The 288,358-nt window shown below is 46.1% G+C and overlaps 1 protein-coding gene across 12 annotated transcripts; it reads right to left on the bottom strand.

The window, feature by feature from the left end:
* On the bottom strand, window positions 45,119–280,720 carry SIPA1L2 (signal induced proliferation associated 1 like 2). 12 transcript variants are annotated; one of them, XM_021073824.1, is made up of 25 exons: window positions 280,495–280,720; window positions 280,221–280,327; window positions 224,808–224,850; window positions 177,900–177,986; window positions 159,142–160,863; window positions 138,597–138,730; window positions 136,220–136,408; window positions 132,242–132,416; window positions 127,145–127,248; window positions 116,777–116,934; window positions 109,743–110,319; window positions 105,899–106,173; window positions 91,484–91,741; window positions 88,689–88,772; window positions 87,284–87,384; window positions 86,846–86,949; window positions 84,289–84,677; window positions 78,665–78,889; window positions 74,159–74,312; window positions 70,897–71,116; window positions 61,483–61,614; window positions 49,391–49,444; window positions 48,718–48,841; window positions 47,725–47,806; window positions 45,119–46,378 (listed from the first exon to the last, which is right to left on the bottom strand). In XM_021073824.1, exons 5-25 carry the CDS (start codon window positions 160,619–160,621, stop codon window positions 46,232–46,234), a joined length of 5,166 nt encoding a protein of 1,721 aa, XP_020929483.1. In that variant the 5' UTR covers window positions 160,622–160,863; window positions 177,900–177,986; window positions 224,808–224,850; window positions 280,221–280,327; window positions 280,495–280,720; the 3' UTR covers window positions 45,119–46,231. The 12 variants fall into 12 exon arrangements, with proteins under 12 accessions (XP_020929483.1, XP_001928528.4, XP_020929486.1 ...); XM_001928493.6 differs by lacking the exons at window positions 280,221–280,327; window positions 280,495–280,720 and adding an exon at window positions 277,872–278,130; XM_021073827.1 differs by lacking the exons at window positions 280,221–280,327; window positions 280,495–280,720 and adding an exon at window positions 277,097–277,854.

Here is a 288,358-nt window from a genome sequence, read left to right as displayed (position 1 = left end):
GAAAAGTTGGAGCTATTTGTACAAAGAACACATACAAATGGTCAAAAAACACATTAAAGGAGGCCTCAACATCATTTGCCGTGAAGGAAATACAAGCAAAACCATGATGAGGTACCATTTCATGTCCACTAGCACGGTTCTAGTCCAAATAAGAGATAATAACAAGTGTTAATGAAATGTAGAAAAATTGGAATCCTCATATATTACTGATGGGAATGGAAAATGGTTCAGCCACTTTGGAAGAACAGTCCGGAAGTTCTTCAAAAGTAAAGTTTAGACTTATCATATGACTCAGCAATTCCATTCCTTAGGTATATGCCCAAGAGAATTGAAAACACAAGTCTACACAAAAACTCATGTTCCTAGTAGCATTATTCATATTAACCAAAACCTGGAAATAACCAAATGCCCATCAACTGATGAATGGGTGAACAAAATGTGGTACAGTGGAATGTTATTCAGACTTTATTGAATTACTGATGTATATTCCAACATGGATAAACCTTAAAAATATTATACTAAGCGAAAGAGAAGCCAGTCACCAAACCCCCCTCATATTTCATTTGTATATGTCCAAGAACAGGCAAATCCATAGAGACAGAAAGATTGGTGGTTACTGGGAATGTGAGGAAATGTCTGGAATTAGACAATGATTATGGTTGTAAAAGTTCATGAGTTTAGTGAAACCTATGGAATTTTACACTTTGAAAGGGTGAATTCATACATAGCATTGAGAACTATGTCTAGATACTTATGTTGCAACAGAACAAAGGGTGGGGAAAAAATGTATACATGTAAGGATAACTTGATTCCCTTGCTGTACAGTGGGAAAAAATAAATAATAAAAAAAGAAAGGGTGAATTTTAAAGTATGTGAATTAAATCTCAATTTAATGCCATTTGCAGCAACACGGACGGACCTAGAGATTATCATACTGAGTGAAGCAAGTCAGACAGAGAAAGACAAATACCATATGATATCACTTGGATGTGGAATCTAAGGAAATGATTCAGATGACCTTATGTACAAAACAGAAACAGACACAGAGACTTTGAAAACAAACTTATGGTTACAAAAAGGGACAGGTGGTCAGGGGAGGGATGGACTCGGGGTTTGGGACTGGCATATGTATACTGAGGTACATGGAATGGATGGTCGACAAGGACCTGCTGTAGAGCACAGGGAATTCTATCCAATATTCTTTGATAATCTATATGGGAAAAGAATCTGAAAAAGAATGGATATGAGTCACTTTGTTGTACAGCAGAAATGATCACAACCTTGTAAGTCTACTCTACTTCACCAAAACTTTAAAAAATGAAAAAAAAATTCTCGACTTAAAAAATGACCTGAAAAGTTGAGTTCTAATTTAGAATTTGCATCACCAATCCCCTCCCCTCCCCTCCTCCCTGCATCCCGCTTCTCTTCCCATTGTTGGCCCCTCCTGCATCACCAGCGCCCTCACAGGTGCCTATGTGACCAGCCTGCCCATATGTCCTGGCTCTGTCCATACCCCAAGAGCACCCACTACTCAGACCTGGAGGTTCTGCACTGGCAGCAGAACCTGCCCCAGGAGGATGGTCCTGGACAGGAGTGTAGGCAGGCCCTAAAATAGAGCTCAGTGACATTGGAGCAGGGGATTCTGGTATTTAAGTACCTGGAGTGTGATAAGTGATTGAGGGGTCCAAGGAGGCAGTTCTCTTGGCCCTGAAGACCTTGATGAGGCTCGGATCTGGTGTTGCTGGGGCTGTGGTGTAGGCCTGCAGCTCTAGCTCCAATTGACCCCTAGCCTGGGAATCTCCATATGCCGCAGGTGTGGCCCTAAAAAGCAAAAAAAAAAAAAAAAAAAAAAAAAAGGCAGTCCTTTCTTTAATTTAGTGCAAGTTACTAGTCTAAGGCTCTGGTTCTTGTTCTAAAGTATCTACTTTTGGAGTTACCATTGTGACCCAGCAGTAATGAACTAGGCTAGTATCCCTGAGGAGGCGGGTTCGATCCCTGGCCCTGCTCAGTGGGTTAGGGATCCAGCATTGCTGTGAGCTATGGTGTAGGTCACAGATGCCACTCAGATCTGGCGTTGCTGTGGCTGTGGTGTAGGCTCTAGCTGCAGCTCCGATTCGACCCCTGGCCTGGCAACCTCCATATTCCATGCCTGTGGCCCTAAAAAGCAAAACAATACAAATAAATAAACAAGTAAATAATAAAAAAATAAAGTATCCACTTTGAAGAATGGCTGCCAAATAAAAAGTGACGAGTCTTTAATCAATCACTCAAGGAGTTTCTGAAGAGCCTTGGGTGTGAGGTGGGGTTGCTCTACTATGTTCTTGGCTCACAGAAGCTTACTTCGCAAAGTATTCTGCTTCCCTCTGCCTTGTCTATGTCCACCCCACTCCCAGCCCAGAGATGGCTGTGTTCTAGCTCACTTCCAGGCTGCTTACCAAAACCTTGTACCCACCACGTACTCACTGCCTCCCCAGCACGCACACACACACACACACACATACACAGCACACACATACACAGCAATAGGGAGGGAGCAGATCCTCGGTTTTCTGGTCATGGTCCCTTGCACAGGGCAGAAATAGAGGGATGTGAAACAGACGCTAACCCACCCTCAGCTTTCCCACCAAATATCAGAACAAGGTGCCCGTCCCTCCACTTCCAATCTGTTTCTCTTGCTCTATTTGTGTCTTTGTGTCGATTCGGGACAATGACACGAGGTGTGTGTGGTGGTGGTGAGTGGGCACACTACAGGAATTCAGGTGGTTCAACATTTTGCTATTCTTCCCAAACAACTTTCCATTCAAATTCTGGACCAAGGGCTATTTTGGGAGCACTCAGCCTGAAACAGGAATGATGAATCGTGCAGTGCCAGGGGAACAGAAAATAAAGAAGGACCACATAGGTAAAAATAAGGCTGCTGTGATTCATTGGGCTTCGTTATGCTTTTCTCTCCTCTTCCAGGAGTCTTCTGACTTTTTCTCACTTCTCTCAGAGAGTTTTTCTTACTCCTAGGATTTCGTGTTGCTTTTACCTTTCCAAAGTTTGTTTTATAATAAATAACATGTTCTCCCATGGCCTGCTCTCAATGAGCTCATGATGATTCACTCCACATAATTTCTTCAGCACCTGCCATGGGTCAGGTACCAAGGAGGAAAGGAAGGTGAGCCAGCAACTGGCCCAAGGCCAAGGAGCTCACCCACCCCCTGGTGGGAGACAGACATCATAGATCTGCCCTGAATCCATGACAGACTGGAGGCCCCCTACTCCACAAAGATGGACAAAAGCACAGCCCAGGTTTGGGGACAAGTTGGGTGAGGCTTCTGGAGAACCCCATGGGGCTGTGGGGTGAGAGATCCTATCCTAGGAGGGGACTCTTGGGCGAGCACCTAATGAAGACCATTGGAGAGGCAGCGCTGTGTCATTTGGAGCTAGGCTGCCTGGGTTTGAATCCTACCATTCGTATATGCCAGGTGGGTGACCTGGGTTAATTTATGCAACCCTTCCAAACCTCAGCTTTCTCCCCAACAAAATGAGAATGACAATAGAGCCTATCTCACAGCATAACTGTGACAATTATTTGAATGGCTGTATATCAAGTGCTTAACAAAATTAGCCGCAATAGTATCAATAACAAAGTGCTGTTATAACAATAATAATGGCAACTCAGGCCCAATCCAGTGACCCAGGCAGGAGGGCCAGAGGAGGCCATGGGCTGCTCTTAGAGGCCTAGAGCTGGCAGCAGGGGTGGGGAGGTTGGAGGGAGTTGCCAGCTGGTCTGTGCTCTGAGGGCCCCGGGCAAGTGCATTGTTGATGTCCCAGGGGCAGTGGGGGCGGGTGGTGGTGGTGGTGAAGCATTTAGTCTTTTTTTTTTTTCTTTTCTAGGGCTGCTTCCCTTGGCATATGGAGGTTCCCAGGGTAGGGGTCGAATCGGAGCCGTAGCCACTGGCCTACACCACAGCCACAGCAACGCGGGATCCAAGCCATGTCTGCAAACTACACCACAGCTCACGGCAACACCGCATCCTTAACCCATGGAGCAAGACCAGGGATGGAACCCGAAACCTCATGGTTCCTAGTCAGATTCATTAACCAATGTGCCACGACAGGAACTCCTGAAGCATTTAGTCTTATAGCCAACAAACATCTGACGAAGTCCCTCCTGTTGTGAAACTCATACCCCGGAGAAGATAGAAACTGCAGAAGTGAGGTTACCCCTGACAAGAATCTCCCAGTGGAAATTCACGGAATGTTACATTCGTGACCTTTCCAGCTGGAGAGTTATAGACTTGGCCTCTGGAGTTAGCTTGCCTGGGATCCAGAACAGCTCTGCCATTTTCCTGTTGTGTGGCCTTGGGCCAGGTCTTCAGCCTCTCTGCCTTCATCCCCTCCTCTGCTAACTGGGGTGATCAGCAACCACCTTGTTTTTAGAAGGATTAAATCTGAGGGAAAAGTGCTTTGTGTAGATCATGTTATTATTATTATTATTAAAACTAATTAAACAAATTCCAGCCATGGGTATCCGCTTTCCTTCAATCAATTATGCCTTTTTTTCCCATTGACTATTTATTGGAAAATACTTATTTTAGTAGCCCTACTATACTGTTCTAGGGTCTAATCAACTAGAAGATTGTTATTAAAACAGTCAAAGCCTTCATGGAACGTGCAAGCCAGTGGGATAGATGCAAATGCCATATAATGGCAGGTGATAATAATAAGCTATAAAAGTAAAATAAAATAATAATAATAAGCTGTAAGAGTAAAGCCAGGAGAGGCAGTGGAGAGGGAGAGGGTGACAGCCTCCTCTATAAATAACAGGCCAGCTGAGCCCTGATGAATCGAGAAGGTGAGCCGGGCTGGCCTCTGGGGGAAAAGCCCTCTGCAGAGGGACCAGCCAAGAAGCGTGGGCTGGAGTGAAGCGAGAAGGGTGGGAAAGGCAGTCAGGGCATATCTGCGTTTCCTCTTGAGATGGTTGGAAGTCATTGGAGGGTTTCGAGCAGGGGTGGCCTGAGCTCACTTTGCAAGGCCACTTGGGGTGCTGTGGGGGAAGCCGACCAATGAGAGCAGAAGCAGAGCAAGGAGACCAGTTGGTCACATATGGGGGGGCCTAGTGATAGTGGTGGTCATGGTGGAGGTGGGGAGATGTGGTCAATTTCAGAATTCATTTAGCTTGTGGAGCCAACAGGAAATGTCCAGAGACGGAAGCAGAAAAGAAGCATCACGGGAAGCATGGTGCTGAAAGTTACCAGGCAAATAGGATTTTCGAGCGTGAAAGGAGATGCTTAAAGATGGTCCAGGTGAACTGGCATATACAGGTGCTTTCATCAGGGATTTTTTGCCCACCTGGATGATGCTCCAGCAGCTCACCGTGATGAAGGACATGGGACAAAGAGCAGGTGGGTGGGGCCCAGGGAGCTGGGAATCAAAGAGTTCTGTCCAGGGCAGGCAAAGCTTCAGAGGCTTCCAAGTGGCTTGGGGGTGGGCCAGGCGAATGAATGACGAGGCGGAGTCACACATATGCAGTCATGGCCCTGCTGAGAGCCCACGTGTGGGTGGAGAAGACGGGGTCTCCCACTCAGGTCATGATGGGGAGAGGAATCCGGGAAAACGGTCCTGAGAAGGAACAGTCAGTGACCAGGGGAGAAAGCAGGAAGGGCAAATGTTGCAGAAACCTGGAGAAAACATTTCAAAGGAGGGGTGATGAAATTTGTCAGAAGGGACTGATTGAGGAAGAGGAGGACGAAGGGGCGAGCACAGGATGTGGCTTCGTGCAGCTTGGTAGTAACACTGACACTTACTCCAGGGCACTGGTTCGACAAAACCCCATAAGAGCAGGTGCCAAAGAGAGTGGGAGGTGAGAACACCGGGACTGTGAATGCAGGCTTTTTCAAGGCATTTCAACGGGGGCAGTAGTTGGAAAGGAGTACTTTTTATTTTTTATTTTTTACTTTAATTCTTTTTGGCCGTACCCGTGGCATAAAGAAATTCCTGGGTCAGCAATTGAACTGGCGCCACAGCAGTAAACCAGAGCCACAGCAGTGATAATATGCGAAACCACAACAGGAGCAGGTCCTTAACCTACTAAGCCACCAGAGGACTGTCTGGAATGTGTGTGTGTGTGTGTGTGTGTGTGTGTGTGTGTGTGTGTTTAGGGCCACACCTGTAGGATATGGAAGTTTCCAGAGTAGGGGTTGAATAGAAGCTGTGGTTGCTGGCCTACACAACAGCCACAGCAACACTGGGTCCAATCCATGTCTGCAACCTACATCAGAGCTCACAGCAATGCTAGATCCTTAACCTTAACCCTCACAGCACTGAGCAAGGCCAGGGATTGATCCTACATCCTCATGGAGACAACATAAGGTCCTTACCCACCGAGCCACAGTGGGAACTCCCAGGAGTGTGTTTTAAAACTGGGAGAAATGATAGTGTTTATTATGCTGATGGGAATGAACAGTCCATGGGGGAGCTTCTTGAGGTGGGAGAGAGGAAGGCTGATCACATAAGGGCTAGGTGAGAGGGGACAAGTCCAGGGCATGTGTCCAGGGTCTGGCTTTCAAGAGGGGCAGAGGTGGTCCGTACCTTGGGACAGCAGTGCACATGGCGGAGGTGTGGCCAGAGGCATCAAGGGAGCAGATGGGACTGTACGGGGTCACCAGCCCTCCCAGAGCTTCTGCTTCCACAGCGACATAGGAAGCAGGTGGTTGGCTGAGACCAAAGAGGGAGAGAGGTTTTGAAGGACTGAAAGGGGAGGAGATCAGAGATGAAGGAGTGGGTGGACAGGGGGCTATTGATTGGCTGCTGAGCCATCCTGAGGAAGCGCTGAGCGTTCAGGTCATCAGCAGGTTGACACCAGCTCCCCAGGGGGCCCTACCATGCTGGGCATAGTCAACAGCTCAGGCGCAGACACAGACTCCACCTGAACAGAGCCAGTCGTCCTGAGGGGCTCAACAGCAGAGCCAAGGGTGCTGAGAACGTCATCAAAGTGACGGGTTGCGGCTGCAAGAAAAGAAAGTGAGAATGTGAAAGCAGTAGAAGCGGCAGATGACAGTCCTTGGGGAAGAGTGAAGGGTGGGCTTCGGGGTAGGAGAGGGAATGCACTGGAAAGAGGGGGTGGAGTCAGAAACCCCAATGCTTGAAACTTGCATTTTGGTGTCTCTGGGGTTGATGGCAGTGGAGCAGGTGGCTGGGGCAGGCTGGGGTGTGGACAAGGCCATTGGCAGGGACAAGACGGCAGATGATGTGTGTGTGTGGCACCGACATCGCCAGGGCTGATGACAGGGGTGTTGTTGAGGGAGAATCAGAGAGACACGCTCATATTTTTGGTCCTCTGGAGAGAAGGCCAGGTGGCTGTAACGGGACGATCGGGGAGTTCCCATTGTGGCTCAGCTTGTTAAGGACCCAATGAAGTCTTCCTGAGGAAGCAAGTTTGATCCCTGGCCTGGCCCCGCGGGTTAAAGATCCGGCATTGCTATGAGCTGTGGTGTAGACCGGCAGCTGCAGCTCTGGCCCGGGAACTTCCATATGCTGCAGGTGCAGCCCTGAAAAAGGGGGGGGGGGGAGATGAGGGGATATCCCACAGGAAACTAAAGTTGGAAAGAGGTGCTGATGACTGGCTGTAATTTCCAGACCGCTGGGTCAGGGAGGGTCAGAATCCCCCAGGGCCTGAGTCAGATTTGGGGGTAATGACCCAGCTGTGTTGGGACATTGCTTCTGAAGGGGTGGCCAGAGAGGTTCAGGTTCTTACGTCAGCTGTGGCAGAGAGAGCTGAAGGCCAGCTGGAGTATCACTGTGGTCCTTCAGGGCAGATGGAGCATCAGCTCTATTTTCTCCTCCTCCTTGGCCCTGGTCTTTCAGCAGAGGTGAAGGGTTGCAGAGCAGATGGGGGCATGGAGACCTGACCAGGAACCTCCCCAGGGCAGGTGTGGGACCATCTTATCAGGACATCTGGAGCTCCAGAGTCAGTGCAGACTTGCCAGGGAGCAGGGAGGGCAAAGACCCAGGGTGGGGAACACCTGTGCGTAGGGCGACCAGAAGACCCAAGGATACCCTGTCTAGGGAACCCCAGACCACTGTAGTGCCAGAGCTTCTCTGTTACGACCACAAGAGCTGGGGGCATCGCCTGCCCCCTACAGAGGCTCTGGTCTGTGTTACAGGAGCAGTCCCGGCTTTCTGCCTCTCTGTCTCATCCGCACAGCAGCTCCCTGTCTGCTTGCATGTTAGAGACGGCAATGAATTAAGAACAAAAGATTAATGCTGCTGGCCTGGTGTATTTATATGCTCAGCCTCCATGGTGACCCAGCAGGTAGTAAATCAGCCAAAAACTATATTTAATAATTCCTAGTAAAACCCAATTTACTCACCTGCCAAGCATGGACAAGTGGATTGCTTTGTTAAAGGGATCTCATTCATTGCAGACCACAGTAACTGCCCTGGATGGAAGAAACACATTTTCCTCTTTGGGATAAGGAGGGTGCTTTGAAAATGAGCCATAAAATAGCCTAGAAGCAACATGCCTGCCGTGAATAATAGCGCTAGATCACTTTATTTGTCGTATAATCCAAATCTATCTACTTAGTAACTGACATCATTCTTGATTTTTTTTGGGGGGGGCATGCCTATGGATGTGGAAGTTTCTGAGTCAGGGATCAAACTCATGCCACAGTAGTGACCCACGTCACAATGGTAACAGCACCAGATCCTTAACCCAGTAAACAACCTAGGAACTCCCATTCCTGAATTTTTAACAAGAGTCCTTATAGGACAGAGGGAGGAAGCAAATAACTGTAGGCTTGTAAAGGAAGACTTGAAGAACAGTGCCCTTCCTTCCTGGATGTTTAAAAAAAAAAAAAGTCATTTGGGAGTTCCTGCTGTGGTGCAATGGGATTGGCAGCATCTCTGCAGCCCTAGGATGTAGGTTCAATCTCCTGCTCCAGTGCAGCGGGTTCAAGGATATAGCATTGCCAAAGCTGCAGCACAGGTCACAACTGAAGCTCAGCTCTGATCTGGCCCTGGACACCATATGCCTCAGGGTGGCCAAAAAAGAAAAAAAAAAAAAAAACGTCATTTAGCCTTAGCCTTGGAGGAAGATAGGAGCTGTCTGGACCACGTCTTACTGAACGCTAATTGTACTCTTAGGTTTCCTGGGGACCTGCTTACGTCATGACCTGTTAGCTCAGTGATTGGATTGATCTGATTGTAATGATGAGGAAGCTTTCGTTTCCACCTCCTTGATTTCAGCTCTTTATTGTCTGCCTAGCATTTTCTCCATCTTTCCCTTCTTTCATCAACAAGCTGCTTGTTCTGAGAAATTCCACGTCCTCCAGCTGCTTTCTAGATGCAAGTGCACTTTGACACAAGACATGTGAACCAGGAGGGCCAAGCACTGGAGAGGGCAAGTGATGCTGTTTCCTGGATAATTCAGTGCCTACTTTGCTGCCTCTTGCATCTTTTTCTTTGATGGATAAGCATCGATTGTTTCAAGGGGATGGGATGCTTTCTGCTTCTGGTCAGAGCAGCAGCGCTGGTATCCTGTATCTCCTGGGTGACCAAGACCTGGAAGACATGCCCAGGGAAGACTCCTAGGATCCAGGACAGCAGGAGGGGTAAGGGACTCAGTCCACAGCCATGACCATGTAAGTGTCCCAGGATTCAGACCTTTCCCTCTAAAAACCCTCAACCATGGCGAGACTGGGCTTGAGCTCACGTCTGCAAATAGGCCACACCTCACAATCAGCTCACTAATTAGAAGTCTAGGTTTCGTTGGGTGTGGACTAGCCTTGTTTCCCTGGCTGGACTATGTCTCTTCAGAAATCTTTCACAGTCATAAACAAGAGGATGTGGGTCATCCAGGCTCCCTTTGAATGGTGGGAGCCAAGGTTCACCCATATTTTAACCAATAGAAGCTCTTTGCCTCCTTTCTCAAATTAGCCTGGGAGGATACGTTCTCACAGATCAGAATTTGGAGAATGTCTTCATTTTTTTAAGTGGTATATTACCTTTTTGCTAATACTATAAAAAAAAATCAACATGTACATTTGCTCATAACTCCAGGCTGGTTTCAGTGTTTCCTCTAGTTCACAATTAAACACTAGCACTGCATGTATGTAACTGTACTCCAGGCACCATCAAAAGTAGGTACTTATTTTATCTTCACACCAACACTGCAGGATGGTAACGATCATCTGCCTCTTACAGATGAGGAAAGAGGCACAGAGATGGTAATATCCTACCCTGTGTTGCACAGCTGGGGAGGGCTGGACCCTGACCCACCTGGCAGTCAAGTCTCAGAGCTGGTAGCTCTTAACTGCTTTGCCATTTGTCCTTAGGGCTGACAGCATGCCTCTTTTTCCTTTTTGCTTTTTAGGGCCATACCTGCAGCATATGGCAGTTGCCAGGCCAGGGATCAAATAGGAGCTGCAGCTGCCATCCTATGCTGCCAGCGGCCTTTGTTTTCTCTCTAAAATGAGGGAGTTTTAGTAGATCAATTTTACCCTCCTTTTTTTTTTTTTTTGTCTTTCTAGGGCTGCACCCACAGCATATGGAGGTTCTGAGGCTAGGGGTCTAATCAGAGCTGTAGCCACCGGCCTACGCCAGAGCCACAGCAACATGGGATCTGAGCCACATCTGCAACCTACACCACAGCTCCCGGCAACGCCAGATCCTTAACCCACTGAGCAAGGCCAGGAATCGAACCTGCAACCTCATGGTTCCTAGTCAGATTCATTAACCACTGAGCCATGAAGGGAACTCCCACTCCTTTTTTTAATAGTTGGGACACTTCCATCCAAAAAAACATATGCCCCTCATAGCATATTTGTTTCGCAAAGCACAACTTAGACCCATTCATAGCGGCCATCTGGGCTTCGTGGAGAGAACTCTATGACAAGAGAAAAATGGGTGATGGATTAGCAATGTCTGCCAGGGTATAGAGAGCAGACAGGGTTCCCAATGAATAGCATCCTGTCTGGAAGACAAATACGTATGCAGGTAACAGGGAACATTTCAGGCTCCGTCTGCCTGACTCCAGATTACACTCTTGAGTGAACCATTTTGCTATATTATCTTAGAATTCTTCTTAGCATCTCTTCATCTCTATAATTCTAAGTCTTGGAGGTAAAATACTAAAAATCTACACTAATAAATGAGATTTTTGAGAAGAGCTTGCTGGTTAGTGACTAAAGGAAAATGTTTTTCTTTTTCAGCCATTTCTGCAGCACCTGGAATTGCAGGCCAGGGATCGAGTCCAAGCCCACCGTGACTTAGACCACAGCTGCACAGCAATGCTGGATCCTTAACCCACTGCACCATAGCAGGAACTTGGTTTATGACTAAAATGATCCCAACCGAACCCAGCACAGAATGTGAGACTAACATCCTCTGCATTGGAACATTAGGCCCAGCCACTACAATATCATTATTTATTTTTTATTTTTTTGCCTAAAGCCTCACTTTAATTGAGAGACGGGAAATAAATTAGGCTTTCGGGAAGCAGGGGTTAGTACCAGATCATCATATTTGGCTGTGGAATGTTTAGTCTCCTCTTGCAGGCACCTGCTTCGTGTAATTGGCTGTCTGGTGGGATGTTTTAATAGCCTTTTTCTAAGGGATGAATAATGTCCACTGTATCGCTCCAGGAGCAAAAAAAGGCCACAGCTGGGCAAGACGCTTAGCAACTGTTACTGTGTTGAAGAGATTTGCCGCATTCAGCAATTTGAGGCCGTAGAAATCCATCACTGTGTTCACAAGATGCCTCAGTATCAACTAGGATGGGGACTCCCCTTTGGTAGGAAAAGAAAAAAATCCTGGGGAGCCACCCGCCTAAACACTCACCAAGCCTCCAAGCCTCGGTACCCTCAGAACAAGGTACAAGCTCCTTGCCCCAGATAGAGTGTTTGTTTAAAAGACTTGCAGGAGTTCCCATCGTGGCGCAGTGGTTAACGAATCCAACTAGGAACCATGAGGTTGCGGGTTCGATCCCTGCCCTTGCTCAGTGGGTTAAGGATCCGGCGTTGCCAGGAGCTGTGGTGTAGGTCGCATACAAGGCTCGGATCCCGAGTTGCTGTGGCTCTAGCGTAGGCCAGTGGCTACAGCTCTGATTAGACTCCTAGCCTGGGAACCTCCATATGCCGAGGGAGCGGCCCTAGAAAAGGCAAAAAGACCATAAATAAATAAATAAATAAAAGGATTGCAAACAAAAGGAGGGGGTAACAGTAGCAAGCCTCAGTGGCTGCAAATTGTACTGCAACAGAGAAGACGAGAAAGAAGAAACCTCGGGTGAAGAACAGTCACAAATGCATAGTTTATAGGTATATTCGAAACTTCATTTTAGAGACTGCTTCTCCTTTATCAAGTTAATTTCAGTGTTGATCCTAAAAAGATGGCTCTAAGCCGATGAAAGGACTCACCTCAGGTTTGCTGGGCTGGACGAAGGTAATGATCTTATGAGAGTAGGTGGGACTGTAAGACATCAAACTGCTAAAAAAAAAAAAAAAAAAAAAGATCTAACATCAGTGGTGTCCTTCATTCATGCGTAATGCAGGATCTCGGGCAAAGCATTCCAGCAAAACCATGATGCTTGTTCTTATCCTTGTATTGAGAGGGATGCAATGGGTAGTAAAGATGAATTAAATGATTTAAGTCAGTGTTTTCAACTATTTAGATAATTACAAAAAAGGCCACAAATATATTATGACCTGGAAGACAGACTCAAAAGAGGTCTTGCCTTGTAAACAGATGCCACTATTTTTTTCAAGCACACATAAATGCCATTGTTGTTAGGCAGAGAAGAAATTCATCATGCGGAGTTCCTTGGTGGCTCAGCAGGTAAGGATCCAGTGTTGTCACTTCAGTGGCTTGGGTTCCTGCTTTGTTGTGTGTTCAGACCCTGGCCCTGGAAACTTCCACACGCCATGGATGTGACCAAAAAAATAAAAGAAAGGAAGTCATGGAGTTCCTGTTGTGGCTCAGTGGTAATGAACCTGACTAGGATCCATGAGGTTGCAGGTTCGATCCCTGGCCTTGCTCAGTGGGTTAAGAATCTGGAGATGCTGTGAGCTATAGTGTAGGTCACAGACATGGCTTGGATCTGGCATTTCTGTTGCTGTGCCGTAGGCTGGCAGCTGCAGCTCTGATTCAAGCCCTAGCCTGGGAGTCTCCATATGCCACTGGTGCAGCCCTATAAAGAAAAAAAAAAAGAAGAAGAAGAAAGAAAGAAATCCATCTTGCTTCTCAGCTGTGCATCTCCATTCAGATGTGTTTGTACCTTTCATCTAATGTATACTCTCTCATCCATTCATTCAGCACATGGAAAGATGCCCAACAGCCTTACTTGGGTCAAAATCACAGTGAAATACTGTGTTGCAACCACGAGAATGGTCATCATAAAAAGACAACAGCAAGGGCTGGCCAGGTGTGGAGGAATTGGGGCCCTCATACGCTACTGGTAAAATAAGGCAGTCCCGTGAGAAACGGTCTGGCAGTGCCTCAGAAAGGTTAAACATAGTTACCACATGACCCAGCAATTTCACTCATAGTAACATACTCTGGAAAAATGAAAATACATGTCTGCTTGTACACAAATGTTCCTGGCAGCAGTATTCATAACAGTCAAACTGGGAAATAATCCCAGCGGTCCATCAACTGATGAATGGATCAATCAAATGTGGTATATTCATAGGATGCAATATTATTTGGTGATAAAAAGAAAGGAAATGTAAAAAGAAAAAGAAATGAAGTGCCAATACAAGCTGTGTATGATATGGATACACCTTGAAAACATACTAAGTGAAAGAAGCCAGACATAAAAGGCAACCTATTGTTTGATTCCGTTTATATGAAATGCCTAGAATAGGCAATCCTTAGAGACAGAAAGCAGGATAATTGCCGCCAAGGACTCAGGGAGAAATGGAGAGTGACTGCTACGGATGTGAGATTTGGGGGGAGGGTGATGAAAATATTCTAAAATGAGTTGTGCTGCGGGGAATTGTCTTCAGTATCCTGTGATTAACCATCATGGAAAAGAATGTGAAAAAGAATGTGTGTATGTGTGTAATTGAGTCATTTTTCTGTACAGCAGAAATTAACACAACATTGCGCATCAACTCTACTGCCATGAAAATTTTAAAAGAATTTAAAATTAATGGGGCTGACAATTGCACACTTATGGATATACTAAAAATCATTAAATTGTACACTTTAAATGGGTGAATTATATGGTATGTGAATTATATATCAATAAAGCTATAGTATAAGAAAAAGAAATAACCCAGAAAAAAAAACCCAGAATATTAAGAGCCAAGACTAGAGTGATAGAACAAAAAAAATCCATGGATTAAAAAACAGAGGCAAGAAACATACCATTAATTTAATACGTGATAAAATTTGCACTCCAAATCAGTAGTGAAATAATGAAATTATGTCATTAATTAGTTCAGTAAATTATGGCAAAGAAGCTCGCTAGTCATCTACAAAAGAAGAACAAAGTTAGGTACTAAGCTCTAAGCTCACGGCACATATAAAAACAAATTCCAAATGGGCTAAGAGATAAATGGACAAAAATAATATACAACTGTTAAAAATTAGGCAGGTAATCTTGTCAGGTAGAAGGTCTTTCTAAAAGAGAAATAGAACCTAAGTATTCAAAAAAAAAAAAGGGCAGACAAGTCTGATGACCTGAGAATCAAAATACTTTATGACCAAAATAATAAAAAGTTTAAAAATAAGCAAGACTATAAGAATATTGCTACAGACAAATGTCCAAGGACAGTGAAGTCTTATAAGTCAATAAGTAAAAGAAAAATAAAAACTTTAGAAAAGATGGGAGCAGGTAATTAACTAATGGACAAAGAAATTCATGTGGCCAATAAACATTTGAAAAGGTACCCATGGAAGTTCACCATAAACAACAAAATTTCTTTTTTTAATCTATATGATTGGCAAGAATTAAAGACGGGAAATACCTAATGTTGGTGGGAAAAGATATTCGTTCTCATAGGAGATAAACTGGTCCACCTTTGGGAGATCAAAATTTGGCCACGTCTGTATAATTTTGTATTTATGCCATCTTTGTGGTTCCAATTTAAGAACCTAGCCTTAAAAGAATACTTGCACAGGTGCCCAAAATGATAAGTAAAGATAATTACAACAAGGTTCATAATATTAAACACTGGAAATAAATTACAGGGACTATTGCCGGGGTTATCACATAAACAGGGTACATGCCTGCCATGCAATAGTATGCCCTTGTTAACGTGGTGCATACTGAATGGAAAGACCCTCAAGACACATTCTTAAGGAATGAAATGCACATCTCAAAACATTAACCATGGCAAGAGTCCATGCTTATAAAAAATTCATATGTAAATATAGAAAAAGATTAGTGTTTATAAAAATAAACACAAACTTTTTTATAAAAATAGTTATTTTTATAAAATAAAGTTTATTAAAAATATCTGTGTAAACATAGAAACTGACTGCGATGCTAACATGGTTACTATGGGGCACGTGATATAAGGGAGGATCCTCTTACTCTATACTTGTGTGTTAGTTTTCAAGGAATACATATTTATGTATCATTTAATTCATCTAAATTGAGATTTAAAATAATAAGGGATGCTGGCTGGATTAATTCTCAGTTTCTTTCCAGCTCTCCCCTCTCTGTTGCTCCACATGGGCATCTGTGACTGCCTCCTCGATCTGCCTTCATCTCTGCAGAGGCAGACAGGAGAACCCTGCCAGCCCAGAATTTTGTAGCTGGAGCCACCTCTGTGCTGATCCGACACACAGGTGTTTAGCCCTCTTGCTTGAACCAGTGCCTCCCAGAGGAAACATATCCGGTGGTAGGTCAGTTTGGGAGACAGTAAGCTTATCTTGGTAACAAAATCAAGCTGTCTGATGGCATAAATCAGAAGCTAGCCCACAGTGGGGTGCCCGTGACTTTCCCCAGCTGGATCAGCTGTGCAAACCAGACCCAGGGGCAAAGCTGCCAAAGAGGAAACTGTGGGTGGGGGGTTTGGGGGTGCTCGTGGGCATCCCCACCTGTCCTTTGGTCCTTTGCTGTTTAGGAGGACAAATGGATGCACTAGCAGGAGAAGGGAGAGAAGCCATCCCGTCCAAGAGTGTCAGCCACGTCTAAGGGAGAGCCTTGGGTGGTGTCACCAGAATCTAGGTGAGATGCAGAGACACTGGACTCATGAGGTGCACAGACTATCTTGGTTAGGAAACTGGATGCAAAGAACAGAAAACCTCCCAAGCTATCATGGTGCACTTCCAAGTGTAAAATGTAAAGTTATATCTGGGCCACAGGGAAGACAGAACTGGAGCAAGAAAGAAGTTAGGAACTACTTCACTGTCCCCACCCCTTCGTCTCCCCTCCCCATCACACACACACACACACACACACACACACACACACACACACACACACACCCCTGTTATTGCATCTACTTCATCCTTCCTTCCTCCTGCCTTCTCTCTGTCCATCTGTCTGTCCATCTTTCTCTTGTCTCTCACCCACTTGGCTTCCTCTGCTTTAAAAAGTCCAAAATAACTATTCAAGGAGTTCCCTGGTGGCTCAGCAGGTTAAGGATCTGGTGTTGTCACCTCTGTGGCTCAGGTCACAGCTGTGCCTGGCAGGGGTTCAATCCTAGGCCCAGGAACTTCCACATGCCTTGCATACCACCATTTATCTGGTGTGGCCAGATAAATAAATAAATAAGATACGCAACAAGGACCTACTGTAGAGCATGGGGAACTATATTCAATATCCTGTAATAAACTCTAAGGAAGAAGAATTTGAAATAGAATATATATATGTATAACTGAATCACTTTGCTGTATACCTAAAACATTGTAAATCAACCGTGCCTCAATTTAAGAAACAAAGAAAAAGAAAGAACTGCATTCGTCATCCACAGGATGAAAGTGTCACGGCAGAAAGCCCAGGAGCTGGGAGATGGTAGGAGAGGAGCCAGCCCGGTGTGGGTGATCAGACCCTCTTTTCCTCGGGAGCAGCACTGAGGCTGAGGTCAGCAGCTTGAGGGATACGTCACAGTGGAAGCAGAGGCCTCCCAGGACAGGGAGAAGCATGGGCAGGGCCCAGAGGCAGCAGGCATTTGACCAGCTTGAGGCCTGAGGAGGCCAGTCTGGCTGGAGGTTGGTGAGTAACAGGCAGGGGCAAGAGAGGAGGCAGCCAGCAAAGCCTGGAGGGCACAGCCAGCGGAAGGGGAGAGCCTCTGCCAGACTCTAAGCAGGCGAGTGGGATGGCCATATTTTTAAATTTTTATTTTATCTTATTTTATTTTATTTACTTTTGGCCATGCCCATGACATGCAGAAGTTCCAGGTCAGGGATCAAACCCCCGCCACAGCTGCGGCAACACCGGGTCCTTAACCTGCTGAGCCACCAGGGAACTCTCTCGTATGTTTATCTTTAAAAGCTCCCTCTGTCTGTTGTGCAGGTAAATCAGAGTGGAGGCAGAGTGGATGGGAGGGCAGGTCAGAGGGACTGCGGGCCTCTGAAAGAGAGATGGTGGCTGTTTGGATGGGGTGGGGAGTGGGGGAGTGTAGTGGGGGTCAGGCAGGGCAGAAGAGTTGGAAAGAAGTCAGTCAGTAGATTTGAAGTGTATTTTGAGGGCAGAGGACTTTGTGATGATTTGGAAGGGGAAGGAGAAAGGTGAGTCATGCTTACTGAGACAGAGAACAGTAGTGGTGTCAGGAATTCAGGATGGGACCCAGGAGGGAAGAGATGCTCAGGAAACATCCAAATATAGATGCCAGGGTACTAAGTGGAGAAAATGCCCAAGCCGAAGTCTGGAGCTGTTCTAACTAGAATTCTGTGGGCAGCCTTAGCCGGATCGCTCGAAGCAAACTCTGTTTCATGAAGACCCTCATAGACAGGAGTTTCCATGTGGCTCAGCAGGTTAAGACCCCACCTAATATCCATGAGGGTGAGGGTTTGATCCCTGGCCTTACTCGGTGGGTTAAGGATCCAGCATTGCCCCAAGCGATGGTGTAGGTCACAGATGTGGCTCAGATCTGTGGCTGTGGGGTAGGTCAGCAGCTGCAGCTCCGATTCAACTTCTAGCCTGGGAACGTCCGCATAGATCCTCATAGCAAGTATAATTCTTCACCCTGCTGTAAACGTGGAGCCATGACAATCAAAATGCAACCAGTTGCTTTGTAAATAAAGCATCTTGAATAAATAAGTTTCTCTTTGGCCATTTTGGAAACCGAGAGAGTCTCACAACTCAGTCATCACGTTACCACGACGCTACAGTCTCATCACACTTTCCTCCTTTCTCACCCCTTTGCTTGCTGTAATTCGACCACAAGAATGAGTTCTGGGGCTCTGGGGCCTATGGGGGTGTGGGTGGTTTCCTGTGGTGGCATCAGCAGGATGATTTCTAATTAGGACCCAGGGTAGGAATCGTGAGGCATCAGGCCTTGCTCTGATAATTAACAGTGACACCTTCAAAAAAGAGCTGATCAAAACCCATCTGCTCAGAGCCACAGCCCAGGATGAGGGGTGGTCCCCCAAGGCACATGCCTGCAGTTGAGCCCAAAGGCCTCCACCCTGGGCAGAGAGGACTTGGGTGAGGGACAGAGGCTGGCAGAGGCAGGCTCTGGGTTCCAGACTATTTGCCTGGCACTGCAGTTCTCCTTTCACTTCATCCAAGCCCACAAAGGAAGGGCGGTCAATGGCGGCCCATCACGATGGTCCCAGAGCTGCCCTGAGCGGATGCAGTTCCCACTCGGGTGGGTCCAGGATTTGGGGGTTACTGTGGCCAAAGGGGATCCCCAGGCAGGGGACTCAGACTTGCAGACCTGCTCAGGCGCCTATTTCCCTCGTGATGCTAACTGGGACTAGCCTCCAAGCTAAGATGAGCTGTCACACCCTCTCTTGTCCCACTGTCTCCCCTGGCCCCACTCACCCTGTTAATTGAGTTGGTCAGAAGGTCCCCGCTGCAAAGAAACCTCCACTTATCTGCACCCACCCTGGCTGCCCTATTGTGAGACAAGCAGCTTCTCAGTGGCTGCGTCTTGTTTTGTGCACACTCGGGCTCTGGCTAAGGGACCTGGAGCTCTGGGCCTGATGGGTGGGGGAAGGGCCCATGGGCTTGGAAGGAGGCTCCCAAGGCACCTGCCAGCAAAGGGAGGGGGGAGGGTAGAAGCAAGTACACCCACAGCTGGAGGTGGAGGGGTGCAGTCTTTCAGGGTAGAGGGCGCCGTTCCCCCCCAGACCTCTGGCAAGGGCTGCCTGTCCCCTGCTCCTGCACCACTGCACCCCTATGACAGCAGCACAGAGACAAGGCAGCTTCTGTTTTGAGGTTGCATTTTGGATGCCCTTGCTCAACAGCCTTGCGGGGAGTTGCCAGGCAGCTGGGGAGAACCTTGTCTCTGACTCTGGGATTGACCTTGACTCCATGACCAGAAGACAAAGGGCCAGCCACTGAAACAGGGACAGGGAAAGCCCGGTCCGCTCCCAACCTGCCTGGCTTGCGGGTCCTCACTGCTCTTCTCTGGAACCACCATTCAGGTGACATCACATGTCTGAGGTTTTCCCCACCAGGCAGACTTTCCTGCACTTGAAAAAGTTACCCAGGGCAGCTAATGGTTCTGGAGGCTGGTCACAGGCCGGCCTCTTAACAAGCACATCTATTTCTGGTATGTGGTAGGGTCAGCAGGAACCATGCTGGCTTTTATTAATCAGCTCAGAATAGGGCGTAAAGACTGCACCCAGGCAGAGTGCACGCAGTCTGGGGGGGCAGACAGCAGCGCAGATTCATCTCTTCAAAGTGGCCTTGGATTTGCGGAATTGACCACCATCCTCAGTGTGGCCCTACCTTGTTGCCTTAGAGTCCGAGAGCCATTTGGACAGGGGATGTTGACTCACCCGACCCAAACTCTCTAGAAAATTCAGTATACAACCAGACTGCCAGTTTTTAATTTTAGGATGAGAACGTTAACCGGCAGGTAGACCAGATGTTCACACTGGCCTGACTGCTAACACTTTCTCTCCCTGCAGGCAGGTTATATGGGAAGCGGAATATGAAAACAATATTTGGCAAGAATAGAGCTTGGGCAGGAAGCATGTGTGTGTGTGTGTGTGTGTGTGTGTGTGGTGTGTTTAAGGGTACTCAGAGTTTGTTTTAAACAGGTGTGATGGGACACACAGACCTAGAAATGACTGTCATGAAGGAAGAAGTCATAAAAGCTATGAGTATAAAGCTCACAGATCCCTAGAAATTGGAGGCACAGCATGGCAGGTAGGGCCACATGGGGAAGAACCAGGGTTGGTCAGGAGGGAGAGGGAGCAGGAAAAACATGGACAAGAGCCTTAATTGTGATTTCCATGGGAAGGGACAGGTGAGGCAGGGTCAGCAGCCTTAGGATGAGCTAGGTTGAAACACTTCATCAGGTTCTGGGGTATAGGTGCTATCTGCGGTTTTCTGGTACTGACCATGGGTGACTAGGGCAGAGGGATAGTGGCCCTGAGAGTGAAAGCCCGATGAAGGAGGAGGCTGGAGAGCTGGCTCTGTGTTGGTTGGCTGGTATTTGAAAAGCACTCTTGCAGGTGCATTGTTTGTTTTCATTAGAAATAGGTTAACCTGGGGAAAGGCTGTTCATCCAGGGTCACCAGGGCCCCAGAATATCAAAGCTAAGGATACAGAATAAAAAGACATGATTAGGGAGTTCCCATTGTGGCTCAATGGGTTACGAACCCCACTAGTATCCATGAGGATATAGCCCCCTTTCAGTGGGCTAAGGATCTGGCATTGCGGGGAGCTGTGGTGTAAGTCGAAGACGAGGCTTGGCTCCCATGTTGCTATAGACGTGGTGTAGGCTGACAGCTGCAGTTCTGATTCAATCCCTAGACTGGGAACTTCCATATGCCACAGCTGTGGCTCTAAAAATAAATAAATAAAAAAAGATATGACTAACACAGCATATAATTTACATGTGTGTATACATATGAATGATTTGAATATTTAAAAGAGTGATCCGTTTATTCCAACATTGTCAAACGCCTACTATGAACGAGTTGCATGTATCACCCCTAACCTGTTGGAGCTCACAGTTCAGCATCAGTCTCCGAAAGTCCAGGAAGTCTATATTCAAAATAAAGATACACCTAGTTGAGACTCGCCCTTGGCCAGTAGAACACCCTTCTCAATAGTGCTCAGATGGGCACTGCCAACGTTAGGCTCTACGACTTTCCATTTTCTGACTTTCTATGTCTGACCCAAACCTGTGATGAAGGACACGGTCTTTGTTTCAGCACACTGATACATCTTGGTGACCTTCCAAGTTCTTGTGCGTGACTTTCCATAGCCCAGTTCTGTGCTGACTTCATGATTTGAAAGGCATTTTTCCAAGAACCATCTTCAGGCTGATTTCACACACTCCAAGAAGGACAACTCTGGGGATGGATTGCAACATGTGATTTCTTAGGGTGACGTGTCCCATGACAATTCCCTTTGTCCTGGGGAATATTCCTCATCACACTCCTGAAGGGTGGCTCTCAGAGGGGAGAGGAGAGAAAGGTTGAACTAAAACTTCTCCCTTCATAGCCTGTGGACTCAGAACATCCTGGGAAAGCTGTGTCTTCAAGGACAAGCAGGCATGTTTGGGGCACACACAGTCCCAAAACCCCAAGGAGAATGTCACCGTGAAGCACAGTGAGTTTATTTTAGCAATTTCTGTCCCACCATTAGGTCCAGTTCCGCCACATGGTTTTCAGGTCAGTATTTTGCAACTCCAAACAAAATTCTCAGTAGGAACAAATTTTATAAAAGTCATGCTACATGATGGCTCCCCACACCTACTTCCTTTCCCTGGAAGATCCAGCTCTGATGATGAGCAGTTTATGCAGGGATCACACAATTTTCACCTAAAAGATGAAAACACGTGCAGAGCAGGGCATCCAGGCAAGTGAAGCCAGCAGCACGGAGCTTCCAGGACAGCGCCGGGGAGGGCTCCTCACCATGCAAGAAGAGGTCGAAATTGGCCACTCTGTGCAAAATAGAGTGTGAGGGTGCAAAAGCGGACGTCTTTTGCGGAACCAGCCCTCGTGGGCAAGTCTTGCCTTCATCATTCCATCTCCCACATTCCCTGTCAGCCCCCACATTTTTCCTTCCTGGGCTTACACTGCCTGCTTGAATGTCAGCTACGGAACCAGTCAGGATGAGTTTGGGGTCTGTCTACATGACAGAGAAACCTAAAGAAGCTTAAACAACTCTCTCATGAAGAAGAAATTTTGGTGGTGGCAGTGCAGGCCATGGAAGGCCCCACCAAGCCCCCCGGTACCCAGATTTCTTCCAGTTCCTTGCTCTTCCATCCGGAGTGTGTGCTCTAGGTGTGTGTGTTGGGGGGGTGGACATCTTCTCCCGCACTATCCACTCTTTCTACTTGCATCCCATTGGCCAGAATGTAGTCACGTGGCCACAACTAACTCCAAGAGAAATGGGGAGATAAGCTCATGGCTGGGCACATTGTCACCCACAGGTACTCAGGGCTTTTTTCCTAAGGAGGAAGGGGAAAAGTGCTGATGTGGCACCTAGCAATTTCTGCCACAGCGACAGTGACAATGAGCCCATCAATGAACCTCACTGGCTGCAGCCATGATAATAATAATAACACTTGCTGTTACTAACTTCAAGTTCCACCTGCCTGATCCATGAAAAGCCAGTGAAATAACCTTTGGGGCAAGGAATAGCTTCTTTATCCAGAAAGGCAGCAGACCAAAAGATGATGGATAGTGTCCCAAAGAACCATCTTATGTGACTGTAGATTTCAGGCTTCCTTATACCAAAAGTCGAGAGCGTGTTGGTTGTTGCAAACTTTTGGCTGCAGGACTCCTTTGTTCTTGCACCTTTCCACGTAGGTCAGGTCCCAATGGTCCTGTAAACTTCCAACAAGACAAATGTTATTCTCTGTTCTCCAACTTTTTAATCTCTGTGTGAATGGAAAAGTATTTTACCCTTAAAAGTCAAAGCCTTGAGAATGGGCTCTCCTGTATATTTCAGGGGATAGGCAACATTCTTAACTTGTAGCAAAAGCAATAAAATACAAGGTTAAAGTAAAAGAAACATCCAATTGGAATGAGGTGTGTTCTTTCCTATGACACTGTGCAGAGCCCCAGGCTAAGTATTTAAAACACACTCTCTCTTAATTCTCATTGTGACCCTGTGAATTACATGATTATTATCCCAGTTTAGTGATGCGGAAACTGAGGCGCAGAGAACACATCGGAGAGGGCAGAGCTGGGATGTAAAGGCTGCAGATTTACCCTTTTTTCCCTGAGACCAACAAAGGTCTGAAAATGTAGTGGGGCCATCTGTGCAGGACTTGGGGCTGTCCCCGCCCCTGGCCACAGATGTGTAAACTTCCCATGGCTGAGTTCATATATCTCCTTGTTAACCCTGAGGATGGGAGCTTGTCCTCCTGCCAGAGCAGGACTGGGTGGAGTATTTGACTTTTTTCATGTCCCATAGCTGCAATTTTGCTCTCATTAGCTCACAGAGTGCCCCTGTCAATCCTGCTTTCTTTTAATGTCAGCTATTGTTGATTTCATTCATGTCATTCTGGTGCCGGCCATAGAAAAGGCCGCCAGCAGCAGCAGCACCTGCCAAATTAGGAAGGTGCTGCTTTGCCAGCAAATGTCAGAGGTCAGAACTGAATACTGTAGACAGGAAATGGAGCTGCAGTGGAGACCAGGAGGGCAGGGGAGGGAATGCCACGTCCATACCGGTAGGACCCTGGGAATGGTAGAGTCCTGGTAGATGGAGGAGCCCTTATGCAGATGGCGGGACCCTTGTGTGGATGGTGGATGCCTGGTCGATTGCGGGAATCTTATGTAGATGGTGGAGACCTTACGTAGATGGTGCAACCCTTATGCAGATAGCAGGACCCTTACACAGATGGAAGAGCCCTAATGTAGATGGCGGGGCTCTGGTAGATGGTGGGGGCCTTGGTAGATGGTGTTGATGCCAGTCTAACCTGGCACCAACCTCTGCAGGGGCACCATGACTATCTCCACCTCAGATCAGAAGGACACCATCACTTGCTCAAGGCCACTTGAAATAAAACACAGAAGAGCTGATTCTTCCTATGCCCCAGCATATCCAAGATGAGGAGGTAAGATGGGGAGAGAAGATACGGGCCAGGCTGGGGATCACAGAGGAGCAAACAGGGCAAAGTCAGAACCAACAGCCAAGGTCACAATCCAAAGCTAGAGGCCAAGGGCTGAGTTGGGAACGGTCATCGGAGCATGAGAGTGAACACCGGGACCCTGTGGCAAGGCTGATCCTGGGATCGCAGGCCACTTGCCTCTGCGCAGAGGCTGGTGTCTGGGAGGCAGACAGACCTGCCCACCATGTATAATGCAGTTTGGGAGCAGGATGAGTGGGTCCCAAATTCCAGTCTCAGTGCTACTGACCTGGTTGTGGGCCTTTCCCAGAAGGATACGTTTCTGAATTCATACAAAGATGCCTCAGAGGCCAGCTGCAGCCTTGGAAGAAGGTGTGTCCACCAGAGGATGCTGCTTTCCCCAAAGCCTCACTCTGCTGCTGGTTTCCACCCCAAGACTCACATGGAATCTCCTGGGCAGGTATGTGTCAGAAACTGCAGAGCGAGAAGGGGCCTGTGTTGGGCAAGGGTCCCTCTCTAAATGCCACTGCCTGAAAGGGCCCTCCTTGAGGGCTCAGACCCCAAGTTATACCCCTACCACTGGGCCCCCAGCCTTTCCCCTGCCCTCTTGTGCAAAAGCCTCCAGTGACTGGTTCATAATCCTTACCTCCCCAGAACACTCATGATGGGGTTGCCTCTGTATCTTTCAAAATATCCAGCCCAGTCCTAGGCAGGAGCTAGGAGAGGAGTATTGAGAATTCCCACTGCCCTTTCTCTGTGACCTTTGGCTTCTCCAGGCCTCCACAGATCTTCCCGCCCAGATGGAAAAAGACTGCACCAACTTTCCTGCCCCCCTCGGGAGTTTCCGTCATGGCTTAGTGGTTAACGAATCCAGCTAGGAACATGAGTCTGAGGGTTCGATCCCTGCCCTCACTCAGTGGGTTAAGGATCTAGTGTTGCCGTGAGCTGTGGTGTAGTTTGCAGATGTGGCTCGGATCTCGCGTTGCTGTAGCTGTGGCGTAGGCTGGCGGCTACAGCTCTGATTAGACCCCTAGCCTGGGAACCTCCATATGCCATGGGTGTGGCCCTAAAAAGACAAAAAGACAAAAAAAAAAAAAAAACCATGAAACTTTGCTGCCCCCCCCAAAGATAACATGATCATAAGCCGTAATTACACATACAAGCCCGCTGGGGAATTTTACTCATTGAGATCCTACTATTGACCAGACATCTTAAAGACATTGTATTTTTTTTGGCCATGCCCATGGCATGAAGAAATTCCCAGGCCAAGGATGGAACTGATGTCACAGCCGTAACCAGAGCCACAGCAGTGACAATGCTGGATCCTTAACCTCCTGAGCCACCAAGGAACTCTAAGACATTGTATCATTTAATCTCACTACAGGAACATGCATTTTGTGTCACTCTACTCACTATGCCAATGAGGACCAACAGCTCAGAGAAGGTAAGTGATTTGCCTAAAGACACACAGCAGAACTGGAATGCAAATAGTTTCTATTCCAAATCCAAACAGTTTTCCTTTTTTTCCTTTTCCTATATAGCACCATCATCTCAGTTCCCAATATACTTTTAATTGAACATCTAGCATTATGTCAGACCCTGGGGGTCCAATGACAAATAAGGTACACTCTCTGCCCTTAAAATAATTTTGCTTATGGATTAGAGCAAAGAAAGATCATCTGAGTGGAAATGATACAACTTTATGAGTGTTAGCAAATGCATGATCAAGCCCAATGGCCTCTGGAAGTTCTCTCTTTGCTAGCGCTTCACAGTCCATGATTACAAACAGCAGACTTCCCCAGACCCGCTGGTGGCAGGAGGATGGCAGGAGGGTGACAGGAGGGTGGCAGGAGGGTGGGCCCTCCCCTCCAAGGGCATGGCCAGTGCTCACAGGCTGGGATCTGCAGACAGGAGCTCAGTTGGAAGCAAGAGGGCTTGCTCAGCTGTGTACACGGCTGCCTTGGAGCTGCCTGGGGCCAGGCTCTGTGCAGAGCTGAGGGATGGAGGAAAGATGGTGCCCATGCTCCATCCTCCTCCCACTCCAGCCTGTGCCCGAAACCTGGGCTGGTCCTGGGCGATAGCATTGCTGGAGCTCTTCCTATAGACATTTCCCAGCGCTCCAAACTTCACTCAGGGAACTTCACAGGGCAAATAGCAACGGGGCTGGTTTGTGCAGTGGGGCGGGCAACGGAGAAAGAGATGGGAGCCAAGATTCTAACTCACAAAGTACCCTGGAAGGAGCTATTGGCCAGCTGGCAAGTGGTGCCATGGAGCCATGACTCCAGTTGCTAGGTTGCAGCACAGGCGGCTGGCCCTCCCCTCCAAACCCCTGCCCCACACTATGTTCTCAATCTGGAGGTCCGTGGAGATCTTGACAGCTAGGAGCCAGCTCACCAGCCTGGGAATGAGCTCAGGGAGGGGCTGGTGGCAGAGTGTGTGTGTCCAGGAGGGTGTGGGTGGGTCCGAGGCTCCAACACAGCCTCGATCCTGTGGGTGGAGGGTGTAGACTCTTGGTGACCCTGCTTTTAAAGTTTGTTCCCCTGCTCAGATGTGACCACATCCATTGGCCCAAGGGGCTAGCTTTTCTATCTTCTGGCAAATGAACAAGACCTTAAAAGAGAATGACTTTGCAGGGAAGGAGAAATGCTTGGGTGCAGCCTTGGGTCAGGCTGGGACGAGCTTGCCATTGACCAGAGACAGGAGTTCAGGGTATGAAACTTTGCACATTTTTAAATATCTTTGAATGAGGGAAGATGCGGTACCAAATGGCAGCATGATTTGGAGAGGAGTTTGAAAGAGAAAGCGGACATAGAGGAATGCAGGCAGAGGTGAAGCGGGGAGACCCATGGCAGACCCTGGGTGCCTGAACTCTGCAGGCAACCCAGCTTCACAGGGTGCAAGGGGGACTTACTAACTGTGCAGCTGACAATCGTTTTTTTCCTGGACACTGGGGGATGCAAGAGGGTTACCCTCATTCTGGACGGTGTGTGGGAACCACCCTGCTCCTCACACCCCCTGCAGCTGCACCCAAGCTGGTGCATGCGTGAGCACACACACACTCACACGCACACAGGTGTATGTGTGCATGCGTGCACACACAGGCCCCATTGGGTCTAGGGGTCTGTAAGCTGTATATCAGGGCTCTCCAACAGCCAGCTATGCAATTTAACTCCCTAGCACACACATTAGAAAATTAAAAGGAACAAATAAAATTCATTTAAAGAACATATTTCATTAACTAAATAATGTGATCATTTCACCACGTGATCAAAATAAAACTGATTAACAATCTATGACACATAGTGTTGGGGGGGGAGGCTGGGAGACAGTGACAGCAGGGGCCCCTGTGCTCACTCTGAGGTACGGAGTGTGTCTTGTTCTGGGAACAACACAGGAGCCTTAACCCACTAGGCCAAAAAACAAACAAAAAACCAAAAACTATGGAAAACTATACAAAAACTACAAGGCCAGAAGGAAATGTTGGTGACCCTCTTTGCAATCCTGCTTGGGAAAAACTCTGTTGAACAAAATACAAAAAAGAAAGGCCAGAAGACAAAAATCCGATCTTTCCATTAATTCGAAAGTCAGGATTTCTTTTCCATAACTGGCATCTGAGACAGAGTGAGCAGATGGGTGAAAATATTATCTGGGATAAGCTATAGATCCATTTTCTGTAACTGAGAAATGTTGGTATTTAGAATAGGTAAAGAACGGTGGCAAATTAGCCAGGGAAGAAGATACACAGGAGCGAAAACTAGGCAATATATCTGAGTAGGCACATCACGGGTGGGGGCCGGGGGGGGGGCTGGGCTAATGGGTGTAGGATGAGGGTCTCAGCCTCGCCAGCTCTCAGAGCCAGACAAACACAAATTGCAGAGAAATACAACCCCCCCACACCGATTGGCTAGAACTCAAAAACTGGGTAATAGCCGTTGGTGACAAGGATGTGGGACGGGGTCCTCATGCGTGGCTTGCTGGAATGGGGCCCTGTGTGGCCAGTGGGAGGGCAGCCAGGCAGTGAGTACCTGGTAGAGCTGGAGAGGAGATAACCACACTACACATCATATATGAACCTGTACCAGAAGGAGTGTGCACTTTTGTGTCCAAGGGGCTGGGTCTGAGACTGGTCGTCATGGTGTCACTTGCGAGAGTCAAGGGCTGGGTGGCCTTAGTGTCCATCACGAAGAGAAGGGATGGTCAGACGGGGTACTGTTGGCACAAGAGATTCCCTGCAGCAACCAGAAGGCATAAACCAGGTCTGCAGAGACAAGGCTCAGGCCTCAAAAACACACCGTGAGTGCAGATTGAAGAAAAGGGGTCAGATACGAGTTGTAGTTGTAACCTCTGCCGAAGCTATGGCAACGCCAGATCCTTAGTCCACCACGCTGGGCTGGGGGTTGAACCTGCATCCCAGAGCTCCAGAGATGCACTGATTCCTTTGTATCACAGCAGGAACACGCCATAGATTGATTGATTGATTGATTGATTGATTGATTGATTTAGAGAGCCATAGCTGTGGCATATGGAGGTTCCCAGGCTAAGGGTCGAATCAGAGCTGCAGCTGCCGGCCTACACCACAGCCACAGCATGCGGGATCTGAGCCTCACCTGAGACCTACACCGCAGGTTGTTGCAACGCTGGATGCTTAACCCACTGCGCGGGGCTGGGGATTGAACTTGCATCCCAGAGCTCCAGAGATGCACTGATCCCAGTGGGAACTCTCCATAGTTTTAAATCTCTTTTTCTAGCTCTCTAGCTTTACCTACTATATTTAGTTATTTCATGAATCTGGAGTTCTTAACATTTGAATCATGTAATGTCTGGAATCGGCCTCCTACAATTCTGCAACTTTACGCAAGGATAGAAAAAGTGTGCACAAGCTCTAAGGAACCAAGGGTGCTGGGTCCAGGGTGATGAACTGGGTTGAACGCCAGGCACCCAGGAGCTGAAACTGCCTGGAACGTGGCAATTAGACAAGCCGGTGGCTTCCCGACTTGAGCCAAGGACTTCTGGAGAGACCACCTTTTATCCTAAACTGCATTGGTACCCAGTTCTTTGTCTCTGGCTTATATTCTGTCATCCTCTGATGCGCCGATCATTTACTGCAAGGCCCAGGGGTGCCAGGCCTGTCTGTCCGATCTCCACATGCAGACACACAGACACCCACTATCCCTGAGCCCCTGAGGGCTGACCTGTCCCTGGCACAGGCTGGATTGTCACTCTCCATTCCTCATCCTCCTGTTTTTTTTTTTGTTTTTTGTTTTTTTTGTCTTTTGTCTTTTTAGGGCCATCACACCTGAGGCACATGGAAGTTCCCAGGCTAGGGGTCCAATTGGAGCTGCAGTTGCCAGCCTACACCACAGCCACAGCAACGTGGGATCCAAGCTGCATCTGAAACCTACACCACAGCTCACAGCAACACCAGATCCTTAACCCACTGAGTGGGGCCAGGGATCGAACCTGAAACCTCACGGTCCCTAGTTGGATTCATTTCCGCTGTGCCACGACGAGAACTCCATCCTCCTGGTTTTGAGGACACAGCCATTGGGATCTGCTTGTCTGCAGTGGCTCTAGACGCTGCATTCAGTCATTTTCACTTTAGCCCCACGAAAGATAACTGGCAGGAAATCATTGCATAATTGATGGTGACACAACCACAGGGGCCTCTGAGGGTCCCGGGGGGGAGGCCATGCCCTTTCTGTGGCCTTTCTGAGTGAGACACCCGTCTTCTCGCTCCTTTCCATCAACATCCACTGGCACCTAATACCAGGTGACAGTGAGCCACGGAACCAGAGGGTGTTTGAGTAAGAAACTCATGTGCCAGCTGGAGAGATTGGCACAGGAAAATACAAACTGCTAAGTGGGATGGCCAAGGCTGTGTACAGTCAGTGTGTATCTGCTGAGCCTCTGGCGTATGCCAGGCAGGCTTTCAGATGCCTGGACAGAGCCCAGTGCAGGACGGGGCAGGCATGCCCCCTCTAGAAGGGTCTATCAGGATATTAACAGCTTGCTTTTATCAAGCAGTTACTTGCATGTCGTGCTTTTCCTTTTTTTCTTTCTTTTTTCCTTTTTGCTTAGCCTGCACCCCACCCGAGCCACAGCAGTGACAACGTGGGATCCTTAATTTACTGAACCACCAGGGAACTCCCAAGTTTTAGATGAATGAAATCATAAGGGTCCGAAAAAGTTTTTTTTTTTTTTTTGTCTTTTTAGGGGCGCACCCACAGCACATGGGAGTTCTCAGGCTAGGGCTCAAATCGGAGCTGTAGCCGCCAGCCTATGCCACAGCCACAGCAACGTGGAATCTGAGCTGCATCTGGGACCTACATCACAGCTCATGGCAATGCCGGATCCTTAACCCACTGAGCGAGGCCAGGGGTCAAACCTATGTCCTCATGGATACTAGTTGGGTTCGTTAACCACTGAGCCACAACAGAAATTCCCCCAGATGCTTTTCTAAGTGCTTCTCTTGTATGTTCTCTTTCTGTTATCATCCTTCTTTCATACACGGGGAAACTGAGGCACTGCGATGCTAAGTAGCTAGCCCACGGTCACATGGCTCATAGGCATCTGAATTCTGGATTTGAATCTAGTTAAGCTGGTGCCAGAAGCCCTGACTTATACTCTGCCCAGTGGGGAACAGACTGTTTTCTAGAATTCAAGTGTCCTCCTGGCCGCAGTGCCAAAGTAAGAAGTACCCAGAACACATTTTATCACGTGTCACACAGGAAGGAGTGGGCATCCCATCATCTCAGTTTCCAGCCCAACAAATGTGAACTAGGCACCTAGCCGGTGTCGGGTGAAAGGGATAAAAATGTGCAGCTGAGTGGACAGTAAGCACTTAATCAGGGTTTGTTGAATGAATGATTAAGGGAGTCACTGAATGAATGAGAGACAGGGTCTCTTTTTCTGGTAGTCCAGCCAGGTGAGTGCTCCATCTGTTTGATGGGTGAAAGGCAGTGAGGTCTCAAAGGGCCTGTGGCTGGTGATGTCTGGAGAAGAATGTGTTAGGGGAACCCACGCACGAAGTCATTCCCAGCATGGCTTTGAAGGCAGAGCATGACATTATCAGTTGGAGAAGATGCGCTGAGGCAGATGAATGAACTAGATGTCAGATGGCCCGGTGGGTTCAGGAAGCCAGTTGGTGTGTGAGGAGGAAGGTGGGCCCAGAGGTGCTGGCTGGAGCCATGAGGGCAGGGAGGCTGGGTTTGGTTCTGAAGCCTTTCTCTGGGGCTGGGCAAGGCAGGAAGTACAATTCACAGCACCCTGCGGCCTGCAGCGTGGTGCTGGGGGCCACGCGGGGATGGGGGGGCAGGGGCAGAGCCTGGGGGGCTACTCAGGAATTGGGGACCAGACTCCAGGCAGGGAGTGGCAATAGTGATGCCTGGGAGAGAGGATGGAAACGTGACACATTTTCTGGGTTAGGACATTTGAGCCACCACCACCAGCACCATCGCAGTGCTTCTTGGTGATGGATGAGATGTAGCCAGCAAGGAGGCTCTGTGACCAGGGCTGACTCCTAGACTCCTGGCCTGGGTGCCCGGCGGATGGTGTCATCCTCTGAGATGGAGACAGGGATGCAGGGCGGTCACTGCTGGGGAGGCAGGGAAGGATGGTGTTTCGTCTCCTGCCCGCTATTGACTTTCTCCTCCCTTATAAGACAGTCCTCTGAATCAAGCCAGGGTACTCAATCCTATGCTCCACGTGCTTTGGAGGAAGACAACCCAGGCCCAAGTTCCCAGGGGCTTTGAAGGTCTTCCCTCAACCCTGCCTGTTGGGATGAGCTGAAATGAGATGTGGTCCAAGCCACCCAACTGAAGCAAACTCTTGGAAACTTGCTTGATCCTTGGGGCAGACATGTGTCCTCTCTCACTCTGGAGGTGAGGAGGAGAGCAGGCCACCCTGGGAGAGGTGGGACAGTCACTGTGTCAGAACAAGAGTCAGCCTTATGATGAGGCAGACCTGCTGAGCGGGACAGAGACCCAGACAGGAGCCAGCGCCTGGAGATGCGACTGTGCCATCAGATGAAAGCCATCCAGAAGCCTGTCCTACAGCGATTCCCTGTTCTGGGAGCCAAAGATCCCCTTAGGGTTCAAGTCCGTTTGAATTGGGTTTCCATTAATTAGAACTGAAAGCATCCTAATTGATACAGAAGAACAGACTTCTGGCTTGGGGAGGGAATTGACCTTGAGACAGAGGCTGTGCTCCAGGTGAGTAGAGCCAAAGAGCTCCCTGCAAGCAGAGGGTGGTCTGTAGAAGTGGCTTCCACGCCACTGGGGGCTGCAGGAGGATGCTCCTGGAAGGCTGGCCGGAGGAGCCCACAGGGAAGGTAGTGGGGAAGCAGTGGTCAGAGAAAGAGCAGGGCCAAGAGTCCTAGAAAGATCTGGAAATCCTGTAAGGCTCATAACCTTCCATACGTCAGCAGCCGGAATGTAGAAATTCTATCATGAAAGGTGACTCTGCTTATAAAACTGAAACGTCTGTTTGTTTTGGTCGCTGGCAGCCGTCCGGAGAGCCTTCAGGGTGGGGGGAGAGGGGCGAGGTGGGGATGGGGGGTACCCTTAAAAGAGGTGGTTGGAGTCTGAGACAGAGGCGCTGGCCTTGATGGAGGGGAGGGACCGCCCATCTGCCTCGGTGAGAGGAGAAAGAGGAGGGGAAGGCTGGAGGGTGTGGCCAGAAGGGGCGGGGCATAGGAGCTTTCAAGGGGGAGAAGGTAGCTGCCGTGGGGAGGAAATGAAGCTCGCAGGATGCAAAGGACAAAACCAGCCTCCTTGCGTGTGCCCCCCTCCACTTCAGATGCCCACTCACCTTCCTCCTACCCTCCGACCTTGCTCCTGGCTCCGGCTCTCTGCTTCCCGCTTCCCACCCCTCATGCAAGCAGGAAAAATGCATTTATCTATTTATTATTATTAATTTTTTTTTTTGCTTTTAGGGCTGCACCCACAGCATATGGAGGTTTCCCAGGCTAGGGGTTGAACCGGAGCTGTAGCTGCCCGCCTACACCTACATCATAGCAATGCAGGATCTGAGCCACGTCTGTGACCTACACCATAGCTCACAACAACGCCGGGTCCTTAACCCCTGAGCAAGGCCAGGGATCAAACCTGCATCCTCATGGATGCTAGTCAGATTCGTTAACCACTGAGCCACGATGGGAACTCCAGGAAAAACATATTTAATGTAGTTTGAAATTGAGTGAGTAGGAAGGGAAACCCCTGACGATGCTGCTTGTACTTCCAAGAGTACTTTGTGTAACGTGTCAGCCTCTCTGATGGACCATTCTTTGTGGCCCAGGTGTCCAGCCTCCAGAGGACAGGCTGAAGACAGGATGCAGCAGCCCACGCAGCCGGATCTCTAGAAAGGTCATTGGTCAAGGCTTGACCTGCTCCAGACCACACTCCCACCCTCCTTCCGAAGTCTGGAGCGTCAGCCTCAAAGCCAAGTGCGTTCAGTGCCCAGGCTAGCTGATGTGTTCCATCCCAGAACACAGAGCAGGGGAGCAGGACCAGGAGCCCAGCCCCAGGAAGGGAACTCTGTCTGGTTCCCCCACTATCCAGACACCCCTCCTAGGGCTCACCCGAGTGGGCACACCTCCTGAGCTGGCCATGCCGGCTCCCTCTAGCGAAAGCAAACCACGGAAGATGCTTGGAAATGTCCCTGCAGAGGAACTGGCTGACTTACAGAGAGGGCTGTGCGCTGGCCTGGCTGGCCCAGGCCCTGAGCAGCTTGGAGGGAATTTGGGGGCCTCATGTGGAGCAGTACAAACAGGAAACGGCCGGCTGGTCCTTCCTGGGTCTCTCTGGAAGGATGTGGGAGCCTGGGAAAACCTGGGGCACAGCCCCCAGAATGGCTTCTGTTTTGCCAAGTTTTTAACAATTTAAAACTTGGAGCAGGGGTTGGGAAATACTTTCACGGCAGGTGTTTACTTTGGCTGGCACCCCTTGAAATGAGTTGGCTCCTGGCTGGGAAAAGGCATTGTTAGGTCTCTTTGCAGCTCGGTTCGGGATTCAGGGGGCCCTCTCTTGCTCTGCCTGGCACGGTTAGCGGGAAGCCCAGAGCTGAAAGCCGGGAGCCAGGTCTCCACCTGAGTCCTGGGTTTTCCATGGGGAGAGGGATGATCCCAAGGGACTTGGGCTAGGAAGGGGCTGTGGGCATTCAGAGTCGGTGCTCGGGGGGGTGGCCAGGTGGGTCCCACCTGCCAGGAGCAGTGATGTGGCTCTCTGGCATGGGGCCCTTGGGCTGCCTTGGGCTCCCGGATCAACAGCATGTCCAGCCTGCCTTCCACAGTCCTACAGGATTTCAGCTGCTGATGACCACTGAGTCCCCAGGGTACACCACACACACACACACACACACACACACACGATTTACAACTTTCTGCCGTCACCTACATAGATGTGTGTAGGTCTGCATTGCTAGTTCGTATCTTGGTGCCCTCTGGCAGAGAAAGAAAATGACTTGATAGCAACTATACTTGAATTTTAAAAATATGTGTGAATATATATATATATGTATATATTCCTATTGGACAGCACTAGTATTTATGATGTATTTTCTTTATTTTCTAAAAATTACTGCTGTGTGATTGAGTTTTATCTCACTAAGTATTGCTCACGCTCTCAATGCTGCCTTAAGCTTGTCAGGGATATTTTGGTAAATTCCTCTGCTCACTGCCAACCACCTGGATCCAGAGAATAGAAAGGATCTAGAACAGTTGAATTACATCATAAGATCATCTTAGGAATTCTCAACTTTTATGACCTCAACAAAGTGTTAATTCCTTTTTTTTTTTTTTTTGGTGGTGGTGGTGGGGGAGCTGCCCCCACAGCATACAGAATTTCCCATTGCACCACAGCTGTGACAATGCAGATCCCCTGCTGCACCCCTAGGGAATTCCAAAAGAAGTTAATTCTAGTCCTTTCAATGTCCTTGCTTATTTCCTTTGACAAATAATAAATTGTCAAAATGGGGGGAAAAATGACTTGATGTTAACACCCATATATTTTTGACTAGAGCAGAATTGATTTACAATGTTCTACCAATTTCTGATGGACAGCAAAGTGACTCAGTCATACAGATATATATGTTCTTTTTAAAATTTTATTATTTTTCATCATGGTCTATCCCAAGAGATCAGATATAATTCCCTGTGCTGTACAGTAGGACCTCATTGCTGATCTATTCTAAATGTAATAGTTTGCATCCACTAACCCCAAACTCTCCGTCCACCCCACTCCCTCCCTCTCCCCCTTGGCAAACCACAAGTCTGTTCTCTATTTCGCTTGTTTGATTTCTGGCACCCGAGGTGTCACATGTTTTCCTGTCATGCCTGGAAAGAGGGCCTGTCATTGTACTTCTCTCAGCAACAGGTGGGAGAGGAAATGAAGGCCAGATGCGTGGAGGGGTGAGGACCGGCCAGGGGGTATTCCTGGGACCATCCGTGCCTGCAGCCTTCCTCTCAGCAGCCCCCTCCCCTGTCCCTCCCAAAGCACTCGGTGGCCCTTGGGTCCTTACAGAACCCACGGTGAATCTTGAGTCCACTGCTGATAAAGTCATTTCTCTCATAGCACTGCCCCTTAGAGACTCCTTCAGGCTGTGTGCCCAAGGCCGACCCCAGTGACTGCCCCTCAACAGGTACTGGAAATAGCCTGTGGGGTGGGTGGGGGCAACAGTGGGAGAAAGAGGAACATGGGAGAGAGAGGGCCTGGTCATGAGGTGGCTTATGAATTACGTCTCAGTTCCAAAGATGATCCATCCATGTCACTTAGGAGACAAAGCTCCTGTGAATACTAACACTGTCCTTGGGAATATTGTCTAGATATGATCTCAATCCTAGATTCTGCTGAGAAAACTATCCAGCTATGAGTTTTTCCTTCCAGGGTTTTCTGATAACTGACACATTCTAGGCCTACCTGTCATCCTAAAAAATCCTAGGCCATGGAGTTCCCATTGTTGCTCAGTGGGTTATGAACCCAACATAATTTCCATGAGGACGCAGGTTCGATCCCTGGCCTCACTAAAGGTTAAGGATCCAGGGTCACCGTGAGCTGTAGTATAGGTCACAGAAACAACCTGGAGCCTGTGTTGCTGTGGCTGTGGCAATGGCCGGGAGCTGCAGCTCCAATTTGACCCCTGGCCTGGGAACTTCCATATGCCACAAGTATGGCCTTAAAAACCAAAAAAAAAAAAAAAAAAAAAAAAAAAAGCCTAGGCCGTGGCTACCTGGAAGAGCCAGAAAAATGGGCAGAGAGCATCTTGGACAAGGACCCACTGAGAGGCTCAACATTCTTTCTTCCCAGGCCAGGTTCTGCCCTTTCCCCTGACCTCCGTGGGTGAGGGGCAGCAGGGTACGCCACCTTCTGTGGGGTGATATGGCCCTTCCAGGCAAGTATTTAAGAAAATTCACTTCTTAGCTTCAGAACTGATTCATGCCCTAAGCACTGGGGTCAGCCAAGAGCGTGGAAACCGCCGTTCTCTTCCTGTCAAGGCTGGTGAGCCACTGAAAGGAAGCTGCCTTTGGGGGCTGCATGTGAACCCTCTGCCCTCTGCTTGCCGAGCAGTCAAGGGCACTGAGGGATGTTCCCCAGCTCCCTCTCTGCCAGCGAGGTCTGGCAGAGGCTGCAGAAGTTCTGTGAAGACAAAGACTGCTTGATTAGCCCTTTGATATCTGCCAGTGGCACTGGTTAACCGTGACCTCTCCAGGTAAAGGGGCCTATGAGTCAACGCCAAGGTCTGGCGACTCTGAATGAAAGTAGGGGGCCCAGACTCAGTGTCCTCCACGAGGAGCTTCCATCTGGGCTCTGTCGGCTTGTGCTCAGGGCTGAGGTGGCTCCTTCTCCTTTCTGAAGAACAGGAAACAGGGCAACTTGCGCCTCTGAAAAGGTGATGGGGGCTGATGGAACGTCTGGAATCTGACCTGTTCTCCGTCTCTGCCCTGATCTGGCTCAAGGGCTCTTTGGCCAAGGGCGGAAATCACTGTGGGAACCAAGCTGCAAGCAGGTTCAATAGGGTCCAGTTTGGGGTTTAAGGCAGTGTGGAAAAATCAGGGTTTCCCCCTAATTCCTCAACTCTAAGGTAACCAGCTTTGCTTCCTCGTGTTTACTTCTCAGCCCTAATTGTCCTAACTTGACTGAGATTGATGGAAGTACAGAGCTTACAAACAGAGCACTTCTTTTGATAAAGCTGAAGGCTCACCATATTGCAGACTTCGTTATGAACCTGACCTTGCCTGGGTTCCCAGCCTCAGCCCAGCCATCCAGCCTGGAGCTCTCTTTTCTATGAAGGGGAGGGAAGGGGTTGGTCCTTTCCAACTTTTTTTTTTTTTTTTTTTTTTTTTTTGCTTTTTTGCTTTTTAGGGCCGCATTCGTGGCATATGGGGGCTCCCAGGCTAGGGGTCGAATCGGAGCTGCAGCTGCCAGCCTACGCCACAGCCACAGCAACACCGGATCCGAGCCACACCTGTGACCTACACCACAGCTCACGGTAGTGTCAGATCCTTAACCCAATGAGCAAGGCCAGGGATCGAACCTACAACCTCATGATTCCTACTCAGATTCATTTCTGCTGCACCACAATGGGAACTCCCTGGACCTTTCCAACTTTGCTGCTCTTCTCCTTTCTGGTCAGTGCCAGGGTCTTCTTAGAACGGCCTTTGTTTTTTCTTCCTTTGAAGCACCAAAGGCTTCTGAATCCTCAAGGGCCCCTGAAGCTATTCATCTTTAATCCTTTCCCTGCTGCCTCTTCAGCTCATCCAAGCTCCCAGTCCCACCAGATGCTCCAACTACAGAGCTAACTGTTAACATTCAGGGCCTGGAGCAAACATTTCAGAATCATTCTTCCTCTCCTCTGCATTAATTACCAAATTAATCACTCTTTGGAGAGTAGGCTTCTTTCCCCTGTCGCTTCTCCCGCGGGTCCTCCAGAGCACAGCTTCTTGGAGTGGCATCTGTCTGAATACATGGCAATCGATCCAAGTCTGTGGTGGTTTCCATTTTTCTGCAGTGGTTCCCACAAGTCTAGATTTTATGTGAGGATGAGTTTTCTGGTTTCTCTGTGCTTCTGCATCCCAAGTACCCACACACTAATTCTTTCAGCATCCCGCCTCTAATCTTTGCAAAAAGTTTACCCGTTTTTTTTGTTTGTTTGTTTGTTTTGTTTTGTTTTCCCTTTTGCTTTTTAGGGCTGCACCTGCGGCATACAGGAGTTCCCAGGCTAGGTGTTGAACTGGAGCTGCAGCTGCAGACCTAAGCCACAGCCACGGCAACTCGGGATCTGAGCCGTGTCTGTGAGCTACACCCCATCTCACGGCAACGCCGGATCCTTAACCCACTGAGCGAGGTCAGGGGTGGAACCTGTATCCTCGTGGATACTAGTCGGATTGTTTCTGCTGTGCCACAACGGGAACTCCCAACTCCAAACTGACCGTTTCCCCTGTTCTGAAGCGTTGCCTTAAGCACCCTGACCTTTTGTGCAACCACTGCCATCTTCCCTGCCCAGAGCTGTCTCCGTCTTCCCAAACTGAAACTCCAGGCCCAGGAACAACTCCCCATCCTCCTTCCCCATCTCTGGCCCCCATCATTCTTTCTGTATCCATGAATCTGACACCTTTAGAGATCTCCTGTAAGTGCAATCATACAGTAGATGTCCTTTTTCTGGCTGGCTAAACTTATTTCACTTGGTGTCATGTCCTCAGGTTTACCTATGTTGTACCCTGTGCCAGAATTTCATCCTTTTTGTAGGCGGAATACAATCGCTTAGTATGTATAAGCCACATTGTTTATCCATCTTCCACTGACCAGCACTTGCTTCTCCCTCTCAGCTCCCACAGATCACAGTGCCATGAACATGAGTGTGCATATATCTGAGTCCTTGCTTTCAATGTTGGGGTATAATGACAAGAGGTGGAATTGCTGGATCACATGATAATTCTGTATTTAATTTTTTGAGGAACCATTATAGTTTTCCACAGCGGCTGAACCTGTCTGCATTCCCATCACCTGTGCACACGAGTTCCAGTTTCTCTAATCCTCGCCGACATTTGTCCCACCCCTACCGTTTCATTTATGATACAACTCATCACAAGGCAAAATCTGGGAGAGGACAAGGCCATGCACAATGAAGTCTCAGAGAAGAATAAAGGCAAGTTTATTGCAGGAGGACTGGCTGTGTCAACTTTTCCATGCAAGATATTGAAAATGGTCATAGGTATTGGCAAATATTTTTATAAATACCATGCCTACGTGTAAGTTACATGTTCACATCTGTTATTGATATGGTAGAACTAAGTTCATTTACCCAAACTGTTCTTTGCTCAAGTGAAGGTAGGAGCTTTAGGATTCTTGCAGGCGTTTTTCTGCACATGGCAATATTAATGGATACTGTATATTAATGGATACTATTTATTTATTTGTTTGTTTGTTTGTTTTTAGGGCCGCACCTATGGCATACGAGGTTCCCAGGCTAGGGGTCGAGTCAGAGCTGCAGCCATAGGTCTATACCACAGCCACAGCAACACAGGATCTAAGCTGCATCTGCGTCACTTAAGAGGCTCCTCTTTTTATTTTATTTTATTTTTTGTCTGCACCTGTGGCATGTAGAAATGCCCAGGCCAGGGAATGAAATTGTGCCACAGCAGAGACCCAAGCCACAGCAGTGACAGTGCTGGATCCTTAATCTGCTGCACCACCAGGGAAGCTCCAAGAGGCTCCTGCCTTAAAAGACTAGTACAAGAACCTGTGAAATTAAGAAGAAACACTCAAGTTCAGATTTCATCTCAATGATGGCATTTGTACAAGCAGTGCGTTGCCCATGCTTGGTCTAATAACTAGGTCACTGTCATGCCTCCCTCTACTCGCTCAGCAACAGCAATGAAATGGTTTTAGGTTGACGTTGGGCGAGCAATGGCCTTTGGAGGGTTTGAGGGCAGCAGTAAAAAAAAATCAAGTAGGAGCTGAGGGGGTTAAGCCGCTGACTCCTGTGCCCCCTCCTCCCCTGAACAGTGCTGTTTTGAGTTCTTGAGAGCTTAATTGGCAGGGGTATAGAAGGCCCAGTCTTGGAATGCTCTATTCACGGAAGCGGGCGCTGTGGGGTTTAGCCTGCTGTTTGGCAAGCCCTCAGCCCAGATGGGGTTCAGTAATGACTTCTACAAGGTGTTTAATCCGATCCTAGAAGAGCCTGTGACTGCCATGTTTAATTATTCCGACTTAATGGACAGCATTCAGCTGGCTCCCGCTTGGTTTGCGATCAATGATTGCGGTCATGGGAAGAGGAGCGAGGACACAGACACCCAGGCCCCGCTGATGGCTCTACACAGTGACAGAGCAGCGCTGCCAGGGTGTGACATCTCCAGCTGCAGATGGGTATTCAGAGCTGTACTCACGGAGCCAGCACCGATTTAGTCGAGGCAGATGATTTACCGAAATGTTACCCCTCCAAAGCCCCCTCCCCATCTGCACACGGCCTTCCTCCTGATTCCATTGCATAGGGAAAGGCTGGGGAGCAGGGATGCTGCAACAAAACGTCTACCTCACTGCCTAAGAAGAGCCTGATGGATGGGTACTGATGGCCAGGACCTTGGTCATCTAACCCTTAATTGTGTTTTTAATAATACAGCCTTAAGAGTTCCCTGGTGGCTCAGCGGGTTAAGGACCTGGCATTGTCACTGCAGTGGCTCAGGTTGCTGCTGTGGTGGGGGTCCCATCCCTGGCCTGGGAAACCCCAAAACCAAACAAAAACAACACCCCCCCCATACACACACACAAGCCTTAGCAGCCAAAGGATATTTGTATGACAAGGGGACAGATTATTTTTTATTTGCTCTTCTGAAAAACCAAGCTACTCTGCAAATTTTATGCAGGTCTCTGAAATTTGGGATGGAAAACAGGGTGGTATGTTTCAGAATACGCAGATGCTAAGAGTTGAATCAAGATCTTGAGTGTAGGGAGTTCCTGTCGTGGTGCAGTGGAAATGAATCTGACTGGGATCCATGAGGACGTAGGTTCGATCCCTGGCCTCGCTCATTGGGTCGGGGATCTGGTGTTGCCATGAGCTGTGGTGTAAGTCGAGGACACAGCTTGGATCCCATGTTGCTGGGTTGTAGGCCAGCAGCTGAAGCTCTGATTCAACCCCTCGCCTGGGAACTTCCATACGCCACAGGTGCGGCCCTAAAAAGCAAATTAAAAAAAAAAAAAAGATTTTGAGTGTAAGGATTTAATGGAGCAGTGAATTTTCTAATATTAAGATGAACTGGATAGGGCTTAAAGGACTTTTTTTTTTTTTTTAAGTGACTTAAAAGCCCCCGAATCTCATATTAAAACCCAAGAATGTCATCTTTGGAAGTGATGCTCATTTAAAACATAAAAAAAAAATTTTATTATAGTTGATTTATAATGTTCTGTCAATTTCTGCTGTACACATTTAAGCCTTTTATAAAATTCAAGAGGAGACTTTCTTTAGGCTTAAGCTTCTGCCTAATTCCTGCTATAGAAAGTCAAGAAGTTTGGTTTTTGGGTTAACTTGAAGGTCAAAGGTCAGAAATCTAATGCATTCCTTGGGTTTTGGCAGGTTTCTTACCATTTTCCCTTCTGAGGAGCATAAACAAAGGCATTTCCCTCCCACCCGCCTCTAACTAGGTGTTGAATTAAACCCAGTCAACTCTACTTTCTTTTCTCCTAGTGAATAATACATCTGACATGCATCCATTCAAGCTAGAGAAATGGTTTTAAATTTGTAAACACCAAATCCACAAACGTTCAGGTGAATTGGAACTTACTGTGTCTCACTAACCCATCATCCAAAGGAGCAAAGCATCTATAAAAATCTTTATGGCTTCCTCCTGAACCCCCCCTCCCCGCCGCCAACCCTCAACTTGGAAATTCTGAAGAACAAATACTAGCTTGATTTCCGATGATGAGATTCCTTAATCACCTCCTGAGGATGGGACTGAGGTGGTGGGCCTTTGCCTCTGAGAAAGGCTCACATGAATAGCTCATGCTGATCCTGGCAGAGGGGTGGCTTGGCCATCGATGGCACTTGGTCCAGGGACTCAGCTTCCTTGTTGAAAACTAGGGACAACGCTTCAAGAGGTCAAAGTCATGGCTTCTTTGCACCTGGAGAGTTCGTGGGCAGGACAGTCTAAATTTCATGTTGGGGAGTTCCTATTGTAGCTCAGCAGTAACAAAGTCAGCTAGGATCCATAAGGACTTGAGCTTGATCCCTGGCCTCGCTCAGTGGGTTAAGGATCCGGCATTGCCGTGAGCTGTGGTGTGGGTTGCAGATGCGGCTCGGATCCCGCGTTGCTGTGGCTGTGGTGTAGGCCAGCAGCTACGGCTCCGATTCAACCCCTAGCCTGGGAACCTCTATATGCCGTGGATGTGACCCTAAAAAGACAAAAATAAATAAATAAATACATTAATTAATTAAATTTCCTGTTGCTTCTCTCTTTCAACTACAGTCCAGGCTTCCCAGGCCAATATTTTATACGAGGAGCCAGAGACGTTACTATCCACATGCTCATGTTAGTGTAACTGGGTCACCATGGTGTACAGTAGAAAAAAATATATATATAAATAAATGATAAAGAAAAATATCCACATGCTTCACCACTGACCTCAGTTACACTCCTTTATGAAGAAATCCACCCAGAGCGTGATTCCTACCATTTTTAAGAGATAGCTCTTTGATCTCTGGCTCTGCAGACACGAAGCTATGGTTGACGGCTTCTTGAGTTTGATGGAGACTCCGATTAATGATGCCCCATCAAATTCTGCATTTTAATGGATTCACAGGACAGCAGACTCCTGGCCTTTCAAGATAACCGTGGTATCAGCAAAGGCAGGCTGTATTGTTACACCCCTCCTCCCCCACCCGAGGTGACTTATGTTTGTAATGATAAACCTGCTCCCTGAGACCGAGACTGGCAGGATAAAGCTGCTAAAATACCAATTCACTTTAATCATCACATCTGAGAACGGCCTTCATACATAATAGATCACTGCGCATGGTTAGGAAGCAAAACTGCCTATTACTTATTCTAAAATAAAAAAGATTTTCAGTAGATATATTCTAATATTCAATTAGTTGGTACCCAGTTAAGTCCTTACAGAAAGTCAACGTGTGGAGCTGCCAAGAGGTATGTTTTATAATTAACAGTGACCACGAGGATGCCAAGTTGCTCAGCACTACATGCACCTCGGGAGCAGGACAGGGATCTTCTACAGCGAGGCGGCTGACTGGAAGCATCTGTTTGAGAAAAGTTGAACAGGACCAAAGTCACGTGGCCATGCTCCCTGGCAGGGCACTCTGGAGGCGGACTTGAGCCATGATACATTCTTTGCTGGTATTACCTGGAAAGTATTCGTTCTGGTCTCATCTGCAGGTGTGGCTGAGGAAGACAGGATGGCTCTCCATTCAGCTAGGGTTGGGTCACTTTCCTCTAAGCAACGTCAGCCTTTGCACCTGCTTGGTTGACCACTAAGGCAAAGACATCCACCCTGACCCAGCAATGCAGAGTGCTATGCAGGCCCAGCCAGAAGACACAACTAACGGTTCTTTTTTTTTTTTTTTTTTTTGGTCATTTTAGGGCTGCACACATGGCACATGGAGGTTCCCAGGCTAGGGGTCGAATCGGAGCTGTAGCCACTGGCCTACACCACAGCCACAGCAATGCCAGATCCGAGCTGCATCTGCAACCTACACCATGGCTCACGGCAACACCAGATCCTTAACCCACTGAGTGAGGTCAGGGATCAAACCTGTGTCCTCATGGATACTCGTCAGATTCCTTTCTGCTGAGCCACAATGGGAACTCCTGTTCTCAAGCTTTCACTAAAGGCAAGAAATGTTGAAGACCAGCTGTCTGGCAAACATGAAGTTCAGCGATTCCACTGAAGTTTAGCGCTTACCCCCAAATCAAACCTTGCCCTCCTGCATCCCCCCACCCCCAACTGGCAAAGACCTCTCCAGGTGTGACCCAGATCCTTGAACCTGTCTCTTCTCCTCCAGCGCTGCTGCTCACCTGCATGGGCTTTGTTCTCTACTCTTTCCTTTGGCCCAGGGGTTGGTCCCTGATGCTAGTGGGTGGCCTGCAAGCTAAGAATGGCTCTTCCATCTTTAAAGGGCAGTAAAGTAGGACTGAGTAGGCAACAGACAGTATGGGAAGCCCATGTGAGGAATCCCTTTGAGGAATTCCCATTGTGGCTGAACAGGATAAGGATCCAATGCTGTCTCCGTGAGGATGTGGGTTCAACCCCTGGCCTCGCTCAGTGGGTTAAGATCTGGCATTGCCACAAGCTACGGTGTGGGTTGTGGGTGTGGCTCAAATCTGGTGTTGCCAAGGGTGTGGTGTAGGCCACAGCTGCAGCTCCAATTCGACCTCCAGCCCAGACTAGGAGTTGAACCTGAGCCACAGCAGTGACAATGCCAAGTCCTCGACAAATAGGCCACCAGGGAAGTCCCAGAAGGTGGAGAACTTTGGACCTTAATTACTGTGGTTCCCTTCCTACTATGGCCCCTGTTCTGTGTCTTCTTTTTGTCTTACATTTCATTCAAATTTCTGGTTTCCCCATTCCTGCTGATATTTTCCCCCAATTCCTATGAATTGTGTTTATTTTATTGTAAGCAAGACCAAATCCTTTGTTGAATAAGATAAAAATAAAAAAAGGAAAGGCAACCTTGGGTAAATTACTTGACTTTAGCCTAAGTTTACGGAGCTGTCAAATGGGAATCCCAGACCCCGCCTAGTAAGGGTGCCATTAGGCTTCAAAGAGATGGAAGAAGAGTGCAGAGAGCAGTGTCTGGCACACAGCCTCCATTAATCAATACTAGTAACTTTAAACCAGGTTGGGATTCTGTAAGAAGGCTAAGTGGTACTCGAGAGTGGTTCAGGTCCTAAATGACCCAAAGTAAATTCTCAGACGGCTCAGATGGTTGACATATTAGCATCCAAGTCTACATTCACCTCACGACACCATTCCTTGAGTGGACTCTTTTACACATTTATTAAAAAAGCAAAATGTACGTTCATCTCAAATAGAACAGTTAAAAATGGTAAAGCAATACAAACAACTTGTTACTAGCAGCATCCAGTTGTTAGACGGTCCTGCCCCGCTCATCACTCTGCTCTGGCAAGCTCACTCCTTTTCCGAGCCCGCTGCTACCTACACACCGCCCTCTGTCATAGCGCAGGTGCAGCCAAAGTTTATAAAATTAACAATGGAAGGTTAAATAAGCTTAAATAAGGGTGTTAAATACAAGACACTTCATCAGAGCTTCTGTACAAAGATAAACAAATTTGGCATTGTACAAGGGGCTCCGCTGGCTCACGGCACATGGGAGAGCTCTAGGGATTAGCGGGTTGACTCTGAGCATTAACTCTACAAAAGTGAACTAAGAGTTGAAGTGACTACTCAGTGAGCCATTTACAAGGCATACATATCTTTTTTTTTTTTTTCAATCAGAACACTGTTAATATTCAGGCACCGTTTGCTCCTGCAAATAAATATGTCTCTAAAGGAACTGCATTCGAAAGCGTGTTCAACACATCAGTGCTTTTCCTGTCCCCTGCAAGGAGGGCTTTTCTGACGATTTCCTCTGCCTCTTTCTTATTGCTATGATAATGTGGCTGTGGAAATAAAACTACTGTACATCCAAAAAAATAGAGCACCTTTAACATTAAAGTATACGTCTGATTATTTGTTCTCATGTTTATTTTACAATTCTAAAGCCCAAACTATGGTGAATTGCTTTTAACCTCTCTACTGGGTCACCTGATCTACAGGAGATGAAACACAACCATCTTTCCTCGGGAGGTAAGCCCACGCCAGAGCTCCGTTTCAGAAGAGTCTGAAAGGTCCACGCGGACACCAGAGTTTACATTCATCTTGACACCAGCGTTACATTCATCTTCACGGGCGTGGCTCTCTGCGGTCACACGTGGCTCCCTGTCCTACGGGGGACGTGGTGCTAGACAGAGCGGGGCAGCAGACACGTAGCGACGATGGGCCGGAAGCACAGCGAAAAACCACATGTTGGCGACTGTGAAGGGACTCCAGGCTTCCCTCAGGGCCCCTGGCTGGGTGGCGGCCTGCTTACGGCTTCTTGTCGATGGTGTTGAAGAACCACTCGGTGAACTTGCGCAGCTGGGCTGCAGCCGTCTGGGACTCCTCCTGCAGCCGCAGGTTGTCCTGACGCAGGTGCTGCACCTCGGCCTGCAGCACGGCCTTGTCCTGCTTCTCCTGGCGGGGGGTGGGGTGGGGGAGGTGGGGTGGGGTGGGGGGGGGGGTGGCGTGGAAACAAAGGATCATTGGCAGGCCAGACACAGTCTCTCCTCCTAGTGGCAGTCTGAGACCCTCTACCTTTATTTTTATTTATTTGCTTATTCCTTTTCTTTTCTTTCTTTCTTTTTGCTTTTTAGAGCCGCATATGGAGGTTCCCAGCCTGCGGGCATATGGAGGTTCCCAGGCTAGGGGTTGAATCGGAGCTACAGCTGCCGGCCTACGCCACAGCCACAGCAACGCGGGATCTGAGCCGCATCTGTGACCTACACCACAGCTCACGACAGTATTGGATCCTTAACCCACTGAGCGAGGCCAGGGATTGAACCCACAACCTCAGATTCGTTTCCGCTGAGCCACGGCAGGAGACCCGTGCTTACTTGTTTCTTAAAGGAAGCAGGTATATGATTTCCTCAGAGCTGACTTGCCTGCTCCTGGTTACTGCCAAATACAGCTGGGATGGAGACGAATAACTCAGCATATGCCTTCCTTCCTTCCCTATTCTTTGTTCCCAGGCTTAGGGGTCAAGTGAGGCCAGGGATTGAACTCGAGTCCTCATAGATACTTGTCAGGTTCATTACCGCTGAGCCACAACGGTAGGACACTACTACATTCTTTACTCTCACCGTTATTTCCTTCCCAACTGGATCATTCCCACCAGCATTCATGCCAGCTGTAATTTCTCCCTTCCTCCACCAACAAAGCCTCCCCACAGTACCCCACCCCACATTCATGCTCTGACTTCTGCACTCTATTCCATTTCCCTGGAGCGCCAAGTGGCTACCACCTAGCCTGCTGCTGATCCAACGAGGACCCAGCAAACGTCTTGGGAATGAATCATTTCACGTCTTTGAGGACCCACCATGGACAGTGGGAGGACAGCAGCTTGCTAGGAGGACAGCGGCTTGGGGAGATCAGGCCTCCCTGCTGCAAAGGACTCCTCTTAGCTTGTCTCATAAATAGCTCATACAATTGATAACTCCCGGAGCTGAAAAATGCTCGCCTGTTTTTCTACCTCATTCTGAAGATGGGCCACCCAAGACCTCATCTTCCTCCTGTCAGAGCTACTGGACCTTGTGTCCCCTCCAATGAAAGGCAGTAGCCGTGGACGAGAAGATGGAATTAGACTTCAGGGTCTCTGCTTCCACGTACTGTCGTGTTTTGATCAGGGCAGCTACTCTCCCAAATCTCTTCGTTTTTTATTTCTGGTAGTTAAAAGGGGTTGACTGTGTAAGAGTTCTGAGCACGGACTTGTGAGTCTATTAAGTGTGCAAAAAGCCGGATGTCTATGAAATACTTTGCTCTACCTTCCGAAGGTCTGTCTGCAGCTGTCGAAGAATCAGCTCCAGCTGGTTGACTTTCCCAGTCAAGGTGGACGGAGACTGCACCCTAGGAAGGAGAGAAAGACTTAGAAAGACTCAGGAGACCGAAGTCAAGACACAGCATTCAGGATTTTCACTGGGAATGTTTTCATATAAAAAGTTCTCTCCTGTGCTTGGAGCCCAGCAAGGAAATGAATCAGATTATGTCAGAAGCTAACAGTGAGCACATTGCTGCTTTGGTGGAAAATCCCTCCTGGGTCACTTTTGATTGAAAAGGGGGTTCAGAATCCTTACAAGCATATACCCTGCTGAGAAAGACAAAGGTAGGTGATCTAAACACATGGCGGCAGCTGAGATGAGCCAGAGGAGAATGAAAGTCTGAGAAATAAATATAGACTCAACTTCCCTAATTTGCTTTCTTGGTCAAGTAGCAAGAAGCTTGTTACTGAGATGACCGTGCAAGTTATTGATAACTCCAGTTGACAGAAAAGTGGAATTAAGGATGGATGGCGCTGGAAAAGCACGCACACTCTGTGGGCGATGAGCACGTGGAGAACAGAGGAGAGAGGGGGCTTGCTCTGGACACACCTCAGTGGGAGGCGTGAGGCTGGGTGGAGGCAGGGCTGGGAGAAGCCTGGCCTTGGCAGGTGAGCAGAGCAGCCTCGCACATGGAAGGTGACCAGCCCTGTCCACTGCAGCTGCAGTGATCAGGTGGCAGACACTGGCCTGGGGCTACATGGTCCCACTGGGTCAGGAAGCCTCAGCACAAGGGCTGGGCTATGTGTCTCGTGGAGCAGAGCAGTTATGCTGCCTAGCTCTGCCTGCTCTGGCAGGGCGGGAAGCCAGTCAGCCTCCTCAGTCCCTTCGCTCAAGGGCCAGGCGAAGGCAGGTGAAGAGGTTTCTTGGCTGGCCGGGGGTGAACTGGATCCCGGTTCATGGCTGGCGCACCAGCACAACGGGAGGGAGACGGTCACTTACCCAGTGGCGTCCATGAAATCTTTGCCACTGCCAGGGTCAACGCACAAAGGCAGGTCCTGGGCCCCTTCCAGGTCCTGCCCATGCTGCATATCTGCCAGAGGACAGAAGGATGCCACTCTCTGGTCTGAAAAGGGGAGACACAGAAAGAAGGTTTAGCAGTGGCTGCAAGGCACGATTTCTTTGTGGAAATGACGAGTTACTGCCTAAAATCATCCCCTTCTCCCCCATCAGTTACTGCCCTGTTTTAAACAAAACAAAGAAAAACAAACTCAGGCAAGCTGCTGACAATGAGGAAGCATGCAGATTGGCTGTCCTTCTGGGCTGTATGGCAAATGCACATCACAGCCACAGGGACAATGAGCAGACGCGGGTTTTGCTTGAGCCAATCTGCTTTCTTCTGTTGCATCCCCGGAAACACCAGAGCTGCCGGCTGCATGTGCAACAAGAGCATCAGATGACAACTTGGCTGATGAGCAGAACCACGGGGGGGGGGGGGGCTCTTCTCAAGCTGCCCCCAGTCCCAGAGAGCAGCCTTGAGACACAACAGCCTAACACGTCACCCTGGGCACCCCCAGCCCTCCGTGCTTCCATGACCATGCAGACGTGCAGACAATGACACAGAAAGACAAGGTCACGGAGCATCCAGAGCCCAAGGTTGGCCCTAGACAATCACCTAGATAGGACGCGTGGTGACAGAGCAGCCCCAGTTCTTCATCTGAGTCAAGACCTGAAATAAGATTTAGAATTTACCCATGAACAGTATTATCTCTGCAGGTGAGGGCTTGGATGAGGGGGTCCTATGAAATACAGCTGTGTGTGCGTGTGTGCATATCTGCACGGGTATAAGTGTGTGCACATGCCTGCATGTGTGTATACATGTCTGCGTGTGTGTGCACATGTCTGCACATGTGTACTTGTTGTGCTAAAACAGGACCTGTCCAGAGGGCCAGTGCCACGCAATGCCAGACAATATGCTTAGATCACACTTTTCATGTGTCATGGTCCTGGCTGGACACACTACCATCATGGACAACAAAGATCAGAGGCATGCCACACAGATGCCAACCCAGCAGGAATAGGTGACCATTGAGGGTCTGTGCAAATGACCTGCTCCCTGAATGCAAAGATGGCAGTGGTGAGAGATTAGGTCCATATTCTCCCTAAAACCCTTAAAGGAAGATCTGAGGGTCCCAGTGGTTACAGCAGTGGCAGCAATGACCAGCATGACCACCCACCCCATCACAGGGCCATTTCCGTTCTTGGCATCAGTGACTCACATCCAGTGTGTCTAGAGCTAGGCAAGAAAGGGAACAGAAGATTCTTTGGAATGGCCATCAGAATAGCCAGCTCTGGGTGAGGAACGCTGGCACAAGAATACTGGCCCGGAAGTGCGGAGTGGCATGCACAGAAAGTTCTTCTTTTGAGCAAGGTAGAGGTGAGAACCAGGCACATCTAATCATCACTCTCCCTGACCCTGGCGTCTGCACACATGCGCATCCATAGCTGGTTCCCAGGGATCAGCAGGTGCGATAGTGCTGCAGTAGCTTTTTCTCAGGATTTGATTAATGGCTGGAGAAATTAAACTAGGGTCCATGTCGGGGGTGCTCTGTTCTTAATTCATCCCCCTCTGTCTCCCTCTGGCTGCTGGATGCCTCTCCTAATGAGGCCACCTGCTTGTCTGGTTTAGGGAGGGTCATGCACATTCTGTTCATAAGAGAGGGTGGCGGAGGTGGGGGGGAGCCCTGGAAGGGACTGGGCTGCCGGGCTGTGGGCTCTGTCCATGATGGAGGCACCCAGAGGCCACCCTCCTGGAGCTGAGCTGAGTGCCCTGCTGGATCAATCGCACAGCACTCTCCAGCCAGGCAGCCCTTTCTTCTTACATCATGATATCTCCACACTGTTGACAGGTGTGCAGATGTCCTCAACCAACATTCCCATAAAGCTCGAAGGCATCCTTCCCCACACGCTGTACCTTCTACAAATTGACAGTACACCTTCTGTAATGATACATTCCTGAGAGATTACCACGTTCCCAGTCTGAACAGACTAGTAGGATATTTGCATCGGATGAAATAATTTGCTTTTTTATTTTGTTGTTTATTTATTTATTTATTTTTGTCTTTTGTCCTTTTTTTTAGGGTCGCACCGTGGCATATGGAGGTTCCCAGGCTAGGGGTCTAATCGGAGCTGTTGCTGCCAGCCACAGCCACAGCCACGCCAGATCTGAGCCACGTCTGCGACCTACACCACAGCTCACAGCAATGCCGGATCCTTAACCCACTGAGCGAGGCCAGGGATCGAACCCACAACCTCATGGTTCCTAGTCGGATTCATTTCTGCTGCGCCACGATGGGTATGCCATAATTTGTAATATGAGATAATTCAGGTCCTGCCTGCTTTTAGGAGATGATGAGCAGAGGTGGGGCAGTTGTGGCAGGGCATACGGGCTGGGGGTGAGCAGCTCTGGGGTAGGGTGGGAGGGTTTGGGCTATGACTGTGTCTATGACAACCCTGACACAGGCCTGGGTCAGGGAACACTTCCCACTCAGAAACATCAACAGCAGACACAGTTTTATTCCACCATGAGTTTAACTATTGACCAAAAGGCGTGTCAAAAGCAAATAAAGAGCTCATTTTTCTTACTTTTAAAGAGAGTTCCATTGACTCACCCATATTTTATGCAACCCAGTGACAGTTTCCATCCTTTTTAATATACATGGTGCTATGGTCAAGTCTACATATCTCAATGAAAACGTCTTAGCTTGCTTCATCTATTTTTACCTTAATTGATAAAACATCCACATATTTGAAGAAAGAGAACTTGCTACTGGCAGCCATTCAAACATTCCTTGGGGAGAAGCAAGGTCCTACTGGTCAGGAGGCAAGAAGCCAAAAATAGGGTTTTGCCAGCAACGTAATTTCACAAAGAGGATTTCACTTTGAATCTGAAAAGCCTGGGAGGTTTCAGTGCAAACAGAATGCTACTTGACTAAGTCCAGACACTAAAGGACTTTGTAAAAGAGCTAATCTTAGCAGCAGTTTGCAATGGAAGCTTTTTTCCTCCACAGCTTATTTTTGCAATGATAAATACTCGGTCACCAAGTAATTACTGACATTGAACCAAATGGCGCAGAAAACAAAACTGTAAGAAAAGAGGTGCAGGATATGAACTTCATGTAAATGGTTAGTGTGGCCAAGATCCAACCACCTACACTACATGTTTGTTTTTTTCCTTTCTGTGCTTTCCTGCACAAGCAGAGCTGTCTAAGAGGGGACATGAGGAACAGCTTATACATGATGTAATCCATCCCTTTAAATAATCTTTAAAAACTATTTCCATGTTTCTTATTTTAGTGCATTTATCACTAAACGAGAGGATGAACTGTCCATACGCTTTTTTATCTAGAGCTGAGGGGGCACAGCAGTTGCCTGCTAAGAAACCCCAAGGCTCCAGGCAAACTGCTCAGAGCACAGACAGAGACCTGGGAGTCCAGGCCTTCATCCTGCATCCTGGCCAGGCCAGGATGGGTGCTCTGATCAACTAGTCATGTCTGCTGAAACAGGAGAATAGACCTGTGTCAGATATAAGCCACAAAGGACAAGTAAGGATGGGGCCAGTTTAAATTAAATGTATTTCCACCAACAAAGCTGTTCTAATATGTCCATGTTACAACTACAACTAACAGAAGAGCTGGAGCTCTACAGCTACAAGGAGGAAATCAAAGGTTCTGATTCTGACAATTATGCTTATCAAGACTGCAGGATACGTCTAGGGCAGGGGTGGGATGGGGAGGTTACACCGCATTTAAACATAAAATACCTTGGTTTAGGCCTTTGGCAGCCCACTGATGAACATGGGAAGATAATGGTCTAGAATCTGATTAAGATTCAACTATTGTTGTTGGCCTGAAAGAATTTTCTTACTTTTGAGAGAATTTAAGTCAATTTACTATAGTAAGTAACTGTGCACTTTTCTTTTAAGTAGTTGTCATTTTTCCTATTTTTTTTTTAAACTGTGTCCTTAGGAGTTTTATAGTGTCACATTTTGTTTATTCTGTTTGTCTGCTTGTATCCACACAGTGATCAAATATCAGTAACTTTAACAACCTCAACTTTAAGCTGCAGCTTCAGAACTGAAAAAGTTCTCACCATAAAAATATATGCTTGTACAGCAGAAATTATTATAAGATTGTAAACCAACTATATTTCAATAAAACTTTAAAAATGAAAAAACAAGGAGTTCCCTTTGTGGCTCAGTGGTTAACAAACCCGACTAGGGTCCATTAGGACACAGGTTCCATCCCTGGCCTTGTTCAGTGGGTCAGGGATCTGGTGTTGCCGTGAGCTGTGGTATGGGTTGTGGACAAGGCTCAGATCCTGCATTGCTGTGATTGTGGTGTAGGCTGGCAGCTGTAGATCCAATCTGACCCCTAGCCTGGGAACTTCCATGTGCTGTGGGTGTGGCCCTAAAAAGCAAAAAAAAAAAAAAAAAAAAAAGAAGATAAAAAGCATATATACATACATATGAGACATGTATTTAACATGTCTATATATAACATGTAATATGTGATGGAGCATGATAAGCACACATGGATGTTTATATATATATAAATAAATATCTCTGTATATGCTTATCATGTTCCATTTAAGAAATCAAGGGTGTATGGAACCTAATGAATGTGTAAACTTCCATTCTTTTGGAAAACATACTTAGGTGGAACATTTCATTCCCATAGCGGTGGCGGATAAATGAGTTGATTCTGCATGTGTCAGGGGCACACATGCCCACTTGTCTGCAGGAAGATGGCCATGTTCCCACCTGTGGGAAAGAGCTGAAATCTGGAGGGGAGGAAGGCCTGCATGGAGTGTGGCCTGTTATGCTGTGGGGACACCAGGGGCTTCGTCACCAGTTTATACCATTGCCTTTGATGCCTGTTTTAAGACTACATCATCCATTTGGCCACAATGGCTGGCTTCTGATATTTTGATAAATGAGAACTATGTTAAATTCTAGAACTTTGAAAGAGACTTGGAGTTCCCTGGTGGATCAGTGGGTTAAGGATCCAGTGTTGTCACTGCAGCACCTTGGGTCACTGCTGTGGCATGGGTTTGATCCCTGGCCTGGGAACTTCCCCATGCTACGGGTGTAGCCAAACAGAAAAAAAAAAAGAAAAAATCCTAGAACTTTTAAAGGGACTCCACTTCCCTTCCTCTGCTTCACTGTGTGACCCACAGCCAGCTCTGCTAGTTGGGTTTGCTTGTTCGACTGTATCGGGGCAGGGAGGGGATCCCTGTTATCTGGCCCCTCTATACATTTCTTTATTCTGTATCATAAAGGAAGTGCATAGCACTACAAGGGTGACAAGCAATGGCCTCACTGGGTACCATCAATAAATATGATGTAGGAGTCTTGATGGGCAGAGGAGCAACCAGGACAGGACAATGGGCCAGAACTGACCTGACTGTCACAGGAGAGGGGAGTGGGAGGCGTGGACCCTGGTGAGATGGACACTCTGCACGTGCAGCACCTTCTTTCTCACAGGCCTGGGAAGGAGTTCTCCATTTTCAGACAGTGGTTTTGGGAGTAGAGTTTCCTTATTCTATGAAAAATTAATTCTTAATAACGCTGCAAGGCATTTTTCTATTGGAACCTTTTTTTATGCTTTTGAATCACCATCAGTAAGCAAGTTCTCAGGAATGAGATTTCTGGTCAAAGGGTGGGTACATTTTCTGTCTCTAGTACACATTGTCTGATTGCTTGAACACAAAGATGGATCCTTTTATAATCTTTATGATGAAACCAGCTGTGAATGCTCATCACCTCCCAGAGCCATGACCTTGTTGTTCACACTCAAAAGGTGGGAGCTGGAACCTCATTACTGTTTAAATTTACCTGCGTGGCTGAACATTTTTCAAGTCCTTATTTATCGTGTGGTCCTTCTTTTGGACTCTGCACCATCTGTCTTGACCACGTGTTTATGAGGTATTTGAGACTTTTTGCTGGTCATGTGCCTTCATTCACTTAAGATGCCTTGGTTTTAGCCATCACATTTTTTATACATCTTTCCCATATTCCCCCGTTTCCTTTTTTATTTTAATGTTGTTCTCTTTCAGGTTCATAAAGGATCTATTTAAGTACTTTTTCTGGGCCATGCCCAGGGCATGTGGAATTTCCTAGGACAGGGATCGAATCCGAGCCACAGCAGTGACAACACTGGATCCCCACCTAAGTACTTTCATCTGGTCACATTACACTCTGTATGTTCTCGCACTACTCCATAATTAATGCACTGCCATGCTTCCAAAACACTAATCTTTCTTTCTTTTTTTTTAGAAGTGACTTTTCCAATTCCTAAATCCAAATGGCATATATAAGTTTCTTTCCCATTTAACTCTTAGAGATACTCAAATTTAGGTCTAGGTGCTTTTTTTTTTTTTTCTTAAAAAGGACTCATTTCTATTTTCTGCATCATTATCATTCTTTTAATTATTGTTATTGATTTATAATAAACCTTTTGTTGAACGCTGTTCATCTACTTTCCCAATGGATGCAAATATCCTTTAGATATTTGAACTAAAATGGTAGGAAATCTGCAAATTGACTAAGGAAGGGCTCTCATCTTTCCCATGCACTTTCTATCTATACTGATCCTTACATATATTAGGACTTTTCAGTTATCAAGTGTCCAGTGCTTTCTCTCATTATAATTTAATGATGAATTTATAATTTGATCTTGCTGATGGACCTTTATTACTGCTAATAGGTGTCCTTTATTCCTGCTAAATGGCAGGCACTCTGCAGATGGCGACTGTGTGCCCACGCCACTCCTCATGCCAAGAAGCAGAGCCTACTTCCATCCTGGAATCCAGGCTGGCCTTGGGACTTCCTCTGCTCAATAGAATGAGGTGCATATACTGTTCGGGGTCTTGAAAAACCACATATTGTCTGCTTTTGCTCTCCTGACCCTTTAAACCACATGGAAAGAAGTACAATTACCCTGTGGAGATATAGGTCCAGCCAGACCCCACCTGTCCCAGGTACAGATACATATAAGAGTGGAGTTACTTTTTTTTTTTTTTTTTTTTTTCTTTCTTTTTAGGACCACATCTGTGGCATATGGAAGTTCCCAGGCTAGGAGTCGAATTGGAGCTACAGCTGCTGGCCTACGCCACAGGCACAGCCATAGCCACAGCCACACCAGATCTGGACTGCATCTGCAACCTACACCACAGCTCACAGCATTACCAGATCCTTAGCCCACTGAGTGGGGCCAGGGATCAAACCTGCATCCTCATGGATACTAGTAGGTTTGCTTCTGCTAAGTCACAATAGGAACTCCAAGAGTGATGTTACCTTAATGCTCCCATTCCAGTTGAGCTCCAGCTGAATACAGCTGTATAAGTGACCTCAGCTGAAACCATAAGAAGCAGAATAACCACTCAGCTGAGCCCAGCCAACCCATGGAATCATGAGACACAATAAACCACTGTTGTCCTCAGCCATAAATTCTGGGGTGGTTTGTTATATAGAAATAGATAACTGAAAAAAATTAACAATGCTTTGAAATGAGGCTTATAAAAATATAAAATATAGTTTAAAATATCTGAGCTTTCTTTTATAATCTCTAATAATGCCTTTTGATTTTTTAAATATTTCCTAGATATAGAATCATATGTATAAATATTTCTTTACTTCCAAAATTTATTCCTTTATTCTTTGCATTGCTTGTTTTAATTTTTTATTTTAAAATTTTTATTGAAGGATAGTTGACTTATTATTGCGTTAATTTCTGCTGCACAACAAAGGGATTCAGTTATACATATATATAGTATAGATTCTTTTCAAAAATATTCTTTTCCATTATAGTTTATGACGCATTGCTTGTTTAAGGATTCCAGTACAAAATTAAAGGACATGGTCTCAAAGGATACCCTTGTCTGGTCTCTGGACTTAAGGGATCTACTTAAAAACGTTTTTTTTCAGTAAGTATTATGTAGCTATTTGGAACAAAGCAGACATTCTTTGTTGGGTTTCAAGGTCTCTCTCAAAGCTTAATTTTTTATTAGAAATATGTCTTAAAATTCTGTTACAACATATACCCTTTTTGGGAACTTGACATGACAATTTTTAATTACTTCATCTACTATAATTTATTATAAACAAAAGTTTTCCTTATATGAAACCAGCTAACTTCTTACCAATAAGTATCTTCTAAATTTACTACTGAGTTTCACCTAAGCCTTCTCACATCAATATTGACTAAGGCTTCTTGTAATTTTCTTTTTTGTGTGTGCTATCAGGAAAGAATCCTATTATGCAATAAGGCTGCTATTACATTTCAAGGAAAATGTATATAAGAGCAGCATCATTCCTGGAATTTTTTTTTAATCTGATTTTTTTTTTTTTTTAGGTCCACACCCACAGCATATGGAAGTTCCCAGGCTAGGGGCCTGTAGCCACCGGCCTATGCCAGAGCCACAGCAACTCAGGATCAGAGCCGCGTCTGCAACCTATACCACAGCTCACAGCAATGACGGATCCTTAATCCACTGCGCAAGGCCAGGGATTGAACCTGCAACCTCATGGTTCCTAGTTGGATTCGTTAACCACCATGCCATGATGGGAACTCCCAGTCCTGGAATTTTTGAAAACAATTACCTGTAAACATTAGTTTCAGGTGATACTTGGAATTTGGAGATATTCTTGCATAATTTTTTCAATGCCCTCTACTTACTGTTTCTCATGCTCCTTCTCCCACTTTCTGGCAAGAAATAGCCAATTATTCATTTATTTCCTATATAAGAATAAATCTAATAAATCGGCATTCCTCAACAATTTTTTTACCCTCTTATGTATTTAATAATATTAATCTCTTTTGCCATTTCTAATTTTGCTCATTTGTGCTTTTCATCTTTTGATCAAATTTATATCAGTTTACCAGTATTGTGAGAAAACTGATCATGGATTTTATTTATAAATTGCACTGACATTTCAATTGCCAGATTTTCACAAGAAAATCATTTGATTTCTGCCTTGTCTTTTTTTGTTTTCTCTCACGGCTTGTGTAGAATTTTTTCAAAGTACAGTTTATTAGCTAATTTTCATGCTCCCCCCCTACCCCCGTAAGCAGTACATTTTTGTTTAAGGACCAATCCCGGCTGCAGCCCAAAGACTTTAACAGGCAGCTTCTCTTTCATCTTCACTTACTAAAAAAGAAAAAAATGCTCTTATCTGATTCCTTAATTCTTCCTAGCACAATCATCAGTAGAGTAACATTTAGAATTTTCCGAATGGTGAGAGTGTCTTCATTTGTGTTTCGCTCCTATGTTTCTGGCTTAATTCTCTTTTCACGCCTTGTCACTCAGAAGTGGTGGAAATGCTCCTTCTCTTGCAGGGGACACAGGGAACACCTGTGAATAGGATGCCTGGAGAACCTGCACCCCAACCATACTTGCGCATGACCTTCCGTGGACCCATAGTTTAAACAAATTTAAGCAACCATGATTGAGGCAGATCAGTCTGGTGCCTCTGCTCTCTTCTTGAATAGCAGAGTAAAACTAAATCCTTAAACTCATGGGTCCAGTGTCAATTTTAGCTCTTAGACAAAAGGGAATACGTCACATTCGAGAGTGTGGGACATTAACAAAGCAGACCAGCGGGGAAGGGCACGTCTGTTAGGGATGAAGGCTACTGCTGGATTATACGAGGGTCACGGCACCTCAACCCCATAAGCAGATGCACCCCCCCTTTTTTTTTTCCTGCTTTTTAGGGCTGAACCCAAGGCATAGGATAGGAGGTTCCTGGGCTAGGTAGGGGTCGAATCAGAGCTGCAGCTGCCGGCCTACACCACAGCCACAGCAACACTAGATCTGATCCGCTTCTGCAACCTACACCACAGCTCACGGCGACGCCAGATCCTTAATTCCCTGAGCGGGGCCAGAGATCGAAGCCACATTTTCATGGATACTAGTTGGGTTCTTAACCTGCTAAGCCACAGCGGGAACTCCCAGATGCATTCCATTTTTAAAGCCTGCTCATGCCCAAGTATGGTTGCTGCCTTCTTCCAGAGGAGTCTGAGCTCAATAAGGCGTCTTGAACTGCCTCGATTAGTCTGTAACAATTATGACAGGAATGTTGGCGGGGGGGAGGGTTTGGACCATCTTTTCTTCATGACGTTGAGTTTAGCTCGTAAATGGCTTTGAGAACTGGTACAAAAAAGGTCTAGTCACGGGAGGGGTAACGGGGTCATCTGGGTGAAGATGTTTCCTTTTGAAGAGCTAAGAGGATGGATCACACCCAATCACCACTGTGCCAACCGGAGTCAGAGTGGACCTGATGCTGAGACAAAGATTCTGATTAGCCCAAGGTCTGAGTTGCAAATTCTTGAATTTTCCTGAGCTGTCTATTGTCACCAGGTGATGTGCTACCCTATGGAGTAGTGCCCCACACAACCTCAACTCTGTCCATATTTTCTAAAAAAATGTGTGGACAATTCAGGAAGGTCAGGGAACCAAAGTCGTCTCCCTTGGCAGACAGAATCCCACATTCTTTGGGTTGAACTTGGGTACCGCTGCCCTTGAAGCGCTGGCTGGCTGGGATGTCTCTGCTTTTCTCTCCTTTATCTGCAGGTGCCAACCCCCAGCTCGCCTCCAACTTCAGCTGAGAAAGGCTCTGAGAGCGGAGGGCAGGCCTGGGAGAAGCCTTCCTGGTTCTCTGGCAAAGGTCTTCACTTTCTAGGCGAGCAGGCTGAAGCCCAACCCAAGTGTTCGTCTCAGGAGCCTGCTGTCCAGCCTTCAGGCGGGCACAGAGTGTTCACTCCAGTGACTGGTCCAAAGGCCCGCAGCCCAGCTGCTGGGCTGCGACCACAACCAGAATCCCTGGGTGGACAGTTCCGTCACCGCTGTGTGCGCCATTCTGCCTTTTCAACCTCCCACCCCGACCCAAGCTCCCCGAAAAAGATCTACTTCATAGCAGCAATTTTATTCTGAAGGGGGTGGAAGGGAACTAGGCAAAGATACACACAAGGAGGGAGACTGAGATAAAGTGATACATACTGTTTTAAATTAAAAAAAGGAACACAAAATGCAAAAGGACCTTAGAGGTTAAATACTATGCCGTGAGCAGGGACAGCTCAGGGCTGCACAGGACCCTGTGTATTTCATACCCATGGACACCTTTGCACCAACTCTCCTCATTTGGTTAGCTTGCCGTGCACTTGATAAATAAAGATAAACTTAAAAAGCAGCCTTCCCTTGAGAAACTCATCACGGAATAAGGAGTGACAGAGATGTGAATAATGCAGGATTCAGTGGGGCCAGTACTATGCAAATATTGATGCAGTGGGGGAACAGAGGAGACAGAATAGATGCTTTTACATTCTCCAAGGGCTGTAAGGCAACGGTGTGGGCAGAACATGCCAGAGAAAATGCTGCTCCCCCTGCCTGGGCTGCTCTGGACAGAGGGAGTCTGCGTTCCTGCCCTTTGGTGCAAGTTCCATGGAGTCAGGGTCGGGAGCACGGGAAATAACCAGGCCATGGGCCTGGGGCTTTTAGAGTCCACTCGACCACCTTCTGGTGGACTGCTTACCAAGCGATGGGCCCTCTCATGTTTCCACCCGGAACTAGTACTTTGTCAGGACACTTGCACTCTGTCGATTAAGGGAGCAGGACGCACCCCTGCCTTCTGCAGCAGGTTCTTCTAGACAACCTCCTCCTACTGCTTCTCGGAGCTAAAGGTCCTTGTACCTGAATTAACTTGAGAGGAGCTTTCAACTCACCCCTCCCCCTAAGGTGCTCAGGACCAGAGGCGCAGATACCAGGTGACAAGGACCCTGTCTAGGGGGACAGCAGACCTCCATCCTCTGCAGCAGCCAATTTCAGAGCACGCCTGGTCTCCTGGGGAAAAGAATCTGAATTCCCTTCCTGAAGCATGCATGGCACAGAGGACCGGAACCTACACCTAGAGCAGGTGAGTGGAGAGGGGAGGGCGGCAGTGAACAGCTTCCCCCAGATGCTGCCATCTGGACACACAGGGAATTTTCAAACAGGGGCCCCAGATGGCCTGGCCATCCGTGGGTCCTGCAGCCACCCAGGAGCAGAGGCTGCAGCCGTGGAAGGAGTGTAGCAGCAAATGGCAGAAAATCCTCATCTGGATCATGGGGACCCACATGTGAAGTCCTGAGGGTGCCAGGGGGTGGGGGTGGGGGCAAGCCTCTCCCTTTTTTATGCCTACTTTTATCTGTGGACAAAAGGAGCTTACTACGGAGCAGATTCACCTCCTAATTCATGGAAACATTCACCAGAAACGGTGGAAGGCAGCCAGAGGGCCCCTGAGGTCAGCCAGCTGGACACCATTCCCAAACATGTTAGAAGAGGAAGCCAGAGCCTGGACTAGAACCCCATGCCAGAGCCTGCACGGACCCCAGCCACCAGGCGTCCAAGCCTGCACTTGTCCTGCCAAACCCAGTGGCTTGGGCCTCTGAAGAGAAGTCCCCCATGTCTGATCTCATCACGCTAGGAGGAAAGATACCACCTGTGTCCTGGATGGTCCCCTCTCCATTCCAGGTAGGAACAGAGGTGGAGGACAAGTGACTCTTGCAGGGTCACAGCTGGTGCCTGACTTCTGCCCGGTGCTCCCTCCCATGGCTGGAGGCCCAGGTCTCCCTAAGGAAACGCCCCAAGGTAACCCAAGCCACCCCCTGGTTTTTCTCCTCAAAGATGCGTAGAGCATCTAAACGCCCTCGCCCTGGAGGCTGCGGTTTTTACCTTCAAATGCCCGGGCAGCATCCACGAGGTGGGTCCAATCTAACCCCATGGCAGTGTCTGGGAGGGGCATCAGGCCAGGATCTGCGCACTTGGACTTGTCTGATAGGGACCCATCGGAGAACCAGAACTCATCTAGACAGAAACAAAACCAGTGCAACAGTCAGATGGTAGTGCTGGTACTGGCCAGGCACTTAGAGGGGTCCTGGGGGCTTCTTGTGACAGACCTCCTGCCCCATAAAGGCAGAGACATCCTGCAGCAGTGACCCTACAGACACACGGTAGGGGAGAAGGGGTTCTGGGAAAGAGCCATGGCCTTTGCATGTATAAGAAAAGCGGGGGTGAGGAGTTTCCGTTGTGGCTCAGTGGTAACGAACCAGGCGAGCATCCATGGGGATGTGGGTTCGATCCCAGACCCTGCTCAGTGGGTTAAGAATCTGGCATTGCTGTGGCTGTGGTGTAGGCCAGCAACTGCAGCACTGATTAGACCCCTAGCCTGGGAACTTCCATATACCACAGGCATGGTCCTAACACAAACAAAAAAAAAAAAAAAAAAAAAAAAAAGAGAGAGAGAGGGAAAGAAAGGAAGGAAGGAAGGAAGAAAAGAGGTGAGCTTCCCTTGGGCAGGTGTGTCCTGAGGCTGACCAACCCCAGGACCACAGCCTGCTTCCCTCCGGGTGACCTGCCCTATGTGCTGGGTGGGTCAACTTCTCTCTTCTGATGGTTTAAAAAGCTTCCTGAAAAACACAGTTATCTAAGCTGAGCACTAAGATGCCAGGAATATCAGTTTATTACAAAAATGCAGAAAGATTACCTTTGTTTCTTTAGGAGCAGACAGGAATGAGAGGGAACAGTATTTTTCACCCTAGGCACAAAAACGGTGGTTGGCTCACTCTTTTGACTTTACTGGGACGGCTTGATCGCAGGCTAAACCAGAACCCTCTCCTGCACTGCGTGTTTCCTAGTCTCGCATTGTCTGTGCAAACAGACTTCCGCCTTTCTTCTTCTCTTAATGTCTCATTACAGGGCTCAAATCGTTCATGCCACTAACCGTACTGGTGGCATCTATGGACGAATTTTCAAAAGGCTTCAACTGGACTTTCTCTAACATGCCTTTTCTGAACCTGCCCAGGGTGCAGCATGCAGCTGCTTGCCGACACATCTGACTAATTAGACCAATCAAAATAATGACCACCTGGCTGTGCGAGCCTGCAATGAAGTCAAGGAAAGGATGCAATTAACCAAGGGCACCTGTAATTGGGGGTGGCTGTGAAACGCTGGCATCTGGACTAGGACGTGTGATTCGAGACACGAAACCTCTCTCTCTCCTGGCACCTTCCACACGCAGCTCCTAGCCCGCCTCTGACAGCTGCACCTGTCATACCCCGTTTTTCATACCACCCCATTTAGATGTGGGACCACCACCCTGCCATTTTGAAGGGCACCCAGTAGTGGGTATTTTATCAACACTCTTCCTGCCACCCTCTGTCTCCACATGCTTATCTCCGTTGAACTAACAGCCCTTCCAGAATGTTCTGTGTGTGATGTTCTCTGTCCTTGTCTCCTCCTCTCTTGATGGCCCCTTCTGAACCCAGGAGGCACTGCAGGGCAGAGGCTGGGCTGGCTCCGCCCACATCCTGTCTTCACCCAGAAGCTGAAGGTTCAAACCCCCAGGCAGAAAAGCCAGGAAGCCCAAGGACCTTCAGCCCCTTACCTATCACTTTCTCTTGTCTCTCAAACACTTGGGCTGCTTTGCTCAAAGCAGGTTTTCTGCACCGAGTGTAAAGAAATTATTCAACTGGCTGGGAATGACTTTTGCCAATGATGTCCCTGCAACTGCATTCATCAGGAACAAGGGTACGCCTCACAGTGCTGGGAAGGGAGTCCAGGGCCGGCTGGGAGTAAAGAAATAATACTTCACTGGAGCTTTGGGCATCTGAGAGCCTACAGCAAACCTGAGGCACATTCTATTTGAAGCCCACGTTCTCCCCAGTGCCCCAGACAATGCCCTGGCTGGCTCTAACCGGGGTCAGGCAGAGAGGAGATGACAGAGGACAAAAGGGGACAATGCAGTGAGAAAAGAGTGCTGGGCTTAAGTCCCGTGTCCCCTGCTCGTGTCCCTCCCACAGCTGTGGACTCAAAGAGCATATTCTCCAAATACCCAATGGGGTGCCGATAAGGGAAACAGACCATCTCGGGTTAAAGATGAGAGCTCTGACTGTGTGCAGCACAAATCTGAAGCTTGGGGGCTGGGAGCTCAGCCTGAGTGAGGCAGCGGGAGGGTGGGTCCAGCGACCCACACAGCTCAGTGGGCACTCTTGCTCACCACCCGGCACTCAACGCATGTGAGACCACGCACCAGGCAGCACTGAGGACTCTGGGAAGGTGTCAGGGTGTAAGTGTCACTGGCAGAGGCAAGTGCAGGACATGCTTTTCAGCCCTCCAACTTTCATGGAGAACCAGGAGGCTAGAGGCAGGAACGTGGTGGGTCATACTCCTTCTTTAATAGAAACGATGACCCCACTTCCCCTAGTGTCAATGGGACTTCTGTGTTTATTTGATGCTCTGGAATTGGCAAAGATGATGAGTAGCCTGGAGAAGATTCCCTTCCTGAAGAGTCTATCTGGGAGTTCCTATTGTGGCTCCATGGTAACAAACTGACTCGTATCCATGAGGATGTGGGTTCGATCCCTGGCCTCACTCAGTGGGTTAAGGATCCGGCATTGCCATGAGCTGTGGTGTAGGTCACAAACACAGCTTGGATCCGGTGTGGCTGTGGCCAGCAGCTGTAGCTCCAATTCACCCTAGCCTGGGAAGAGCCTTCCATATGCCGTGGGTGCGACCCCAAAAGGACAAAAAACGAAAAAAAAAAAAAAGAGTCTATGTGGAGTATATCCACACAACTGTCCCTGGTGTGCTGGTTAAATGCCTGCTGTATGCCTGGTGGTGAGGCAAAGCCGTGGGTCAACCAGACGAAGCCCATCCTCTCATGAAGCTTAGAAGGGACACAGAAAGAGAGAGGAAACAAATAAATGAGAACACATAAGCAGACACAGGTCTTTCAAAAATAAAACCAGGAGACGTGGCCCAGGAGCCTGATGGCATCTTTGGGGAAGGCCTGGCTGGGGAGGTGACTCTTGCCAGGACACAACGAGAAGCAGCTGCTTGAGGAAGAGAGCAGTTCCGGGAGAAAAGCTGTGAGTGATCATGGAGTGAAGCCCAAAGGCATCGTCTTTCAGTGAAACAGGGGAGCCTCATGTCAAGGACTGTCACCTTCAATGGACTAAGGCACGTCCGTTCCTGTCTGGATTACCAAAAGGAAAAGCTCCCCTGGCCTCTGCCCCCGCCCATGCTTGGAAAATCATATAACTGGGGGACAAAAAAATGACCTTTTTTGGGGGGGGGGATTTGAGACTCCAAATCACCAAAAATCCTTTACAACACTTTAAACTGACATTAGGCATCACTGCTTCTATTGCCCAGGTGACGTTCACTCAGCATCTGAAAGCATCTGTTCAAGGTGCTACCAGGTATCGTCTCTGAAGAGAGGGATAAATAGCCAGCACGACACAGGCTCTGCCCTTGAAGAGCCATCAAGGGGCAGATGCACTCTGTTGCTGCTGGTCTGGGGTCTGGGGAAGGCACCTGCAGGGAGCCAGCCCCTGTGCTTGGTGCAACCACGGCAGCTGTAACCAAGATGTTTCCCAAACTTTCCAGATGGGGAAGAAAAGGCATGATGGCCTTAGGGAGCAAAGCCTGGTACATCAAGGCCAGTTCTCTGAAGCCAGAACCCAGGCTCCTCCTCTGGCCAATCTCGGAAGGAAAGTGACTCATGGCTTCTTAAGGGCAGCTAATGTCCAGACACGGCCACCTGGGCTCCCTGCTCTCTGGCCTGGACATCGATCCTGTGGCTTCTTGTTTGTTTATCTGGACCCTGAAATCACAGGGACCATCTTGATTGAGTCTGACTTTACTGCTGTTGTTATAAACGCCCAGGAGCCTTCATGACAGCACTTCCTGGTGGTCAGATAGATGAGGTTTCACAATCACTCTCCAGAAACCAACAGAGGTTTACTAGAGGGAGACTGGGAGCATCAGAAAAAAAAAGAGAGATGCGTCATGCTGAGACGGAGGGCACCCTGCCTCTGATGGTCATGGCCACGGCTGTGATGCCAATAGATCAAGGGCGACGCTTCTGCTGACCAGCAGCTCGGGTCACCTGAGCCACATGTCACTCAGATGCTAGGGGTCTGTGGCATCCTGCATGTGTACCAAATCTACAGGAAAATGCTAGTTTCTTTTATTCTAAACTTCCTGCACCCCTTTTAAACTCCAAGGGGCATCTTTTGGAAGGGTGTAGGTCATACCTATAGGATTTGGGAACAGGTATAAGCCAATACTCTGTTTTCATCTTTCAAAACTTAAGAACTCTGGAGTTCCCATCAATGGCTCAGTGGTTAACGAATCCGACTAGGAACCATGAGGTTGCGGGTTCGATTCCTGGCCTTGCTCAGTGTGTTAAGGATCCGGCGTTGCCGTGAGCTGTGGTGTAGGTTGCAGACTCGGCTCAGATCTGGTGTTGCTGTGGCTGTAGCGTAGGCCGGTGGCTACAGCTCCGATTAGACCCCTAGTCTGGGAACCTCCATATGCCGAGGGAGCAACCCTAGAAATGGCAAAAAGACAAAAACAAACAAAAACTTAAGAACTCTCATTAGTCCATCCATATAGGAAGACCTCCATCACTTCTTGGAGTTTGGATCAGGAATTCTTAAGCATTCTGTAAACTTGCCACATGGCCCTAGCAGCTCCTGTTTTTATACCTCCAGGTTGAAGACATAATAATATATCACATTGAGGGGCTCCCTCCTGTAAGGAGATATGGATCATGACACGGGTCACACACAAAATGTATTTGTTAAGTATCATTTGTCTTCCAAGGCTGGATTAAGCTCCTGATCACAGAAGAAGAGAAATTCTGAGACAGGTTCAGGTTTGAGTCTAAACCTGTCTGAACGAGGAGTCGCCACAGTGGTACAGCAGGTTAAGAATCTGACTACAGTGGCTTGGGGCACCAAGGAGGCATGGGTTCGATCCTGGGCCCCGTTCAGTGGGTTAAAGGATCCAGCCTTGCAGCTACAGCTCAGATTTAATCCGTAGCCCAGGAATTTCCATATGCTGAGTGTGGCCATAAAGATAAATAAATAAATGAAATAAAACTGAAGGAGAAGGCTGGGGCTGTGATCATCTCATGGAGGAAGATAGGGTGTGGTCATGAGGTCTCTTGACATCCACTGTGAAAAGATGGACTCGCCAACCTTGCCCGCGCTGTCCTTGCTCCAAATGAGGACCAAGATCCGAGCGAGTATCTACAAGTGGAAGGTCGGGTGCTCCCTAGGAACAGGTGGTTTCTACATGCTCTTGCTGCACCTACCCAGCCACTGAATCATCCAGGGCTACAGGCGCTCGCACAACTGACCTCCATTCCAAGTTCTGGCATGAAGCTAGGTCCCTGAGAAACTAAGAGAAACACCTAGGCGACCTCACAGAGTCCCCATGTCTCGCTCACAGGCACCTGCTGGGCACATGTCAACTCTCTGGCTTGTTCCGATGTCGGACTGTCGAACTGCCAGGAGAGTCAGCTTTTTCACAGGGGTTCTGCTGAGCAACCAGAAACCACAGAACGCAAAGGATGATGGTAACTAATAAGCACATAGCTGAATGTGGGAGTCGGAGGTCCCACAGTCGAGCGTCCGCCCAAGGACAGCCTGATGCTTGGAGCCGACCCCCGTGCTGGGCAGGGTGAAGGGAATCAGGAGTTCTGGGGGAGGCACATTCATTCAAATCACCTCCACATCCTATTTACATCTTGTCATTTTATCCATCAAACCTAGAGAGCTTTTTTTCTGAGCAGGTTGTGGAGTTTAGAGATTAGAGGAGTCACACGGCCAAATAAGGAGGTTTCATCAGAGAATAGCAAACAGCAAGGGCCACTCTTATTGCTTTTCCTTGAGAAGCGAACAATGAAGGCACGCGAGGCGGGTCTGAACTTGGAGAGTGAATAGCGAGCGTATCCTGCCTATTTCCACCGCGCCTTTCTGCTTTGAACACACTTAAAAAGGATATAGCCCTTCAGCAGGTAAATGGAGAAATAAATTGGTCTATCCAGACAATAGAACATTAGTCAGCACTTAAAAAAAAAAAGAGGTATCAAGCCATGGAAAGATATGGAGGACACTGAATGCATTTTACTAAGTGAATTACTAAAGAAGTTGATGTGCAAAGCTACAGACCATAGCATTCCAACTATAGGATGTTCTGGAAAAGACAAAACTGTGGAGAGAGTAAAAGGACCAGTGATGACCAGGGGTTAGGGAGCGAGAGGGATGAACAGTTGGAGCACAGAAGACTTTTAGGAAAATGAAAATATTCTGTATAATACCACAATGGGAGTTCCATGTCATTATGCATCTGTCCAAACTCAAAACTCACAGAATGTACAACACTGGGAGTGACGCCTAATGTCAAGCCTGGACTCTAGGTGATGATGACATGTCAATGGACACTAACAGATGCACTACTGTGGGGAGGGGAGAGTGTGCATGTGTGCGGACAGGGTGTGTATGTGGGAAATCTGTGTGCCTTCTGCTCAGTTTTGCTGTGAACCTAAAGCTGCTCGAGGTAAATAATGGTTATTAATAAAAATAGTGGGGGGTTCCTGCTGTGCCGTAGCGGAAATGAATCTGACTATTATCCACGAGGTTTCGGGTTGGGTCCCTGGCCTCGCTCAGTAAGTTAAGAATCCGGTGTTGCTGTGAGCTGTGGTGTAGTTTGCAGATGCGGCTTGGACCCTGCATTGCTGTGGCTGTGGCAGAGGCTGGTGGCTACAGCTCTGATTTGACCCCTAGCCTTGGAACCTCCATATGTCACAAGTGCAGCCCTAAAAAAAAAAAAAAAAAAAAAAGGAAAGAAAGAAAAATAGTGAAGCCAAAATAAAAAAGGATATACAGCTGGCCCGTAAACAATGTGGAGGTTGGTGCATGGACCTCCTGTGCAGTTGAAAATCTGCGTATAATTTTACAACTGGCCTTTGTATCTGAAATGCCACATTTCCTGACTCGACCAACTGTGGGTCGTGTAGTTCTGTGGTATTTACACTGGAAAAAGTCTTCAGGAAAGTGGATCCATGAAGTTCTAACCTGTGTTGTTCAAGCTGTAGGTCTTTCACAGGGAACCAAGTGAACGTAAGAAGGGAAGTACTGTTCTCCATAGTGGCTGTACCAGTTTACATTCCCACCAGCAGTGCAGTGCAGGAGGGAGATACCTTAGAAATCTATACATAGAACTTCCATATGACCCTGCAATCCCACTCTTGGGCATCTATCCGGACAAAGCTCTACTTAAAAGAGACACATGCACCCGCATGTTCATTGCAGCCCTATTCACAATAGCCAGGACATGGAAACAATCCAAATGTCCATCGACAGATGATTGGATTCGAAAGATGTGGTATATATACACAATGGAATACTACTCAGCCATAAAAAAGGATGACATAATGCCATTTGCAGCAACATGGATGGAACTAGAGAATCTCATACTGAGTGAAATGAGCCAGAAAGACAAAGACAAATACCATATGATATCACTTATAACTGGAATCTAATATCCAGCACAAATGAACATCTCCTCAGAAGAGAAAATCATGGACTTGGAGAAGAGACTTGTGGTTGCCTGATGGGAGGGGGAGGGAGTGGGAGGGATCGGGAGCTTGGGCTTATCAGACACAACCTAGAATAGATTTATAAGGAGATCCTGCTGAATAGCATTGAGAACTATGTCTAGATACTCATGTCGCAACAGAAGAAAGGGTGGGGAAAAAACTGTAACTGCAATGTATACATCTAAGGATGACCTGACCCCCTTGCTGTACAGTGGGAAAATAATAATAAAAAAAAAAAAAAGAAGGGAAGTACTGCCTTTAACACATAAGCCGTAGATGTCACAATCACACCTCATTTTAAATGAAATACATAACAAGAGTTTTATTGGTTTTAGGAAAGCTTTCTTTTTTTGTCTTTTTAGGGTTGCACCTGTGGCACATGGAGGTTCCCAGGCTAGGGATCTAATAGGAGCTGTAGCCACCAGCCTATACCACAGTCACCACAACGCCAGATCTGAGCCAAGTCTGTGACCTACACCACAGCTCACGGCAAAGCTGGATCCTTAACCCACTGAGCGAGGCCAGGGATTGAACCTGCAAGCTCACGGTTCCTAGTCGGATTTGTTTCTGCTGAGCCACGACAGGAACTCTAAGAAAGCTTTTTAAGTAGCCATTAAAATTATCTATTTACAAAAAAGGACAAACACTTGGAGAAATACTCGGGTATTAGACTATGTCTGTCTGAACTTTCATACCTTTACCAAGAGGGAATATAAGGGTTTTGCCAATCCAGGCAAATGGACTTTTCATAATGGGCAGGATATTCTGTTACTTAAGGAAATAGATTAAGAATTTTATGAGGCTAGGTTCATTTCCAATTATGTTAAACATCAGAAAGATTATTAGAACTTTTATTTCATTTGGCCTGGGACTTACATGTGTATTATGAAGTTCAAATTGGTTCTAAAGATAATGCTTTCTATGATGAAATTAAAAAAAAAAAACCTGACGATGAATATATTTCTGATTAAATCCTTATTATTCCCATACAATAGAAATTAACTATGAAGAAAGGAAATAAAGCTAACTAATTTTAAAAAAAATCACCCTTTAACACTGACTTGTTAATAAGGAACTAATATGATGTAAAAATGAAGGGTTTTAGGATTTGAAGGAAAATCATCTAGAAATTATCCAGTCAATTCATGGCCAGTAAATTGGGGTGAATAGGATACAGAGACTCTAAGTGACAACCTAAGGACATCATGCTGCTGTGGGAAGAGCCAGGTCTGGGGCTCAGGTGTTCTGACAGCCACCCACCACCCTCTCCATCATCAGCTCTTGAAGGTCAAGAAGAAAGAGACACAAAAATTTAAAAAACCAACCTTCCTCCTTAGATGCTGCCCACTGGAAAAATCTACCCCTGTGCTACAGTTTTCTCTTCATAAAATCAGGTTTAATAGACGCTGTTTCTTTATGGATGTATACCCGAGCTAAGGTATAATGGTCACTATTTTACTCAATCAAGATGTTTACTATGGGTTTTTCAATTTTCTGCCAAGTTGGTAGTGGTGCTTAACTTTAAAAATGTCCTCCTGGGGGCCTTTATCACATTTAAAAATTAGAAAAAAAAAAAAAAAAAAGAAACATCACCCAATGATGTGAAGTTTGAAACAGAACCAAGACCCCCCCACCCAGGCCCCCATAGGAGACCCTCTGCCGAGCCCGTGAGGTAGGTGGCCCACCCTGGCACTTACTGCGCAGGCTCCCCAGGCTGGGTGCCGGCTGGGTGCGGGGGGGCAGCGTGCTGTGGTAGGGCGGGGTGGTGCTGAACAGGATGTCGTTGGGCAGTGCCTGGTCCAGGATGGAGCTTCGGGAGCTGCCAAAGGAAGACCCCCTCCGATGGCTGCAGATGCTCTCGTCCGAGAGGGTGCGGTACAGCGAGCGCCGTGGGGACAGATTCCCATAGAAGGAAAACTAGGAGTTCACACAGGGGAGAGGGGAGAGACATGTCAGAAAGCCGAGCACGGGGACTCACTGAGTAACTTGGGGCGAGGGGTGGGGGTGCCACACCACCATGGGAGCATCTCTGAGTGGTCTCTGAGCGGTTCCCCCAGTGGGCAGAGCCTCAGCTCAGGGAGGCTACACCAGGCACGTGGGTCACCCAGGCAAATGCACAAGTGCTTCCTGCAGTTATTGGATTTGGATGTTTGCCTCCTTTGACATTCTGTGAAATATTACCGTAAATTAGACATGCACAGCTTTATTAATTCTGAAATGTTAAATGGAACCTCCATAACCTTGGAACTGTGGCAGCTTCTGAAAATACGTCAGGTTTCCATCTCAGGCAATAGTTATTCAAAACCACACCTAGTGCTGGCTTGACTTTAATTGGAAATGACTACATTTTCATATTAGGCAATTTCTGTACCAGTCAACTACATGCAAGGTTCAATCTCATCTGGATAAGAAGAGTAATATTCATTCTTGAGCCCTGCAGTTAAGCCCCACCAAGGGTGTTATTGGTCCAGTAAAATCTTATTGTGCTTTACAGTCTCACTCGCAAAAGTCTATTACAGTTGTTGAAAATGGAGTTATAATAATCAATCATAACCAGATTTACAGAAAGCACTAAAGTCATTGTGCATTAAATAGCAGATAGGGAGGAAAATTCTTTTTTTTTTTTTTTTTTTCAGGGCCTCAACTGTGGCATATGGAAGTCCCATGTTAGGGGCTGAATCAGAGCTGTAGCTGCCAGCCTACACCACAGGCACAGAAACACCAGATCAGAGCCGCATCTGTGACCTAAACCATGGCTCGTGGCAACCCTGGATCCTTAACGCATGGAGTGAGGCCAGGCATTGAAACCATATCCTCTTGGGTACTAGCTGAGTTCGTTACGGCTGAGCCACGGCAGGACCTCCCGAAACTTCTTACTAAAGAAGCAAGTAGTCAAAAACTCAAGAAAAATGAAATCAAATCTGAATTTCCTTCTCCTTCTTCTATATTCTGAACCACATTCCTTTTATATAAATAATAGTAACAGCCAGAATGTTTGCATCAAGCTAATATAGAAATGGCTATTTACGTTTGAGAGTGCAGCCAGAAGGCTAAAAATATTTCTATTGTATATGTTCCCTCCATTCTGTCAAGTCTGTCCAGCTGATGAATGGGAACCAGAGTGTGTGTGAACTACCAAGTTTACACTACGAAAAGAGGTGATTTGTCTTCGAAGGAAAAAAACACCTGTCAAGGAAAAAGTTCATTCCTATGAAAAGGAAAGCTATTTGTGCTTTTGTTAACAACAGTCTACACTGCAGCTTATACAGTGTTATATATGGGATTTGATACAATTTTTTTTTGTTAAAGCTTCACTCTGACTGAATTCTTCTGGGATTCCCTCTTCACACACGGCCAGCGGGCTCATCAGAACATGATTACAGGCCCATTAGATTAAAGCAGCTTTGAGGTAGGATCTAATTAGAGTGTTCGTCTAAGAACACAATTAGGTTAATTGTGCAGCATTGTTTTATTATAGGGAAGACAGGAGCAGAAAGACTTGCTGTTTACCCTGACCACAGTCAATATGGCAAGGCCAGACTTTATTCTTTTCATTTGGACAAGAGAGCACTGGATAGAGGGGAGAAGACCTGCATTTCATTGCTGACTCAGCCACCAAATATCTATGGGAACACCTCAGTTACCTGCAAAAAGATGAGACTGGGCTAGATTACCTGTGTGTCCTTTTCAGATGTTCCATCACTTACCAAAGTGGTTTAAGAGATGTAATAATAAAGCATGAAACTAAAACTAATCAGGACCCTAAGTAACAGTAACGAGGGACTGCTCCCTAGCGACGGAGGTGTGCCTTGGAACATGGGGTTGGTTTGGGGGACTGCTTTGGGACTGCCGCTTGTGAGTGCCGCACAGCTTGACAAGCTCACTACAGGTTCCATCCTCTTCGTAAAGCCCGGCAGGCAGTGGAGGACCTGGCTCCAGCCCGTTTCTGGAACAGGATTACATGTAAGCAGGATGGCTTGCAGAACTCCATCCTTGGCTTGGTAGAGTTCCAGAGTGAAAGTCGGGTGGTGTGAATTTTAACAGCTACTACTGCTTTTTTTGGCCATACCCAAAGCATGCAGAAGTTCCCGGGCAAGAGATCAAACCCACCCCATAGCAATGATCTGAACCACAGCAGAGACCATGCTGGGTCCTTAACCCACTGGGCCACCAGGGAACTCCCAGCAGCTACAATTTCTTTTCTTAATAGTACATTGGACTTTTTTAAAAAATTGTGGCTCAGCGGTTAACGAACCCGACTAGCATTCGTGAGGACACGTGTTCTATCCCTGGCCTTGATCAGTGCGTTAAGGATCCAGCATTGCTGTGAGCTGTGGTATAGGTCACAGATGTGGCTCAGTTCCTGAGTGGCTGTGACTGTGGTGTAGGCTGGTGGCTACAGCTCTGATTCAACACCTAGCCTGGGAACCTCCATATGCTAAGGGTGCAGCCCTAAAAAAACACAAAAAGACCAAAAAAAAAAAAAAACCCTAAAAAATTACAATGACATACCATTACATACTCATTCTAATGAGTAATTAGAAGAGTAACAGCTACTGTTTCTGATCACCCGTTATGTGCTGTGTGGGTTATCTTTGCTTGTAACTCTGCAGTACATTTTTGTTGCCTTCCTTTTTTCAGAGGATGACACTGGGCCTAGAGGTCACCTGCACAAAATCACACCTGACAGTGGCAGGAGCCGAGATTGGAGGCCAGGCCTACCTGCCTCTGGCTCCCTCTGTCCACCTGGAAAGCTGCCCTTTCTGACGTCCTCAGGCTTACTCTGCTTTCCTGGTGGAGTAAGAGTGAAAACAGCTGACCGGACAGACAGCTATGGGGAGGATCATGAGAAAAACCACCCAAGGGAGAACTCGGGGGTGGGGTGGGGGGGGGCTGGTGTCTCTTGAGGCTTTTCCTGAGTGTTTCCCGGAACATGAAAGCCCCACCCAAGGTGCTAACCTTTCTCCTCCCCTCCTCCACCAAGGGGCTGTCGGGAAGCATCAGTTTCAGAAAGTCTTCTTTCGACAGCACGTGCTGAGTTTCCGGAACAGCATCGCCCACCACGGTCTGCTGTGGCACCGCCGTGGACAGGAGCTCCATCTCCCCGTAGAGCCTGTGGCCGCAAACCAGATGGGAAACTAAGATGAGTTGTTTTGTGCAGCACCTGCAGCCTGAAGAATTAAAATCCGGTAACCAGTGTTGACCATCACTTTCACAGACACCCAGCTCTGAACGGTGCAGCTGCATCACCTTTGCTGCACTTCCTCCAGATCCCTGGAACACTTTCCATGTGTGAAACGAGCTCGACCGCAACGTGAGATTTCTGAATAATTCGGAAACAAATCAGGTCCCCAAAGCCCTGGATGAGAAAACATGCAGCCAATTTTTCCAATAAGAGTGTGTTTTCCCTTTCCTGATCTGTGTCAGAAAACAAGAGTTTCAATAATTCATCAGAGATTATTGTGTGTTCTTTGAAGGAAACCTTGTGCTTTTCAGAACTTGAGGGAGCCTTGCTCCTGGGGCTGGACAACCACATGTCACGTCCTCCCAGCAACACGGAGAGCAGAAAGCCTGGTGTTTAAGAGCAATCGATCCAGGCCTGTGCCAAGCATTTTTATTATCAGCAATTTTGCCAAGCTGCTTGGATAAATAAAGCAGCTGTCCCCTGTAATTATGGACTGGGATTTTGTGGTTAGTAGATGCAAACTATTACATTTAGAATGGATAAGCAATGAGGTCCTGCTGTATAGCACAGGGAACTATGTCCAATCACTTGGGATAGAACATGATGAAAGATAATATGAGAAAAAGAATGTGTGTGTGTGTGTGTGTGTGTGTGTGTGTGCCTGGATCACTTTGCTATACAGCAGAAATTGACACAACCCCATAAATCAACTATATATATAAAAAAGAAATGTACTTAAGGGACAACAGAAGACTGTTGAGCTGAATTATTGTTATCAGCTCTTTTCCAGGGAGAAAACTGGGGAGTCATGTGTAAAGAGTTTGGTCTGGAAGACCCATCTGAGCCAGGGAATGTTCCTGAAGACATGGTAGGCAAAGAACCCAGGGCCGTACTGTGAGTGCAAGTGGGCGATCTGTGCCACGTGACCTGGCAAAGTGGTGCTCTCGGCATCCACGGCCCAGGGTGGCAGCCACACCTGCGTGCCGCTGTCCCGTGTCACCAAAACGACACTATTCTAAAGCAAGTCTGTCTCGTCACTGTGGGATGGCTCACTGGGAAATTATCAGGATACACAACTCACAGGCATGCTCAAAATTAGAAAGAATATATCTTAAAGCACTGCCGTTCTCGCTTTGCTCCTGGGGTAGGTTCCTGAAGCACTGGAAGCACGGCTCTGGAAGCACCAGCAGTGGTGATGATGTGAATGCAGTGACCAGGGAAGCAGCTTTAAAATCTCTTAAATGTGACTGAAGATCTGGCTGGCTTGTAGGATGGCAGGACTTGAACATGGGAGCAAGGTGTACAATGAGTCAAGGATATTCCCTAATTTACACCGGTGCACAAACTCACCTGGCTGTAGTCTCACATCTGTTTCTAAGCATATCTGCAGTGACTGGGTGACATGTTATCTGACAGAATTTCAAATAGAGTTGGTGTGGTCCTGCAGGTCGGCTGTCCTGATGCATTTATCACATCCACATTAAACAGTGGCTACATTGGATGGGATGAGCAGGGCCCACCGAGAAGAGCCCTGGTCAGAAGCCTGGGAGGCCTGGGTTTGAGTCCCAGCACTAACCTGCTGTGATAAGAGGAAATAACCTCTCTGCTCACAATACTCCCCACGCTGACTTTTATTAAAGTCAATGCCACTAAATCAGTGTTAAAAATGTACGAATTTGGGAGTTCCTGTTGTGGTGCTGTGGAAACGAATCTGACTAGTAACTGTAACAATGCAGGTTTGATCCCTGGCCTCACTCAGTGGTTTAAGGATCTGGCCTTGCTGTGAGCTGTGGTGTAGGTCCCAGATGTGACTCAGACCCCTTATTGCTGTGGCTGTGGTGTGGGCTGGCAGTGGCAGATCTGATTCAACCCCTAGCCTGGGAACTTTCATAGGCTGCAGGTGCGACCTTAAAAACAAGCACAAACACTGGGGGCTCTCTGCTAAGAAGAGTTCATCCTTCTCTGGCCCTTTGGGAGGCCCTCAGCTGAAATCCAGCCTCACACTAACAAGCAAAGTGTTTCTACAAATAACTCGGGGAGCTTACAAGGCTCAGGATGGACCTCTGCAATGCACTCCAAAGATTCCATCAGACAGAAATACCAATGTTACCATGGGCACACTTGCATTTATGATCAGAACAGGTCTTTATCTCAAGATTTTCTTATAAATGACTCATTTGCAATTATTGGCGTGATGCATTTTTTTTTTTTTTTTTTTTAAGCCACAATGTGCAGCAGTTTGTTGTGAGAATCTCAGTTCCTGGACCAGGGATTGAACCTGGGCCACAGCAGTAAAAGCACTGAAGTTGCTTAACCACAAGACTACCAGGGAATTCAACCCACTTTTTTTTTTTTTTTTCTTTTTAGGGCCACACTCGCAGCATATGGAAGTTCCCAGGCTAGGGGTAGAATCAGAGCTGCCCCTACAGGCGTATGCCACAGCCACAGCAACGCGGGATCTGACCAACATCACAGCTCATGGCTATGCCAGATCCTTAACCCACTGAGCGGGGCCAGGGACTGAACCCACATCCTCATGGATACTAATTGGGTTCTTAACCTGTTGAGCCTCAATGGGAACTTCCCATTTTTTTTTTTTTAAACAGAAAGATTCCATGTTCAATATTAGCACTAAAATTATTTTTTAGGAGGCAATATCATGCCAGACATGTTTAAGAAGAGGAATCATTTTTTAAAGGGAAAAAAGCGATACTAGTTCATAGACAATGCTTAAGATCTAGAAAGCTCTCTGAAAGCCACTGCAGCCCCCAGCCCCCTATACACAATATACACATCTGATGACCCGACTGACACACGCAGACACAGCAGCACACAGTGACCTCCTCGCTTCATGTACATGAAGGTTTTGTAAGGCTGTCTTTTAAAAAATAAGAAAACCTGGAGTACCCGTCGTGGTGCAGCGGAAATGAATCCAACTAGGAACCATGAGGCTGCAGGTTCGATCCCTGGCCTCGCTCAGTGGGATAAGGATCTGGCGTTGCCGTGAGCCGTGGTGCAGGTCAAAGATGCAGCTCAGATCCCGTGTTGCTGTGGCTCTGGAGTAGGCCGGCAGCTATAGCTCTGATTAGACCCCTAGCCTGGGAACCTCCATATGTGCGGGTGCAGCCCTAAAAAGACAAAAGACAAATAAAATAAAATAAAATAAGAAAACCACCCTGACCAGTCTTGCTTTGCATTCGTGAAATGTGATTTCTTACACTTGTCTCTTCAAAGATATATCGGCATAGTTTTCACACATGTTATGAAATGAGGTGTCAGAGTTTTCTCCTCCTTTCTTTTTTCCCAACAGATAAAAAACAGTCCCTCCCTACCTGGCCCTGTGAAACCTGACAACTGAAAGGGAAATCAACGCCATGCTAAAATGAGGTAAGATGCTTTTTCCTTCATGCTATCCCTTAAACGGCAACTTTATGAAACACATGCACAGGCTCTGTGCACATTCACATTGTCCTTGAACTTATCTGCAGAATCTACATGAACGTCATCAATAGCCCTTAGCCGTGACTTTCCTATTGTGAAGGAATATTTATATTTTTTCTTTTCTTCTTTTTTTCTATGATCTTTCCTGCAGCATATGGAAGTTCCTGGGCCAGGAATCAAATCGGAGCTGTGACCTATACTGATGCGGCAGCAAGCCATACCCTTTAACCCACTGTACCAGGCTGGAGATCAAACCCATACCTCTGCAGTGAGCCAAACCTCTGCGGTTGGAGTTGTTTTTTTTTTTTTTTTTTTCTCCCTCCTTTTTAGGGTCACACCTGTGGCATATGGAAGTTCTTGGGCTAGGGGTCGAATTGGAGCTGCAGCTGCCAGTTTACATCACAGTCACAGCAACGCCAGAGCCACGTCACATCTGTGACCAGTGCGGCAACACTGGATCCTTAACTCATTGAGTGAGGCCAGGGATTAAACCCACATCCTCGTGGATACTCGTCAGGTTCTTAACCCGATGAGCCATAACGGGAACTCCCGCACTTGGATTCTTAACCCCCGGTGCCACAGTGGAAACTCCCTACTGACAGCTTGTTGAATATAAAAACCAGGAACAGAGATTCATTTTAATTTTACATGAAAACATCAAGGGAAGAAAAGACTTTTAAAGACTGATATAAAGGCCAACATTTTAAGAGTTCTACAAAGAGGTTTCTAGATGTTTCCTTTTTGGGACATCTGTTCCTACTGGGAGAGGTGGGGACACATCAGCTTAGTCAATGCCCTAAAGGCCACTGCTGCAGAGAGAGGATGCCAGGATGCCTTACCCCTGACACTCAGGCACGTCGGGCTCCTCGGGCGGCGGGCTGCCTTCCGACTTCTTCCAGCCGATGACGAATTTGTTCACTGCTCCGTGTCTGTGGTAGGGCTTGGTCGTGGACCCAGGGACCTGTTGACCGCTGCTGTGAGACACGATGTAGACTTTGGAGGTATCCAGAGACCCGGTACTTTTGGAGCAGTGAGTGGAGGGGCTTCCTGAATGGTGGGAGCCACTGGGGAGAAAACAGACAGAGCTGAGATGGGGTCAGATCTCAGCTGCGGGCACGCTGCCCAACTTGGGGCCACTAGACTTGACTCTGTCCTTCTCGGTGAGCAAAGTCGGGCAGAGGGTGTCCCACATGGCCGTCTTTCTGACCTATACCTGGTTAGAATACTCCATTTCCCACAGGCCAAGGAGGACCCCCTGCAAACTGTATGTCTGTGGCCGGAAGGATGTTAAAAGCATGGCCAGGGAATGTCTAACAGAAAAATGAGCATCATTCTCATGCTTCAGAAGAAAAGAAACACAAATGGAGAATAAATATTAGACAAGGGGTTCAACCTCAGCTGCCACCAGATAAATGCCAGTGCAAACCATAGCAGAATATCACGTAGGTCCTTGTTGTTATCTGTTTTATTATTATTAATATTATTATTTGTCTTTTTAGGGCACTTGTGGCATATGGAAGTTCCCAGGCTAGGGGTCCAATCAGAGCTGTAGCCGCCGGCCTATGCCACAGCCACAGCAATGCGGGACCTGAGCTGCGTCTGCGACCTACACCACAGCTCATGGTAATGCCAGATCCTTAACCCACTGAGCGAGGCCATCCATCCTCATGGATGCTAGTCAGATTCATTTCTGCTGAGCCACAACAGGAACGCCTATCTATTTTATATATAGTCGTGTATATATGTATATCTCAACCCGCTAATTTATCTTCTCCCCACCCCAGTGGGAAAATCTAGTCAGTATTCTGTAATGACCTATATGGGAAAAAAATCTGAAAAAGAATGGATATATGTATATGGGTTACCAATTCACTTTGCTGTACACCTGAAACTAACACACATTATAATTCAACTCAATTATAAGTATCTCTCATACACACACACACACACACACACACATAGAGAGAGAGAGAGGGAATATCATGGCACACTCCAGATTGGCAAAAAATGAGACTGTCTGATGGGGAGTTCCTGTCGTGGCTCAGTGATTAACAAACCTGACTAGCATCCACCCCTGGCCTTGATCAGTGGGTTAAGGATCTGGTGTTGCCATTAGCCGTGGTGTAGGTCACAGGCACGGCTTGGATCCTGCATTGCTGTGGCATGGGCTGACAGCTGTGGCTCCTATTTGACCCCTAGCCTGGAAACCTGGGAACTTTCATATGCCATGAGTGCAGCCATAAAAAACAAAGAAAAAAACAGAAACCACAGAGTTTTAAATGTTTCAATTACAATTCTGGCAGCAGAGCTGAGGAAAGCAGGTGAATAGCACTTTCAGAAAACTCAACACATGGGTGCACCTCAAGGATTCTGGAGCCAGACTGTGGTCCCTTAGCAGTGGGAGGCCCCAGGCAAGTTTACTAATCTCAGTTTTCTCATCTGTAAAATGGAGAGAACAGTATCCACCTCAGAGGGCTGCTCTGAAGATTACCCGAGTTAGTATCAGTGAAGATTTAGAATAGTGCCTGACACAAGCTAAGCATGCCATAAATGTAGTTAGTTCTTTTAAAAAGTGATGCATGAAATAATTAGTCACAAGTTCTTGCTACTGAAAGAGTTTATCACAGGGTTTCTCGGGTGACAATGGTGTGATGAAATACCATCTTATTCTGAAATCTCTAACCAGTACATACTTTGACTGAAAAAAAAAAAAACCTATGTTTAAAAGCCAAGTGTCATTCAATAGAAAAAGGGAAAAAAAGAAAAAAAAGAAAAAGGAAAAAGAAAAGAAAAAATATTAAAATGGACTTTTCACAGCAGTTCTAAATGAAAAAAGGAAGCAGTCAGTCAATCTATTTGTAGGTCTTTGCATGATGGAGACACCATAGCATTTGATAAATTAAAACACACAACAAATAAAACACCTCCTTGTCTATGCCTCTGAATCCCTGGGCTGCTGGTGGTAGGTCTGGTGTTCCTGAGTAGGACTGAGGCTCCCTTCATGTGGGGTCTAGGTTTGGGCCCTGAGGAAGGTGTTCTAGTGCCTTTCCCTGCTGCAGAGCCACCTAAGGAATAAAAGAGGAGTAAACAGGCACCGAGAGAAGGTGCTAATGATCATTTTCCCTTTACTGGGTGGACACCGGTCAGTGAACTCACCCTCACTCCCCCACATGAAAACTCCATGCCCCGGGGATGGGCTCTGAAGGCCCATAATCTTCCCCTTAAGCGTTTTATTTTGACAAACTTCAGATCTACAGAAAAGGTAGAAAGGTGGGAGACACTCCACTCCCAACCCCATCCAGACCCCTCGCTGTTACCACCTTGCCAGCGCTCCCTTCTGCAGAGATTCCTCACGGCACTATCTGGAAAGGAGCTGTGAGCTTTATGACATCACACGGCTATATTTCAAGATCTATTTCCTAAGAATAAGGACGAGCTCCCGCATAGCAACAACAGGATGACCAGGCCCAGAAGCTCAGGTGCAAACGCAATACCGTTATCCAACACGGTCTGTATGCTCATCACCTAGTTCCCCAGTCACACTGATGGCTTTAGTTTCCCCATTCAGAGCCCAGTGAAGGACTGCGTGCTGCCTTTAGCTATGTGGACATTATGCGTTTAAAAGCCTTTGATTATCCCTTAGATGTTTAATAGTTAAAGTCCAGGGTACCCAAAGTCTAACATAATTAATATGCTGCATATGCTGTGCAAACGTCTACCCTGAAATCACCAAAGAAAACATTTTTTTTGAGACTGTTGTGACTGATGACAGTGTGGTCACAAGCACCATGTGTTTTCCCATTTGTTTTATAAAATGTATTATCCTAATTCAGGCTCGATGAAAAGTGTCTTTTATCCCAACAGTAAAATATTTTAAACTCTAGAACGAATGTGTTGAGTCCATTTGATGAGCAATATGGTAAAAGCCTCTGTTTAGCAGACGCAGCACCATTGTAAAGATTTTCTTGGAAGCTGGTAAACATTCTAGAATGTTGGCAATAAGGTTTTTTTCATGAATCCCTTCCTTCTAGACTCAAGTTCTTATTTTAGACTTTCACTGCCAACTTCCAATCCTTTGTACTGAGAGTATGATGACATGAATAGGGGTAAACAACAGATAATCACATGAGCTGTTTACAAAAGAATCCAGAACGTGGGTGTTTTTTGTTGTTGTTTCATTGTGGTTTTTTGCAGTGGATTTATTTCACTTTGCAAAGCCTTAGTTAGGCTAATATGAATACTGCTTTGTATTCGGAGCTCTTATCTAAGTGCCCTGCCCTCACAGGAAAAAAAAAAATCCAAAGCAAAAACCAAAACGGTTCGCTGAATTAAAAGCACTGAGCAGCAGAAGAAAGTAGGCTAGGGATAAGCTTGTGTTGCTTAATAGTAACTGCATACCCCTTCATTCCCCCTCATTTTCTCCTCACACCAGTGTGGTCTGTCTTAAAGAGTTTTAACTCCTCCTTTCCTGCCCACAGAGCAGTCCTGGAATCACACCGTATATCCAATTCCTTATTTGCTTTATTACTGGATGGCTGTTGGAAGCATGTGTGTGTACGGTGGGGCTGGCAAGGGTGGCAGTGGGGTTAGTGTTAAAAAACCAGAATCAGAGTATTACACAACCTAAATGTCCATCGACAGAGGAATGGATAAAGAAGAGTGGTACATGTATACAATGGAATATTACTCTGCCATAAAAAGGGACAACATAATGCCATTTGCAGAAACAGGGATGGACCTGGAGATCATCATACTAAGTGAAGTAAGTCAGAAAGAGAAAGGCAAATATCATGTGATATCACTTATATGTGGAATCTACAAAAAAATTGATACAAATGAACTTATTTACAAAACAGAAATAGGCCCATACACATAGAAAACAAACTTATGGTTACCAAAGGGGAAAAGGGAGGAGGGATAAAATAGGAGTTTGGGATTAAAGCATACACACTACTATATATAAACTAGATAACCGACAAGGACCCACTGTATAGAACAGGGAACTCTGCAATATGTATATATAAATCACTGTTCTGTACACCTGAAACTAACACAAAATCTTAAATCAACTATATTTCCATAAGACATTTTTAAAAAATGAAAAAGAATGGATATGTGCAGGTGAATAACCGAATCACTTTGTTGTACAGCAGAAATTATTTCAGCATCGTAAATGAACTATATAATTCAATAAAACTTTAAAAAACAAAATGAAAATAAAAGAGAAATAAGACAGGTAAAAAGGAATTCACTTGTGGTGCAGCAGGTTAAGGATCCAGCGTTGTCACTGCAGCAGCTTAGGTCTCTGCTGTGGTGTGGATTTGATCCCTGGTCTGGGAACTTCCATATGCCATGGGCGAGGCCAAAAAAACAGAAAAAAGAAAAAGAGTATGCCAGGTATGGATCTGGGCTCTTGGACCTGTGACCCAAGAAGAGCTGACCCCGTGTACCTCCTACTTGCCCTCCAATGAAGGGGAGACAAGTGGCATCACCTGGGGGAGGTACACAATGGGCACAAACTGGCTTAGCTAGAGGTGAGTGCTAAGAAGCAGCTCAAACAGGGAGAGAGTCAATACTTGCGGGGAGGGGTGACCAGCCAGGTGCTCAGCTCCTAAGAGATGCTTCTGCTCTTCTGCTCTCTGGACCACTCCCAGTCACAACCCTGGGGTGGGGGTGGGGGTGGGGGCTCAGCTCCAAGCTGCCTACACACAGTCTGAACTGAGCAGAGCAGAGGGCCGACGACACTCATCACCAGAGACATACGTGCCCCAGGCTGGACCCCGGCATTTCAGGATCTGCAGGGTCTCATTGCCACTAGGTTTGGGGAGGGGGTCCCTTGTGCGCTAGCAAGTGAAGTTCCTTTTGCCTCCACACACAGACATTTCACATCTTATTTTAAATATAAAATATTAATGCAGCTAGTAAAAATACTTGAACAGTTTAAAATTTAAAATACATTAAAACCAACTTTAAAATCTCCTTTTCTCCAGCCCTCCCCCATGGATCAGGGGACAGACAGACAGAAGTGTTTCAAAGGCTAAATTTATTCATTCATTCATTTTTTTCCTTTACCACTGCACCTACGGCATATGGAACTTTCCAGACCAGGGTTCGAATTGGAGCTGCAGCTGCCAGCCTATACCACAGCCACAGCAACTCAGGATCCGAGCTGCATCTGTGACCTACACCACAGCTCACAGCAACGATGGATCCTTAACCCACTGAGCGAGGCCCACTGAGTGAGTATCCTCATGGATACTAGTCTGGTTCGTTACTGCTGAGCCACAAAAGGAACTCCTATAATCACAAACTTGTTAACATGCAAATTTCAGATTCCAGAAACCAGCATTTCATTGGCAGTCTGGCTCATGGGTGACAAGGCTCTGAGGTGCGCTGTGTTCTACTTCAGGGCCCTGCCCCTACCCCTGCAGGTGATGGTACCCAGGTGCCAGGAAGCTCTCACCTGGAGTGGGAGGAGATCTCGCTGAGGTCGCCCAGGCTGCCATCAGTGGCCCCGCTGGTGGAGATGGCCGGCACATAGCTGTGGACAGCGTACAGCTTGGCCTGCTCATCATCGGGCCCCGGGATGTCAGCGGCATCAGCCCACTGCTCTGGCCGTCCATGGACCAGGGACCGGCTGCCAGGCAGGTGCACAGGGCCCAGGACCGTGGCAGGCATACATGGGGCTGTGTCGATACCGCTGTCCGTGGAAGCGCCTTTGATGTAGGTCAGCCCCAGGAGCTCTGGGTCCATCAGGTCCCCAGACCCGAAGTGCTTGTCGTCACTGGTGCTGGAGGCGTTACTGGACAGTGTATTGCTGCTGGAGTGGCTGGAGCAGCTTTGCTCTCCAATCTTGAGAAGAAAGAGAAATGGGAAGGATTTCAACAAACCCTACACTTGGCGTTTCTATGAAGCCATGACTCTCAACCTGACGCACGAAGCTACAAACCAGATGACTTCACCAGAACCCTTGCCACTCACTCATCCACAGGAGGCAAGGAACAGATTTACTTTTTAAAATTACCCTGGTTTGGGGAGTTCCTGTGGTGGCTCAGTGGGAATGAACCCAACTAGTATCGATGAGGATGCGGGTTTGATCCCTGGCCTCGCTCAGTGGGTTAAGGATCCGGCGTTGCCGTGTGGTGCAGGTTGCAGATACGGCTCGGATTCCGCATTGCTGTGGCTGCAGCTCCAATTTGAACACTAGCCTGGGAACTTCCATACACTGCATGTGTGGCCCTAAAGAATGCAAATCAATAAATAAATAAAAATTAAAAATACCCTGGTTTTATGCATAAGTCCCTGGGTCATAATTCCTCCCATAATTCATCTTAAGATACATGGGTACCTTTTCAAATCTTTGTCCAATTATTTGTACACAATGCACAAAAGTGCTGTCACCATGTCACTAACCAGAAAGTAATCAATGAAGGTTACAGGAGCTGGGAATGTATGTGGGAAATTAATAAAAAAAAGGAGAGCAGCATTTTATCCAGAAAATGCCCCTATGACAAATGACAGTGCCAGGCCTGGGTTTGAGGCAGAAGGCCTGGGTCTGAATCACAGTGGTGGGACTGCAGGCAGTTAGTCGCTCGGCCCCCTCTGTGCTGATTACACTGACCCAGTGATTGATGTGGTGACCCAACCAGCTGACACATGTAGAGGCATTTTGCACCACGAAGCATAGAGGGGGCACAAGCCGCTTTCCAAGTGAGAGCCGCCCGGGGCTTACGAGGTGGGGTGCTTGTTACAGGAAACAGGAGTGCTCTCAGGTGCTGGGAACATGAAGCCAAGAGAATGGGGTACATGTCCCCATCTGACTGATGTTCCATACTGACACAGCCCCTCTTCTTAGCCTCGTAAAACTAATGGTCAGCAAAGGGCTGGGGAGTAAGGAGAGCCAGGCGAGCCCTGATCTATTTTCACGTGGTCTGGCCCTTCCTCCCGTCTTTTGGATCCTTCAGCAAATCTCCCTGCCCTTTGTATCAGAGAGCAATATTCTCAAGGTCACTCTAGCCCCTGCCTCCACAAGCAGGTAGAATCAATCGGCTTCGAAGGCTGGTTCCAGACAATGTCGGGGCACAGGTAGGGGAAAGATGCCACATGTTCCTACATAGCACTCAGCTCTAGAGCTCGCCAACGACCCGCAGAGGTGGAAGGAAGAACTCAGGTCTGGAGCTGATAAAACACCTGCAAATTCTGAGAACTGAGCTACCTGGCAAAGGTGGTTCATTTGGCAACAGCCACAACTGCCATTTTCTCGTTTAACTGGGTGCTCTGTTTCCCTGAGCTACAGTCACCTCCATGACTCATCTTTTATTTTTCGCAAGAAGGAAACAAAGCCACGTTGTGGAAATTCAATGCCTGTTAGTTGGCTGTTGCTCATGTCACTGGGCATGGGATATGGCTGTGCCCTGAGCAGCCAGCTCTGGGGCCAAGGCAGCTCTGACCACACACCCTACTTTTCAGGAACTTCCAGCTTCTGTACTACACCCATGAGCAGATAATGCGTAACAGATTAACAGCAGCTAGGATCAGGGGCTAAGGCTATATACTCTAGGCTTTGCCAGTAATTTACTGTATGACCCTTTCTTTTCTTTTTTTCTTTTCATGGCCTCAGCTGTGACATATGGAAGTTCCCAGGCTGGGGGTCGAATCAGAGCTGCAGCCGCCAGCTAGCACCACAGTCACAGCAAATCAGATCTGAGCTGTGTCTTGCAACTACACCCCAGCTCACGGCAACACCAGATCCAATCCACTGAGCGAGGCCAGGAATTAAACTGGCATCCTCACGAACACTATGTCAGGGTTCCCAATCTGCTGAGCCACAAAGAACTCCTATATGACCTTTCTTTGAGGTTCTTTATAAATCAAGGGGGAAAAAAGAACCTTAACTTTTTATTTAATTATTATTTTTACTTGACCCAAGAGCCTTGTGAAGTAAATGACACCACTGAGAGCCCTCAGCAGCAACGCTAACCCATCACGTGTGCCAAGAGGGTCAGAGGGGAGGGACTTACGTGGGAGAGCTTGTTGGGGGAGTCTTTGCAGCCTCCGTCCTTCTGCAGGCCTCGGTCTTTATAGGAACTCAAGATTTTGGAAGGTGGGCCGTGCCATTTGGTTTCTGTCCCACAAAGAGAGAAGGCTTGACGATCTAATTTCCAGTGTTAACAAAGGAGCAGAGAAACCCAGAAGTGCCCGACCGATAGTTAGATGAACGTGACCAGGGCCATGCTCCAGGGCCTTCGGATCCTACCCATGGATTATGCCCCCAGAGCAGGGAGAAGCATCACCATAATCCTAACGCTCCATTTCCCAGGCAGCAGAGCCACCACCCAGCCCGACCGCATCCCCAACAGACATTGGGAGGCCTGGGCATGCTCTTCCATGTGGCAGGAAAGCATGAATGAGGAGGGGCAGGAAGGGGAGGGGCAGCAAGGGGCGGGGCTCCTTGTTACCCGAGTGTCTGCTTCCTTCAGCCGTATCCTCTCGATCCCTGGACCCTTCACATTCCAAAGGGCTGGAGCCCTGGTGCTCCAGTAGCAGGGGAGACTGGCACCTGGAAAGGACACAGTGCTGAGCCCACCTCACCACCAACACCAACCTCGCCACAGGTAGCCCCTGTGTGTGCTGGCTCCCAGCAGGGCAATGCAGGGGATCCCTACTCAGAAGCTTTCTCCCAGAAGATAGAAATGCAGTGTTTGTGGAGAGGCTCAGAGCATCCTGAACGGGGCTCTCGTTTCACCACTGGGTCAATAAGGTACTTGGATGACGCCATTTACAGATAAAGAGGGCGGCCGACGCCAGGCAGGTGGAAGGACTGGACGGCTCGTCCCTAATGGGCTAAGAACAGGCTCACTGCTTCTGTGGTTGCTGTTTCTCTTGTGCGTTGATGCTGCTTTATATCAAAGTTTTTATGGAAAAAAGAAATTGGTGCTAGACCACATCCAGGTTTTATGAAAATTCCAATTATGACAATTTGCTCTTCCAAAAGAAACTGCGGAAAATTTCCTTCTATGTTTAAAACGCATCTCAACTGAGAAAAATATCTTTATATGCAACATTTAAGAACCCCCTCCATGATCTAAGGTGGGGAATGCATGTAACAGCCTGCAAATCTCCACTTCTCAGCCCAAATTAGAAGGAAGGGGGGGTGCCAGGGAGAGACCACCCCGTTGACCTGGCCGTTTTCTTGGCTCGATCAGTGCAGCAGCTCCTTCGAATGCCAGAGGCGAGACTGGGTTGCAACAACACAGAAACACTGGTGCCGGGAGCATCTTCTGGGAAAAGCACAGCCAAGGCCCCGGGACCCCCCACCTCCCTGAAGTACAGGAACGTTTCCCTGAGTTATTGTATCGGGCAGTTCTGTGTCCCATCCCAAGCGTTCCCAGGCTCCTGGACGCAGCATGTGCACCCACTGCAAGGGCCGACTCTGCGCCCAGCTTCCACTTGCTCTAACAGGAGGCAGAGAAGACGTGCCAAATGCTAAATAAACCTGTCTTCTCTGATTCTGGGCTATGTTTCGGAGAGAGAAGTATTTGGGAGAGAGGCTGTGAACTGACTCCTCGTCAGCAGTTTCAGTGAAGAGAAACTCCAAAGGCATTGGCCCAGGGGGTCTCCACATCCTTCATTTTCATGTGTACAGAAAAGACCCTCCCTTATTAAACAGAAAAAATGGACAAGCTCCAAGTACAAGCGAATGCCACCTCCACAGAAATGGTGAGCTGTCTGGACTGGATGAGCGACCTATCAGGGGCCCACCTGCTTTTTTCTATCCCCCAGTGGCCTCCTGCACAGCACGTGCACAGTAAGTGCTTCTGAATGTCCCCCCAGGGGCCCGCAGAAGGTACAAAGGAGCCATACCCGTCGTGTCCAACTTGTGGCCTCCAGGGTCCACTCCTGCCAGGGCCGGGGTCGCTGGAGGATGACTGGTTGCTGGGCGAACTCCTGAAATGTTGACCAGCATCATTAACAGGCCACTGAGGTGCCTGGGGGCCAACAGCATCATGACCTGGCTTTTGGTGTTTTACAAATGAATTCACTTTTCCCATGACAAAGAAAAGGGAGATACACGCATTGCAGTCCTGGGCAAATACTCTAAGAATGGGTGATGCCATGAGATTTCAGGTGGGTTGTGGGTGGTGATTGATTATAGGAAAGAGACATGGCAGGAATGAGCCTTCACCCTTAATAGATCTCAAGCACACATGAGTCCAGCGAAACAGGAGGAACAGCAGTAGGATCCCCCAGAACACAGAATTATGAAAACATCACTACTTCTTGCTATGAAACTTAATGCAAGGTATATTTTGGTTCTCTACTTAAAACCTATGCAGAGGAGTTCTGTAGTGGCTCAGCAGAAACAAATCCAGAATCCTACTAGTATCCATGAGGACACAGGTTTGATCCCTGGCCTCACTCAGTGGGTTAAGGATCTGGCGTTGCTGTGAGCTGTGGTTATGTTGCAGATGTGGCTCAGATCTGGCGTTGCTGTGGTGGTGGCTTAGGCTAGTGGCTACAGCTCAGATTTGACCCCCTAGCCTGGGAACTTCCTTATGACGCGGGTGTGGCCCTGCAAAGACAATAAAATAAAATAAAACCAAACCCACGTAGAGAGAAAACACTACAGTTGGCAAAACCATTTCTTTTGGCGCATCTATGGAATGCCATCCTATTTATTTCTGACACACAAAAACGAGTAATACTTCTGAACATGCACTTGGTGAAGATGTGCTCGTCAAGTTGCCGTTTTGCTACTAGAACCCTTCCCTATAATTTACTAAATTCTGCGTTCATGAAGGAGGTTCTGCAGACCCCCTGTACCTGGCCTACCTACCCCATGCATTTCCCAGAATATGGGAAGTTTATAAACTCAGCCAACCTTCGACAAAGGAGACCCAGAGCCAAGATGCTTTGGTGTTCAATTAAAGTAACATCATTCCCATACTTATTTTTAGAAGAATAAACTAGAAAAAGGGAAGGAGGACCCTATAGTTTAATCTCATTAACTGTTTATTATTAGTACCTAGACAGGCTGTGGTTTTCTATGTGCCCGGAACGGTTTTAAGCACTGCTTTTCTTCCCCCCTCCTTTTTTTTTTTTTTTTTTTTTTTTTTTTTTTTTTGCTTTTTAGGGCTGCATTTGCAGCATATGGAAATTCCTAGGCTAGGGATCAGATCAGAGCTGCAGCCGCCAGCCTACACCACAGCCATAGCACTGTGGGATCTGGGCCGAGTCTGTGACCTATACCACAGCTCATAGCAACGCCAGATCCTTAACCCACTGATCAAGGCCAGGGATGGAACCCAAATTCTCATGGATGCTAGTCAGATTCCTTTCCACTGTGCCACAACGGGAACTCCGAAGTGGACATCTACTGAATGACTCAAGCCTCCTGATGTCCTGTGGAGGTCTCTCTTATTACTAAGTTTCTTTTTCAGAGAGGAAACTGGAGGCCGGGAGAGGCTAAGTAACAGGCCAAGGTAACATCAGTACACAGCCTGGCCTAGCATCTGCTTACAATGTCCTCTCTGTTAGACCAGAGCCTGACAAGACATTACGAAGAAACTCATGGTGTCTCCATGGCTTGGAAGCTACATGAAACCTAAAACGAAAGGAGTGGGAATTAACAACAGAAAAAAATCTATTTGTTCACTTAAAACCACCTCTGGGAAGGATGAGGCCCCTGACTCTTACCAGCTACTAACGCTGTTGCATTTAACTTTTAAACAACTGCATTATCTCATAGAAAAGTTAATTTTATTTTTAAATTAACTAATTAATTATTAATTTTTTGGCCTAGCCCAAGGCATGTGGAAGCTCCTCAGCCAGGGATTGAAGCCATGCCTCATCAGTGACTCAGCCAGGTCATTAACCTGCTGAGCCACCAGGGAACTCTGGAAAAAATTAATTTTTTTGTTTTTTTGTTTTTTTTTGTCTTTTTAGGGCCACACCCAAGGCATATGGAGGTTCCCAGGCTAGGGGTCGAATCGGAGCTGTAGCCACCAGCCTACGCCACAGCCACAGCCACGCCATATCCCAGCCATGTCTGTGACCGACACCACAGCTCATGGCAACACTGGATCCTTAACCCACTGAGCAAGGCCAGAGATCGAACCTGCAGCCTCATGGTTCCTAGTCAGATTCGTTTCCACTGTGCCATCATGGGAACTCCTGGAAAAAATTAATGTTAAACTCAACCCATTTTGCTTAAAATGAGAGAGAAAAAAGCAAAGAAACGCTAATGCTCTTAGGACCTCTTAAAATACCGCACATGTGAGGATGATGGGATTTAATTGCCGATTTGGCAGTTTTGCTTTCTTTATATTCAAAACTGTCTATACTGATCTAGAGGCTCCTGCAGCATAACTTCTTGGGTATCTTTCCCAAGGTGTTTTGGAGAGCAGGTTGACACGAGAGTCACAGTGCAGAGGGACAGCCATGGCCCTGGGGGTGGCATCGCTGGGCCAGGGGTGGGCTGGACCCCAAGCACCACAGCATCTACGGTTCACCCAGCCACCCTACCGGCTAACTTGGTTGGAACAAGCCAACTTGGAACTGCTGAGGCCACAGCAAAGTCCTCCAACCACCAGCAGTCCCCGCCTGCAGTGCCGTACAGGGCCTGACCTTGAGGAAAGGGTGCCAAGGGCATTCATTACCTGGTGCCATCGGGCAGCTTCCGGTCAAAGGAGGTGCTGCGGGGGATGGCGGCCTGGTTCTGCGGGAGCAGCGGCTGGCACTGCAGCCGGTCGGGTGTGCCGGGGACTGGGGAGGCCCTGGGCAGCGGCTGCAGGGCGGGCGTGGGCACTCGGTGCCATGTGGTGTTCTTCCGGAAGGGGGTCTTGTACTCGCAGGGCGTGCCCTCGCTGTCCAGCTTGTACTCCACCATGGGGATCCGGCAGAGCTCTGAACACCCTCTGTTGGGCCAAGGAGAGCAGGTGAGGAGGGAACTCGGTGCTGAGCCATCAGCACAGCTCACTCACAGCTGTGCCCCAGCATCTCGGAGCTCTTGGATGTGGAGGTAGAGCCATCCACCCACGGAACATCCCTGGCTGGTGTGACCTTGTCTGTTCATCAGCCAGCATGGATCAGAAGGATCCAGTCTCATGCTTGAGGCTCTGTTGGGCAACAGATGCCGCTGTCAGGAGCTTTAGGCAGAGGCTCTGTCTTTCCAGATTGTCGGCAAACTTCTTAGACAGACCTGGATTTAATAATCAATCTGCATACATGGACTAATTCACATTGAACATGAGTGATAATGTAAACTTCAACTCACTAAAAACATCTCATACATAATGTGAGCAGATATTTGAAGATACAGTGTATAATCAGGAGTCAGAGTCACATGTTACCCTTTCTGTGGAATCTGAGAAAAGTGAAAAGCAAACTTAGCAAAAGCTGGCACAGTCAAGAAAAATCCGAGTGGCCATCCCATCAAATTCACTGTGGTTTTAGTTACCATGGTCACTCCCTTGAATTAGCACCTCGGCTCCCACAAGGTCATCTCCCAGAGTGTTCTCCTGCGGGCTCAAATGACCAGTCAGGGACCTAAGACCTTTCAGCCTAAAAAATATGACTTAAGTCAGATCTCCCTAAGTCCCACCAATTACACCATGTACACAGTACTATAGACTGAACCAAAGTGAGGCTACGGAGCCATTTGGTGCTGTACGGCAGGGATGCAAGAGCGAGCCTCAAATTTGAGAGTCAGGGTAAATCTTCCCAACTTACCACACTGATGAAGTCAGTGCCTCTTCCCTCAGACATTCCAAAGTCAACATAATAACTTTCTCATATTCACCCTTAAGAAATCTAAGAGGGTAGTGAGTATCGATCTCTCTTTAAAAAGGAGATTTCCATTGTCAACATGGTGGAGGAAAACTTTTCAACCTCTTCTCAAAATCATACCAAAAGAACAAAGAGAATGAAACCCAGAAACAAACAACCACCAGCCAAGCTTGGAGACACCAAAACTCAGTATATAAAGATGGAAGGCAAATGGGAGAATGCCAAGGGTTGAGCAGAAAAAGGCAAAACCTAAGGGTGTGCAGAGAGAAGGCCATGAAGAAGCATGACCCTCCCCTTGCACACATGAACAGGTGCAGGAACAGGAAGCATTAGGTGCCACAGATGTTGGAAGGAGAGGGAAGGAGTGAACAGAGAAAAGTGTGACCCTGGGGTTTCATTCTTAACTTGGCCCAGGCAGGTAATACTCATCCCCACCTCTAGGGGAGCAGGAGCCATGGTCTAGGGAACCCAACCTAAAAGGATGGCGTTAAGGCCGGGAGGTACCCCAGAAAAGCACAGTTGAAAACAGAAGGTGAAGTAACAGCCTCACTAGAAACAAGACCCTGGGTGGCTCCTCCTTCCTCCAAACCAGTTCAGGATGACCCCACAAAGAACAGAGATCTCTCTGCAGAGTAAGGACAAGCTGATGGAAGCCACCTCATCACTCCGCTGTGAGGTTCACCACCCTCAGAGAAAGAGAAGGAACATTTGAAATTTAAAAACAAGAGAGCTAAAATTCAAAACAGAAAACCTAGTAAGACAGTTGGAAGTAAACTGAGGAACTCTGTCAAAATGTAGAAGAGGGGAGTTCCTGCCATGGCACAGAGGAAATGAAATCTGACTAGTAATCCATGAGGATGCAGGTTCATCCTTGCCCTTGCTCAGTGGGTTGGGGATCCAGTGTTGCTGTGAGCTGTGGTGTAGGCTGCAGACACAGCTCAGATCCATGTTGCTGTGGCTGTGGTGTAGGCCGGCAGCTATAGTTCCAATTTGACCCCTATCCTGGGAACCTCCATGTGCTGTGGGTGCAGCCCTAAAAAAAAAAAAAAAAAAAAAAAAAAATGTAGAAGAGCAAACAGAAGAAAATTAAAGTTCAGTCCAAAAAGCCTAACATTTACCAAACAGAGGAAGAGAGGAAAGAAGAAGGTGGGTCAGAAATAATTAGGAAATAATACAAGAAAATTTCCAGAACTAAAAAATAGTAAATCCAGATTTGAAGGTCCTCAGCGCTCTCAGTGAAAGGAATGAAAAAAGGTCTGAATCAAGACATGTTATGATATGTGTATGTGTAACTGTTTCACTTTGCTGTACACCTGAAACTAACACCACATTGTTAAGTCAACTATACTCCAAGGAAATTAAAAAAAAAAAAAGTCTCTATTCCTGGGTTAAAGCAGAGATCCTATAAATTAGGAGTGTGGGGTTATTATATACACACAGTACTATGTATAAAATAGATAACCAACAAGGACCTATTGTATAGCACAGAGAACTATGGTCAATGCCTTATAATCACCAATAACGGAAAAGAATCTGAAAAAGAATGTATATAACTGAATCACTTCGCCATAGACCTGAAGCTAATACAACATTGAAAATTAGCTATATGTCAATTTAAAAAATGATTTAGAAGAAAAGATCCTAAATTTCTGGCGGGGAGGGGATAGAGGAGGGAGCAAGCCCCACACAAAGATGGAACACACAACATTCTTCTCCACAGCAATACTGGGTGAAAGTCATTTCTTACCTGTCAAACCAACAGTACTTGGAGCTTGGGAGGGACAGAGAGAGAAAATCAAGACCAATGTCCTGCTTTTGGCTTGGGAAACCAAATGGATGGTGGTGCTACTCTTTGAGGGTAGAAAGGAGGAACCAAACAAAGCATCCTAAACAGATGCTTATGCCTGTTACAGGAGGTGAAGCAGAGGTTATCTATTTACCAGTAAATTGACTTTTATTCTTGTATTATCTTATCTTTTTCTTTTTTTTTTTTTTTATGGCTGCACCTGGGGCATATGGAAGTTCCCAGCTAGGCGCTGAATCGGAGCTGCAGCTGCCGGCCTACACCACAGCCACAGCAATGCCAGATCCAAGTTTCGTTTTGACCTACACCACAGCTCATGGCAACACCGGATCCCCGACCCACTGAGCAAGGCCAGGGATAGAACCCGCATCCTCATGGATACTAGTCGGGTTCATTTCCATTGTGCCACCACAGGAACTCCCTTATATTTTAAATCATCTCCTTCCCCCATAGCAAAATTCATCTCTCTTATCTAAACAAGTTGAAATTATTCTGGATTTCCTGAATGTGCTAAATTATTGGTCAAATTTAGTAAGTTGAGATTTACATTGTATTGTGCTTTTTAAAAATAAAATGCCAAGACACTACAATTTTTTGCTCATGGACTTACACGAATTCCAAGTGTTTTTCTATGCATACGGCCAAAGACCTAATCAGAAATCACACAGTGCAGTAGGATACATCAAAACATCAAGAAAACTCTTGTCTTCCACCCTAACTGGTGTCCTAAGCAAGCATTGAACGTTCAGGTGAACCTCAGGCTTTGGCGTCTGAAAGGCTGCTGCCTGAATAATCCACGTCAAGGAATCTCTAACAGAGCCTCCCAAAGTGAAAGATCCTGGAGTTATGTCTTGAACAAAAGGTGAACCTTGAATTCTAGAGACCAAAGGGCACCTTGCATTTCCAGTGTTTGTTTCGGTTTCTAGTTTATTGGGTTTGGTTTAAAAGAAAGAACGAGAACAGAGAAGACACATGGCTGGGTAGCGTGGCGTCTTTCATTCATGCTCATAGTCTTTAGTAAGATGTGGCAATTCAGCTCCCATCTTGGAAGAGAAAACACGATAGAAATGCAGAATCGCAACTAATATTTGAGAGATGGCTGACAACAACTTGTACAACGTATTACGTCGAGGAGAGAATCAGGGTCTGATTCTTTTATTTCCAAGCTCTTGCAAAAGGTCATCTGTAAATGAACTTTTCATACTAAACAGGGGCCTTCTTTGGCCCTGATCAACTTAAAGAATGGCTTCTTTTTTTCAAATCAAGATTGAATGTGTTGTGGAGTTCCCATCGTGGCTCAGCCGTTGACGAATCTGACCAGCATCCATGAGGATGTAGGTTCGATCCTTGGCCTTGCTCAGTAGGTTAAGGATCCAGTGTTGCCGTGAGCTGGTGGGGTTGCAGACGCAGCTCGTATCCTGTGTTGCTGTGGCTGTGGTGTAGACTGGCAGCTGCAGCTCTGATTCGACACCTAGCCTGGGAATCTCCAAGTGCCGAAATCGAGGCCCTAAAAAAACAAACAACAGCAGCAGCAACAACAACAACAACAAAGATTGATTGTGTTGTGATTTGACACTTTTACAGTAACCACTCTTACAACTAGATTTGTGCTTTGTTTACTTCTATGACCAAGACATCAAATAAACACTGCTCATGATAACCTATCCGCAAACCTCATCAAATTCAGTTCTGCTCCATATGGATGAGAAATCCTTGAAGGATACACACGGAAATTTAACCTGTTTTTAGGGAAATGGGGAGAGGTATAAAATAAGAATTACAAACTAGCCTAAGAAGTCCTCGAGCTGCAGCAGACACCAGAAAGAGAGCTGGCCCTGCCCTTGCACACTCCTCTCCCCTTGGGAGGTCCTAGCACAGGATGCCAGACAGATCCCTAGCTCCTCTGAGCATCAACCTGGCACTGCTGTGAAGGGTACACATTTCTGTAAGTAAAGTAAAGGCCAACTGGAACCCAAAATGACCAAATGGAAAAAGACGCCAGAACAAGAAGACGTTTCTGAAAAAGTGAACTAATCTTTTTTTAAAAATTATAGTAGATTTACAATATTGTGTTAGTAGATTTACAATATTTCTGCTGCAGAGCAAAGTAATTCTGTTTTTTATATATATATATAATATATGTATTATATACACATATGTATTCTTTTTTTATAATTCTTTTCTTTTTAAAAAATTTTACATTGTAGCTGATTTACAATGTTCTATCAATTTCTGCTGTACAGCAAAGTGATCCAGTTATACATATATATATTCTTTTCCTCCCATTATCCTCCATCATGTTTGATCACAAGTGATTAGATATAGTTCCCTATGCTATATTGTTTATTCACTCCAAATGCAATAGTTTGCATCTGCTTTTCCATTACAGTTTTTCCCTGGGATATTGAATATAGTTCCTTGTGCTGTAGAGCAGGACCCTGTTGTTTATCCATTCAATATGTAACAGTTTGCATTTCCTAACCCCAAACTCTCAATCCATCCCTCCCCAACACGCTCCTTCTTGGCAACCACAAGTCTGTTCTCTATGTCTCTGAATAGTCAAAACATGGAAGTAACCTAAATGCCCATTGACAGGTAAAGGGATAAAGAAGATGTGGTACATACACACAATGGAATATTAATCGCCATAAAAAGGAATGAAATAATGCCATTTGCAGCAACTTGGAAGGACCAAGAGATTATCATAATAAGTGAGCTGCTAATCTTGTGTCCACTAAACCATTTTTGAAGACTCACGTCTTTTGCTTTCCCAAATGAGTGTAGAAATCCAGATCTCATTGACAAACAAGATCAATAGCCTTCCAACAGACCAAATCAAGTCATGGATATGAACTGCATTTCTAGCTTCCAGGCACTGTTTTCCTGGCATGCTTGCTGAAAGAAGGCACTCAAAGAAGTTAGAGAAACTTGGGGATCACTTACAAGTGGGCACGTACACAATTTTCTCTTTCCTCAATAACAAATGTACACATCATCTACCTATGCTTCTAATTACCATGCTGGGTACAGATCAATACCAACTCAGCTTCAGGTTCAAAATACATACAATTTTTTTATTTTTATTTTTTAATTTTTTTAGGGCTGCTCCTGAGGCTTACGGTAGTTCCCACACTAGGCATCGAATCAAAGCTGCAGCTGCCCGCCTACACACAGCCACAGCAACGCCAGATCTAAGCTGCATCTGCAACCTACACCACAGCTCACGGCAACGCGGATCCTTAACCCATCGAGCAAGGCCAGGGATCGAACCTGCATCCTCATGGATGCTAGTCAGATTTGCTTTTGCTGAGCCATGAGGGGAACTCCCTGACCAGAAGATTTCTAGTCTGTAGCTGCACCCTCTTCTAGCCTCTGGGCATGAGCAGTGCAGAGATGGTGTCCCCTCTAGTTCACAGGTGACGGGCAGCCCCACTCACTGCCTGTAACTTCAGGACACCCAGCAAGGTCCCCACAATGACATCCACTGGCACAGCCTCATTCCTTTCAAATGACACCTCCCATTTCCTAGGAGGACCATCCACTGACCATCACTACACAAGCACTTGGGAGTTGAGGTCCTGTGGCCACACCCTGGACTCAGGGCTTTAACTCCGGCAGCCTGACCAGCAGGACCGTCACTGTATGAGCCCAGTCATGCCACGCAGTTTTCTCTACTCTCAGCAGGAACCTTCTATAGCAATCAAACTCTTCCACTGAGCATTTGGGTTCCAGGCTCAAAACCCAGACCCACCAACGTGCAGCTCAGAAAGAAGATCATCTCTTGGATCCATGTTTCTCCTCCTGCAAATGGAACAGTGACAGCAAAGGATGCGTCAAAGATTAAATTATACAAAGGATTCAAGCTTCCCAAAGTGACAGCTTCAAACAAAGAAGCTGGTTACAGATGATCTGGATTTTGCTTCCACAGAATGGAGAAAATCAATATAATACAGCAAAAGGCTCATACACTTTCACAAAGTTCTTTCTAGGTAATATATATTTACAGAACTTTGAAACTGTAAGGTTTAACTTTAGGTAACACTCCAAATTACAGAAAATTTTGGAGCTGTAATGTTCCCTTCATGTACAGAGAACAATTAACCTACTGCTATATTCTTGTATTTCTATGCTACTTCCAAAATGAAGAAGGGGAAAAAGTCCTAGAGATAATAAACAGGGACAAATGCTTCTGAAGAGTAATATACCCCTCCCAACCTAAAACCTAGAGAATGAAGAAAGCTTAAAGGAACAAGACACTTCTTTAAAAAAAAAAAAAAGAAAAGAAAAGAAAAAAAGTTGAACAAATTAGCAGGACCTACACTGGGTAAACCATGGCCCCGTAGCCACAATGTAATCCTGTAATTACAACCTGCATTTACTCTGAAATTGCTTGTTGGTTTTACTTTGTTGGCTGCATCTTTGTGAACCTTTAACAGAACCCACCGATGGAACGAAGTCTTCCAATGTACCGCAATGCTACCCTTTACGTCTCAGCCACACTCCCTGTGATGGCATTTGACAGGTGTCCACAGACGTGGCACCATTTTAATTTCACAAAAGCGTTGGAAGTAGTGCAAAGGAAAATGCTAATTTTCAGAGGAAGGCTCGGGGCCGGGGGGGGGGGGGGGGCGGCTGGCTAATCACATACAGGTTCACTCCAGAAACAGGAAACCCACTCTTAGCTACTTTTTATTATTATTATTTTTTAATGGCCACACCTTCAGCATATGGAAGTTGCCAGGCTAGGGGTGGAATCGGAGCTGCAGGTGCTGGCCTACACCACAGCACAGCAACGCCAGATCCGAGCCGAGGCTGCAACCTACGCGGCAGGTTGCATCAACACCAGATCCTTAACCCACTGAGCTAGGCCAGGGATCGAACCTGAGTCCTCGTGGCTATTACGTCAGGTTCTTAACCCCCTGAGCCACAACAAGAACTCTGCTCTGTCCTCTTTTCAAAGCACTTGCCCATCTCTTGAGAACAGTTAATGGAGCCCAAATCAGTCACAGTTTCCACCAGGAGGTGAAAGAATCCGGAGACAAAGGCTGATAGATCCCCTCACATGAAGGACCTGGTCCTTTTATATTATGCACTCTGTGAAAGAGCCCTGACAGCCCTGGGGACTGAAGTAATCATAGATGTTTTAATCATTTTAATGTCTGTTATGCTAATAGCCTGCTAAGAGCTTAAAGACGCTTTCCCAATGATCCAACAAGGTGACAGGGGTAATTGGTGCTCATCCACTCGAATCACAAACTCTTTCTGTTGCATCAAAAAGCAAAAGCTTCGCCTAGGGAGAGAATCACATAGTGTAACTTACCGCAAAGGCGAGGGCAGGGTCACACATGGAATAGGCCCTGACTGCAATATCCATGCTCTAAATGAAAACTTGATTCGTTTTCAACAAACTTCCTTAAGGTACAGGTAGAAGGAGAGAGGCATTTCCACTACAGACAGGAAAAGAGATGTCTAGGCCATGACCCCAGTGGACCAAGCCCTTTGAACAAAGGTCTTGAACTGAAAAGGCGCGGGTCACGTTACACAGAAAGTGAGGCTGTCTGGTCCTGAATAATCCACTAGTTTCCCTGCCTTTCCTTCTCACCAGACACAGGGGCGAAGGGTATCTTCATCCACTGCACCCCAGGACCTAATGCAGCATTCGACTTAAAACAGGGCCAAGGATGTTCTTCATGAAGCAATCACTTCCTTCTTTTTCCTTAGTTTTTTTTTGTCTTTTTGCTATTTCTTTGGGCTGCTCCCACGGCATATGGAGGTTCCCAGGCTAGGGGTCAAATCGGAGCTGTAGCCGCCGGCCTACACCAGAGCCACAGCAACGCGGGATCCGAGCTGCATCTGCGACCTACACCACAGCTCACGGCGACGCCGGATCGTTAACCCACTGAACAAGGGCAGGGACCAAACCCGCAACCTCATGGTTCCTAGTCGGATTCGTTAACCACTGCGTCACGACAGGAACTCCTTTCCTTAGCTTTTTTAATGGCCGCATCCATGGCATATGGAAGGTCCCAGGCTAGGGGTCCAATCGGAGCTGCAGCTGCCAGCTCACACCACAGCCACAGCAACACTGGATGCAGCTGCATCTTCTACCTACACCACAGCTTGCAGCAACACTGGATCCTTAACACACTGAGTGAGGCCAGGGATCAAACCCATATCCTCACAGAGACAACATCAGGTCCTTAACCTGCTAAGCCACAATGGGAACTCCTGATGCCTGATTTTTGATGGCTATATTTCCATGAGCACTAATACCCCATCTGTTCATCATCATAGCCGGTGTAGCCCATCAAGCACATGAGACAGTGACTGGCCTCACAGAAAGCCCTTGATTTATACTGCCCTGCCCTCCATTTCATTCTGGTCACTGTGCCAATGTTACAACATTTCAAACGACAAAAAAGCATGGGCACTAAGGTATAGATGATTAATTGGAGGAGCTGAGAGCATTTTTCCCACCGAGATACTTATTATCAAGTAATAAGCTGTGGGCTCTAATTTGAGAAAACCACTTTTAACTAGCAAAAATAAAAGTGGGAAGTACCGTATTGTAGAAGAACACACGGACAGAAAGGAGCCTGTGAATGTCAAGAGTATGTTTGTCTTTTCCATTTTTAATAGACCTGGTGCCCAGCACAGTTTCTGGGACAAACTAACTGGTTAAGAGTGAATGAATGAATGAATGAAAGAAATGAATGCAACCCCATATTCTCACCTCCAAGAAGGAGATCCTTTTTTTTTTTTTGTCTTTTAGGGCTGCACTCCTGGCATATGGAGGGTCCCAGGCTAGGGGTCTGACCGGAGCTACAGCTGCTGGCCTACACCATAGCCACAGCAGCATTGGATCGAGCCAACTGGACCTACACCACAGCTCACGGCAATGCCAGATCCTTAATCCACTGAGCAAGGCCAGGGATTGAACCCAAATCCTCATGATCCTGGTCAGATTTGTTTCCGCTGCGCCACAATGGGAACTCCCAGGAGGGAGATCGTAATCTAAACATTAAGTTGGAGGACCCTGCAGAGGACTCAGAACATGACTGCGCTTCAGGTCAGGGTGAGTTCAATATTCTTTTCATAGTTCACATTAAAACTCATGACTGGAGGGCTCACGCGCCAATACCAGTTAGAGCTGATCTTTCTTATCTGTACAAATAAATGGGAACTCTAATCTAAAACTGACTCTAATCCAGATTCCAACTCACCATCATCTTTCTATCTGTCTCTCTATCTACCAATGCTAATCTGACAAAATTGAGTTTTCCTTCCATTTCTATTTCCATGCCCCCCTCTCAGGGGGTCCAATGGTCAGGCAACCGGCAGCCAAACAGAAGACAAGAACACATAGCTTCAATCTGAGAGAATGATCAGAGAAGAACAGTTTAGATTCATGACAACACAAGATAATTTCCACTGCTTGGCATTATGTAGAAAAATGTGCCTTGGATAGTATGTCAACAACATAGGAAAAATCACACCAAACAGATGCACCACAGCAGGAATGTCATTTCCATTTTTATTGGACATATTTACAAAATCACTCACACTGTATAACGACTCATGCATACTCCTGAGGAGTTGTTATTTCCTATATATCAGCCTTTTAAGTTGATGTGAAAATGACATTGATAGAATGGCAGTCACCTTTGAAGGCTGGGGGCTGGGGCCATGCCAGGCCTTGCAAAACCAAGGAAGGCTTAATTAAGCTTCTTCCAGACTCTTCATCTTGGCCCCAGAGACCTTCTGCTTGGGAAATGCCCTCACTCCCTTTCAAAGCTCATTTCCATTTGAAGAGTGCAATTCCCTCACTGCTTCTTGCCACTCGGCCCCAGTATCTCTGAATCCACTCCCGGATGCAATCCCAGCATGAGATCTGTTAATAAGCGTCCCCAAAGGGAAGCTTCCCCGCTTGGTGTTCTCTGGAAGTCCACAAGGAAAATGAAAAACGGCTCTTCCTTTCAAGCCGAGGGACTGCTGAATTACCATCACCCTGAGGCTTGAGAATGGGGACTTCAGAACTCGGGGGGCCTTTTGATTCCAGAGAAGTACTTTCCCAACTAAAGACATCATTTAGTCCGGCAGCTTCTGCGTCCTAAGCAAACATCTTCTGACCTGAGGACAAGCCAGGAGTGAGCCTAGTTAAGTGAAAGGCCTCTCCCACCACTGACAGGAGCAGATGGGCTCTCAGGAGAGCGACTTCTCACTGAGGTCCCGCAGGACAAGAGCCAGGCTGATAAATGGCAAAAAGGAACGGAAGCATTTTTCACCCCTCTATTCGCAGTGTTTATGAAGACAGAAATAGCTTGCAATTCATTAATCTGGTCATTTTGGTAATCCTTATGGCTCTTCTAGCAAAGACAATTTAAAAGGAAACATCACACACACACACACATCCACTTAAATGAATGTTTTCTTTTGGCCCTTTGCCCTGACAAGTACTAAGAGCCAATTTGCAAAAGACCAGGGTCATTTTCTACATCACAAATCAAATAGGTAGTTCTACCTGGAGAGAAATCTTTGTATATTTGGCTGCAGGGGTAAGGGTGCTAAGGGATGTTTCGTTTAAAAGGTTTGAACTTAATTTTCAAAATGAGTGAAGTACTACTCATTTCCTTTTTTATACCCTCCTCCATAGTTTCTTTAAAAAAAAAATCTAATAATGCAGAAGGTTAACCTTGCTCAGAGCATGGATGAAATGTAAAATGCTGCTGCATACCTAACATCATCGCAGTGTAAAGCAAAGGGCTGTCACCGCAAGATAACTTCCTGTTACTAGAGGCTGCTGGACGACAGGGAGTGTTTTATCAGGGCATGCAGATAGTCACAGGCAGAAGACGACTCCAAAGCTAACAAAAACATGGATTTGCAGATTTACAAATTCAAGTTCACAGAAAACTAAAGAGATTGAATTGAAAGAATTTTTAAATGATACACACGAGGCTTAAAACTTTCCTGATCTGCAGAAATGCAGGTGCAGGCATGTCCATTTCGGAGTGTTACGACCAGCTCATTCTAACCCTGGCTAAAGTTAAAAATACGCAAGTTATTCCCGATTAATCAGGAGAAAAATCCGTATCTTCAGGAATGACATTAATGAGACTCTGAGGAGACGAAGGCAAAATCTCTAAATATCTTGAATAGCTTCAATAAGAGAATTTGCATTTAGAACAAAGAAAGAATTAATTATGTGCAGACCAAAGCAGATAACATATCCTTGTATAAAAAAAATAAAAGGCGGAACCTTTAAGTGGCAGGGTTTTTTTTGTTTTGTTTTGTTTATTTATTGGCTTTTGCTGAAAAACAATTCATTATTTCATAGGAAATTCTATTTTTCTAAATCATATGTTTTAAATACCAAATATAATGATAACTTTCACATTTTTATTAACCAGATCTCTTGAAAGATAAAAAAAAAGTCTTACTGAGCAGCAGTAGACCAAAACTAAAAATAGGAGAGAAATGCTGTTTTTTAACCCAAAGGGAGAACATGGTAACAGCTTTGTCTAACTCTACAGAAGTCATCAACCTCTAAGACAGATGAAAAGACCTGCTTCTCACCATGAAATTAAAAATCTCCAATTTAGTCCATGAAGAGAGATCTTTCCATATGGAAAAATTTCTAATAACTGGCTTGGCATTATTTTAAAAGATTTTCACAAAATATTTCAGCTTCAAAGGTTAAAGGATTTGCTTCCTGTTCTTTTTTCTTTTCAAGTCTTTTTTTTTTTTTTAAATAAAGTAGTTTTTGTCTCTGGTTTCTTTGGACTCATGCCATGATGAGTGATTCATGGAATTACTGGGGAGCAAATGGGGCAGAATCCAGCAAGGCGGCAAAAAATATCTGGTATTTCCATGACACACAGCTGCTACCCTCAAGAGAAATTTCAGCTCATTAACCTTGATTTTGTAAATCTATTGGGAAGATATAGGAAATAAGACCATAGAGAGTCAAGCAGGGAGCAAAATGGGTGAGATAATCAACAGAGACACATTTTTGCAAATTCTGCAGAATAACCAGAGAGGAAGGTGGTATAGCTACCACTGGTTTGCTTTGTGAAAAAAAGACCATGGTTTAGCATTGGCCCATCCAATATGGCAGCCAGGAGCCAGATATGTGTTATTCAATCTAATTCACTGATTAAAATGAAAAAAACTCATTTCCTCAGTCGCACTAGCTACATCCCAAATGTGTGCTGGTCACATGTGGCCACCACTTCGATGGTAGAGAGAACACATCAACAAAGGTGTGGACAGCACTGGTTCAGAGGATGAAAAAAGGAGAAGGAGAGGGTGGAACGAACAACCTCAGGGACCACAGAAGTAAGATCAGAAAGTGGGCACCGTGATCTTGTTATCTTTGAGTGAGAAAAAATCCAAATGAAGATCCTACAGTTTTAGTTTATTTGTCTAAACTGAAATGAGTGGGGAGCTGGTGATGCCAGAAGGTGCTAACATGCGCTTTATACATCATGGCCTTACTTAATCTTCGTAACGCAGCAGGAGGCAAGCGAGATTACAATCCCCATCTTACAGACATTAAATGAAGCTTCGAGAGAGCTGGTGACCCACCCAAGATCACGCAGCTAAGGCCTGGGTCCCAAGCATGCTTCCTCCCTCCAAAGCCAGAGCTCTCACTGGCCGGTAGGAATTCCATTCAAGGTGGCGGCGGAACGTGTTCTCCAGAGACCAGCACAGACCCTGCCCCACAGCAGGGGCCACGGCCAGGTGGATGGCTTGCTCTTTGGGCCTAATAGCTTCTCCCTGTCCAGCAAGAGTACTGCCTATTGATAACGAACAGTATCACTTTCTAAGCCCATTCTTGCTGTTACTGCCCCTGCTACCATCCACCACTGAGCTTTCCAAGCCTCGCCATTTCTTTCCTATGTTTCTCGTGACAGCTTATGAGAAAGCCCTGGACCAGTGCAAGCAGAATGGACTGGCCACCAAACAGTATCTGATGTCCCAGTATTCCTTCTCGCACATAAGTACTGATCTCTGAAATAGCCTGTTAAGCAGCGACTTCAAGCTCCCAACCAAATGCTTAGAAAATGGCAATATTATCATTCATAATAAGCTGATGACTTTTTTTTTCTTTTTTCTTTTTATGGCTGCACCTGTGGCACATGGAAGTTCCTAGGCTGGGGTCAAATTGGAGCTGCAGCTTCTGGCCTACACCGCAGTCACAGCAATGCCAGATCTAAGCCTCATCTCTGACCTATACCACAGCTCACAGCAATGCCGGATCCTTAACCCACTGAGCAAGGCCAGGGATCGAACCTTCGTCCTCACAGAGATAGTCAGGTCCTTAACTTGCTAAGCCACAGCAGGAACTTTGCTGATGACTTTATTACACTAATGGTTGACGTCCAGCCAGTTTAGGAGGACAGTGCCCGTGACCCCATTTTCCGAGGCCCCTGCAGAGGCCAAGGAAGGACTGGACATAGATTGGAGCCTCTGTCCTTACCTCCGAGGTGACCCATCATCATGGGGCTGGATGATGACCACCTTCACAGTCACAGATGTCCGGAGAAGGTCGATCATCTGCTCGTGAGTCAGTGTGGCCACGGCCACTTTGCAGATCTCCACAAGGCGGCTCCCTTGGCGAAGGCCGGCCTTCCACGCAAAACCAAAAGGTTCCACGTCTGCAACAATGCCTTCGAAATTCACGTGGAAGCCAAGCTGGCCCAGCCCGTTCCTCCTCAGGGTCATTTCCACGGTCTCGCAGCCTCTGGTCACGATCTAAGGGGGAAGGGGGCTGTCAGAGGTGTTGCTGTCATGGGGCCATCACAGCCCTGCCCTCCAGCTGTCCCAGTGATGAGACAGGGACATGGTGCAATCCACCCTTGACCATAAGTAACCACAGCCTCAGGCACAAAGGAAATATAACAATGGCTTCATTCCTCAAAGGCAAACCTGATACAGGTGTCCTGCTTTGTCTCAGAAGCCACTGGCCTGGAGTCTGTGAGCTTAAGACAGGCTCTGATAATTCTTTCCTCTCCTTTCCATGTCAACTGACTTGGCCCTCAAGCATATAAATTCCATTATTCCAGATGGACTGTAGCAACTGAAACAATGTGAAGACGTTCACTCACCAAGCATGAAGACATATTAGACAATTTCATTCAACTTAAAAAATGGCCCCAAACCCTTCCAAGCTAATCCGTAGTGACCTGCCCTCAGGATGGGCGGTAGCAGGAAGTCATGTTAGGAAAACCGGAAGTGCTCTGGGAGCACCAGCCACGTGGACATCCTGTTCTAATTTCTAGGACCCTTCTCCTGGGAACTGCCTTGCCCTGGTTTGCCTCAGGTCAGATGTGGGCTGGCCAGCCAGCCTCTCTGGGGTGTCTGTGAAGGGCAGCGTGCAGACTGGCACTCTTGCAGACAGCATCCCACTCAGTGAACTAAAGCACTGATAATTAGCTAATGCCACCCTCCAAAGTGCTTACAAAAACTGCCTACATGCACGGAAAGAAAAAGATAGGCTCAGTGACTATCACTTGATGACACCAGCCATCATGCATTGGTTGGAAATTTAGAGTCAGAAAGTATCATATCTACATCCCCAAAGCACAGAGCTAATGTATCCAGTTGCAGTTTAATAAAGCTCCATTTCCATGAAACATGCTCCGAATACACAGATTCCTATTTAATAAGACCTATGACTCTAAGTACAGCTGTGGGACTGGGGCTGGTTCGGTGCATCATCAGTGTGGCTGAGGTTTCCATGGTTACCGCCATGGTACGCACACTGCCAATCAGTTTCTCATAGGCACACAGTTTGGGGCTTAGAAAAATGGGGAAAGGGATTGCTGGTCTTAGTGGTGAAGTTTTAAAAAGATTGAAGTTTCCAAAGTTGTGATCTGAATGAATTTAAAAATGTTGAAATGGTGCTTTGGTAATATACACAACATGAATACATTTTTCCTTCACTTGTTTTTCAACTGGTTTCAGCTAAGCTCTCTACCAAAAGACCACATACGATAGGTGCTTGGCCTTCTTTCCAATATTAATGAAATTTTCAGTTGAAATGTAAAGTCCATATATCAGGTTGAAGAGTCAACAGTCAAACTTTCCTTCAGTTCTGGGACTCTGTCTCTTCCTCTCATTTCTTCTAACCACCTGCCACATTCCCTATATTTTGCTTTATTTTTTTCTTCTTTCATTTTTTGGCTGCGCCCATGGCATATGGGAGGTCCTGGGCCAGGGATTGAACCTGCACCACAGCAGTGACAATGCTGAATCCTTAACCCACTGTGAAACAGGAGAACTCCAGCCTAGGCTCTTCTAAGAGTGAGTGGTCCTGCCTGTTCCTTTGGACGTGAGCTGTCTATCATTCCCCACTTGTGTCTTTACTTGCATAACTGACACCTTCGGTTTCACTTTCTACCACTATAAAATGCACAGAGGAGTTCCTGCTGTGGCTTAGCGGGTTATGAAACCAGTTAGTATCCATGAGGTTGCAGGTTCGATCCCTGGTCTCACTCAGTGGGTTAAGGATCTGGTGTTGCCATGAACTGTGGTATAGGACACAGACGCAGCTTGGATCCTGTGTTGCTGTGGCTGTGGTGTAGGCCTCCAGCTCCGATTTGACCCCCAGCCTGGGAACCTCCATATCCCTCAGATGTGGCACTAAAAAGCAAATATATATATATGATGCACAGAGTTCACCATCTGCCAAACAGCAGACTCCTTCCCAATCTCTCTGCTATGACGGTACTATCCTCTTTCTTTCCATTTCTATTGCTTCTGTCCTGCACCAGCCTTATGTTCTAACCCCCCATCAGACTTCGTGTTGGTTTCTTTCCCCTGTCTCTTGTTGCGAGTCATCCCCAACATAGAATATACTTCCTCAAATATATTCCAGACATCAGGCGCCTTCATCACATTAGCAAAACAGTCACTTTTCTGGGAAAATGGTAGAATGGGGACCACGGAACAGTGAAAGGGTCAGATCCTACAGGATGTGCATTTTGGTGGAGGGTGAAGGGGCACAGGTTGGCGCTGTATTTTCCAGAGCAAAAGAGGATGACTCAGTGGATCTTCTAAGAAGGATGTGCAATATTACCAAAAGCACAATGTGTACTGAGAGTCACATGATAACTCAGTTCTCCAGATACATAAACTGATCACACACTTAATCATCCCCAAATCGCATCTCAGTTGGCACACATACGTCCTATGATACCGATGTACCAATACTGTTGAATACACTGAAGCCTCTCCCTGTAAACAGTGTCTGCAAATAATGACATTATTTCTCCAAGGCCAGCAGACACTGACTTGATTGTATTGTCTCTCAGATGTCTGGAATAACACAAGATTTCTATTTGGTGGGAGGAAAGGAGGCAGGAAATGGGTATAATTTCTCCTTTTTTTCATAATCCATAATTAACTAAATCTTTTAAACTAATGAAATATACATCCCACTGGGGGAAGATTTATACATGAACAATTCTTTTGTCAAAGCATGTTTTGCTCTTATATTTGATTGATTCTTATAATTTTGCTGTACATAAACTAAAATCTGTATCTTCCTTTGTTAAAGGAACACTGTTGTAGAAACACAACTGTTAACCACGGTAGCCTCACTTACTGAAAATAACAATCTTTTATGACTGATTTCTCTTTTTTTAAGTCTTTCTAACTGAATGGGTAATTTTACGAAACCTCTGTAAGAAACTGTGGCTGCAAGATTAAGAACCTATTTAATCTGGCAGACTAAACAAAAATACCTGCTGTATAAACATGCACTGAGCTGAAGGGGCAAAGAGTGTAAGTCTGATCATTCCTATGGTCAACAGTGACACTGTGCCTGTTACTTTCCCTCCAGGAAGGTCCTGTCATATCAGCCTCTGCAAAGAGACATAATATCTTGTCAGTTTTCCTGTCTTTCCTTCAAATGCTATAAAAATAAATCCTGATGTTCCCTTTTGAAAGTTGGCTTCACTTTTCCTTTCTAAACTGGTATATCTCCACCATTCATGGATTCAGCAACTGCTCAAAAGGACACAGCATTTAAAATCAAACTTTGCTCAGAGGGAAAAGTCACCCGGAGCTCCCTGATGGCTCAGCAGGTTAAGGGCCTGGTATTGTCACTACTGTGGCATGGGTCACTGTTGTGGTGCGAGTGCACTCACCCGTTTGGGAACCTAGGGAATGCCGTGTACAGTGGTTGTGGCCAAGGAAAACCAAGAAAGAGGCATTCATTCCCTAGGGACCGTTATCAGGGTGGAATGTCCACGGTGGAAGCAATTATGCATCTGCGGTTGAAGACCTGAGGACGGTGAAAAAACAAAACCTGTACTTACTCCCAACCGCTGGACGATTTCCCGCACGTCTTCGGCACAGCTGTCCACGGAGGACAGAAGGATACATTCCCCTCGTTCGTAAAACACTTTGATGCTCACTAATCCAGAGGTCCAGCCAATGACATCCCTGCAGGAACAGTTAAAGACGACGTTCTTGGAATCCTTCTCAATCAGCATGATGAACTCGTTGGAAATCCCAAGCAGACATTCAATGTCGGCGGACTGGCCGAAGTCCCGCGCGATGACGTGCCACATGATGGCCCCGACGCTGAACAGGTGGGCGTCCTTCCTCGGCTTTACTTTCTCCTTCTTCTTTGCACCCAAGGTAATGAAGCTGAATTTCACAGAGGTGTCCACGGTGGCGGTGGTGACAAAGTTCTCCGCCAGATCTTTCAGGTACTCCTGCCGCGTTCGAGTGGCCATCGCACGAAACTTTTCTGACTTGTGGGCTGCGTTTTCCGCATTGATTACTTTGGCTAAAAGGAAGTCCCGGAATACTGCTGACTTTGGAAAAGTTACGCCTTTGGGAATTGGTGGACCAAACGGTGGCACGTCTTTTGATCGAGAAACTCCAACACTGAGGGAGAAAAGTGAGAACCAAGATGAACGGTGGTGCCATAACGGTCACCATCAGAAGTCTGATGTATATGCACACTTTCAACTGAAGCCATCTACTTTGTAGCTTCTTGTTATCCTAGTTTCTGGATACCACGTTTCTATTTGTTTAAGCAAAACTTTTCAAACTTAGCAGATGGGAGGATGTTATGGGCCAAATTGTGTCCTCTTAAAATGTATAAGTTCCAAGCCCCAGTAACAGGGAATGTGGCTGTATTTGGACAGAGGGGGACAAAGGTCCTTAGGGAGATGATTAAGTCCAAGAAGCTCATTAGGATGGGCCCTAGTCCAATCTAAGGAGATGGGGAAGTGGACACACAGAAGGATGCCAGAGGGGCAGAGGACAGATCATGTGAGGACACAGCAAGAAGGCAGCCTTCTGCAAGCCGAGGAGAGCAGCCCTGGGAACAACCAAACCTGCTTGATCCTGGACTTCTAGCCTCCAGAGCTGTGAGGATACATGCCTGCTGCTTAAACTACCAGGTGTCTGTGGACTTGCCGCAGCTGCACGCTACGATAGGGGGTGACGAGCCTATAGCCGGCCGGTGCTCTGTAACTCGGGGCCGGTCACCACTGAGAGAAAGGGACCTTCAACAGAAGTGAGGGTAGCTCAGGTGGCTGCCTATAATCTCACAGGTACTGGACACAACAATCATATTTACAGGGGGCCAAAATGCCTGGGTATCATTTTCTTTTAAAATAAATACTCACTTGATCACCTTTTGAAAATCTAAATCAAGCTTTTATGAGCATAACCTTTTAAGAGATTCCAGGGATTGGAAAGATCAAATGTATAGTGACAGTAAAACCATCTTAATGTGGAAAAATCAGTGACACTCCCTATATCAGATAGAAGCTTTGGTTGTCTCAAATCCTTTTGGGGATAAGACTGGATTAATGAATTAACAAATGAGGGACTGGAGTGAGTGAATGAACGAACCTCACGGCATCTACTTCCCAATGACTGAGTAGCCTTGAAGATTTAAGAATGGGAACCAGGAGTTCCCATTGCTGCTCAGCAGAAATGAATCCGACTAGTATCCATGAGGATGTGGGTTCCATCCCTGGCCCCGCTCAGCGGGTTAAGGATCCTGCATTGCCATGAGCTGTGGAGTGGGTTGCAGATGCGGCTCAGATCCCTAGTTGCTGTGGCTGTGGTATAGGCTGGCAGCTGCAGCTCTGATTCAACCTCTAGCCTGGAACCTCCATATGCCAAGGGTGTGGCCGTAAAAAGCAAAAAAAAAAAAAGAGAGAGAGAGAGAGAGAACCAACACTTCATCTGCTGTCTAGGATGATACATACATATATACATATACATATACATATATATATACACACACACACACACATATATATATATATATATACACACACATTTTTTTTTCTGTGCTGGGATGAATAAAGGAAGCGATGCAGGCTTCATGTTCTTCACTGTAGAAAACCCTGACAGAAGTAGAAGTGAAGTGAATTAAGGAATGAAAACATTCTGTCCCCCTTGTTCTGTTAGGTGTGAATTCCTCTTCTGGAATGTGTCTGGTTAGACTCTAAAGAGCTCACAGTCCCCAGGCGTCTCTCACCTGGGCTGTAATCTGTACACTCTTCCCCAGAGTTCACCATTTCCATGGAAACAGCTGCAAGATGGAAGCTGGTCTGGGCGAGGCCTTAGCTGGAATGACGGGGAGGGAAGGGCAGGCTCCCTTTGGGACTAATGACCAAACTCACTCATGTATGTTAGTCAAGGTACTGAACCAGAGAAGGATGTGGAGGCTTGACTCCTGTCCTCAAAGAAGGTTCTAGAAACTTGGCAGTGGTTGAAGTGGCTGAGGACCTGACCCCAAACTTGACCCATCTTCTGCTCCCTGACTCCTGAGGATAAACGCTCTAGGCTGAGTAGGAACTATCTTGTCCTTACATGTTCCCTCCTGGAGGGCTGTCCCAAAGCTCTCTGACTGGACTGTGGTTAGTCTTATAAGACCTCGGCTTCTCCTCCAGCACGATCCACCAGCTCCAGCTACCCCCCAGCACCAGCCATTATAAACCCCCATGCTCACCTCTCCTAAACAGAGTTTTCTCTTCCAGTGAAGAGCACAGACTCCTTCAGTATTTTACCCAGAGAACACTGCAGAGGTTGAACCCCATGGAGCATATTACATGATTACTTTCTGCACTTGGCTCTGTGGGTCTCAAGCTACTCTCTGACTAGAGCCCTCATACCCTTGAGCCAAAGCATCAGGGCGGACTTTTTAACATCTAGACATGTTCCAAGATGGCTCTCCCCCTGGATCTCCATTGTGGGTGCAGAGAGACATTGGTTAAGGGGGCAGCTCTTTTTGTCCCAAATATCTAACTGGACATCCCCTCTCCAATGTATGATATGGTGCTGCTCAATAACTGCAATCCTATGCATCTCAGATCAGAGCTGTCCCAAAGAAACAGTTGCAGAATTTAGGCATAGCTGGTCCACAGTCACTATGATGCTCTGGGGATGAGGACCAATTTGAGATTCCTTGGTTACAAAAGGCTACATAATACATAATCCTTAATTCTTTCGAGCAGAGTTAAGGTCAGAGAAATACTTCTTTTTTTTTTTTTTTTTTTTTTTTTTTTTTTTTTTTTTAAGATTTAGGTAACTCCCAGTGGGTGGAAGCAAGAGTATATTTTAGAATTTCTTATTTTACCCAAATCACCTGATAGCATTTGTTGGTGATTTAGATCTAAGGTGCCTCCACTGAGGGCAGCAATACCGAGATGATCCTTCCTTGACATGCAAGTTCAAGGGTTTTAGGAAAGCACGGTGGTGAAGAGCAGAACTGGGTGCTCTCACCTGGAGTCCAGCTGCACCACTTTGTGAGGGACTCTGAGTTAGTACCTTGGTGCCTCTGTTTCCTCATCTGTAAAATGGAGATGAAACTAGTACAGTGCTCAAAAGCCCACTGGGAGGATGAAAGAAAACAAGGCGTGTGAAGCTATGATTAACCTGTTATTATCACTGTTATTGTCACAAATCGTCATTATCATCCTCATCAGTTTAAGAGTAGCATCCAATTTTTGCAAGCAGGGGCCACAGAGTAAGATTTCTGAAATGGCAATCAGCACTCCCTGTAGATATTTCTTCCCTTGTAACTGACAGTTAGCCACTCAGTTAGCTACTAAGCCTATGCAGCAAGAAGTTTACTCATTCAGTTACTGAGGGATGCATTGTGCCAAGAGTTTATCTTGGAAAGTACGCACACAGACACACACATCTTTCCTCACTACCTCTGCGATGGCGACAACCGCGGAAGTGAAAGAACCTCGTGTAAAGACACAGGCCCTCCTGCTCTTCAAAAAATTCAGGCTGGGGAGTTCCCATTGTGGCTCAGCGGGTTACAAACCCTACTAGCATCCATGAGGACGGAGGTTTGATCCCTGGCCTCCCTCAGTGGGTTAAGGATCCAGCGTTGCCATGAGCTGTGGTGTAGGTCAGACACTTGGATCCCATGTTGCTGTGGCTGTGGATGGGCCGGCAGATGTAGCTCCGATTTGACCCCTAGCCTGGAAACTTCCATAGGCCACGGGTGTGGACCTACCAAGACAAAAAAAAAAAAAAAAAGATCAGGCTGAAATGACATTCCCTGGAGCTTTGAGGATGCCACCCCCTCATTTCTTTCTAGGTTCAAGTGGCCCCAGCATCACTTCTTGACAGTGCTGGGGTACCTGCATCAAAGCATCAGTGCGGGATGCCTGCCACTTCCCTGGCAGGCAAGCGCCTGCTCGCCCACACTCTGGCCCATGGCCTGGTGAACAGCACAGAGTCAGAGGGAGCACCTCACCCCAGTGGCCTTCCAGAAGTGGCTCTGCAGTAAGTGGCACTGTGGGTTGTCATCCTCCGGAAGTCACTGCCACTTAGCATCTGCCCGAAGCTATGCCCCAGGGTCACGGTGCGTGTGCCCTCCACCCTGTCTTCAATAAAACAAACCTGTGAGTAAGACGCAGAACCTAGAGAGCAGCAGACTTGGACCCTAATTTACTGTTTCCGCAGATATTATTTTAATGAATTTGCTTGTGACTGGTATGTTTTGAGGACATCATGGGAAACGGGTCTAGGAGGTGTTTCTAGAAAATCTGGGCACTGTCACCATACTCCAGGTGGCAGAGGAAACACATCTTCATGAAATGCCATGGAATTGACTACAGTTTTCTAGATTATGACCGATCTTTTGGGAAACACTCATGAAGCTTTAAGTATGATCGGTGCAAATGTCTGAGGCATCTCCAAACATTTGAGGTACTACTAGTTCACATTTGAATCTCATTAGTAAATGATAATTTAGTGATAACAATGTGGTTTCTTAAAAGCCAATGACCCCATCTTTGAATGGTTTACTACACGTCTTGTGTCATACAAAGCCACTTTGTCAAAAGGTGAGATCTGTGTCAAAAGCATCCCTCCCCAGTAACTGAATTCAACCCAGAAACCCCCAAAGAAATAAAAATAAATAAGTACTACCAGTCTTTAAGGTTTGTGTGTGTGTGGTGTGTGTGCTAATGAGCCACCTCATGATAGAAGGATAAGCTAAAAGTAGAAAGTAATTAAAAATACTTGATTTACCTAAAAATAGTAGCCGCTCAAGTAACACCAAATACAATAAAGCCCTAGGCTTATGTTTCCAATCCATTCGGAAGGTTCATTTAAGATTATTTTTCATAATTACCATTCGTCAGGTGAGATCTCAGAAGATAAGGCAACTTAGCACGCTTGCACCAACATGATCTGTTTTTTGTGTTTTTTTTTTTTTTTTTTTTTTTTTTTAAATAGCTAAGCTCACAATATGTGGAAGTTCCAGGGCCAGGGATTGAATCCCAGCTGCAGCTGCGAACCTATGCCACAGCTGCTGCAATGCGGGACACTTAGCACACTGCACCAGGCCGGGGACTGAACCCACCTCCTCACAGAGACCTGAACCACTGCAGTCGGATTCTTAACTCACTGTGCCACAGCGGAAACTCTAACATGATCTGTTTTAAGCATGTTTTTACAGCCTAGATGTCCTTTATTACTCTTTAAATATTTTGTTGTTTTCTATCACTTTTTAATGTTTTAATTTTTATTTTTGGTCTTTTTTCTTTTCAGGGCCGCACGCGAGGCATATGGAGGTTCTCAGGCTAGGGGTAGATGGGAGCGACAGGTGCCAGCCTACACCACAGCCATAGCAATGCCAGATCTGAGCCAAGTCTGCAAACTATACCACAGCTCACGGTAACGCCAGATCCTTAATCCACTGAGAGAGGCCAGGGATCGAACCCGCATCCTCATGCATGCCAGTCAGGTTCAGTAACCACTGAGCCATGACGGGAAATCCCATTTTCTATTACTTTTTTAAAAAATAAAAAGTAGTTCTGAGCATTCAGGCCAGTGGCCTTGAACCCAGGGGTGTGCAAGAATCATGACAGGAGGAAAACAGGCAGCTGCTTGGGTGGACTTTAGGTCTGTTACAGCACAACCCCCCCATGGGGGAGGGGGGTGCAGAGAGTCAGTGTTTAACAAGGTGGCCGTGAGGCAAGATTAGGGCCAAGAACTTCTGCCTTCTAGTCTGTATTCTCTAAGATGGCTGGGCCTGGGGTGGGGACGCGAGCTGGCCCCTGGGAGCACACGGGCCAGTCTCCCAATCCCCTAGGAGGGCAGGTTCTGCCAAGTTCTCAGGCCCCTCCAATCTCACTCCCAGCCCTGCCCCCACTTGGCCCCCAGGGCAGCTTACGGGACAACTACTGAGATGAGAGCCAGGGCCCCCAATAGGTGTTTTGCCTACTGCCTGCTATTTATGTTTCAAAATTACATATCAAAGTAGGTACTGTTATCCTTCACTTTCAGAGAAGGACTGGAAGGCTCTGAAAAATAAGCTACCTCGCACAAAGCACCATGAAAGCATCTCAGGCCAGAGACCCCGCAAGGCAGGAGCCTCCTGTGACAGCTGCTTCCTGAGACAGAGGCCAGAGCAGGTGTGAGCAGGGGCCAGACGGTCCCTGGATGCGGAGGCATTGGGTGGCCTGGAGGAATCAGGAACACACACACCCAACGCTTGCCTGGCGGCCCTGCAGTGTTTCCAAGGTCCTGGATGAAGAAATGTTTTCCTGCCAGGGCTCCCTTCCTCCAGGAGGGCACAGAAATGGCCAGTGCCCTGCCTCCCAACTCTGGAGGGGGCAGGGGTGGGGGGGACCCCCATTTCTGAACTGCTAGGAAGCCTGCTGTTTCAAAATGGGAAGAGGGCAAGGATTTCTTCCAGAAAGTTCCCAAATGAAGACTGGGGGAAATAGAATTGGGGTGTGTGTGTGTGAGAATCATGGGCTTGGAATAATAACTGGAAAGCACAGCTGTTTGAGGGAAAGATGTCCTGTTTGGACAATCCTGGGAGCACGGCGCGCCAGGGCTGCTGACTCACCTGTAACACACATTCTCGGTACACGGGTTATGCACTTTGACGATGACGAAGACGTGTTGAAAGTGGGACCGGATGCTTTTGGGAGTAAAAGGAAGTGCTCCAGGCTCTTGGAAGACAATGGTCACGATGTCATTTCCTATATGCCTTTTCCTCAGGAGCTGCAGTCAGGGAAGTGAACACACAGAGAGTTACAGGCAAGGTTTGCTGCGAGAACCAGATGTGGGAATAGATACAATTCACCCAGCTTTCAACTGAAAGGAGTTGTCTTTGTTTTCTGGGTTTTTGTTGTTGTTGTTGTTGTTGTAAGAAAAGCAGACCTATAGAGAGAAAAGCCTCAGTGTTTAAGTACATCTCTTTTCCTTTAAAATGCAGCTTGCATCTCTCTCCTCCTCTTGATCTTTTTACCCTGAAATAATTGCACATTAGAGCTAAAATCACTCTAAGGAATTGTGTAGGTTAAGCCCTTCAACTTAAAAGAAGGAGACAGCACAGGGTTCCTGGGAAGGGACAGCAGCTGCAATGCTGTCCCTTCCCCAGATGCATGGGTGCATGGGAGAGGGGGGCTTAACTATCTTTGCTCCCACGGTCCTACACATTTCTGCACAAAAAACACACAAGACTGTCATGGTGGTGGCTAATCTATTCCAACCAATTAACTGAAATCTAGCCTTTTTGTTTTTCTTTCTAAGGCTGCACCTGCAGCATAGGGAGGGTCGCAGGCTAGGGGTCAAATTGGAGCTGCAGTTGCCAGCCTATGCCACAGCCACAGCGATGCCAGATCCAAGCTTTGCCTGCAACCTATACTGCAGCTCATAGCACAAAGGATCCTTAATCTACTGATTGAGGTCATGGATTGAACCCATGTCCTCATGGATACTAGTCGAGTTCATTACTGCTGAGCCACCATGGGAACCCCCAAAATCTAGCCTTTTAAATGTACTTCAGACACACAGAATTCCACCAGATAAACAGCTGGAAAACCCAGTACATTACGGATGCGGCAGGAGAGAAGGAACCCCAGGGCAGTGACATTTTAACACCTTTTCTTGTGATGTTCCTTCCACCAAGACTGCCCCCTGCCCCAGTCTCTCCCAGACGATTCAGGTCTCTGTTCAGCATCACTTGTGAGCCTGCACTGGCCTTGCCCCTGTACACCAGGCCCCTTGTGCCAGTGACATTAGTTGTTGTACCCCATTGTAATTGTTGGTTTATTTATCTTGCATAGGTCTTAATCTTCAGGAGGCCAGGAGATGTGATTGTTGACTCCTGATTTCCTGGTTTCTAGTGGCCTGCCCAGGACACAGCAGACCCCCAATACACACTGGCTTAATGAATAAACAGCCACATAACACCGCACAACAAAATGGAACCCGCTAATAAATCCATACACTTCATAGGCTTATGCGTGAACAGCCATCAGCGTCTGCGCTCACGAAGTTTCTGATCCTCAGTTTTCATAGAGACAATAATCCTTACACAAGTCGGTGATGTCACTGGGTGAATGGTATAATCTTAGGTAGTAAATCCTGCTTTACGAGGAATAACAAAGACAACGAGCTTGCTCTGAAATTTATTTGGCACCTACAGAACATACTTCACTGTAAAGAGCATTAAGTTCAACTTTTAAAACCTTTTCAACTCAGATACAAAAAGGATTTCATTGTCAGGCCCCTGACTTGTGATCAAGCAGGATAAAAGGCCTGGAAAAGTGGGAATGAAGTAAATGTCCCTTCTTCCAGAGTTCACGATGTGCCAGTGAAATCACAGATTCATGCACGGGAAAATTCCTATATTTCAATCCCCATGGTTAAAGTTATAAACACACAAAAATTGTTTTACTGCTTGAGTGAAGTTCGGAAAGACATCTTGATATACATTAATGAGCCATCTACAGTTTCTAAAATGTTTTGCTCGATATATAGCATAAAAGATGACAATTCAGATGCATGTTAAAAAAATCAGTAGCAAGCGAGTCATAAATTAACATATATTATTCACCTGTACTGTAGTGGACAGCAACATTAACCATAATGAATATTTCATGTAAAGAAAAGAAAACGAGGCAAGGACTCTTACCTAGAACAGGCATCAAAACGAACAAGGTGAAAATCGTACAAGGCTAAGATATTGTTCCCTTTCCCCAATAACTGAATTACATGATTCACATGTACTGTAACAGGACAAGGGAAACTCAGGAACAAGTGAGAAGTTAACAACAAAAACAAAAACACCTAAAAAGGGCCCCAAACAATAACAACAGCAAAAACTCAAACATCTAACAACCTGTTTTCTGATCAAGGAACACAGTGGCTTACACTGTACTTTCTTTGATATCCTGGAAACACAGGAATTCGCAGTGTCCCGCAAAAGATGGAGCTTGTAGTGGCCAAGGCCATGCCAGGAACTCTGTAGCTCCTCCTGCCCGAGAGACCTGGGCGTCTACTGGCTGCCCTCTTGGTTAACCTGGCAGCAAAAAGCTAATTCCTACCTATGTCTCTTCCTCTTGCAGTAAGAGGTTGAGTCCAACTCTACACTTTACCGCAGGAAGATTTAGTTTTTCATTATAATTTTTTTGTCTCTCTTTTTTTTAGGGCCACACCTGCGGCATATGGACATTCCCAGGCTAGGGGTCTAATGGGAGCTGCAGCTGCTTGACCTATTCCACAGCCACAGCAACGCCAGATCCTTAACCCACTGAGCAAGGCCAGGGATCAAACCTGCATCCTCATACATACTAGTTAGGGCTCGTTAGCGCTAAGCCACGATGGGATCTCCAGAAATATTTAAAGCATAACTTCTAGGAAACTTTCGGTCCAGTTACCTTGACGACCTGCCAACCTTATTTTGTCCCCTTCTAAGCATATCCTTTTGCTTTGTACGATGGGCTAGAAATGTTTTTAAAATTCTAATGAAGTGAACTATTGTCACAAAATGCATGCTCTAGAAAAAATAAAGGGTGGGGAGAGTGGGAGGCGGGGTAGGAAGGGGCAAGGAGATTCATAAAGTGGAAAATAAAACCCTGGCAGAGAATAAACTGAGAAAAACGAACACCTTGTCCGTGACGAGGATACCTGACTCTTCAGAGACTAAAGAAAAGCAACATCTAGAAAGTTAACAGAAACATGATTTTGTTTTCAGACTTTTTAAATAACCTAAGTAATTCTTGGGCTTCTTACATAAAGGTTCTCTTCTGTCCTTGGTTAGGTTTCATTCTAACTGGTCAATGAAATTCTGTAGAATCAGAGTCCGGAAACGGGAGGGGAAAGGGTGTGGTGGCCCTTAAACCAGGGCAGCCCAGTAGGACAGGAAGGCAGGTTCCGGTCGCCAGCACACCCCCTGGCGGCACCGTCTATTTCAGGAATTAAGGGACGACATCTTCTAGGCCTCTCTAGACATGAGAGGCTCCTAACACTTTTGCAGAGCCAAGGGAGCCGGCGTAAGGTCCTCAAATGCAAGCATGAGTTAATAAATATTGTATTAGATTTACACAGCCAATTCTACTAAATTCCCAACACTTGATTCAAACTGAGAGACAAGAATCAGCTCTTGTTGTGACAAGGAATGTGAAAATGGGATTCTTCACCCGATTCCATGACAAAAAGCATGCTACGGAAATAGCAACCTTTGGGTTTATTTCTAATTCCTTTCACAAACTTCAGGGTCTCGCAGGTCCAGCTTTAACTTGGTGCAGCAACCACAATGCAAGGGAAAACAAACAACCTTCAGGCGGCTGCATGTGCATCAAAAACGGCCTCAAGTTGACCTTGGTTAGATCTACTGGCCTCTATGCAAATAGCTTCATTTGTTATATATATTTTTTAAATCTAGCAAAATGGGGGAAAAAAGCATCCTGCACCTAGTTCTGGAGGAGACGGGAAACAGGCTGTACAACATGAAACAGAAGCAGTTGGGATGTAGTTCAGAAATCATCTCCAAGAGTTAGTGAAGAGAAGGCTGAACTTGAAACTGGAGAAGGCAGATCTCCAGAGGTTCTTGTCTTAAGAAGCAAACATGTGAAAAGCAGGATGACTTCAAAGAGAAAATTACATCATTTAGTGATTACTTACAAGTTCTGAAATTCAAAGCAATGGGCTCAGAAATGAGCAAAAAATTAAATGTGTCTCTATTGAAAAAGCCATCATGGTGGAGTTCCCATCATGGCTCAGCTGTAATGAACCCGACTAGCATCCAAGAGGATGCGGGTTTAATCCCGGGCCTTGCTCAGTGGGTTAAGGATCCAGTGCTGCCGTGAGCTGTGGTGTAGTGGCAGATGAGGTTTGGATCTGCTGGGGCTATGGCTGTGGTGTAGGTTGGCGGCTACAGCTCTGAATCTACCCTAGCCTGGGAACTGCATATACAGCAGGTGCGGCCCTAAAAAACCAAAGGAAAAAAAAAATCATGGAGTTCCCTGGTGGCACAACAGGTTAATGATCCAGGGTTGGCACTGCAGTGGCTTGGGTTGTTGCAATGGTGCAGGTTTGATTCTTGGCCCAACTTCCACATACTGTGGGCGCAGCAAAAAAAAAAAAAAAAAAAAAAAAAATCCTAAGTTCTGGATCTTAATTCTTGGGGTGTCAGCTAAAAGTCCTAGCAGTAAAAGCAGGGCTGACAAATATGGGTTGGCCTGATCCTTCCCACAGTCTAACCTCATCACACACTTTCCCTTTTAGCCACTGGGTACCTAAAACCTGCCCATGTGCTCCTGCAGCAGGCACTGTGCGCTTGCCAACCTCTTGCTTAGACAGTGTCTCTCCTTTACACGGAGGGCAAGCTTCTCCTCCTTCAGAGACTGTCCTAATTTTGCATGCACACACACATCACACACAACATCCCCCCATACATACTCTATACTCAAGAGAGCACGTACCAATGATACAAATTTTGCTTTTTTTTTTTTTTTTTGGCTTTTTAGGGCCATACCCATGACATATGGAGGTTCCCAGGCTAAGGGTCGAATCAGACTGTAGCCACCGGCCTAGGCCAGAGCCACAGCAACACCAGATCTAAGCCACATCTTCAACCTACACCACAGCTCATGGCAACGCTGGATCCTTAACCCACTGAGTGAGGCCAGGGATCGAACCTGCGTCCACATGGATGCTAGTCAGATTCATTTCCACTGAGCCACGATGAGAACTCCTGAGAATTTTACTTAGATTTTTAAGAGCCATCTAGAGGATCCCGTGGAAGGACATGGAAAAGGTGAACATAGTCATCTAAGTAACAAGAGCGAGCCGAGCCGGAAAACCGCACACGTTCCCACACACGTGACCAACAATCGACATTGAGAGAAGGAAAGCCTTGTCCCTTTGCTTCCACAAACGAGTAACTGTGAGTTAACTACTCTTATCTCAGATCAGCAAGATCACAGCAAATTTAATCACCATTTCAAGGATGTACTGCTGATTATGATTTTAGATAACCCATATAAAATATGATATAAAATATTGTACCAATGGCAAAAGTAAACATACAAACCAGTTAAGCAAGGCTGAATATTTTGGAAGTGGAGAAACAGACATAAATCAAGAATGTGGATTTGTAATGATTTAATGACAAGATGATAAAAGGATTATGAAGATGGAAGCATTTCTCTTCGGAAACTGGGCAATTCCAGCCCTTTTTCAAATCTTTTTTCAAAGTTCTTCTTATCTGGTATAAGTTTACCTTCCTAGGTCTGCGAATTTCTGGGAATAAAGTTAATACTGGAAAGCCAAATAAGCATATTATTCTTCCAAAATATTCCAGATTATCATTTATAGGTGAAGCCAAGAGCAGGACCTGCTGGTTTAGCACTTAATGAAGGAGATTCCTCCAGTGTTTCGTTTCTTAGCAGCACCCATGAGAGACTTGTAGAAGTATGGACACAAACCTTTTAAGGCAGGGGCTGATCATCCGCCTCAATTATGTGGAGAGGGGGTTCCAGCCTGCCTCAAGTCTGTCACGCTCTGCCCCCATCACCTCTGCAGATGTCAAGCCCAGTATTTTTCAGACAGAATGTCAGAAACTTTGGTCTGATTCCTCAGGAACATCCATGGACCCCTGCCAAGGGGAGCAGTTCTAACTTTACACGTGCATTAAAAAAAAAAAAAAAAAAAAGGAGTTCCCATTGTGGCTCAGTGGTAATGAACCCCACTAGTATCCATGAGGACTGGGGTTCAATCCCTGACCTTGCTCAGTGGGTTAAGGATCTGGTGTTGCCATGAACTGTGGTGTAGGTTGCAGACATGACCAGATCCTGCATTGCTAGGGCTGTGGTGTGGAGAGGCAGCTGTAGCTCTGATTCAACCCTTAGCCTGGGAACTTCTATGTGCCACAGGTACGGCCCTGAAAAGCAAAAAAAAAAAAAAAAAAAGAAAGAGAGAGAGAGAGATTACAGTGTGCCAGCAGGAGCCCTGCTACCTCTGTATTACATACTTAGTTTGAAGATAAAGTTTTTCTGCCCAGAGAAGTATGAGGCTAATTTGTGGGGTTCCTGTCACTGATAAGAACCCATGAGAGTTTAACTCTGCTTTGTCGGTAGCACTGGCAGGAGAAAGCTGCAGGGGAGGCGGCCCTGGGAAAAGTGGACAGACTGCCAAACAGCCCCAGAGGGAGATGGGGGAGGAGGGCAAACACTCCAGCACTCCCAGATCAGGCTTCCTTATCATCCCCCCAGTCTGGCTGCGTTTTCTTTGCAAGAGTCAGACATTCCAAAGACTGAACTCTCCTGCGACTGTGGTGAACTCTCTAAAGACTTTGAAGACATCCTGGAATTAGTTTTCGGTTTGATTTATTACAAGAGCAAACCCAAGAAATTATATCTGAGGTGGACGTGTCTGGGCCAGCTAAATAGTCACCAAAAACGGAGTGCCAATGAGGCCAAAGTCGGGGCAGAGATTCAGGGAGAGACCAGTTAACGCTGCTAAGTTCTGTGGCCTCGGCAGCAGTCATGAACCCAGAGGGTCACTTCAGACCCTGATGCCCTTGGAATTTACACAGTTTGAGGGCACAGGTTGGGTGGTGAGAAATCCAGCAAGAGGAGCATAACCCACAGCCGATCTGGAAAGTACAGGTTCTAAGACTGCAGAGAGCCACTGCTGACCTGTGAACAGTTACCTGATGACAGCTCAGGATCAGCATAATATTTTATTTTTATTTTTATTTTTTAGGGCTGCACCTGTGGAATACGGAAATTCCCAGGCCAGGGGTCAAATCAGAGTTGTGGCTGCCGGCCTACACCATGGCCACAGCAACTCAGGATCTGAAACTCCTCTGTGACTTACACCATAACTCATGGCGATGCCAGATCCTTAACCCATGGATCAAGGCCAGGGATCAAACTTGCATCCTTATGGATACTAGTTGGGATCATTAGCACTGAGCCACAGTGGGAACTCCATGGATCAGCACAATACTAAATGTCAAGGTAAAAAGAACTTTCTGAAATGACTGAAATTAGTCCCTTACTTTCTTAACTACTCAGGCCTTGGCTTTTTTTTTTTAATTATTTTTTATTTTTAATTTATTTTTTGGCCACACCCATGGCACGTGGAAGTTCCTGGACCAAGGCTTGAACCCGAGCCACAGCAGCAACCTGGGTTGCTCCAATGACAACCCTGGATCCTTAACCCACTGTACCACCAGGGAACTCCAGGTCTTAGCTTTTCATGATGGAGCTTTAGGATCAGGAACAGAAAGATAAGAAGCAAATTAAGTCAATCTAAATTACTTGTTCTTCATATCTCATAAGTTATGAAATAATAATTACAGCTAAAACACACCGGGCATACTCTGGGTCAGATACAATTTTAAGTGCTTTCTACTCATCTAATTCTAACTACTAGCTAAGAAAAGGTTCGTTAATTCACTCAACGAATGCTCATCGACCACTTAGCACATTCTGGGTGTGGTTCTAGGTACCCAGGACACCTCGGCAAAGAAAAGAGGTAAAAGTCTCTGCCTTCAGTGGTAAAGGAAACCAAAGCATAGAAAGTTGTGCCTGAGTCACAAAATTAGCTGGTGGCTGGGATTCATTTCTAGGATGTGTGGTTTCAGAATTTTTGTGCTTAACAACTACCTTTTTCTGCTGAAGCTTTTTGCCAACCTAGAAGGAGGAAGCTGTAATGAAGCCCTAGAATCCCAGAGTTCTGACAGCAGGCGAGAGATTTCATGTACCATCCTGCCCAAGTACAGCTCCTGTGTGTCACATGTCCCCACTTATAAATCCTCAGAAGGCACCTCAAAAGTTCCTTCTGCCTGAGTCTGGATGTTGAATCCTTCTCAGTGCAGCACTCTAGGCATCTCGCCCCCACCCCCCACCCCCCACTCCTGGTGGCCATCTAGACATTGTCCTCACTCTATAGTCAAATTTCTTCCCTTTTTTTCTTTTTTTTTTTTTTTTGTCTTTTAGGGCCACACCCGTGGCATATAGAGGTTCCCAGGCTATGGGTCAAATCGGAGCTGTAGCCACCAGCCCACATCACAGCCACAACAATGCCAGATCTGAGTCGCATCTGCGACCTACACCACAGCTCATGGCAACGCCGGCTCCTTAACCCACTGAGCGAGGCCAGGGATCGAACCTGTGTCTTCATAGATGCTAGTCAGATTTGTCTCTGTTGAGCCACAACAGAACTTCTATAATCAAATTTCACGAGATTAAGACTCTGACCCCAGGCCACAAGGCAAGTGACTGCTTGTAAAAGATCCGGAATGCAAGTCCACTGGCTCTTTCCTCCACCCTATACTCACCTCCTTTATCTAATCATTACTTGTCCATATCCTATGCTCAATGTATAGATTTCCCAATGAACCATATATAAGATCATATACATGCCATATATAGCAAGAGCAATTCAAAAAGCAAAACCGTTTTCTACAGTTTTCCACCTCTAATCCACCAGCATAACTTAGTCAATGCCATGGAATCTCAAGTTAAAAAAGAAAAACAAAAATGGAACCAAATGAGTCTCTAGGCTACAGTTTGTAATGTATAATCTCAATGTGCTGGGAGTTTCAAAAAATCTCCTTTATGGGAAGTTGAAAACACCCATGTACCCCACTCCCCATCCCCCATCCTTCCATCCACATTTTGTGCATAGGACTTTTCAGGGGTCGTTTCAGTGAAAGAAAGCCAGGTACAAAGCACTTATAAAATCACAATTTGAATTACTGTTCTAGTAACTAGAACCTGACTAGTATCCATGAGGCTGTGAGTTCGATCCCTGGCCTCGATTAGTGAGTTAAGGATCCAGTGTTGCTTCGAGCTGTGGTGTAGGTCACAGATGTGGCTCAGATCCCGTGCTGCTGTGGCTGTGGATCGACTCTCAGCCTGTGAACTTCCATATGCCGCAGCTGTGGCCCTAAAAAGAAAAAAAAAATACATGTTATGGAAGGATTGTGCCTCCATCTCATAAAAAACATACAGATATGTGATCAAAAGACAGGTTCTCTGTGGGAATGGGCAGAGCTCTGATTATTAGAAAACACTGGAAAATACAGGAAGGACAAGGGAATAAGGTTAAGTGTTAGGTAGGAAACCGCTCCCATCTAGCAATTACCACGAGGAAGGTGAACAGAGGAGCTGCAGCTCCAAGTGTGATGAGCTGGGCTGGGGGTCAGAGGCCTCTTTCCCCTCCCAGCTGCAGGATCTAAGGTGGTTCTTGCAACCTGGGAACAAGGCAAGAGGTCTCTTTGAAAAAAATGTATCCTCTGACTATTTTCATTGAATTTCATGAGCATTCAGGAAAAAAAAAAAAAGGAAAAAAGAAAGAAAAAGTTCTCTGCGACAATTAAGTTTCATTCATTTGACATTCATTTGACATTCATTCAAATGCTTACTGGACAAATACTATGCAGTCCTCAATGTTTTCATCTAGGTCAAAGAAGTGCAATTAAGTGATCTCAGGAAAACTACGTTTTCTAAGCAGGAAAACAAAGTTTGCTTTAACTCTGGATTTAACCCCAAAACAATCAAACCCCCTGAAATTAAAGAACGGCACAAATGAATTATACGGTTCTTTCTTACAATATTTTCTAGAAATAAGTTATGCACCCACGTGCAGAAACCCAAGTTCAGGTTACATAGTTGACCCTTTTGTAATTAACACAGTTGACAATGGTTCCCCTTAAGATTTTACCTGGCGAGCGATCCAGGTGAGCATCAAAGAGTTTCTAAGTTTTGTCTGAAAAAAAGGGCAATGCAACCCGTGCCATAAGACTCCTTTTCAAGCCTAAATGGTTCCAAATGATGAAACAATGACTGTTCATGCCATTCGAGGAAAAGAACATTAATGATTCATTGCAAATTCTCAGAACGCCAGGCCCATGGAAGGCAGCGCTAAGGGTTCATCTGCCTTGAACGGAGGGGCCATAGGACGTACGTACCTGCTGCCTGTTGTTGGGCATGTGGGGAAGCATGGTGGACACGTGGAACATGAGCTCATAGTCTTTGTACGTGGTGTACAGGGAGTGCGTTCCAGTAGAATCAGCTAGCAACACAAATCGGGTACAAGTTAGGCAAGGGCAGAATGAGCAATTCACATTTAGAAGGTCATTATTACACAAGGCAATTCAATTGAAAAAAGCAGACCGCCCAGTGGTAAAGGATCAGTGTCGTGGTGGTGCACCTGCCCCACCTCACCAGGCAGTGTTTCTACCGCTTTCCAGCCCATGCCCGTGGCCTTTGCGGTTTTCTCAGCGGCTCTCGCCCATGTGCTTTCTCCTGAACACACAGCTTCTCTTGTCTTTTCTCCTACACTCTTGCCTTCCCAGTACTGATCTGGCCAATCCATGTCCAGCAAGATGCTTCTGCCAGGAGGATTACGGGTGAGCGGAGGAGGAAAGAAGCTGGAGGTGTGGCCTGGTACAGGCTTGGGTGCAATCCTTAGCAGGGTCTGAGCTAGCTGGAAGTCGGCCTTGTTCCATCCTGTGCATGTGCATGCATGTGTGTGTTTACAGTTCATTCCTTTTTTTTTTTTTTTTTTAAGACCGCACCCATGGCATATGGTGGTTCCCAGGCTAGAGGCCGAATTGGAGTTGCAGTTGCCAGCCTAGGCCACAGCCCCAGCAACGCCAGATCTTAGCTGCGTCTGCTCAAGGCAACACTGGATCCTTAACCCACTGACCGAGGCCAGGCATCGAACCCACGTCCTCATGGATACTAGTTGAGTTCACTACTGATAAGCCACAACGGGAACTCCTACAGTTAATTCTTAGCTATTCTTGCGCACTTGACCTCGAGAACCCAGAAAAATGAAAACAGGATTCACTTAATATGGAAAGAGGGCCAAAAAAACGTTAAGGATTTCTTCCCTGAATGATGGAAATAATTTTTTTCTCTGTTCGACGGGTGATGAGATGATGTGGTCATACGATTAAGACTGTGGAGAATGAATGTGATCTCTTATTGTATATCAGGCACTGACACGAGTTAAAAAACTATGACATTGGAATCCCTGTTAATCACACAGCTATTCATTTTTTGGAAAGCAGGCTGATTCTGTGAAAATTCAAAACCCATCTGTATTTTCTCACAAAGAGTTTTGACACCCAAACCAACAGGGCAACTATAAAACATTTAAGTAATAATTTTAGGGTAGAGTTCTGAGTCACTGTGCATGTGGCTAAATAAAGACAAAAAGATTAAAAGTAATTAAGATATAAACAGAACTCAGTCTTGCCTTTCTCAATCTTTGACCTATATACAGGTTTATTTTCTACCTTTTAACAGTAATAAACAATACTGTTCAACATTATTCAAAACAAAGTTTATTCCATTGTGTTTGTTGGTGAAACTCTAAGTAGTCAGTTTGGGATAAGCTTTTTTTTAATCTGAAAGTTAACAACTTTAAAAACATTCAAACATCTAGCTTTCATAGGCTTTTATTATTTTTGTTCTGAATTCTATGGTATATTTTTATTTCCAATATTTATACCTGACTAGCAAGAACCCCAAAAGTTCTCTAGAAAAAAAAAAAAAAATCCAGAGTTCCTGTTGTGGCTCAGTGGTAACGAACCTGACTAGTATCCATGAGGATGCAGGTTTGACCCCTGGCCCGACTCAGTAGATCAAGGATCCGGCATTGCTGTGAGCTGTGGTATAGGTCCCAGACGTGGCTTGGATCTGGTGTTGCCGTGGCTGTGGTGCAGGCTGGCAGCTGCAGCTCAGATTTGACCCCTAGGCTGCGAACCTCCATATGTGACAAGTGTGGCCCTAAAAAGCAAAAAAAAAATCCCACAATTTTGCACTAAACAGGTCCTCACAGGAGGCGATTTTGTGATTAAGGTGAATATATACAAGGTTTATCTGAAAATATTGAGACATCTACTTGCAGATGGTCAGGGAGGTTACTACTCATCTAATAAGCTATGTATGAAGTTTCCAAATGAAGAAATTTTCTTTTAACTGTTCGTTGAAAGAACAGTTGTTAATTTTCATTGGACTTTAGAGAGTAAATGTCGTTTTAACTCTTCTGTCTATGGGCCTTGGGAATGAATGTGGCTTTGGAAGTGAACAGGCCCCATCGTGGGGAATGATGCTCGTCCCTCCCTCCCCACCATGAAGATAATAGCACTGAAGGTCAGAGGACGAACTAACCCAGCAGGTTCAATGACTCCCATCACGACACTGTTAGTACAATGCTTAAAGTCAGTAAAAGAAATGCTGACAGATGTGTAATGTCTGTCCAACAGGCTTCAGATTCAGGAAATTGCAATGAAAGAAGAAAAATGCATTGTGGGGGGGAGGTGGGATTGGGGAGGAAACACTTTAAAAAATGGGATCATAATTTGTCTGTCCCCAGCAGTACTAAAGGACAAAATTCTAAAATTATTTTTTAAAAGTTTTCATCTCAAACATCAGTGTGATAATGGCAAAGGTACACTCACAAGCTTGCTCAAGGGTTTGTTGCAAATATTTCTATTCAAAAAGAGATGGAGGGGAGTTCCCGTTGTGGCGCAGTGGTTAATGAATCCGACTAGGAACCATGAGTTTGTGGGTTTGATCCCTGGCCTTGCTCAGTAGGTTAAGGATCCGGCCATAGCCACGAGCTGTGGTGTAGGTCGCAGACGCAGCTCGGATCCTGTGTTGCTGTGGCTGTGGCATAGGCCGGCAGCTATAGTTCTGATTCGACCCCTAGCCTGGGAACCTCCATATGCCTTGGGAGCAGCCCTAGAAATGGCAAAAAGACAAAAAAAAAAAAAAAAAAAAAAAAAAAAAAAAAAAGAAGAGAGAGAGAGAGAGATGGAGGCCATCATGGTGGTCTCTGGTTTTAGCATCCTCTGCACTAAACCAAAGAAAGGCTGGCCATGACCTGGGGTCTCTGCTGGATAGCAGAGCAGGTAAGCAGCTCATGGCCCCTCCATTTCCTGCCCCATTTCATCTTGTACTTGAGAGACAAACAACCCATTTCAAGCTGGAAGGGACATCTCCGATACTCTAGCCCCCTACTCTGAATTTTCCTCATGAAGAAAAAGAGGCCCAGATATGATCAAAGTCTTATGGGCAGACAGAATTAAAACTGAAACACTATTCTCCTGAATTTAAGAAGGAATTTTTTTTTTTTTTGGCCTAAGGCATGAAAGACATAATTTTTATTTTACCATTTGACAAATATAACTCTTAGAAGCCCGCTCTCCGGTAAAGCCATGCCACAATTTCTCTGCATCTCAGAGAATGACGTGCTCATAAAAATAAAAGACTTTGTTGATTATTAGAATCAACATGTCCAAGTCTTGTTCTGATGTTATCACTTCCTTGAGCTGAGGTGCGCAGTACTGCATCTGTAATGTATTAAAGACATCTCCGAGGTCATAAACACTCAAAGCTCATGTCAGTTTTATACATAGGAAAAATATCTGCGTTATCTATGCTGTAGTTTTATGGAATGCACAGGTCAGGAGCGCTCAAAGTGTTTCCTCTGTCTGCTCCACTGCAGGCGGACAGCAGGCACACAGAGTAAGGAGTCCCTGATGCAGCAGTTCTGCAGGAAGGTCACTCCTAAAGGGGAGGCATGCTAGCACCTCTTGAGGGTGCGTGGTGGTCTTGTGGGTGAGGGGCACGTGCAGAGAAAAAAAGAAGAAAAATCAGAAAAGGCTTCACTGATCTTTCTTAGAATATGTGGATATTCACAATGAGTGTCACAAGTTATTTTCCAATCTTTCCCTTTCTGAGGCAGAAGCAATACACATGCAACAACAGCCAACCTTAGTGTGTGTGTGGACATGCAGGGGCCCATGTGTGAGCTAACGCTGTCTCAAGGGTCTTGGGATCTATCCTCTAAGTGCAACTTTCGATAACAGATCAAAATCCCAGAACTAGAGTTTCTGTTGTGGCTCAGGGGGTTAAGAACCCAACTAGTATCCATGAGGATGTGGTTTTGATCCCTGGCCCTGCTCAGTGGGTTAAGGGTCAGGCATTGCTGTGGCTGTGGTGTAGACCAGCAGCTGCAGCTCTGATTCAACCCCCAGCCTGGAACCTCCATATGCCACAGGTTCAGCCCTAACAAAAAACAAAAAACAAAAAACAAAAAAAGAAAAGAAAAAACCCAGAATTGGCAACAGGCATGGAGCATGACAACCAGTACCACCCCAGTCTAGGTAGGAGTCACTGATGGCCCCAAGGGCAGTGGACACGGGGTGGGCCCCCTGCAGGTTCAGTCCTGGCTCAGCCACACACTGACGCTCCCTCAGGGGAATGTTTGCACCCACTGCTCCTGTTGGGAGGGGCCAGGTGCCATCCCAGACCCTCCAAGTTCAGCACCTCTCTGCTCATCCCCCATTGAAAAGGCAAATGATGACTTGCCTGACAATAAGAATTTCCCCCAATACAAATAATCACTCTGCCAGGTATTTTTAGGTGCTAAGAGCAACTAAATAACAGCGCTAATACAAAGATAAAATATTTAGAATTTAGGAGGCCTTAAGGAATGGGATTACCTAAAGGAAGAGCCAGAGCAAAGTCACCCATCCCAGGAAGGTGTAATCAATCAGACTGAGAGCCCATGGAGGGGACCCGCCTAAGGTCCCTGGGATATAGAATGGCCTGCTCCCCAGGAAACATGGTCAAAATGGAAATGAACTGTGAATATGGCTGTGAGCAGGGCGTGAGTGAGCGCGGTGGTGCTGGGTCTTTCGAGAATGAAAGCAGGGACTGGCCTCCCTGCAGTGGAGCCAGGGAGTAACAGAGAGGTGAGGCGAAGAGAAGGAAGAACATATTAAAAGATTCCTCACGAAACACTGGGGACTCTCTGCTATGGTTACAAAGGAAAAAGAATTGACCTTTGAGCTTATGTGGAACCCAGACCTCTTGAGAAATATGCTTCTTCTGTTCAACGGAGCAGATCTAAACTCCATCCCCAGTAAGCTGGCTAGGCCGCTGCTGGGGTCAAGAACGGGAGAGCAAGGGGCGTCCGGCTGAGCTGGATGTGGCATGTCTGCCTTTGGAGAATTAAACCTGCAGATGCTCACGAGTCGGAAGCTTACTTTTATTGTCTAGCTGAGCCCGGTATTTGCTAAATCCTTTCAGCCGCACTCTCTGGCCCAGCAGATCAAGGAATTCTTCAAAAGCTGGTCCCGCCGTCTCGTTGTTGTACATTTCCTCCTCTGTGCTCTGGCCAGCTTTGCAGTAGAGGATCCCGATCTTGTGCTGAAAGCTCAGCTGAAATGGGGGAGAAAGGGAATTATTTGGCAAAAAAAAAAAAAAAAAAGAAATATCAGACAAGCTAATAGTTAAAATTATAGAAGCTGAGAATTCTGTTCACAGCAAAGCATACCAGGATGAGTCCCAGAAGTTAAAAAACAAAAGAGGAAGCAACTGTCAACTGTCAAAATACTACAAATACATAATGAACACAGAGACCCCCAAAAAATGTCAGTCACCCTAAGAACCATAATGGATGGCCAGGGCCCTGTGGGAGTTGCCAGTTTTCCAAAATGGACAGACAGGTTCAACTATTTAAAGAAAACAAAACAAAAACAACTGGTGGGTCACCAGGATCAGGATTCCCAGCGTTGTCGATGCTGTGGGGAGGGAACTTCTGCATGCCATGGGTGTGGCTAAAAAAAACCAAACAAACCAGGAATTCCCATTGTGGCTCAGCAGAAACAAATCTGACTAGCATCCATGAGGATGCAGGCTCAATCCCTGGCTCTGCTCAGTGGGTTAAGGATCCCACATTGCTGTGAGCTATGATGTAGGTTGCAGACACGGCTTGGATCTGATGTTGCTGTGCCTGCGCTGTAGGCTGGCAGCTGCAGCTCTGATTCACCCCTAAGCCTGGGAACCTCCATATGCTGTGGGTGTGGCCCTAAAAAGCAAAAACAAAACAAAAACAAAGCAGAAAACACAGAGGTCTCGTCATGGCGCAGTGGAAACGAATCCGACTAGGAACCTTGAGGTTGCAGGTTTGATCCCTAGCCTGGCTCAGTGGGTTAAGGATCTGGAGTTGTCATGAGCTGTGGTGTAGGTCGCAGATGCGGCTCGGATCATGCATCACTGTGGCTGTGGCTGTGGCATATAGGCCGGCAGCTGCAGCTCTGATGGGATCCCTGGACTGAGAAGCTCCATATGCCGTGGGTGCGGCCCTAAAAAGACCCAAAAAAAAAAAAAAAAAAAAAAGGGACAAAAACACAACAAACAACCCCGTTTTAAAAAGTTTTCCCGCTCTGGTTCCTAATGCTTTTTTTTGTTATTGTTATTTGAACATTCATGGAAATAGAAAAGATTGTAATGAAAAAACAAATCAAACTAAGGTCTGGTTAGGAAAGAATCCCGTTGGAAATTGTGATATACGTATATGGATAAAATAATGTTTTCCTTTCCATAAAAGTCACTTTGGCTGAACAATTACCGTCATTTGTACATTTTTTACTATCTTGAAAACATCCGCTAAACGTACAACAGCCCATAAAGAATTTTAATAGCAACTAAGGAGTTCCTGCTAGAACTCAATTTCCCTGTCAATCCTACATCATTCTGGGAGCTACCAGCTCCCAAGGCTGGGAGAAATGGGATCCCCCTTACAGCTTCCTTCGTTTCCTTCAAGAGGAACTACTTCTCACTCAGGAAATCAGGGCACTTAATCTCACTAGCAGCAATCTGAGCCTCAAAGGCTGACAGATTATCTGACATCGCCAATTCCCTAAAGGCATCAATCCATAACACTGCTCCCTGTTATTACCGAGCTGTGAGACAGAGCCTGCCTTTGATCGGAACTCCCAGCTGACTATCTCTGTAAAGTAAGGCCAAATGGTACTCACTTCCCCCGAGCAGTGAAGTGATAAGAGCGGTCTCGTTCCCTGTGACAACATCCAATCCAGGAAAGCTAGGGAGCCACTGGTTCCCTGTGACAAATCCAATCTGGGAAAGCTTGGGAGCCACTTGCTTAGGTCCTCTTAGCAGACCGCAGGAAATCCCTTACTGCCCCCAGGGGAAGCTCAGAGCTGAGCAGGAACCAGCCCCCATGCGTGGTTCCCACTGCAAGCTCCACCTTGACCAATGCTGTGGGGGATGGGAGGAATCCGAGGAGACGTGACCTGTTCATACAGTCTGACCAGGTGAGCTCCCTACGGTGCTGGCTCCCTTGGGGGAGGGTGGTGGACAGCCCCAACCACACACTGGAGATGAGGGTCCACGCCCTGGGTGCAGGGCTATATGATGCTGGGCATAAACTTTGGCGCTCCCAGTACTATGAGGTGTACTGACGTGGTTCTTCAGGAGGGTCAAGGGCAAAACCATTTCCATTCTCCCAGAGACTGAGGAGTCACTCTCAGATCAACTCCACCCGCCAATAAATGAGACACCGCACTTACTGGCCACCCTCTTTAAGACAACAGAGCGGTATGATAAAAAGGCCTCCTATTATTTCACTGTAAACACTAACTGTCTGGCTCAGAGGACACTCCTGGATCTGGAAGGACTTCAGGAAACCCTTCGGACTGGCAATTATCACCACAGTGTGGATGACCTTGGTGACGGACAGAATCTGGATTAATCCTCTAACATGACCTCCAGATGGTAGTCTGACCTCTCTTTCTCGCTGTGAGGAGAGGATGTCTGCTCCTCCTCTACTTGGCCTTGGCCTTCTGGAGTATCCACTGGGAACACCAGGGGATTGGCAGGTGCAGGAGCCCAATGGCCACGTCTGCCCACCCCTGCCCCCTGACGTGCATGCATCTCTGAGCCCTGCCACATACCAACACTGTCCTGCCCCCTCTTCTGGTGCCCCCCAGCCCCCAGCCACACCTGCAGCTTGTGCCAGGCCACCTGGCCATCCCGGAGGGAGACCTTCCCCTCTCACACCCACCTCTTTGAGGAGGAGGCCCTGAATAAAGCCGTCTGGGCACTCCCAAGCTCGGCCTCTTTGACCAGTTTGCCAGGTGAGGAGCCACCACATGGAACATAGGAGAGAATGTGCCCAGTGACCGAGTGAACCACAGCAGCCTGTTTGCTACAATGGCTGTGATTCCACCAAAAACAATAACAGGATGAAACACTGCATGCAGAAAAAGGCATTCTCACTGCTGTCTCTTCCTGCCTCCTGCAGCAAGTGTAAGCACCGAGCATCCACTTATATGCTCAAACCTCAACATACTCTACTGTTGTTTTTGAACTCCCAGCCTCCCTCTGTGTACCCTTTTCTTGTAGGGAAACTTGTCCTTGTTCTAAGAAGAGCCGACTACTCCTCTCCTCTCTCCTTGTTGGAATTCGACTTCTGTCTCGAGGCCCGGTTGGTTACAATGCTACCTCCTTCAGATCGGCCAGAGGTTATTTCTTTTTCTTCCAGAACGCACACTGCACTCTGACCTCTCCCAGAACCGGCACCACCCTCTGCCTTGCAAAGACCTCTGCATCTTAGTCTTAATGTCCCAAGGATAGGGGCCAGGTCTTAGCTTCAGTCCTCCTAACGCATGCTCCTCACTTCCGTCTGTTAGCACAATGCTTTGGGCAGAGTAGACAAGAATAAATGTCAGTTCAGGGAAAGGCCCCAAGTGAGTTTTTAAAACCTGAGGACATACACCAGTGACCTCTAATAGTCATGAATCAGATATGCTCCTGCCCACCACAACCTTGGTATTAAAAAAAAAAAAAATGCAAATAATGGAGTTCCCTGGTGGCCTAGCGGTTAAGGAGCTGGCATTGCCACTATTGTAGCTCTGGTTTGACTCCTAGCCCAGGAACTTCTGTATGCCTCAAGTGCTGTGGGATAAAAAAAAAAAAAAAGAAATCCCAACCAACCAACCAACCAACCAAACAAAAACCAACAAGTCACAACTCGCCAGGAGGTGCATTATACTTTAACTAGTATAAAGGCATAGTCAGGAAAAAACTGGAAAGAAAATGCTTTAAGGTATTAAAGATATATGATCTTGAAAGATGGGGGAAATCTCCAAAACATTCAGAAACATGGACACAAAGTCTCACACACACACACACACACACAGGTCTTCAGTGATACACACCCCTTGCTCATCGAGCTTAAGCAGCTGCTCTGAGACCTTCGGTGAGCTGGAGGCCTGCCTCAGGCACTGGACACTCAGCTCCGGAATGACGTATTCCAGAACCTCCTTGAGGGGAAGTCCCCGTGCAGTCCCATGCCTGGCAGTAGAGGGTATGGCATCTTCCAAAATCGCTCCTCTCAGTGTTGTCAGCTGCAGGGGCAAAATAAACCATCGGTTAATATGGATTCCTGGTTACCTCTTTAAAGCATAGAACTTTTGGCTGGAATTTCCCCCACCAGGGCTCAAACCCACGCAACAGCAAGCAATCCCAGCCACTTCAGTGACAGCGCCAGATCCTTAACCTACTGAGCCACCAGGAAACTCCTAAAGCATAACTTTTTAATTGCTTTAAAAAAAGGAGGAAGATGGGAGTTCCCTGGTGGTCTAGGGATTAGGATTTGGTGCTTTCACTGCAGTGACCAGGGTTCAATTCCTGGTCTGGGAACTGAGATCCCACTTCAAGCTGCTGCACACCATGGCCAAAATAAAAATTAAAAAGAGAGAGAGGAGGAAAGCGAAGGCTTTTCTGAGTGGGACAAACGAGGATAAAGTTCTCAATCTGAAGAAACAAATTCAACACTCAAACAGCCTTTCAACCACAGAAGGGGACAGGGATCCGGAACAAGCCAGGCAGGGCTGACCTAACTAGATGCGCCCAAAGCAGGAGGAGGGAGGCCAAGCAGGACGTGGGCCACGAGGACACTGACCAACACAGGAAGGACACGGAGGAGGAGCCGGATCTAGGGCCACGACCACCTCCTCCAGCCTTCCTTTTTCTTTCTCCCTTTGTTCTTTTTCTCAACCTTATCTTCTTGTCTTCCATTCTTTCTCTTCTTCTTTTTAACTTTCCATTGCTGACACTTCCTGATGCAGAGGGGGGGCCATCCAGTGACCAGGTGATTCAGGGCTGAGAAGCCATCCCCCCAGATTCTGCCTCCCGACTTGGGACACATTTCCTCAAATGTGGGTTCCTCTCCCGGCACACCTAACCTAATCCCAGACCTAAGGGGCGGAGTGCGGAAGCCAAACACTGCCTGTCTAGAGGCCTGGTTCTAATCTTGCCCCGAGCTGCGCGGCTTGGTGTCACACGGAGCCTTCTGCAGTGATGAGGATGCTCGCTTCTGCGCGGGCGGATCCGGGAACCACAAACCCCATGGGGTTGTCGAGCCTTTGACCTGTGATAGATATGACTGAGGAATGGCATTTTTTATTTGATTCGGTGACCTTAAATAGCTACATTAAATGTAGATTTAATGGCTCCTGAATTGGACGGTGCAGGTCTGCAACTTAAAACACGTGAGGGCGGGACCAGCAAGAGGCTCTCTGTCACCTGTCTAATCAGGGAGGAGTCAGGGAAAATACACGTTCTGGAATATGTGCCTGACGCATGCCTGTCTAATCACAGTGGTCAAGAGAACGAAGCATAGGGTGCAGGCCAGACCCAGTGCTTCATATATATCTGCGTCCCCACCCGCCTAGCTCCACGCATCCCACCACTTGTGACTGCTGGATTTTCTGCATTTGATTCTAAAGTCATATTTATTTATTTATTTCTTGATAGGGCTGCACCCGGGGCATATGGAGGTTCCTGGGCTAGGGGTCGCATGAGAGCTACAGCTACCGGCCTACACCAGGGCCACAGCAACACAAGATCCAAGCCATATCTGCAGCCTACACCACAGCTCACGGCAACGCTGGATCCTTGACCCACTGAGCGAGGCCAGGGATCAAACCTGAATCCTCAAGGGTACTAGTCATGTAATGTGGCTGAGCCACAACGGGAACTCTGTGAAGTCATTTTTTTTTTTTGCCTTTTTGCCATTTCTTGGGCTGCTCCCAAGGCAAATGGAGGTTCCCAGGCTAGGAGTCGAATCGGAGCTGTAGCTGCCAGCCTACACCACAGCCATAGCAACACGGGATCCGAGCCACGTCTGTGACCTACACCACAGTTCACGGCAACGCCGGATCGTTAACCCACTAAGCAAGGGCAGGGATGGAACCCGCAACCTCATGGTTCCTAGTCGGATTCGTTAACCACTGAGCCACAACGGGAACTCCTGTAAAGTCATTTTTAAACTGACATGAATCATATAGTTCATGTTTGCCCTCTCTCTCAGACCGGAAAGCCCCTCTGATCAGTGTGTCTATTCCATCACATAAGGTGACAGTAAAATCACCGCCACCTAACATCCATCACAGGTTTTAGAATTTTTTTATTGGGAACAAAATATTAAGTCCTTTCAGTCATTTCAGCTGCTGGAATCAACAATGACAATAAACGCCACCCCTAAGGGGAAACCACCTGAGCCCCAGCCTGACAGACACGGGCGTCCCCTACCTCACTCGTCCTGAAAGCCACCCGGTAGTTGAACTGGGACCCTTCTTTCTCCTTGGGGTCTTCCACCTTCTCCCTCCGGATGCTGACTGCCACAGGGCCAAGGTTCTCGTCAATTCCAAAGTAGTTCTGGTGCTCTACAATGGAAGACAGCAGCAGCAGCGTGAGAAGAAAGGGACCGAACACAGGATGGGGACCTTTCAGCTTGTGTGTCCTGCCCCTGAAGATACACCCCATGGCTCTGGCACACGAATCCCTGTGTGTGGAATCACAGATCAATTTTTTTTGCCTCCCGATCAGATGGACTTTTCCATCTCATTTCCTCTCACCTCCTCCTCCCTTCTGCCTCCCACTAGCTCAGGAGCAGCCGGAGCCCCAAAGGTGAGAGTCTTCTGTCATGTGAATAGCATCACCAGACAGAGTGTGTTGGTATCTTGGAAATCGTTAAAGGCAAAACCTGGGAGTTCCCTTGTGGATCAGCAGGTTAAGGACCTGATGTTGTCTCTGTGAGGATTTGAATTCGATTCCTGGCCTCGTTCAGTGGGTTAAGGATCCAGTGTGGCTGTGGCTGTGGCTGCAGCTGCAGCTACAATTCGGTCCTCAGTTCTGTAACTTCCATATACCATAGGTGTGGCCATTAAAAAAAAAAAAAAAAAAGAAAGAAAGGAAAAACCTGTTACCAGGAGAACCATGACTGAGTGGTTTTCCTTCAGCTGGGAAGTGTACCTTCTCTGACTGAGGGCAGCAGAGGTGAGCAAGCCACTCAGACTGGCCAAATTCATCTTGGTGATGAAAAAAGCACCTGATAGTCTAAAGCAAAATTGAGCAGACAACTGAAAATGCTGAAAAGGTCATTAAGCTGCTGAGTCCAAACTCTATCTACAAATACCATAACTTAGTTTACCAGGTTATCAGCTAATCGTCTCTTTCACATAAGTCACTGGTCCCGGTGGGGTCTAAACACCCACCCCCTCGCACAGTAGGAAAGGACTTTGCGGTCCTCCTGTCCATCCAACACAGGACCCCGAGGTCATTCTTCCTGACAGAGGGTCATCTGTTTCATATTCACACACTCAACAGTTGTGTGCCAGGCACCATCTCAGGAGGGGTCACAATCCAGAAAAAGCCCCCAATCCTGAAGCTAACTGAATGATAACATGCCAGGTACTGTTTCAGCAGTAGAGGTCACAATACAGAAAAAGTCCCCACCCAGGAAGCATATAGTCTCATTTGAACACCACCCATGACGGGAGGCTCACCACTTTGCGAGAGTCCCTTCTGGATTTGTGAGTGATTCTGCTAAAAGAAATAAAAATGTTCTATTGCAGCCAAACATTTTAAGTGTCATCTTCTGAAAGGACCCAAACTTAACACTGAGGTGTGCCCTGAGTCATACAAAATAGAGAGCTGTTGATACCCTCATGCTGATTCATGATGCTCCTCAATTTCGGAAACCCCTTCACACTACTAATCCATGCAGAGCAAAGTGGTGCATGTAAACCTCGAGGCGTTATTCGTTTATTTCTTAATGAGCTGTTCCCAGGTCCGTTTCTCCAAGGGGTGCTCTCATAGAAGAGACTTTTCACCACACATGAAAAACCATTTTTATCCCTTTCTCATGTCAGCTTAGTGGTTTTGGCCAACCTTTCTGAATTACAGTTTTCAGTTAAAAAGAAACATAATATATCAAATGTTTATAAGCTGGAAATAAAACCACAGGTATCCCAAAGGCTTTGGGTCATGCTAATATTTTCTGCCACAATAATTTCTGAAGGAATAAGAAATGTTATTCAGAAAGTAGAAAGTAGGTTAAGCTCAACAAAGAAAAATGGCACTTAGAGCACTCAGAGCAAACATGATCCAAAGCCACTGATGAATACAGGCTACATCTTAAAAGGAAGATCATTTACTTCGAACGTCTTGCGACCAAATGGGATAAATATTGACATGATTTCCCTTTTGAGCCAGCCTGGGCTAGAAGCAGCAGATCAACTATTTTAGGGACTGAAAGGTGAATTAGTGACTTAGTGCTTGACTTAAACAACAGGAGGAAATGAGCCTTTGTTTTTCCTGGATAACTTGTCCTTATAAATTATATACTGATAACAGTCTGGTTAACTGTTATAAACATGCATAATTCCAGTGAAATTAAACATATGTTGAAAAAAGTGAGTTATTTACCCTGATGAGTTATGTTTCATAAGCCTGATGCATTAAGAATCCATCTCAGGAGCTTCTGCTGTGGTGCAGTGGGTTAAGGACCTGACTGCAGCAGCTCATGGGTTGCTGCAGAGGGTCGATCCCCTGCCTAGTGCACTGGGTTAAGGATCTGGCATTGCCATAGATAAGTCACAGCTGTGGCTCCAGTTTAATCCTGGCCTGGGAACTTCCATATGCCTCGAGTGTGGCCATTGGGGAAAAAACAAAACAAAACAAAACCACTTCAAGAAGTTAATCGCAAAAATGCTCAAATTAGTTCACTACTAGGCATCCGATGAAACACATGACATGAACAAATTAGCTTCAAACTGGAGTTTCCTGGCAGCCTAGCGGTTAAGGATCCAGCATTGTCACTGCTGTGGTGTGGATTAGATCTCTGGCCTGGGAACTTCTGCATGCTGCAGGTGTAGCCAAGAAAGAAAAACAAAACAAAACAAAAAAACAGTTTCTTTCAAACTATTTTAGAAAGAAAGAGTGAACAAATAAATGAAATCCCTTGTTAGGATAAAACTGAGAGCCGAGATTAAGTGAATTAAACCATTAATTGTAATGCCTGACAAATGAAACCCTTGATGTGGGTGCTATAGGACAGAAGACAGAGCAGAGGCAGCAGGGCAGGGGTTGACTCCAGGGGCACATAGGGGAGTTTTCTGGGGTGATGGAGCAATGCGACATCTTGATTGTGGTAGCAGTTACACACCACATTCATTTGTCAAAACTCAGAACCGTACACTTAAAAGAAGGGTGAATTTTCATGCATGTATTTTACATGCATGAAAGGTTTAAACTGGGAGGAAACAGAAGGTCAACGAGAGGGAGAGCTGGTGGTCCTTACAAGCGGATGGGTCTCTGGCACAGATACAAGTCAGGGCCATTTCACTCACCATTCATGCCAGTAGTTTCATTCCACCTGCCTTCAGTGAGAACACCTATTCCTTCAGTAATCACTCTCTCTCTTCCCATTTTCTCAACTCCTCCTCAACCCAGCTCACACTGGCCAATGCTCCACTCAAGACTTCCAGGGCATCTTGTGCCAAACCCTCCATCTACCTTCCAGACTCTGCCTTCGCCAACCTGCCCGCCAAGTTCACGCTGCTGGCCCCTCCCTTCGGGGTGGGACCTTCCACTTCCTAGACCTCTGTGATGTCCCCTAGAGTGAACCATTCCCAGCTCTTTCTCCCTGGGTCTCCTCTGGCCCCTCCATGCATGGACATGCATGTTTCCCAAGGCTCCATCATCTACGCATGGCCATCCTTTCTGATACTGACTCTGTCTTCAGACGAACCTCTTTCAAAGTCTAGCCTTCTACCCATCCTTCCACCCATCAAACCATCTTCTTCTTTAGAATCCTCAATGCTGGCATCGCAATCTCTCTCCAGGCTCTTCTCCATGTCATAAATAAATCTCCTAACTCATATGTGTTTGCTCCCTCTGCCTGGAACCTCTTCCACTTTCCTTTACTTGACATTCTTACTCATTGTTCAAGACTTGATGCAAAAAATAAATAAATAAATAAATAAATAAATAAATAAATAAATAAATAAATGACTCAGCGCAATCATCATTGCCACTGGGAATATCCACCCCCTCTCCAGATGAGGCTAAATCCTTCAAATGTTATTTTTTTTAATATAGCTGTCTGATTAACAATTGTAAATCAGTTTCAGGTATACAGCATAGTGATTCAGTATTTTTATAGCTCTTACTCCATTAAAAGTCATTACAAGATAATGGCTATAATTCCCTGTGCTGTACAATATATCCTTGTGCTTATTTCCTTCATATAAAATAGTTTGTATCTTTTAATCCCCTACCTTTACCTTCCCTCTGGTTACTAACAGTCTGCTTTCCAAACCTGTGAGTCTGTTTCTGTTTCACTATGCACATTCATTTGTTTTAGTTTTTTAGATTTCATATACCTCATACATTACTTCTCTTCCTCTGGCTTATTTCACTGAGCATCATAATCTCTAGGTACAACCGCGTTGCTGCAAATGGCAGAATTTCATTCTTTTTTATTGCTTAGCAACATTCCAGTGTATATATACCAATTTCTTGTCCATTCGTCTATTGATGGGTATTTGTGCTGCTTCTGTTATTTGGCTACTGTAAACAGTATGCTATGACCACTGACGTGTGTTTATCTTTTCTAATGAGTGTTTTTGTTTTTTCTGCTTATTTACCCAAGAGTGGGATTGCTGGATCATACGGTAGTTCTATTTTTAGTTTTTTGAGGAACCTCCATACTGTTTGCCATGGTGGTTGTACCCATGTACATTCCCACCAGCAGTGTACTAGGGTTCCCCTTTCTCCACATCCTCGCCAACATGTGTTATCCATGGACTTTTAGATGATAGCCATTCTGACTGGTGTGAGGTAGTCTATCATTGTTGTTGTAATTTCTATTTTTCTAATAATTAGTGTTATTGAGCATCTTTTCATGTGCATGTTGGCCATCTGCATATCTTCTATGGAAAAATCTCTAGTCACGTCTTCTGCCTATTTTTTTGGATTGGGTCGTGTGGTTCTTGATATTGAGTTTTATGAGCTGTTTATGTTTTCATGATTAACCCCTTGTTGGTCACATCATTCACAGATATTTTCTTCCACTCGGTAGAATGTCTTTTCATTTTATCAATGGTTTCCTTTACTATGCAAAAGCTTAGGTTTAATTAGGTTCTATTTGATTATATTTGCTTTTATTTCTTTTGCCTTGGGAGACATATCCAAAAAAATATTGCTACAATTTATGTCAAAGAGTGTTCTGCCTATGTTCTCTTCTACAAGACTTATGGTCTACAAGATTTAGGTCTTTAATCCATTTTGAGATTTTTTTTGCAAATGGTGTGAGGAAATGTTCTAATCTCACTCTTGTATGTCCAGTTTTCCAAGCACCATGTATTGAAGAGATTGTCTTCTCCACTGTATCTCCTTTTCCATGAATTAATTGACCATAAATGTGCAGGTTTATTTCTGGGCTCTCTATTATATTCCATTGATCTATGTGTCTATTCTTGTGCCAATGCCATACTGTTTTGATGACTGTAGCTTTGTAGTATAGTCTGAAGTCTGTTTTTTTTTTTTTTTTTTTTTCCCTCAAAGATTGTTTTGGCAACTTGGCGTTTTGGGGTGGATCCATTGGAATTTTAAGATTATTTGCTTTGTTCTGTGAAAACTATTATGGATATTCTGATACAGACTGCAGTAGATCTGTAGATTGTTTTGGGTAATATGACTATAATATTCTTCCAATCCAAGAGCATGGGATACCTTTCCAATTCTTTATAGCATCTTCAATTTCCTTCATCAGCATTTTATAGTTTTATAGTTTTACCTCCTTGATTAAATTTATTCCTAGGTCTTTCATTCATTTAGATGCAATTTTATTTTTTTATTTTTTGTCTTTTGGTCTTTCCTGGGCCACATCTGCAGCATATGGAGGTTCCCAGGCCAGGGGTTGAGTCAGAGCTGTAGCTGCCGGCCTATACCACAGTCACAGCAACATGGGATCCAAGTTACATCTGCAACCTATACCACAGCTCACGGCAATGCCAGATCCATAACCCACTGAGCGAGGCTAGGGATTGAACCTGCAACCTCATGGTTCCTAGTCGAATTCGATTCCACTGGGCCATGACAGGAACTCCTAAATGCAATTTTAAATGGGACTGTTGTGTTTTACTCTGTCGTTCTGCTACTTCATCATTAGTGTATAGACAAGCACCTTATCTCTTGTATATTAATCTTGAGTCCTGAAACTTTGCTGATTACATTTATTAGTTCTAATTTTTTTTTCTTTTTTTTTTTTTTTTTTTTTGATGGATGTGGGACAGCCAGCACTGGGGAGAAAACTCGGCCATGGAACAGAGGTGGCCCAGTCCCAAGGCAGAGCCTGGGTGGGGCAGTGGCTACAGCTGAGACTTAAGCAGCAGCTCAGAAGCAGCCCAGACCGCTATTGGTGGCCACTCCACCACAGCTCACCCCACCAGCCTCCTTCAGAGGTACTGCTCTGTGCCGTGGACTCACTAGCCTCTGATGGCCTGTCCACCAGTGTTAGGTGGGAGTGATGCCCTCTCATTTGCAGAACCATCCTGCTCTTCCACAGGCGTTACTGGCGTATCCACGTGGTTCTTCCTGGTCCTCTGTTCCCTTGTGGCTATATGACCTTTTGTATTTCTTCACTATCATTTTTTAGTGATGTTTGGAAGGGGGAGAGGTAGTATGTGTGTTCATATTGCCACATTTAACTAGCAGTCCTAAACTCATTTACTCTTAAGTATCTGTAATTCTAACGAGCCTGATACTTGGTTTCTGAATCTGAGCTTTCCTACTTTTCAGCTACTTACCTTTGGGTCATAATCTTTCTTAACCTCAGCATTCCCACCCCATCCCCTCAAAATATATATAATACATTTATCATCAGTAACCTGAGAGAGGCATGATAGTTAAAGGAAGGCATATGACTAACTAAAAAAAACAACAACAGCAAAAAAAACAACTCAGGGAGTTCCCATCATGGTGCAGCAGAAACAAATCCAATTAGGAACCATGAGGTTACAAGTTCGATCGGTGGCTTCGCTGAGTGGGTTAAGGATTCAGCGTTGCCGTGAACTATGGCATAGGTCACCGATGTGGCTCAAATCCTGTGTTGCTGTGGCTGTGGTGTAGGCTTGCAGCTACAGCTCTGATTAGACCCCTAGCCTGGGAACCTCCATATGCCACAAGTGCGGCCCTAAAAAGCCAAAAAGAAAAAGAAAAACAAAAAGGAAGTGAACATAAAGTAAACAGCATTATGGGGCATTTGATTTCAAGCCCAACAGTCATGCACAGCTCAAGAGTCAGACTAAAGGAGAGTCATACTTTTAATTCCCCAATTCCAATCTGTAATCAGAGGTTACATCACATTCAGAGTAATCTTTTTATTTTTTTTTTCTGGTTGCGCCTGCAGCATATGGAAGTTCCTGGGCCAGGGGTCAAATTGGAGCTGCAGCTGCAGGCCTACACCACAGCCACAGCAATGTGTGATCAGAGCCATATCTGTGACCTACACCGAAGCTTATAGCAATATCAGATCCTTAACCCACTGAGCGAGGGCAGGAACTGAACCCACATCCTCATGGAGACAATGTCAGGTCCTTAACCCACTGAGCCACAATGGGAATTCCCAGAGTAGTCTTTTAAAGAAAGCAGCAGCACATATAATATTTTATTGACTAATATCTATCAGGAACTAAATTTTTTAAATGAGGGAAATCCAAAATGTACATACTACTCTTTTCGCCAAAGATGGGATGCAAATTTGTAAGAAAAACATTTTTTTCCTTTACGTCTACCTCACCAAGTCAGGCCTCACACTTGTTTTTGATTTTTCTCTCCATCTCACACACACACACTTTTTGAATGCAAGTAGAGATGACATTTCTGCTACTTAAAAGCATCACACCTCTGGACTTGCCGGATCCGAGGCCCTGTAGCTATTTCTAAGTGAGCTCTCTGCACAGTCAATTTCACCAAGAAACACAGCAGGTTACCTGGATGTGTTTCTAAAGAAATCACAATCTGTTGCTGCACCTCTTTCACTTCTCAAACAACACCTGGTGCTTCCGGGCAGTTTGGCTTGTCCAACTCCATCCCCAGAGCCTCCCTTCTGTGGGCCCAGGACAAAAAGCCCCTCACCCATGGAAGCCCATTCTTTTCCCAAGCACCTGATTTCCATAACATTGCTTCAAGGGTGAATCAAATCAAACACTTTCTCAGCAGAATGGAAGCTGTGTATAGACTGTGGAAAAGCTGAATGAAAATCCACATGTCATGCAAACACAATGGGGCCAGATAAGAGGAAAAAAAAAACCCTCCGTTAACAAGATTTCAGGGTAGGAAATGAGATTTAGTGCTTCTCTGTGGAAGACTCAAGCTGTTCAGCAAAGAAAAAAAATTCTAACTTGGAAGAGTTTTTTTTAAAAAGGGCTACCTGGAACCTGAGCCCAAAGGCTGTTTCCACGTACTGTGGTACCTTGGGAGGAAGAGGTACTGGGTTACTGCTAAGGCCAGGATGTACAAAAGAAGCCCCATGGTTCTATTCATGGCATTTCTCAGAGTTGTCAGCACCACCCAGGCCACGGTACCATCGACAAGTCAATCAACAGCCACAGGCGATTATGGATCTGGGCCCCATCTCACCCTGCATCCTTCAGTGCTCATGGCAGCTTTGTTCATTCATTCATGGTTCTTTGTTCTTTCAATGGCGAGTGGATCATTTAATTGTCGGCTCACTGCCCATCTGGGTTAAACCCACAGCTGCGGGTGGCTGCTGTCTTTGCTCCTGCCTATGATGTATCTTCTATTATCTTCCCCTCTAAGCAACTGTTAAATCATCTCCCCCTGTTCCAGGAGTTATAAAGACATGAGCAAGGGGTGACGAAAACAGCAACGAATGAATGAAGAAAAGAAGACCTGCTTTGCAGATAACAACATTAAGCGTTGTTGAAGAACCTCAAGGAATGTCAAACTCCCTGCTGATGTTTCATAGATGAAACTCAGTAACATGATGTGGAAAACAATGCATTTTTGCTATGTGACGGCTTCTTTGACCAAAATTTAACCAAAGCATTAGCTAACCTTAAAAAAACCAATAGGTTGTACAGCGAAAACAATATAAAATACATTATGTAAATTAACACATTTCATCTCCTCACTGTATGAGAAAATAGGCCCATTTCACAGGTAGAAATACAGAAGCTTGAAAAGTGAATGATGTGTTCAGGGTCAAAAGCCTGTGTGACCCGACTGAGTCAGGATGCAAACCTAGTCTGCCTGGCTCTAAAACTCCCTCCTGTAAAGCAACTCGAGGGTGATGGGATTACCCTCAAGATTTAGGTGAGAAAAATCAACTCATGCACAGTAAAATGAACACAACTTAAAAGATGCGACAACAAAAATGTCCTGAACATAGGAATGGTATCTCAGAAGACACAAGTTTAAGAAAACCTTGAGTTTTAGTGCATGTCTGGAGAAGTAAGGCAGCTGTCAAAGGCTTCCTTTATTTTTGCTTTTCTTTTTTTTACTCTTTTTTTTGGGGGGGGGGGCCACACTTGTGGCATATGGAAGTTTCCAGGCTATGGGTCAAATCAGAGCTGTAGCTGCCAGCCTACACCAGAGCCACAGCAATGTAGGATCCTAGCTGCATCTGCGACCTATGCCGAAGCTCACTGCAACACTGGATCCTTAACCCACTAATCGAGGCCAGGGATCAAACCTGAATCCTCACAGATACTAGTTGGGTTCATAACCCACTGGGTCACAATGGGAACTCCACAGGCTTCCTTTGATAAAGGATACTTTTCAGTATCACTTGCTACAAGAACAGGAGGAAGAAAGAAAATACTAGAGCAAGAAAGGTGCACTGCATGAAAGCTGAAAGGCCTGGGCCATTGCTGAGGGAGTAATTGTCTAGTTTCTTTTATTTCTTAAGTGGGACGAAGAGTGAAGTAAATTTTGGATCTGAACAAATACAAGGTAGGTGAGTTTTACTAAGCTTCTAGGTGCTCTGAGACCTTATGTTCCAAAGACTTTGACTTCCAGCTTACTCTCCCACTGCTACCAAATGCAAATTCATGTGCCTGACACATAGTGAGGCCAAACAAACAAGAAGTCAGAGTCTGGAACAAAGAGAGGTTTATGGCAGGGCCAAGCAAAGAGACAAAGGGCTTGTGCTCCCAAGCCCTGAACTTGAAGGGTTTAGCAAAGCACTTTTTTTTTTTTGCTTCTTTTAGGGCTGCACCTTCGGCACATGGAGGTTCCCAGGCTAGGGGTCCAATGGGAGGAGCTACAGCTGCTGGCCTATGCCAGAGCCACAGCAACACAGGATCTGAGCCATGTCTGTGACCTACACCACAGCTCACGGCAACGCCAGATCCTTAACCCACTGAGCGAGGCCAGGAATCGAACCTGCAATCTCATGGTTCCTAGTTGGATTCGTTTTTGCTGCGCCATGACGGGAATTCTGCAAAGCACTTAAAGGCAAGAAGAGGGGGTTGTGTGGCTATTGCAAACTTCTTGGAGTAGGGATCCTTTGTTCTTGGAGCTGTCCATGTAGATCAGGTCATCGGGTTCCTAACCGCCATCAAAACAAATGTTATTTTTTGTTCTCCAACTTTTTATCTCTACATGCACGAAAAAGTATTAGACCCTTAAAGGTCAGAGCGCTGAGAATGGGCTCTCCTGTATATGTCAGGCTATGGGCAACATTCCTAACTCAAAGCAAAAGCAGTAGAATAGATCCAACATGGAGTTAGATCTGTTCTTCCCTATTATGCCAGCAGCAAAATGCAAGGGAGTTTTCCCAGTTAACTGCTGTGCTGACGAAACGATACAGAAATACTAGAGTATGAATACCTCTTCCTCGAGAAACATGGGGATCATCAGTCTCTCTGTCTCAAAAACTGAGAAGACTTTTGAGGCTGAAGGATAAACAGGATGAAGAAGCATACAGTCGTGAGAGGCTGCCATGGATGGGGACTGTGACACTCCCCAGACCCCCCTTGTCAGGAGGGTGTCCGAGTTTTCCCTGCCCCCCACCCCCACCCCCTCAGCCCCACGGATCCCTTCTGAGGATAACCCACAGGCTGAATCTTGTGTGCAGCTGGGTGATTCCTCCCTGCGGGATCCCCCTGGGCCTCAATGGGAGCTCTGTTCGTGGAGGCACTGAGGTGAAGAACTGAGTGATTATGGCCGCTGAGGCAGGGATCTGTGGCTGAGAATAGTACTATTGTGAGGTGGTACTCAGCTCACCCGTATGAATGTAATAGTGTCGGGCTCCCTATTAATTTTCTTCAGGGACTGTATAAAGCCAGAAGAAGAAGGGGAAAAAAAAAAAAAAAAAGAAACCACCAGGCATGAAATTCAAAGCAAATGCAGCCATGCATCCTCAGCAATCATTTGATATGTAAACGTACACTCCCGCCCACAAGGACCACATTAGTGAAACCTAAGTGACTGTGTTTGGAACAGAACAGAGTGGCAGACGCCACCAGACACCTTTCCCCTGGGGCCCACCTTGCCATATGGTTCCCTCTCCTCTTTTCTCTCTCCATCTTTCCAGCACTAAAGTAAAGTACTGCCCTTGAAACGCCAAACCAGTGGAGGGGACTACGGCTTCTTTTTAGAGAGAGGCCTCACGAATTTATTTAAGAAGCACTGGCAGGACGAGGATGCAAACTCTGTAAGAGGCACTGGTCCAAGCCCTTTGTAGGACATAGTTTTATTATGATCCCATTTTATAGATGATTAACTGAGGCACAAAGCAGTTCAAGCATGCTTTGCCCCAAACTGAACTGGGATCGAAACCCAAAAGCCTGATTTCGGAAAGTCTGTGCTGTTTACTTTAAGACATGCTGAATGGCCCGCCAGTCAGAGGCCTCCAACTATAAGGAGAATGGACCCTTGCCTACTGGCAAAAAGACAGCTTTCCAGCTATGAAACTGTCATTGAGAGGGGAGAGAGGTCTATTGCACATATTTTAGAAGAATCCTTTCTTTTTTTTGTTCATTTAGCAGGTGTGTGTCCAGAAAGTAAAAATATTAATGACAAAGATTACCCTGGAGAAAAAGGTGAATTTACATACAGCTGTGTAAGAGTGGTTTAAAAAATTAGTGAACTTAAAAGATTTTTACAGAACAGAGGCCCTAGAAAGAATGCCTGGAGGTGCTGCAGATCCAACACAGACACAGGAAGGGCCTTCAAAACTTAAGGGCTGGCATTTTGGGGTGTAGGGAAGAACAAATCTGACTCTCCCTGGATGTGTTTCTTTTCCTTTAACCTTGTATTCTATTGCTTTTGCTACAAGTTAAGAATGTTGCCTATAGCCTGAGACATACAGGAGAGCCCATTCTTAAGGCCCTGACTTTTGAAGTTATAACACTTTTCCATTCATATGAAGACAAAAAGTTGCAGAAGAGACAGTAACATTTGCCTTGTTGGAGGTTTACAGGAACATCATGACCTAACCTATGTGGACAGCTGCATGAATAAAGGATTCCTGCACCAAAAAGTTTTCATGCACCACCCACACCCCCTCCCCTTTTAGTGTAAAAGAAATCTGAATGCTCTGTCGGGTAACATGGTTCTTTGGGACATGAGTCCACTCTCTTCTGGATCTGCTGGCTTTCTAATAAAGTCACTATTCCTTGTCCCAGTAACTTGTCTCTCAATTTACTGGCCTGTCTTGAGGCGAGCAATATGAATGTGGAGTTGGTAATGGGGGCAGAAACGGACCTTGCAAAGGCCAGTCTTATACTCTACGTTGCGGTCTGGATATGGATTTTGTTGGATACCTGGTTCATGCTGAAGCAGCTAAAACACTCTTTTCTGAAAAGTTTCAACCTTTTCAGAAACAATTCCAATCTGCCCACACCTAAGTGGTCTTGCAGAGCTGAGCTGGGAAGGGGAAAAAGATGTTCTCTGCCATGTTCATGGGAACATAATGGAACTATACACACCAGGACCCCAGGCACCAGGCAGACAGGAGCGAACAGGGCAAACTAAGACTCTTTCCCACACACAACAGTCTGCCCCATAAAACCAATTCAGCTCCTTACAAAGGATTCCCACAAGACACACATTTCTTTTTTTGTACTTGGCATAGAAAATCCCAAGAAAAAAACGAGATGGGCACAAAAGACTCCTTCAGGGAGATGAGTGACGATTTGGGAGCCAGGGCACCAAAAACACCCCAAACGGCCCCTCATGGCCACCTCGCTTTAACCTGCAGATCTCAAGGGAAATTCAAAGGGGTTGTCTTTGTGCAGCTCAATAGAGACAGCAGAAAGAGTAAATTCTAAAGCTTAATCATTTCCCCATCCCTAACAGTAAGTTTGAGAAGAAACTCATGGCCAGTGTATACAGGAAGGGCTGAGCAAAACCGTTATCTTGTCCATTTTACTCTATTTGAAACACAGTGGAGTCAGCTGCTCACAGGAATCCTGTGACAGTTTAATTAACAGACACCCAGATGTTTACTACTTTGCAGAAATGTATTTTTTTTTCTTTCTTCTAATTTTATTTTTTCTTTTAGGGCCGCACCTGTGGCATATGGAAGTTCCCAGGCCAGGGTCGAATCAGAGCTGTAGCTGCCAGCTTTTGCCACAGCCACAGCAACACTGAATCCACTATTCATCTGTGACCTATGCTGCAGCTTGTGGCGATGCCAGATCCTTAACCTACTGAGCAAGGCCAGTCATCCTCACAGAGATTAGGTTGGGTTCTTGTTCTTGACCTGCTGAGCCACAGTGGCAACTTCTCTTCTTATTTTAAAGATTCTCATTTTAAACACAGCATGAGAGGAGTTCCTGCTGTGGTGCAACGGAATCAGTAGCCTCTCTGGAGCACTGGGACACAGGTTCGAGCCCCAGACCAGCACAGTGGGTTAAGGATCTGGCGTTACATTACTTTGGTACATTTGCTCAATGAATGAATCACTATTGATATATTGTTATTATAATTACTATATAATTTTTTTGTCTTTTCTAGGGCCACACTGGAGGCATATGGAGGTTCCAAGGCTAAGGGTCAAATCTGAGCTGTAGCCGCCAGCCTACGTCACAGACACAGCAACTTGGGACCCAAGCCACATCTGCAACCTTTCCACAGCTCACGGCAAGGCTGGATCCTTAACCCATCGAGCGAGGCCAGGGATCGAACCCACCACCTCATGGTTCCTAGTTGGATTCATTTTCACAGTGCCTCAATGGGGACTCCTGACCTTGGCAGTTTTGAGGAGAACTGGGCAGGGACTTTGGTACCACAGTTAGGATTTATCCAATGTTTTTCCCTATCAGATGGAGGGTACGGACTTGGAGAGTGAGACCCCAGAAACACTATCCCTATCACACCGAGGGTGCAAACTATCCATGGGATTTACCACCATGGGCAAGTGGTAACTTCCCAGGCATATGGAACTTCCCAGGGGTTTGCCCGGCTTCTCCGCTGGAGGTAGGAACCCCCTCCTCCCACACTCAGTATTTTGCAGATGATTCATCCAAGTGGAGAGGGGGAAAGGCTAGGACTTAAAATTTCTACCATTTTTCAAATTGTTTGGAGATTAAATATTTTTATAATAATTTGCTTTTCAAGTAAAGACTAGTTTGTGAAAGTGAACGTTCATTAATATATTTGCCATGAGCAGTTTTGCAGGTGTAGTGTGTCTACAAGGGTAAGAAGTATATGTCTCTATCACTGTGCTTCTATCAAGTGGAGAGGATTTTCTCTGAAGCAAAGCAATATAGTCATTCACTCTTCTGCCCAGATCATGGTTGGCAAACACCTGGCATCTCCCCACATGCCCCCAGCAGATAATGACCACTGATAATGGCTCAGTACCTAATGACCGATGTTCTGATGGCAGAAGCATGATCACGCAAAGCAAATTCCACAGCAAGAGCAATAGAAGGTTCCGTTTACATGCATTTATTTGCATCGGAAAAAGCCTACCAGGATAAAAAGCAAACTGTCCATGGAGGTTCTCTCATGGATCAGGGTGGTTTTGTCTCTTTTTCTTTTGCTTCTCTACCTTTTCTTTTCTTTTTTTTAGGGCCACATCACCCACGGCATATGGAACTTCCCAGGGGTTGAATCAGAGCTGCTGATTCTGCCAGCTTAAGCTACAGCCACTGCAATGAGGGATCCGAGCTACATCTCTGACCTACGCTGGAGCTCATGGCAATGCCAGCTCCTCAACCCACAGAGTTAGGCCAGGGATTGAACCCGCATCCTCATGGATACTAGCTGGGTTCTTAACCTGCTGAGTCATGATGGGGACTCCTCTACCTTTTCTTATTTGCCCGCAATGATCATATTGTATTTACACATCACGTAAAAATTCTAAAAAAAAAAGATAAACAGTGTCAATTTTAGCATTCCCCCCTCCCCGCCGCCCCTGGCACATCCACAAGAATACACATTCCTGATCCAGCAGAGTGGCTCTGGTCACACAATGTTCCCAGAGGCGCATAAAACAATTCAGCCCCTTTTCACTTCACTCCTGAGTCAGCAAAGAGCACCAGCCTTCTCCCTCTCTCTGGTTTGACCTCTCTTTACCCCAAAATGACTTACTTCGCCTTCTGGAGCCATTCTTGCCTGTGGGACCTAAGGGACGGCATTGGACAGCTTTAGAACTGCTGGTAAACCTGGTGCACAAGACACGCAGGCACCTCAGCATCTCTCTGCTGCCCAGGCAGCTCCAGTTCTGGCCCCACCAAGGACAGCCAGCTGCTGACTAGCAGCACTAAGCACTAGGAGGTCTGCAGCAGGCACAGGAAACTAAAGGGAACTCAAGCCAAGTCCACGGCTGGAGTCCCCATTGAAGTGGCGCAGCTCCCAGAGGAGGCAAGCCCAAGTTTCCCTAGAGTTCCACCTGAGAAACAGCGGCATGGTCATCACCTGAGAAAGGAAGGAACATTCTGGAATGTTCACTAAGCTTGTCACCATCCCCACGCTCTTTGAAAAAGCTGGTTCACTGAAGGCTACAGATGGATTTGCCTGGACAAGCATCATTGCTCACTGGGCACCGTAGCCACTCCTCTGCATAAATCCTTTTGCAAAGTTATTAAAAGCCATTCAGTGACTCTGTGTCATAGGAATACACCTCGGCATGGAGAGCAACCACCACACGAGAGCACCTTAACTACCCAATAAAGAGTCAACCACCTCATTAAAGCTGGTTCTTTAAACCTTTCCCAGTGACTGGGAGCCATGTCATTCTTTTGCAAATAAAGTTTCACATGAAACAGCAAAGAATAAGAAAACTAAAAGGCATTCTGGAAAGAATGAAAAGATTCCCTGAAAGCTTGCTTCCAAAGAGAACAACAGAGGAGTTCCCTGGTGGTGCAGTGGGTTAAAGATCTGGTGTTGCCCCTGCAGTGGCCTGGGTCACTGCTGTGGTGGGGTGGCGTGGTTCAATCCCTAGCCTGAACTTTAGCATGCTGTGGGCGTGACCAAAAAAAAAAATTAAAAAACAAAATAAACAACAATAATAAGGAGAAAAACAGAGAGAAGAGAAAAGAGAAAAAAAAGCGAAAGCAAAAAGCTACCTGCAAAGACACCCTCTCCCTCTGGGCCAGTCTCCAGGGGCCTCTGTTTTTAAAACGCAATGATGTTCCTGCAACTTGTGAAGTGCTGGCAGATATGAAGTGCAGGGGCTGAAGCTGGCATGGATCTGGGCTGATGCAAAAGGTGGGGGGATCATTAATTTAATAACTGCACTTTATCAGGCCAACAAATGCTTTTAAGCATGAGGTCCATGGGAGAAGGCTGGGATCCACACCCACCCAGAGGAAGCATTGGCCACCCGAGCATGGGGACTTGGGGCTGCTGCCTCTGCCTGTAGTCCTTCCTGTCTCTGCGGAAAGCAGCAGCAGAGCCTACTGGAGCCAACTGCATCTTGAAGTCACAGAGGCCCACAGGGGAAAAGCTAAATATAAGAGAGAGCAAGCAGAGGTCACCGCTGCAGGGGGAAGCGGGGAGAGGGGCAGGGCTGGGCTGCGACTTATTCTGTCTCCTCGTGCTCTGTCCTGCCCCCAGGTCCCATTAGCCCCACGCTAGGCACCGTGACCAGCAAAGAACTGCAGAGCACAAGGCAGAGGGCCTTAGAGATGGCTACACTAAGCCCTCATTTTGCAGGCTTTGCAAAGGAATCTAGAATTCAGCTGTCTGGCTCATTCCCAGAGTGGAGTGAGCCTGGCACGCCGGAACTGTCAAACCACATGTCTACACCCCCATACAACTCGACCACAGGGCGTCTACGCTCGGTTTTCCTTTGGAGCTTATTTATGTTTGATTTCACATTCAAAGTTGGATGATGTCATTCCTAAAGCCCTGGAAAATCCTAAGTAGCAAATCAGAAAAAGTGGAGGAAATAAACCACTCACAGATGATCTAAAGTTATCAGGAAGTGAGAGTGAGAAAAGTTCAAGAGAAAAAAACTACAGAAAGCGGTCAAGAAGACTAACAGAATCTAGCAAACTAAAATCATCTCATGGAACAGACCCTACGTGGGACAGGCTGCAACCTGGGACCTGGGACCCTTGGCTGCAGTGCTTGCACCTGGACAAAGGTCTCTTCGAGCAACAGAAACTATCTGGGACTAAAAATAACTGCATGCATATGCAGTTGGGGCAAATTATGGACAATAAAATACAAAATGACCAAGAAAAAAACCCCAACTTCCATTTCTGAAGAGCCTGGAGCAAAAGCAGGGTATTGCATATGCCCCCTGCACACAGCACCACCTGGGATGGGGAGTGTGGGGGAGCAGCATTTAAGACACATAAGGACATTAAATGTATCAAATGGTGGCAACCCTTGTAACAGAAAACATCAGTTCTTCATTCCATATATGGTGGGGACACTTAATAGACTAAGATATGCAAAGGAGTACAAATGAGATGCTGGTGCTAAGTATTTGCATAAATATGCATGAATACATATGCACACATCTATCTAGTTTTCACATACTGATTTTTAAAGGGTGAATCTCGAACTGCTTGCAAAACTCAGCTAGCCAGAATGACTCAATGCCTAAGGATGTGGGGCACAATAATTCAAGAGATCATTTTATTGCTAGCACTGATAGCCTCGGCTTTTATCAATTTAAAAAAACTTGATAAAAAATTTTCTTTCCAAAAATAACTAACTTCCACCTCAAGAGCATCTGTGAGTGGGGTTTGTTTTGTTTTTAGGGCCACACCTGCGGCCCATGGAAGTTCCTGGACCAGGGGTCGAATCAGAGCTGCAGCTGCCGGTCTACACTGCAGGCACAGCAATGCCAGATCTGAACCGCATCTGTGACCAACACTGCAACTTGTGGCAACGCTGGATCCGTAACCCCCTAAGGGAGGCCAGGGATGCAACTCATATCCTCAAGGATACTAGTCGGGTTCTAAACCCGCTGAGCCACAACAGGAACTCCTTTGTGAGCAGAGTTTTACGATGCGCTGCCCGGGTCTGAACAGTCATGAGCTATTTCTGACAGAGGCTAAAAAGAAGGTCCAAGGTTCTGTGAGTTCACTGGCTGGAACGGTGATACTGATGCCCACTGGAAGCCAGGACTGAGCCGTACATGCAGGGGTCACATCTGGGGAACCAAGATGTTGACAAAATTACTTTAGTTCCATCACATCATCAGCAGAAGAACTGAAAGTCAGCTAGAACTCTGTGGCCAGTGGCCATGAAGTGCCTGCCTGTTTACCTATGCTGCTTATCAGCATCGTCTTCGTTCCTCTGATTCATATGATTTCACAATATTAGGATGATGGACTACAGGACTACGGAAGACTGGTTCAATCTGGAGTGATGCAAAAGTGGAGGGGAATTATTAACTTGATAACTGCACTGTCTCTGCCTTGTAGTCCATGGGAAAAGGTACTAAAAAGGCTTCAGGGGAGTTCCCACCATGGCACAACAGGATCAATGTGTCTCTGAAGCAGCAGGGATGTGGGTTCAATCCACAGCCCAGGGCAGTGGGTTAAGGATCCAGGGTTGCTGCAGCTGTGTCATAGGTTGCAGCTGAGGCTCAGAATCGATCCCTGGCCCGTGAAGCCAATAGGCCACAGGGCGGCCAAAAAAGAAAAAGAAAAAAGTCTCCAGGGACTGAAGCAGATGAGGGGACCACCCGAGGTCAAAGTTACACCCCCATCTACCCCAGAAAGAAACAGCTGGAGTCAGAGATTATAGGCAAGCTGAAGACAGAAACCAATATTCAACACATTCGAAGTAGAGTCAGCTTGCAGTTAGTTATCCATGGTGGCGGGAGGACCGGACACGTGGAGGCACACTGAGGCTGGCTGGCCACCTCCACCTCCTTGGTGCCCCAAGAGGTGACGACACCTGGGAATAGAAGGAGGGGTGGCAGTGGAACTGGAAAGAGAAAAGGAGCCTGGAAGAGTGTGCTGTGCAAGAAGGAAGGGGCAGAGGAAGTCAGTCCAGGCCCCTGAGAAGGCAGGGCAGGGTCCCTGCCGGTTCTATCTGGCGTGTGTGACGCTATGAGCATGGAACATGTTCCTCAAACCTCTCAAACCGGGTGGATTCTCATGTCCCCGGGGACATGTACTTGAAAGGCTGAGGGCTCAACTACATGACTTCTGAGAAATGCATCTTTCAAGCCTGAACATATAATTAAAAATAAAACATCACTTGTTTTACATGTACTTAAAGAATTTCTAAAATAACAATACTAAGCAATTATTTGTATGCAGGAAAACTAGATTCATCTATCAGGCTAATTCACACATTCAGTCTTTCAATGAAGATTTCCTTAACACTTCCAATACATACTGTGAAGACATAAAGCTAAAAAGATGGAGCAAAGGTGTGGGAGAAAAGTACAGAGAAGACTAGAGGGAAAAGGCCCAGAATGATCCACTGTAAAGGATAAGAGGTTATTCAGCAGAATAAACAAGCAATGGAGCTTATTAGAGAAGATAGCTTAAAGGGGGTAAAAGGGGTAAATCTTTTCCTTTTTTCTTTCTTTTTCTTTTTCTTTTTTTCTTTTTTTTTTTTTTAGGGGTGTACTTGTGGCACACGGAAGTTCCCAGACTAGGGGTAGAATCTCCAGCTGTCGGCCTGCGTCACAGCCACAGCAATGCCAGATCCTTAACCCACTGAGCGAGGGCAGGGATCAAACCTGCATCCTAGTGGAGGGATATTAGTCATCAGACTCAACTCACTGAGCCACAACTGAAACTTCTCTTTTTCTATTTCTCTCTCTTTTTTTTTTTTCTTTTTGGCCCTGAGGAAGTTGCCGGGCCAGGGATGGAACTCATGCCACATCAGGGACCCGAGTCACAGCAGTGACAATGCTGGATCTTTAACCTGCTATGCCACTTGGGAACTTACTATAAGGGGTAAATCAAAATGAAATCTGGGAGTTTCCTAGTGGCCCAGCAGGCTAAGGATCTGGCATTGTCATTATTACTGTGGCTCCGGCCGTTGCTGTGGTACAGGTTTTATCCCTGGCCCGGCAAATTCTGCATGCCCAGGGTGCAGCCAAAAACTAAATTATATAAATAGAAATTTTAAATAATAAGTAAATAAAGTCTGACATGTATGATGTTCATGACGGGCAGAGAGAGGCATTTCCATGTCAAGGATTAGGAATCCACGAGGGCAGGGAGCTGGGGATTTCTAAAGAAGCGTTGAGCCTGGCACTGATAGAGAGTCCAGGGGAGGCCCAACCCAGTGGACAACTAAGTACCCATAAGGAGGTGCTGCGCCTCAAAGCCCCATATCACAGGGGGCCCCAGGGAAAGGAGCCCGAGCCCCAAGAGGCTCCCCTCACCTTTGCCGTAGAAGAACTTGCGGTAGTAGTAGGCGCCCAGGTCGATGTGCTCGATGATGTAGCGCTTGACCTTCTCCCTGTGGATGGGCTGGTTCTCCCGGGGCACCTCCAGGACAGAGACGCCCGCGTTGGTGCAGTGAGAGCTGAGGGACGACTCGAAGGAGCAGCTCTCCCCGGAGCTGAAAGGCGCCGAGTTAGCCCTGGACAGCGCGATCCGCCTGTCGCTCTCCCCGCCGGTCTCGTTTCGGAAGTAGGGACAACTGAGGACCAGCTCGTTGCTCTTCCCGTCGCCCTCATCGGCATCCAGGTTCTCTTTGGAGTTGAGGTCCTCCTTGCTCCCCAGCGGGGACTCACAGCCACCCGACTGGCCGGCGGGCACCTGAGCCTGGGAAGCCGCAGAAGCCCCGGTGGTGATGTTCTTCCTCTTGCCCACGTTCGCCCGCGTGGCCATGGCTTCGTTGATATTGAACAAAATGCTCTGGACATCGTAATGTGCAAAACACCGCTGGCAGTTCCAAGGGCGGACGCCCCTCTCCAGCCGCCCGTCGTCCAGGTCAGAGCTGAACTTGAAAGTCTCGTGTTCGCTTTTCACGGTCCGCAGCTTCCGGAAGAGGGACGTTTCCACTGACTCGGACTTTAACCTCCGTTTGAAAGGTTTGTCCCTGTCTCTCCCCATGAGGAGAGCGCTGTCCATGTAGTCTAGTCCTGAGAGGCGGACGAACTCACCTCGAGAAATCTGCGCTGCCGCGTGGAGGCTGGGAGAGATGGCGGGGTCGCAGGGGAAAAACTCAGGGACCCCGAAAGGGGCCAGTGCTTTGTGGTCGTAATTTTCCACCCGGTACCCTCGGAGCATCGCAAAAAAGTTCTCCCCTGACAAGCCCTGCCGGTCGATGGAAGAGGTGCTCCCATACTCCCTGTGGAGGGCGGCCCCCGTATTGGGGTTCACCGCGTTCTGGTCTAAGACGTCCTCGGCATCGATGTCGCTGATGGTGACATCGCTGTTGCTTCTCTGCCGGATGGGGTGCAGCCCTCTCTGCGGAGAGTGGACAAAGATGTCTCCGATGGTATACTTGGCCTCCACGAAGTCTAGGTCCAGCTGCTCCTCTTGCTGCCCGTCGCCCTGGTCATTCTGCCCGTTGTGCATAATGGATGCGACACTCTCGTAGCTGGTCTGAGCCCGGCTTTCCCACAGGGCAGCCTTGCAGGTCAGCTCCTTGGAGCAGTCCTTTTTAGGGGGCCACTCAGACACTCTTGCTCTCACACCCATCTTGGGCATGGCCGGGGTACCATTGGCTGGACAACCAGTCTCATTGGAACTGGAGGAATTCAAAGAAGCGGCAGGTCCCATGTTGCCATTGATGGCTTTAAATTTCCGCGCAAAATAGTCATCGGACTGCATGATTCTGGGAGGATCCTTGAACTTGGAAGAGGCTCTGCCAAGCTTGTGCTTCTCTTCTTGTGACTGCCTGGGGTCGCTCATGTCTACCGAGGCAAAAAGTTCCAACTCTCACCAGAAAGATGGATGGAAATCAAATTGCATTGTTATTTACAAAGCCTTCTGCGACAGCTGTATTCTCTTCTCCTTAACCAAAAGCAAACAACATCCTCTGAGTATGGTCTCTCCAAAACCAAACAGTTTCTCAGTTGTTGTAGTAACTTTGAACACGCCTGTCCTTTTCAGAAACATCCCTTAGTACATCTGGCCAAAAGTATCTCCTTCACCTGAATTAAAAAATAAATAAATAAAAAAAACAAACCCAGGTCATTAACAATCGTTACAGCTCAAGTCCAATACATTCTTCAGGTGGCTCTTCTCTGTCTTCTCCTACATCTGCCTGTCCCCAACCACCCCCAGATTTTCCTGAAGTTTCATGGTGCCGCACCATTGCTCATCCCGCCCCTTTCTCTCTGGGACACTGGGCCTTCCTGCTTTACTTGGCCTAGAATATACATCACACAACCAAGCAGTGCCTCCCACCCTCAGCCCGCATCTGAGCAGAGTGCTTCTCCTATGTTTCCATAGCACCCGCATCCATACCATCACAGCAATTTCCCTTATGTTCTTATTTATCTATTTTTTGCTTTTTTAGGCACATGGACGTTTCCAAGCTAGAGGTCAAATCGGAGCTGTAGCTACCAGCCTGTGCTACAGCCACAGCAACTCAGGATCTGAGCCGCATCTGCCACCTACACCACAGCTCACAGCAATGCCGGATCCTTAACCCACTGAGAGAGGCCAGGGATTGAACCCACATCCTCATGGATACTAGACAGGTTTGTAACCCCCTGAGCCCCAACGGGAATTCCTCCCTTACACTCTTAATGCTGGTTACCAGTCTCCTCCCACTAGTTAACTGCAAGCTCCTCAAAGCCAGGCACGATGCCTTTCATCACGGTATCAACATTATCTATTAATATAGTCAGGCAACACATCAATTAGTTGTGAGATTAACACAATGCTCAGATAATTGTTTTGTTTTTCAATTTTCTTTCAAAACAGTTAAACTCGAAATATCCAACAACAAAAAGATGAAAACTAGATATTAACAGTGAATTTTCAGAATGCTCTCCTGCAAGCAAATAGGAGCTGACAGAGATTCCTTGACAGGAGAAAGGAGTCTTGAAGAATCTGGTATCTGAACAAGTACAACTTTCTAGTCCATTCCACCAGGAGCAAGTTGACAAAGGTGCAAGGGAAAATAAAGGCTTAGAGACTTAAAATACCGCAATTTACCTTTGAGGCTGGAAGAAATTTGACCTAATCGACTCTTCTTTAATTACAAATAATTTTTTTCAGTTGATTCTATCTTTAATTAGACAAAAATATTTTCCAATATTACATATTTCCCTAAGTCATGGCATGGCTGCCTGGGAATCTTACTGTTGGCACAAGAATAAAAGAATGACTCTACTTCTTCTGAAAATAATGATGATAATCAAGGTATAATGTAGCTGATTTCCCACAGCCTTCACCAAAGCATCAAAAATAACTGCAATTCAGTTAGAAATAATGTTAAAATTCCAACCAGCTGAGCAGTGTAAGGGCTGTTTCCAATGGGTTCTTAATGGCTTTGCAATGACCATGGGGTGAGCTCTTGGAATAGAGGCTATTTTCTTATGATGACAGCTTGCTTTCTCCCCCATTGGGGGAAAAAAAAAATTGGTCTGGGCAGGACAACATGCTGTCTGTTCCCACGGCAGCTTCATAATTGAGGAAACCATGATATTTCCAGATGTGGCAAACAGAGAGGGGAAGAGTGGTCAGATGCTTCTGTGCACTGAACAGACCAGCATCTCCCAGGGTTCTCAGAATGAGACCAGAGCTGACTGCATCTTCTCTATGTCACCTAGAATTACTATATTCAAAAGAACCACAGATGATTCTCAAGTATCATTGTTTTCTATATAATTGAGATTATCATCAAATCCTTTCCTGGAAACTGAAAAACAAAAAAAACAAAAAAAACCTAAGACACGAAAGAAAGCAACTTCTTGCCTGATAGCTCTTGCCTGAAATGGTATTTGACACCCTACTGGGCTTCTACATAATCTCTACATTCTGTTGCTAAGTCTGCTGCCTACACAACACTCAACACAATGTGAAAGGGTAAGAATTACTTTGAATGTTTGGTGCAGAGCCATGTGAATTCTCGAGGCATTAATAGGATGCTCATGTTCATTACCGACTACTCATTTATCAGCATCCTTGTTACAGAAGGAAGAACCATGCCCTCCCCAGCACCTCGTTCCAAACACTGAGCTGTGTTGTGTCTAGAACTTGAATCAGGACCTAAGTGCTCACCACCTTAAGAAATTAGAAAACAAAAGAACAAAATGTACCAAAAGAAACCAGGAAAGAAAGAATGAAGACTAGTGTCCCCACTGCACACAGCAGTCAAGGCAGAAGGTTCCCAAGGCGCTGGTCATCCTTGTCCAACCCCATCACCAGTAAACCAGCACCTTCCAGTACCAGCAACCCACCTACACACCCCACAGGCAAGCGCTGCGTTCAAGCCACCTGCCAGGAATGAGTACAACACAGAAAGCTGAAAACCAGAATTAGCAAGGATGACACAGACACTGAATGATCTATTCTGGACAAACTAACCATAAAGTTATCAGAGGTCACGGGGCTGGGACACTTAGCTGAAAGCTGGTCTTCTGAGCTTTCACATCCATTTACAATTCTAAGTTTATCATTGTTTGTAACAGACGGTATTAAAAATACAAAAGCTTTACTCCACAGATCTCTGGCAGAAATTGAAGACACTAAGATGCTGTCAAAATGTAAAGATTATTACTTTAAAACTGGAATGCATGAAACAAAAGCAAATAAAAATAGAAGAATCAGTGCTGAATTTTTATTATCAAATTAGGCTTGCCAAAATGCACAAAAACTCATAGACGCACACAAACCCCTTTCCCCAAGAAATCTGAGAATATTCCTTCAGTTTGGATTTTTAAGTTGTCTAAGTGATAAGAATATTAGCTGTAGTAGACAGCTACTGATTTTTCCCATTTCTTTTGGTAATGGGAACCATACCTCTAAAAACATTTAAGTGATGTGGGGCTAACTCTGCCCCTAACATGTGACCCAGGTTTGACCAATGAAAGGGCTGCATTTTCAGGCCACAGTGGTTGGTCCAGAGATGATCCCAGGAGCCAAGCCAGGACCAAGATGGCTGTGCTCTGGGGATCAACGCTGGTGCTCTGATTCTTGGCACTTGGCTTAAGCAGCAGAACAGAAGATGGAGCGGCTGGGGCTCACAGTCCAGAAATGAGTGAGAATGGGAACAGAAGCAGGACATAGTACCAAGTGAGGAAAAGGACACCTAGGGATGGAGCTCTGGAACCAGCTCCACCCATGGAATTTTTCAGCAGCTTGAGCCAACTGATCACCTTTCTTTGCTTATTCAGTTTGACTTAGGTTTCTGCGTATCCCATACCAATTTTAAATGTTCCAAGAGACCATACTTAGATTCAACTACAGACCAAAGTCAGGAAATCTGATGTCCACAACTACTGTATATGACGGTACTGCATAGATTGCCTGGTCCAGGGATAAATGAAAGTCATGGTGCTGGTACTTGCATCCAAATCAAGGTCAGAGCCTTCTGGGCCAGAGCCCTGCTTTAATGCCATCATAACACATCCTTCAACCCATTTTATATATGTGCCGCTAACAATTTAAAGCATTCAAAGCCAGAAAAATCCTTGACATAGTAGCTGAACAGTAAACTTCATCTAAAGTTGCTGCACCTGCAGCATGCAGAAGTTCCCAGGCCAGGAATCGAACTTGTGCCACAGCAGTGACACTTCCAAGTCCTCAAGTGCTAGGCCACCAGGGAACTCCAAAAACATGTTGATTATAGAAACTCAGACAAAAACACATAGTTGTTAACTCTTGGCAGGACTATCATACCCAAACCCTTACAACATGCTACCTTGAATCTACATTCAACAACTGCTTTACTCTGTAAAGAGCACGTCCCACTCCCATTTCTGTACCCATCGAAGGCAGTGATGACAGGCAGGTCTTCTAAGTGTATAGGGAGAAAGAATGCCACACTCCGTCTTCTAATCATTTCAGCAGTATCTTAGGCTAAAGGCCCATTCCCGAACATGACAAGAATAAGGAGGCCTAAATCGCCAATCCTGCCTTCAGTTCCTGTCCCCTCCTGAGTCACGCAAAACAGCTGGTGGGTCACAGAGCTCCATGTTTCTGTGGATGGCACAGTGCCAGTGTCCTGGGATGCTGGATGTATGCCCGAGAAGAGTTCCACTTCAAAACAGGACGGCAAGTGGAAACCATACCCTCAGGGCCTGGCCGAAAGGGCACCTGGGCCTCATGTTCATCCCAGCTAGAGATGAAGGTCAATGAACCCAAGAGCCTGGACCTGATATAATGCACATCTGAGGGTCCACTCCTGCCCTCCTCCTGTGATTTCACACCGTTCTCATTCCAACATATTGTGCAGCACTGGTTAGGACAGTGGCCGACTGGCAGACACAGGGAATTCTCCAACAAAACTGTATGACCTTTTTCCAAAAAAAGGAAAAGCCCTATTTCATGAAATATTAAGAAGGCGTAAAATGAATCAGATCCCTATACGTGCAGGGTATGGGGACCAGCCTTATCCTCTGCTCGCACCTGCCTTAATCCTGCTTAAGGACAACGTCAAAGTATTGTGTTTCTACCCTCATGGTTAAGTGAATTCACAATGCTACCTTGGTGTGGTGCCCAAAAAAGTAAACATCAAAGAAAATGCAGGGAGTTCCCGTCATGGCTCAGCAGAGGTGAATCTGACAAGGAGCCATGAGGTTGCAGGTTCAATCCCTGGTCTCGCTCAGTGGGTTAAGGAGCCAGCGTTGCAGTGAGCTGTGGTGTAGGTCACAGACGTGGCTTGGATCTGGTGTTGCTGTGGCTGTGGTGTAGGCCTGCGGCTACAGCTCTGATTAGACCCCTAGCCTGGGAACCTCCACATGCCGTGGGTGCGTCCCTAAAAACACTAAAAAAAAAGTAAAAAAAAGTAGAAGAAAATGCAAAGTCATTTAACTCCTTCCTGAGGACTTTATAAAGAGGACCAATAATAATACTAATTAATAATAATTAACAATAATCAGCAGTAGCCTCCTCTCCCAGTAACTCTTGGAACCTGGACACTGACCATTTGCCAGGACAGCAGAGACAGAGCACATCTGAGAATGATCTTCAATTAAAATGGAGTTTGCAGCAGCTCGGGCTGCTGAGGAGGCTTCCGTTTTATCCCTGGCCTGACTCAACAGGTTAAAGGACCTGTGGCACAGGTCACAGCTTCAGCTCAGATTTGATCCCTGGCCCAGGAACTTCCACATGCTGTAGGTGCTGCCATTAAAAAAAAATTAAAAATTTTTTAAAAAATTAAAAGGAGTTCCCTGGTGACACAGCATGTTAAAGATCTGGCATTATCACTGCTATAGCTCAGGTTTGATCCCTGGCCCAGGAACTTCACCCATGCAGTAGACGAGGCCAAAAACAGACAAACAAAAAAACAAAAAAATGGACCTCGAGCCTGTTTCTCCAGATGGTGTTCTTCCTTTCCTTAGGTTCATTTTTAATGTCAAGGATACCTCCCCCCATACGCACAATAGTTTCCAGCTACTCTTGCATTGCATCAAATTCTATGGCTCCCACTACCCAGAAAAAAATTAAAAAATTGTCACCAGCACCCTGCAGGCACTTCACAAATCCACATGTTGCCCTGTGTGACCTCATGGGTGGCAGGGCAGCTTGAGTTGGGAAGGGCTAAATGGAGGCAGCAACCAGCCACTGAGAGACATCACAGAATCTCAGAGCCAGAAGGAATCATCTGTTCTCATGCTAATGAGCTCAGTAATAACTTTTCAAGGAGAGAACAGAAATGGAGAAAATGTGATATTTCAGCATAATTGTCTTAAACAGAATGTTTTCCAAAGTTTTCCATGAGATATCAGCGAGCCTTCAAGACCAATATTATAGCTATAATCGAGCCACTTAACAGGATTGTAGAAAATGGAGTGAAAACCACAGAATGTACAAATTACCAGCTTCATTCAAGGGAAAAAGTGGTTAAAATGATATGACAGATTTATAAGAAAAGTGTAAGTCTGTAAAAACATTTATTTTTCAAACTCATATTCCATCAGCCCCAATACTGACATGTGTAACTGAGCAGCGAATAAAAAGAGAAGGAAGGGGAGTTGCCATCGTGGATCAGTGGTTAACGAACCCAACTAGCATCCATGAGGACATGGGTTCGAGCCCTGGTCTTGATCAGTGGGTTAAGGATCCAGCGTCACTGTGAGCTTCAGAGTAGGTCGCAGATGCAACTCTGATTCTGAGCTGCCATGGCTGTGGCGCAGGCTGGAGACTTCAGCTCCAATTGGACTGCTAGCCTGGGAACCTCCATGTGCCGCGGGTACGGCCCTAAAGAGACAAAAGAAAAGAAAAAAAATTAGGAAGGAAGGTTTCCCCACATTCACCTCTCTGCGGGCCAGAAAGAGCTGAGGTGTGTTCACGTTCAAGGTCCAATCAGTCACCTGAAAAGCACTTCTCATAACATCACGAGGTTCGGGTCCACTCAGCCTATTAAATGAAGTTATAACGAAACAGCCATCAAACAGTCCTTTACCTCAAATTCTTATCATAGGAGACCATGCACTTCAAGGCTACGAGACAAGCTGATAAAAGCTAGAACTCAACAATAATGGTCATCAATGGGACAGACCTTCCATAATGGTCAGACTTCGCTAAGTTTTTGGTAGATCCGGACAGGAAAATTTCTCAGCCATCGACTGTGAACTAAACACTGGGATGGTACCAGTGATAAATATTGTGGGGCATGAGAATAGTTTTTAGAAGAGCAAAATTTGTCTCCTTGAGGTTTTATAACATAGGGGTAACATATGTTTTAATAATTCTTTTTTTGGGGGGTGGAATGTTCACCAGAGCATGAGATGATTTTTTGAAGTGCTCCATGTTGCTATATGGAAGAATTTCTCAAGTGATCCCAGAAAAGTTGATGCCCTGGGTGTAGTGAAGTTTTGACATCAAAGTAAAGCAGAGATGACCCCCGCTCCCCCCCAAAAGTGTCTGAAGAATTCAGTCTAGGAGTTCCTCTATGGCACAGCAGGTTAAGGATCTGGCATTGTCACTGCAGCGGCTCGGGTTCAATCCCTGGCCCAGGAAATTCCATGTGCCAGAGGCATGGCCAACCAAAAAATGGAAAAAAAGAATTCAGTCTAGGAGTTCTCCTATGGATTGGCTGGTGAAGGATCCTTAAGGATCCAGCATTGTCACTGCAGCAGCTTAGGTCACTGCTGTGGCACAGGTCACTGCTGTGGCTCACGTTCAGTCCCTGGCCCAGGAGCTTCCACATGCCACCGGCACGGCCAAAAAAAAGGAAAAAAAAAAGGAATTCGGTCTACACTGGCACCTGTATGTTATACTAAATTGTTATCCATGGTGAATAAGAGGTCAAATCGAAGATTTGTGTGACCCTCTAAATGAAGTGATTAAGTGGCCATATGCGCTATCATCATCAGTAGGTCTTAGTTTACTGTATTCTCTGCTGCTCCCCCTCCCCCACTTAGCTGGCACCCACAATTAGCTCACATTCATCCATCTGAACTGAAATGGTTGAAAACCAAACTATCCCAAAGTACTGATTCAACATGTCATGACACATGCATGGAACACATGACTCCTGATCCTCTCCTTTTTGGTTTCCTTGCTGACTCCTCCTTGGGCCTACTTTAAATGCTGATGCTCCTCGGGACTTACTGCAGGCTTCCTTCTCTCTTGGTTCCGTCTGTTTCCTTGTGCAGTCCTAGCAGTTTCATTTGGAGCTCCACACTGATGAGTCTGAAATCTATCCTCAAGCCCAGGGGTGGCTCCTAGGCGCAGCACTGTCAGGCTGAGCTGTCACAGTTGTATCCTCCTGCCCACCTCCAGCCCCCTTGAACTGCCCCACCATCCACCTTCCACCCGTGTGCAGCACCCAGGGCTTATCCTGCCTCCCCTCACACAGTCCACGTAACACCCAAGACCTGTCACCTTGACCTCCGAATGTCCTCAAATCCATGCAAACCCTGCTACCTTGACTGCCACCACCAGAGTCAGAACCAGAGCTGCTATCTCACTTTTCCTGGATTACCTTAAAACCCTTCACTATGTCCTCATTTCCCTCAGCCTAGAGCCTGACAGCTTTCCGTGGTGTAGGTTCCTCAGGGTTGGGTCGATGAGGGGCTGCCTACTCCCTGGTCCTGCTGCAGGAACCCCGCCTCACGCCCGCAAGTGCTGCCCTTTGCTCAAGCATTTCTGCACAGGCTGCTCCCCTGCCCACATTATTTCCAAGACCACTCCATGCCCCTCACTTTGCAAACAGGTGTTATCAGTCAGACCTCAGCTCACAGACCTACCGGTGGTCATAAATTATCTTAATGCTGGTTCCCCCAGCATCCTGCCCCTTTTTCTCACCATGCATTATAGCAGACTGTTTTATACCACACTATTTTACATGTGCTCACCTCCTCTAGACACTCTGGGTTCTGGGCAGGCAGTGGCATGGCTGTGCATGTCACACTCAGCAAGCATCCATGTTCTCCCGCAGGCTAGCTAAGCCTACAGCAGTTTCTCACCCTCTCTGAGCTTCAGCTTCCTATCTGTAAAAGGGGGAGAGTCCTGTCTATTTCAAAGGACTATTCTAAAGCATCTCCTGCTGTAGAACACAGGGAACTATATCTAACCATTTGTGATGGAACCTGATGGAGGATAATGTGAGAAAAACGAATGTATATATATGCATAACTGGGCCACTTTGCTGTATAGCAGAAATTGATAGAACACTGTAAATTAACTATAATAAAATAATTTTAAGTAAAAAATCAAATAAAGATTCAACGAGATGCAGATGCAAAGTGCCATGCTTCCTATATCCAAAGTTTGAAAAATATTATCTGGGAAAATTGATTTATATACGAATGAATATTTACGGATAAACTGACCTCAAATTGAGCAACTTAAATAAGCACGACACATAACTTTCCCCGGGAGCACAGTCATGTTTACAAAACATGACATGGTAACTGCGCATGGATTTACAGATGAACAGCAACACAAAGCAGTGACAGTCTTGCCACAGCTAACCTGATTCTCCAAGAGGCAAACAGAAGCTTTCAGAAGGTGCAGGAAAGGCCCAGACCACCTCCATGCACGCCCTACCCTCTTCCCAATGACCGCTTCTATTTAAAATTATTTTTGGGACTGCCCTGTATTAGAATGAGATTATTCTGAGAGTTTGAACTTTTGTTGTGTTGGTAAAAAAAAAAGGAACCCATTCCTGAGACGAAGCTCCTTTCAGCCATCCCTCTGTCCATGTCTGTGGATATCAAAAGTACCATAAACAAAGAGCCAGTTTGTGAAATGGAATATGTGGATCATGGAATTTTTCCAAGGAGACAGAAGAACAGCTGTGGGTATTGACTGTTTCCCATTAAATCTTTCAGATATGGAAAAGATAAAAAGAGATGGCCCTGCCCCTCCTTCCCTCAGGAGGTCTATTAGTTATGGCATGTTTTTCAGCCATGTGGCCCCCGAATTACAGATGACACGGTAGGAAGTCAGCCATTTCAATTAAAAATTTAAGCTGAGGCATTTGTGACTTAGGAGAACACAGCAAACGAACGAAAGAATTTCTATTTGGTGCCAATCGATTTTGACAGTATCTCTGTTGTTTTCATATAAAAGTCATAAAAATAATTTATTCGATTCTTTTTTTCCCATTTTTTAAAGTTTCATTGAAGCATCATTGATTCACAAGGTTGCGATCATTTCTGCTGTGCCACAAAGTGGACCCCGTTACATGTGTACACGCATCCATTCTTTTCCAGATTCTTTTCCCATGTAGATTATCATAGAATCTGTTCTATTCTTTAAGTGAAGATTTAGTGATACTGGGTGACCAAGAAGGGTACCTGAGCATTTTATAATAAAAACCTGGTGGCTGGAGCCTTAAAATCAGTACTCCTAGGTATCTTTCCTGTTGTTTATCTCAAAGAGGAGCAATTTTCTCACTTAGAGTATTTTCCAGTGAACCCACCCTGAAAACTCTTGCAGAGTGGAGGATCTTTCTCACCTTGCTCAAGAAAACTAAAATCAATCAATACCATTGAAAACTCAACTAAATGGACAAAGCAGCTACCTTCAATGCGTTCTTTGTTAAAAACCCAAGAAGTAGACCAGAAAGCCGCCCAATCTAAAGATGCTTCCTTTCAACTGACCATAAAGGGCATGGAAAGAAAACCCCGCCAACTTTGATAAATAGGCCGGTAATTGAGATTTTTTTTAAAAAATAGGCACTGTGGCAGCAAATACACAACAAACTCCATTCACTAATCACACGCTCGATCTCAAAGCATCTTCTCATTGTTCTCGTGTTTATTCGAATTATAGGATACTGAGTGTTGCTGAACAGCTTTATGAAGTTGATTATGTGATACAGAAACCTTTTTGTTCCACCAGTAAATAAGTGTATTCAGCTCTATGAGGCCCTGTGCCGGGTGCTGGGGGGCCTGGGGCTGCATCAAAGATGAATGGCAATGACAAGAAGATTCCAAGCTGGGTAGGATATGCTCATGCATAACAAGCAACAGGAGAAATGAAGCTCACACTTGTGACTTGTTATAAATGTTATCCATGTGCATGTGCACACGTGTGCCCTCTCCAGGCTGGTGAGGGTCTGGGAATGGACACCCCCGTGTGCGCTACACACAGTGCCTCTGTCTGAACTGAACACTAAGTATAAAAACCACTATTGATTACAGATGCACTTTAATTAATTTCGGCTGATCATACTTAATAAAGTTCCTAACACTGAAGACCTTTACCTGAAGAAAAAAAGTAAAAGGATGACTACCTAATAAGATATATAATAGTTTTATTTTTGTTTTGTTACCTTTTTTGGCCATCCCTGCAGCATATGGAAGTCCCCAGGCCGGGGATCGAACCCTAACCAGAGCTGCAACCTTCGCCACAGCTACAGCAATGCGGGATCCTTAACGCACTGCACCTGGCTGGGGATCAGACTGGTGCCTCCACAGAGATAAGGTGGATCATTAACCCACTGTGCCACAGGGGGAACTTCTGTAATAGTTTATTCAAAGAACACAAAGAACAGTAAGAACTCTATTTCCTTACAAAAATGATGGTCACACGGAGTTCCCATTGTGGCTCAGTGGAAACAAATCTGATTAGCATCCATGAGGACCTGGGTTCGATCCCTGGCCTCCATCAGTGGGTTAGGATCCGGCGTTGCCGTGAGCTATGGTATAGGTCGCAGATGCAGCTCGGATCCTGTGCTGCTGTGGCTGTGGTGTAGGCCAGCGGCTACAACTCCAATTCAACCCCTAGCCCGGGAACCTCTCCATGTGCCGCAGGTGCAGCTCTAAAAAGCTTAAAAAAAAAAAAAAAAAAAAAAAAAAAAAAAAAAACCCTGTAATTAGGGGAAATCACTATTTTCTTTGACTTTCTGGGTTAATAAGGAAGAGAGAGATGCAGATGCCATGGTTGTCAAGACCACCTGTCTGGGGAAGTAAGCAGAGTGCCAACCAAGGACAACTGATGTCATGGCAGCAAGTATGGAAACTATATCACCACAGCCTCCCTAAAAATCATGGGTAAGACCCAGAGAGCGTAAGTGACCACTCAATGTCTTTTATGATAAAATGTTAACATCAGTGCAGTATACTTATTTAGGGATTTCACAATTCCAAAACCCTTTTCTGTTCATCTGAATCTAGGAAGACCTCAAGAGAGAAAAGAGGAGAGACTACTCTCCCATTTAATGGAAAAGGAAAGTCAGTAATTTGCTACAATCAAATGACCATCCATCAAGAGGATCAGAACTGGAAACCAAGTGGTTCATCCTTTCCAACATTGCTGGTAGCTTCTCAGCGTTACATATGGCCTTTAAAACTGAGGAATAGGAGTTCCCATTGTGGCTCAGCAGTAATGAAACCGACTAGTACCCATGAAGATGTGGGTTCATTTCTGGCTCCGCTCAGTGGGTTAAGGATCTGGCGTTGCTGTGAGCCATGGATGTTGGTTGCAGACGCAGCTCAGTTCCTGTGTTGCTGTGACTGAGGTGTAGGCCGGCAGCTACAGCTCTGGTTCAGCCCCTAGCCAGGGAATTTCCATATGTCCTGGGTGTGGCCCTAAAGAATCGAAATCAATCAATCAATAAAGCTGAGGAATAAAAAGAAAACAAAATTACTGACTTTGTCCAAGAGAAGCCAAATTCACTGCCTTCATCTCCAGGGCTCTGAGGCCTCAGGAAAGGAATGGTGTGCGTGGGGGTTGGGGGATAGAGGTGCGCACTCAGATCAGGGTCGGGGGAGGGGCTGCAGGGAGGATGCTCCAAGGCCTGACCTGCTCTGCCCTGCCGGAGGGGCCATCCTGAGGGTAAGTAGGGTTGCTGTCCTCTAGCCCACCTCTCCTTCCAGTCTGTCTCCGAGGCTCTTCCCTCACATGGCAGGCGGACCCCCCTGCTTTGACCGTCTTAGAACCTTGGGACCAGACTGTGGGTAACCCTGAACATGGGCCTGGCGGAAGGCGGCTGCTCCTCCAGCCCAGTGTTTCCAGGGAGACCGGTGCCCAGGCCCAACTCATAAGCAAGTGGTCCCAGCTGGCTCCCACTCATTACCCAAATATCCCAAGGGAAACTCAAGTGTTTGTCTGGCATCCACAGGGCCACCATTAATAACAACGTCAAAACCTCCACCACACAAGTAACAGCAGCATTTTTACTGATTCTCTATTTTGCCTCAAAGAATCCTCCTTCCTTCCTTTACACCAAAGACCGCCCTCTGGCGTTTCAGTATTCATCACTGCTCGGACTCACAATCATAACATCAGATCTTAAAGGAGAGGGAAAATCCACTCTGACACCCTCAATTTATAAACCCAGAAGTTAGCTGATCTGCCTCAGGTCAGACCAGTTAGGAGCAAAATGGATTTCCCATGGGATCCCCAAAACACTCACTGTTATTCACTGTTCTTTTTCCCTTTCTATTTGAATATGATATTGTCAGAAGTGATCCATTTGGGTTCATGTATCTCGCTCTGGCTGAGAAGATCTGCAGAACCACACCCCCACCGACTCCTCCCCTCCCACCTCTGTGCTTTTGCTTATTTAATCTGCCTTGCTTGGAACGTCTTTTTTCTTCCATCAGAAGTGAAAACAGGAGTTCCCGACATGGCACAGTGGTTAACGAATCTGACTAGGAACCATAAGGTTGTGGGTTCGATCTCTGCCCTTGCTCAGTGGGTTAACGATCCGGTGTGGCCGTGAGCTGTGGTGTAGGTTGCAGACGTGGCTCGGATCCTGAGTTGCTCTGGCTCTGGCTCTGGCTGGCAGCTACAGCTCCAATTCGACCCCTAGCCTGGGAACCTCCATATGCCTTGGAAGCGGCCCAAGAAATGGCAAAAAGACCCAAAAAAAAAAAAAAAAAAGAAGTGAAAACATCCAGTGCATTCAGATCTATAACCTATGACTCTGCCCGGCCAATTCATTCTTGTTTACCCTCAAACTTTACTTTGAAAAGACTCTCTGTTTCTTTATTATATCCTAGTCTGCATTTTTCATCCATGCAGCAAACACCTACCTACCTACCAAGTGCCAAGTGAGGCACAGAAGTTTGGGTGACACAGCTCCTGGCTCAGAAGGGACCAATGAAAGCTTCCAGGTAAAGCACCTGGATGAATGCAGCGTGGCCAGAAGACTGTCCCCTTGAGGATTTCCTGCTTCTGCTCCTGGTTCATATGAGCTAGAGTCATGTTCGGAGCTGGGCACCTTCCCTTCTTTATTGCTAAGATGAAAAACCCACTCATCTATAAAACTGGAGGGGGCAGCAGATGTGACTATAGGATGGTGAATGAGACACCACAGTTGCTTCTCTCTTGGCTCTTTACATGGAGTAAAGAGTTGCAAATTTTACCTCGTGAGAAAAAAATAAAAGGTGTTGCCAACTCTGGCCAACAGAAGGCAAGAGTAAGTGCTAGGAGGTCTGTTTCGCATCTTGAGGGCGGCCCTGCCTCTTCCAGGGAAGGGTGTCCTGAGTGCATTTCACCACCAGGCTGGGTGATAGGAGATGAGCTGGTTCCCAGGCTTCAGGAGTGATAGTCACTGTGATTAAAGTGGAATTCCTCCGACCCTTTGTCAATGAAGGTGAACCAACCTGTTTTTCCTGCACTCTGCCTGCTTAACCAGAACTCTTGTCACGTATTACAATTTATTCTACTTGCATTTACGGTTTCCTTTGTATTTTAGCCACAGATGTTTTATTGAAGCCCAAGTCCCTTCGTAAGGATGCAGTTTAACTAGAAAGTTTTCTTAAAACTTCAGAACCACTTTCTAAGCAAAAAGATAAATATTCCACATGAGGGATAGTTTTGACCAGTGGGTACCAATTTCAAAATTACTATTTATACCTGGATTCTGTAGTCCTGAGATTCTGGTCCCAAGAGGTGAGTTCTGGAATCTGTAGCTTTAAAAGGTGATTCTTGGGAATTCCCATTGTGGCTCCAACGGAAACAAATCTGACTAGTATCTAGGAGGATGCAGGTTCGATCCCGGGCCTCACTCAGGGGGTTAAGCATCCATCGTCCCTGTGAGCTGTGGAGTAGGTTGCAGACGTGGCTCAGATCTGGTGTTGCTGTGGCTGTGGCCAGCAGCTACAGTTCTGATTCAACCCCTAGCCTCAGAACCTCCATATACCGCGGGTGTGGCCCCAAAAAGCCAAAAAAAAAAAAAAAAAGTGATTCTCAGACACAACTGGGATCAGAAATTAGAGGTTTAAACACAATTTGAAAAGCTGGAAAGTAAAGTTAAATTCATGACTCTCCAATCTTCCTATTTTTCTCTTTCTCAACTACTAAAATCTCTTACTCAGAATGAACAGCTAAATGCCTGGCAATTTATTTACTCATAACATTTTTTTAAAGTTAGCTTTAAGGAAAATAAATGAAATCTGAAATTGAGAAAACTCTGGAAACCACTTACATGAGTCCATAGCACTGGAAGTTTCTACCCGGCAACTGTAATCCAGGCTTGCTCTGCTGACAGGATATACTTGGGCTCGGGGTGGGGGTGGGGGGTGGATGAATTAGGAGTTCGGAGTTTGGATTTAACATATACACACTACTGTGTATAAAGTAGGTAAACAACAAGTATTTGTATATTATTATTGTTTATTCCCTACTGTATAGCACTGGGAACTATATTCAGTATCTTATGACAAAGGTAAAAGAGTATGAAAAAGTATATATGAAAAGTATATATGAAAAAGCCGCGTTTGCCACCTACATGGCAATACCAGATCCTTAACGCACTGAGGCCACACCACACACACACACACACACACAACTGAATCAATTTGCCATACACTTGAAACTAACACAACATTATAAACCAACTACACTCCAATTTTAAAAAATGAAATAATATGTCCCATTAAATAAAATCACGCTCTCATCGCAACATTTATGGGCACTTCCTATGTACTTGTCAAGTATTAACTCCAATAATAACCTTATGTGGTAGGAATTACTTTTATTCTCAGTTTAAAATAAAACTTCTCAAGCCCCCAAGTATCACACTGAAGGCCCTTCCCCAATTCAGTTCCATTCGGCCAAGATCATCCTTAGAAACTCCTCAGCATCTCCCCCAGAATGTCCTTTCCATTCTATCATGACAACCCTTTGCGATTTCAAAACTCAGACATGACGTGAGCCCTAAGTTCAAACACTGGCTAGGTCACTCAGTGTTTCCTCCGGGAAACTCCCAAAGTTCCTAGCATCTCAGGTCCATCATCTGTAAAAGAGGGTTGGTTTGTTTTTGTTTTTGAGAGCCACACTGTGGCATATGGGAGTTCCAGACTAGGGACTGAATCGGAGCTGCAGGCTACACCACAGCCATGGCAACACAGGATCCGAGCCGCATTTGCCACCTACACGACAGCTCCCGGCAACACCGGATCCTTAACCCACTAAGTGAGGCCAGGGATCAAACCTGCATCCTCATGGATACTAGTCAGGTTTGTTACTGCTGAGCCACAATGGAAACTTTTGTAAAAGAGGTTTTATGATATGTATTCCACAAAGACAAGATGACACTGCCACTTGGGCCTAATTAATAGGAAGGAAGGAGTCGGCCCCTAGCAAGATGGAGTTGTCTATAGGAGAGAGGGGGTTTTAAGGCCAAATGCAATCACATATACAAAATGCCTATGAGCACGTGCCTGCAACACAATCAGAACCTGATATACACCGACAGTTATTTCTGGGGCTGTTATCCTGATTCCAGGCCAAGGCTGGAACCCCCAGCTTGCACTGATCACGCCTTCCTGTAAACCAGTTGTATGTTCCGTTCATCTCAGCACATGAGAAATACTCACCTGCCTGGCCTTTTAGTGCAGTTTTTTTAGGGGTGAGGGGATGAGAAGTAAATTTAGCTTCCCAAACTGTTCACATGCTTCTTGAGGGTGATAAAGCACATCCCATAACACTCGTATCCAGGGAATTGGAACGTGTGTTTTGAAAAAAATGTTCTGAGGCTTAGCTGCTCCGTGATCCAGCTGAACAGACAGCAGCCTTCCTGTCCAGGTTAAAATCCCTGAGCCAGAGCAGGGCCAGGCATCATGTTTTCATCATAGAGAGCACGTCAGAGAGGCCCTTGGAAGCAAGGTCCCCAGAGTAGAAAACAGGAGGTGAGAATGGTTGGAGGGACCCCTGCCTTTGGGTGCAGGGCTCTCTCTGCCCTTAGCCGTGTCCACATCTGCCCTGTCAGTGTCTGAACACGAGATTCTGGAACTGGCAGAGCGACAGGTCAGGGCTTCCCAAAGGCCTGTCTGTGGACTGGGGCCAGGCCAGTTGCCAGAAAATTGGCTGAGAAGAGTCTGTCAAAAACACCAATTCCTCAGCTACTCTCCTAGGATTCTCACTCACGAGACTGGGTGTGGGGCCCCCAGACCGTTTCTAACAAGTTCCTTAGGTGTTTCTCGTGTTGATTCATCTTGGCGAACTGCGGGGTCGGAAACTACTTTGCAAAGTATAAAACAGGACACAAGCACATCATGATGTGATTAAACCATGAGTTCAAAAGCAGTGCTAGCGGCTGCCCTTTAACGCCACCCGCCCTTTAACGCCACCCCCGCATCCCCTTCCCCATGGTAACCACACTCACCCAGGTCCACACTTCTCCAAGGGCTGGATCCCAGCTGGTCCAGGCTTACAGAACCAAAGAGTATATGGCAGGGCACGGCCAGAGAGTCTGTGACCAGTAAACCAAAAGGGAGAATGGAAACAGGTTTGAAGCCAGACTAGGAGTCCTGAGTTCAGGGTTCAGTCTAAAATATGAGCAGGGCAGTTCCTGTTGTGGCTCAGGGTAATGAACCAGACTAGTATCCATGAGGATGTGGGTTTGATCCCTGCCCCACTCAGTGGGTGAAAGGATTCACATCACCATGAGCTGTTGTGTAGGTTGCAGATGTGGCTCAGATCTGGTATTGCTGAGGCTGTGACGTGTGCTGGCAGCTGCAGGTCTGATTTGACCCCTAGCCTGGGAACTTCCATAGGCTGAAGGTGCAGCTCTAAGAAACAAAACAAAACAAAAAAAAAAAATAAAATAAAAGTAGGAACAGGCAAAGTGGGGGTTAAAACACAGAGGACAAAGCTGGTGTCCTCTACAGGACAGAAGTCCAAGATAACCCAATATGTACTAGCCACACAATACGTAATATTCACACAATTTCCGTTTAAAGAAGAGGAAACCACTGCTCAGAGACATGGGAAAGACTCATCGAAAGTTGAACAATTTGTCAAGTGGCAGAACAAGAATCTAAGCAGGTCTGCCTGGCCGCACCCAAATCTGTATTCTGGCCAAGGAAAGATGTATATTTCAAAGTATCAGCCTCAAATAAATGGAAAGACATGCCATGTTCATGGACAGGAAGACTTTATATTTTTAAAATGTCAACTCGACCCAAAACGATCTAGAGAAGCAATGCAATCTCTACCAGAATCCCAACGATGTGCTTTGTGAGAAGAGAAAAGTCCATCCTAAAACTCATACAGAATCTCCAGAGAATTGGAATAGCCGAAACAATCTTGAAAAAGAAGCAATCTCGAGGTCTCTCCCAAGATACAATTTCAAAACTTACAAGCCTCCAGTAATCAAAACAGTGTGGTCCTGGTATAAAGACCAGGTCCAACAGACCAGAACACAGCCCAGAAATAAACCCTCCTGTATGTGGTCAACTGACCTTCCACAAGGCAGGCTGTTTAAGAAGGAAAGAACAGTCTTCCCCACAAGTAGTACCAGGATAACTGGACATCCACATGCAAAGAAACAAAGATGCATCCTTACCTCACACCATATACAAACATTAACTCAAAGACCTAAATGCAATAGCTAGAACCATAGCATTCACTGGATTTGATAAGCAAACATGGGGCAAAATCTTCATGACATTGGATTTAGCAATTTCTTGGGTAGGATGTCAGAAAAAGAGGCAACCAAAGCAAAAACGGATTAGGTGCAGGAGTTCCCTGGTGACCCAGTGGTTAAGGATCTGGTGTTGTCCCTGCTGTTGGATCCCTGGCCTGGGAACTTCTGTATGCCATGGGTATGCCCCCCCCCAAAAAAAGATTAGGTGGACTTCATCAAAATCAAAGAACACTCTCAACAGAGTGACATGGAAAGGCAACCTATGGAATGGGAGAAAGTATTTGCAAATGGTGTATCTGATAAGGGGGGGCCAACAGCACGTAGCAATCCTGCCAACCCCAGATGCCTGCTTCAGCCTCAGCTGGCATCACCACAGAGAGGTCCTACTTGTCCAGCAGGCAGAGAGGTCCTACTTGCAACTTTGAGAAAGAAGAGTCTCCATTCCAGCAGGTACACGCAGCCACTCCAGGAACCCTCCCATTACCTGCTCCCCAACACAGATCCCAGCTTCTCATAACTTCAAGCCCCCATCCCCATTTGAACAGTGTATGAAAATAAATTAGTTGCACAGCCTATCTGTTGAGCTTTGACAAATGGAATAAATCAGTTGTAACTGGTAGCTTTATAGTCACAATCTAAAATGGCAATTTACACTCATAAATATAATACAATATGACAGGACAGAATTACTTCCACTGACAACATCAGGTTTTGATCCTGCAGTAATGTATATGATATAGTCCCCAGTTGCCAGACTCTAAGCTGAGAGTTTGGGGTCCACTAGTCCAAAGAAAGATAAAAAGAGAATTTAATAAATGGCTGAAACATCAAGGAGCCAGGTTTTGCCAGAGAGAGTACACTCAGAGCCTGGGAAATATCCACAACATATGTTTTTTTAAAGCTGTCACAATTTAAAGTCTCTCTAAACATCTACTGTTTAATCTAATTTTCCTTCATGAATGTTTGGCTTTGGCTCAAACTGAATCAACATTTCCATTATAAATCTCTATTTTCACATTTTGCTTGATTGTAAAATGTCTTGAGTCTGAAATATGACACAAGCAGAAGCCTGCATCTTAAATGGTTTTACTACAAAACCCAAACCGCAGTTTTCTGCAAGCCAAATGTCTAAAAATTCGTTTAGGCAAAATGAAAAATACAATTCTATAAAATATTCTTCAATTGCAAATTTTCTCCCTATTCTTAGAAACAAAACAAAACTTCTGCTAGGTATTTTATTAGTATTAATTGCCACCCAGGTGAAGATACTACATTTAACTTTGCCTCTTGAATGGAGACATGCGCCTTGAAACCAAGGCCCAATTCTGTTAAATACCAATCCTTACATTCCCATCAAACACATCCCCGGTAGCAAGGAATTCTGCAGCATATCATCATGACAGTTCTTTTAGCAAGTTACCTTTTTTTTTTTTTTGTCTTTTTGCCATTTCTTGGGCCGCTCCCAAGGCATATGGAAATTCCCAGGCTAGGGGTCGAATTGGTGCTGTAGCTGCCGCCTATGCCACAGACTCAGCAATGTGGGATCCGAGCCCAGTGTGCAACCTACACCACAGCTCACAGCAACACCGGATCTTTAACCCACTGAGCAAGGCCAGGGATCGAACCCACAACCTCATGGTTCCTAGTTGGATTCGTTAACCACTGCATCAGGATGGGAACTCCCACTTTTTTTTTTTTTTTTTTCAATGGCCACACCTGCAGCATATGGAAGTTCCCAGCCCAGGGACTGAATCTGTGCTGCAGCTGTGACCTATGCTGTAGCTGCAGCAACACCCACTGTACCAGACTGGGGTGGAACCTGCACCTCTAGAGACCCAAGCCATAGTAGTGGGATTCTTAATCACAGTTACTTTTTGATGTGTACATTACAAATATTGAAAAGCAACACCATCAAAAACTCTACTAGTCATTTTTGTCAGGGTTAGCAATTTCATACATATTAAGATGAAAAACAAGTGAGGTAGACTCCATAAAAGAGCTTTAAGGTCCAATGGCAGTTACAAATGCTGGAGTGTCAGGTGTCTTCCTCCTTAGGGAGGCATCCTGTAGCTGAAACAGAAGAAAATGCTTCCGATATTCACACCCAGCCAAGGACAAGGGCACAGCACACTGCTTGGAGCTGGGGAGGAGCCTGGTGGAAAGAGCCCCCCCACCTTCAGAGTCAGAGGACATGCCTCCACCTGAGACATGGGGGCTAGAAGCTGGAAGAAACCAGGCAGCAAGACCTAGGAAGCGCCTCCCACTATTTCAGCTCCACCTGCCACACTCCCGTCATCACCCCAGTCCTTCTTCTTTCCGTCAGCAACACAGCTCTGCCTCGAAGCACAATATCTTGCCAATGTCTTGTATACATGGTTGGTTTTCACACACAAAGACTCCTTAAAGAAGAGGGAAGGGAATGAGTCTAACAGCAGGAGTTCACAATGGTCAAGGCCATGTACTTGTCCTCCTGGCCTCTTTGTCCCTGCCTACGAAGACCCACTTTCCTCTCACTCTGCTCCGCATAGTGCTTGATGGCAGTCATGAAAGCCCAGGCACTGAGTGGAAAAATCAAACCTGTAAGGAATCAGGCTACCTAATAAACAAGCCCTTTCGACAGAGCTAGCAGACAGCCTGATAACACCGACAAAAACCTGAAAATGTTGAGGGGAGGGAAGAATGGGGAGGGTGGGAATATAGATACACTACTTTATAAAACAGATGATTAACAAGGACCTGCTATATAGTACGGGGAAATCTACTCAATAGTCTGTAATAATCTATACGGGGGAAAAAAAAAGAATGGATACGTTTATCTGCATGACTGATACACTTTGCTGTATATGAGAAACTAATAGAACATTGTAAGCCAACGAGACTCCAATACAATTGAATTTTAAAATAAACACATAAAACACAAAATAAAAATCTGGAAGCAGATGGGTGCAAAGCTTATCAAAACAAAAACCGAAAACCTAAGTTCTAATTCTGCCTTCTTGTCTCACAACTGCAATATTCCCATGAATGTTTTCACATCAAAAAAAAAATAAAGAAGGGAGTTTCTACTGTGGCTCAGTAGGTTAAGGACCCAATGTTGTCTCTATGAGGATGCAGGTTCGATCCCTGGCCTCGTTCAGTAGGTTATGTGTTGCTGCAAGTTATGGTATAGGTTGTAGATGCGGCTCAGATGCAGTGCTGTTGTGGCTGTGGCACAGGTCTCAGCTGCAGCTCTGATTCAACCCCTGACCCTCAAACTTCCATATGCTGCAGGCGTAGCCGTAAAAAGAAGAATAAATTTTTTTAAAAAGTTTTAAAAATAAAACAGGGAGCTCCTTGGCGGTCTAGTGGTTAGGACTCAGAACTTTCACCACTGTAGCCTGGGTTCAGTCCCTGGTCTGGGAACTGAGATCCCGCATCAAACCTCAGTTTGCCATAGCCAAAAATAAATAAATAAAATAAAATAAATAAAAAGCTCTTTTGCCTAGAAAAACTTGAACTGATTGAGAAGAACAATAGTTGAAGAGACATAGATAGAAACATTAAAAACCAATTTTCTTCTGTGCAAATACTTGAGAAATCCAATAGCTTAAGATGTTTATGTTTCAAAGAAAGTGCTTTAATCTAATATTAACGGCATGCTAATTTGGTGGTACCAAACAGTTTATTTTAGAATGCCCTACTTTTTGGAACAAATCCTATTTTGATCCACAGAATTAAGAAATATTCGGGGAAAAAAAAAAAAAAAAAAAAAAAAGGAGTTCCCGTCGTGGCGCAGTGGTTAACGAATCCAACTAGGACCATGAGGTTGCAGGTTTGGTCCCTGCCCTTGCTCAGTGGGTTAATGATCTGGAGTTGCCGTGAGCTGTGGTGTAAGTCGCAGACGCGGCTCGGATCCTGCGTTGTTGTGGCTCTGGCTTAGGCTGGGGGTACAGCTCCGATTCGACCCCTAGCCTGGGAACCTCCATATGCCGTGGGAGCGGCCCAAAGAAATAGCAAAAAGCAAAAAAAAAAAAAAAAAAAAAAAATTCGTTTGTACACAAACACATAACAAAACCAATAGTATAACAGCAAGACACTTGAGTTGCTTAAAAAGAAGGAAAGAAACAATCCATCCTTTTTATAATTCCCATGTGAAATACACACTGACATTCACAGATCGAAACATGACGTAACAAGGGAGACTTTACCAGTAAGAAGTTCATTTTCCTGACTTAAAAATTCCTAACACTTTAATACTCTGCCCACCCTCCTTGTTTGACAGGAGACGTAATGTAATGATGGCCTTTGAGTCAGACGAGAGGTTAGAACCACAACTCCACGCTCACAGACCATGTGACTTAGGAAGGCAACCTAAGTTTCTGAGTCTCAGTTTTCTCATCTGTCAAATGGAGATAAGGACAGGATCTACCTCACAGGTGAGGACTAAAAAGCAGACTCAGTGGGTTAAGAACCCAAACAAAGAAAAGAAGGTAGACAAAACTCTAGACAAAATTCCTGGAGTCAGCTGGCCTAAGCGGGTGACAGTAACAGGAAAAAGAACATCATATGCTCTACCTCACAGACTTAGATGCCAAGGTCAAATTACTGGTGACTGGGTGCACCTGCTGCCGCTTGGGGACCCAGTACTGTGAGCCAGGGGGGCGTCCCAGCTCTATACCCAAAATGTGGCCACAAAGTCTGGAAATAGTTTTCTCTCATCTTCTCAGTTATGTGTGTGAGTGTGTGCATGCATGCGTGCATGCACACCTTTTGGGGGGTATATGTAGTAACAAAACACTAAACACTAAGGGCTTTCAAGATTATGCAGAGTAGAAATTAGCAATATGGAAGCTCTTGAATATACTCTGTAGCAATGCTCTTTGGGTACCTGGAACCCAGCAAGATTAGAGACTTCGTTTTAGGTGCTCTTGCTTGAGTACCATTGGTGGGAAGGTTTTAATAAAAAGTGGTCCTGGGTTTTCTGGAAAGGGAGTCTGTGCTTCCCAAAAAAGTGTTCTCCTGCAAAAAGAAAAAAAAAAAAAAAAGTGCTTTGAAAGGACCAGAAATCCCTGTAATGGCAGGTGTTCTTTGAGGGAGGTATGACCTCTTATTGAGGCTGTCACTGCCCTCTGCCACATTTGAGAAAAAAGTGCCAGTTTGCAGGACTAAGGGACATTCCCAGGCTTGGTCCAGCTGCCTAAGAAACACCCAGAGCCTCCCTGGGGGCCTTCCTCTCCTGCTTCACTTGGGCGGGTGGGGTGGGAGGGGGTTGTCCTGTCACTCCCACCCCAACCCTGGCCCCAGCCGGCATTCCTGCTCACCTGTGACCTGCCAGTACTGGCATGGGGGTGTTTGAGCTTGCACTGCTGCCCTTGACATGACGGAGGCTTTTTTGTTTCTATTTCACAAGTGCTAATGAGGGTTATCCATCAGGGATAGAGCACTTTTCTGGGAGATCATCAGAGATAACAGGAATGAAGTTTATTACAAAAAGGGTTACACCCAGAATATTTTTTGTCATGCAGGATGACTGTAATGAATAAGTAATGGATAAGCTGAAACTCTCTTCCTCAGAGGGAGCAATGTAAGAAACATGAGGAAACAGTAATGAGAACTATTGTACTCACCGTCTAGCAGAAGCACAGTTCTAAGCTGTACCTGCTTCCTATTTATTTTTTATTTAATTTTAATTTAATTTATTTTTTTCTTTTTAGGGCTGCACATATGGAAGTTCCCAGACTAGGGGTTGAATCAGAGCTGCAGCTGCAACCTACACCACAGCCATGCAACTTGGGAGCCGAGCCACATCGCGAACTATGACACAGCTTGCGGCAATGCTGGATCCTTAACCCACTGAGCAAGACCAGGGACAGAACCCACATTCTCATGGACACTATGTTGGGTTCTTCACCTTAACAGCAGGAGGACTCCATTGTCTACTTTCTTTTCTTTTTTCTTTTTCTTTCTTTCTTTCTTTTTTTTTTTTTTTTTTTTTTTGCTTTTTAGGTCTCCGCCTGCCACATATGGAAGTTCCAGCTACGGGGTTGAATCTGAGCTGCCACTGCCAGCCTACACTACAGTCACAGCAACTCGGGACCCAAGCCACACCTGCGACCTACACCACAGCTTATGGCAATGCCGGATCACCAACCCACTTAGCGAGGCCAGGGATCGAACCTATGTCCTTGTGGACACTAGTCAGATTGTATCCACTGTGACACAATAGGAACTCTGTGTCTACCTTCTTTCCAATGCGTCCTCAACTCTCTGACCTGGGACGTGGGTACTGGCATATCTGCGGTGCCCCGAATGGGCTGCCTCGCCCCTAGTGTCCTCTGCGGAGCAAACAGGGAGCCGGTTCACTTGCCTCATCATTCCGGGGTCTCCAGCCCTCTTCCAGGTCACCACCATGAGCAAAGCAGCCCTCAGACCAGGGTCCCTTCTGTGAATCACCTCTGGTTCTGGGTGACCAGCTAACTCCTCAGGCGAGGCCCTGAGGGATCGAGAGGAGGCCCTCCCCATACTTCTGGGTGAAAAGGCTGAGGCTTAGGGTCCAGTCAAAGGTATTCAAAATCACTAAGTTTAACTTCCTCGGATCACAGATGAGGTAAAAGACCAACAGAAATTAAGTGCTTTCCTTGGTCACCCTGAGCCTGAAAAGCCCTGTTACAGGGTCTCCCTTCTGCATCTCCTAGGAAGGTACTTGTCAATGGATTCTGTTCTCCCCTGAAGGACATCTGGTCCCACATGGCCTGGCCTTAAACAAAACCTTAGATAGTCTGTGCAGAGCCAACACTGTGCTCGACTCCAAGCTGGTCAGAACCATCCTGTTCCCTGTGCAGGAATGTAGACGAAAGGACTGAGGGAGCAGCGGTCCTGGGTGCACCGTGTAGCCCAGCATCTGTCCACCAGGAGCCTGACGACGGCGCTCATGCCTCAAAAGGCCCCCTGACTCAGCAACCCAGAATTGGCTTGATTCTACCGGTGGCTGTTATTAATTCCTACTGCTGTGCAGAGTGGAGGCCCACAGTGTACCTGGAAGCCTGCACCTGCTCCCTGGGTGCGTGCTGTCGGGGGAAGCCCAGCTAAGCCCTAACACCAAGACCCATGCTGGGTGGTTCAAGGTGTCAGCCTATTTTCTCCCTGTGAAGTCACAAGGTCAAATAACAGCACCTGGAGTTCCCGTCGTGGCGCAGTGGTTAAGGAATCCGACTAGGAACCATGAGGTTACAGGTTCAATACCTGGCTTTGCTCAGTAGGCTAAGGATCCAGCGTTGCCGTGAGCTATGGTATAGGTCGCAGATACGGCTCAGATCCCGTGTTGCTGTGGCTCTGGTGTAGGCCAACGTCTACAGCTCCGATTCAACCCCTAGCCTAGGAACCTCCATATGCCGTGGGAAGCAGCCCTAGAAAAGGCAAACACACACACACACACACACACACACACAAAGAGAGAAGGAAAAAAATCAATGGCACCAATCGGGAGAACCAGAGAGCGATGAGATGGGACCTTCATCCTGGACTCTAAATTCCCTTGACACTTTTCCCACATCTTTATTTGCAAAGCTTCACCCCTGCCTGCCTGCTTCCCACCCTGCCTATTTCCTCCCTGAGGACAGAAACCCACAGGCAGAGGGCCCTAAGGCAAGCGAAGAAAAGAAATATGAGGACAGAGGCCAGCCACGGTGCCTCTGGCAATGCACGGAAGTGTTCTAGGAAAATAGCTCTGGAGTCCAGCAGACACATATATTTAACATGAAGACATCTGAAAATAGAGAACATGTAGAAACCTTTAACAGTCTTCTTGCATTCTAAGAGCCAAGGGCCTATAAGATTTTCTTTAAGAAATGAAATCAAATACTGATCTTTTTTTTTTTTCCTTCTAGAACTCCAGGCTGGAGTTCCCTGGTGGCCTAGTGGGTTAAGGATCCGGGTCATAGTTTGGGTCACGGCAGCGGTACGGGTTCGATCCCTGGTCCAGGAATTTCCACGTGCCACAGCCAAAAATAAATACATAAATAAAACCTGGTTTGTCAACACTGAACAAGTCTTAAATTTCTTTCTTGCCAGTATCCGCATCTATGAGTTAAGACAGTTAACAACACAATAACTCTTACGCAACAGAGATGTTCAGCTAGATTGAGACTTTATCCCCCATCAACTGTATCTGCTCTTGTGCTGCTTTTTACTGACATCCATGGGGTTTAGGCAAGGCTGCCCCCAAATATACTTCAGCATATTGAATATATTGAATTAAAGTTACTTGAGACACAGCCAGTGTGAGAAGGACACTGTGCCCTCCCTCTGTTCCCTCGGAAGCAGGAAACAAAGCTCACTTGGAAAGTCCCACCACCCCAACCTTCCCGAAGGATGGAGGGTCTACTATTGACAGAGAGAGGGAATTCAGGCAGAGGAAGGTGTATAAGTAAATTTTATTTCTTCATCAATTTGCTACTTCTAAGCCCAAACCCTCAAATCATCACAAATAATTGTTTATTTGTCTACAAAGGTCCAGAAACATCTTGGTTTGGTCATTTCTTAGGTGCCATACCTATGGGTATGTACGTATGAAATGAAATGTTCATTTTTCTCCTGTTACAGCTTACATCAAGTTGATGATTGGACCAACCAAGAAACGCAGAAGGGTAGAGGAAAAATTCTTCCTCCCCTCCAATATATCAACAAAAGGAAAGAAACGGTGAAAGAGAATCACATGAACACTTTGAGAAACCCAGTTTCCAGCACAGCCTCACAATCAAGCTGCCTCTGAGGCAGCGTTCTCTGCATACACGGAATACATCTGCACAACCTGGAAGCAAGGACAACCTTGATCCTGCTGATGAACGAAAAGCAAGGGGGGCAGGAAAAGAATGTGCTGAGCCTGAAACCTCTCTCTCTTTCTCTGTACATTGTTGAAAACAATACCTCCCCAACTCATAACAGAGGAGACAACATATTGTCATTCCTTATTTATTTATTTATTTATTACTTACTTATTTATGTCTTTTTGTCTTTTCTAGGGTTGAACCCACGGCATAGGGAGGTTCCCAGGCTAGGGGTTGAATCAGAGTTGCAGCTGCTGGCCTACACCACAGCCACAGCAATGCGGGATCCGAGCCATGTCTGCAACCTACACTACAGCTCACGGCAACGCTGGATCCTTAACCCACTGAGAGAGGCCAGGGATCGAACCCGCAACCTCATGGTTCCTAGTCAGATTCGTTAACCGCTGTTCCATGAATGGGAACTCCCCCTTATTTTTTTAAAATCACACTGAATCTGATATAAAAAAATAAGCTCTGAATATTTAGCATTTGTTGTTAAAGCTATTATGATAAATATAAAAAGCACTGCACTGCTACCACCTACATCCATAATCGTGGGAAAGCCTCTGGGCTATGCAGCAATCTACAGGCAAATTTCTTTCCTTTTTTTTTTTTTTTTTTTTTTAGGGGCGTGGTGGCTAGCACCCATGGCATATGGAAGTTCCCACGTCAGGGAGCAAACCCAAGCCACAGCTGCAGCAACACCTTAACCCACTTTGCCATAGTGGGAACTCCACAAATTTCATTTTATTGTTAGTTAATCCATAATAACATCATTTCAAAGATACCCAACATAAATAGAGATACAGCAATTATTTAATTCAACCTCCTGCAGGGAGGAGGGGTATATCTGTGCCGTGCTCACAGAGGTACATCTGTGCCGTGCTTAAAAATGTGGGCATTTTCTCCATCAGGAATTACTTATTTCTAGTAGCTCCAACATACAACGATTCACTGGAAGCAGAGTGTACCTTTAAAGAAGTTCTCTTACAATGAATAACAATTTTGTCATCAAGTTCGAAAATGCATCCACTCTAGGTCTGAACGCAGTGCCAGAATAACCTTCGTGAAGTCTCATTACGTCCAATCCTTCAGAACCTTTGGTTGCTTCCCTCTGCCAACGATGAAATGCAAATTTCTCATCCTGGCTATCAGGGATCCCCTACAACCTGACCCCAACCTACCTCACTCCTCATTGTCCAAGAAGCCAGAGCCTCAATCAAAGGAACGGAGGCCAAAGCCCACAGAGGGATGGAGAAAAACACAGTGACCTCAAGTCTGCTGGGGCTGGGCCCTGCCGAGGTGTCTGCTTTTACATCACCTCATTTAATTCCACAGCAGCCTGATGCAAAAAGAGATAACATCATTGGTACAAACACGGAAACAGACTTTAACCAGCTGGAAAAAGAAGCTAAGAGCAAGGACGAGGAAATGACCAAGCCAGTGTGCAGGGAGGGTGGGTGAGCCCACCTCACCTCCAAGGAGCCAGAACTCCCCCAGGAATTGCCCCTTTCTCGTGCTCCTTCCTAAGTGTCTGCAAAAGGCCTGGGGCTGAGGACGGAGCAGGCTGGCTTGTACATACTGGCACCTGCACATGACAAAAATCACCTCCTCATTCCCTCAGCAACAGCCAGACAGCAAAGTTTTCCAAGAATCTGCAAGGAGCTATTTTAAGTAAATCTGATAAAGGCGTGCTCCCCAGGGAGGCTTACTCCGGGTCTCTGTGCAGTAGGTCTGTGACTACCCCTTCTTCCAAAGGAAGGCCCACCCTAGGCTGCTGCCTGGCCAGAACAGAGAGACCCTGGGCACAGCCATGACCGCCTTTATCTTCAACCGAGGTCTAGCTCATGAGCAAGAGGAAAATAGATCGCACATAGACATAACTGGAATGATTTACTGAAAGACATTTTGTGCCATGAAATAAAAGAATCAGGACTTCAGAAAACTGGAATTTTTTTTTTTTTCTTTCTAGGGCCGCACCTAGGGCATATGGAAGTTCCCAGGCCAGGGGTCACATTGGAGCTGCAGCTGTGGCCGACGCCACAGCCACAGCAACCACGAGTGAGGTAAGGAATCAAACCCGAATCCTCATGGAGGCAAGGTTGGGTCCTTATCCCACTGAGCCACAATGGAAACTCCATAAGACTGAAATTTCTAACTTTCCTTAACATTCTCAGAGTAACTGTTTTACATGAGGGCATATACATATATGGATACAGAGAAGTGTGTGTTTATATATCCCCCCATCCCAAAGCTTCCTTTGTTCTGATATAAAAATTAAATGTTCAGGCTCTTCCACACAGAAGAGGCAGCAACCTGTTATGTCCTGGGGCATCCTGGGACACAGGGAATGCTTTACTTGATTTCATGGTTGTAAAGGGTAAATAGAAAGGTGCTTAAATGGCAGCGATGACCTCCTCCTCTCAAGAAGAGTGTCTATCCCTAATGGACAGGACAGGAATTTGGTCAATGGTTAAGAAGTGTAATGGTGGGAAGAAGAAAACTATGGCTCCTGGGAACTTTCCGACCTCACGGTCACCTCGGTCACTATCAACAGGCACCTAAAACCCAGAGCAATAATTTCAAGTCTTCTTAAAGCAAAAGAGAAAGAAGCCCCCGAGTGCCTAAAATATCCTCATGATTAAAGAGGAGTTTTCACTGTGGCTCAGTGGTAATGAGCATGACTAGTATCCATGAGGATGGGGGTTTGATCCCTGGCCTCGCTCAGGGGGTTAAGGATCAGGCGTTGCTATGAGCTGTGGTATAGTCACAGATGTGTCTCGGAATCTGGTGTTGCTGTGGCTGTGGTGTAGGCCGGCAGGTGCAGCTCCAATTCGACTCCTAGCCCAGGAACTTCCATATGCCATGGGTGCATCCCTGAAAAAGCAAAAAAAAAAAAAAAAGGAAGCTCCTAAATTGGCCCACTCCTCTCAAGCTGCAGCGGACACACTCCCCTGCAGGCGGACGTGGAGTCCATGGCACTGGGGGGAGCAGCACACATGCCTTCTTTTCAACGGAGTTTTCAGGACTTAACCCCACTGGTCAACAGGCCAGGCCTAGCAACGAGACCGTTTGCTCCTCCTCACACCTTTCCTTCCTGAGAAAAAGTTGGCCAAGTTAGGAAGATGGTTACAGGAGAACTAGGTGGCCAACTAAGTATGAAAACAAGGTGCTTCCACTTGTAAAGGTGTTAAAATTACAAGAAGCCTGCGGCCACTTTGAAGCCCAAGGATTCTTGACCAGACATCTTGGCAATTCAGGAAGCATGAACTGTTATAATGTTCCCTGCAGCTCAGCACTGAGAAGCATCTTTCACAGGGGCTTAAATTTGGGCCACAAACAGCGTAACTGATTTCTAGCTTCCCATACACATTTCTGAATTGGTTTTGGTGCGTGATTTTGAACCTTAAACACTTGACTCAAATATCTAATAGACTCCATGTGAGAGCTATAGGAACCATGGTTGGGTTTGGTTTAATGATGAGTAATCTACTTACCTTAAAAAAAAAAAATGTGAAAAGACAGATAAATAAGAAACCATACATAATATCACCACCCTAACAGAAGCTGTGATTTTTGATTTTTGTCTTTTTTTCTAACCTTGTCTTCCCTGCCCCCCCATTGAAGTCACAAATGCCTTTTCATTCTGATAAAGCATGATAATGATCATTTAAAATTTTAAACTATCCAGAAAAAGGAAAAGAGAAAAAAAAAATTTTTTTTCTGTCTTTTTAGGGCCATACCTGCGGCATATGGAAGTTCTCAGGTTAGGGGTTGAATCTGAGCTGCAGCTGCCGGCCTACAGCACAGCCACAGCAATGCAGGATCTGAATCACGTTTTCACCCTATACCATAGTTCATGGCAAAGCCAGATCCTTAACCCACTGAGTAAGGCCTGGGATCAAACCAGTGTCCTCATGGATACTAGTCAGGTTCATTACCCTTGAGCCACAATGGGAACCCCAAAACTTTTCTTAACTATTATTAAGATAGATAGATAGATAGATAGATAGATAGATAGATAGATAGATAGGTAGGTAGACAGACAGACTCACACATTTATAGCCTTTCAGTTGTCTGATTCACATATAATTATTTAAACATTTACAATGTAATAGGTAAAGGCATTACACCACACTATAGATGCAATATTGTTCTTTTTTCAATTAACTTCTATCAATGATTTCTTTCCATGTCAATAAATAAGATAGACTTCTTTTAATAAGCCACTGTTGGCTTTTTTTTTTTTTTTTTTTTTTTGTCTTTTTGCCTTTTCTTGGGCTGCTCCCATGGCATATGGAGCTTCCCAGGCTAGGGGTCTAATCAGAGCTGTAGCCACCGGCCTACACCAGAGCAACAGCAACGTGGGATCCAAGCCGCCTCTGCGACCTACACCACAGCTCACGGCAACGCCGGATCCTTAACCCACTGAGCAAGGCCAGGGATAGAACCCACATCCTCATGGATACTAGTTGATCCATTAACTGCTGAGCCGGGACAGGAACTCCTCAGCTCTTGATAACAGACCTTCCCCCTGCCCTGAGAAGAGAGGGGAAAGAAAACTCTAGAAGGCCGCTATATTCTGAGATGGCCTACCTCACCGACATGTCATTTTTCATCTGCTTTCACAACAGGGTCTGTATGGCCCACTCCTTTGTGAGAGGCCATATGCTTTAGGAAGCTGCCGTTGCGTCTAGTAAAAGACTGAGCAGGCAATGTCAGTGACGTGACAGGTGACACAGCTCCAGAGGACACGGTCCTGGCTCTGGAGGAGGTGCCAGGTGTGACCACAGACATGCTTTGACTACTCAGCATGGGGGAAAGGACTTCCCCAAGGGGTGACTTGTGGTCCTGCTCCATCAAACACAGCACTCCACTCAGTGTCCTCTGTGCCAAGGATGTGCCAGGCAGGGGCATTCCCAGAGGCGAAATCTCAGTTCCCCAGACAGTGAACAGTTGGTCAAGAAAGAGGCAGGCAAATAGTTGAAAATGTTGCTGTGAGTATTAGGAGAGAGGGAACTGCATGGCGCTGTGGAAGCATCAGGAAGAAAACAGACGGTAGAAAACAGGGGGGCTGGTCAGGACAGCACCTCAGAAGCAAGGAAACCTAAATGGATCCTAAGGGACGAGCAGGAGTGTGGCAGGAGGGGAAAAGAAGCACCGTTTGGGTGGCAGGAGCAGCTGTGACAGCACTGAGGCAGGCAGAGCAGCAGGGAAATGCTGGGCAGTGGGGCGGCTCCAGCAGAGAGGACCAGGGTTCTGAAGAGAAAGGACCAGGAGTTCCCGCTGTAGCTCAGCAGTAATGAACCTGACTAGTATCCATGAGGATTCCAGTTCAATCCCTGGCCTCACTCAATAGGTTAAGGATCCGGAATTGCTGTGAGCCATGGTGTAGGTCGCAGACGTGGCTTGGATCTGGCATTGCTGTGGCTATGGCAGAGGCCGGCAGCGACAACTCTGATTTGACCCCTAGCCTAGGAACTTCCATATGCCGTGGGTGTGGCCCTAAAAAAAAAAAAGGGGAGAGAGAGGACCAGACCAAAGGCCAGTGGAGACGGAGTGTGAAACCAGATGGTCCTGGGCTCCCCATCACCCCTATATGCGTGGTCTTTCCCAGGGAATGGAGACGGGCTGCTAGGAAAACAGTACAATTGGATATTTCCTAATATGCTGTCTAGAGCAGTGTATCCACCTGGGTTCCAGCAGAGGAAGAGAACCCGCAGTGTGTGTGCCTGTACAGGGAGGGAGGGGCAGGGGGGAGGGAGGGGAGGGAATTGGTTTACACAACCACTGGGGCTGACAAGTGTGAGATCCCTGGGACTGGCTAGAAATGGGACCTGAGCCAAGGCTGCAGTCCACAGACAGAACTGTTCCTTCCTCTGGGAAGCCTCAGCTTTGCTCTGAAAGCCTTCACCTTGATTGGGTGTGGTCCACCCAGACCGCCGCCTTTACCTCAAGTGGGTGGGCCCGAGTAGTCAGTGGCATCCGCAGACGGCAAAATACCTACTCAGCAGCACTGTGCCAGCGCCCTTGACCAGACGCCCAGGCATCGCGGCCCAGCCAGGTCCACACATCAACCACCACCAGGGGACTGTGCTAAATGAATAAATGAACGTGTGGCTGAGAGATGCCCAGAAGGAGATGGAGAGCCCAGAGACAAGGGACGAGGGACAGAGAGAAAGAATGTGTGCCAGGGGTTAGAAGGGATCACGGGGAAGTTCCTGCCGAGGCTCAGCAGTTAACGAACCTGACTGGCATCCATGAGGATGTGGGTAGGATCCCTGGCTTCGCTCAGTGGGTTAAAGGATCCAGGGCTGCCGTGAGCTGTGGTTGTAGGTTGCAGACGCAGCTCGGATCCCACGTTATGGCTCTGGCGTACGCCGGTAGCTACAGCTCTGATTCAACCCCTAGCCTGGGAACCTCCATATGCCGTGGGTACAGCCCTCAAAAGACCAAAAAAAAGAAGGGATCACAGAAGCCGGAGCTGGAGACAGCACACCAAGTACCTGAGGAACATTCGGGAAGAGCCATCTGCAGGGAGTGAGAAGGGGACTAGAATTCAGTACAGGTTGACTGAGGAACCACTGCTTCCCCTGAAATCACCCGACCCTAATGTGTAAGACACGCCGTCTGTCTTCTTCTTTCTTTTTTTTTTTGTCTTTTTGTCTTTTTGTCATTTCTTGGGCCGCTCCAGCGGCATATGGAGGTTCCCAGGCTAGGGGTCAAATCGGAGCTGTAGCCACCGGCCTACGCCAGAGCCACAGCAACACGGGATCCGATCCGAGTCTGCGACCTACACCACAGCTCACAGCAACGCCGGATCCTTAACCCACTGAGCAAGGCCAGGGATTGAACCCGAAACCTCATGGTTCCTAGTCGGATTCGTTAACCACTGAGCCACGACGGAAACTCCCGTCTGTCTTCTTTTGATGAGTTAGATAAAGGACCACATGAAGTTAAATGCTAAGTCTGGGCCCACAGACTGTGTGAGACTGGCATGGTCAGAGGATGCGCGGGTGGTCAGCAGGGACAAGGACACGCTGGGTGGAGGGTGCCGGAGGAGTGGGGGGCTGGAGGGGAATGGTCTGCAACTTTCTGTCAGTTTGCCAGGGAGTCATACTATGTCTGAGGAAACAGGCAAAAAGAGTAAGAATTCTGGTTAGTCAAGAAAGGTTTTCTGGGAGTTCTGGCTGTGGTGCAGTGGGTTAAGGATCCAACACTGCAGCAGCTGTGGCATAGGTCAGCTACAGCTGGGATTCAATCCCTGGCCCAGGACCTTCCTCATGCCATGGGTGTGGGAAAGGAAGGGAGGGAAGGAGGAGGAAAGGAAGGCAGGAAGGAGAAGAGGTTGGTTTTCTGGACTTGAGGGGGCTTTGTTGTTTTTTGTTGCAATATCAGAGATTGTCTCACACCCCCAAGGAGTGATGGGTATTCTGCCAAGCAGGCAGCCACCCTGGTCTCATCTGGCCTTCTTGGATTACATAAGCAGGAGGGTAATAACAAAGGCCATTTTCCAAATTAACTTACTTACCATGTAAAGCTAACACATTTAAGAAACATTCACAGTATACTTAAGAGACGTAAGGTATTGCATCTGTGGTACCTAAACCTAAAAAGGCCCGGACATAAAGAATACTAGTATTTGTGAAGACGCATAACACACGACTGGAAGGATACACAAGAGGCTGACAGCACTAGACGCTGTGATGAGGGCAAGTGGATGCCGGGGCAGAGAATGAGAGAAAAACTTTTCATCAAATATGCTTTGGGACCATGAGAACACATCTCTCCAAATAAGTAGAATGTTAAGGAATTCCCATCATGGCTCAGCGGAAACGAATCTGACGAGGAACCATGAGGACACAGGTTCCCTCTCTGGCCTGGCTCAGTGGGTTAAGGAGCCAGCGTTGCCATGAGCTGTGGTGTAGGTCGCAGACGCGGCTCGGATCCGCATTGCTGTAGCTGTGGTGTAGGCCGGCCGCTGTAGCTCAGATTGTAGCTCAGATTTGATCCCTAGCCTGGGAACTTCCATACTCCATGGGTGCAGCCCTAAAAAGACAAAAAAAAAAAAAAGTTACATAAGAAATAAAACAAATTCTTGCCCCAAACCTCTCCTTCACCCCCTCCCCAAAATAGATTTGTATATGCAGGACCCAATGCTGGAACAAATAACAACAGATTAGTGTCCACAGGTAAGTTAGTGGCTAGCTTCTCTGAGTCATGTCCAGGTGACCCTGGGATATGAGAACCAGGTGACTGCTCCAACAAGATGCAAGCACTTCCTGGGTGAGGGGTCACTGTGTGACAGTCAGTCTTCCCTAGGGACAGAATCGCATGTCTCATTCCAGTCGTGTGTGTCTAGAACCGGGTTTGTTTTTTTTTTTTTTGGCCAGGGCTGGGGGTGTTGGCTGCACCCGAGACACACAGAAGTTCCCAGGCCAGAGATGGAATTGGCACCCTAGCAGTGACAACATGGATCCTTAACCCACTGAGCCATCAGGGAACTCCTAGAATCTGGTTTTCAAAATGTGTGTGTTCTGAGGATCCCTTTGGTGGGGAGGCGGCAGAGCAGGGTGGTGAAAAATAAAAACCTTGAAAAAAGTTAAAAAAATAAAAACCTTGAAAATGACTCCATCATCCGAATCCCACGTTATTCACAAGACTTTCTCAGGGGGCCTTCTACAGTTTTTATTAAAACAATTCCTGCTGATAAGTGATGAACCAACTCTACGTTTTTCCCCCCCAAATTCCTCAGTCATCATGCAGTTTTCTCCAAAATGTTCCATACTTAGCAGAGATCTCTCACCTGCAGAGCAGTGGAGGACTTGAGATCAGCTAAAGGCACAAGCAGCTCTGCTCCTGGCTGGTTGTGCAAAGGCTACAAAAAATGGTCCAGGCTACAATGGACACAGGGCCTGTGGTCCCCAAAGGGGATTCCCATTCTTCTCGAGTCCTCCTAAGAGCTCATAAAAAGCCAAGTTTCTGGAGAAGTCATTACATAATCCGCTTTTGACAGACAGGCTTTTCTACAGAGCGAAGACTCAAGCCAAAGGAAAATAAATACGGGTATGATATTACTATTAGTAATCACGCACATACTGAAGGCAGAGCCCAAATCACAAGGGTTCTCACAGATTCCATAAGCCTCGGATCTGAGAACTGGAAGGTCTCCTCCTGCAGCTGTGTGGCTGCCTTGGTAGCAGGCGGGCATGGTTGAGGTCTGAGATGATAAGCAAACACAGCCTAAGAGCCACCCTCCTCCCGAGGGCATCCTCTCAGACACGACAAACAGTCTCACTCACCACCCCAATCAGCTTCCCACACACCCTTTCCTTGGTTCATCATTAGCTTGGAACCCAGAAAGCCTGTATTGTCTGGCCTTTCCCCTTCCCCAGGATCAAGACTCAGAGCAGACACATTTGTTTTATAGCCTCCAACCACGTTTGCTGAATGACTAGCTCAACAAACATAACTTCATTCATTAGTGATTTCGACCAACATTCGCTCAGCACCTACTCTAAGGCAGGTGAAGCTCAGGACTGCAGGCAAGTGGGGACAGGGGGACCCAGACAGGCTTCCCTCCTGGGACTAGTGATGGTGGGAATGCCACTGTCCCCCAGGATCCCAGCCAAGTGCTGGAGGGGGCGCTCACATCACCCGGGCCGCATGCAGAGCAAGGGCATCCAGATGCAGGCAAGAAAGGTGGGAGAGCAGAGAAGAAAGTACGTGGTAGATGAGGGGGAGAAGAAAGACACATCTGCCACATCCCCAAGCAGGAGTCCCTGGAGTTATCAAGAAGCCAGGTCACAAATAACAGACTATGAACATGCTTGGATAAAACTGGCTAAAGGGGTTTCCTCAAGAAAGAATATGGGAAACTGGGGTTCCTGCTGTGGTTCGGTGGGTTAAGAATCAGACTAGTATCCATGAGGATGCGGGTTTGACCCCTGGCCTTTCTCAGTGGGTTAAGGATCTGGAAAGAAAGATTTTCTTTTCTGTGGAAAGGTTCATTTGTGCCATATATTAGATTCCAGATATATGTGATATCAAAATGGTATTTGTCTTTCTCTTTCTGACTTACTTCACTCAGTATGAGAGTCTCTAGTTCCATCCATGTGCTGCAAATGGCATTATTTTGTTCTTTTTATGGCTGAGTAGTATTCCATTGTGGATATATACCATATCTTCCTAGTCCATTCATCTGTTGATGGACATTTGGGTTTCCATGTCTTGGCAGACTATTGCCTTTGGAGTGGATAAGCAATGAGAGCCTGCTGTGTAGCACTTGGGACTATGTCTAGTCACTTATGATGGAGCATGATAATGTGAGAAAAAAGAATGTATACATGTATGTGTGACTGGGTCACCTTGCTGTATGGTAGAAAAAAAAATAATGCATTGGGGAAATTAAAAAAAAAATTCCAAAAAAAAAAAAAGGAAAGAGAAATGAAAAAAAGAAAAGAGGAAGGAAGGAAGAGAAAGAGAAAAGAGAGAAAGCCTACAGGAAACAGAAGACGTTTTCTCTTACTGCCCATGACCCGCACACCAAACAGAACATGGGGCCTGGCGTTGCTGGGCCTGCACTGGGGGGCGCCCTCCATGCCACAGAACCCCCTCCCGCTCCCACCCCCGAGACAGATGTAGCCACTCCGAACATTCCCCCAACTAAAGGGGACAAGAGCAGCCCGCTGCCCCCAATTCCAGCCTGCCTTCCACAAGCCACACCTCCCCCCTCCCAGTGACCTAGGGTACCCCTGCCATTGCCCTTCCTTCCTCTCAGCTCCACTGCAGATATCCTGGTCTTAAACCGCCACCCCCCTCACCCACTTTCCTCTTATTCTAATTACTTCCAAAAGGCGAGATTGGAAAGCACATCCTCACGCTTGCAGTAAGGTCTACAGAATGAAAGGTGCCTCCATCTGAGGATAAGCAGGCAGCAGGGTGTTTCTGAGAACTTCCAAGGAGCATGGCTGATTCGAGAAATCTTGGAAGCAGCTAAAGGTTTCCAGAACCACCTATCTGGACCTAGGCTGGTCCAAGGTGAAAGGAAAATACGTGGGATGAAGCTCTTACCCGCCCTGTTTTGCAGCAGTTGCTCGGGATTCCAAATAACCCAATTGGACAAGAGAAGAGGAGCCTTTTAACTTCTTTGCAGTTAACACCAAGGGCTTTTTGTTCTTTGCTGGGCAGGGAGCGCTGGTAAAGTAAGTAATACATTCTGTTTCGAGATAAACCGGGACAGTTTGAAAATGCTAAGTTTGGGAGTTCCCGTCATGGCTCCGTGAAAACAAATCTGACTAGTATGCATGAGGACACAGGCTCGATCCCTGGCCTTGCTCAGTGGGTGAAGGATCCGGCGTTGCCATGAGCTGTGGTGTAGGTCACAGACGCAGCTGGGATCTGGTGTTGCTGTGGCTGTGGTGTAGGCCAGTGGCTACAGCTCCGATCTAACCCCTAGCCTGGGAACCTCCATATGTCAAGGGTGCAGCCCTAAAAACCCACACAAAAAAAAAGAAAATGTAAAGTTTGGGCACAATGTTTAACCCTGGAACTGCACCTTAAAAACATGCAGAGTAAAAGAATGTTTTGTTGGCCAGGCACCCACTGAACATTATAAACAGTTCCAGAAGATTCTTGAGAGTGGGCAGGTTTGTTGAGACAGTCTAGTCTTTTGACCTGGGAGGCCCACGTACCATTCCAGGTTTCCTAAGACTTAAGAAGAGAAAACCTGTCAAAATGATACTAATTTATTACTTGGCCTTTTCTCTTTTCTTTTTTTCTTTGTTTTCCCATTCTCAAGGAAAGAGTGGATTTTCTCACTATGCAATGATGGAAAGCAGAGGCCCACGAGAACCAAGAAATCTTATTGAAGAGATCCATGTCAGTTTCTTTCTTTTTATTTTTGGCCACACTCAAGGCATGTGGAAGTTCCCAGGGCAAGAATCAAATCCATGCCACAGCAGTGACAGTGTCAGATCCTGAACCCACTGAGCCACCAGGGAACTCTTCCATGTCAGTTTCTAATGCATTCATGAACTAAAATAAAGATGACGACATATATTAAAAAAAATTATGCTAAGTGATTAAGAGGGTGCGGTATTAGATGAGAGCTTCTGCTACCTGGGAAACTCACTTCAGGGGGACACTTTTCCCTAATTACAAATCAATGAGGTCTTGCACGTGCCTAAAACTTTGGAGGTTTAAAGGAGGGGCTTGGGCACAAATAGGAGATGAAAAACTAAGCCCCCTCATTTTTTTTTAACTGAAAAACTGCAGATCTAATGGCTTATACATTGAAGTTACACCTGCAAAAATAATGCACAATATTCTTCCTTGTGATCATTTTTGTTTCTGTATGTCCCTAAGTCAATCCATCCTGTTGCCTTAGAGTCTAATCAACAGCAAGAAGGAAGGAAGACTTAATCACTGCGAAGCCCAGCCACACACAGGTAAGAGATTCTTAGTAAATACAGTTTGAGGACGATCACTGTGACAGGGATCCTCTTTCCACCCCTGAAGATTTGAAAGAGAGACCAACTGTTGAAATGCCTGGAAGTTCTGTCTATAAGATTGAGTTTAGGATTTTTCTTTTTTCTTTTTTTTCTTTTCAGGGCCACACCCATGGCATATGGAGGTTCCCAAGCTAGGGGTCTAATCAGAGCTGTAGCTGCTGGCCTACGCCACAGCCACAGCAGCACCAGATCCCAGCCCTGTCTGCAACCTACACCACAGCTCACAGCAACGCCGGATCCTGAACCCACTGAGCAAGGCCAGGGATCCAACCCACAACCTCCTGGTTCCTAGTTGGATTCGTTTCCACTGCGCCACAGTGGGAACTCTGTTTAGGATTTTTCTAACCCGAAGCTACCTACTCTCATGTTGGATTTTTTTTTTTGTCGCATTAAATATTTATTAATAATGCCACTTCATTAGTCTACCAAATGGCATCTTGCTGTATTCAAAGGAGTGTTCATTCCTCAAAAGACCATCTGTCTGAGAGCTCAACAGAAGGTTTAAATAATCTCAACCTAGTGAAGAATGTACGGTCACATTATATCAAGTCAAATATTTACATTTCTCGGCAGTTTAAATAAGAACGTTCTTACCCAGCCATCTACCACCAGTCAGGCTCAATTACTATGCCTTGTCTTTCTTTTTCTGGTATTTTTACCTTCTATATTTTCAAACCAATCCAGAAATGACAAGGATAGCTTTAACTTAAGCAAACAGAATTGCCAATCACACGAATCTGTGCAGTACCTTCATTTAGACAAGAAATAATCCTGACAGCAGCAGGATTTTCAACCAGAAAAGCAGTTAAATCGTATTACACAAAGCAGAAAAACATTTGGAAAAACAGCTGATTCTGCCTTTTCCGAGCATTAATAATTGTGGCCATTGTTGCTGAGGCTTCTAGCAAAATCAGTTGCAGCCCCAGCTCTGCCAGTCCCACTTTTAAGCATCCAACACCCCTGCCATCTTCATAATGCAGACAAGAGAGCCTACAGTGGGCAAAGGCTTTCCCACTGGGGGAGGTGATATTGCGAGAAAACTCGAAAGGCATATGGGTTAAAACAGACACCAAAAACAAAACCAAACAAACAAAAACCCTGTTTTCAAAATGTTATTTAAAATACTCAAGAACATAAAAATAGGGAAGGGGGTGGGGGCCAGTGTGGAAGAGATACTGTCAAATCAATTCACCAGACACCCGCTTCAAGCAGCGGGTGGAGTTGAACAAATAGACAAAGACAGCGAATTCAGAGACAAGCAAAGAGGAGCAGAAACAGCAAGGACTTCAGAGAACAAGCAGCCTGGGAAGAAGGGGAATCCTCTTCCTGCACCTATTTGTTGGATGGCCTTGGGGAAAGGACCCTACATCTTTGAGCCGGCTGCTCCATCCCTAAAAGGATGGTGAAGGATAAGGTAGGATTGGTGGGAAGATTAAATAACACAATGCGTGTGGTTAGAGGCTGAAAGGCACGCCAAAAAACAAACGCAAGGTTGATTCCTTCTCTCATCTTCCCCTTGAATGTGTTCTGGTTGTTTAGGACCCAGGACCAATTTTTCCTCCCTCTATAAGATGAAAAAGTGAGCTCAGAACCAGTATATAGGAGTTCCCGTCGTGGCGCAGTGGTTAACGAATCCGACTAGGAACCATGAGGGTTTGATCCCTGGCCTTGCTCAGTGGGTTAAGGATCCGGCGTTGCCTTGAGCTGTGGTGTAGGTTGCAGACGTGGCTCGGATCCCACATTGCTGTGGCTGTGGTGTAGGCTGGCTGCTGCAGCTCCGATTCGACCCCTAGCCTGGGAACCTCCATATGCCGCAGGAAGCGGCCCTAGGAAAGGCAAAAAGACAAAAACAAAAAAAAAACAAACAAAAAAAAAACCAGTACATAGTTGAAAGTTCCTCAAAGGTTGAGACCTTTAATATCCAAAGACTGGCCGTGTGTGCACTGGGGGTGCATGCCAGCGTGTTCACTTCTCCGTGCTGCACTGGGGGCAGACCACATACAGGGTGGGACAAGCATCTGAGCAGTCAGTGCAAACGGAAGGCCCTGTGCCAGGGCTAGGACCAACAGGCAGGCAGCAGGCACAGGCGGAGCTGTGGGAATTTAGAGGAAGGAGAAAAAGGCCCTGGGGGGGTGGAGAGGGGAGCGTGCCTCCAAGCATGGTTCCACTCTCTCTTCAAAGAGAGAAAAAGGGCAGTGCTCTCCAGGCTGCGCAAAGCCTCAAAGCGGATGATGGATACGCGGGTGTGGCTGGGGCAAATGATTCATGTTCAAGTGAACAGTAAAAGCTACAGCTGGAAAGACTAGTTTTTTAGCAGGCGCATTGAGCACTAAAAGCCAGCCCAAGCAATTTTAACTTGATCTTGAAAGCCCCAGGTTTTTAAGTCAGAGGAAGGTTTAATGGATAGAAAGAAAGTATCCAGCCCCACCCCTCATAGTGAGGACTGGGTGATTAAAAGTGAGCTTTCTGGAGTTCCTTGGTGGCTCAGTGGGTTAAGGATCTGGCATTGCTACTGTTGTGCTGTGGATTCGATCCCTGCCTTGGGCGTGGCCAAAAAATAAATAAATAAATAATTGTAGGAAAAAAATAAGAGTGAACTTTCATCAGCATCAATAACAACCTGCTTATCTAGGGCATCAGATGTTTTTCTTCACTCTTTCAGATAGAAAGTCGAAACTGTGAGATTGTGGCTCTTGCCGACTTAAGGAATTGGGTGTCTGACACAGAATAGGTGGTCATATTTGTCGGACAGAAGAATGTATAAATGAGTGGATTACCCCCAAGAAATACAGTGTCCGGGGAAGAAAACAGGAGAAAGAAGAAAGGAAGAAGAGTTCCCATTGCGGCTCAGTGGTTAACAAATCCAAATAGGATCCATGAGGACTTGGGTTCCATCCTGGCCTCGTTCAATGGGTTAAGGATCCACCATTAGCATGAGTTGTGGTGTAGGTTGCAGGTGCGGCTAGGATCCTGCATTGCTGTGGCTGTGGCATAGGCCTGCAGCTGCAGCTCCTATTCGACCCCTAGCCTGGGAACTTCCATATGCCATGGGAGTGGCCCTTAAAAAAAAACAGGCAAGCATCTGCTAGCTCCTCTTCCTTCTTGCATCCAGGCATTCAGGAAGCATTTACTAAGCAGCCAGGCCCTGTAGCAAGTGGTGAAAAGACTCAAGGCCAGAGCTCTGGCTTGAGGAAGCAGACAATCCACCCAAGGAGGCAAGATGAACAGACAAATCTCACAATGTCACTTTCGGTTTCTTCTCTAAGAGAATATGTATTTTTTTTCCCAACAGAATACTTATGGAGGACCAAAATGGATACTTTCTATTTAAATTCCTACTTTGATCTCCTGTCTGTGCCTTTGAGCAAAGACATTAACAAGTGCTAAAATTATGTAAATGCAGTGGTCAGAAAAAGTCGGAAAGAAGGAAAAAGAGGCAAGACCTCAAAGTTAGATGTAAGATACAAAACATCAGTGGCAAGACTGCAACTTCCATAACAGAACAAAGATGTTCCAGTGTGAAGGAGGAAAAGAGCCAGAAAGGGGCGGGGCGAAAAGCAGCAATTATGAAATAGAAGATTTACCTCTGAAGTTCTATTTTTAACAAATTTACTCCAACCTCTCAAAGACCAAAGACTTCAACAGGAAAACCCCTTCCACCATGCTGCCCCACAAGCAAGTCCCTCTATGCTTCCTCGGGTACCCATGAGATCTCCCTTCAGCTGGCTTTTGCAAGAATACTGGCCTCCTGAAGAATTAAACAATCACTTATTTTTCTTTTTGTCTTTTTAGGGCCTCACCTGAGGCACATGGAGGTTCCCAGGCTAGGAGTCAAATTGGAGCTGTAGTTGCTGGCTTACGCCACAGCCACAGCAATGCCAGATCCAAGTCGAATCTGCAACCTACACCACAGCTCACAACAATGCCGGATTCTTAACCCACTGATGGAAGCCAGGGATTGAACCTGCATCCTCATGGATACTAGTCAGAATTTTTTTCACTGAGCCACGATGGGAACTGCAACGATCACTTATTTTTACCAGATTACGCTATTTATGTAATGCAGATATATCTGACACTACGGCACATGCAGGGATGTTTTCTTTCTAGAAATGTGATCTGTATCCAGCCGTGTTTGGTGCACGCCCTGGCCTTGCAGCTGTCGTGGCAAGCTGGACGCTGTTCCCAGGCATTCCACGGAGTTTGTCAGTTTAATTTTATCTAACAGGCTAAAAAGAGGTTCAATTATTTTTATTAAAATAACAATAGGGAAATAATTTCCCACAATGAATGTCTAAGTGAGTGGGTTCGCACAGCATACGTGTGCATCTGTAATTAGCAAAAATCAAGTGTCCCCTTTTCTCCCCTATGACGGATCTATTTGGCTTGCATCCTTTTCATAACTGCCTGAGGAGGAAAAGCAAATAAGTTAAACCCGAAATTGCATTTACAAATTGATGCACATTAATTAGTCCATTTGGGCCGAGGCTTTTACTTGAAAATGAGATACAATACCAACATCAGCGAAAGTCTAGCTCTAAATGGCAAAGCACATCTTAGCAGTACTAAGGAAACAGGGCATATTTGCATCAAACCAAGGAAATCACCAGGTGAAACATATTTGTCTTGCAGTTGTGTTTCCCCACATTTACATAGAAAAGTGTTTAAAACTCAACAATTCACCTCCAGGGTATTCAGGTCAGAGTAGGAAATATGTATTTGTGGAGGCAAGTCTGGAAGTAACCAGATCCACGGCAACAGGTGTCACCTAACACTAACCTGAGACAAGAGAATCAAAAGACCCCCCCCCAACATAACACCCCCTCTGGATGACCACGGACACCCCACTTCTCCTCCTAAGTCCTGAAGACAGACTCATCTAGAGCCACAGACACAGAACCTGCTCGGCCTTATACAGGCTCTCACCGAAACATCGCCAAGTGCAAGACAGAGCAGAGGGCCCCTGTATAATCCATCTTTCTCAACACCCCCTGACAAAGCCCCCAACTGCCAATGTGATCCGATAATTAGCATATGTAAGGGTGAAGGTCTAGACCATGACATCAGCTTCACAGAGAATCGGCAGATTCAAAAAAGAACCAACTAGCTCATGGGGTCTTTGGAAATTCCAAATAAATGAAAGGATGAAAAGGACAGAACAGCAGGAGACAGCAGACTACATTCTCAGTCCTAGAAAGCACACACACAAATGCCTAAACCAAGCCATTCTGTGAATTCTCCATTAGAGAACACTATGGGGGGAGAGCGGGGGGGGGGGAATTGGGTGGGGTGGAGGGGGGTGGCGCATCCACCCATCACAAGGGCATCAGCTACCAAGTTGCTTCCTTCCCTGGCAACCTGGGAGCCGCCACGATGTCCTTGAACAACACTTTGAAGCAAAGTCGAACCGAAGTTGACGCAGAGGATTGTCAACAGTTCAAGGAGCACCTACACTTGGTGACAGCCCCCGAACAGTGAACGCAGGATTCCTTGGACGTGGCATTCCAGCCAGAGATAACACAAGTATCCAGCATGAACTATGGGCCTCAGGAATTCAGGGGCCACAAGCTGCTGTTCAAAGATGTTTCATGTGTAGACTGTGGGTAAAGCTGATGCCTCTGCCTGTTTGAGAAACCGACAGAGGGACAAACGAACTAACCCGAGCATCCATCATCCAAGGCTGTGCTGGCAGCCCCAGATCCTCCAGCTCCCCCCACGACGACTTCAGCTGTTGGGGCCCCAGGTTTTCACTGGAGGTAAGGGCTGCTACTGCTGCTTAAAGCAGACATAACCCAAAAGGCGGATGCCATTTAATACTGGAATCAGAAATTTCTCTTGCCTCTCTTCAGTGGAGCAATCTTTTTTTTTTTTTTTGATAACTGGAAATCATTTCTTACAAACATCAATTTAACCTCAAATATATCATTAAGTATAAGAAAAGTAAATTTACTAAATGTTCCAATTAAAACATAAACATGGTCAGACCAGTTTTTGTAAAAGAGCATAAGCTTCTTCCAAGAGACTTACAACTTGTATAAATAAAAATTGAAAGTAAAAGAATGGGAAAAGATAGATGCAAACATTTAGCATCTGAAAGCTAGTGTAATCTGTTGTAACACTAGATAAAGTACACTATAAGGCAAAATGCAATACTGAAGAACATTTCATCATAATAAAAGGTTTGAAATATATAAAACAAAAAATGACAAACTGTATAGAGAAACAGACAAACTTACAATTGTTTTGGGACCTTTTAACAAACTTTTCTCTGAATAAGAGCAAATAAACAAAAAAAGTAATGATAACGTTTTAAAAAGAAACCAAACTGATATAACAGATACACATATTACACCGCATCTAACAACTGTAGCCAACGAAAAAAAAAAATTTGTCCTATACAATGAATATTTACCAAGACAGACTGTATGTTGGGTCATAAAGCAATTATCAAATTTTAAAGAAGTGAAATTTTAAAGATTTAGTTCTTATTACAGTGGTGCTAAGTTACAAACCTGTACCAAAAAGCCATTTAGTAGTAACAAACCCAACTAGTATCCATGAGTTTGCGGGTTCGATCCCTGGCCTTGCTCAGTGGGACAAGGATCCAGCATTGCCATGAGCTATGGTGTAGGTCACAGACAGGGCTCGGATCCTGCATTGCTGTGGCTGTGGTGTAGGCCGGCAGCTGCAGCCCCAATTGGACCCCTAGCCTAGGAACTTCCAGATGCTGCAGGTGTGGCCCCACAGATCAATCCTGGCAGGCCAGGCAAAAAAATCAATTGCACTTGATGTTTGCTTTGTAAAACTAGGCATCTTATCCTCTCTTCTACAAACAGTTTAAAAAGAAAGAAGAAGAAGGGCTCCAAGGTAATGAACACTGGAGTCGGGCTTAGGTCTGAAAGACAGCAGATAAGATGATTAACCCAGAGAAAGTTAAAAGTATACTTTTTTTGTTTTTGTTTTTGGCCACACTCAAAGCATGTAGAAGTTCCTGGGCCAGAGATGGAATCCACAATTACCCTGCACTGTTGGAGTGACAATGCCAGGTCCTCAACCTGCTGAGCCACCAGGGAACTCCAAAAGTATACCTTTTTAAAAATGAGTTCATTTCATTTCAATTTTTTAGACCCAGATACCAAATCTCAAGAGAAGAGAGGAGATCCGAATGGCCAAGAGAGACATAAGCCAGCGCTGTTCGTAACCGCTCTGGGACAGCAGGCAAGAATGGAGAGAAAATTCTACTCCCAACAAAGGTAGATTTTCACCTGTGCTCCATCAGCAAATATGAGAGAGGATAGCACAATAAAATAAAGGGGCAGGGGGGAGGTGAGAGGCTAGCGTTGTCAGTGCCTCTCAAACCCACAGGAGGTGTGGGTGGAGGTGTCTGTGGAACAGAAGCAGGAGGCATTCAGGGTGAATGGGAGGGCGCAGCACATTCTGCTTGAGGTAAGACATCCAACCGCGCAGTTATGGGTATCCCTATTAAATGTGAGCCAAGGGGCTCAAAGAGTTTAGTTAGCTACTCAGCGGTGGAAGCCATACACTTCAGGGGTAGGCATTTCATTCTAGCTAAGGGCCTAGAAATTTTGTCTTTTTCCTTTTTATAGCTGCACCTGCGGCACATGGAAGTTCCCGGGCTAGGGGTTGAATCAGAGCTTCAGCTGCCAGCCACAGCCACAGCCAGATACGGCATCCAAGCCAAATCTGTGACCTACACCACAGCTCATTGCAATGCCAGATCCTTAACCCACTGAGTGAGGCCAGGGATCGAACCCGCATCCTCATGGATACTAGCCATGTTCTTAACCTGCTGAGCCACAACAGGAACCCCTGCAAACATTTTCTTGTGTGTTTCTTCAACATGCATGCCATTTACCCTCCCGACCCCCAGATACGAGGCCCTACTAGACAGGTACTTCAACCAGAATGTCCCTTCTCCACCTCTGAGCCCTTGTGAGCCCAAGCCGCAGCACTATGGACCTCCTGAAATGCTCCAGGAACATTTTCTTTCCAGTCAGTGAGTCTTCTGTGTCTTGTCACCACCTCTGGGTCATGGTGGCTTTCACCGGCTCTGCATGCTGACAAACATCACCCAACATGATCATTATTTATTTTCATGCTCATCTGTCCCACTAGACAAAGAACCTTGAGAGCAGAGAGAGCTATTCAACCCTTGGGTTCTCTCACCCCACCTAACAAGGTAATTGGCACAGGAAAATGCAAAACAAAAACAAACAAGTCAACGAACAAGTCAGCTAAATGAAACATTGCCAGGCAGCCCAGGGCAGAAGAGTGTCAGCAGGCCAAACTCCCTGCACCAGCACAATATCAACAGCTGCGTGACCAGTAGACAAAGAAATGACACATTTAAAACACTTAGACAGGAGTTCCTGTTGTGGCTCAGCAGCTCAGCAGTAACGAACCCGACTACTATCCATGAAGATGACAGTTCGATCCCTGGCCTTGCTCAGTGGGTTAAGGATCGGCACTGCCCACTGCCATAAGCTGTGGGGTAGGCTGCAGATGAGGCTCGGATCCCGAGTTGTTGTGGCTGTGGTGTAGGCCAGCAGCTGCAGCTCCAATCCACACCTAGCCTGGGAATTTCCATATGCTGCAGGTGCAGCCCTAAAAATAAATAAATAAGCAAAAAAATAAAATACAACACTTAGGCAGAATGTTTTTATATAAATTCTTATATCCACATCAACAAAGCAATGCTGGTAGGGAAAGTAAGCCAAAACAAAGGCACAGCCCTACTGGAAAAAGCGACAAGTCCTAACAGCATTGTTCAAACAGAACCCTACCTGGAAACCAGCTGCTGTGGGTTTTCGCCTTGCAGCAAACTCTTCCCAGAGAACTGAGAAACAGGGGGAACCATCACCCATCACCCATCCCCCCACTCACGCCTCCCCCCGCCCCCGCCAGTCAAATTTTGAAGAGCGGAGGCCTTGAGGCCTGTAAAATGTGACTGGTAAAACCTGAATTAATGATGAAATATAATTAAAGAAAGAGTTTTGGTCAGGGAGTGGGGACACAGAGAAGGGAGAATCTGGTAGCAAAGGCTGCAGATCAGGGACAAAGGACGCTTGGCCACTAGACGCGGTGTTTCCTCCTTGCTGTCCCTGCCCTGATCCAGCGATGGCTCAATTCGCCAACCTCCCATTTCCCCTGCAAATGCACCAGCAACCTTCCAACCTCTGCCCACCTGCAGGCAGTGGACCTGCTGGCTGAGAAGACTCAGCATCCAGGGCCCCATGGTGATCATCTTTATTTGTGTCAATATTCGTGTGTGGTCATACTTATTTGTAAGTTACTCATCAGGCATCCTTGGTATTACTTAGCCTGGCGAATGCGATTATGGGTCCAAGAGGTGGATCCACTCTCAGCACGCTGAAAAAAAATTCTTTTCTCGGAGTTCCCGTCGTGGCTCAGTGGTTAACGAATCTGACTAGGAACCATCCCAAGGCTAGGTTCGATCCCTAGCCTTGCTCAGCGGTTAAAGATCCAGCATTGCTGTGAGCTGTAGTGTAGGTTGCAGACACGCGCGGATCCCACGTTGCTGTGGCTCTGGCGTAGGCCGGTGGCTACAGCTCCGATTCAACCCCTAGCCTGGGAACCTCCACATGCCTCGGGTGCGGCCAAAGAAATGGCAAAAAGACAAAAATAAATAAATAAATAAAAATAAAATAAAATAAAATTCTTTTCTCCACCTGAACGCCAAATAATGACTATAACCCACACAAGCCTCCTTCATATTCACTCATATTCTCCTCAAACCGCCACACAGTGCACATGACATTTTACTGAGGGTCTTCTCTTTTGGTCAACAGCAGTTTGCACTAAACAGACAATTTCCTTAGCAAGATTCATTGTCCTAAGGTACAACAAACCTTAACCTCTCAGGGTAGAATCATCATGGAAATAGTTTGGCTTTACCAAGACTAAAGCAATACTGCCTTGGCAGGGCTGAGGCTAATTGCTGCAAAACTGAATTTTTAGGAGTTCCTGTCATGGCTCAGTGGTAATGAACCCGACTAGTATCCATGAAGACTCAGGTTCGATCCCTGATCTCCCTCCGTGGGTTAAGGATCCAGCATTGTCATGAGTTGTTGTGTAGGTGACAGATGTGGCTCAGATCTCACATTGCTGTGGCTGTGGTGCAGCCTCAGCTGCAGCTCCGATTCAACCCCTAGCCTGAGAACATAAATATGCCTTGGGTTCACCCCTAAAAAAAAAAACAAAAACAAAAACTGAATTTTCAGGAGTTCTCGCTGTGATGCAGTGGGTTGAGGAGTCAGCTTGTCACTGTGGAGGTGTTGATTCAATCTCCAGCTCAGTACAGTGGGTTTTAATGATCCTTCGATGCTGCAGCTGCAGCCTAGGTCATTTGGATTCGATCCCTAGCCTGGACAGTTCCATACACCGCAGGTGTGGCCAGGAGAGAAAAAAAAAAACCTAAATTTGCCAAAGCCAGCCCAAGGCTACCATGATATATAAATTCCCTTGATAGGTGCACCCCACACTCTTAAAGTTCTCGTCCCACCAGTGGGTGGGTGATCACCAGGATGCAGTGGGGGGAGTGTCTGGATTCACCCAAGCACCAGATGTCAGCCATCTAAGCCTCACAGGGAGCCAGAGCCAGCTTCCACCCTGCAGCCCAAAGGATTCTGGAAATCTGGAAACCAGCACAGCTAAGGAAAGGATTTCTCTAGGCAGAGCACAACCACTGGGCACCGGCCTCTTGTTCCATAAATTTTCCTCCACATCTTCATATAGAAGGGAGGGTCTTGATACATGCAAATCATAATATAAACTCAGTCAGCTCTGCTGGATACAACACAGAGACAGTAGTCTGAGCTCCAAAGCCATAGAGCCTGGGAACCACACTGCTGACAAGCACAACCCCTCTCTGCCCAGGTCTGTGTCCTTGAGACAACAGTGCCAGGTTCTGTAAATAAATACGATAGATGTCCTAGCAAAAAATACTGTTGATAAAGACCATGAAACAATGAGCTGTGCCATGTGGAATGCTCAAATAAAAACACACTGAAATTTACAAACAGCATGTTCACAACAATAGAATACAACCACACATGGACACCCCTATTCCTTGAAAGCAAAGATGAAGAAAATTCTCTGAAAATGTTACCAGTTTCTATCTTTGGTTTTGACACTTGGGTGATTTTATTTCCTACTTTCTACCCAAATAGGTGGAGCATGCATATTTATAATGAGGATACCCCTATAAAAGCAAAGAAGCCTTTCGAGATGAATATAAATATCATTTGATTAATCAGTAAAGATCCATATATATCACTTTAAATCAAGAAACTGTTCTAGGAGCTCCCTTCGTGGCTCAGTGGTTAATGAACCCGACTGGGATCCATGAAGATGCAGGTTCGATCCCTGGCGCGCTCACTGGGTTAAGGATCTGGCGTTGCTGTGAGTTGTGGTGTGGATCGCAGACACAGTTCAGATTCTGTGTTGCTGTGGCTGTGGTGTAGGCCGGCAGCTATAGCTCCAATTCAATCCTTAGCTTGGGAACCTCCATATGCTGAGGTATGGCCCCAAAAAAAAAAAAAAAAAAAAAAAAAAAAAACACCAAAAAACTGTTCTCTTGTCAGAGTGACAATGTTTCTACCAAAGGCTAATTTGATTCAAAGATAAAATGACTGTATCTGTCCATCAGGGCATAAAAGTTTTGTGATTCAGGGAGGGTAAAACCTCTATGTCTGCAAATCAGTCCGGAAATAAATGTTCACTTGTTGGTACCCCCTGATTCATTTCTTGACTTTTTATCCCTGTCTCATCTGTTATCTCTATCATACAAAGAATTGCTGCACTTTCAGGGCCCACGAAAGCATTAGCTCAGGACAGAATTATATCTTGGCCAGTCCTATACCGACAGCCAAGAAACGTAATTAGGGTTTAAAAAAAAAAAAGGAGTTCCCATTGTGGTGCAGTGGAAACAAATCCGACTAGTATCCATGCAGATGTGGGTTAGAACCCTGGCCTCAATCAGTGGCTTAAGGATCCCGTGTTGCCGTGAGTGTGGTGTAGGTCACAGATGCAGCTTGGACCTGCCGTTGCTGTGGCTGTGGCTGTGGCCGGCAGCTGTAGCTCCAGTTGGATCCCTAGCCTGGGAACCTCCAGAGGCACACCTGTGGCCCTAAAAAGTGGGCCTGGGAATGGAGAGTTTGACAAAGGCCTCAGGAGACTGGACTTGCAGGTTTGGAAACCACTAAGCTCCTCCGGGGCCAGAAAGCCAGCCACTGTCAAGTCCCCACTGCTCCAGCCTCTTTCTGGGGCTCTCACAGAATAAACACAGCAATACCAGGAATTCATTGTGTGGATCAGAACTGACTCCCTGAGGAGGTCCAGAGGGATTAAGACCCTAGAGAAATCCCGTTGAGAAGAAATGGGGGAAACGGTCTGAATGCAGTTGGCAAGACCAAAATGTTCCCCTCAACAAGACAAGCTAGGCCTGTCCTGATATATCGACACCGTTTGAACGCCAAGAAAAATCACACATTTGGAACAGCAACAGAAAGGAATGAATGGCATACCTATTAATCCTGCATGTCATCACAGATAACCTAGAATCTACCTCTCACCAAGCACTGGGGAGGGGAATCTTCACTACCATATTGCCTGACTGAAAATTAGCTTGGGAATGATATGTACTTTAAAAAGGCAAAGCTATCTCTGCTAATCTAAATAGTGCTGCAATGAACACTGGGGTGCATGTATCTTTTATGGTTTGCTTTTTCTCCGTTTGCTTGTTTTTTGCTTTTCAGTGAGGCGCCTGTGGCACATGGATGTTCCCGGGCTAGGGGTCTAATGGGAGATGCCTGCCTACATCACAGCTCGTGGCAACGTTGGATCTCCAATCCACTGAGCTAGGCCAGGGATTGAACCCACATCCTCAAGGATACTAGTCGGGTTTGCAACCTGCTGAGTCACAAAGGGAATTCCCATGTTTCTTATAGAATTATGGTTTTCCTCAGAGAGATGTACAGGAGTGGGACTGCTGATTCCTATGGTAGTTTTATTTTCAGTTTTTGAGGAACCTCCATAGTGTTCTCCAAAGTGGTTGTATACCAATTTACATCCCCATCAACAGTGTAGGAGACACTTCCAAGGTATGGAAACAACCTAAATGTCCACCGACAAACGAACAAAGAAGATGTGGTCCACACATGCAATGGAATATTACTCAGCCATAAAGAATGCAATAATGCCATTTGCAGCAACATGGATGGACCTTGAGATTATCGTACTAAGTGCAGTAAAGGCAGAAAGACAAACATCATATGATCGAACTTATATGTGGCATCTTAAAAAAAACAATATTCATTTGAACATATTTACAAAAACAGAAGCGACTCATAGACTTAGAAAATAAACCTATGGTTACCAAAGGGTAAGGGTAGGTGGGAGGGATGATTGGGGGTTTGAGATTGGCCTGTGCACACTGAGGTATATAGAATGGATGCTCAACAGGGACCTGCCATATAGCACAGAGAACTCTACCCAATATTCTCTGATAACTTATACGGTAAGGGATATGTGTATATATATAACTGAATCACTTTGCTGTACAGCAGAAATTAACACAATGTCGTAAATCAACTATACTTCAATAAAATCTTTTTAAAAAGTCAAAGCTATCTAGTAGAAACTCTAGTCCACAGCCTGTTATAGCATTTTAATGGAGGGATATACAGTAACTGAAGGAAAGAACCATAAAAAAAAAAAATCCAATCTATTATGTGGACACATTAAGAGCATCACATTATTTTACAATGAGCAATTTTTTTTTTTCCATTGCAACAACTAGTAATTCATGTTTCTGCCTCTTAATGATTGGACGCAGATTTCTAAGGACGGATTAGAACCCAGTAAAGTCTGGTTGCCATTTTAAAAAAGAATTAAAATAACAGCAGGACTGGCTTTCACTGTTGATTCACTTGCGAAACAAGCACGGGGATCTCTTCCGTGGAGGAAAAGGCATCTTTTTAGACAGAGGGCAGACACTCAAGCACAAGAAAATGCTTCTTGTGTTCACTCCCCACCACCCCCAGCACTACTCACTACGCATATTTTAGCACATTTTAAAGGAAAAGGAGAAGAAATAAAAATTAGCAACCCAACCCAACACCTGCGAAGCTGTAGGTGTCTGGAGAGCTAGGACTTCGGAGGGGCGCTATGCAGACATCTGGCTTCACCTGTCACACTGCCAAACCACTGTATTGCCAAACTATTCAGATGCTTTCTAAAGAAGAAACAAACCAATCCTACATGCCTGAACTGGGAGGTGGGAGAGCCTACTTGTAACCCAGCCCCTGTCAGACAAAATCCAGCAGCCTCAAAAGGTTCAATGGCCTTTTTATAAACCTATTGTGAGGGTTCCTGCCTAAAAATAGCACATTTCCGCAGGCAGATCAGACTGAGGAACCATTCCTACACACTCAACTTCCAAAGAATAAACAAAGGAGTGGAAAGAACATCAAGATGTATTCACAGGCGGTACAGAAGCCCCTGGATTCTTCATCTTGTCTGAACACACAGCCAACCAATTTACCCAACCGCCCTAATGGGAGGTTGGGGAAGGGGGGTGGCAGCTGAGTCACACATTTCTCAAGGGTTCACTGCCACCTTTAGGAGACCTGAGGTCCCACTGACACAGACACAAAGGTGATGATTACATTATAGTCATTGTTGACTAGGCTAGGTTCACAGCTGCCTGACACGCAAACAGTTCCCAGCCTTCAGGGTGTAGCAGAATTACTTAGGGAAAGTTTTGAAAACTGAGGTGTCAGAAATTTAGTTTCCAACGTAGTTTTTTGGGATCAGTTTTAAATATCTTGGAGTTCCCGTGTGGCTAAGCAGATGAAGAACCCAACTAGCATGCAAGAGGATGCAGGGGTAAGCACCAGGGACAAAGCCTGCAAAGGATGGGCCCCCAAGAGGCCATAGATGCTACTCTTCTAGAAACCACCACTGGATGGAATACAAATCAAGTTGCAACAGGCAGTTACCAAAAAAGATAAGATTGTAAGAAGCTGAAAAACTAAAACCCCAATTTTTAATTTATTTTTATTATTATTTTTTTTTTGCTCTTTAGGGCCACACCTGTGGCATATGGAAGTTCTCAGGCTAGGGGTCAAATCAGAGCTATAGCTGCCAGCCTACACCACAGCCACAGCAACACTGGATCCGAGCTGCATCTGTGCCTTCGCCACAGCTTGTGGCAACACTGAATCCTTAACCCAGTGAGCGAGGCCAGGAATCGAACCCACATCCTCATGGATACTAGTCAGGTTCTTAACTGACTAAGCCACAACAGGAACTCTCTACAACCTAAATTTTAATATGCCTTGATCCCCAAATTTTAATTTAGCATTTGCATTTTCCTTCTTTTTCTCAATATATTTATTGAAAGGGAGATTCTACCATGGATTTTTATTATGGGGAGATAAAGCTGAGATGGCGACATAAATAACTGTGCTTTACAAACAGACTTCAGTGGAGTTCCCGTCGTGGTAAAGTGGTTAACGAATCCGACTAGGAACCACGAGGTTGTGGGTTCAATCCCTGGCCTTGCTCAGTGGGTTAAGGAGCCGGCATGGCCGTGAGCTGTGGTGTAGGTCACAGATGCAGCTCGGACCCCGCGCTGCTGTGGCTCTGGCATAGGCCAGCGGCTACAGCTCCAATTAGACCCCTGGCTGGTAACCTCCATATGCTGCAGGAAGCCACCCTAGACAAGGCAAAAAAAAAAAAAAAAAAAAAAAAGACAAAAAAAACAACAACAAAACAAACAAACAAAAAAACCAGACTTCAGTGGACTTATCAGATAAAATCAAAAGGAAACAAATTCAGTAGCTAGAATCAGTTGTAACAAGCACTGCCTCCCTGAATTCAGAAGAAAATCTTCAGAGAGATTATCACCTGTATTTTGCCATTAGCCAAAGAGTGACACATAAGAGATGAAGTAAATCGCCCAAGGTGGCATTAGGTTAGTAATCTGACAACCTGGATGGCACACTGTGTCATGGTCCAACTTTAACGCAGAGGTTCTTTCCTGTTCCTGCTGCTGAATCATGCTGTTTCCACCAAACCCATTTGCCGGACGTTTTTCTCTGTGACTATGTGGAAGCCAGGCGGGGCAGCTCAGGACCCACTTCCCAAATCCCTGGGGCGCCTCCGTCCTCGGGAGTGGCAGCATCACAGGGCGGGAGACCGCCCAGGAGCTGTTCCTGCCAAAGGGAAGAGCAGCTTGGAACAGGAAGTGCCCTGACTTACAGCTGCTACATCACTACACTGAGAGCAAGAGGGAATCGAAGACTCTGATCTTACAAATGTGTTCATATCTGTTAGCAGGTTATTGAGTAGAAAAAAACTGGCACATTTCACCAAACAGGTAGACTATGCCTCTCTATGAAAACCATCTCCTAGAAGGGAAGGCTGCCAGCTGGGACTCCTCGGGTGCCTCAGCTGTGAAGGGAACAGACCAGAGGACCTTAAGCCTACAACCTTCCCAGTCACAGAAACAGAGGCAGAAGGGACTCTCCAAGGGCAACAGGTCCATTATTTGTCAGCTTCCAGCAGGCATCTGCTAATGACCAAGGAAAGTTGCTTTTATCAAGGAAAAAACGACAACCGAATGAAAATGTTAACACGATCCATTGTTTCTCATTGAATGCTCCCTTTTTGAAAGCACCCACTGATATTTCCTCTGAAGAAAAGTGTTGGATTAAAAACAAGCACAGGAAAGAAAACTCACAAAACTACAGTGTGTTCTCTGAGAAAGCCGTGCTGGCTCTCAGGTTCCTGAACGAAGACGGGTGTGAGCAGCTTGTCATTAAAGGAATTCACAGGATCATGTTTGGGGACTTGGGTTTTTTTTTTCCTTTTTTTTTTTTTAAGACCACTCCTGTGGCATATGGAGATTCCCAGGCTAGGGGCTGAATCAGACCTGCAGCTGCCAGCCACAGCAACACAGGATCTGAGCTGCGTCTTCAACCTACACCGCAGCTCACGGCAATGCCGGGTTCTTAATCCACTGAGCAAGTCCAGGGATGGAACCTGCATCCTCACAGACACTATGTTGGGTTCTTAACCCACTGAGCCGCAACAGGAACTCCCAGGATCGCCTCTTCATAGCATAGAAGTGTGAGTGTTTTCCAGACAATAATAGTAACACTGGAGAAGGCTTACACAGTGTCTGGCGGGGCATTTTAAACATTTCACAACGATAATCCCTAATACTCTGACTTTCATATTGGTCACATTCACTGTTCAGAAATCATGCAGAATTATCATTGCAACTAAGACGCCACTAAAGAGTCAGCAAAGCTGTCAAAGGCCAGCGTCCATAACCCTTAGGCACAAGCATGTCTTGAGCGGCTTGATAATTTCACGGGACCTCAGGCCACAGATGGGTGGTCCACTCAGCATTCACTTGGGTGTCAGAACACACCTTCTCATTGCAGCACACATCCTCAAAGTGCCGCCAGGGCTCCGTTTGGTTTTACAGAGTATCAGTGTGTTTATCTTTATGGGTGATCAACATACAGCTGTGTTATCAATGTAGTTGTACCAACTCTTTGTTCTTCCTGCATCTGCCCACAGAAAATAAGTTCACATCTGGACAGCTCTGTCAGATGCGACTAAAGGGAGGACTCAGCTGCTCCTGAAACCCCTGCCCCAGGGGCCCGGCCACTGGAGTCCAGACAGACCATTTCTGTGACCTTGAGCAAACCTTTCAAGCTCCCTTGGTCTCAGTTCCCTTATTTCTATGAGGGGAATGATAATACCTACTTTAAACCACTGTTGGGAGATTAACAGAGATGGGTGAGGCACTAAATACCACCTACCACCTTGTAAATAGTAAGCAAATAAAGCTACAGTAACGTACGGTCAAAATTATTAGGAGCATAGGAGAGGGCCTGAAAATATATCACAAAGGAGACTAAGTGTCTGCCACATCCACTCAGATTGTGACTGATCAGGATTACATTTGGGGGGAAAATCCTTTGCTTTACAGTCAGCAGAGCGCACACCGTCAGGTATTTAACCAGCTTGAACCTTATGGTAAGCACAGAAATTGGAAAAAGAGAATTAAAAGAAAGAAACTCCTAGTTATCAAGACACATGTATTTCACTTTGCCCATTAAGAGAAACAACGCCAGAGTTGCTGCTGTGATGCAATGAGATCAGCAGTGGCGTCTCTTCAGAGCCAGAATGCAGGTTCGATCCCCAGCCCCACACAATGGGTTAAAGGATCCAGCGTTGCTGCACCTGGTGCATAGGTTGCCACTGCAGGCCAGATCTGACCCCTAACTCCAGAACTCCATATGCTGTGGGGCGACCAAAAAAAAAAAAAAAAAAAAAGGAAAAACAATTCCAAGTGCAAAGCAGGTCGGGTTTTGTTTTTTAAATCTGACAGCATGAATCAATCCACGAGAAACCAGGGTGCTAGTCCTATTGAATTTAGGGCCAAATCCTACTTTGTTCAAGTGATGGCTTCAGGGGAAGCAGAAAATAGACTTCGCCCAGGCTTGTGGGGAGGAACCAGCAGGACTGCCCCCAACACACAAGCAGAAAGGGTGTCTTTATGTGATGGAATCTGCCCAGCTTGCCCTAAACCCTTGGTGACCTCACCAGATTCTCAGACCTCTGGGGCCATAAGAAATCCCAGAAATCACCTCTTTCTACACATCTTTTTTTTGCTATGAATAAAGTACACCAAAATGCACATGTTCAAATGCATTCATTTACCCAGTGAAATGGGTATATGAAGTGCCTATGGCATCCTGGAGGGCATGGAGATTCAGGGTCATCTCAGCCTAGGCTTACTAGGATTTGATCATTACAGCACTTGAACCTTCTATTAGGGCTACTTGCATGGACTTTTTCTCTTCCCCGCTAGATTATAAACCCTCGAAGGGAAAGGGCTGCATTTTAATCATCGTGTTTCCCTTGGCGCCTAACAGAGCACTCCACTTACAGAAATTACCTGAAAAAACATTTACTGAAGCCAGATCACCACCAGGACACAGAGAACAGGAGAGCCCCTGTCTCCTTCCCTTGAGGTCTTCCAATCTTAAGACTGTCGGCCTGAGGTGGCTAAACCTTTCTAAATCTGGCTCATAGTGTGATATGCCATGAAATGTTTTTAAACATAATCTGAAAAACGTTAACCCAGTTTTAACTTCCATGAATACAAGCAGAAAAAAAAAAAAGGAGTTCCCGTCGTGGCGCGGTGGTTAACGAATCCGACCAAGAACCATGAGGTTGGGGGTTCGGTCCCTGCCCTTGCTCAGTGGGTTAACGATCCGGCGTTGCCGTGAGCTGTGGTGTGGGTTGCAGACGTGGCTCGGATCCCACGTTGCTGTGGCTCTGGCGTGGGCCGGTGGCTACAGCTCCGATTAGACCCCTAGCCTGGGAACCTCCATATGCCGCGGGAGCGGCCCAAGAAACAGCAAAAAGACAAAAAAAAAAAAAAAAAAAAAAAGAAGAAGAAGAAGAAAAAGGGAGTTCCTGCTGTGGCACAACAGGATTGGCTGAGTCTCTGCAACACTGGGACGCAGGTTTGATCCCCTGCCCAGCACAGTGGGTTAAGGATCCAGCATTATTGCAGCTTCGGCATAAGTCACAACTGTGGCTCGGAACCGATCCCAAGCCAAGGAGCTCCACAGGCCTTGGGGTGGCTATTAAAAAAAAAAAAAAAAAAAAACTTAGGGAGGAGATGCGAGATCCCTTCAATGTTTTACATACAGGCTGATGCATTTCCCAACACCCAGGCCCCTTCACAGTTGGAACACATGCCTGACATCCGGATCCTGATGGCACAGGGCACCAGGCTGTTGTAAGCAAGCAATGGTTCCCCTAGGAGAGAGATCTCATTTATAAACAATGACGTTTCTTCAGAAACTTGGCAGGACCATGAGAAACTTATCAGGCTGAGAACATTTTAAGTAAACGAAGATAAAGAATGGCCCCGCCAGAGGTCCATGAGAGTCCTAAGAACTCTACTGGCCTTAACAAAATAGGCCAAAAAGGAAAAAGGACAGGATCACAAGGAAGCCCACCCAGCACCACCCCAACAATACTTATTTTCATTCCAGAAAAGAAGAAGCTTGAAGGGGAAACTGAGGGCAGAGAGAGGAGGAACAAGGTCCCCAAGGCACCGAAACAGCAGCTTTGGGTTAAGAAGACGACTAAGGAGTTAAAAATCCTTACCAGAAATCTGAAGGCGGAAACGTACCCCACTACGATGCTATGGTACCAGCTGTCTTGGAAAATTGTATTCATCTTCAGAAGACTAAGAACTTAGGGCTCAGCCCAAATTTTCCTTAGTAATCCCCTAATGATAATAATTGCCTTATCCCACAGAACGATCTTCTAATCCACTGATGAATAAGCTTCTAAGCCTGGATGAAGGTTCATGAAATAACTCCTAATGACATCAGTGGGAAAACGAGGACATGAAATGATCAACTCCATCTCTACCGGGTCATGCAACAAGTCAGAATCAAGCCAGTAACAGCATCTCCTCAGTTCTGATGCTGTGACAGAACTGATAAATGATGATGTTCTCATTACATATCAATGTCTATGAGAATAAAGGGCCTTTCGAAAGAGAAAATAAAAGAACCAAAGCAAATGAACTCTATTCATATTTTTTTAAGCAACAGATTGTTGTGCAGATTTGTGAGGTTGCCTTGAATTGGGGTATAACTATAACCCATGTTAAGAGAACCCTGGGAGTTCCCGTCATGGCGCAGTGGTTAACGAATCCGACTAGAAACCATGAGGTTGCGGGTTCGGTCCCTGCCCTTGCTCAGTGGGTTAACGATCCGGCGTTGCCGTGAGCTGTGGTGTAGGTTGCAGACGCGGCTCGGATCCCGCGTTGCTGTGGCTCTGGTGTAGGCTGGCAGCTACAGCTCCGATTGGACCCCTAGCCTGGGAACCTCCATATGCCGCGGGAGCGGCCCAAAGAAATAGCAAAAAAAGACCAAAAAAAAAAAAAAAAAAAAAAAAAAGAGAACCTAAGAGGGTTTTCAATTGAGGATTTTTTAACTGGGTCCACATCATTAATGGAAGGAAGGAAGGGAGGGAGGGAAGGAAGAGAAGAAAACTAAGAATTGGCAAAAAAAAAAAAAAAAAAAAAAACCCACACTATTTGATTCATGTGACAAAGAACTAATATCCAGAATAAAGACATTTTTTACAAAATCAGTACATGTACTAATTCAAAAGATAAGTGGGCCAATGAAATACAAGCAGCCAATAAATATGTAAAGGTGTTTACCTTCAGCATTCATTTAAAAAAAGAACATAAATATTAAAGCAAGGTTGTCGTTTTTCCATTAAAATCAGAAACAAATAAAATGTGGAGATGCACACTGTGGGTGGAGGCCGAAGACTCACTCATGGATCACTGGCGGAATCATACATGAGCACAAACTATCTGGAGGGCAAACTGGCAACGCCACAGAAATTTTAAGTGTGTTCGCTTTCGTCCAGGAATTTACCCTAAAGAAAGAGTTGTACGAGCCTATATATAAACATTTTGTTAAGGACAGCCAAATACTACAAGCACCTCGATGTCCTTCAACAGGGATTAGTAAAATAAATTATCGTCTATCTAAACAATGAAAACAATTCATCATTAAACGGAATAAGCACAGAGTTCCCTGGTGGCTCAGCAGGATAAGGCTCCAGTGTTGTCACTGTAGTGGCTCGGGTCACTGCTGTGGCATGGGTTCGATCCCTGGCCTGGGAACTTCCACATGCCATGGGTGTGGCCAAAAATAGTGATTGCCTTTGGCAGGTGAGATTTTAGGGCAGATTAATGCTCTACCTTATATATTTCTGTATTGTCTGAACTGAATACATCTATAAATCTTAAAACTAAAGTTTTGGTTTGTTTTTGCTTCTTAGGGTTGCACCTGTAGCATATGGAAGTTCCCAGGCCAAGGGTCCAATTATAGCTGCAGCTGCCAGCCTACACCATAGCCACAGTAACGCAAGTTCTGAGCTGAGTCTGTAACCTACACCACAGTTCACTGCAACACCAGATCCTTAACCCACTGAGTGAGGCCAGGGATCAAACCCTCATCCTCAAGGATACTAGTCAGATTCATTACCACTGAGCCACAATGGGAACTCTTAAAGCATGTAATTTTTGACCAAATGCTTAAAATTACATCATGGGCACACATCACAAATGGTTACGTGGTCGTATATTCTATAGTAAACCCATATCATCACCCATCAAAATTAATCATAAAGAAATCAACCTGGAGACCATACGCTCTAGGTTGGTTGCTGTACACACTAGAGAAAACCTAGCAAGTGTTCATTCCAGGCAGCAGCCACTACCCCCAGGTAGGAAGAGCACAGAAAAGGGATGCAGGATGCTCAGAGCTGTGGTCAGGCAGCGAGGGGTACCCCCCCTCTGTGGGCTGGAGGCTAGTGTCAGAATGAACTCATCACTGGCTTCTGCAGGGAACCAGTAGGGACAAGGCCAACTGTACAAAGCAAGGGCCTTTCCTTAAAACCAACCAAGATGCACTTTGCTGTACACCTAACACTAATACCACATTGTAAATCAACTATACTGCAATAAGATTAAATTAAAAACAAAAACCAACCTAGGTAATACCTTCTGTTTCCTGTGCATAAATGTAAATTATTTCCCTCTATTCTTTTGGTTGTTTTGGTTTTTTTTTCAGCCATGCCTATGGCATGCAAAAGTTCCCAGGCCAGGGATCAAACCAGCACCACAGCAGTGGCCCCAGCCACGGTAGTGACAATGCCAGATCCTTAGCCCACTGCACCACTGGGGAACTTCTGTTTTGTTTTGTTTTGTTTTGGTTTGGTTTATTTGTTTGCTTGTTTTTGTATCTCCCTCTATTCTCACTCCCCCATCAGGATTCACTGGGCTCCTGTGCTTTCATCAGCACCTTAGCCAAGTCTTCTGAGCCACTTATAAGAGGGAACAGTCTTTTCAGGTGGAGAATCTCTACTATGGTTTTTTTGATACTCACTCCTCCCTTTCCTGCAAAAGGTTTCACAATCTCCCCATTCAACGTGTAGATAGACAGACAGACGGATAGACTCATGGAATGATAAATATTTTAATCATTTGTGATAAGAACACATGTGATGGATAGCTCCCCTCCTCCAGTAATACTTTGCCACCACTTAAATGCCTGTACACCTAAAAACAGTTTTGAATGCAGGCTCTCAGACCACAGACTTCAAAATGCACGAGCATGCAGAAACGGCAAAGGCTTATAGAAATACAGGTGATCACGAGGCATGACAACTAAATGCAGAACCTGACCCTAAACTGGACCTGTGTGAGGGGGACACTTTGCATCAGATGACAACACTGACATACAAAGAACAGATTAGGTAAAAGTAACGAATCAGTACGAATTTATCTGAAGTTGACCACTGCACTTATTTTTAACTTATTTTAAACTAAGTGAATATCTCTATTTTTCGGAAATAGAAGTACTTGGAGGGTAAAGGGCTGTGATAACGTTACTCATCCTTAAAGAGTATAGACGAAAACTCTGTGTGTGTGTGTGTGTGTGTGTGTGTGTGTGTGTGTGTGTGTGTGTGTGACTGTGTCTGTGTACAAACAGACTGAGAGAGGAGGATGGTAATCCACTTATGATAATCCAGGGCCAGGGACCAAACATGCCGGGGGCAGTTGCTTCTCATGGCTCCTTCACAAACCCCCCAGAGAACACCATGTCACATCGGTGGGCACACATGAGGAAGGAGAGGTGGGGCTCTGTCTTTACACAACGTCTGAGGGCAGCATCTAGGGGACCCTCTGGCCCAGGCAGAGTCAGCTGGGCCTGCTGTGGAAAGCCCTGGTCCTCCTTGACCCACCCCCATCACCTCCCACCCTCTCCCCAGCCTCTGTACACGCCAGGTCACAGGCCTCCACCAGGACAGCAGCCCTTTACCCACCATTAAACTCACACTGTCCCTTTTGCCTAAGGGACACTCAGGTACAGAGATACAACCCAATCTGTAAAACCATACCCTCTTAAACACACTAAGGGGTGCCCTCAGGCACTTGCCAGTGACTCCTCCCGAAGCCCCCAACTTGGCAACTCCAAGTCCAAACGGGCTTCTTAAAGCCATGCTCACCATTGTCCGCTCTGAGTCACACACCCATAAGCCAAGCGGAATGGATACAATCCTTTTACAAACCCACTCACGGGAAACACAAGCCCAATCAAGGCAGTGGCGGGGGTGAGGGGGCTTTGCAGGTCCAGCCTCCCTGGCAGGCTTACCTGGGGGGCTGCAGGCTCCCGCTGGCACAGCCACAGCAAAACCCTGCAAGAGAAGAAAGAGACCCAGTTCAGGCTCCAAGAAAACTCCTGCTCAGCAGTTTACAGAGCTTGGTCCAAGGACTCCCCAGGGCTTCCCATGACTCTCTCAGGGGGCCCGGGTCACAGCCATCTTCACCAGGATACCAAGCATCAGTAACACATCACACTACAAAGAAGGGGTTCTAGCTGATCCTCTTATACTAGAGATTGGCAAAAACGTAAAATAAAACACGGCCATCCTGCTCACTAATTTCTTTTGTTTTGGAAGAGGATGATTTTCATAATACATGGTTTTATGATAAAACGCACAGGGCTTATTGCCATTTCAAATGAAGTAATCAGTATTTTAAAACTTCTCAATTTGAGTTCTAATATTATAAGCATCAGCAGAGAGAAACTAATGAGGCAACAGCTCCTTGAGATCCTCAGAAATTTTTAAGGGTGAAGGAGGTCTAAGACCAAAATTTTGAGCTCTGCTGCTCCAGACGTCTCTTTTGGGCCTAACTTCTTCTACCCTGCATCTGCTTTGAACAGTGATGGCCAGTATGATGTACTCAGCACTATGTACCATGCGCCCTACTGAATACATCATTTCCAAAGTTGTATCATCTTCAAAAAAAGAAAAATCTAGGCTTTCTGCCCCCCACACACACACCTGGATGTGGAGACCAGGGGTCAAAGGATTGGTTACTTGCCCAAAGTGAATTAGCAAATTACAAAGAGCAGGGTGTGAACTCAAGGGAGCCTGGGTCCTAAGAACATGGCCTTTTACTCCATCATTTTTGGAAACAGGACTCATGAGAATTTCTGCAAACTCAACCAGGGCGAAGTAGCCGGGACCCCTCTCTTCCATGACATTGCATGGACTCAAGATGTAACGATGTGAGTGCAGAGCCTGGATGAAATGCCACTGACACAAAGACACAAAGCCTTCCCCACCCAGTTACACCTCTTGTCTCTGCACAGTCCTAACAGTGTCCCTGATAAATGATAGGGTCCCCTTCCAAGAAAGCTATAACTGGCCTTGGCGTCAGAAACCCAGCTTCTCTGCCAATGTCTCAATTTTTATGAAGCACTGAAACAGCAGGTGAAGAGGGACTCTTATTAGTCCTTCAATTGTAGCTGAATTTAAGATTATATGCAGGGGGGAGTTCCCATTATGGCTCAACAGTAACACGCCTGACTCGCATCCATGAGGATGTGGGTTCGATTCCTGGTCTCGCTCAGTGAGTTAAGGATCCGGCCTTGCCATGAACTATGGTGTAAGTCACATATGAGGCTCGGATCTAGTGTTGCTGTGGCTACAGTGTAGGCCAGCAGCTGCAGCTCAATTCTAGCCCCTAGCCTGGGAACTCCCATGTGCCTGCCGAGGGTGCAGCCCTTAAAAAAAAAAAAAAAAAAAAGACTATGTATTGGGAGAAAGGAGGGGAAAGACGTTCTCACTGACATCAATTGTGCAGCCAACGCAGCCAATTCTAGGCTCAAAAATCTAGAGCATGGTGCAGTTCCTGCTGTGGTGCAGTGGGTTAAGGATCTAACTGCAGCAGCTCAGGTGGCTGTGGAGATTCAGGTTTCATTGTCAACCTGGCGCAGTGGGTTAAAGAATCTGGCATTGATGTAGCTTTAACATATGTCACAGCTATGGCTCTGATTCAATCCCTGACCTGGGAACTTTCATATGCTGCAGGTGCAGCCATAAAATTAAAAAAAAATTTTTTTTTTAACTTAAAGCACCAGGAGTTCCCATCGTGGCTCAGTGGTTAAGGAATCCGATTAGGAGCCATGAGGTTTCGGGTTCGATCCCTGGCCTCATTCAGTGGGAAAAGGATCCGGCATTGCTGTGGCTGTAGTGTAGGCCGGTGGCGACAGCTCCGATCAGACCCCTAGCCTGGGCACCTCCATATGCCTCAGATGCAGCCCTGGAAAAGACAAAAGGACCAAAAAAAAAAAAAAAATTAAAGCATGGTATGGTGAGTTCCTCAAACAAAAACAAACAAAAAAACAGAATTACCATGTGACAGCAATTCCACTTCTGGACAGATACTCAAAAGAACTGAAAGCAGGGACTCAGACACGTGCACCCCCTGTTCACAGCAGCATTATTCACAATAGCTGAAAGGTTAAAACTAACCTAAGTGTCTGTCAGATTGTGGATTATCCACATGGCAGAGTATTACTCGGCCTCTTAAAGGAAGGGACTTGGGACACATACTAAGATGTGGATGAATCTTGAAGACATGACGTTAAGTAAATGAGCCAATCACCAAAGGACAAATACTGGATGATCCACTTCTGTGAGGTCCCCAGAGAGTCAAATTCATAGAAAGTAGAAAGGTGGTGAGTTCCTGTCATGGCTCAGAAGTTAATGAACCCGACTAGTATCCAGGAAGACGCGGTTCATCCCTGGCCTCGATCACTGGTTTAAGGATCTGACGTTGCTGTGAGCTGTGGTGTAGGTTGCAGATGTGGCTCGGATCCCGCGTTGCTGTGGCCGTGGCAAAGGCGGGCAGCTGCAGCTCCGATTCAACTCCTAGCCTGGGAACTTCCATATGTCGTGAGTACAGCCCTAAAAAGACAAAAAAAGAAAGTAGAAGGGTGGTTGTGGTCACCAGGGGTTGGGGGAGGGGAATGGGAGTTAGCGGTGTTTTTGCTTCAGATTTTTTGTTGGCCATACCCTGACATGCAGAAGTTCCTGCCACAGCAGTGACACTGCGGGATCTTTAACTCACTGAGCCAAGGAACCCTGGAAGTTGGTGTTTAATGGGTAGAGTTTCTGTCTGGGAAGACGACAATGCTCCAGAGACGGCTGGTGATAACGACTGCACAACAATGTGAATGTAACTTAATGGACTGAAGTGTACACTTAAAAATGGTTAAAATGGTAAAATGCATGTTATAGATATTTTAACACACACACACACACAAATACACAACCCCACGTGCAAGTATGTATTGAAAGTTTTCCTAACATTAAGTGGTCAGACAAGAATAGACGAATGGGTATGTATGGTTTCAGTCTTCACTGAGTTTATTAAATCCACCCAAGGATCAATCCACTCAGCAAGTGTCCACTGACCACCTCCGAGTTACTGGCTCCTGTGCCGGGAGCTGGTCGAGGAGGCTGGCCTTACCCGGCCACACATACGCCAAGGACCCAGGCACAGTACTCCACATACCAAGAAGCACCCAGGGGCAGCCCACATTTCAGACATAACCACACTATAAATGATAAATGTTTCTTGCACACAAAGCATGACCTTGTACAATTAAAAAAGAAATCCAAGTCCACTACGTATCATTATTTTTCAAAGTTTTAGCGATTTATTTTTCTCTAAAGAGGCTCTCTTTTCTCTTTTTTTATGCTGATCTCCTATAAAACCGTCCACTTTAGTTTACGAAAGAAATCTTTAAAAATCCTACTTATTAAATAGTCCAATTGAATCCTAGCGATTTTTCTTTTTGTTTGGTTTTCTGTTTGTTTGTCTTTTTAAGGCCAAACTGGCAGCATAGGGAAGTTCCCAGGCTAGGGGTTGAATCAGAGCTGCAGGCGCCGGCCTTTGCCACGGCCACAGCAATGCAGGATCTGAGCCACATTTGTCTTTTTTTTTTTTTTTTTTTTTTTTTTTTTGTCTTTTGTCCTTTTAGGGCCACACCCACAGCATATGGAGGTACCCAGGCTAGCGGTCTAATCGGAGCTGCAGCTGCCGCCCTACACCGCAGCCACAGCAATACAGGATCTGAGCCATGTCTGCAACCTATACCACAGCTCACAGCAATACTGGATCCTTAACCCACTGAGCAAGGCCAGGGATTAAACCTGAGTCTTCGTGAATACTAGTCAGGTTCATTACTGCTGCTCCAGCACAGGAACTCCAGAATCCCACTGATTAATAGTCTAAATATTTTGTGGTTAACTTCTCTTCTCCAGCAAAGGCCCCTTAAATGATGTGGCAATACCCCCCCCTCAAGGCACACAATGAACACAGCTCTGTAAAGGGCACTTTTCCTTCCTTCGATACAATAAACATCCTGTCAACAATCAGTGCCCCTTCTCTTAACCCTCTGCTTTTGTTTACCCACAGGAAAGGAAACCACAGATCCTCCGAGTGGCAGTGGGGACTCCAGAGTTTTGCTTCATTTCCTACCAAGCAGGTGGTTTCTATGAGGCAACTGGCTATTGTCTTGTTTGGGCTTTGGAGGGAAAAAAAAAGAAGAGAGTGTGCTTTCTGCAGAGTAGGCTTCCCAAGCTGCAGATCAGAGCTGTCCCCAAGGATAAGGGCACGGCCCTCTAACCCCCTCCCCCAGCTCTGCTCAGGGGTCCCCCTACCTCAACAGGAAGCTCTCTCTGCCTGAAAACCAGATCTGCAGAAACAGAGGTCAGGCCCTTTGTCCCAACCAGCAGGTCTTTCAGCTGCCTCCCCAGTGTCATAGAGTTCTGAGAAAGTGAAGGCAAATCTCTTCTTTCCACTGAGAAGAATAAAAACATCCCATACAGCTCAAAAACACCCCTTCTTTCTCAACTATTAGGGTTAGACCTGCTGGACCCAGGGACGGCAAGTCAGCCCTAGAGAAAGGCCAATTTTTGTCCTTGGGTCTTATCTTAAAAGTGAACATTCCTTTCTAAACAATGAGATGTCTTGGAGAGGCAAAGCCAGAAGTACTCATTTCAGTTCCTGCACCTGCAACCTCAGGCCATGTGCACGGTGGTCCTGCCTCTGCCCATGGCCGGCCCCCAGGCCAAGGAGCTCCATTCTCAAATTCCCAAGTCACAGTCACACCCTGTCCATCAGCATCAGGCCAAGAACCCGAACCCAGACCTCACCCATCCCAAAAGCACCTTACATGGGAATAGCACCCAGTGCCAGACTCAAAGGGCCAGTCATACCTGGAGAGGCGTCTGAATCGCAGGGGTTTCTGTACCTGAACTTCAGATTATGTCACCTCCTCTAGCAAGTGCATTTTGGAAACCAGAGAACCTGTCAACACCCAGCATTCAACACCGGCGACCACTCGCCAGCACCCGTAATCGGGCTTGACGGTCTCAAACAGTTGTATATAGTCACACAAACATACACACAAACAGGGCCCCTCTGGTCTCTGAGAGGGGTCACCAGTCTATCTGAAAGTCAACTTCTACACCGCTGTCTAAATCAATGGACAAGGTGTCAAGGCAACTTTAAAACATATTGTAGATGTAAACTATTCCATTTAGAATGGATAAACAATGCAGTCCTGCTGTATAGCACAGGGCACTATATCCAATTATTGGGATAGAGCACAATGGAAGATAATATGAGAAAAAGAGTGTCCACACACACACACACACACACGTGGTGTGTGTGTATGATATATGACTGGGTCACTTTGCTGTAGCCCAGAAATTGACAGAACCTTGTAAATCAACTATACCTTAATAAAAAAATTTTAAAGAAGTATCTTGCAATCTTGAGCAAATGACTGCCCACTCTAAACGGTCGGTTTTCCCTGTGAATCAGGTCAGATCAGCAAGACCCAGGACCCTCTCCCTGGAGACATCTCCCTTTGTGATTTTGTTTGGCCTAACACAAAGCATGGCTCTCACTCGGATATTGCATTTTTCCCCGTTGGGTGGCTGTCAGATGTCTATTGTTTAATTGTGTAAGAACAGCACACGAGATCTACCCCCTCCAAGAAGTGTGTAAGTGCACAGTATGATACTATGAACTGTAGGCATGGCTCTGCCCAGCAGACCCAGAGAACTTATTCATCGTGCACAACTGGAACTTGATACCCACTGGACAGTCACTCCCCAGCTGCCCTCCTGGCAACCAACAGCATACTCCGTGCCCATGAGTCTGAATATTCCAGATGCTGCATGGAAGTGGAGTCACGCACTACTCGCCCCGCTGTATCTGGCTTATTCCACTTGGAATAACGCCCTCTGGGTCCAGTCACGGTGTTGCCTGTGACAAGATATCCACTTTAAGGCTGAACACCATTCCACTGTATATATACTCCGGTGGGGTTTTTTTCAGTTGGGTAGACATGAGGCGTAAGAAAGAACCTGGAAACAGAGCCCTGTGGCGTTACTTCAGCCTTTAACAATATTCACTGAGCACTTACAGCACCCAAACGCTGTCCTAAATGCCCTCCCTGTTAGGAATTCCTGAAGCTGGAGTTCCCATTACGGCGCAGTGGAAGAGAACCCAACTAGTATCCATGAGGATTCGGTTAGATCCCTGGCTTCGCTCAGTGGGTTAAGGGATCCAGCGTTGCTGTGAGCTGTAGTGTAGGCCGGCAGCTACAGCTCTGATTCATCCCCTAGCCTGGGAACTTCCATATGCTGTGGGTATGGCCCTAAAAAGGAAAAAAAAAAAAGAATCCGTGAAACTTACTGCCTAAGGGAGGGAGCCAACTTCCACACAGAGGGTGGAACCAAGTGTCAGCAGAATACAAAGGAAGCTGTCCCTGGTAGAGAACCTTGAGGGCACCGAAGAGGAGGCCAAAGAGTACCTGGGGGAGGGGGGAATGGGGAAGAGAAGCTGGGCCACAGCAGAGATACGGAGAGTGGGGTGGGAGACCTCTGCGCCTTCACCCCTCAATTCTGTTAGCAAGGTACATAACACTCCAAATTCCACGCAGGCTCTTCTCTGCCCCCAGCCCAGCCAAGGGTGATCCAGGAAGAATCTAGGGCTTGGCTGCCTCCCATGCCTCAAAGACAATTCCATCAGGTCCTAAATACTCTGCTTTCGCATCCAGACCTTGGGATCCAGCAGGGCAGGACAAGATCTGGTTCACGACTGCATAGCCAGGACTGAGCACAGTGCTGTGCACTTCAAAAGCACCTGATGCCTATTTTCCCCCCCAAAAAAAAAGAAAAAAGAAGAGAAGGCTAGTGGGAGGGGGAAAGAAAGAAAAAGAAAGGGAAGGAAAAGGAAAGGAGAAAGGGCTGGCTGTTGGTGGAGACTGGAACACCGCTGGCAAGGGGAAGAGAGGTGTGTGTCTGCCAAAAGAAAGAACATTAGTTTCCAAACAGAATTCCCACACGACATGCTGAAGCTCAGGGAATCACCAATATACTGCATCACTGACCTCAAAAAGCCTAATAGTCGCCCCTTCTCAGTGGGCTTATCTATCCCAACACCTACTCTATCATCAATGCTTGGTTGGGGACCAGGCCAGCCTTATGCATCTCTCTGTGCCCCAGCAGCCCACTGCCACAGGAAGTGGCAGCCCACTGCCAGCACCTCTAACTCAACCTACAGAAAATAGAGTTCGCGCACAAAGCTCCCCCTCCACCCCTGCTTCTGACCAGGTCTACCAGCCCAGTCTTCCCACATCTGCCCTCTTCTGCTGCCTAAACCATGGAGCTTCAGGGTCTGTCTGCCCAGCACCCCTCCTTCTGGCTCTGAAGGAACTCCTGCCCTAAGGTGGTACTGCCCTGGGGATGCCCCGGGCAGAGCCCTCCCTCACCTCAGCAGCGAGTTCAGGGTGCAGGACCAAAGCAAGCCCTCTGCATCTTTTCTGGAATAGTGTGGGGAGCTTGGCAGAGGGAAGGTTGGCTTGTCACCAAGGAAACTAGGGAGGAGGGGGTGAGGTGCTGGCCACCAACCTGCTGATCACACGGAAAGGGCTAAATGTGAAGATCCTGTAAAGCTGAGAAGGGGAGTCAGGATACAAGACAGAGAGGGAGCTCCCTGGTGGTCTAGTGGTTAGGACTTGGACTTTAACCCCTGCAGCCTGGATTCAATCCCTAGCCTGGGAACGGAGATTCCCCCCCTCAAGCTGGTGTTCCTTGAAGCCAAAAAAAAAAAAAAAAAAAAGTACATGACAGAAAGAGCCTCCAGGACAATGTTTGAGCTCCTGGATCCAGCAGTATCTAAAACATTGCCAGACATGCCAGGTACCTGAGCAGGACCCTCCTTTTTCTGCTATGATGGTTTAAGTTGGTTTTCTGCCACTCATCACTAACAACCCAGATAAACACACCTATTCAAAACTGCATCATGCATAACTTCAACCTCAAAATAGCCTTCAGATAATTCCATAAGGTGGACCCAAGCAGCTTTGACCAGTCACAGCATGGAAAAAATGGCCTTTCCCAAATAAATATGCCCTAAAGTCTCCTGTCCCACCACCCCAAATACACGACAACCTTCACAGCCCTGGTCAAAGGCCTGCACTCTCACAAAACTTTCTCACACATCTCCAGGGGAAAAGGTTTTACAGAAAAACTTCCTAGGAGTTCGCTCTGTGGCTCAGCAGGTTAAAAACCTGACTAGTATCCATGAAGATGCAGGTTCGATCCCTGGCCTCACTCAGTGGGTTAAGGATCCAGTGTTGCTGCAAGCTGCAGGGAAGGTGGCAGATGCTGGTATTGGTGGGGCTGTGGAGCAGGCCGGCAGCTGCAGCTTCTATTCGCCAAAGCCTGGGAAATTCCATATGCCTCGGGTGTGGCCCTAAAAAAGCAAAAAGCAAAAGAAAAACTTCCCAGACAGAGCCAGGCTCTCTATGCCTCCCAAAGACCATTACTTGTAGCTTTTGCTTTTGCTCTTTTTTCAGGCAGTCTCCTCATATAATTCAAGTGTGAGTTTTTACTGAGCAGAAGCCTTAGGCATAACAGGTCATCAATGAATAATTGAAATGAATAATCCTAAACTGGCAGCCTTCCATTTCCCAACGAGGACAGCACGTTTAATCCAAAGTCTGTCTCCCTTTCCCATAAATGTATCACATTAATGTTTCTCTGAATTATAAGAGTAAATAACTCAATTACCATGACCATGGGCATGGGGACGGCCTTGATGTGCTGGAGAGATCCTGGGCTCTTTCAGTATCTCTCGCAAACCAGATAAATGAGAAGGCTCTTGGGAACCAATGCACCCCTGCTAATTCAAGCTAAAAAGCTTAACTACTCCACAGGCACCACCAGGTCCAAACTTTCAGCCACAGCAACCAAGTCAACAGCAAGGTCTCCATCGACCTGTCCAGGTCCTTGCTCTCCCACCCTTGCTCAAACCCACTGCTTCGTTTTCCAGATTGCTCAGGGCAGGGATGGAGCAGAAGAAAAATCCTGACATTGCATGTAGTGAACAAGCCTATCCTCTACCCAGTGTGCAAAAAGAATAATAATATAATTCTTCTTATGTTATTATTAATGATAATATAATTATAATCCTTATATTCTTAATAATATAATTCTTATCTAATATAATTCTTATTATCACTAATATTATATTATTATTAATATAATTACAATTTTATATTCTTAATAATATAATTATATTCTTCTTGTTAATAATAATATATTATAATCCTTATATTCTTAATAATATAATCCTTATCTAAATAATTCTTATTATTATTAATATTATATTATTATTAATATAATTATACTTCTTATATTCTTAATAATGTAATTCTTATACTCTTATTTTTATTAAAGAATAATAATATAATTTTAATGTGGGGACCGGGAACAATTTTACTAACAGAACCATGGATGTGATGAATTCATGGGCGTCTCCATAAGCATGTCGATCCAGGGGCAAAAAAAATAAATAGGACACTGAACATGGCCTGTACAATTGAGACAGGTTCTTTCATCATCATTTGATAGTTCTGCTTTATCCCCTGTGTGGAGACAAGCAAAACATTACAAATAAGAAGATGTCATTTGCAAAACATTACGAATAAGATGTCATTCTATAAAAGGAGTTCCCACTGTAGCTCAGCAGTACCAAACCCAACTAGTATCCATGAGGATGTGGGTTCGATCCCTGGTCCCATTCAGTGAGTTAAGGATCTGGTGTTGCCATGAGCTGTGGTGTAGGTCACAGATATGTCTTGGATCTGGCACTGCTGTGGCTAAGACCCCTATCCTGGGAACTTCCATACATATGTCACAGGTGAGGCCCTAAAAAGGCAAAAAGAAAAAAAAAAAAAAAGGAAGAAGAAAAAGATGTCATTCCTTAAGGTTTGTTATCCTAAGAGTTGAGTATTGATCCAACCTTGGAGCACCCATGACTGAATGGAGCCTGCTTGCCATCCTGTGGTATGCTACATTCTTAGGACAGGTTGAATAAAAGTCTAACGTAATGATGTTATGATGTCATTTTAAGACTGGGGTGGCTGGTGGAGGGGGGGATCCTCTATCATAAAGCAATAGTTATGAAATCAATGAAGAAAGGAAAGAAGAAAGCACATTTGCAAAATTCAAGTACATTCTCTAGTTTAAAAACAGGTGCAACCATAATAAGCTAAAGCTAAGAAATCTAAAATCAAACGAAAGACTACCAGTGTCCATAAAAGGAAAAAAAAAAAAAAAAAAGCCCCAAATGATAACCTTGCTAGTAGTGCTGTCTTTGTTTTCTGACAATGAAAGGGAGAAAACTCATTATGAGATGAATTTCTTCCTTAAATCACACTTAAATTATTACTAGCATAATGTACAAGACGGAAATCTATGCCAGCTGGGAAAACCAGACAGAAGGAAAATGAGGGAGAGAAAATGAATTGGTATAGATTTGTCTGGGATAGGCTTGACCACATCTAGCACAGAAGTAAATCTGACAGAGCAAAGTTACATAATAACTATGTTGTCATGTTTGGGGAGGAAAGGAAAGTGTAGCAGCGGATACACATCAAATATTTAGTAAGTGGTTAAGGATGTATTTCATTGAAGCCCTATTAGTTCAAATTGTTCAGGTTTGAAACAATGACGTGCCTACTCAACTGAGATGTACATTTTTACTTGACATACTTAAAAACAGAAGATGCAAAGATAACTCCTGTAACTGAGACACACTTCAGGAGTGGACGTCCAATAAGTCATGGATTAATAGTTCATCTGACATTTTCATTTTATGTAGACAAGTACATGATCTCTGCAATGCCTCCAGGATGGAGTTCCTAAAGGAAAGAGCAGCTGAAGGAAACCAGCCCCATCTCAACAGGCTCTGATTTCACACGATGACACAGGACTTTCTCCGACCCGAGTATTCCAAGTTCCCAGGAAGAGGTCCCGTGTCATCACACAAAATTAGAAAACTGAAGAGAAAAAGAAAATGGAGCAAAACATTAACTCACAAGTAACCAGCTATCCTGAATGACTGGTTTACTTACTTACATATACATGTACATACACTTGTGTGTATAGAAATGCATACACACACACAAAGGTAGGTAAATCAGTCCTCACTACCACCAGAATAAACTTTGTTTAAGGAAGAAAAAAGAAAAGCATTAACAGACATGACCAAGTATTCTGGGTGTGGTAACCTCTCTCTTCTGGAAACACTAAGAACACACCTTTGATACCTCACACATAGAAAACAAAGGAAACAACTGCCTAACCAGCAAGCCATAAAGCTAAAACACTGGGGACACAGGAGTGGATGACACTTTGTCACACAGAGCATAAGTGACTTCCAACCCACTTGATGCTGTCCTTTATACCGGACACACACACACACACACACACACACACACAAACATACACACACAACTCCTATCAGGAAAACCACTGGTCAGCTTTTTAAGCTAAAATCGACCAAGGCTGCAGTTAGGGTTGCTGGAGTGGCTTGGCACAGCTGGCGACAGGGACTGCAATGGAACAGGAAACAGACCTATAAAGGCCAGGTGACCAAAGAAGATTATGGGACCACAGCAGGACCTGGGGTGGGAGGGGCTGGGCAGCCATAGTTCACAACTTTTTTGCTACCTTTAAAATACAAGAAAAAAATATACTTTGACAGGAGTTCCCATTGTGGCTCAGCAGGTTAAGAACCTGACTAGCATCCATGAGGACGCGGGTTTGATCCCTGGCCTTGCTCAGTGGGCTGAGGATCTGGCATTGCTGTAAGGGGTAAACTGGAGATCCACTGGCCTCCTGGAAGCTCACCTGAGCATTGCTGTGCTCAGATCTGGCATTGCTGTGCCTAAGCTGGCAGCTGTAGCTCCAATTCGACCCCTAGCCTGGGAACTTCCATATGCTGCAGGTGCAGCCCTAAAAAGAAAAGAAAAGAAAAAAAAAATGTTTAACAATTTGATTAAAAAAAAGCTACTAAATTTATAAACCCATTACTCTCAGTGTAATCATTCAAAGTACTGTCCATATGTCTTGCATAACATAGCAGGCACTGATTTAGATATTCAATGAAAAATTCTACTGTCCACCCAATGGAAGTCCCTCTGTCCAGTGACCCTCACCCATCTCACCTGCCCCCACACTGCCCAGTCCGATGTTTGATCCATCTCATTTCTGGAATATTCAATTAGTACAAATCAGGTCTAGCTCCTGCTGCATTGAGCCCCTTCCCCATACATCTTAAAGCCACTAGTCCTCAAAGGGGTAAAACTGGGGATCTGCTGGCCTCCTGGAAGCTCATCAACTGGACCTACGAGGTCACACCACTTTCACAGTAACCATGAGACACAAATTTGCCTGTGTCCATAGCAGGAAGTAACAAGAGGCAAAAGTACTGGCACCTTAGCACAGAGCAAGGCAGTGACACCCACCTGTACTAGTAACTGCAGGTGAAACAAAGCAGATAAAACAAAGCAGATAAAACGATGGGCTCGCTCAATGTCCTTGATGAAGAAGTAAAATTATTCATTTTATCAAAGCTCCATCCTTGAGTGCACACTTTTTAAGATTCTGTGCAATGAAAACAGAGTGCACAGAAAAAGCCCTGTGCCACATGTGGCTGGGGCTTCCAGGAAAAGCACCTGGGAGATGAGCTGTGGGCAGATGAGCCACTATGTCATGAAAATCACCTTTGACTTGAAAGCACAATGTAAAAACTGTGATTATTCAGACATGGCTCTCTGGAAGAGATTTTATATAAGGGAAATAAAATGGGCCTCTTTTCAAGGAAAGTATTGAAAAAATAAGATTCAAGACTTTAATGCAAAAATTAGACTTTTTGAAAACCAGTATGTCCATGTTCACTGCAAAGATGACAACATTTCTAATTGGTAATATAATGTGTTTTAAGTTGCAAAATGAAACACATCAACATTTGGTAGAGTTTCCAAATGACCATGCATGATTTTTTTTTTCTTGGTCTTTTTAGGGTTGTACCTGCAGCAAATGTAAGTTCCCAGGCTACAGAGCTGTAGCTGCCGGCCTACACCACAGCCACAACAACTCGGGATCCAAGCTGTGTCTGCAACCTACACCACAGCTCACGGCAATGCCGGATCCTTAACTGAGAGAGGCCAGGGATTGAACCCACATCCTCATGGATAGTAGTCTGGTCTGTTACCTCTGAGTCACAACAGGAACTCCATGCATGATATTTAAAATCATACAGGGAAGAGAATTTTAAAAGTTCATAGACAGGGTTTCAGGATCTACCTCTCAACCAATCTTTCAGAAACTACTAGTTGTTTCATGTAGTATCAAAAAAGCAGACTCCACAATGACCTAAAATGAAATTAAAACACTCTCCGCCTTTTGCATCTACATATCTGTGTGGGCCTGGATGTTCTTCATATATTGGAACCAAAACAATGCATTAGATCAAAATGAATGCAGATATAAGAGGAGACCCTGGCAGTTTTCTAGTAAGCCAGATATTAGGGATATTTGTAAAAAATGATAAAACATACTTCTAAATAAGGTTTCTTCCATTATGAAAAAAAAACAGTTATTTTTCATTAAAGTGGTATTTACATTACCATGTAGTTGGTTTTTTTTAATTTAATATTTTTTTTTAATCTCTTGGGTTTTATTTCTAGTAGAATAAACATCAATAGATAGAAGCCAGAGAATCAAAAGCTCTTTGGAGTCCTCAATACTTTTTTTAAGAGTATAAAAAAGTTCTGGGACTAAAAGCTTTCAAAAGGAAGTTTTAGACGGCAAGTCCACCAAGGAAACAAATTTGAGAAATAAAGCAGGTAAATGAAATGAACATGTCTTAATCATCAGATGACAATGCAAAAAAAAAAAAAAAGAAAGAAAGAAAAAAAAAAAGAGTCCCATTTTAACTCAGCCAGATACACATTTATTGAGGTTTCTCTTTAGAGACAGACAAATAGGTAAAGTATTTAAACATTTGGGTTTCCATTAATCTTCCATCAGTTTCCCAAATGACTAGTCTTGTGTGACACTACAGTTAACACCGTATGTAAATCTGCCCAATTAGTTCACTCATACTTGAAAATTCTCCCAAATTCACCAACATTCACTGCACTGTCTTTTCCCACCACTGGCTGAAAGACTTCTCACTGAATTATTGATTTTCTGCCAACTAATTACCATAGTAAGATTCAGTTGAGCTCATCCCGGCAGCATTTTTTTTTTTTTTTTTTTCAGCCTCATGTCTCTGGTACCCTTTAGCCCCTGTTGGGGAAATGAAAATAATTGGAAACCTAAGAATGAGATATATCCTGATTTCTAAAAATACCCTTGGCATTACTAGCAAATAATCCACTTGTCAGACACTTCATTGGGCAAAGGCCTATTTTCCACTGGCTTCCAGACTTTGCTGTTTTTCACTCACATCTTCCCTCCGTTCTCTGACAATTCAACAGCTTCCCTATGTGATCTTAGAATAAATTAGTGTTACTGAGCCCAGCCTACACCTGGTTAGCTACCTTTAGGTATATGCTCTCACTCATAAAAGAGGCATGCTTGAGGTGCAAGAACAGTAAGGGGAAAAAATTCATTATCAGTGGAAAGTGTGAGTCTCAGGGAAGGAACAAAGAGGTTCTAATTCCTGGAGTTCCCGTCATGGTGCAGCGGAAATGAATCTGACTAGCATCCACGAGGACGTGGGTTCCATCCCTGTCCTCGCTCAGTGGGTTAAGGATCTGGTGTTGCGTGAGCCGTGCTGTAGGTCGCAGACGCGACTCGGATCTGGCGTTGTTGTAGCTGTGGTGTAGGCTGGCGGCTACAGCTCTGATTTGACCCGTAGCCTGGGAACCTCCATATGCTGCGAGTGCAGCTCTAAAAAGCAAAAAACAGATTCTAATTCCTGACACAACACTTGCATAGCTAAGTGGACCCTCAAAATCACTTACTCTAGGAATAAGACTCCCAAGAAAACAGGAAGTTCATCTCTGCACCAGAAAAGCCTTCTTCTACAGCCCTCTGAACACACCTGCAATCTACTGATTCAAGTCTCATGGGGGCCCAACCCCCCCATCTCTTCTCCCTGCCACCCCCGGGACACCTTGTGGGACAGGACCTTATCCTCACGTCCTCATTCCCACACTCTCCCAGCCCTATCTCACAGGTTCTATCGGGCAGGCTATTCAGAGCCTCCAAATTTATCTTAAGAATGCCCAGAATGACTCTCCTTGATGTCTTGAAAAAACGTGGCTGTCACCAGTTTGAGCAGCGGGGCTTAGGAAGGCTCAGTTTATTTTGGTGCACACTGGAGTAGGGGGAAAGGGACCAACTGAAAACAAAGTTGAAAACCCAAAGAAGGAGAAAGAGACGAACACAAGAAAGACAACTGGCCGAAAGCATCAACACGAACAAAACGGAGAGACATTCAGAATTCAAACACATTCTCTTCTGGAAAGAGGAAGCTATAGAGAAAAAAAGCACATAGGACTTGAGGGCAGATGCTAATTCAGGCCCCAGCCCCACCAACTTCCTGAGAAGGAGCTTTTGGCTCCATGGAGCCTGCAGCATGGGGCCCAGCCTGCAGGAGTTGTCACTCACAAGGCCAAGTTCACCCAGCCTCCCTCCACTACTTGCACCACCACAAAAAAGACAAAAATGGGAGTTTTCGCTGTGGCATCATGGGTTAAGGAGCCAACGTTGCAGCAGCTGTGGTGGAGGTCACAGCTGTGGGTCAGAGTCAATCCCTGACCAGGGAACTTCCATATGCTGTACCTGCGGCTGAAAAAGGCAAAAAAGAAAAAGAAAGAAAGAAAAAAAGAAAGAGAGAGAGAGAGAGAGGAAGGAGGGAAGGAAGGAAGGGAAAGAGAGAGAGAGAGAAAGAAAGAAAAAAAGAAAGAGAGAGAGAGAAAGAGAGAAAGAGAGAAAGAAAGAAAGAAAGAAAGAAAGAAAGAAAGAAAGAAAGAAAGAAAGAAAGAAAGAGGGAAGGAAGGAAGGAAGGAAGGAAGAAAGGAAGGAAAGAGAGAGAAAGAAAGAGAGAGAGAAAGGCAGGCAAAATAGTCACAGTATCAAACAGCAAATTCATTACCAGGCACTGGAGGAAGCAAACTGCACAGAGTAGTCGCCCTTGGAAGAGAACTGAAATCCATCCATTTTTTTTTTTTTTTTTAAACACAGTAATACAAACAGGAACGGCTGTGCTTTGTATGGGTTTCCTCAATACAGTTCAGAGCAAACAAAAGGTACTAACCCTGCATGAAGTCAAAGGTCTACTTAAAGGCGAAGCTGGCAAATAAGAATGCGACTCACTCAGGGGGGCGGGTGTTTTCTGGGGACGATGGGAGAGGGCTGGCCATCCCTCTCAGCCCTGCTGGACCCTCTAGCACCCTATGTGACGGTATCGCCCCAAAGAGGAATGAGGAGAAAATAGCCAAGGGTATTTGAATGGAAAGACTTAGTAAAACATAAATGAGTGACTCTGTCTATTATAAAAATATTTCACACGTGATTCTCTACTTCCCTGACCAAACTGGAAAATAATCCAACTGTTTATATTTCGGGGGAGGAGGGTTTTTTTAATTAAAAAAAAAAAAAAAGTATTGACATTTTCCACATCGGTCAGCAGGGGGTGGGGATCATCCCTGAGCAGGGGACCAGCTGGTCCTGGGCTGCCGGTCACCACCTGCTCTACCCCAGGTCTGCCCTGGGCACAGAGGACCAGTGGAGCCAGTTGGGGTCTGGGTGCTCCAGCTGGACCCGACAGGACAGCAGGGAGCGGGGGACCTGCCACAAAGGCCCTCCTGGGCCAGCTGCCCCCATCAGGGCACAAGGATGCAGCCGCCTCCAGCTGCGTGGTCAGGCAGACAAGAGCTTAACCTTTAACCCAGAACTGCTTGACCGTCTGGCACCTCTGTCTTTGGGCTGGTTTTTACCTTGAAGCTCTCTCAGTGTAGCTTATCCACTGGCCTGGCTTTCTCCCAGCTTCCCAGACTCCCTAGGGAGGCCACACCAGGACAGAGTCTACGAAGTCAAAAGGTAACAGTACTTTAAAGAAATGAGAGGGGCAAATGCTTCAGAGTCCTTGTGCCAAAACACTCCAAGCAGACGGGGGGCAGTTGGTGTACAGAGGTTATTTCTACTTAAACAATTGCTGAGCTGGGGCTACAACTCCAACGTATCCTTTAGGACAGGGGAACGAAAGTCACAGGAAAAGTTAATTTACTAGAATACGCTAAGACTCTTCTTTAAGAAAAAAACAGTGGAAATGGCAACAGTGCAGTCCTTGAACCCCACCTACCAGGAAGGGCCACTCCCATGGTACCTCTAGAAAGACGACTGTCCTCCTGATTCTAGGAGCTGAGCCCTTTCCCACTCATCAGTGCTGGAAAGAGGCCCCTGGAATCAGGGGGGAAAGGATGACTGTTAGCTATTTCCACCAACTTACTCCTGAAAATAAACCTCCAGAGAAAGAGAAGGAAAAGAAGTCAGATTATCAATTCTTAGACACAGACGCACACACACTCTCTTAGAGGCTGTCTCACAGCAAGAGAATATTTAGCACAGACATTTGCAGACACTTACTGTCTGAATTAAAATGGGAAGCTGCAGAGATGGAAGTCGGTGAATAATTAGCAGAGAAGACAATTTGACTCTGCTCTCTGCCAGATACAATTACTTTCACTCCCTCTCCAGAGGTAAACACATCTAAACTAGTAGAGCTGAATGGGACCACCTGCCAATTGCTTTTCTTCTCTTTTTTTCTTTTTCTTTTTTATCTTTTAGGGCCATACCCCTGGCATATGGAAGTTCCCAAGCTAGGGGTCAAAACAGAGCTACAGCAGCCAGCCTACACCACGGCCATAGCCACAGTCAGGCGGAATCTGAGCCATGTCTGCAACCTACACCACAGCTCATGGCAAAGCCGGATCCTTAACCCACTGAGCGAGGCCAGGGATCAAACCCATGTTCTCATGGATACTAGTCAGGTTCATTACTGCTGAACCATGACGGGAACTCTGCCACTCGCCTTTCTAAAATGATTTTGGCCACCTAAAATGCTCATATCTTTAAAGAAAAGAGTCATAGTCTATTATAAATTAAGTCTGCCGGTCTTAAATCAAAATGACCTCGGGTTTATGTGTGAAAATAAGATAAAAGCTGATTTATCTGCACACTCCTGGCCCTAAGGCATCAGAAGACTAAGAAAAACTTTCTGAATCATCCAAGAAAGGAATGTTTATGGTTGACCAAAAATTTGGTCAACTGATAAGTTTTCTAGAGTTTAAGAAAAAAAAATTCCAGAACCTTTCTAACCATTCCTTAAAGTTTTAAAGATTCTTAGGAAACGAGCAACAAGACTAATTTCTTGTATAAAATGAAAATGAGCCCTAATATTTCAAATTTCACTTTATCCTTTCCATATGTTCATAGAAAAAGAAAAAAAAAAAGTGAAAATGCCTTTCTTTCCTTAAATCCTGTATTTCAGACTTTTCTATTGTATAACTAGAAAAACAGAAGAGAAGGCAAAGTTAGTCGCAAGTAATAAAAATTAGAATTCCTTGTAATTCTTCCCTTCAAGAGAGTCTCAGTTTTATTTTTTTATTTTATTTATTTATTTATTTATTTGCTTTTTAGGGCCGCACTGGTGGCATATGGAGGTTCCCAGGCTAGGGGTTGAATCGGAGCTGTAGCCACCGGCCTACGCCAGAGCCACAGCAACGTGGGATCCGAGCCGCGTCTGCAACCTACACCACAGCTCACGGCAACGCCAACGCCGGATCGTTAACCCACTGAGCAAGGGCAGGGACCGAACCCGCAACCTCATGGTTCCTAGTCGGATTCGTTAACCACTGCACCACGACGGAACTCCGGAAAACCAGATTTTTAAGAGAAACAAGATCCTTTTCTCAAAGTTCAAAATCAGATATTCTACTTTCTCACAAAGATGTCTTTAAAATGTTCCCTTGAGTTATCTGGTCAAACTCCTGTCTGACAGTCAGGAAATGTCCATTTGCTTGACAGGAGCATGACAAATGGGCCACGTCACAGAGGTCCTGCTGTGGCCCAGGTCAGGCTGCCTGCATTCAGCCTGCATCAACCCATCTTTCCTGAATTTCCTGAGCATTGGTGGGACAGTAACTAGAGGAGTTTCTTTGAAGCCCTGACCCAGAGACTACATTACATTTTTCTAAAAAGTAGTTCTGTAAACTAAGGAATTCTGAAATAACTCATAGGAAAGATTTACTGTCTCTAGGGTGCTTTTCATAACATGATTTATTATGGCTTGACTGCACTGATTAGGGAGAAACGTTCCCAGTGATATATACAACACTGCAAGGCATCCTGAAAGTTAACAGAGTGGCAAGAATTTTCCAACAAATTGTCAAAATCAAATGAAAAGACAGAAATTTCTCAGAAAACAGAGAACATAAAGATATCCCACTAAAAAAACCAAAAACAAAACAAAAAAAAAACAAAAAACAAAAAAACTCCTGTGAAATAAGCAATATTTGTGAAACCAGAATGATGCTCTTGCACATATTTGGACTTTCAGACCTAAGAGGGGTTTGTTCTCTGTGGACACGTCAAGGGCAGAGAACCTGCCTGGGCAGACACGCCAGCTCGTCTGAATGGTCAGGGCTAACCCGCACAGGCAAGGTCAGGCCCTCTGTCAGCCCAGCTCAGCTGCTGCCCTGACCTCCTCCCCTAGGGTCTGACCTCCGACCCTCGAGCCTCCAGCCTCCCATCAACTTCAGGGCTGGTCCCAGTCCCATTACTTCTCAAAGACCCCTCCCCTCCCGTCTTCCAACCACCCCACTCATTCACCCCCTCCACGTTAACTGTGTAAAATCAAGTCGAAAACATGAACCAAAGGAGAAGGAAAATGTAGCCAAGTGACAAGGCTCATGAAGGCGGCTGCAGTGGCGGGGGGGAGTGAATGAGTAAAAATGAGCACCGGGTGCTGGGAAGAGAATGTAAACATAAGGAATGGAGTCTGAGGGGCTGGTGCCCAAGATCAAACATCAGGGGAGACTCTAGCCAACACCCAGAGGCCCAGGGCCCAGTCTCACCGTGACGCCGCTCTGTGCTCCTGGCCACACACTCCTCCTGGAGCTCCATCTTTACCCACCTCCTGGAAGAACCACCCTGGACCAGTGCCAGTTCAACTGTCCCCTCCCACAGCCTTGTTCTAACTTGTCATCTCTCCGACCTAGGGGTCCTGCTTCCACTGCCTCAGGACACCAAAACCTACAGATACTCAAGCCCTCCCAGGACCCTCGGATCCTGAGCCCACTGTAGGCCCTCGAGGGTTTCAGGAACAGCAACAGCTCCAATGTTCTCACTCAAGTTTCTCCCAGGCTGTCAACCCTGCGTGGCCCAAGTCTCATTAATTTAACAAGCCCTCGCTTAGGGCTGCTCAGAATTGTTTCTGAAATCACCTCTTGCCATCCAACTTTTTACAAATGCAAGTTCAGAGGTCAGGAAGCGAGGTTAGCCAAAACACCCGGAAGGACAGCTCCTGTCTGGGCGGGGCAGCCCAGCCCTCGGGGCCAAACAGGCCCCCTCCCATTACATCAGAATCTCTGGGGTGGGGCCTGGGCACCCTCCCATGATTCTAGTGTGTGGTTAAGTTTGATCAGACTGAAAAAGCACTAGCAAAGGACACAAATGGCTGACCTGGGAGCGGCCAGCTCCCACCGGGCACTGACCCTGTCCTTCCTAGCATCACCGCACTGACGCCTTTCAGTGGCCCCCTCGCTCAGTAAAAATCCATCCAGCTGGAGGAAGTGACCGGGTGACTGGCCAGGGAGGGGTCGAGCTGGGGGCTCAGGGTCATTCCTGGTACCACTCCCATTCATTCCTACAAAAATCCTACCCCCATCTCATTGAATTTCCAGTCCGAAAAGCACAAAGCCTGGGTGGCCGGGGCGGGGGGGGGAGGGGGCCCTTACTCACATCAAGTGGCCAAGAAAATTAACCATGTAAGAGAAACATGCCCAGGACGGGGTCTCGAAGTACAACTGAAGATCTAGGGAGACGTTTCAACCCCAAACAACCGCCCTCCCCCAGCCCCCACCCCACGCAGTGGAGGAGCAGGTACAAAGGACAGGCAGAGGTCAGGAGCACATCACCTTTGTGCTCAACTGTCAACGCTGCCACTGGGCGGATCCTGGCCCCTTTCAGCTGTCGCCTTCCTCACAAAGGAGAGCAGGCCAGCAGCCCGCACCCTCTCCCTGCTCACTAACTAATCTTATTCTCTCCAGCTCGACGACGCGGGCTTGAGGTCTTAGAAGTCATCTATTGTGCTGACTCCCCACAATAGGGGTTTCAGAACCCTGACGTCCATCTAAACCGTGTCAAGGAACTTTTCAACCCAGGGAGGGAGGGGAACTACGGTCATATACATATTTCCACCCTTAGGATTAGAGTCTGTGCGGTTCATGACCCTCCCCCTTTTTTCCAAATAATATACTCTCTTGAAAAAAAAAGAACACTTGGGAGTTCCCTTCGTGGCTCAGCGGTTAACAAACCCGACTAGGAACCATGCGGCAGGTTCCATCCCTGGCTTCGCTCAGTGGGTTAAGGATCTGGCGTTGCAGTGGCTGTGGTGTAGGCTGGCAGCTGTAGCTCCGATTGGATCCCTCGCCTGGGAACTTCCATATGCCGTGGGTTCAGCGGCAAAAAAGAACGCTTGACTTTTAGAGATACGTGAACTCTAACTTTTATTCTTTTAAGTATTTCGAAGGAAAAAAACACTCCTAATTTCATTATGAATGGATCCACAAATACTAGCAAAGTAGGCATTAACTAAGTCTGTGTAAATATCAACACTGACTTCCGCAGGGGCTGGCAAGTTCCATTACCCTCAAATTCCACTGCTGGGAAAGGTACCTCCCTTGCTGTTTTCAAAACTGCTGATTCCATAACGATGCCCGCAGAATGCTGCCATCATAAAGAAGGGATCACAGCAGGACCTAAGCTGGGATGGGGGTGAGGGGGTGACTGGACACAGTAAGGGGAGAAGAACAGCAAGAAAGGTTTTCCTTAAAACCAAGCAGATTCGGGCAGGTCTTGAAGTAGGGGTACTCGTGCTCAATTCAGGCAACTCCGGAACGCAGCGTAACATACTGAGTTCACTTCTCTCTCTTTGTCCCTCCCTCCCCCCACACACACACCCCACACACACCCTCTTCCTTCATGAGAAAGCACCAAGCAGAAACAGCACCCGCTAGAAGATTCTTCCAGCAGTCACAAGGCTACAGGAAAACTGGCCCCCATGTTTGCTGTACATGAAATGAACTCCAAGCTTACACAGCCCCTGGTTCCTAATTTGCTGAAAGTAACCCAGAGGGAGAGCTCAAGTGAAATAGAGCAGAGGTTGGCCTCAAATCACAGACAAGGAAGGACCGTAACACAACTCTTTGATCACTGAACGCACTTATGCCAACAGGAAACATTCAAAATTGGTTCCAGGAAAATAAACTGTTAAAACACTGCTTGTTTCATCTTTTGGGAGTTAACATATATTCTAAAGTCCCCGTGTTCAATATGGAGAAAGGCTGCTTCCCTATTTGACTTCAAAAAATCATCTATGATATATGGTTTATCTACTTGGAGAAACAGAACCTTGTCCTGTTTTTTGGTTTGTTTGGCCGCACCTGCAGCATGCGGAAGTTCCTGGGCCAGGGATCAAACACGAGCGACAGCAGTGATGGCGCCAGATCCTTAACCTATTGAGCCGCCAGGGAACTCCATAACCTTATCATTTGTAACATTGACACAGTCACTAGAGGAAAAAGGTCTGTAAGGAGTTCACTGTCAGTGAGGAGTGCTTCTTTCCATCTCTTCCTGGGTGGGGCTCCACTAGGTCACTCTAGAATCCCTTCACTCCTGAGGTGGAGGGACTGGCCTGATAGAACAGCAGCTCCCCCGGGCCAGGCCCCCAAGCGGTCCCCATGCTGCCCAGACCTGGCTGGGGACATGGCCTAACCCTGAGACTGTCAACAGAGCCATTTGTTTTGGACCCCAGTCTGAGCCTGCCAACTGAACCCGTCCAATAATAAATGAATATCTCAGCCTCTACTTCTTTTTATAGTTCCCAGCTCTGTCAAAGCCTAAGCAGAAAAAGGGAATGCTACTTACTGTGCCTGCCAGAGATGCCGACATCTGTGAATGGGTGACAGCACATCAATTTCATTTCCCAAAAGGACACCACAATCTAATATTCTTGAGATTGTGACCACAGCTAAAATTAAAATGTGGTATCGATAGAAATACATACACACGCCCCAATCAGGATACCTGAATTTGCATCACGGTTGGTTTATTGAAATATATTAGCTATGCTTGCAATTGAAAAGAAAATACTCATATCCTCATTCACTTCACAAAACTTTGCTGACCGCCCATCATGTCCAGAAATGTGCTGGAATTCGAGGCTCTAGGGGACAGGAAGGCAGCCTCCTGATCTCTGGCCCCAGAGCATGTGGTCCCACAGGGAACAGAGGCAAGTCCCTGGCAGGCGCAGTGAGTTGCAGAAAGTGCCAAGGGGAGAAGATGAGGATGCTCGGGGAGAGAAGGGCTGAATCCGAACCTGAAAGGGGGTCAGGAAAGTGTTCTCGGCCCGGGAGTTTGTTGAAAATGGAAGCGGGCCTGGAGGAGAGCATGGGGCAGGGGTGGCAGCTGCTGGGGAGAAGCGCTGCAGGATGAAGGGTCAGGGTGGGAAGGCACTGGTGGGGGGATGGTGGGTGTGCAGGTGCTGACAGTGGGTTCAGCAGAAGCCAGGTGACAATAGCCTCTACAGTAGCACTTAGGGGACTTCAAGATGTGGTCCCAGAGTCAGAGAATCTTCAGGCCACTGTTGCAGCGACCCAGACAAGAGAGGCAGCTCCTAGCCTTGTAGTAACAATGAAGACTTTAGAAATTCCAGAGAACCAGAACCCCGCACTGAATTCCTTTTGGACGGGCTAGTCTGAGGCATCCTGAAAGACCACTTTCACGATGCAAATAAACACCTCCTTTGAGAAATCTGTTCTCTGCTGTGAGATCACACCTCCATTTTCGTAAAGCCAGACACACCTCCATGTGCACCACAGCAGGTCCTGAAACTGAAAGGCTCACAGATGACGTGCCTTCAGCCGCAGCCCTGAGCTCTTAAACATTCTTACCTTGCTCTCAGAGTCAAACCTGATCTATTTGGTCAATGTTCCTTTAAAAGAACATTGTCCAGGGAGTTCCCTTTGTGGCTCAGCAGTTAATGAACCCAACTAGAATCCATGAGGATGTGAGTTCAATCCCTGGCAACATTCAGTGGGTCAAGGATCTGGCGTTGCTGTGAGCTGCGGTGTAGGTCGAAGATGCAGCTCGGATCCTGCATTGCTGTGGCTGTGGCATAGGCCAGCAGCTGCAGATCTGATTCAACCCCTAGCCTGGGAACCTCCATATGCCATGCATGTAGCCCTAAAAAGACCAAAAAAAAAAGGAACATTGTCCAAACGTTTGTGCCCAACTCAAAAACACCTGTTGTCCTTTGGTTCATTCCTAAGGCGTCAGGAAAGGTTGGTGAGCCAGACTGAGAGATGAACCAAGACAGATAGGCCTCAGAAGCATCCCAACTCTGAAACTGTCCCCAGGCTCGTGGGATGAAGGCAGTCACTGAGAGGCCCTCGGTGAAACATGTATCTTCTGTGGCTAGAAGCTGGTCCCTGAATATGTGATACCCCTGGCCCAAATAAAATACTCCCAAACCTGGGGATTTTCAATCTGCTGACTTAATTTTTTTTTTCTTTTAGCTTTCAGCAACACAGGATCCTTAACCCAATGAGCAAGGCCAGGGATCGAACCAGCATCCTCATGGATACCAGTCGGGTTCTTAACCAGTTGAGCCACAACAGGAACTTCCTGTTGATTCAAATTTACTTCAACAATTGCTGACTGAGCCATTTCCTGGATGACCTGAAATTCATTAGGTCCAGTAATGTTACTTCCCTGAACAAGTCATGAATACCCGCTGGGTGAACAGGACCTGTCACAGGCTTTGATACCTGGACCATCACAGAACCGGGGTAGAGTTCTCCTGGATTTAGGTTACACGGGGCTGCCGCTGGTCCTCTGGAACACAGCAGCTGCTACAAGGCTACGCATCCTGCCGAAGACAGTAACAGCTCTGAGCTGCACAATGGACCTCATCCAAAGGCTGCTTCCTGACACCTTTATCTCCCACTAACTGCACCACTTGGCAGGAGTCACAACAAGAGAATCACAGACAGTTTTCCAGTGAAGCTCTGCCAGGAAGAATTTTGGCCCAGGGCAAACTTTTACCTGCTCCAGGAAGTTGCATCACTTTCTGTACACAATCAGATCCAAACATGTTGCCCATTCTGGGGTAGCCCACAGTCCAAAGTGGGCACCCCTGTGTTGCCCACCCTGGGGGGCTCACCAGCAGGAAGCAGCTCTGATGGCTTCTGAGACTTTCGGGGGGTGGCTGCATTGCCCCACCTGGCTTTGGGCTCTGAGACAATCCCCCCACACCTGGCCCCCTGCTGCAGCCCAGCAGAGCCACATAAAATAGCTTTGTGGGAGGCCTGGGCCTTCCACAAAAATGACTGTCACCACACACAGCCAGGCTGGAGGGAGGCCACAACATGATCTTCACAGGCTCTGCAGAAAGCTTTCACCCCAAAAGACTCCGCAAACCATGCATTAATCCCTGTCTTGATCCTGGCATCTCCTGTCCAAGGTAAGAAGCATCCTCCTGAATGTGTGTTAGACTCAGACTCATCAGATGAAAATTTTAGCAATAAATGTACCAGCGATTAGAAAGCAAAGACTTGGGCTCCGCTGGCATAGATCCAGGGCTCTTGCCAGAACCATGGGCAAAAATCCAGGCCGGAGTTTACCGCCTTCCTGCAGGGCACCCTGAGCCTGAACTGGCTCTGAAAGCAGGACTTGGCCTTTGCTGGGTGCAGGCCAGGGAGGCTTGAGAATGTCAAGCTCAGCCTCTGATGGCCACTCTGAGTCTTCAAATGCAGGGACGGTGTTGGTAAGTTATGCTACCACTCCCAAACCAACATCTCCTTGCCTATCTGTGTTTAAGCTGAATTGGGAAGCAGATTTGCAAACAAAAAAACATTTAAAGCAACTTTACCCTCCCTATTAAGTTAGGGCCAAAATCAACATGCTCTTTTGTTTTCCAATCAGCATTTCTAACTTATTCTGGTTACTTCAAGCTTGTCAGGGCAGGACCGCCTCACCCGGGCCCAGGCCTGTCCCCCTGTGAAGTGGGGGCTGTGAGTATGCAGGGCTGAGGGACTGGGCCCCAGAATAACTGAGCGTCAGACTGCTGCTATCTGAAACTAGCTTCTTCTTTTTGTCTTTCTTTTCTTTTTTTTTCTTTTTAGGGCCACACCCACAGCACATGGAAGTTCCCTGGCTAGGGGTTGATTCAAGTTGCAGCTGCCGATCTACACCAGAGCCACAGCAGCAGCAACACTGGATCTGAGCTAACTGAGTGAGGCCAAGGATTGCCCGCATCCTCATGGATACTAGTCAGGTTCTCAACCTGCTGAGCCACAACGGTAACTCCCTTTTTTCTTTTTTTTTTTCTTCTTTTTTGCCTGGGGTTCTGTTTATACAATTTCCTAAAAGAGATGCCAACCTTATATAATTTCCTAAAAGAGATGACAACCTTTGTGAAAGAGGGTGCCAGCTGGACGACACAGCAAGGTCTCTCTCTGAGCTGCCCGAGCAGCGGGCAGAGGCTGATCCTGGGCTCCCAGTTCCAGAGCAGGAGTCCATGGTCCCCTGACCATGCCTCCCTCGCAGGAAGAAACAGACATCTCAGGGCACGCACGGCGGTCCTGCACCCCACACTGGGGGACATGAAGGTGTTCCCTGTCCTGTCAAACTGGTCATGTAACGCTGGACCAAATGGTGCAGGCCTCCATAAACACAGCTGTTTTCCAGGACAAAAATGCTCCCACGCCTCCCCCAGGCACAAAACAAGGGACCTGCTCCCTGTCGCCGGCCGCACCCAAGGCAAATCCACAGGGGAAGAAAAGGCATCTGCAGGGGTCCTCAGCTGCACCTCTCAGGGAAGCAGTGACCCGAAAGGGAGGCTGCGGTCACTGCACGCGGGAGACACACCTGCTCATCCAGTCACAGCTGAACAGTCAGGGTGCACCCCACCCAGCCAGCCCTGCCCTAGAGCCACGGTCTCCCAAGGAAGGCGCACAGCCCCCAGGGCCTCAGGAGTCCAAGGGAAAGGTTCCAGAAAAACCCTGCAGGGCAATTTAAGGGGTCCTTTTCCAGATCCCCGCCCTGCCCGCGCATCCTCCTGAAAGCTGAAGGAAACCCCTGTCTTCCCAATCACTCCCCCATCACGGAAATCTCATCCTGGTGCCTTGTTCCAGAGTTCGAAACACTAGGACACCAAACAAAGGGTAATTCAAAACGATGATGACCAGGGCAGTCTCAATAATTAATCATGGCCCCTTGAACTCAGAAAGGTTCCTGACTTTATACATCTCTTTTATTTATTTATTTTTTTAATTTTATGGCCTCACCCGAGGCATATGGGCCAGGGACTGAATCCCAGCCACTATGATCTACTTGCAGCTGCGGCAGTGCCGGATCCTTTAACCCACTGCGCAGGGTGGGAATTGGACCTGTGCTTCTGCAGTGACCGGAGCCACTGCAGTAAGATTCTTAACCCATTGCGCCACAGCGGGAACTGGTATATCCTAAACATATTTCTGTTAAGGGTTAACATATGGCCCATTTGGGGATGTTCTGGATTCACAGGAATGGAAAAAAAATACAAATTAATGATATATATGAATTATCACCTGGAATGTTTTCTCCAAATGCTAAAATGTTCAAGCCAAGTTAGAGATACACTACAGATAACAAAGATAGCTGAACTATTTACATTTCTTAACCAGGCAGTTAAAACTGAAACTCGAAAAATTCTTTCAAATTGTACTGTCAAAGATTTATTCCAACTAAGTCAATCCTCATCTTACTTTCATCTTGTAAGATGTTTAATATTTTTCTACTTCTTTTTAACAAAAATAAATCATTCGAACCTGTGATAAGAAGGGGTGGATGTCGGGAGTTTCTACACAGTGGGTTAAGGATCCAGTGTTGTCACAGCAGCGGCTGAGGTCATTGCTGTGATGTGGGTTCAATCCTTGGCCTGGGAATTTCTGCATGCTCCAGGCATGACCAAAAAAAAAAAAAAAGCTGAATGTCATCTTAAAAGCATAGGAGGGACTACATAGTTTTTAAAAGATTATTTCAGACGCTACAGAAAAGAAAACATTGGACGGTGGTGCTGTAGATGAGACCCTCAAACGGCGAGGCAAGGCAACAAACACAGGGTGAACGCAGTGAGGAAGCATTGCCACCAGAAAGGAGTGATGAGCCTATGAGCTTCAAGGAGGCAAGGAGAGTGCTCTGGAGGATGAGATAGAGAGGGTGATTTCGTGATGCAGATAAAAGATCCAGGAGGGACTCTTTTACTGTGAGATGTATCAAGATGACCCAAGGAAGATGACCAGAAGGAAAACATCAGACAGGTAATGATGTCACGGAGACAGCGAGAGAGGCCACCAAGAGGGTGGGGTGCCCCCAGAGGGAAAAGACAAAAGGAACCCCGACATTTCCAAGGTACTGAGGGCAGGAGAGGCTGGCAACTGCAGAGGAACAATGACCAGAGGCAGACAGAGAGCCAAAACTGAGGGCAGGAGAGGCTGGCAACTGCAGAGGAACAATGACCAGAGGCAGACAGAGAGCCAAAGAGAAGAGTGTCAGGGAAGCCAGGGGGAGGGAGATGGGGGTATTCAAGCAGTGGGAGTGGCCAAAGACAGGCCCCAGGGCAAGCCAGAGCTACAGGATTCTCAGGAGCCCGGGAACTGCACAGTGCAGGATGGGATGGCGGGGGTGGAGGAAAACAGATGACAGGCAGGAGCAGAGGAAGCGGGGGTGGGGCAGGGACCAGAGGGTCGGGTGCACTGGTGGACAATGGGAGCACGGCCAGGCCCTGGGCACTCAGCGCTCCTCTGGTACCCAGGATCATAGGAACTTTTAGATGCACCTGGGGCCCTCAAGCCCTGCTTAAATAACACCAGCTGCAAGACAACGTCACGGCTCTCACCAAGGCAATTTCTTTTTCTAGGCCTCAACAGAAACCATCAGAAAGGCAGTTACCTATTTTTCTTTTCCTTTTTATTTTATTTAGTTTTTTGTCCTTTTGCCATTTCTTGGGCCGCTCCCAAGGCATATGGAGGTTCTCAGGCTAGGGGTCAAGTCGGAGCTATAGCCACCGGCCTACACCAGAGCCACAGCAACGCGGGATCCGAGCCGCGTCTGCAACCTACACCACAGCTCATGGCAATGCCGGATCCTTAACCCACTGAGCAAGGCCAGGGATCGAACCCGCAACCTCATGGTTCCTAGTTGGATTTGCTAACCACTGAGCCACGACGAGAACTCCTTTTCTTTTCCTTTTTAGAAGTTTTATTGAAGTTAAGTTGATTTACAAGGTCATGAGCATGTCTGCTGTACAGCAAAGTGATTCAGTGTACACACATCCATTCTTCTTCAGATTCTTTCCCATATAGATTATTACAGAATATTGGGGAGCGTTCCCCGTGTTGTCCTATTTTTGAGTAAGTAAAAGGGTATCTGGCAAAAAGACACCTTTGAAGTCCAGAAGTTAAGTGATCAAGAAGCTTAATGGACATGATACTCAAGCCACAAAATGTCTCCTGTCACCCTACACCGATCCGTCACCTATGGACTGTTTCTTTGAACACCTGATAAATGGTACTTTTTAAGCAAACGGACTTGATTCCACAGGCAGAAGGACAGGAGGCACGCAGGGATCTTCCTACCCCGGTTTAAGATTCTTCGAAGGATTCCAACAGGCTGTTAAGTGTGAGGGAACCTCCCCCGCAAGAACTCAGCCAACTTTTTTCAAAGCTACCGTGTCTCCGATGCTCACGGTCACTCATGCGAGGCATATCAATGCTGGAAGAGAAGCTCAGTTTCCTTCATGCTCTGACTCTAACCGGTAGGCAGTGATACTTCTTTTTCTTGCCAGCCCAGCCTCCCCTGGACCCTGGGGCAGGTGTCTGAGCCCCTCCGCACACACTAGATGCTCAATACTGCCGATGAGGAAGAGTGGTTAGGAGTCACGGGGCACCCACTATGTGCCACGTGCCAGGCAAACACTTCTGGAAGCATCCCCAGTGATCTCAGAGCCAGCTTTCACAACAGGCTTCACGTCCCCACTTAGAGATAAACTGAGATGCAATTTGCTGATCTCCGATCAAACCCCAGGTACTATAGGGCCTGAACCGTGGTAGGCAGGTGCTTGGGAGACCAGATGAAGAAAGGCGGCTCCAAACCCACATTCCCTCCTCTAAAATCACACTGACTTGCGAGATCTAATTTTAGAAACTATAACCAAAAAAATATTTTTTAAAATATGGCATTTCTGATTGCCTACCAATATCCACTACCACTGGCTACACCTATCACACACATGCACTGGCTGTCCCTGCTGTCAGATATGGTCCCTGCTTTCTGACCAGCAGACACAGCACATTCAGACCACACATCTGGGCCTCAAACCATAGATACTAAAAGCTGACTTGAGGGTTGCTATTGAAACATAAGTCTCAAAATCATGCTTTCATAAGTCATGTAGACTGATTCACAGAAAGACAATTAGCCTTTGACACTGCACTTAATTTAATAAGCCATTTCAGAATTTTAATAGAAGCACTAACAGGCGTGAAAGGAGAATGAACTATTTTTTTTCAGACCTTATAACTTACAAATTAGCTAATTTTTATTTTTAATGTAAATGTCAAAAGGCATAGAATCAAAGGGCCAGCAATTATACTGCTAAAAAAGACATGGATGTTATCTGAGTCAACCTATCTCTGCTCTCACAAATAAGCAAAGAGTATCAATGGTATTTTTAAACTAAATGCCAAAGTCCGGAACTTAACTCTTAGTAATAACTGAGAATGATGTTCCCACTGTTAAGGAAAGAGAGTTGTGAGAATTAAATAATGTATGTAAGAGCAAGTCATTCAGTGCCTTACCAATGAATCATGTCATTAATAGTAAAAAGTAAATTCTCTGAAATTAATTTTATGCCTTTAAAAAATATGTATACTTTATATATACATATATACATATATATGTATTTTTCCTATGCAACAAGTTTAAAGGAAAGAAGGCAGTCAAGAGGTTAAAAAAACCACTCAAACAAGATACAAGATCAGCAAATAATTTTCAAAGGATATATACCTATATGACACTAAACTAAGATTACAAATGTTTTTATGGTAGAAAACATGTACCAAAAACATATTTATTCATATTTATTAGATGTAACAGATGTTTATAATAAATGTGTCCTAATTACTTGCCTTGAAAACCTCTGGCAAATATAACTCAAAAATACAAATCAAGGAAGATTACATAATACAATAAAATAAATCCCAAATGTATATATTGAACCAAGAAACTATACTGAAACTGACTAATAATTTTAAAAGATACATATAGAATCATATAATGCAAATACTTTAATATCATGTTTGTTCCTGTTACAAAATTAATATGTTCCAGAGGTCCCACTGTGGTGCAGTGGTTAAGGATCCAGTGTTGCCACAGCTGTGACATGGGTTGCAGCTGTGGCTCAGGATCAAACTCTGTCCCGGGAACTTCCACATGTCATGGGTGTGGCCAAAAATAAAAACATTAATATGTTCATTTTAGAAAAACAGGAAAACAAATGCAAAAACAAAAGAAAATGGTAATTAGACAAAGCAATAACCACTATAAATTTTTAATGTGTCCTATTCTGTTAATGCATATGCATATTTAATTATCCTATGAAATTGGGATCTATTATGTACACTGCCTAGCAAAAAATTTTTCATTTCATATTCTATGCACATTTTCCCATGTCATTAAGTGGGCTTATAAAACCAGCTATTTAATTGATTTAAATTACTTGATCATATGGAGAATTATAATTTAATGTCTTACTGCCAATATTTTTCCAGTTTCTCACATTATAACTCATACTGCCTGAGCATCTTTCTATATAAATCTTTTGGACCAACTGTGATTATGTCATTGGGATAAATTTCCCACCCCTAATTCCCAGTTATTAACCTTCTACTTCACTAACAACTGCATAGAACTTGGCCCAGCACACTGGAGCAGCTGGAAAACTGAGAGTCAAGGAGGCGGATACCGGCCCTTCCTTTCTCCTGCCTATTATTAACCTTTGACCCAGTGCCCTGGAAGAGCAGCTTTGTTTAGAGTCTTCAAGCACAGGTGTAGGGTTACCTGGTGATGCTGGCATCTCCTACCCAATACCCCACCTTTCACCTCGGGAGGGGGATGAACAGAGAATATTAGGTATAGCTGCTCACAACAGGCCAAATGTCCAGCAAGAGGTGGGGGCAGAGGACAGACCACCTGCAATAGGCACAGAAGACTCTGAAATCCTAGAAAACAAATGAATGGGTTGGAATCCACAGGCTCGCACCCTGCTTTCAATATTCTCTCTTCTACCCACTCAGCACAACCTCAGCCCACGAGAGGGTCCTCCTCTCATTGAAAAAACCATCTCGGCATTTTGTCTTGTCAGGTGACGCAAGTGAATAAAGGGTTCTCTGTATATGTCACACACCCACATCTCTGTGCATATATCACAAACAAGGGGTGGTCTGCAGGCAGTAGGGGGGCTGACCAGCAGTCCCAATAAGAGAGGCGTGGGCCAGAAATGCCCACCAAGTGCCAGGCAGGCCACCCTAGCCAGAGGGACTATGACATTCCTCTAGCCCATCTTCAATTCACAGCACAAAGATTCTTCCAATGACTTCCCTGTCCATTGCTGCTTTCTCACTACAGGCCAGTCTTCATGAGGTCACATGTTCCCTAAAGTTATTCCTTGTCCCCCACTTTATGTATGTATTTTTGTCATTGCTGTTGTTTATTTGGGGACTATGACAGGTAGAGGCCGTTAGATCTCACTTTCCAATCCAGGGATAGAACCCAGACTGCATTGGTGAAAGCCCTGAATCCTAACCACTAGACCACCAGGGAACTCCCCCATGCCCCCCACTTTAAAGAAGAGGTGGCTGTTTTTCAAAAGTGACCTCTCTAATGGCCTGTATTCCACAATTTTAACTTTGTTTCTCTGAAAGCTTAGTCAGGATAATCACCCACATCAAAAGACCTGCAGACCAGTCTGAAAGTTGCTGAACGGGTATGGTGAGTCACATGACAAATGAGGGTCATTAGCAGTATTATGACTGTGATACTTTATAAGGAGTTGTCAACCGTAATACCCAAGTACACAAAATCCAGAAGCCCTTGTGTTTACCAAGAGACAAACCAACAATGGCTTTACAGAATAAATTGCTGGACCTGGCCATTGAACAAGATCAAAGATACATTGTGAAATGTATCATCTGCCTTTTTTGGTCAAAGCTTGAAGTGAAAATAATGAACTTACTGAAAGTGCTTTCAAATCTTTTCCTCCATTTCTATCAGTGCACATACTCCAAGAGAGGGTCTCCCTACAAGAGGGTTATCAAAACAAAAGACAGAAACTATTTAGATGCAGATTATCCCCAGCAAAGAGCAGGTCATCAATCTGACCCTGATTAGATGAATAAGCAAGAAGCCAGCAAGTTCACTTATCACATTATAATCTTTAAATACTGATATACATGGTATTTGTTCAAAACGAATGAACAGCATGTTAATACAGGAAACTGCTCTTCTCCACATTACTTTTGTTTGACCACAGTCGCAGAACAAGAAAAAGTTACATGTATAATTGCAACTCTATTTGAATCTTCTAAATGCACAGTTTAATTGGACAAACTGCACAATTCTTTAAACGTCTTTCTTTGTTCCTATGTTTACTGTGATTTCATTCACAGGAGTGTAATTTTCTGGGTAAGTCTAAGGACTATCAGAAACATCGGGGAGGAAACAGCCTTGCTTATTTCTGTGGGGTTTTTTTTTTCTTTTTTCTTTTATTTTTTACTCAAGTATAGTTGATAAACAGCATTGTGCCCATTCCTTCTGTGCAGGCTGTAGTTTTTTGTTTTTTTTTTTTAATGAAATACATAAGAAACTCTACTGAGAGATGGCAATAACAAACTGTTTGTAAGCTCTCCAGTTACCTGCCTTCAATCCTTATGAACAAACACAACTCCACACACAACTGACAACAATCAACCCTGACCCCTGGACTGATCCCGGGCCCTAGACCAGCTCAGGGCTCAGGCCCCTCGGTGTGGGGGCACAGAAGGGGGCCACTTCCACACCAGTGCCCAGGAACCTGAACGCAATAGAACAGCAGTGTCTGAAAAAAGTAGAATAAAGTGAATACATAAAAGTGAAGAAAATAAAGGCAATACAATGATGCGAGAGCCCCTCTATCCAGGCAGTTACTTCAACCCATACTTCTAAAATGAGTTCATTTTTAAACATCTAAATGTGCTTACAAGAGGCCCCAAACACAGAGGGCCACTGATGCTCTCTGACCTTCAGCTCCTCACCCAGAATGAGCTGAACAGTAAGCAGTACCTTTTTTTTTTTTTTTTTTTTTTTTTTGCTTTTAGGGCCGCACCTGCAGCATACAGAAGTTCCCAGGCCAGGGGTGGAATCAGAGCTGCAGCTGAGGCCTATGCCACAGCCACAGCAACACGGGATCCAAGCTGCATCTGCAACCCACACTGCAGCTCGAAGTCACGCCAGATCCTCAACCCACTGAGCAATGCCACAGGTCAAACCCACATCTTCATGGATACTTCTCGGGTTCTTAACCTGCTGAGCCACAATAGGAACTTTGCAGTACTCTCAGTGATCTTATTAACAATGTCTCTCTTCCAAAAGGCACTATTGAAAATAGTACTATTTTGATAAGATCCTTCATATTAGATTTTTTGGAAAGCTATCCCAATGGGAAAGGCTGCAGAAGTCCTGGAAGCAAAAAGTAAAGTCACAGTGGTCTCCAGCAATCACCCACGCCTACTACGGAGCCAAGGAGATTTTCTTCAGGTGTTACTAATGTTCAGTGTATTTTCTCCGAAGGTGTCAAACATGGAACCATCTTCCAACTGTGAACAAAATAGAGCTATTACTACAGAGGCAAGAGTCGAAGGATCAGGCTTCTGGAAACCTCCAGTGAAGTTATCATTCGAGAACAGAAAAGCTACAATGGCGAAAAAAATCCCTGATGTTGGTCAAATTAATTCATCTCGATTGGGGAAGCACAGAACAGGATCTTTCGGGTGGTGTGTGCCTTTTCAGTCCCCAGCCTCTGAACAACAGGAAGCCAGGATGGTGTGGGACACAACGTAGGAATCGCCCCCGGGGTGAGAGGCAGGGCTCTGCTGTCTTTATTCTGAGTCCAAGGATAACAAGGAAAAGTTCGTGGGATGAGCTGTGTAAAAACCACTTCTGGGAGGATTAATAGGATATCTGCAATTTCTCTGGCTCTTCCCAGGGAGACATGACCCCTGAAAAACCTCCTCCTCTCCAGAAGCATTCCCTCTGCCTTTAAACCATTCCACCAACTGACCTGACATATGAAATACAGGCCCACACTCCCTGCAGGGGCTGCCAAATACTTGTGTAACAGCGCAAGCAGAAAAAGATAAAGGGTTTGGGTGGATGGAATAGTGAGTTATAAGGGCAAAGGCCAACGTAAATGTTTACCCATTAATGGAAAGTCAAAGCACACACATTTTTAGAGGCATGTAATGCGGGGCTTAGTCAGACATCAATACATCACGGGGCCGGTTTTCCTCCCTTGCCCATAAGTGTAATATTTCAGTTAAGAGAGAGACAGCGTCCTTGGAATTTATATCCACTTGATCTAGCTGATTAGGCTCCACGCAGCTCTTTTGTCCACTACAAACAAAATTACGTCCCAAGCTTCCAAACTGCCACGGTGTGAGTTGAAAACCCAGAGCTGCAGCGACTGCCCCTGAATCCAGGGAGTAAGTTCAAGAAACGCGCCTCTTGTCTCCAAGTTATCCTCTTCAGCTGTGTTCTTATCGCTCCAAAGGTCCCCTGAATCCTTCCGCGCTTCGATTATTGGCAAAAATTAGCAAAATCAGCACAACCCATCTGCACAGTGTCCCGGGCAGACAGCAGCAAGTGAGAGGAAACGCAGGCAACTTGCAGATTCTCAAGATGCTCCTGCTGAAATAATAACTGCTCAACCTCTTCATCCTTCAAAAAAGGTCAAGCGGCACTTATTTCAACCGGGAGCTTTTCCTCTCCCCTTTGAAACGGTTAGCTGGAAATGACACAGGCAGCCCTCTCAGTCATGTCGCGTTCGAGAATACGAACACCCCAACACCAGGTAAAACCAAAGTTTCTGTAAATCCAAAGCTGGAAGCAGTCCCTGAACCTGAGCGAAAGAGCCTAGTCTTTGCTCTCAAACATCTGGAGGGAACTAACTCGCGGCCCCGGCACAGTATGGGAGTCTCAAGGTGACCCTCGTGGAGGTACACCTGCGGATGCTACCACCAGGATCACTCTGCACATCCTTGGGAACTCACAGGGTAACCGGAGAACACAGAACTCAGAGCCCACGCACGGTGGTCATGCCCCCCGCCCCGTTGGTATCCACGAGGCACTGGCCTTGGCCCCTGGAGCCTGGACAGACTCACAGGGGCTCCACTCGGTCTCCAGGCAACCACTCCCATGCATGAGACTGCCACAGCATCCTCTTTCAAGGGGCTGGCAAATAGTCCATTCAAAGTTACTGTGGAGGAAAGCGGTGTAACGTCAGCTCATTAACGGAGGGGGAATCACATGCACAACTGCTTCCCTTGGATTCGTCCAGGACCACAGCCCAGCCCTTCTCTGAGCTGAGAGGGGGCCCAGCCTCTGCTGGAACTTCTCTGGAACTTCCTTCTGAACCAGCAAGGCAAGGGCGCCCTGCCCTCACCAGGGAGGCTTCTGCTCCCCAGAAACCCTCCAGCCCCTGAATAAATGATTAACTGCGATCCCATTCATCACGTGTCTCCTAAGCCTTCTATTATGAGTTTGAATTTTAAACAAGGGACTAGGTCCTTTATTACAGTCCCTAATCCCTGTCCCCCAGTAACATTTCTTTCCAAGTTACAGAAACTGCAACCTCATTATTATTAGACTTTCGCCACCCAGAACTAAACCGCACTTGAGAGAGACAGCACTGCCTCCAATTACCAAAAAATAAAAATAAATAAATAAAATAAAATCCACCAAGAGCAATATCATTAGGTGACCGACTGAATTTCCAAGATGAAATTGCCCTCAGAGCAACACCCCTTCCTGCCCACTCACCCCCACAACCTGAGTTCCTCCCCAGGGCAGGACAGAGCAGGTGATAAGTGACAAGTGACTCCTCTGAGCATATGCAACAGGCAAGGCCAATTCCACAGCACAAGCAGGACCGTGTAAGGAGGGTCAGCTCCAGGACGCTGCTCAGCACCCCCTGAAGCCTGCTGTGGTCATTAAGTTCTCTGGAGGAGGAGAGCAGAAGTGGTGCAGACAGCTCTGCCCCCGCTCCCGCCAGGGTATTCAGATGACCCCTCCAGGGTCCCTCGTTGACCAGCCTGAGTGCAGATAGCCCCAGGGGACCCCCACCATGCCCTAAGGCCAAGGCCCAGTGCTGGAGGAACAAGGGAGAAGGAACCTAAGTATCAAGGAGGACAGCAGCCCCGCTACCCAGACCTCAGGCTGTCACCCAAGAAAGGAGTCAGCCTCCCTCTTGTCGGAACACTGCACTGTGGAGCCCCTTTTATAGCACATGGAACTACCCTAACCAATACAGTCCCATGGCAAAATCTTCACACACTGACTACACACACACACACACACACACACATACATACATACATACATATAAATATTAAACCAGTACTGCTGATGAGAACTTTTTTTACCAATTTTGTTCATGGCTGGAAAGGTTTAGCAACCCCAAACTCCAGTAATAGTGGACGTAGCAAAGGTGGCAGTTAAGTCTAGAATTTTATTTTTGCATCAGTTAAGACTTTACTTTGCCAATCAATAGCTCCTCAGCACAGGTGATTTAAAAATATTCTAAGGAGTTTCCGCGGTGGCACAGTGGGTTAAAACTCAACTGCAGCGGCTGGGGTCACTGAGGAGGCAGGGGTTCGATCCCTGGCCCAGCACAGTGGGTTAAAGGATCCAGTGTTGCTGCAACTGTGGTTCAGGTCGCAGCTATGACTCGGATTCAAAGTCTGGCCCAGGAATTTCCATATGGCATGGCCAAGGCCATAAAACAAAAAAAGATAAAAAATTTTAAGAATAAAAATAAATAAAAATCTCCTAATATTTGAGGTTTATTTAGTCTCCTCCATATAGTGTCATAAAACAAAAGTGAGGAAACTTTAGTCTTAGAAATTCTTGCATTTGAACTAGAAATTACAGTCAGCTCTCTGTATCCTCAGGTTCCACATCTGTAGATTCAACCGATCATAGACAGAAAATATTTAAAAAATTTTCTAAAGTTCCAAAAAGCAAAACTTAAATTTGACATGCACTAGCAAATACACAGCCCTCACACTGTATTAAGTCATATAAGTAATCTAGAGATGATTTGAAATATATGGGAGGGGAGTTCCTGTCGTGGCGCAGTGGTTAACGAATCCGACTAGGAACCATGAGGTTGCAGGTTCGGTCCCTGCCCTTGCTCAGTGGGTTAACGATCCGGCGTTGCCGTGAGCTGTGGTGTAGGTCGCAGACGCGGCTCAGATCCTGCATTGCTGTGGCTCTGGCGTAGGCCGGTGGCTAAAGCTCCGATTCATCCCCTAGCCTGGGAACCTCCATATGCCGAGGGAGCGGCCCAAGAAATAGCAACAACAACAAAAGACAAAAAGACAAAAGACAAAAAAAAAAAAATATATATATATATATATATATATATGGGAGGATGTGTGCAGATCCTATGCAAACACTACACCACTTTATATCAGGGACTCAAGCACCCCTGGATTTTGGTATCTGAGGGGGATCCTGGAAACAATCTCTGTGAATACAGAGGAGTGACTGTATTCCTCAAAGATGCCTTACTATACTTTTTTTTTTCTATTTCAAACTTCTTTAAGAAGTTAATCACAAAGCTAAGAATAGGCCTTGCAAAAATAAATAGATGTGTTTCCTTTTACCTAATGTTTTCCAAGTAGCAGATACAAAAAATGGATAATGTGTCAGGATCCATCTCTTCCAAGGCAGGAGAGCTGAATGCCTCAAGCTGGCCAAGCAAACTAACAGAAGAAGCACCTGGGCTGCAGAATGTACAGAAGAGACCCGGGCAGAAAATGGCCAAATCAGACATGAAAATCACACCCCATTGGGAAGGGGGAAGACAAGACTTAAGAAAAATACACAAATGCCTAAAAGAAATTGCTATTGTTCCTGATATCGTTTGACATTGTGACCTTCGAAAAGAGCATGTGATCAAGGGGCAAGTATATATTTAAAAAGCATGTGGCAAAGCAGAAGTCATTATGCTGAGTCAAAGACACCTTGCATAAAACAGTACCTGCTGCAGAGTTCCATTTATATGAAATTCAAGACCTGGTATAAGACTCAACTGTGGCCCAAAAAGAGAGAAACAGTGGTTGCCTGGGATGGGAAACTGAGGTGGAAGTGGGGAATGGAAGGACTCTGGAAGGGGCATGAGAGAATTTCTGAATTGGAAGGTAAACCTTCATAGATGTATGAGTTACACAGGCATATGCATTTGTCCAGATTCATAGAATGATACACTTAAAATGTATGCATTTCATTGTATCCATTTTGCCTCCAAAAAGTATTTAAAAGTTTTAAACTCATTTATGATATGTATGCTGAAGTGTTCAGCAGTGAAGTGCAGTGATGTGTGCTACTTATTTTGAAATGCAAACTGTCCCCCCGCAAAAAAAAAGAGGGACTGATGAGTAGACAGAGATGGATAGATATGTTTAAAGCAAATAGAGCGAAATGTTAATACTTTGCAGAAGGCACATGGTGGGTATCTCAATTTTTAAAAATGTTTACCTTCCATCTCTGATGGATCCAAAATATCTCCCCCTTTAGGTTTACAGACACACTCTGTAACCTTTAGCAAATTACAATGGGGGGAAAAATCAGACTCTCTATCATGATAGACTAGTTAGTCTCCACTCCGAGAATGCTGTCCACCATGTCTCTTGGTGTTGCTTTTGTTAATAAAATCCAGTTTGGTGGAGTTCCCGTCGTGACTCAGTGGAAACTAATCTGACTAGCATCCATGAGGATGCAGGTTTGATCCCTGGCCTTGCTCAGTGGGTTAAGGATCCAGCGTTGCTATGAGCTGTGGCGCAGGTCGCATCGGAGGCTTGGATCCCACATTGCTGTGGTTGTGGTGTAAGCTGGCAGCTATAGCTCTGATTTGCCCCCTAGCCTGGGAACCTCCATATGCCTCAGGGCAGCCCTAAAATAAAGACAAAAAAAAAAAAAATCCAGTTTGGGGGATGCAAAACCTAAAGCAGGCTAGGATCTGAATTTGGTTTTAGGCACAGTAAGTTGATGGCGACAGTCCTATGAGCAAGGGAAGAGTTACCACAGGGAGAGTTTTGTTTGTATTTCTTTGTATTTGCAGGTCCCATACAGAGCCAGGAGGAGCCTTGCATAAAAGAGCCCTTCAATGAAAATTCAAACCCAGACCACTTTCCAAAGCCCAACTCAGGTCCTCCCTTTGCCCTGAGTGTTCTCCTGATTATGCCCATCCACCATCCTCACCACCACCCACAGAGTCTTTCCTCTGAAAGAAGCTATAGTGCCCATGGGTGTCCAAGGGTCTCGGGTACATAGCAATCTTCTAGTACATGGGATGCGTGGCCATCAGCCAGGCCATCAGTTCGTCACCTCACAGGTAGCCCATTCTATCAAAGACAGCAGGCCTGGGCACCACACCATTCTCTTACAGTCTCATATTTTTGAGGGTTTGACTTTTCACATTTATGAATGAGGACCATGAAGAAGACTGACTCCAGGATAACCTGAAGGTCTCTCTGAGGCCTAAGACACTGAGTTGGTTCATTCATTGACTGTGCTGGATACTTCCCTGGGCCAGAGGACTGAGAAGTGACCAGGTCCCTGCCCCCAGGGTCTCACACCCTCAGGCACCCTCTGCTAACTCAGAAACTAGAGTGACAGAGTGGAAAGAGACTAGAGACTGTGGGGCCCAGTGTCCCCATTTTAAAACTGGCTTCATGGAGTTCCTATCATAGCTCAGCAGTAATGAGCCCGACTAGTATGCATGAGGATGTGGGTTCGATCCCTGGCCTCACTCAGTGGGTTAAGGATCTGGCATGGCCATGAGCTCGCATCCCGTGTGGCTGTTGGCTGTGGTGCAGACCAGCAGCTGTAGCTCCAATTCAATCCCGAGCCCGGGAACTTCCATATGCCTTGGGTGCGGCCCTAAAAAGACAAAAAAAAAAAAAAAAAAACCCAAAAATTGGCTTCATATAGCACAGGGAACTCTACTCAATACTCTGTAATAACCTATATGGGAAAAGAGTCTGGAAAATAATGGATATGCGTGCATGCATAACTGATTCATTTTGCTGTACACCTGAAACTAACACAACACTGTAAGTCAACTGCACTCCAATAAAACTCCCAGGTAGGTAGGTAGATAGACAGACAGATAAAAACAAAATTGGCTCAAACTCCAGGCCCTAGAAGCACAGCAGCGGGACACGGACACTTAACTACTCCAAGCCCTCTCGCCACCTCCACCTCCTGCTACAGCAAAGAAAGGCTCTTCCGTGGGGCACTCCAAATGTTTTCATTTTTGTTTGAATGCTCACCTTTCTCCTTGATTGTACCTTTGCCAGAAAAGGAGAAGGTAAAAGTTCAGTGCTGAAGCTGTGATCACTGGCAGGGAGGGAGGGGAAAGGAGTGAACAGGGGCACCAGGCTGCTCACAGGAGGCAGGGGTGGGGGTGGGGGTGGGGGGTGGGGGAGGCACACCTGCAGGTAGGTGCTTGTGGATGAAATGACGAAGAACGTAGTCAGATGCAAGGCAGTGCCTCCCAAACCCTCCCAGGGCCCACCCCTCGCTCCATCCCCGGATCCTAGGCTCCCTAGGCTCCTTTGGGAAAGAGCTGTGAGTTAGGATGCCAGGCGAAGAGGCTGGATTTAGAAAGTGCCACATAGCCAGACGCACACCACAGCAGCCATCAGACATCACCCAGATTTAACTGGCCTAAAATTAGCAGTAGGAGCAAAGTAGTTACTGCTCTGATTGCGTCAGAGCTTTTTGACTGGCTGACTGCCAGTTTTAAACAAATTGTCCTGCTTTCTCTACCAGGGAAACAATATTTTGGAACAGAGCCAGCAGAGCATTGCCATGACAGTTCCCATTCTGGCTTCGCTATTAATGTTTTATAATTCGGTGACAAGGTGAGCAGAGCCAGTGCGGGCGGCATCTGCGAGGGGGTTATTTTCATTGTTGTAAGCACTTATGCTTTGGGTGAGTAAAGTGCTGTGGATGAATCCTTTTAAATATTTAAACGCCTGAAATGTATTTAGGGCTTCACAATTCAACTGACTTAAACAAAGATTATGCAAATCTAGCCAAGGATAAATGCAAAACAAAAAAATTGTTTTCCTCTTATACTCCTTTTTCATCCTGGCAAAGATGCAGGAGCTTAAAGAAACGTTCTTTCTCTGCAGGATCACAGCAGAGCCCTCTTGCTTCCCAACAAAGCCCAGAGGACCTGATTCAACCAGCAGAACTGCTACCTCACTGCAAACTACAACGTTTCTCTTGAAGAACAGAGGATCCACGGGCTAAAAGAACAGGGCAGTTGTTAGAGCAGAACAATAGCGCCTTAGCCCAGCCCCGGCACCACTTCCCATCTGCAGGGACAGTGGGGGGATCATTCTGGCATTTACCTCAGCATGCACCTTCTTCACCCCTCTTCCTTCTCCCCACTCCCATTCCTTTTATGATTTACTGAGAACAACAGGACCTCACAAGGCATCTGGGGCCCCACAGTGGGAGCAAAGAGACTGGTTTAAACTCTAAGAGCTAATATTCAGAGAACCACATGTGTTCTCATGTTAAGTCTTAGTTTTCACATCAGTACAGGGGGCTAATCCCATCAGCCTTCGAAGGTTCTGGGTCAACCCGTGAGAGACAGGAAATGAATGTTCAAGCTCAACAGCTTGTTTAAGTCCCCCCTTAGGGAGGTCTCTCCCTGGTTCCTGATTTGGTGGCTAAGTCAAAAACATCAGCCCCCCTCACCCACTCCTCTCATCATTGAAAACTTTTTAAAAGAGGAAAACAAATCCATCATTCCAAGCAAATGACTTGCAAAGGCCCTCCAATAAACAAAACTGTTGGTGATTAGGTGATTTTACTGTTACTTGGGCTAATCTCTCAGCCTAGCCCACCACTCTCATCACAGTGTACCTTAAATGCCATTTTTTTTTCCTTTGTAGGGCCACACCTGTGGTATACGATGTTCCCAGGCTAAGGGTCACATCGGAGCTGCTGCAGCTGCAGGTCTATGCCACAGCCACAGCAACACCGGATCTGAGCCGCATCTGCAATCTATACCGAAGCTTGCGGCAACACCGGGTCCTTTAACCCACTGAGCAAGGCCAGGAATCAAACCTGCATCCTCATGGAGGATTCTCAACATGCTGAGCCACAAGGGGAACCCCATAAATGGCCGAGTTTAAACAAGCAGGGGTTAGAATGATGCCCCCTGAATTTATCTAATACAGGAATTAGTACTAGGTCAGGGTAGTAAGATAAAGACTCCCACCTATAAAATTATTTTATTTCATTTTATTTTTTGTCTTTTTGGGGCCCCACCAGAGGCAGAGGGAGGTTCCCAGGCTAGGGGTCAAACAGGAGCTACAGCTGCCAGCCTACACCACAGCCACAGCAATGCCAGATCCCAGCTGCATCTGAGACCTACACCACACCTCACAGCAACAGCTGATCCTGGACCCACTGAGTGAGGCCAGGGGCCGAACCTGTGTCCTCATGGATGCTAGTCAGGTTCCTTAACCACTGAGCCACGACGGGAACTCCCCACCTGTAAAATTTAAACTGTGTACCTACTACATTTAAGGCACAAGTAATTGTCTCACATACTCTGCCATCCTCAAATGAAAAGGACTGAACTGACAGAAGGTGTCCAATATACTACCGACAGGTTTTTAAAAATCATTACTTTCTACAGAAATGATCATGGCTAATGGATAGAGAGAGAAAAGACAACAGCTAAAGTGGCACAATTCAGAGAGCGTTATCTGTATTAATGGGTCCAAACCAGGCTTCCAAGTGAACTGCGGCTTCCTCTGACCCCAGTAAGACCCAGCCCTAATCAGCAGGGATGAGACTTTGGAACCGGGAAAGGTGTAGAGCACAGCCTCTCGCTCCGGGTGCCCACCCTCCCCGGAACCACACCCCTCTCAGGGGCTGTAAAGGTCCTGATAGAGCAGATGGAACTCCGCAGTCATCCTCTTCCCAAACTACTTCCCCATGTTTATCAGTTTGATATCAGGGTTCAATGACAGGTCATTGTAAGTGACCCAGAAAAGATATAAAAATGAGGAGTAAAAGGCTGTTTGGGTAGATCATTTACATAGAAATAATGAGAACCTTAAGACAACACTTACTTAGGTCAACAAAAGCCAAGATACACAGTTCTTTCATGTTTAAACCTGGGACAGAATTCCCCTTTGTGGCTCAACAGGTTAAGAACCCAACCGGTATCTATGAGGATGAGAGTTTGATCCCTGGCCCCGCTCATTGAATTAAGGATCTGGAGTTGCTATGAGCTGTGGTGTAGGTCACTGACATGGCTCAGATCTGGTGTGGCTGTGGCTGTGGTGCAGGCTGGCAGCTGCAGCTCCGATTCGACCCCTAGCCTGGTAACCTCCATATGTTGCAAGTGTGGCCTAAAAAGAAAAAAAAAGAAAAAGAACCCAGAGTGGAGTTCCCGTCGTGGTTCAGTGGTTAACGAACCCGACTAGAATCCATGGGTATATAGGTTCGATCCCTGGCCTGGCTCAGTGGGTTAAGGATCTGGCATTGCCGTGAGTTACGGTATAGGTTGCAGACTTGGCTTGGATCCTGAGTTGCTGTGGCTGTGGCGTAGGCTAGCAGCTACAGCTCCAATTAGACCCCTAGCCTGGGAACCTCCATTTGTCCTTCTTAGGTGCAGCCCTAAAAATACAAAAACAAAAAACAAAAAATAAAAATAAAAATAACCCAGAGCACTTAATTTCTCCTTTATCCAACACTTCTTGGCTAAGAGGCTACTGTATGGTAGGAACCAGGGCAGTACGCAGAATACAGCAGGACACCAGAATTGTCCTCACCCACAGGGCATTTCTCTTGAGGTGAGACAGAAGATAAACATATAAAAGTTAGCATACAATATAATGTCAGGCGAAGATAAATGCTATAAATGAAAATGGATCAGCATACAGGGGAGGCTGAGTAGTGGGTGGCTGTGGGTGATACAGGGCGTGGCTGCTATGCGCTCCCACCTCCAGAGAGGCTGGGCCACTAGGCTCCCTGGCACCAGGGTGACCGTGTGCCACAGTTCTAGCCAGCAGTCCTCAGTCTGCACTTCCAAAGTTGTTCTTACTCTTTAGAAGTTTCTGGATGAGCAAATGATTGTTCATGGCTTTCTCTGGATTCTGGGACTGGTGTCAGCTGTGTGTCAATAGTGCGATGCTTCTTAAACAGCTGGGTTCAACCAGAATCACTGCAGGGATGATGGTTTCCTCCATTACATTATCACATCCCCCAAAACAGAACCTCAAACTAAGCAACTCACAGCCAATTCTGGAAGAAAACTGCCAAAGTGAAAAAAGAACAGATACAGTAAATAGAGGGCCCATCAAGGATAAAGTCTGGCTGCAGCTTCCCTCACAAGACCCTGAAAGGCCCCTAGAAATTGTTTCCCAACAGCCCTGAACTCTAATGCAAGAAGGTGGGGGAGCAGTGCTCTCTGGACTCAGGCCCCACATTTCAAAGGGTAACAGGTAGCCTCTTAAGAGGCAAAAGAAAATACTCCAACTCTTTTTTATGTCTACTATCACCCTTCTTAAAATTTATATTATTGTGTTTTATAATGTCCATATCTTAGCATAGTGAAGTTATGTGTGTGTGTACACACACACACACACACACACTATATTGTGTGTATATACACATGCACAAACATATAGAGACAGATGTGCATATGTGCATATATAGACAGTAAACACAGGAGATTCTGTACAGATGGAATGCACAATGGAAAAAGTTCAGAGACTCTATTACAAAGAAATAATCACTCTTTGGATTAAGGCATTAAACACTCCAAACAACAGCATCTGTCCTGTATGAAGATTCGACAGTGTTACTCCTAAAATTACTTATTAGAAACTAGAGGACTATTCCTTTCTTTTTTTTTTTCTGTCTTTTTTTTTTTTTTTTTTTTGTCTTTTTGCCTTTTCTAGGGCCACTCCTGCGGCATATGGAGGTTCCCAGGCTAGGGGTCCAATCAGAGCTGCAGCTGCCGCCTACGCCAGAGCCACTGCAACTCGGGATCCGAGCCATGCCTGCAACCTACACCACAGCTCACAGCAATGCTGGATTCCCAACCCACTGAGCGAGGCCAGGGATCGAACCTGCAACCCCATGGTCCCCAGTCAGATTCCTTAACTACTGACCCACAATGGGAACTCCCAAACTAGAGGACTACTCCTGAACCAAGTGAATATCCACTGCTCTACAGGGAACCAGGTTATCAAAACATCCCCGGAAGACCGTGACAGCAGTCATCACGCAGACAGCACTGCTTACAGCGCTGCAAGCATGACAGATTTTTTTTTAATGTCCACACAATAGTTGGTGTCAGCATATGTAGCTTTGCGTTGACCCAAAAGTTCTTACTTTCCACAGTAACAATTCTGTTGGCTCTTTACCGAGATTTTTTTGTTTTTAACTTTAGAATAATTGAACACAACTAAACAGCCTACTTTGGACCACTCTGATTTCCTAAACAGCTCAACTCACCAGGAGCTTCTTCTGGTGGATGTAGCAAACTATGCAAAAGTGAGAACGATGGGAGACTCTAACTGGGAGTGCTCAAGATACCCCTGATGGCTGAATGCTTACTTGTGAAAGAGGGAAGAAAAGAATATCAACGAATGCAAACACTGGGAAAATGGGGAGAGATTGTGTTTCTCATCCCCACTATCTGAGAGCAATTCAAAATAAGACAATACCCCACGGCAAAATAAGTTTAGGAAAGTCTGACAACATTCTGCTTTCTTCTACCATCTCGTCAGTGCCTAAGGCCTCTAGAGGTCACAGGTCACAGTACAAGCCTAGCTTCTCAGTCACTCAGTCAGGCATTGAACACCTATTTCTTAATCCCCCACCATGCAGAGCATGGCTCTAGTTTCTAGGGACACAGTGAAAATGAACTCAGGTTTTTTTTCTTTCTTGCATCTGCAGCATGCATAATTTCCCAGGCCAGGGACTGAACCCACACCACAGCTGCAACCTGAGCCACTGCAGTGACAATGCCAGATTTTTTTTTTTTTTTTTTTTTTAATGCTTTTTAGGGCCGCACCCATGGCATATGGAAGTTTCCAGGGTAGAGGTAGGGAATCAGAGCTACAGCTGCTGGCCTATACCACAGCCACATCAAGTTGGGATCCGAGCCGCGTATGAGGCCTACACCACCGCTCACAGCAACGCTGGATCCTTAACCCACTGAGCGAGGCCAGGGATTGAACCCACAACCTCATGGTTCCCAGTCAGATTCGTTAACCACTGAGCCACAAAGGGAACTCCTTGAACTCAGTTCTTAAAATAACTCGGTCAGTAGAACCAGCAAAGGTCTGACATGCTCTTTCAGGGCATCCGAGTGGAAAAGGTGGGCAGCAGTGAGCTAGCTTTAAGAAATTATGAGCATTTTCCACAGAAAAGAAAATCATGGACTTGGAAAATAGACTTGTGGTTCCCCGGGGGGAGGGGGAGGAAGTGGGATGGATGGGGAGCTTGGGGTTAACGGATGCCAACTATTGCTTTTGGAATGGATTAACAATGAGATCCTTCTGTGTAGCACTGAAAACTATGTCTAGATACTTACAACAGAGTATGACAATGGGAGAAAAAATTATGTATGCATGTGTGTGTAACTGGGTCCAATGCTATACAGTGGGAAAAAAAAATGTGTTGGGGGAAATAACAATAAAAGAAATAAAAGAAAAGAAAAAAGAAAAAAAAAAAGAAATTATGAGCATTAGTACTTAACTGTAACCAAACCAAGAAGGAAATTTCCAGACACCATTCGTAGCTCAGCCAGTGTAACAATTTTATCAGTGACTTAGGTGGGATATAAAAAACCATCTAATCTCGTACACAGACAGCATTTCTTTGGGAGGGCGGGCAAAGGTGCCAAATAATAGCTTCAAACTCCTAAAAGCACTGTGGGAAGAAGCAGCTAAAATAAAAACAAAGTCCAAGAAATGTTAGGTCTTGCAGTGACATTAGGACAGGACAGGAAGATGTGGTTTCAAGACAGCATGTGGTTAAGGACCCAGGGGTTCAAGTGAACAGGAAACTCACTGAGTCCAAGTAGGAAAGTGAACGTAAACTTGGCCTGTGTCAGTATAGGCAGGCCATGCAGGTCGAAGGAAGGGCACCCTTACCCTACTCTGCAGGATCAAGGGGGATTGGCCCTATTTGGACAGGAATTGTCCTGTGAGTAACAGTGAGTGAATGGATGCAGTAACCTCTACACAAAGATGAGTCCTGCAGGCCACCAAGGGGTGGCATTCAAATAAATTGGGAGAATTGGATTTCAGTTCTAAGGGGTAAAAATCACCTGCCAGTAGCCAAAAGCATCAGGAAGGTAGGACTCTCCACCCCTTACTAGACCACATGCAGAGTATATCAAAGAAGTGTTAGTGGAGCTGCTCAGTGGTTTCCAAACTGCTCCTTAATGGTTTTCCCTGGCCCCTGCAAATGGAAAAAGTGTCCATATATGGGTGGGGAAATATACATGGGGGGTATGATTTTAACCAAAGCCTTCTCTGGATAGGGGGAACTTTCCAGAAGTCAGCCTGACCACATGCATACTCTTCCCTGTCTGTCTTTTCTTTTTGGTATAATCAACATATCTTGAAATGCCTTGAGAATAGATAGTAACTGCTGTTGTTAATTTTCAATCTATCCATGTATCGACATCAAAGAGTGACAAATCTGACCATCCCCAGCATTTGATTTTTGTTTCTGATTTTCAATTTTACAGGTAGATAAAAACAAAACGTAGAGGAACAACAGGAAGTGATAACCTTCTCTTTGTGGTATAGAGATGCTTTAACAGCTGGACAACTAGATTCAACTTACTGCATCTCTTCTTTTTCCTATCACCCAGGTTGGCTATACAATGTTGTACAGGGGAAAAAAAAATACATACTTACATTTTATATTATATATATTATATTTTATATATTTGTATAGTATATGTTTGTGTATTACATACATCATGTTATATATATAATATATATAATGTTATACATATATAAAATCAAAGAATAGGTTATGCTAAATGTAAAATCTTCCAAGAAACAGAACTTCTACTGTGGGTAAGATGTGGCTCCCTTAGACCACGCTTTGGAACTATGAATCCAGTCCAGGAAGGATCAAATAATTTATCTCTGAAGTTACGAAGCATTTAAATTCCTATCACACTGTTATCCTTCCTTTAAAAGGGTCCCCAGCTAAATGTGATTGCAACCGAAAAGCAACCTCTGGATCATTGATTTCAAGGTAAACCAGGTAAACGATAACTCTCATGAATGTTCCCATACAAACTTACTATAAACCACAGACAGAAAAGACACAATCATGAAAAAATATAAACTAGCCCTGTTGGTCATTTTCATTATTCTAAGACATTGTAAACATTAAAGAAATCTAACATTTTGGTGCTAAAAGGGATCACGGAAGATCTTGATCCAAATTCGACAGACAACAGAGGCGGGAAGCTAGAGGTCCCTGTCCCTCTTGCCTAATGCCATTTCTATTCCATCACCCTGCAAAGGAACTAGATACTTTAACAGAAGTAGAAAATCTAAACCATGGATCCCTAGATATGAAGTGACTTCATATTTCTTTCAAGTTAAAAATAGAAAAAAAGAAAACAAAACCACTTTGCTTTCAGTTAATAACAGACGAAGTTTTCTTCAACTTCAGCAAGTCTTTGAAGGGAGTGGTAATCCTAAACCACCTTAAGTAGATGACAAGTTCAAAGATGCAGGGCCTTCCTCAATCTTAAAATAAATAAATAAAAAAGAACATTTCTACCAATTATAACGGGAGGTAGGGGACTATGGACTATATCAACATAATCACAGTTTGTTGCAAAGTATACTGTAAACGCAACCCCTCTTAAACTAGTTTTGATGACCAAACACAGCACTTTTAAACCAGTTTCAGTTACCAGACAATGGCCCTTTCAGGGTTGCTTGCTATTATTTCCTCGCTTTGAAGAATAGATAGATTTTTAGAATGAATAACCCAATAACCCTTTTTGCCTCAAGTAAGGAGATTTCCCCAAGGTGGACAGGTGTTTACCAAGGTCAGGTATCAGGGAGCCCTTCTAAATTCCACGACAGTCTCATGAGCAACAAAATCCAACAAAACTTACAGACCCTATTACACAGCTTTAACTACAACAAGCATCATAAAAGTCAAATCACGATGCTGATAATTCCCCTATTACATTCCATAAAATTCAAGCTCTTTGAGAAAGGCTAAGATTTAAAAGCATCAAAAGCATCTGACAAAAACTATGCACTTTTAACCAACTAGAGAAAGTCTGCAAGTCCATACTCTAAAGCCGGAAGCTCCACCTCCATACCTGTAATTGAGCTCTTGCTATATCTTCCAGCCTAAATGCTTACACTGTTTCTTATCCCAGTTCATTTCACCCCATCTATAGGTAGCATGTGGGTACTGATAAAAGCTGTTTCTGACTTCATTTCATTTCTTACTTCCCAGATGTTTTCGAGAGAGATTGTTTTTTGGTTTTGTTCCTGTCAGCTATTTGTGAATATGCTCTAATTTAGAACAAACAAATTTAACATATCATATTTTAAGCTAGGCAAGGCACACAATAAGAGACAGCTACAAAGAATTTCGAGATGTTCCTCCAGCTTGTAAGTTTGCCTACCTAGGCAAGATGTGGACAGGCTGCCATGGTCTTGCTTTAGAGGAAAAGTACTGAAAACACCTAACTGAGAACCTGCTGCACTGAAATGGCCAATTACAAGCCACTGTATTTCCTATATATGAAAAGCCAGATATCAACTAGAGAGAATAAAGAGGGCCCTAATACAATCCTTTGCATGAATCATGAATATATACTTCTACTCTGTCTCTTCTCCAAAACTCAAGAAAGACTGTACTTTCTCATGAGTAATATTCTTTTATACATCTCCGAACTAAGCAAGAACTACTAAATGAAGCAGAAAATATCCTCGGTAGAAATGTTATATACACAGAATTACGAATTTCACTGTAGAACTTTGAATTCCTCAAATCAAAACATAAAAACAGACAACCTTAAATTTGTGAGTAAAAACAGTAACCACGATGTCCCTTGAAATTCAGCTTTAGGAATGTCAGAAACAAGAGGCCACCTCTTGATATCTGCATAAATATTGGTTTCACAGGGAAGAAATACCTTTCAAAGAAAGCAACAGTTTTGGTGACTTTTTTCTGTCCCATTACTAATTGTAAAACTGGAAAAATTACAACCTGGATTGCAGACAGGCAACTCAAAACTGCAGTTTACTAAATGCCTGTCATAAGAAAGCCATCTAGTGTTAACATTTAGAAATGAAAACTGCAGACAAAAGAGGCAAAGAAAAGAAAAATCTAAGTGACTATTTTGAACTTGCTGAGCAAACCGATTAGAATCACCAAGATTCTTTGTTTAAAAAAAAAAATGCACGTCTAAATCTAAACAAAATCCAAAAAGTAAACAGTTGTATTTTCACCAAAATCAGATTGCGGTGACCACAATTCCATGACCAATGCACTTGATTTTTCCAATACTCACGCTGGAGTCATCTTGGGCTGAATTAATTTAACCGAAGCAGGTTAATGATGACAAATATCTCCCAGAGGGGTCATGCCAACTTGTTTTCTCTTCCCCAGAAGCATCGGCTCTCGCTCGCTGATGATGAACCGAGACTGATTCTTTGGGTTTGAGGCTCGGTTGAAAATTAATCTGTAGGTGCTCGTGGGGATACTCTCAGGACCTGGCCAAACTAGCTTCAAGGTTATGGGGCCCCGAGCAGGACCGGGAGCCGAGGATGGAGCGAGACACTGACACCGGGAAGGGCGCTCGCCGGTCGCTCAGGACCTTACAAAGACGGGCCGGGCGCCACCACGGCTCGCGCTCAGGGCACAAGCCTTCCAGGGGAATCAACCCCGCAGCAAGTTCAGCAAGTCACCCCGCCCGGCGTGCCGGGAAGCGCGCCGGGCCACCTTTTATCTCTCTCTTCGGTTAGTCACAGAGGAGTTGCTGTGCGCCGGGAGAGCTCCTCGTTAGTGCTCGTGTCAACTAGACGGGAATAACCTTTCAGCCGATCGATAAGTTTGAGAACAAGCGGCGGTGGCTCCTCTTTCACCCCGAGCTCAGGAGCGCGGGCGCAGCTGCCAGCCGGACCCCCGCCCTGCGCCCCGGCTCTGCCGAGCTCCGGAGCGCTCTGCCGTCTGCCCCCTGAGGCGCCCCGAAGGGCAGCCCCTACACTTCAGGACGGCCCCTGGGCACCACCCGGAGGCTCCCAAGCGGACCCGCCTCGCCTCCCTTCGCTCGCCCCGACACGCACCTCGGACACGCAGTCCGCAGGGACCTGCTACAGCCCGCGAGCGCGGGGCGGCGCGTACCGGGGCCGCCGCCTCGCCGCCCGCCGCTGCCCGGGGCTGCCCATCGGCCCGGACCCTGCCGGCGCCGGGCTCCGGCGGGAGGCGGCCGGGACCTGCCCGCTGCGGCTGAAGCGATCGGCCTGTGATCCGGCGGGCGGGCGGCCGGGGCGGGGGCGCGGCGCTGCTCCTCCTCCTCTGTCCTCCTCCCGCTCCGCCGGCTCCTCCCGGGCTCCTGGTCTGCCGCGCCAGCTCCCAACGCCACCGCCCGCCCGCCCGGCGGCACCGCCCCCCGCCCGCTCCGCGGCCTCCCATTGGCTGCTTCCTGCCCGCCCCCTCGGCCCCGCCCAGCGATTGGGCGCGGGCGCCGTCTGTCCCGCAGCCCCGCGGGGCTCCGGGCTCAGCCGGTGCGCGGTTCCCAGGCCCCGCGGCTCGCTGGAGCGGCGCGTCCCGGAGGGGTTGGTGCTCTTCTTTCAGATGGGGCTGCGGGACGCCGGGTGAGCGGCGCCGGCGACCTCCAGGGAGATGCAGCCTACCTGGACCCGCAGTCTGGGAAAGCTGTCGCCCTCCTCCTCGGGACTCGTTTTCGCCCCTCTGGCACCGATAACTTAAAAACCCTGAATCTGTAACAGTGATGTCGTCATTTGCGTCTTACTGTATTTTCAGCTACAGTAGCCTAAAATTCTTACTGAGTAAGACATAATCTTTCTTTTAATTCCTAAAATTTGAGAAATACGTTTCTTAACTGGGGAAATAGATGTGTCGTGGGGCCGCACGTTGCGCAAACAATTCTGGCGCCGTTGGCCCAGCAGAGTGATCACAACACAGAAACGATGTGCCATTTGCTCTGCCCTGGCTGCTTCGGCCTTAGGGGCGCTGGTCATGGCTAAAGGTCAGTGTATTGAGGAAGTCCTGAACTTCCTTTGGTGGTTGTAGATAACATTGAAGGCTACTGAGAAGACGAAGGGGACTGTTTTGCTTCTTAAGAAACTTAAGGCCTGGAATAATATCAAAAAGGTCTCTGCGTCTGAGCGAATGAGAGAGCTGGCAAGGACAAAGTGAGAAGCCATGGTGCATGCACAGCAGGGGATCTGTAACCAGGACCACACTATCAAGGCCTTAAGGAACATCGCTGGCTCCTTAATTCTACATTCCCTTCAAAAGGAATTACTATGCCGAATGTAAGCAATGAAACTTGCTCCTGGTGGACAACTGGGATGTTTCGAATTTGCTTTCAGCAAGTTAGATGATCTGTAATGACACTTCCTGCAGCACTTCTGGAAGAAGCTGCCTCCTTCCTTCAAGAGTAACTACAACCTTCCCGTGCACAAGCTCAACACAGACCTGGGCATAATCTTGAAAAATCCCAGAGCACCATGCAAGAGAAATCATGTCAGGGTCCTGTAGAAGAATTCATTGGAAAAACCTGAGAGTCATGTTCAATCTAACTAAACCCACGTTCAAAGATCATGCACCCGGGGCACCATTCTTCACCACGCTAAGAATACCAAACTAACTCCGTGCATCCAGGGCAGCAGCGGCGGCAGAAGCCAGATCAGATGAGTAGAGGTACCAGGCAAGGTAGAGAGGAGAGAAAGGAAGGCTGTTGGCTTTAAGAAACAGAAGCAGCCGTTGGTGGGGGGTTAAAAAAAAAAAAAAAAAAAAAAAAAAAGGCAGCAGCTACCAAGAAACCAGCCGCTGGGAAGCCGGAGGAAAAGAAAGGCTCCACAGAAAAGAAGCCTGCTGCGCAAACTTAGATGTGTTTATCCTCTGAAGGTCAAATCATTTTGGTCAGCTCATTTTGAATAAAGACCTGATCAAAGAGGCAGAGAGAAAAGCGATCATACACACCCGCTAACCTGGCTCCGCGCCGCCCCCTGGCGCAGCCGCGGCCCCTCCCGGACTCCACTCTCCCGAATGGGGAGAATCGTGCCCGCTGGCTCTTGGTCCCCGCGCCGCGAGAGCCTGAGTGTCGCCTCCCGACAACACAGCTGCCAGGCGCTGCGCAGGCACCTGCTCAGAGCCGCAGCAGGATCGCCGCACCTCCGCGTTCGCAGGAAGCCGGCAGGAGGAGCGAGCCCTACTGTGTGCGGACACCCGAGGGCGCCTTGGACCGCCCAGGCGGTGCCCCTGACCCCCAGGGGATGGAGTGGCTGGATGCGCGGAGAAATGCGCAAGAAGTCAGGTGGTGCCAGCGCGCAGGAATGCTGCGGAAACAGACCATTGGGAGTCTGGAAGGAGGCTGGGAGAGGTGTGCAGGCTCTATCCTCCCCGCCCAGCCCCCCCAACCGGCCTCCAGGCAGCCCTCCACTCACGGGAGAAATGCTCCTGGATCTTTATCTTGACGAGGAGAAAATGAACTCTTGATATCCACCTTTTCCACTTTCCTAGGAGATGTTGATCACCCAGGAGGAAGCTCTCCCTGAAAGGATGAATGTAAATTGCTTGACACTTGAATTGGCTGCTGAAAGATTAAAAGATCTCAGAGGACCTTTTTAAGCCACACTGGAGTTAACTCTACCGAAAGGGTTTCATGGGAGTCAGAACCCAGGAGCAGGAATAGACTGGATTACATAGACTGTACCTTACCTTCCAGCCCCACCGCAGGATTTCCTGAGCCGGCTTTTCTGAGAGAGAACTTCTCTGGCAGTTTCCAGAAACAAGATTCAGAGTTTTCAGTTCCTCCTTTTCTGGAGGCAGAATTCTTCCTGGAGAGATAACGTTGTCTATACTTCCCTATTACAAACACTCCCTAGGGTAACCCTCTTAAAAGTTAGAGGCAGTCCCTCCCATGCCTTATTTCTCTGTGGTCTAAAAAGTATGTAAACATTTTACAGCCTTTTATATCTCTATGTAAATATGAGCATGCAGTATAGGAGTGTGTGTAATAAAACACGTTAGAGAGCAGTACTATGACCTGACAAACCTCCTGAGTTCTCCCGGGTTTGATGGGCTTCCCAAACACCACTTCATTAACAGCATTTACCAAGATGGTCGTTTATTCATTCAGCAAACATGTATGGAGACTCTGTATGTTCCAGAAGGTGCTAGGTGCTGGGGACAGAGATGCATAAGAGATAGGCCCTACTTTTCACAACCTCTCCATCTCACCTGTGCCCATCCCTATACATGACAGGTGCTCTCCCATGTCCTATGGACACAGGAATAGCCATGGAGGGACCCTTCCTGTGGAAGCCAAGGGAGGACAGACATCACCGCCCCACCCCCACCCCGCAGAGCACGTGATCACAGTACTTCTCACACTTCTCACAGCTACACATGTCATTGTCTTTCCCACTATTCTGTAAGGGCCCTGAGGAAAAGAACTGTGTCTCCCTCAGTGACTGCCTGAGCCTGTGGGTTGTCACCAAGGTGGGTTTTATAGCTGGAGCTGCAGTTGTCCACTGCCTGCTAGACACAGTGGGAGTTTTAATGTGTTCTTAATGTCTTAATGATCTGATAAGGAAGTCTTTAGTTTTGTAAGCTAAAATTAAAAATAACCTTAACCCTTTGGTCATAACCATTGTTGGCAGTGTATATATATATATATATATATATATATATATATATGTATACACACACACACACACACACACACACACACATATATATATACATATATAGTCATTTTGGGGCTATACCTGCAGCATACGGAGGTTCCCAGCCTAGGGGTCAAATCAGAGCTGTAGCTTGCCAGCCTACGCCATAGCCACAGCAACATGGGATCCAAGCCTCGTCTGCGACCTACACCACAGCTCACAGCAATGCCTGATCCTCAACCCACTGAGCCTGGCCAGGGATCGAACCTGCATCCTCAAGGATACTAGTCGGTTCTTTAACCACTGAGCCACAACAGGAACTCTAGCACCATTTTTTTTTTTAATGCTTATAATTGACAGTGCAGAACCACAGAGCACATGCAGCCTTGCAGAATGTTCTAGGCCCCAGCAAACATGACCCAGAGGCTTGGCTTGGCCTGGCCTGGCCAGTGCTGGACAGTGGTGATCAAACCCGTGCTACACCAAGAGTTCCCGTCTTGGCACAGCGGAAACAAATCCGACTAGGAACCATGAGGTTTCAGGTTCAATCCCTGGCCTTGCAAAGTGGGTTGAGGATCCAGCATTGCCATGAGCTGTGGTGTAGGTTGCAGATGCGGCTCAAATCTGGCATTGCTATGGCTGTAGCATTGGCCGGCGGTGGCAGCTCTTGTTGGACCCCTAGCCTGGGAACCTCCATATGCCACGGGTGCGGCCCTAAAAACAAAAACAAAAACCTGTGCTACACCAGTGACCTGAGCCCAGGGCTAGACCTACAAGGTGTTGGCCTTCTGGCAGACTACCAGCCCTTCAAGAGACTAAGCCCAGGAATGATTTGTTGGGCTCTTCTTCACCAAATAACAGACCCTAGAAATCCTAGTGGATATAATGCGTGTGTCCTCTCTGGCTGGTGTTCTTTCCAGCAGCAGCTTTCTGGTTTTTTTTTTTTTTTTGCATTTTTAGGGAAAGGAAACAGGGCAGAGCCTGTGGAATTGAAGCATCTGTTGAGATATCAGTTCATCATTTTGGCCTTAGAATACCTTACTGAAAAAAAAAAAATCTTTTTTTCTACTAAAGCTATAAACTTCCCTGAAGTTTTAAAGAAAAATATCAACTCTGAAGTGTGAAAATGTATTGGCCTCAATGCAGAGTGAACGATCTTATGTTTAATTTCCTCACCTTCACCTTCCCTCAGGTCAAGACTCCCTTGTTCTCGAGGCATCATTTTGTGTCTCTCAAGTCTTTTTTCTCCCGTGAATTTCATCATGCTCTAGGAGTTCCTAAAGAAATGCTCTTTAAAATTCTGAATCAGCACATCAACTCCCTCTGAAATAATTCCAACATCAGTCTTACCTACCTTCCTCTAAAACGTGTAAAGAGGCCCAGCGTTCAAAGACATACCAGTTGTCTACACTGTTCCAAGATTTTGAGCTTGTTGGCTGACCTTGGCAGGTACTTGTATCTATTTACCTGTGATTTGAATAGAACAGGAGTTTTATTTCCTTGACACACTCCAGAAAAATTCCACTCACAAATGATAAGCGTATACTGTAATAAACCTGAATAGCTAAGTTAAATAAAGCTTTAGATTCCTGCCCTTATTTCCTCTTTTCCTTTTTCCACTATCAACTCTCTCTCTCTCTCTGGCCTTACCCATGGCATACAGAAGTTCCTAGGCCAGGGATCAAACCTGTGCTATAGCAGCTATGAGCCACAGCAGTGACAGGGCTGGATCCTTAACCAGCTGAGCCACCAGGGAACTCATCAACTCTTTTTTTAAAAGTATTTCTTTTACACCAAATAAATACTCATAATTTGCAACAAATAATGTATTGACCACATGCTCCATTCAGGACACTATGCCAGGAAGGGCATTACACCAGGGCATTATGACTGGAAGGACCCAAAGGGCTTTATGCCAGGGCATGTGAATTTCACAAGAACAGAACTTGGGAGCAGATGCTCCAGGATCACCAATGAATGGCATCCCTGGGGAGAGCCAGCTGTCTGCAGGCAAAAATCTCGGGTCCGGTGGGAAAGCCTTCGCCAAGGGTATCAGACTGGCCGAGCGAGGAGGAGAGAAGTGTGCCTAGCAAGAGGAAGCAGTGGACACACACTCAGGAACCGACTGTGCCCTTTCATCAAGAACAGACTTATTCACTTATGTTACAAACACTTAGAGGGTGCCTTGTCCATGTTAGTTTCTTTTTTCTTCTCTCTCTCTTTTTTTTTTTTTTTTTTTTTTTTTTTTGGCAACAGCTCAGCATAAGACGTTCCCAGACCAAGGATTAGATCTGAGCCACAGTCATGACCTGCACCAAAGATGTGTCAGCGAAGATCCTTAACCCACTGTGTTGGGCTAGGGATCAAACCTCTCCCGGCACTGCAGAGAGGCCTCTGATCCCATTGTGCCACAGCGGGAACTCCCTCTGTTTTCTTCTCAAAGGAGAAATCTTCCCGTTGGACAAGCACTGGGCACTGCTTCGTTTTTCTTTCAAGATGGAAAGAAAAACTTGGTACGATATGGTGTGAAGCAAGATAGGAAGTGCCAAGTTCTGCTGTCACTTTTAAAAAATGGTTAAGCTGCAGCTCAGAAAGCTGGGTTTCTGGCCCTGGTCATGAATATGCCAGTGGTCCTGATAAATATAATATGCACCTGTTCCTCTTCAAGAGGAACCCAGCATAATAATGTAAGAGCTATTAGTGTGCCAAATGTCATATACTATCCACAAGAGCTAAGGAGAAAACCTATGTAATAACTAAAAATAAATTAAATTCTGCAAGATATATTCAAAGGCTTGCTGTGTTTTGCCCTGGGGAAAGCAGAAGATTATTTCATAGAAATATTGAGACCCCATGGAAGCAACCTAAATGTCCATTGACAGATGAAAGGATTAAGAAGCTGTGGTACATATATGCAGTGGAATAATACTTGGCCATAAAAAAGAATGAAATAAAGCCATTTGCAGCAATATGGATGCAATTAGAGCTTCTCATACGAAGTAAAGCAAGTTGGAAAGAGAAAGACAGATACCATAGGATATTGCTTATATGTAAAATCTAAAATATGGCACAGGAATTCCCACTGTGGCTCAGCAGTTAAAGAACCAGACTTATAGCCATGAGGACGTGGTTTCAATCCCTGGCCTAGTTCAGTGGGTTCAGGATCCAGCATTGCCATAAGCTGTGGTATAGGTCACAGATGCGGCTCAGATTCTCTGTTGCTGTCGCTCTGGCATAGGCCAGCAGCCACAGCTGAATTGGACCCCTGGCCTGGGAACCTCTATATGCAGTGGGTTCAGCCCAAAAAAGACAAAAAGACCAAAAAAATAGAATAAAATAAAATAAAATAAAATAAAATAAAATATAAAATATGGCACAAATGAACTTATCTACAAAACAAAAACAGACTTGCAGACATGAAAAAGAGATTTGTGTTTGCCAAGGGGGAGGGGAATGAGTAGGGATGGGATGGACTGGGGAGTGGGATTGATAGATACAAACTATTACATTTAAAATGGGTAGACAATAAGGCCCTACTGTACAGCACAGGGAACTAAATCCAATCTCCTGGGATAGACCATGTTGGAAAAGAGTATTTAAAAATGAATGTATGTATATATGTACAACTGAGTCACTTTGCCGTATGGTAGAAATTGGCACAACATTGTAAATCAGCTATACTTTAATTTTACAAAAAAAGAAATATTGAGACCATCCTCCAAGAAGTACCACAGAGCTGAACTGAGATATTTTTACCTAGGAAATAATTTGAAGAACCGAGCAAAGGGAACACATGAAAAATGTAATGTATACACAGGTGCCATTGAGATCTGGAAAGGATGGGATAATCAAAGTTTAGTGACCAGAATGGGGCAATGTGACCCAATAAATAAAGCAAATAGATCCTAAAAAAAGCCTCAAAACCTGTATGAAATATTAAGAAAGTACAGTTTGGTTCAGAATCAGCATATACTATACATGTGGCTGCCACTCCCAGCTCTTCCATCAGGCCTCTCCTGCTAATGGCAGCCAAGAAAGAAAATCAAACTCCTTCATACTGAGCAATGCAATTTAATATTAGGATCATTCATATCATTTCTTAAATATATTAGGTTTGTAGTCCTAATTATTAAAAAAAAAAAAATCCATGGCCGATATCCTTCCTATTTGTTGGTCTTTGCTGGAATGTTCCCAACCCAAAGTTATTTTAAGAATCATCCAAGACAGACAGGTTGTTTCTTTTCTGATGCTCCAAACTTTTAGCCACACCTGCTCACATTTCTACCACTTACCCTCTCCTGTCCAGACCACAGCTAAATGACTTGCATAAATTTTACCACTACCACCCTTAAAACTGTCTTCTGCCCTCTTAATTCATCTCACTTAAAAAAAAAAAAAAACCAACAAAACTAAACTATATGTAATTGAAAAGCATCTCCCACCACTGCCCTTGATTGTAGCCCTAACAGTGAATTTTTAGAAGCTCACACACTTTGATGCCAGACAACCCTGGCTCTGAATCTTGCTTACAATCTTCTAAGATAAACAAGTTATACCTCTGAGTTCCTTTTTCCATCTGCAAAACAGGGCAGTCATACCGCAGGGGGTTGTGGTGATGATCCGGTATGATTTGGAGTATGGAGTGCTTAGCATAGAGCTGGGCCCAGTGGGAGTGTGGAAAACCAGGGAAAACCAGCGGATCACCACCGTTTACCATTTCCTCTTGCCAGTCAAGGGGACCAGTGAGATTTTATTTCCAGTCTCTCACACCAAAATTAGCATGGGTAGTATCTGATGAATGATTAAAGGAGTGGGTGGATGTCCTCATCCAAGGCCCTTGTCCGCCTCAGTCAATAGAAATTGATAAGAGGCCCGACAGGAAAATTCAGACAAGACTCTACTGGGCCCCTGCTGCAGCTGGGGGTGGGGGTGAAAGCAAGCAACAGGTTCCCTTGGTTGTTCACTCCCCAAGTGGGGTTGATCTGATCCCATATATGGGGTGAGTTGGGGTTGAGTCTAAGAGTCAGGTCAGGGGGGCGGCTAAGGTGGTCTGCCCACCCCTTGGTGTGGTGAGTGCAGGGGCATATGTAGTACCCCACTTTTTATCCCAACACCCTGCTTTTGCTCTCTGTCTTCAGGAGTAGCAATTGGATTTTTAGTTTTTTGGTATCTTCTTGCCCATAATTTGTCCCTACTGCCATTTATACATTTATTTTTAGTCCCTTATAGTTTCTTTTTGTGTTTTGTGGCTGGAGAAGATGTTTGTCCAGGTGCAAACACTGCAGCAAAGGGTTCCAGGTCCCAAGTCCCGGCAGGTCTCAGAGGGATTACACTGAGGGATAAAGGCCTATATTTTTTAAATAATTTTTTTTTGCCATAGGATATTTAAGGTTTATATCTAAATCCTCCAAATTTTATTCCTATTTGGGATTTATAGTATTCTTTCAGCAGTGTTTTGGTTCCACTGTTAAGAAATAATGAAGTTATAATAATAATTACAGCAACATAGAAGCAGAATTGATCTAAGCGCAGCTGCTATTCTGCACCACCAGATGGCGTCTACCAGTAATAACACCACATGGCCTCACACACACACTGCTAGGTAATATTTCTAAAGAAATTAATACAGAAAAGGCATATATACACACAGACATATATACTGTGTATGTATAGTATGCCTTATAGTATGGCTTTTACATGTGATTTCTTTTTCTTTTTTTTTTTTTTTAGCCATTGCTAGGGCCGCCCCAGCGGCATATGGAGGGAGGATCCCAGGCTAGGGGTCGAAGTGGAGCTGTAGCAACCGGCTTACCCCACAGCCACAGCAACGCCAGATCCAAGTCGTGTCTGCCACCTACACCACAGCTCACAGCAACACCGGATCCTTAACCCATTGAGCGAGGCCAGGGATTGATCCCACGTCCTCATGGATGCTAGTCGGGTTTGCTAACCGCTGAGCCATGACGGGAAGTCCTACATGTGGTTTCTTTTTCATATTGGTTATGAATTTAGAGCTGCCCACAGTTTGGCAAACACTTGCTTTCCAAATTTTCAGTCTCCTGTAACAACATTTTTATTTTATTGCCACACCCACACCTGCAGGACACAGAAATTCCCAGGGCGACGATGGAACCCACACCACCACGCTGGATTCTTAACTCCATGAGCCACCAGGGAACTCCCATAACAACATCCTACTTTTTGGGTTCTACTTTTAAGAATCCCTACTTTTAAGATCAAAGTTAGAAAAAGTTGAAAGTCTAGGGAGAAAATGAAAAGGCAGACAGATTCTTCTCTTTTTAAGACATTTTTTAAATTTAATTTTTGTTTTACAGACAAACTCTTCTCCCTGCCTTCATCATCCCTTCATTCATTCAACACCTGGGGATCAGGCTCTTGGGGATTGTACACAGCACTGAGGTTCTAGTGGTAAATGAGACTCACTTTTAAAGGTGTGTTTGCTCTGCTATAAAGAAAAACTAGGAGTTCCTGTCTTGGCTCAGCAGTAACGAATCCGACTAGTATCCATGAGGAAGTGGGTTCCATCCCTGGCCACACTCAGTGGGTTAAGGATCTGGTGTTGCTGTGGCTGTGGTACCAGCAGCTGTACCTCGATTCAACCCCTATCCTTGGAACTTCCATATGCTGCAAGTGAGGCCCTAAAAAGCAAAAGACAAAAAAGAAAAACCACCAGGATATTAAGAGACAGATGATTATAACATGATATTTAAGTCATATAAGGGGGGACAGGTGTTTCTCAGAAACTGTTGGGCGTTCTAAGGGAGAAATAGGCATCAATTCAAAAGGTCCCATCAAGACTGGAGAGTTTCTACTTTCCACTTCCCAGGCGGTTAACAAGGCTGTGCTTCCCCCTTTTGCTGTTTGGTTGTGGCATTTAGGCCAAGAATGGCTGC

The sequence above is a fragment of the Sus scrofa genome, chromosome 14 (assembly GCF_000003025.6).
Source record: "Sus scrofa isolate TJ Tabasco breed Duroc chromosome 14, Sscrofa11.1, whole genome shotgun sequence".
NCBI classification, from domain to species: Eukaryota; Metazoa; Chordata; class Mammalia; order Artiodactyla; family Suidae; genus Sus; species Sus scrofa.
This window is presented reverse-complemented; position numbering and strand designations above follow the sequence as displayed.

Excerpts from the sequence above, each read along its gene's own strand:
- SIPA1L2 (XM_021073824.1), bottom strand. The coding sequence starts at position 160,621 with ATGAGCGACCCCAGGCAGTCACAAGAAGAGAAGCACAAGCTTGGCAGA. Across the intron at positions 138,731-159,141 it reads CAAGTTCTTCTACGGCAAAG|AGCACCAGAACTACTTTGGA; the intron begins GTGAGGGGAGCC and ends CTTCCATTGTAG. Across the intron at positions 48,842-49,390 it reads TCACCACGCGTCCTATCTAG|ACCAGAGAGTGGCATCCTTC; the intron begins GTGATTGTCTAG and ends TCCCCTTTTCAG.